The sequence below is a fragment of the Anomalospiza imberbis genome, chromosome 4 (genome assembly GCF_031753505.1).
Source record: "Anomalospiza imberbis isolate Cuckoo-Finch-1a 21T00152 chromosome 4, ASM3175350v1, whole genome shotgun sequence".
NCBI classification, from domain to species: Eukaryota; Metazoa; Chordata; class Aves; order Passeriformes; family Viduidae; genus Anomalospiza; species Anomalospiza imberbis.
Genome location: NC_089684.1, coordinates 47,438,915 through 47,682,726, shown reverse-complemented (window position 1 = coordinate 47,682,726; position 243,812 = coordinate 47,438,915). Strand labels below are relative to the sequence as shown.

Below are 243,812 nucleotides of genomic sequence, written 5' to 3'. Positions count from 1 at the left end.
TGCGTATGCAGGTGTAACACTGGGCCATAAGAATACCAAAGCAGCTACAAGTCCAAAGTGGTGGATAGAAGGTTGTCGGAGTCCAGGACATCCCTCTGGCTGCCCTGGCTGTCTCAAGACCCTGGCAGGGGGCTCGGGGACCTTGGCAAGAAGTCAAAAACACCTTTGGCTTCCATTCTAGCCCATGGGAGAGGCTGCCAGCTCTACATGAGGAATTACAAGCCAAAAGGGTGTGAGTAGTGTAATAGGGGAATTGGCATGGGGTGGAAAAGTAGAATTTTGGGGTTTTTTAGACTGTAATTCAGGGGTACAAGATGGAGGAATCTGGGCGTGTCCTAGCCTTCTTTCCCTTCTCATCCTCCATGTCTTGGTGTGATGGTGACACTTTTCGATTGGTTTAGGATAGGGACACACTGTCCAACATAGATCGTAGGTATTGGTACGGGAACTGTAAACATGATACACGTAGTTTTGAGTATATAATGTGGGAGACACCCAGGACTCGACAGATTCTGCTATGACTTCCATACTAGGCGGACCTCAGCAGGTCAGAGAGAAAAAGTTTTAGATAAGAAAAAATAAACAACCTTGAAAACTCGACTTCACGCATTCCAGACCTCTTCTTCAGCTGCCGGGCTAGGGGAACAAGGACTTTCACCCTGTTGGGGTCATTCCAAGCAGGCAAACCCTGACAGAAGGTCTTTGTGAAAAACCCAAGCTGATTAAGTCAGTCTGCAGCACAAATTCTTCACAGACAGTCATGTGGCCTTGTGGGAATAACGTGGGGCATGGGAGTTTTGGAGAAGAAATACATGGGGAAGAACTGACTTCAGGTTTTGCTGACTGAAAACATTCAAATTCCCCCCATTTTCCTTAGGGTTTGCTGCTGCTAGTAGATTAAGCTTTTAAGAAAATTGATTCAATTTTATTATGGAGAAATTATTCAAATCTGCTGTTTAAACGAGTAGATGAAATTTTAAATTTTAAAAAATTATTTTCAATACTAATTTTCTTTATTCCACTAGAATTTTCTTTGTTAGGTAAGTGGAAACTTACCTACTTTGACTGTACTGTGTTGTGCACTACAAAACAGAGCACCAGGGGGAGTGTCTGCTCCAAACAATTGAAACCCAGAGGCAACAGGAGAAATACGAAGGTGATCCATAGTTGCAATTAAGTCATTTACGAAATAAAGAGAAAGGTAGAGCGTCCCACTCAGTTGAAAGGGATCAAACAAGTAAAAAATGGAAGAGAGCAAAGATGTAACACATGAAGACAGGAACAGATAGAAGAGGATAGAAAACTGCCATCCCATGTGACACTATCCCAGTGAACATTTTCAAAGGAGCTAATTTTTTTCCCAGTCTGAAGAATAAAGAATTTCACTTTTCATTTTTCACATATATGTAGTTTAAAAGTAATATTTTTGATTCAGCCTATTGGCCCATGAGGAGCAAAGTCAGACTGATCAAGGAAACCACCGCTGGGTTATAAATCCATATTCTGGAGCTCATGTTCAACTGCAGTGGAGTAGGGGATATAAAATTGGCCTTTGGCAGTTTAGACTTTGTTTGGAACTGCATTATTTGTATCTGCCATCAAGTCTTAACTTTTAAAAATACCTGGTTTTCATGCTTCTGTACCACAGCAGCAACAACCCACACCACCCCTTGAAGTTAAGCTCTCAAATAACCACAAAATCAGAGAGGGAAACTTGTAGAACAGTAAGTACATAGGCAAGGATTTCAGAGCAGCAAGGAAAGAAGAAATTTTATGAGAAAAAAGTGTAGAGTGAACTTTACGGTTTTTTATCCACGTTGCTGATGACTTGTAGAGGGGTTTATTTGCTTATAAAGATAACCCACAAGCCAAACTACAGTAATGAAACCCATTTTAAGATCAATCCATTTGTTGCCCTTGGTTTTGGAAGAATGTCAATAATTAAAACATTGGGAAATAACTTAATAACCAGAGGAAATAACCCTTATATGTTACTATAATAATATTATAGTAACATACATTTTATCATAACAATATAGTAATAATTATATATTAATATATATAATACATAATTATTGTGATAAATAATGTGTACATAATATAGTAAGATAGTGTTTTACATTGCTCTAAGTATATCCAGCTGGGGAGAACATCCAAGCACCAGTATAAGTGTCCCACAAGGAACTATTAAACAGGTATGTCAATAGAAATAAATAGGTAACTCTGTATTTTACCAACACAAAGCTGACAGTAAAGGCATTTTTAAAATGCAGAGGAAACACTGAGACTGCAGTTGAGATTATGCTGAGCTAAACATGGGTTGCTGTGGAGAAGGGAGGTCCCACTGGCCCCCTAGTCCCTGTTGCCAGCTCTGCTTCCTCTCCCTGACCCTCATGCCTGCACTAGGGTGCCTGGGGCTGCATGATGAAACAGCAACTGATGTAGATGAAAAGTGTAAAGCTGTGGACACAGCTTTACACTTGTCTCTATCGTGTCTCTTTTTTCCAGTAAGAGATGTAACAAGAGGAACTATCTTAAATGTTCTTGAATTCACTTCTCACTGATATTTCAAAATAATCTTGTTGGTTTCTGTAGCAGTTCTGTCCTTCCCCCAGAATGCATTGAAGAACTAGCAATAGCTCTGAGGGACATTCCTGTGGTTCAACACCCCTTAGAGTCACAGTTTATACACTGAAATTTATACTGCCTTTCACAGACAAAAGCAGACTGAAGAGATCATTCAAAAGAGCTCTGCTACACTGTAAGATCTTGAGAGAGGAAGTGCTATTGTTGGAAACACTCCAAGCATACTTGGAAGTAGCAGATGAAAAGATATTGTACCCATTACTTGAAATCAGTTAATATGATAGGTTTGTAAAACATCTCTACTATGTACCTCTCAACACCTGCCTGGCTGAGGTAACAGAAGAGCCAGGAGCTGGTATCACACCCAGTATTCTGCAGGACAGAGGCAGAGGAATAGCTTAGACTAGAAAAGTGACATCCTATGTACTCCAAGGAGCTTGTAGTTGGCTTGATCCATATACCCACTAAAACAACAGCTCAGAAGACAAACTGGAGTCAGTAGCTGGGACTCTGCTCATGAGTACCACTGGTCACCATCTTTTGTAAGCAGCTGGGCACTCACAGACCTACCCTGCCTCTCCTCTCCTGTCCCCAAGGCACACTTCTTTGCATAAGTTTATTTGATTGGAGAGGGAGGAGTTTTCATCTTCCATCCTACAAGAACATTATGAATATTCTCCTAACTCTCCTTTCTACAATTCAGACCCTTTATTTCATATGCCGTGCTTAGGGAACATGCAGAAAGTTCATTTTTATCTTCTCTATTGATACCATCTTATAAGGAAAAATCTATTGTCACCATTTCTATCCTTCGATGTCCCTTTCTTCATTCTTAAAAATTCTAGGTACACATCAGGACTGGGATTTTACTCAGAATGTTCAGGTCTAATGATTGTAATTTCTGGAATTCAAAATGACAACAACAGAAAATTAGTAATCCCTTTTAGGACAGATGTAGAAAAACTAAGCCAAAATATTCCCTTGCTTTTCCAAGCGTAACTGTAAGATTTCAGTATTAATAGTGAATGGTAAGAACGTGTTTGTGCTTTTCAAAAATCTTTGAACATCATAAAACAGAAAAGAAAATGCCCAGTAGGTAGATTATGGTGACTCTTAACCCTAGTAGTAAACAACAATTAGTAGGTGCTGGAATATGCTGCATAGCAAGTTGTACCAACACGTCATAATAGCAGTGGGGAGAAAGTATTCCTAAAATAATAAACACCTGACTACAAACATCTCATCTAAACAAGGACTTAGTGGTCTGTATTTATTATATAACTCTGAGTTGAGAGCTACTATTACAGCTAGTATGGATTTTATTTTTATCACATCATGTTTTGAAATGAAATTAAAACAGCAGTTGGTGAAAGTTACACCGGCAGTACTCTTTTTCTGCTGACAGAGGTTATTTCAATCAAGGGCATATAAAGAGAAGGTCTCTTCCAGGGTAAATAAAGTCAACTTCCTTCCAGGAATTCCTCACAAAGTGGCCTTGTGATTTAGAAGTCTTTCTCAGTCTTGTCAGTCTGTGTCCAGTTTGGCAGCACATTGTATTAGCCAGATTTTTTGACTTTTTGTGGTCTGTAAATAATATGGAGCAGCTTTTCACATCTCTACTTCCTACTGCTCTTGTCTTTTCCATGGGAAATAACAATTTAATTGGCTTCTCCAAAAGATATCAAAACAAATACTATGAAAGTGACAACATCTCTCAAAGCTAACTGACTATTCAAGTATTTATTTGAAAACTAGATTTTTAGAAGCAGTTGTCAGTGTTCTGGACAGCTTCTGCATATTTACCAGCTTCTCAAACTTTGCTAACTCCTGCTGCAGTAGCATGACCACGTGACCCATGACCTTCATGGCTCCTGCAACAAATTGTGCTTTGAATCATATTACTGTAATTCCCCGTTTTTTGTGTGTGTTTTTCGGTTTTGTTTGTTTGTTTGTTTGTTTGTTTTTATCTTGAGAGTGTCTCAAATTAGCAAAGACACAAAAAGAAGAGAGGCACTTTTTTTGCATTGGCAATTTTCTCATGGCTTAGTTGCTGATGAATAAGTCACTGTACCAATCCAAACATCTCAGCTTGCCTATGTGTAATTTCTCTCAGTTAAAAAAAAAAAAAAAAAAAGTTCTAATTTTCCAAAAGACACTACCAGCCATCTGAAAAAGTCTGGAAGCCCTCTAGTGCATGCACAAGTGCAAGAGTTTTGTACATAGGAAAATGCTACGTACAAATAGGCTTTGCTGTTGTAATAATGAATGGTAAAAATTGCTATAGGAATAATGAATAAAATAATGGATCTTATGTGGGTGACAATGGTATTTTAATTACTATTTTGCTCACACTAAGTTTTCAATGGTTGATGTTATTACATCAGGAGAGGTATTTTTAATTTTCAATAAAGTAGCTGACATTTACTATAATTTAGAGCTACTCTGGAGCAAATTCTAGAGAAGAGCTATCTAGAAAATTTGTTTGCATGGTAAAAACATGACCTACTTGTTCTTCCAGGTGATACAATAGAATGTAGTAAGAAATTTTAATTTCACAATTAGGAGAATATTTCTAGAGAAATACTGAGCAACTTAAAACAGAAAATTGACAATTATGTTAATTTTCCTAGTTTTCCTTAAATGATTCTTCTCCTTATATGGGCAAAATAAGGAGAAAGTACAATTTGTTCACTTGAAAATGGACACTTTTTTCCTTATGTTATTTACAATGGAATATATGACAGAGTTCCAGCAAGGAGCAGTTGGTTTAATATTGTCACATAGTGCAGGTTACAAGTAAAACCTAAGCTTTCTTCTAATTTTGAACTTGATCTACACTACCTGTGAAAGTGTAAATCTCTCTTGTCTTTACCATGGGTATGGCTTTTCCTTAATTCATCTTGGATCTGTGATGTACTGGGCTCTCCAAGTGAATCAGAAACACCTATGTGGTAACATTTCCTCCAAGTTAGCTAAAGCTGTACTTGTGCTTTGTCTCAGTCTTGGTCTGTCTTTATTTAGACTTTATCTTGGTTTACACTGGCTCTTGAAGGTGAAATGATCAGATATAATGTCTGCCGGGGCAAAGTTTCACCTTCAAAAATGTTTAACTATACATGAACCATAAAAATTAGATTTTTTTCAGTGTGGTGTCTTGTGGACACTTTTCATCTGATACTAGGTTTGCTAACCTTAAATTAACCATTTTATGAGAAACCAGCCTTGGATTTTCCCTTGTGAAAAATACCTGAAAGAATCCAAATGTCTAAGTGGTATCTTCAGATCTACCTATTGGATTATTTTTCTTTGTTCAAGAAATGGATACAGTAATTGTGGCATAAGTAGTTAAGTTAGAATGTTGACAAAATTTGCTTGGCAGGTTGGAGTCCAGCAGAAATTGTGTTAGAAGAACTGTAGAAAAACTTGAAAAATCTTATAACAGAGACAATAACTTTATACAAGCAAAGAGAGAAAAAAAGCAACAGTTACTAAATATTTTGTTTGATATCACTGACTCGGGTCCTTTTGTTAACTGCTAAAGTGGTTTGAAAAAAAGAAAGTGTAGAATTAAGGTTATTTGTGGACCAGATAAATTCAACAAGTCAACTTGCTTCTATATCCAATGAAAAGGAAAGCACATAAGTACATATCCTAAGTGCATATCAGAAGTGTTTTGACACACAATTAAACTGTAACAGTGTCAATCAGCTAGTGACAAGTTAGATAGATAAAGTGAAGATGAGCCATGGAAAATTGCCTCATCAGAGTAAACAGGAAAAAAAAAGGAATAAAGCAATTTTCCAAGTGCATCAATCTGCCTATGTGTAATTCTACTTAGCTGAAACTACTTTCCAATCATACACACTTTTCCATCAGTCCACAAGAATCAGCATTATATGGTACTCCCTTTTTTCAGGGTTAGTTTTGTGTCTTCTTATTCAATGGGCCTGTGTTAGTTCACAGGAAGTGAATATGGATTGTTAGAAGCTGGAGTCTCCCCATAGATTACCACCTCTGCTTCTCTATTGAATAAAGTAAAAATGTCAGGATAAGACGTAATTTCCTGATGCAGTTAGCTGACAGTGTATCATTTTAAATTATTTTCTGCTTGTCTTGTTAATTCAGAGCCTCTTAAAAGTGGAAGACTTTCAGATTCCTTGTTAAATTCCAGCTGATAATTACTTTTTGTGGAATGGGTAAGATGAAAATCTCTAGAACAAAAGGTGTCATCTTAGTGTCTTTCAGGATGGAAGTTCCTAATACACACAATGACATACCACAGTGAGTGACCATCAGTAAGTCCTATGCCAATAATAATAACTGCTACTGGCTTCTAATAACTGCTCTCCAGAACTGGCATCTAATGCCAGTTTCCCAATTGTTTCCACTGTGCAGTGGCCTAAACTTGGTGGTATAAATCACAAGCAAAGTATGAGGACTACATGAGTAAGTATTAGTCAGTTATTCCCTTAAAACTTGTCTACAGAAGCTATGTCACAGCAATTTATCCAACATTAACCAAGGTCTGAATGGATTGTTAAACTGCATTACACCTTTGGCTGGACACTTTTATTCAAAATTTAGTTAGCCTTTGGTCAGTTTGATATGATTCATTCCTATCTGGTTTACTTTAGCAAAACAAAGGTGGATTGATAAACACCAGGAACGAAAATAATTATTTAATAGAAGCAGTAGTCACTGCTAGTATATGAACAAATGGGTATGAAATTGAGTTTAGAAGCTACAAGATAATTCTTAACTCTCACAGCTACCAAACTCTGGGGCAATTTTTTTAGTAGAGTAATATGAGCAAAATACCTAACTAGTTTTAGAAAAATTCAGTCAGTTTATGAAACAGATTGTATGGCATGCTTGCAATTACAAGGATTTAATGACCCTGAAAATGCCTTTCAGGAAAGTTCCCACAATAATATTTACATCCAACTCTACCTCTTTCAAGATTTCAAAATATGCATAATTTACATAGAATGCATCTTGCACGATAAAATATTGAAACAAATGCTTAAACTTTCAAACTGAGCATGTAGGCTCAGATTCACTAACAAACACTTTCATGTTGTGTTGTTTATTCTCCCTTGTTTCAATTTTTTATTTGTAACCTGAAAGCAGTAATACCTTCTTGTCTCACAGGCAGCGGTGAAGGAAAATTCATGACTATTTATAAAATGCTCACTCCAGTGATAAAAAAAAAATCTTCTCACAAGGAAATCAATAAACCAGTACAGATCGAGACTGAGTATGGTAAATAAAGGCTATGGCCACACACAAACTAGAGCAGATAAACAGCTGCTTGTTCACTGTGTATCTGTCTTCCAAGGGTCCTGCCAGGAAATATATCTGAGGATCTTGTAAGAAATTACCTTAGTGATAAGCACAACAGACTGCTTTAATTTGCACTGGCAGCATTGCTTAGGACTCTAAACACATATTTACCAGCCAATGACCTGGTAAACAATAATTCAATGTAATTTAAATTTCAAAGGATTTTTTGTGAAATCTCTGCTCCATTTAAATTGTCTGAGTTTACTGCAGAGCTAAGGAAGTAAAACATCTGAAATTACTGGGTAATAATCAATTCCCTTTCTGGCTATAAGTTATTATTAATATGCCACCACATCTTTAAATGTATTTGAACTACAGTGGATATCATAATATGTCACTATTTACCTGTAAATACACACTGGATCTCTCAAGTACACCCACTGACCTCATATGAATGCAGTAAGCTGATGTGGGAGCATCCACACTGCAGAAATGATAACCATCTATGTCTACAACACCAAATCCCCACTGGCACTGCTATTTATGAGGATTTGGCACTGGAATCATCACTGGGTGTGATTCTCCTCTAGGGAAGAGATTCTCCCAGAGAAGAATCATACCCAGGTTTTCATATTCCACTAACTTGAGGTGCTCTGGGAAATGTTTGATAGCATGCTATGGCAAATTTCCCTCTTCCTTTCAGGTCTTCATTGGAAGTTGTCAGTCTGCCAACATGTTTAGTTGGCAGTTCACGAGTTCCTCTCTTTCATGTGTCCCAAACAGTGCCTGTAGTCTGAGTTGTTCATGCTTGTACTTGCAGAGTTATTGCAGCCATGAACAGATAGAGAGTTTGAAATACACAAAGAGCTCTGCAACTGGTTTGAAGTCATCAACAGCTCTTGTGTCATTGGACCTAAGTCAGGGAAATTCCTGAAATTTCAGGAAAGTGTGGAGAGGTGCAAGAGCACACATGGTCACTTAGAGGCTTGCACCATGATAATACTTAGTGGATTTAGTTATGAAAAGTATTTACAAAAAGTATTTATGAAAAGATAGGAAAGAATAATCCAAGTTCTTGTCAGAAAGACAGCTACTGAAGAAAAATTTACTTCTAATATCAAAATTATTTTAGTACTTAAAAGCAATACTTACAGGGTATTCACATCTCATCGATGACCAAAGTGTTGAGAAACTTCTAATTTAAAAACATACTTGTCTTCATATCATCACAAAGATAACAGAATAGCCATTATTTTTGTTTTCATTAGCAGTGGTTTCCAGCAGAGAAGGCATTAAGTGGTTTAGGGCACTTAATGGCATTAAGATCAGAGTGGAATTTAATTCACTTAGCTCTTCTGTGTGACTCCAGAGCTGGTCTAAAGCCATTGTTTTAAACTGAATTTTTACAGTTAGTGTGTCGGCACTTACTGTTTACAGGAGCAAAAGGTAGGACTGACAGGTGAAGATCACATTCTTTTGTTAATTGCCACTACCCTGGATGACCTGAATTTCAAAGTTTTCCTTTTTCATGTGGCGGTTCAGGAAACAATATAAAAAACACCTGCAGACCTCTGGGGAAATGAAAGAAGTATATATCTCTGTGGAGGATGTTCAGTGTTATTAGCGCCACACAGAAAAGCTATCAGTAAGATTTCTCAATCAAGCATTATCTCTGGTGACTACGATCTTTGTAGTTACTTTTCTGTAAGATACCAGGGAGAGGACAGTTTAATTACACTTCAGGCATGCTGGATGGTTGCTTTGCATGCTTGGAATCAAGACCATTCATACTACTGGACAATTGTACAGAAGGATAAAAGTGCAAACGTGTATGTAATGGCCAAGTCAGGAGTCAGCAATGCCTCTCACTCACCTGATCAGCCTTACCTCTCCAAACAGCTCACATGCTCTGCTTCAACACATCTAATTAAAGTGCACAGAGTGCTGCACTAAGGCAGCTGTGCTCTTTCTGGCAGCCAGGGTAGCCATTTACAGCTTGGTCAGGTATTTTTGCATGTGCTGATGTAGAGGCCTAATTGAGGCAATTGTTGCTGCACAAAAAAGGCAAACAAAATAATGCCTTTTATAGCTTACAGAATGGACTGTCATGCATGAAAAAAAATGAATGGGAAATGTAAGACTCTGGATATGAATTATTTACAGTTGCAATGGGATAACAGTAGCTGTGGTTGGTGACGTGTGATGTTCTCTTCTTTGTCAAATATCTCTGTCAACTTGAATGTTCCAATAAATCAATGTTAACCGATTAAATTGCTTTAAAGTAACTGAGTTTTGGCAAAGCCTACCATCACCTAATGTCTTGCAGCAGCTTGCTCTGCCCTCCCCAGAGTTGATTCCTCTTTCCTACAGCACCTGAGCCAGCAAAGGTAGTAGATCTTGCAAAGAAATAGAACTCCTCAAAGAAATAGAACTCCACATCTTTTTCTGCCAAGAAGAACCTATGTCATTTCAAGGCAGTAGTTACAGACTTCCTCCATGTAGAATTTTATTCCATCTGACATGCCAATATGTTTTGAAATTTCTATTAGCCACATGGGCACTCCAAAGAACAGACCATCAGCAGCTGTTCACTGAATGTAACCAAAATGCTTTCAGTGTGTGGTCAGGGGTGCAGGACATGCTAGAATGCAAGAAACGGTGGAAAACAATGCCATGCACATAGATGGGGAGGAGAGCACAACCGAGTCCTGCCGCTTACAGAGAGCCCTCCCAGCTCTCTGTAAGGAATTAATTGTTGACACTGGACAAGTACTGGTAACCCCAGTCTATTTCAATAGGGACCAAGAGATCTGCAAATAACATTTCCTGGTGATTTTTTTTCTTCTTTCTTTTTCAGCAGAAGATGATCTTGAATCAGGAATTCTCTCACTTTCATGTAAAAGGCCATGTGATTTCATTTTAAGAGGCAGTCTTCAAGAGTGCCCTGGGAGGCAGTAAGATCAAAAAGGACAATGTGGGACTTCACAAGGGTTATTGATGAAAAAACTCACTGAGTTTCCTGATAGCAGTGATTTGTTTAAGACAATTTGGACAGTTTCTCAATAGCCAAAGGCTTACTTCCTAAAAACCAAGAGGAAGTGTTTGCTAACCTTGATTAGCCCAGTGGCTAGAAAACGTGATGTTTAGACAGGCCAAGCTGCCTTCAGTGTTGTAAATGACTGTAAAAAAGTAAGAACATCAGTTTCCCTTAAGAGCTGTCAAGGGTGTCAGGTTCTGTGACAGTCATACTCCTGCCCCAAACTCCATCTGCCGAGGCCTTAAGGCAAAGAAAAAACAAACCTTTAAACAATAACTAACTAAGCCTCATGGACCCTATGGCAGAGCAAAGCTCCCTTCACACAGAGCCGTGGGGAGGAGCCGCTTTTGGAAGGGTCCCCGGCCGCAGCTCGGGCCAGCGGGTCCCGCCTCAGTCACGCCTCGGGGGAGCAGGATCAGAGCGGGGCAGGGCCGAAGGGAACGGGCGGCCACCGGCCGGGGCGGGCAGGTGAGGGGCGGAGGCGGGCGGGGCCCGGGCTGCACGGGCGGGGCGGGGCGGGGCGGCTGCGCGGCCATTCCCCGGGGATGCGCGCGGCTCCATCGGTAAGTCCGAGCAGTTTCAGGGGGCAGCTCGCCCGTGGGGGTGCGTGCATGGTGGTGCGGGAGGACAGCAGTGCCGGGCTCCGGGGCCGGGACGAGGCGGGGGAAACGCGGAAGCAGCGGCCGCGGGGAAGCTCTCCGCGGGCCGGCGGCTGGCCCGGAGAGCGCTGCCGCCACCGGCACGGCCCCCGCGAAACTCGGCCGTGGCTGGAGCGTCGTGGGCGGTGGAAAAGGACGATTGTGGGTTTATGTGTTTAAATATCCCCTGGGCCACGACCGACCTCCTCCCCCCACCCCCGCCACTGTATGTTCATCTCCTCGGCTTTGACCCCAGAAACAAAAGTCTTTGTTTTAATAGTTCACGGTGGTAACTGGGGTGTCAGCTTTTTACTGCTTCACAGATTCATGACAAGGAAGTAGACTTAAGTCCATAGAAATCGCAGGGAAATTCCTGAAACTTCAGGAAAGTACGGAGGGGTGCGGATTGCACGTGTTCACTCACAGGATTGGGTCACAGCAGTAGTTACTGGGCTGAATTATGGAAAGTGTTCACAAAGATGGGAAAGAATTATCCAAGTTCGTATCAGAAAGACAGCTACTGAAGAAAAACGTACTTCTAATATCAAAATTGCTATTATTTTAATACTTACAAAGCAATACTTACAGGGTATTCACATCTCATCAAAGACCAAAGTGTTGAGAAACTTTTAATTTAAAAACATACTTGTCTTCGTATTGTCACCAAAAGTTAACAGAATTGTCATTATTCTTGTTTTCATTAGTGGTGGTTTCCAGCAGAGAGGGCACTAAGTGGTTTACCTGGGATTGGAGTGGAATTGAATTAACTTAGCTCTTCTGAGTGACTCCAGAGCTGGTCTGAAGCCAGTGCTTGAGACTGAATTTTTACAGTTAGCACTTACTGCTTTCAGGAGCAAAAGGTAGGACTGAGGATCATATTCTTTTGTTAATTGCCACTACCCTGGATGATCTGAATGTCAAAGGCAATAACCAGAGCTGATATATGTTTTTAATGAAAACTAGACTGAAACTGGGGCCAAGTGCTTTACATGAGTACTCAAAGATACTCTCTAATCAGACATTCCTGTCCCACCTTGCTTGTGCCAAGGTGAGTACTTTCGCAGCTGCAATGATGGATTGGGAAATCCAGTGATGTTACTGTCTTTGAGTTAGTAAAAGGTCTTGCAGATCAGTGAGAACCCGGTTCAGTAAGTACCAGGCTCATTATGAAGGAGTTCACTAAGCCAGGAGTGGAAGGCAGAAGTGAGAACAATTCTTTTCAGTGTTAACGGTTAACTCAGTTCAGCTGCTCAAAGCAGTGATTCTCAGTGTGTTAGATAGTTTTGGGGTTTCTAGGGTCAGAATTTCAGCATTCTTAACTCCTTGCTTATTTTGTTTTTAGGTTTCTGTATATTTTGGCTTCATTTTTATTAATACAAACTTTAAAGAGACTCATTTGTAGTTGAGCCCTCAGTTGCTGTAGGTTACTTCTTACTTTCAGGTTTGAAATAATATCTCAAGAGTATGTTTTATAGTCTTACAGGAAGTCTCTAGTGGTTAAAGTGGATTCACAGGTTATTCCTGTCAATATATCCCCAAGCAGTAGGCAGGTTTTATTGCTCTGTGGCAAATCTGATTGTCTTCCTGAGGTTGTACAAGAGTTGGTTTTGTCAAAAATTCACTAACCCTGCAGCATTAGACCTGAAAACCTCAATGGATGCCTTGGGAATTTATGGAACTTTTGAGTAGCTGATAATTTAGGTGTCTTAGAAAACCAGAAGAATAGAAAAAATTAGTCAGAAACATAATCTAGGATTTTAGGAACTCAAGTACAGTTTCTTGCCTTAATGGGTTACTTTCAGTATAAATTTCAATGAGTATGCTAGACCTTATCTACACAAAAGAGTTTTGGCCCTTTAAAAACCAGCAATACTGCCAATTTGGATCAATTTCTCTTAAAAGTATTTATGGTAGCATAGGGAGTGTACACAGCTACAAAAATAAAAAAATAAAATCGCATTCTTCTGCATTACATGAACACCAGTATAAATTTTTAACTTGGTCCACACCTTAGTCTAACTGTGAAATTCCTGTGAATTTCACACATAGCAAAGCATCTGTAGTGACTAAATGCTGCTTGACCAAAAGCTAAAGAGTGGCTAAACTGTGTGGAAGGACAGTCATAAAAGAGTTAGGCTTACAGTAAAACTGTAAGGTTTTGGTTTACAATTTTGAGACCAATGTGGCACATGAGAACGGGGCATAAAGCAGAACTTTTCTGAGGGAGAAAAGGATGTAAAATATTTTCACAGATGATCACTCTCCAGCAGTCTTCAGATTTATTTTGGAACTATTTCATCTGAAATTTAAACCTAAAATTTGGTAGTGTATGGTTTGGTTGTGTCTGTAGGTACAAGATCTGATCGGCATCCTAAATAACTTTAACCAAGATGAAGGAGATTTTCTGCTTTTATGCTGCTTAATATTTTTCTGCTCCCACTCTGTAGTATGTTAACCAGTATCATTGCATGGTTTAATATTAAATTATCTTGCACCCATCCTTGTGTCATGGCCTTGGCACTTCTTGGGTTTTAATGCATCCCACTGGTTGTTTTTAATTTGTGAAGAGCTGTTGATGGCTGGTTTAATGTACTCATAACCAAGAAATTTCCTTTCTAAGATCCAAGGCTTTTCAAGGCTTGCAAGGTTTCAGTGTTGCCCATGCTAAATTAGACTTTGTAGGTAGGAGTGCATGGCTAAATAGTGCCACAGCAATTGATTTTTCATACTAACATCTGCCTTCCTCTCTTAATTCAAGAATTCCTACATCTCTTTTATAAATATATCTCAGAATATATGGTTACAAATGACCACATCCTTTTCTCAATTTGAAGTTTTGATTCCTGCAGGTTTTTGGCTGTTTGTCCCATAAATTGACACCAAAAGTCTCTTATCCAGATCTATTTGGCATATTAGAATGTCTCAGATGATTTCCTATTGGCTTGCAAACGTGTGACAAATTTGTGAAATTGCATGTTACAGAGAAAGCAGAAAATCTTAGAAGAAAAAAAGTATTCATTCTTCAGGCCCTGGTTCCCTGAAGCTTCTTCATTTCCTGCTAGCTTCTGAGTTTTAAAAGATGGTTAGGAGGCGTTTTTAATTTAGCCTGTATAGTTCTGTCAGTGTAGTGATGAAAGTGCTAGTGTAGTGTTGTGCACCTGTGCAGTAACACTTGCTAAGAGGTTTAAATGGGACTGTTGTGTGGATTGGGGGTGATCTACTCTTCCCCATTCTGTAGTGTGACTTCCATCTAGGATAGCATTTTTTATATTCCCTGGTCACCCAGAACTTTAGACCTAAAGGGGAGATTTATTGTCTGAGTTGCTTCCCTTTTAGGTGCTGTAGAAATTTTTCAGGTAAGATAATGATTTTTTTAAATTGTATTTCTGTTTGCCAGCAATTGATTTATTACTTCCTACTGGAAGCTAGCCCAGATGAAAGCCTACTGCATACTGCCTGAGAAGCAACAGGATGGAGACACACACCATAAGCATGCACGTGTCAAAGGTCTGGGGAACATTCTTGTGAAATATGTCATTTACCAAGTGTGTTTAACAAAGAATTTTCTGAAAGAAAAATGAGGACTAATTATTTGGAGATCACAGGAAAAGAGAAGGATGTTCTCAGAAAGGAGGAAATGGTTAGGGGAAGCCAGAGTAAATGGTAAGGCACTCCACCTGAGCAAATGACCACAACATAATAGTAATGTGCACTTCCAGAGCAGGATAAACATAGGCTAAATTATCTACACATCTGTTTTGCTGATGATCTTAAGAAATTATCTAGTATGAGAGAGATCAGGGACTGCTATGTGATTTGCCAAAGGCTACCAATAATATAACTGGAACTAAGGAATTTTTAGTGTCAGCTCCATCCTCCACCAGGAAAGCTGGGAGTAAAGGCTTGCATGTAGATATGCAGGTGATGCTTCACAGAATCAGAAGCTGACAGAATTTACAAAAGACAGTGGAAGGGAAGTGATGGGAAAAGAAAACAACTCATAGGCATGAAATACACCTACAAGAGAATGCTTATATGGGGCTTTATGATGCAAGGCCCTTCTTCCAGGGTACAGACCATTTAAAGTGGGGGTTTTCTCAGCATTACCACTAGCAGAGAGTTCTCAAAGCCTATTTTTATTGTGATATAGGATGGAGAGTGTATAGTGTTGATCTGTCTTGTGGTAAAAATGATGTTGTTGTGCCTTGCTTGAACAAAGGTATGACAGCCAGCTATTTCTTCTTAACCATATCTGGTCACTCCAGTTTTTCATATCTCGAAGTGCATTATAAGAGGAAAGAATCAGAGCACATGAAGGGACTGGTATAGAAAAAAAGCAGAAAGAAATCGCATAAATCCAGTGTCATATAATTGCCTTCCACATTTCATCATTATCATTTTGTTAGTAACGGTAAGCTTACTACAAGAACTTCCCTTTTTGAGTGTAAGACATACCTGAATTGCCTCTGTATCAGCTGTTTCCATTTAGCAAGATCAAGAGTGTTTACTTGAACAGTGTATAGTGTGAAAATGAGGACAGACTAGCTTGTGTGAGTCTGTCCTCAAAACTTAGCATGTGATAATTTAGGTTTCCTGTTTTCAAATGCATGAACATTATTCCTGCGGGTTTAAAACATAAGCATATGTTTTAGAAATTAACTTCTAAAAATAGTGCTTCAGAGTAACTCATCTTGTAGATCGTTTGCCAGTGTTTCAAGAAATATCTGCTGTTTTGTATTTCTACTTTAAGTTCACATTAGCTGGGGAACTCAAAACTTGACTATGAAAAATAACATGATAAGAGGGTAAAATAATGTTTTAAGGGAATGAATTTCTCAGAAAAATTGTTTAGAATAGCTTCTATTTGGTATTTGGTGACTTTACCCTCTAAAATGTCTTAACAGAAAGTTGATGAAACTCATTCTGACCACAGAAAATGTGTTCAATACTTTATGAACCAAATTTATTGAGGGAGAAGAATAAAATTACTCATAAGTGTGTTAAGAAATGCAAAAGAGATTTCTGAAGTTTGAAACATCAAAAGTTCTATCTTAAAATGCTGATGCAAATTATTTGAAAAAAAAATTGCAAAATAATAGCTCAGTCAAATCCCAGGTGAGTCAGAGTGTATTATGGCAGAGGATGAGATCCAGATACTTTTTTCCCAGGATGTCTGTTAGTTGTCTGATTCACCTCTCTGATCATAGAATATTATTTGTTATTTCTCATACAATGTTTCCAGTGTGGTGAGTTTGTGTTAGTTATTTCTCACCCTACAAACTTCAGTTTTCTTAGAAGTAGTTACATTAGAATACTGGAGATACTGACAAAAATATGCAGTGCACAGAACTGAATCTGGTGTTTCCTGTTCCTTTTTAAGCTCTGCTTCTCTGAGGAAGGGTGGGGCAGAGGTTTTGGAGCTGTGTCAGGAGTCAGAGAGGATATGTTTGTGGTGAGGGGTGACTGCTCTTCTGCAGCATTGCATATGCAGTTTAAACCATTAGCTCCTCATCCAGTGGTGTGGAATTCCATCTTAACATGCTGTCATGTTAAAATGTCCCGTGCTCTTCCTCCCTGCCTTCCCAACTGCTTTATTTTTTATAAATAGTGGTCGCTGGGTTTCAAATGCTAGAAAAGATAATAGATTATGTAAACCAAAAATATATAGAATTTAGAAGGTTTTGAAATTTGTGAGGTGTATTTTAGATTTATAGATTATTTTGCCTGTATAATTTTTGCTGAATGAACAGGGTCTCCTGTTTAAACTTTTGCATTCCCATTAGCCCTGGGAGATCAAGAAAGAGTTCCTGCCTTCTTAATCAGTATCAGATGTTTGTTTGCCTGGTCTTATGAAAACAAACATGATTTTCACTACAAATGTAACCTGCTCTCAGGTATCTGACTGGTGGCATCTCGTGAAATTTCCTGGCATTTACTTACTTAAGTTTGCTCCTAGGTCATTGTACACTATAACAGTGTGTAGAGGTATGTCACATTATTGGGCAAAAGCATGGTTAATTGACACACCCTGTATGATTCATGCTAAAGATGAAAGCTTGAAGGAGTGATAAATTTACCAGAAGAAATTATGGTAAAACTCTCTCTGGTAATCCAGCATAGTTATAGTTAAAGCAAACATCTGTTTGAAAAGGCCTTCCATTGTACAAAATCATTTTTACAATTCCTGATTTGTCACAGCAGAGACAATTAAGGAGAATTGTTGTTTATTCAAAATGGCCAAGCCTTAAGGATGCCATCCAAAATCCGTAAGTTTGGGGTTTTTTAATCACTGAACTGCCGAAATTTGTGATTGCAGGGGAAAAAAAACCCAACCTACATCTTTTCAGCCAGTCATCTTTTAAAATTCTTTAAATTCCAGTACTTTGTTCTTTAATTCAGTCCTGACTTTTGTAGATGGGGGTGTGTTAATTTGGGGGTTTGGGAGCTCTAGGTGTATTGAAACGTGCATAGTCATGTATGGACTCCACTAGCAGTACATTGTGCAGTCCCTAAACATTTTTGAAGACCTTTCAATCTTTCAGCTTGTTCCCAGGCTCAGTGTAAATTAACTGAAGCATCTTTTTCACTTGTGTACAGATCAGTGTTCATATTATGACTGTATGGTAGCCATACATTTAAAGTGATTCATTGGTGTGAAGTAGCTGCTTCTAAATGTCAGTTCCCATTTCTGGAGAAAGGGCTGACCCTGACTAAAATGGGATAGTAACCTCTATGCAGAGGACAGTCCCTCTGGGAACTGTCTCTTAGGCAGTAGGATTAGAGGAAGCAAGGGTAGAAGATGCCACATTCTGTGAAAATAAGAGGATGCCATGTATTTTAAAAAATCTTCACAACCTCTTCTTTCTTGCTTCTCTAAGAAGTCCCAGACCTAGCTGCATTCCCTTGCAACCTTTGGTAGTCTGGTAATTACTGGGACCACAATGTTTAGTTCTGAGAAAAAAAGGAAAGCCTTTTCCTCAGACTGGTCCCTTAGGATGTCTGGGGGAGCGCTGAAGAAAGGCCGTGGAAGCACAGTAGGGTACTGCCAGGGGATGCTGAGAGGAAATGCTATATAGAGGTTTTGGTGGTTTTTCCTCTCCTTCATGTGCAGGTCATGGTTTCTAAAGAACATGTTTTTCATATACATGGTTACAGTTTTCCGAGACACTATGACAGTCAATAGCTATCCACATCTAATGGGGATAGGACAAAAATGTCCCATCTTAATTTGATGAGATGAAGAGGCCAGATAACCATTAGAGCAAAGTTTTCTAGCTGTGACACAGGCATCCTGGCTTTTTAGGAAGTTTGAAGAATCTCCTTTTTCAGAACGGAATGTATTGATGTGGAGATATGAATAGTACACAATTTTTAGAGGACCTGATGAGGGCATTGTGCTCATGTGTCAAGAATTCTGCAATTGTAATAGAAGAATCAAGGAAGATATGTACAAGAAGATAGTCTGGATAAAATAGTCAAGTTGATAGTTTGAAAAATTACTGCTTAGAGCAACATTTTGGAGGAATCTGAACAGGACAGAGTGGCATTTGTCAGTAGAAGAGAAAGATACCATGTGAACAGAAGCTTGAATTGATTGAAACCGAAGTCAGGATTAGTTTGATAACCACACAGGATAGTCTGTTGTAAAGAGATTTCCTTTAGGAAGATCCAGCAAGTTTTAGAAGCAGCTTTTGTGTGGGAATTTAGAAAGAGGTTTTAGTCAAAAATTTTGCTAGAATCTATGCAGGTAGTAAGATACCAGGTGGAAGGAATGTAACCCAAAGCGAGAAGTACTGATGATTTTGGGCTCATGCAATTTATAGTTTTAAACAAATGTACGATTAACTGTTCTATGGAAGAAGTAATACAAGAAATGTAGCAACCATTAGTTAAAACTTTCAAATTGTAAAAAACTTCATTATAAAAGCCAGCACTTTTGAGCTTCTACTAAAGCAGGGTTTGTGCAAGAGGCCTTTTCTGACTGCATTGGGTGATTTGATAAAGTGAGCAACATGTGTAGCTATAAATGAGTATCACCTTTAGCTATGAGCTTTGGCTCTCTGTAGGAAAACAAATTCCTGGGTAGAATGCTGAAGCTTAGCTAGGTGCATAAAGGAGAAGCATTGGCATGAAATTTATTCATCCTCTGTCAGTTGTTAAAAGTTCTCAAACCTCTTTCTAATTCACTGGAAGAAGTTTGGTTGATGATAGCTACTTAGTGCCTTTCACTGGCAAGTCCTCACTTTTGTGTCTAAGGCTGTATTCAGATGCCTATTACTAAATTGTTGACTTCTGAGTTTAAGGAGGTTTGTTAACCATCAGCATGGATCGCAGTGTCTGAGATGAGGATTCCTTTCAAAATGCTGTTCTCTGCAGAATTAGCAGCTTGTCTCCCTTTCTGCACCATGCTACAGCATGAGAAACTGGTGGGTGGACTGCTATTACAAAAATATTGTGCATTTTAAACAGAGTAATCAAATTATATAATCCTGAAAAGTTTGATGAAATTCAGATAAATTCAGTCTTTGAAGCAGAAGTTCCTGACCTCACATAACCTATTAACAGTCTGGGTTGGGTTCATTATAAAAATTACTTTTTTCCCTAGGCTTATTCAAAACTGTTGCTGTGACTTTTTGTTGAAAGCCTTTACAGAATTGTTGTGTAACTTGCTGTATTTTCAAACATTTCTAGAGAAATGACACTGCTTGGACTATAAAGTGTTTCAGGTGCAATGGCAGATCCCATCCGCTGGGCCCGATACCGCTGGCAGCAACTGATACCAACAGAGGGCAGAGAATGCAGCAGCAACAATTCAAGTAGCAAGTGCTATCAATCATCAAAAACTACTGGCAAACATAGGATAGTAATACCCTGTTTGGGACATTTTAAAGAAGAGTATGAAAAAGTATCAAAACTGTACATGAACAACAAAATACAGACTACTAGGTATACTTTATTGACTTTTTTACCACGGAATTTATTTGAACAATTTCATAGGTAAGGAACTCCTTTTTGATTGTGGTAATTTTTCTGAAGCTGAATCCTTCTATTTAAATATTTGTGTGTGTTACTATATATATGGCCAAAGTTTCTTGAGCATCATAATTGTTGACCTAATCCATTTCTCCTTAGCTTATGTACTTTCTGCTTATTCTGTTCTTTGGACTATTGAACTATTTATTCATTGCTCTTGGAGCACTGCCACACACCAATCGACAGTGGGATTTTCAGCTTATTTCCTGCAAATGTCTTTTTCCCCTTCCCTCATGTCTTTCTGTCTTGCCAATTCTTTCCATCTTCCTTCTGCTCGGAGAACTGCTGATCTGTCAAGCTGCACAGGAGGTTACAGGATGGCTTCATTTTTAAAACATGTAATCTTCCCTAAGAGATGATAAAATTAGGTTTAAAGACCTGGAAATTTGAGAGTGCAAAATTCACCAGTGCTTCACTGTGGAAAACATGTGCCTGGAGGACAGTTTTGAAAATACAGGAGATTTCTTGGTTTCTGCATTGCCTGATCATGTGTGTTAAGCAACTGTGTTGCTAAGTAATCTATTGACTGGAGAGTGAAAACAGAGTTCTGTATAGTTATTCCTTAAATAGCATGTGAAGAAAAGATAAATCATTGATAACTTAAATGTCTGTATGGCATGGAGTGAGGAAATAAGGATCACTGCCTGCTAGCACAGTTAAATTCTGTGTTTTCTCTTTGTTTCAGAGTTGCCAATTTATATTTCCTATTTCTGGTTGTCCTAAATTGGGTTCCTCTGGTTGAAGCTTTCCAAAAAGAAATTACAATGCTACCTCTGATAGGGGTTCTGACAATTATTGCAGTGAAAGATGGTCTAGAAGATTACTCAAGGTACAAAATGGATAAACAGATAAACAACTTAGTAACCAAGGTATATAGCAGGTAAGAGATAAGAGTGTTAGTGGTTTATTCTTGTTATTATGACCATCATATGAAAGAAAGAGTTGATGATAACTTTTGCTTACCTTCTGGATACTTATAGAAGCATAAAATGATGTAATTTGGAAAAGGTCTCTGAAAGTGATTTAGTCTTAACCCCCTGTTCAAATCAGGGCTATTTAGATCTGTTCACTCAGACTAATTGTGACTCGATCACCAGTTTTGTTAAATGGTTATCATATTAGTGTAAAATCTGCAAAAAATTTTTTTGCTTTGAGGCAAATGAGTTCATGAATGTGTTTGTATAGTATTAACCAAGGTACTTTGACTAGTTAAGCATTGCTGTACATAACATTTGTTTTGGAAGGTGTATTTTTAATTCTTCTAAAATGTCTTCATGGAAATTGAATGGCTGCTAGTTTATCACTCATTAATGGCATCATGTTGCACTCATAGTGCAATATCATTTCCCCAAAGAGAACAAGATAGTTTTCTGTGTGAGTGCATCACACAGTTCAGTGTGAGTGGTACCATCTATATTCCACCGTGCAGGACTGCAGTGTTACACACTGTGGGTGCAAGTCAGGCAGGGTGTCAGCTAGTGGTGAGTCTGCTAGGCAGTTATTATCATGGATGATAAAAAGACAGGAATGCATCATATTCTAAATTAACCATCAAACTTCTCTAACTATGTATCAGTGCTGCCCACATAATTATTTTTCTTTTATACCTGTCATAAAAGGATATTCCAAGATGTAAAATACAAAGATAAAGGAAGCATAGTGAATGTTTTTTTCTTTCTTGCATGCTCTGTTTCCATGTGGGAAAATGAGTATTTTGGAATATATCACTTTTGATGTGTGGTAGAAGCCATCACAAATAGCACCTGTAAGTTTTTCTCAGTTTCAGCTTATGCATTTGTAAAAAATCACTGTTCTTTTATGTATTCCAGGAAAGAGAAGAAATACATAGATGAGTGCTGGAAAAATGTCAATGTTGGGGACTTCGTCCGGCTTTCACGTAATGAAATCATTCCTGCTGACATTGTGCTGTTATATTCTAGTGACCCAGATGGGATCTGTTACATTGAAACTGCAGGCCTTGATGGAGAAACCAATCTAAAGCAGAGACAGGTGGTGAGAGGATATTCCGAGCAGGTGAAAATTGTGCTTTTCTAGTGGTATAAGAAAGTTGACATCACAGGTGGTCAACTAAAAAAACCCAAACAACTCAGCCCTCTAGATTGCCTAATTCATGGTAGCTGAGTAATCCCCATCTGAAAAATCACGGTACTAGGTAACACAGTTCTTATTTGTTGCTTGAGTGGTTTTGGAACAAATCCTTGTATGTTCACATAGCTCAGAGAAAGACAGATCTATTTCAAGTGATGAAAACCAGCAAAATTAACAATTCAGGTAAACCTCAAGTAGTTACTTACGGTGCATAACCTGTCATGGGTGAGAAATTGGAGTTTTTTAGAAGGCATTTCTATGCTACATAAAGACCTCGAGAGCAGAGCAGATACTATGTTTTTCACCCTTTCTTCACATTGCAAACGCTTTGTTACTCCCATATAATATTTTAATATTATGCCTAACAGCCAGAATGCTGGAGGCTGGCACAAAAAAGGCAATATTAAAAGATTAAAGAATCCTGACGTTTCTGTAATCTTCAGTTCTGCTGCTGAAACACCATGCTTAAAACAACAGCAGGGAGTTTCAGTGTTGTCCATAAAAACAGACTGTTTAGTCATCTGGAGATAAAATTCCCTGAATTGCCTCTGAATTTATAGCAGTGGTGAGGAAGTGAGGAGAAGTTGTCTCTAAGTGCCATTACTTAGTGGGTGTGGTAACGCCAAAGGCGTGATGTGCTATCCATGAACAAGGCTGTTTCTTATCCCCTAGTAGTCACATGCTTAGTTTTATTTTTACTTCTGTTTTTATTTTTATTTTTTGATTTAATCTTGAAACAGCGAGACAGGAAGGACTGTTTGATCCTTTTTTATATGCATATCATTACACAAAGCAAAATTCCAATGGTTCTTCAGGCTTACAGCATACTGAGGTGGTCCAATTCTCATACCAGCTCCTGCTACCATGGTCTGATTTGAGTTCCACTCAAGAAAGAGACTGATTTCTTTATTTTCTGAAAAATTTATCAACATTCTAGGAAGAGTCATACTGTCCAAAAAAAGTGTCAATTCCTTCACCATTCAAGACTGTTCATTTTTGTCACCAAATAAGAAAAAAAAAATTATAGTTATTGTAGAATCTTCTTGTCAGGATTGATTGGTTTCTGAGTGTACAGCCATGGTCTGTTTCACAGACCTCGAGTGCACTTCCAACTGAGCTCCAGCCTGGGAATTTGTCCTTATAAACTCAGGCTGAGTAAAACTGGCAGTGCCGTGTAAGGGGTTGACTGCCTGACCTCTCCCACTTTTTAACCTCAAAAGAAAAGGAATAAACAACACCAAATTAAAGAACATAGGAAGACAAGAACTACATAGTCTTAATCTATTTCCAAGGTTGTTTAGTCCTGCTCCTTTGTGACTGAGCAAGTAGAAATATAATGAAAAAGTTTATCAATAGGGCACCTGTTCATGTGCATGGGATTTCTTTAAGAGAATGCAAGGCAAAATGAAAGCAAGAGGCAGGAGCTGAAACTCTCATAGTGATTTTTGTGTTATTTTTTCAATGCTTAAATGACAACAGGAAAGAAATGGGGAAGGTAACTTGAGGCTTCTTAAATAGCAGTGGGTAATGAGACATAGAACACTGTCTCCAACCATCTTGGCATTCAAAGAGAAATACACAAAACAGAAGAGGACCAACTTCCTGAGGATGATGAGCTATTTTGTGAACAAACTCTGCTGCTTTCAATACACGAATGTTGCTTCCTGTGAGGAAGGGTTTAATCTCCTTTTCCGTCTACCCCTCCTGTGGTTAGCTGAACCATGCACAGGTTCATGGGGGTCGAGAAGCTAATATGCCATTAGCACTAAAACACTGTGAACAGTGAATATTTCCTATTAGATTATAAGAGATAGCAAAGAACTGCACCAGTTGGTTCCCTCTCAGCCTGCACGGTCAGTGACTGAATCCAGGCCTGGCTGCAGCATCCTCAAACCTAGTGGAAAGTGCTGTTCTTTTCTTCTGGGAAGCCTCAGTCAAGCTGATCAAAGGCATTCCTAGCTCTCCCTTTCCACCTTAGCCATACACCCACTCTATTCCCATGCTATATTATCAAATGGTGTATGTGTCAGGAACACAGCACAGCCAAAGCAAGCGGGCTTGGCCCTGGGAATCTGCATCTCCCCATTTTTGCTTTGCCAAAATTACAGCTATAATGAAAAAATATAGAAAATAAACTTATAGTCCAGGAAGATTTGAGTGTCCATATCAAGACACCTGCTTTTGGACATAGTTTTTGTAACTTCTGTTTTACGCTAGCAGAATGTAGATAGCTGTGTCCACTATAGATTACACCCAGAATTTTTGTACTTGCTCTTTCAAGGTATATTACAAGAAGCTCCACCAGTAATAGATATTTTGATATTTCCAGACAGTAGAAGAAAATAATTGACTGCTTTGGCTATTTCACTTTGAGAGTAGCTCTTATTTGGTAATCAGTGTACAGTGCAAAATCCTTGCAATGCATCAGTTGAGTATTCTGTCTATAACATCTTACAGAAATATTGTACCTCCAATGTAAATCAACATGAGAAGGGTCACTTAACAGGTCTTTCACAGTTAACTAAATTTGCAAAGATACTGAATGTATCTGTGTGTTAAAGGCTGTGTTCATATTGACTTCAAGTTAATACAGTGCAATAAATCAATACAGCAAAACATAACAAAAAAAGTATTTTAATCAAGCTAACAAAGTACTTAAACAATATGATGTCTTCTGAGTTTCAAATTCTACTTACAGGATTGTGTTTTAAGCTCACAGTTGCTGTTCTGCCAGTGTGAAGTCATCCAGCTGATGGGGAGTACAGCCTTCTCAGAGACTTAATAATGTAATTACGTCTTTATGTGTAAAGACATAATTATGTCAAAGATCTATTCAGTATCACCTCTGAATTACAGAATTATGCTTGGGAGTCTGAAATCTTAAATTAGTCATTGGGTTTTTTTTAAAGAGTAGGACAAATGACTTTCCAAAGAGTTAGTGGCAGGTACTCAGCTTGGAAATGTCTCAGTTATACCAGAGGCAAGCCTGTGTTATACTAGAGACTAGAAGCATATGCCATTAAATAAAATTACATCGCAATAGCAGGTAATTCCAAAGATGAGGCCTTTTGGCTTTTCTCTTACTTCTTGTCATGTTTCATTCTTATTAATACAGGAGATTTGTTTCAATTGACTTTTCACTGAAGAGCTCACCTGCTTTTTGTTTGCTATATGTAGTTCTGGTCTCACCTGCTTTTTGTTTGCTATATGTAGTTCTGGTCTTTGATAACAGCCCTAGCTCTTTCTTTGGTACTTGTAAGTATCAAACATCATTGCAAAGTTCTACCTGCTTGCTTTGTGTTAGCATGGAAGTCGTCCTGGTCATGGTATTGGGAAAAAAAATTCTGTTTGCAAGAAATTCTGCTTGCAGAGAAGACAGTGTCTCTTCTTTTTGTTTTTTCATTATCATATAATGAAAAAAATCTATGGGAAATCTCTGCCGTTCAGATGTTCTTACTGCTTTTGTATTTTTTTTCTTCCTCCTCATCCTTCTACCCTTTTTTTTCCTTTCCCATGTTCTCAAAATATCAGCAATTGAAGTGATACTTGAGAGTCTAATATTTAGTAGGAAGTCCTATGGCGTGTAAATCTGATTTATACTGAGTAGGAGACCATCAACACCACCAGCAACCTACAGTTTAGAGGCTAAATGGTTAGATGTTAGTATCTGAACCTCTAAATTTACAATGTTTTTAAGTTCTTTCACACTTTGTCTGAGTTCTCTGGGTTTTTTTTTTCCCTTCCCATGGCTTTAGGTCTCTGAAATTGATCCAGAAGAATTTTCCAGTAGAATTGAGTGTGAAAGTCCTAACAATGACCTCAGTTGTTTCCGAGGCTTTGTGTGAGTAGGTGGCTCTTGGTGTCTCTTTAAACTATTGTCATTTGCTTTGGCATTTTTACTAATTTTAGGAGATTTTGTAATGTTTGCTTTAAGAAATAATGGTATGGATAGGGGTCAGTTTGCACCACTGCGCTTCTGAGTGTAGGGCAACAGACAGAACTCCAGAAGGGTTTTCTGAGCAGCAGATGGGGCACTGATGCTTTTTATTTTGTGTTAAATATTTTCAACATCTTAGTTCAGGCTGTTTTGCAAACTTCATACTTGAAATAGCTGTTTTAAATCTCTTCTTCATAACATATTCTATGTTCTATTCTATATTCTATATTCTATTCTATATTCTATATTCTATTCTATTCTATTTGGTCTGGACCACTGCCTGATTGCAAGCTGCATTGCTTAGAACTGGAAATCAGAAGGACTGGCTTCCTTTCATACTCTGATTTGTTTTGTGTAACCTTGTCAGTTGATCAAACTCCATTTGACCAGTGTGCCTCTCTCTGTCTTTTCTTTGGGCTGGGTTTATGTTATGGGTTTTCTTTGTGGTTAGGGTTGGAAGGGACCTTAAGGGACTAGATGATCATGTCTTTCTTTTTCCCTTTGCACACTGACACATTAGATATTTGAGATTAAAAATAAATACATATAAATCTTAGTCTCTGAGAAAGCACCTTGACAAAGAGTGGGCCTAGCTGCACTGGAAGTATACCACAGGAGTGACGGTGCTCACAGTATATTTACGATGAGATTTTATATTCTTTTCAAATATTTTCTGATGCTGATAATCCGAATAGGATAGGGTTTCAGATTTCCAGTATTTGTCTTGGATCTCTTTTCAGTAGTGTTGCCTACTTGTCATATGCCAGATGACAAATGCCTGGCTTATAAATGTAAAAAAAAATTGTAATGGAGTGCCCATGTGCTCGGATTTTCAAGGGTGATCTGCTTTCATGTTACTCCATTAATTTGAAAAGTCCGATCAGACATGTCAGGATGGCAGTCAGTGACTTGCAACTTCTTTGGGAAATCTGTTCCTAATGTTTTTGCAAAGCCTGTTTGGTAATTGCCGGATTCCTACAGCTGACTTGAGGTGGTTTTTTTTTTGCAGTGAACATTCAAACATGGATCGAGTGGGTCTCAGCAAGGAAAACTTACTGCTCCGAGGATGCACAGTAAGAAACACAGAAGCCGTGGTAGGCATAGTGGTATATGCAGGTTAGTGAACTGCCCTGGCTTTCACAGACTGCCTTGCAAACAAGATAGTTGTATGCCCTAAGAAACAGTATTGTACAAAGGGGAACTGGGAGAGTAAAAGCTTGAATCCAGCAGAAGGCAGCCTTAGCTAGAAATTTTAAGAGTGCCTATCTGGGTTCAGTTTGTTTTTATTTTCACGGTAAAAACTGATACCCCTGATTATTCCTGGAAGGGCAGATCTGTTGTGTATGAACAGGTCCTCGTCCTCAACTTGTTAATTGCAATGGTAAACAGAGATTTTGAAATGGACATGGAAATGCATGACATGCTTAGGACTTTTTTCTTAACCAAAACTGAAGCTAGTGCTGTTCTTCTAGTTCTGCTCTACAATTTGTAGAAAGGACAGAAGTTTTTACACTAATCGATATGATGTATACAGCCAGATAGTTGTAACACAGGTGTAGGATTTTGTAGAAAATAGTAGAAATACTATGGAAGAATGATGTTGTTTCTATAGGAAAGAATATTAGTGACAGTTAATGTAAGCTAATAAAAGTTAATGTATACATGATAGATTTTGATTTAACTTGTTCAGTTTTCTTTAGGACAAAATTCATGTATTGTAGGAGAATATAATTTGCTCATATTTATAATGGCTGTTCAAATACTAGTTAATAGAAATATTCTGTTTCCCAAAGCCTTCAAATATAAAGCACTTGCAGTTGTGATACCTGTTCTTAGAGAATTTCAACCTTCTTTTTGGTTGCAGGTCACGAAACCAAAGCTATGCTGAATAACAGCGGCCCTCATTACAAGCGCAGTAAATTGGAAAGAAAAGTGAACACTGATATTCTTTGGTGTGTTCTGCTCCTATTTTTGATGTGTTTAACTGGTGCAATAGGTAAGTGAGAATCGCTCAGATTCCTGCTATTTTCCTCTCTCAGCCTACAATGGTTAGTGTTTTATTTTGGGGCTGATTGATTTTGTCAGTCTTGATCCGTATGTGATTTCCTGAAAGTTGGGAGTTCTTTGAGGTTTAAGTTCATGTTGTCATGTTTGATCTGGAGTGTGGCTAAAAAGTGTGTTCCTGATGTGAGTTTTTGGGTCTGGAGCCTGTTTCTCCATTCGATTTATCTTCTTTCTTACTAACTGTTCTTCAAAACTCTTACTTTCCCTTAGGATTTTTCAGGTAACATGAGATGCATGTACACAGACCTAGTGTGACTAAAGTTGTACTGATTTGATATTTTAGGGATTTATTAAATTATTAGCTTGACTAAATCTAAACAGACTAACTTTTCTGACAGATCATAAAGGTGTTTAAAATATATTAAAAATATGTTTAATAAAACTTCTTCAGATTACACTTAAAAATGACGACATGATGATGTGTTCACTAGTAGACTAAAACCTGGACAAGCAAGGATAACAAAATTAATTGCTAAAGGGTTTTTTTGGAGGGGAAAAAACTGTTTGTGAAGTGTAGTTAATAATTCTTTATTTCTGAGATATGCTGTATAGATGCTGTTGACAGAAGGCATGCAAGGTATTTCTTCATGTATGTGTTAATACCTGGGACTCGTGTTGGGAAAAAGCCCAAGATATAAAATTGTATTTTAAAAGCTTAGAAAGAGCTGCAGAGTATAAGAGCTAACACAATAACCCTGAGCTGTGATACACTTTACATAAAACTGCTTGACTTTATCTTGTTCTTGTTTTCAAGGTCATGGAATTTGGTTAAGTAGGTATTCGGAAATACCTTTTTTTAACATCCCCGGGCCAGATGGGAAATCAAGTCCTCCAACATTAGCAGGCTTCTATATGTTCTGGACAATGATAATTTTATTACAGGTAACTGGTCTGCTTTGGACATGGTCATATTCTGATCTCATTTGTACCCTTGAAGTAGCTCTTCAGTAGAGCTTCTTCATGTTTGTAACTGGCCAAAGACTTTGGTTTTATTTAATCCCTATTTTTTATTTCGGTAGGTCTTGATCCCTGTTTCTCTCTATGTTTCAATTGAAATTGTCAAATTGGGACAAATTTATTTAATACAGAATGACATTGATTTTTACCATGAGAAAACAGACTCAACTATTCAGTGTCGGGCACTAAATATTGCTGAAGACCTTGGCCAGATTCAGTATATTTTCTCTGACAAGACTGGAACCCTCACTGAAAATAAGATGGTTTTTCGGAGATGCAGCATTGCAGGATGGGAGTATTGCCATGAGGAAAATGGTAAGACACTAAACCTTTGTTCACCTGGATCATTTTTCCAACATATTTGATACCATGAACTAAATATTCTTTACTCGTTACAGAAGAAGTCATGCCTACTTGGTTTAGTTTCTCACCGTGGAATATTCAGAACCCATAACACTGGAAGATTGCCCATCTACTCTTTCCTCTTTTTTTTTTTCCTTTAGCTAGAGTGCCAATTCTTACCTAGCATTTTAAGGTTTAAACATTCTTTTGACTGTCCTAGCAGTGTACCACCTTTATGTAGTATATGTTGAGTTAACACTTTGACATATTTCTGCTCTTGAGGATATAGTAACCCAAATCAAATACATGCTTAATAGTATTATTACATTATTTAACAGTAATTTTAAGGTACAAGTCAATCAGATGTGTGTCTATGTGTGTGTTAATGCTGCAAAGGTAAGTACCTTCATTGAAAATGACTGTTGTATTCTTACTTAGATCTTACACAGCTGCTTATTATTAGCCAAAAAGTCAAGAAGCAGTGTTAATGAGTAGTTGCTGTCTTACTGCCTAAAAGTGTAGGATCTTTCAATATGTATTTCAGGGGAGCCAACTTGAAGTCTTCTGGGAGCTGGGAGAAGATACAGCTCCAGACATAAGAGAAAATTGGGCAGAGTGACATGAATGATTTAATTAGCCATTCTATTAATTATATAAAACCACAAAGTATTTATTAGTTACTGTGTGTATGTACTAGTGTCTGCAGACATTTGCTCTTTTGCTAGTGAACAATGCAAATATTCCATATGAGATCAAGGGTTAGGTGCTGATGATGAGTGGACATGTGAGGCACAGCTGTGTAGTAAACCCTTTTTGTGGTTTTGATGGGATTGCTGCTAGATGCAACTGCTCACAACTACAAGCGAAAGGCACACTCTGCTGGCCATAGCAATGTATCAGTTCAGCCCTTCTTTTGTTGTGTCACAGGACCAGATTTTACAGACAAATTTTACAGCAATTTCTGCACATATTTTTTTGGAATTGTTATGATGAGGGTTTCCACATGCTTCTTTGGCTTTACATAATTGTACTGGGAAGGATGACAACAGCAAAGTGAGAAAAAATGTTTGATGAATTAACAACTTAAATAAAACGCACATATTTTCAGAGCATTTCCTAAATCAAGGAAAACTTTCAGAAAAGAAACCAAAGAGTGGTGTGAGTGATGCAGCTGTGGCTGATTCGGGTCTTAGTGTGCCAGGGAAAGTATGCCTCCACATGCTTCTGCTAGTAGTTCATATACAGTTATCTTCCAAAATTATTAGTGTGTTGATTATGTGCATAATTGCTTCCTCCTGTGCCCTGTCTTTCCCTGGAGAGTAAACATGCATTTCTTCCTAACAAATTAGAAATTATATGAGCCCTGAAAATCAGTTTGAAAAACACTGGAGGTCCTGTTTTTTAGCCCTGGTTTATATTTGTTTAGATGCATAGAGCTGCTGTTTGCAAGGCTCTTACTACATATAGTGAGAGTTGCAGTACAACACAGTACAGTCTTTTGCGTAGAAGCTGCTTCATCTGAACATATATTTCTGTGTTTATATCTGCATTTCCGAGGGTAAAGGGATGCCTGTGATTTGTATATTCCTCCAAAGAGATGCCCCCGGTGATGTTCTGTCTAAAGTGAGGTGTGCTTCTTTGACCATGGCAGTAAAGCAGTGTAGTGTTGTAAGAGATGCCACATGTTACTTCAGACAGAGCATGCAGCTTCTCCACAGCCTGGAAGCAGAGCAGAATTGGCATGTGTTGTCCAAGTCTGCCTCTACAAACACATATTAAGTCATTGCTGCTGCTTTCCAGTGAAAGGTATCAGTACCTCCTGTGGGATTTTGTATTTGGTAGTTGTGGAGAGCCACAGTCTGTTATGTTCCCACTTACCTGTTTTTTAAAAGAGCTATGTTACTAATTTCATGTTGATACCAGGAAGATGGCCTGCCAAGGTGTAAGCTCTGGTCTCTCTGTTTCCTTAGACTCATCAGAATAGCAGGATGGGTGACAGGATTCTCTCATTTGTGTTGCTGAAAGAGAACACAGTAGAAAATACAAGACTCACAAATGACATAATAAACCTATTTCCTTCTCATTTAGAGCAACAGACCTGGGGACTGGTCTGTGGATAGGTTTTCTGTTTGCATGAAACAGAACGATACCCCACTTTTCACTTCTTTCCTGTGCAGTTGGTGCTACCTGAAATAAAGAAATAGGGAATTAGTGGTGTTGCTGGACATGTCTGCAATGTATGCTGAAGTTGGTTTTTTGCTAGTGTGCCATTGCTTGTATTCAGACTTCAATGAAATAAATAGGCAACACACAGCTCTCAGAACAGTTTTTTCCATGCTGTCTGTGGATTTTAGGCACTGAAGTGCTGGTGTATGCTCATGGAATGCTGTTTTCACAGTGAGAGGTAAAACTTGAGATCTGAGTAGTGTTCATAGTTCCGGTGCTTTCCAGAGATTTCAACTTCTGGCATGTGGTCAAACACTCTCAGAACTCCAGTGCAAATACTTGAATGTGTTCTTAATCAAGCACATGATAGCATAGGAGTGTTTCCATTTGCTACAGAGGTTCTTTACACCATTGATTTGTGGAGAGGAACAGAACAGCATTTACATCTCTGGCACAAAGGTGTTACACATGTCCAGACAAAGTTTGATTATTGAAACTTGCTTTTCAATTAAAAATTCTGAAAATGTGTGTCTTTTTGTGAGATGTCCCATAGACAGAGTTTCAATGAGTTCCTGCTAACAGCTGTATTTATGAAAGCCCTGACATACAATCCTCATCCATCATAACAATGCCTAGAAAACTCAGCAGAAGTCTGGTCCCGTTTTCTGGCCTAAAGCAGAATTGTTGCTATTATTCTTTGAGATTCTTTGTTTTATTTCTTCTGAACCTCCACTAAAGTCCTATTCACTGCTTTCTCAGGCATTCCATTCTAATATGTCCCCTCGTCTCTGGCAAGGTTTTGTTGATACCTAGCCTGAGTCCATTTTGCCACAATACAGAGTCATTGTGTCTTCTGATAGCCACAGTGTTCACAGAAAACAGGCTGTCTCCTATCTCTGTGCAATTTCCCTTCACTTGAACATGCATTTGACTCCCATCAGTGTGCCCTTCTGGAGGTTGTGTAACTCCAGTTTAGTTTACTGTTTCTATGTGACTCGTGTTATGCAGAACTCTGGTCATTCTTGTTCCCTCTTCTGGATTCAATCCAGTAGAATGCTGGTCAAACAGGAAGATAGCGTGGTGGCTTGTTACAGGTTTAATTTTTCATAAATGGTGGATTATTCTTAACTATATAACTAATTCCTTACTTCAGGCGGTATTTTGGACATGTTTCTTTTTGCTCATGGAACAATAATTTTGTTTCCGTTTCTTTAGCAAAGAGGTTGGAATCTTACCAAGAGGTGGATTCAGAGGATGAGGATTCAGCTGATTTTCAGTGTGGGTCTTCAACCCCTACTTCAGAATGTCAGAGGAACAACTGCAGAGCTGCGTGTGAACCTTTGAACAGAAAGTCTGTGACCCACTTGTCTGGTAGTTACTCTGCATTCAAAAGGCAAGATGAAGCAGGTGCTATTTCCAACTCAGGACACATGGCTTTCAGCAGTCCCATTGTAAGTAGAAGCTGTTGGGTTTGATGCTAAATTTCTGAATTAACTCATGAGGGTATCTCTTTTTACTCCTATTTTAACAGAGTGGATGTCATTTGAGAAATCCTTTCTCTCTTCCACCAAAATCAGAGGTCTCATGATGGCTTGATTGCATATTATTTACAACTGACATATCAGACACATGTTGGTTCATGAAGGTGTATACTTTGACTCTTGCTGCTCTGTATCCATGATCGCTTCAAGTGAAATTACCAATTTAATAACAGTTTTTACTTTTATTTTAAGAGGTTTCTAGCATTTCCTCTTGTTTCTAATAGGAAATACCTGTATGATCAATACTTATTTGAGGTTATGTGAGGAAAAAACTGTGTTTCTGTACCTGAAGGTGTCTAAATACCATTAATCATGCTTAATCTCTGTTGAAGTGTCTAAGGCTATGAACGAAGCCTTTACTGTTTACCTCTTTGGGCAGGAAGTTTGCCATTTTCAATGGCCTAGCACAAGGCAGGAAAGATGCCAGTGTTCCTCTGTTTCCTGGTATTACAACTCAGCACAGGAGGGAAGTTGTAGGAGCTTCTACATTTCAATCATCTGTAACTGATTTAACCTTCAGAGACTAAGTTTATAACCTGATGGAAGCTTTTGTTCATTTCATAATAGGAAACAGATGTTGTACCAGACACACAGCTGCTGGAGAAGTTCAGTCAAATTTCCTTTCATTCCTATCAGCAATCAGAAGAAGCTAGCAGCAAGTTATCTTTGGAGACAATGTATATCACGGACTTCTTTCTTGCTCTGGCAATCTGTAATACTGTTGTAGTCTCAGGTCCCAATCAGACACGTCAGAAGGTAAGAAGGCCTTGCTTTTGGTTATTTGGCCATATTTGCAAGTAGCTGATCTCCTTTTGGTTCAATTACAAAAAGAAAAATACAATTAACTGACATTTTTAAAATTATCCTTTTCACCTCTGCATTTTTGTCCTATTAGGAAGAAGGGAATTACTCTAAAACCATGGAGTGTAATGAGCTAATAAATAAAATAGTACTGATAAACTGACTTCAGTCTTTTTGTTTCTGTGACCATTTGTAACTTTTACAAGAAAAATTTGGAGATTAAATTGCAGTTGTAATTTTTTCCATATTCTTATTATGGGTTCTTTTAGATATGGGTATAACTTCTTGTAATAATACATTAACACTCAGGTTACCTTCACAAATAGGTTATTGTTGGCTGAAAAATATGAATAATCGCTGAAGATTCACAGAATATTGAAACTGAGAATGTTCTTACCTGTTCCTGACTATTAAAATAGACATCCAGCAGAAGTATGGAAAATGAAATTTTATATCTATATTAGTCAGAAGAAAAATTGCTTTGCAGTATGGCATAAAGTTGTCTCACCATGAATTAACAGTGCATTTGCTAGTCTGCCCTGGTTTAGTAGTTTGGAGTGACCACTTGTTTTCAATGCACACAACCTAACTTTTTTTTTAAATAGTATTTTTTTTTCCCAAATCTTTTGGGTTTTTTCAGTATGAGATTTTCATAATTCCATTTTTTGCCAGTTTTGACTGTGTTGCAGGTTAATTCCCAAGTTCAGCTTTGATTTCTTTCCCTCATTACCTGGTGATTTACATTCATTGACTTTATTTTTGAAAAAAAAAATTAGTGACATGTGCAGAACTAAATTTTGGTGTCCATCTAGGTAGTAAACCTACAGCCACAGCTGGAGACATTCACAAAACATATCTGTGGGGTATGAAGTACCTCCTATGTATAAATAAGCCTGGTGTTTTTCCAAGCATTCCCAGAAGGTGTGTAGTAGGCAGCCTAAAGATCCGTGTGTGGATGAGGCAGATGAGTTCATTGTCAATAGTTACCTATTCCTTAAATGGCATGGAGAATAATATACCGGTGAGAATCTTGGTTTTTTGAGAGTAATATGTCTGAATAGCTTGCTAGCAGGATAGATCTCCAGGTCACTAATAAGTAGATTGGGAGGAGCAATGTGGAAGGAGGTTTCTGATCAGGGAATAACAGGAAAGAACTCAAGGCAATGGGAAATTTCAACGTTGTCATAGGAAGAGGCAATGAAAGGAAACATAGTCTCTGTTTCCATGATTTTGAACGGAGACACATTACAACTTGCTGGAACTGTGGAGGACTGAGCCACAGGTTTGTCCCTGCCTTTTGCTTTTCTGTGGCAAAAGAGAGCATGCTTCCTGGTAACTCATTCTTATGTCCTCACCAGCAGTGAGAAAGGAATGTCAGCCTTGTATGTCTTATTTTTGTAAACTGTTACCTCACTAGCTGTTCTGAGTAACAGAAAGACAGTTATTTTGTAACACTGATCACAGGGGAACTGTCTTTTAATTTAAAACATTAAAAACTGTTGATAAGGTACTGTATGTTTAGCAGTTCTTGTAGCTAGTTAGTGTGAAGGGGTTGGTTTATTCTTCACAAGTATTTTGCTAATTTAGAACAAGGATTAAAGTGTTTAGTTCAATTTGCCACAACTTCAAAAATTTACAATGTCATACTTTGTTCATTACTGAAAGTTCTGAAAAGTAAGTATTGCATGGAGTCATGAATTAAACTTGAAGGACTTACACAGCTTATAGAGGCTGTTTAAGGTACTTATATGGTTTCATGTTTACTTCAGCTGGCCATCTTTAATACAAGCAGTCAAACCCATGGTAAACTTTAAAATACTACTTTCATTATGAAACATTCCTACTTTGTAAGGTGTCCTTCCTTAATATAATAAAATAAGAAGAATTTAGCATAAATACTTTCTCTAACTGTTCTGTTTCAGATGAGACTCTCTTCGCTGAGTAGAATGCCTATTAAATCACTTGAGGAAATCAGGCAAATGTTCCAGAGATTTTCAGTCTGGAGACTAAGTTCTTCCTCACTTCCAGGTGTAAAGGAGTCATCATCTGAAAGCCCCAATAGTTTTGTGAGAAAACTGTCTATTTTTAGAATGAAACTGGCTTCACCTACTTTGGATGGAGCTGCTCAAAGGATTTCTGAACCTCACAATACTGACAGCCCAGAAAATTCTCAAGTGCCTGGAGAACTACATCTAGTGAATGTAGCTGCTGGTGGTGAACCCAACCATGCTGTGTCATCTATCGAATTATCTCCCATACCAAAACTAAGTTATGAAGCTGAGAGTCCAGACGAAGCTGCCTTGGTTCATGCTGCTAGGGCTTATAAATGTGTTTTACAGTCTCGGACTCCAGATCAAGTAACTGTGGACTTTGCAGGTCTGGGGTCTTTAACATTTCAGCTTTTGCATATCCTGCCTTTTGATTCACTGAGGAAAAGGATGTCAGTGGTCGTTCGGCATCCAGTCTCCAACAAAGTGGTGGTGTACACAAAAGGCGCAGACTCGGTCATGATGGATTTGTTGAGAACTGCATCTGAAGGTACCTATAGAACTTGTAGTTCTTTGCTTGCCGTTATCATTCTTTAATGATAAGTTTCAACATTTTGCTACTTCAAGAATGTATTTAGACCTTCAAAATTTTCTGCTAAATTTAGCCTAAACATTTATGTTTAATTTGCTTTCTCTTCTTTTTGTGTGATAGCACATACTCGTAATTCTGAAATCGAAAAGAAGATTAAAGAGAAAACTCAGCTGCATTTGAATGATTATGCCAGAAGAGGACTGCGCACTCTTTGTATTGCTAAGAAGGTATTTATTTTAATATATATTTTGAAGAATGTTTGCAGTCTGTGACCAGCCTCAGTGGCATCACCAACAGAGCAAACATTACGTCTTCTAAACAGATTCTTCTATTGTCACATTTTTTTATCCTGTTGTTCTTTTAGGAGGAATTTGTAAGAAAACCCAGATCAATTCCTGACATCTGTTAGACTGCCATTGTTGTCAGTTTAGGATGCCAAGCATCATAACATCCTAATTTTAAAATAGGGATTGTCAAATAGCCATATGTTTTTTAGGAGTGATAAGCAGGTCTCCTTGTATGAATCTTACCCTGGGTAGAATTCAAGACACAAAAAAGAGATTAAGTTACACTTGTTTTATTGGGTTTCACAAACAGTTTGCAATGTTACAAGCTGTGGATGCACAACTGAAGTGATGTTTTGAGATTCCGTTTTCAATTCAAAGCTGCTTGGAAGTAAAATTCCATAGCGATTGAAACGGGCGAGAAGCCTTTTGACAAAGCTTTATGCAAGTGAAAGCACAGGCTGTGTAGCGGCTGTGCAGTGGGTCTGCGGCAGTGTCAGCGCTGCAGATGAGCAGCAGTAGGGACAGTGCACTGTGCCCATTGCCCTGCCTGCCTTCCATCTAAATGGAAATCTGTCAGGCAGCCCCAAGAACCTGTGGGGTGCCAATGAGTAGCCTGGCAAAGTAATCTAACACTCTGAACATTTTACTAAATCCATGGACATCCTGGAGCATGTAAGCAATGCACTGCCTGGGGCTGCACTTGTAGGTTGGAGATGTGGACAGCAGAAGTAACCATGAGAACACTTTTGATGCACTGTTGAAAACCCAGTATAGATACATGCCTATGTTTTCCCTCCCTGTGTAGGTGATGAGTGATGCAGAATATGCAGAGTGGTTAAATCATCGTTTTTTAGCAGAAACCAGCATTGACAATAGGGAGGACCTGCTGCTTGAATCTGCCATGAGGCTTGAGACTAATCTAACTTTGCTTGGTAGGTAGAAAATACTGTAACTCCCAGGTAAATGCCTATGATGTTCATAATTGGAATTTGCTTGCAGAAAGCTTTGCTTTGCTTACAATCTGTGTAACACAGAGCTTTCTACAGACTTAGAATTTATCGTTACTCCTGAATTTTCATAAATCTCAGTGATAAGTTTGTACTAGTTGTAAAGCACACTGAAGACAGATGGTGTTCTCCTGTTGTTTGTAAAAATCTACTGTTGTGGGTTTTTTTATGTTTCTTTTATTGTTAATATTGTGTATTTTTCTATCTTCACTAGAGTTTTTAAATGTAATTATAACAAACACATGAAATGATAGTAACAAGTCACAGGCCTGCCTGTGCAAATACTCAGAGATACCCCATTTCTGGGCATATTTTCTATCAGTGTTGCATTCGTGGCACAGCAGGTGTACTTGTGCTGTGTTCTTCTGTAATAACATGGAGAGAGGAAGTCAGGCATGCTTCTGCCAGAACCTTTCATTTGAAGGTCATTCAGCTGTGCAGAAATGAAACAAAAATGTTTGCTGTAGGTGTGAAAGGTAAACTGCAGGCAGTCTGGGATAATCATTTTAGAGAACTGCCCAGCAAATAACATTTGGAAAACAAAATGCAAAGATCTGACTATGGTGGTAAAGGTAGCTCATGCTAGAAGCTGAAGAGAGACAGATCCTGTTGTTTAAAGGGTGCTCCTTCTCTCATTTTGTGTCATTTGTTAGTGTAAATGCCATAAATCTTGATAATAAAGGAATTCTGGGATCACTGGCTTCATTTTCTGGAGAGAAGCCAGAGAAGGGCTGCAAACTGATTCTTTTTTAAGGGTATACAGGTACCCTTGGCCACTAAAGCCAACAGAGAGAAGCCAAGCTGCTTTGGAGACCTGCTGTCTTGCAGGTTCGTATCTCTGGTGTGACACTAAGCAATATGGGTTGGCCCTAACATTAAATGGAAGTGAAAATAAGGAGGTTAAACAACTTCATACTGCCAAGGTGCTTTCTTTCAGGAAATTACAAGCACATCATGGTAGCATGTCTGTTGTGGGATGTGGGTACAGAGAGAAAACCAGCTCGTCCTGTTACTCTTGAAGCATTTTGGTTTTGGAAATACAGCAGCACTAATATTTCTGCTTGTCTAAATGAAGGTGCCACTGGCATTGAAGATCGCCTGCAGGAGGGTGTTCCAGACACAATACAGGCTTTACGGAAAGCTGGAATAAAAATATGGATGTTGACAGGTGACAAGAGAGAGACAGCTGTCAACATTGCCTATGCTTGTAAACTGCTGGAACCAGAGGACAGAATCTTCACTCTTAAATCACAGAGTAGGGTGAGTAGAAAAGTAGATTTTCTTCTCTGCTGAAAAATTCAATAAGATTAGTCCATGGGACAATACAGAAAAGCAAATGTTGTTTGCTTGGGAAATCAAAGAACATTTGCTTTTCTGTATTTTCTTCCTTGTGGGTAAAATATGAAATCCTTTCTATGTATGTAACATCTGTTTCTTTATATACAGTCCCTACATTATGATTAATTATTTTAATTGAATAAACTTCTTCATTTCTCTCTGTGGTAAGCTAAGGAGTTGACATGGCCTCAGGTTTAGAGGATTGTTCTAAGACCTTTAATTTTCCTTTTTTTCTTTGCTTATATATGTCTTAAGAAATACAATTTGTATATGCCATAAAAGAATTAACTGTGGGGAAAATAAAGTGAAAAAATAAAGGTTTTTTAGTCCAATTGTATTTGAGAAAAGCTTGGAGTTTGATTTGTGCCAACATTTTCCTTTTACTCTGCTGGGAAATAAGTGTCTATCTTGACAGTGAGAACTAAGCCTCTTTTGAAGAAGTGCTCTTCCTCCCTCTAACTAGGCTTAGAAATAAAAAACAGGATTTGATTCTTTTGCATTTCAAAGTAAAATGATAAGAAGATTTAAGAAGATGTATTTTCTTCTATGTTGCATGTGCTTTACATATATTGATACCACAAACATTTTGAGCTTCTTATATTGATTCTGATAAGATAAAACATTCCACAAGTCCAGTTCTTCAGTTATTCATGGCAGCTCACCTGTAATGCGATATGAAGTGCACTTTTGGCTCTGCATGCCAGACAAAAGAAACACAGAGAGCAAAAGTTGTATCAAAGCTGTATTTATATTACAGAATCATTAAGGGTTGCTTTTCCTGCTAGACTGTAAAGGTTTTCTGGCTTGCATAGGTTTTTTCTCTTCTCTTAATACAATACACAAGAAAATTTGCTAAAGCAAAGTTTATCATAGACACTTGCATTAACAACAGTCTGCATCCTTTGTGATTTTAAAGGGGTATTCAGCCTCATGTCTGAGCCTTTCAAGATGAATACTATACAAGGACAGCATTTGATGTTTTCCCCATATATATTTTATGAATTGAAAAGGGAGGCAGAGTACAAACAATATTTCATAAGATGCCTTTCTCTTGTCTTTTATTAGGATGCCTGTGCTTTGGCAATGAGCAAAATTTTAGAAGACATCCAGAATAATACTTCTGTCAAAAAAAAACACAGTGACAAACTTGGAAATGTCTCTGCAAGTCCCTCCACCCAAGCTAAAGGGTTCAATTCCGGCCTGGTTATTGATGGAAGGACTTTAGAACATGTCCTTCACGACAGCCTACAGAATATTTTCTTGGAACTCACAGAAAAATGTCGGGCTGTAGTCTGTTGCCAAGCCACACCACTGCAGAAGAGTGTCCTAGTCAAACTGGTGCGAAGTAAGCTAAAGGCAATGACATTAGCTGTAGGTGAGTCTTGTGGTTATCCTCCTTTCTCTGAAAAGAAGTAAAAGCCAGTTTCTTCTCTCATATATTTTGCTAATGTCTGTCACAAATATTATTTTATGAGCAAGATAATCCTTTGAATTGTAGCTGTCTCTGACATGAGATGATGTTTGTCTTCTGAAGTAGCAAATTTAGTCCATAAACTTATGTCAGTATAAAGCAGTAAGAACAGCATCAGTCATACCATTCTTATGTAACATACAAAGCAGCAAGTAAGAGCTTTTTTCTTTCTATCATAACCCCCCAAAATTCGGAGGCAGAGGGGAGATGACTGGCTGTGATTTAAAGCACCTATATTTTGTGCAGCATGCCAGCTAAATTCTGACAAAAGGAACATCTATTATCTATTTGGAGAACATAGCTCAGTTCAGGCAGGTGTTCCACTTACTAATCCTGTTTTCCTTAGTGTTTTTCAGTGTTGGCCATAAAAATGTATTTCTCTGAACTCTCTAGTGTTTGATATTTGTCTTTTCCTGACACCTCCATAGCAATGTCATAGCCAGCAAAGCTAGTTTTGATTTTTCTTCTTTTCTCTGTAGGTGATGGTGCCAATGATGTCAGTATGATCCAGGTGGCTGACACTGGTGTGGGAATATCTGGCCAGGAAGGCATGCAGGTAGTGTATCCAAAGACACCTGTAAATGATTTGCAACTGATTTAAATCAGTTCAGAGTGTACTCTGGAGACCCAATAGCACCATAGTCTGTTCCCTTACATGGGCAAGACTTTGCAGCCTGAGCTTCACACCCAGGCTTCAGCATTCCACCAGGAGCAATCAGAAGCTGAATGCTGCAGGTCAAGCTGCAAACAACAGTTTGCTGCCTGTCAGTGAGCTCCATATTACTCATATCATGCAGGGAAATAAGCAGCCTAAGTGTCAGTGTCAGTGATTTCTGTGCAGTGATTTATTGTGTGGTAATAATGATGACAGCCATATTCCTGTCTGTGCTGTGTTGGACTGAGCTCTGTGTGTTAGTTGTAAAGTCTTGTATGGAAGGGGATATGTGAGGGAGGATAACCTGGCAAGCACTATGTATACAAATCATAAATAAGAACTTCCAGTAGTGGGTAAGTTGCTTGGTTGGCAGTATCTGAAGCTTATTTTTAACAGTTTGGTTAAAGCATATCCTTTTCTTCGTGTGTGTTGCAGGCTGTGATGGCCAGTGACTTTGCAATCTCTCAATTTAGACACCTCAGGAAGCTGCTGCTTGTCCACGGTCACTGGTGTTACACTAGACTTACCAACATGGTGCTTTACTTCTTCTACAAGAATGTGGTATGTAGCTGTCCTATTCTAGGAGAATCACAGTTTACGTATTTTTGAGCACTGAAAGGTTTAGTGAGGCTTTATTTTCTTTTTTCTCTTCCTATTGTGAATGGTTTCCAAAAGCATGTGTCAAACAATTCAGTTTCCTATTTGCCTGCAGAGGCCAGAGGCTCTTATTATTCCTTGGACTGAATTTCCCACTCAAAGCTATTGTTTGATTTCATTAAACGGTGGGTGAGGGGCACTACTAATATGGTGGCAGCACGACTGTTTCAGCAAGTCACATCTGATTTTGAAATGTTTCCACAGATTACTTTAACCAGACCTAAGGCCTACCAGTTTTTCTCTTGTTTTTAAAGCATTTGTCAGTGGCTAAAATTTCATCATGTTGTCTTTGTCTTTTCAGACCTATGTGAATCTCCTGTTTTGGTACCAGTTTTTCTGCGGGTTTTCAGGCACATCAATGACTGACTATTGGATCTTGATTCTTTTCAATCTCCTTTTTACATCAGTGCCACCCATCATTTATGGTGTCTTGGACAAAGATGTATCTGCAGAGATACTCATGGAACTGCCACAACTTTACAAAATGAACCAGAAATCTGTGGTAGGTTGCAGAGTGCTTGGTCTGAAGCAAATTGAAATGGTCAGCATTTGAGCCATTTCTGTCTTTCTTTTATGTTTCATCTCAGACAAACATTGTTTTAAATTACTTTCTCTGTTAGGAAGCATCTAGGCCTGTGCAATATGTGCACAAATAAAAACCTGTTTTTCAAAAGATATTTTAGGCTCTTTTCAGTAATAGACCCAATCTTCTCAGACATTTGGATGATAAAAGAAATTAAAGACTTCAGGTAAAGCAATGTACTAGACAAATATTGTTACCAGCATGTTTATTTCATTCATTGTGTCAGCTGTCAACATGCTTCCTCAAACTGGGATTTGTTTGAGCAAGATAAGGGCACTCTATATACTGACAAAGAACCAGATATAACTGACTCTATAACTGACAAAGAACCAGAGCAAATTCACTTCAAATAATCCTTAAAGAACTTCTGTCAGTCAGGGTACTTTTCACCTTACAGGTATGTTCTGAAATTTGCCTTCCCACCTGAAAATACTATACATCATACCTGGTCTATCAGTAACTTCTGTCCAAACATTTAGCACAGACAACCAAAGGGAGTGGGGGAGTAGGTTCTAAATCAAAATTATATAACTCAGTGGGGTTTTTCCTGGTTTTTTCTTTCCTTAGCATGAATTCTAGCATAATTTTAAATGTATGGTTCTAAAAATTTAATAATTGAAATAATATCTTTATTATCACAATTGAAGGCAGTGACGTACTTAGCCTGAGACAAAATAGGTACTAATAGTCCAGAGAGAGGAAACATTGACTACATGAGTCACCTAAAACTCAGTATTTTCATTATGATCAGATCCTACAATATCATTAGAAGGCATTTCTTTACCAAGAGGATGGTAATACATTGGAGCAGACTCTTAAAGATGTGGTCAATGCCCCAAGTCTTTCAGTGTTAAGGAGGCATTTGCACAATGCCCTTAATACCATGCTTGAACTTTTGGTCAGCCCTGAAGTGGTCAGATAATCCCTTCCAACTATTTTTTTTTTCTGTTCTATTCTACTCTATTCTAACAAATACTACTAAAAAAAAAGAGCTACAATGTGTTGTGTACTAGTGTTGTCTCATTTATTATAACCTGGCAGAAGTTTAGGTCCAGTCTAGAGGGAAAGAAGGTTATACAGTGAATGGACAAATTGTTGTGCTTGTTTGTGGACTTTTTATATACGCTTAAATATTTTATATACGCTTAAATATACTTTTTATATACGCTTAAATATTCTTTTTATATACGCTTAAATATTTTATGTTGCTTGGTTTGCACTATTTTTGAAAAACAAAGTATTCTTTTGGTACTAATCCAAACCTGCGTAGTTTAGCTTGAGCAGTTCTGTGCTTTGTCAAAGAAGTTTGATTAAGTAAATGTTGCAAGGCCTCATTATTTGTTTTGATCTTCAGGATATATACAATACAGTGATCTGAGCTGAGATGAAGGTTTTGAAGCAACATAATCAGAATTACTGCATTATATATTTTCTTCTTTCCCTTTTTATTCTGTTATCTTCTGTGATTTTTTCCATCTTTTGTCCATCCCATAATTCCTTGCTCTGTGGTTGGAGTTACTATAATTTCCTTTCTTGCATGGAAGCACATGGAAATAATTACTTGGACTTAGATACAGTATAGAAAAAAGATAAATGCTTTAAAAGATGCAATATCACAATATTGCACCATGACATCATGAGTGTACAGCTTTGTATAAACCATAAAAAATAATGGAACAGTAAATGGGATTCATCTTCAGTAGTTTAAAGCACTTTCCTGAAAGGCAAATAAATTTCCCACATCACCTGCAGACAGCGGTTCAGTTCTTAAAAGGGCTGAATGGCTCTTTGGAAAAACCCATCTCTCCACTAATCATAGAGGACATCCTGGATGACTGGACTTCTCACCTATGTGTCTCACTTCAGTGCCTGAAGGAATGGGACACAGCTGAGCCAGAGCATAGGCAACTATGGTTTCCCTGGTGGTTGATCTGTCATAGCAGTCTGCTGCTGCTGAGGGAGGAAGTCTTATTCCCTTCTCCCTTTTTTTCTTCCTGTTCCCTCTTCATCCATATAGTTAAACTGTTTTCCTAGTGCCAGCTCAGTTTTCCCATCAGGTTCTCCCAGGAGTTGATTTAACTCACTTAAAGAGCAATGTGTTATTCCAGCAGAAAAGTGAGTTGATTTCTCCCATCTGATGAGCTAAATTAGCTCACGGAGGAGTCCCATACGCACAGAGGAGTCAAACAGCACACATAACAAAAAGGGATGGAGATAGAAGAAGGCGGGACTTGGTATTCAGTAAGCTGCAGGGTACTTCCCTGTCTATCGGCACCCTCTCCTCCTTAGGACTCGGCTGAAGCTCTGCTACATCTGTCCTGATAGGAACAGCTGCAAGATTAGAGTTCCCAGAGCTGGCTGCTGATTTAAATACTAACAGTTAGCTATATGTGTGGAGGGAGATCTTGAGATCTTTGTTCTAATAACTGTAACAGAAAAGATGCCTATTTCACTTGGAAACTAACTAGAATTACTTCTGCAGATAATCTTTCCCCAAATCCAAATTAATGCTGGTTAAGGAGGCAGCAATTTGTTACAATGCCATTATGTTTTTCTCTTACAGGCTTACTTGCCTTCAGCTTTCTGGATAACCTTGATGGATGCTTTTTACCAAAGCCTCGTTTGCTTTTTTGTGCCTTACTTTGTAAGTGCTGGCTATAAAATATATTTATGCATTTTGACTTACTTAAAACCTAAGTAAATTAGAGAATAGAATGAAGTATTTGATTTTTACTTCTTTGTATATGAATGTATACTAAGATTATCATTGGAACAGAACTGAACTCTGTGTGTGCAAATATGTATGGTATTGAAATTATTCATGCCACTTCATGTTAGGACTATGCATAAAGAATATTTGATGCTGACCACTGTGTTCCTTTACAGACTTACTGTGGCTCAGACATAGATATTTTTTCTTTTGGAAACCCCATAAACACAGCAGCACTCTTCATAATGCTGTTTCACCTTCTCATTGAGTGCAAGTCTGTGGTGAGTATTTTGTTTCCCAAAGGGTATATTCCTTACAGAGTATGTGCATACAGCTTTCAGTAAAATTAAAGGGAAGAAAGGTCTTCAAATACAAAACAGAATAAGTATAAAAGGGTCAAATAAATATTGTATTTATTTTATCAGGTGAGTTCTCCTAATGCATCTGTTATTGGAACCAATAGAAATACAACTAAAATTAACACAACTTGGCCTCAGAATTATTTTTAAATAGTAAAATTATCCTACTGCCTTTTAAGGTAGGGTGGTTTGGGGGATGTTGGTTCAGTTTTGCAAATGGTAAAAATCCACCAGTGATCTGCTGAAACTTCCTTAGTTTGCAAAGTTTGCATCTCAAAGACAACAGTGTAAATTGCTGATTTTGAATGCTTGGAATTGATGATCTTCTCTGTGACCAGGATAAACAGTACAGAGGTCTATTTTGATGCCAGAACTGGAAAACCAATGTGCTAAGAAACATTATTTCAGTTTTCAAGTCTGCACAAGCTAAAGCATCTGCCTTAGCTTGGATATATTTAGAGCCCTTGCAAGGGTAATACTTGGAGTTTTGGCTTAAAGAAAATATAATAATGGGTATAGTAGAAGGACATTTATTAATGGGTTTTGCTTTTTCTTTGTCTTTTTAGAAGATTTTTAGGATTGTTTTATAATGGATGAAATTTCAAGTTGTGATTCAGTTTTTTCACTGTTCTTTTGGGAGTATGACAGCCATAATTAAAATGTTTTTACTGAGAACATACATATAGCATGAGTGTATTCACACTCTCAACTAGAGAACCTTACTTAAATGTGTTTTATTTGGCATTTTTAATGTTGGCAAGCTGTCAGACCAGTAACAATGTTGTTTTTTTAGTAGCTGTTATAGCTATTTAGCTATTCTGTAAAATTACATTATAGAAAGGTAACCAGTGTCTCAAGTAAGATATATAAAGGTGGTGTCATGTGAAGATCTCATCTTCATTTTCTTGAGAAAGCTTTCTGTGCTGCCAGTGGATAAGGTGGTAATCTGAGGCAAATGTCTTTCACAAAAGAATAAAAAGCTATGAATTTATGACAATTTAAAAAAATTAAATGTCTGGAACACCTGTATACTGTAGAAAGAAGGCTCCATTCTTTCTGGACTGTTTTGTATGAAATTAGGAATATTATCTGAACAGATGTATCCTCTGTTACATTCAACAGCTGCCCTTGGAGGAAAAGCGTGCACGATCATGCAAATACAGATGTAACAGTCTTTCTGTTTTACAGCTTAAATCTTACTTCTTTCCTTTTCTGAATTGCAGACGTGGATACATACAGTAGTTATAGTTGGCAGCATCCTGTTTTACTTTGTGTTCACTCTGGCTATTGGAGCAACCTGCAAAACCCACAACCCACGATCAGATTTTTACTGGATCATGGAAAAGCACATGACAGACCCAGTATTTTACTTAGTTTGCCTCCTGACTACTTGCATTGCTCTGCTGCCCAGGTGAGTTTCTGTTTTATAATTGTAGATCCCTGCTGTTACCAAAATTAGTTTTCTGTGAGTCTGTGATGTTATGAAACTCTGGCTAGAGGTCTTTCCTCCCTAGTATCCCCTAATAAAAATGAAAATTTCATGACTCTATTTGACCAAGCTATGTGAGGACAACTCTTTAGTGCCATTTAGTTCTCCAGGTAAATTTCAGCAATAAAAATCTTCTTTTTTGACTTATATAATATTAAATATTATCTTTGGTGGGCAAAGAAACAGTAATTTTTGTATCACAGAGTTCATAATTTATATACAAATCAGTTAAAGTAGTGATCAAAGTTGGACATGTACTATATATAGACAAAGAAATACAGTGCTTAGTCTGTGTTAGTTTGTGAAATGATTTTCTGTTTGAAATTTATGTCATGAATATGTACAAGAGTATTTAGAGTGAAGAATGCATGTCCAGGCTTCTTTGTGGGGTGGAAACATACTGACTAGATTCACAAGGGGTCAGGATAATTTTTTGTCTTACTGAAGTTCAAGTTTAATAATTCATTCACCCTGGAAGGGCCGTAATATTGGGTGGAGGTGGAAGACTGTAACGTGCTGAGCAGGGAGACACCTGAGTGAGCCAACAAAGCAAAACAAACCATGTGAAAACCAGTGGAAGAGACTTCATCAAACCTTCTGTTTAGCTTTCTTTAGTAGCCACAGCTATCTTCATTTCACTGCCTGAGTGTGAACTCAAGTCTGTAGCCTACTAGTGAAGTGCCTCCAGTGCTAATTACTCATTATTCTGTGTTGTCTCTTTCTTTCCCTCTTACATAATTTCAGAAAGAATGAGACTTGAAATTGAATTGCACAGACAGATACTGAGAAGAGTTGAGGAGAAGTGCTGTTGCCTGCTCACCTGATGTCATTTAATATCATTAGACACAATCTGAGCACACTTTCTGGATCAAGTGCTGTAGTACAGCATAAGTTATCAGTCCTGCCAGCAGGAAAAGCTGGCAAAACCATGCCTGTAGATGCCTGCAATGGCCACTAAGTCTTAAGTCCAGTTTGAACGTGTCTGATCTGTGTCTTAAGCATGTCATCAAGACTTTTACTGCACTCACTGGGGATTATGACTGATTTGATCTGACCTGACTGATGGCTTTGGTTCACACTTCAGCAGAATGACAAACCATGAGGTGCAAGAAACACATGGCTTTCTGTCCCAGCTCTCAGCTTGGTTCAGGTGGTGACAACAGAGCCTTTTCTTTCACACACAGTAAATCTCCCCTACGTGACAAATTAATAGATAAAGACTGTTCTGGGACCTTTTGGTAGGTCTGTAGAGAGCCAAGGTAGGATAAAGGTTTCAGCTTGGTGGCTACTTCCAATGTATGGCTTTTGAATTTTGAAGACAACAGTGGTTTTCATGGTGAATTAAAGGCAAACTCTTAGAAATTCCTTAAGTCATAAGTACGCTCCCTGTGTCAATACCTCAAAAGACTTATAGCTGTTGTGGCTAATTTCAGCTTTTCTACTGCAGTTATTTGAAGCAGAAGTACCTGTTATGGGACTACTGCTGTCACATGTATGTTTTTTTTCCATGTTTATTTCTGATATGATCCTTTGTATGGTGCTGAAAAACCCCCACTCAGGGGCATTGTGAAGCCAGGGGCTCCTCTGCAGCTTCTAGTGTAAGGGAATGAGATTGGGGCTTTCATTGGAGGTTTAAAGGAGAAGTTCTTTTATGGAGGGACAGATGTTGGATGCCCTGTTGCCTGAAAATTCACTGCAAAAATCTGTGATTAAATCCATCCTAAGTTGGCAGTTAGGTCAGTTCTAATATCACAGAATTACAGAATGGCCTGGGTTGGAAGAGACCTTAAAGATCATCTAGTTCTAGTCCAAGAACTAGGCTTCATGGTTATTTGAATGGTGCTTAGTTTCCTTTAGTCACTGGAAACAGTTTTGGGCTTTCTTTTAAACAGCTTATTTGTAACTGTGTTTATTTTTGTAGATATTTGATAAGAGTTCTCCAAGGAACATTGTTTCCATCTCCGGTGTTGAGAGCCAAGTGCCTTGTCAGACTGTCCCCCGAGGAGCAGAGGAAAGAAATTAAGAGATGGAAAGATGAGTGTAATGTGAATTATAGGGTGGAGCTCCAAGCTACTTCTGCGCCTTCCAGCTCAGCTGCAGGTGCTTTATCAGAGGAAGAAAGCACTGACAGTATTTTGCCAGCATCTAAAACACCTTTTCAGACCTGTTCAAGAGATGGGTTATTAAAGAACACCTCCTTCTTACCAGACATTCAGGATGAGTCTGGGAGTACAAGTGGCTTCAACTCTGAAAAGACTGAATTTACCAAAGGAAACTAATACATTTACATTTGGTGGCAATAGATCATGTGCTGAAGTCTCTGTGTGTGCCTCTGAAAAGGGCAGCAGTGCTGTATCTCTAGCACATAGAGCAATTTTGAGTTCTAATTTGTGTGAAGAAGATGCTTTATTGTATTTTACAAAGTTGGAATACTAGCTGGTTAAATGCAGGAATAGTAACTGCTGATTTATGCCAAGCTGTGGTTGTGTTTTCTGCAGCCAAGGTAGATGGCTGAACAAACAGCTTTTCCTTAAAAGCTTGTTTATAAGACTTTCCCATAATTTATTAGGATGTTCAAGGTCTAAATGTCTGGATTATTTTTTATATTTCTTCATACAGGAGACTTTGCATACTGCTTATTTCTTGTATGCAACATTGCGTAACACCTCGTGGTGTTATGAACAGGACATTGCATGAATGTGGATTTGCAGAATCCAGTTCAGGTAAGTTCAGCCTGCTCCCTTACACTGCTGCCCTAGAATCCTGGTATGCCTTGGGATTCACCACTTGCTGAAGTATGAAGCAAGCAACAGGGCTGGGGTGTGGTGTTACTGGTTGACTTGTTTCAAGACTTTATTACATGTAGTAGTGTGTGTAAACAGTAATTTATGTAACTACTGTGGTCCAGTTTGTTCACCAGGTTATTGCATGGGCCATCTCACTGATGGACAAACACCATTTTAACCATAAGAGAGAAGCCCAAAGGAGACACATATAACATTTCTCCCTCACCTTCCTCTTCACATAAAGAGCAAATCCTTAGTGCAGCCTTTTCTTTTCCATGACAGTTCATCCTCCTGCTGTATCACTCCATTTTGACTCCATATGCCATTTCATGCTATCTGCAACCTAAAGGACTTCTTTCCCACCTCACCCAATTCAGATGTTGGCTGGCTGTCTTTTCTCTAAACTACCTCATGCCTGTACTGCAAAATTGTCTGCCAGCAGCAGTGAGGAGCTCCAGTCTGTCTTCAGGCCTTCCCTTACAAATAGCAGCTTCTAGCTGATAACATTACTCTCAGGTGTTTTTACATTCCTCCAGGCTTTTATAATAATCAGTTTAAGTGTCTCTAAAGGCTGCTCAAAAGAAGGCATCTTGCATTGCATGTCTCACATTTGAGTGCTGTTGCTTATCTGTCTCCAAGATAGATGAGTCCTGCCCTCTGCCAGTTTCCCACTGCTCACACACTGCACAAAAAGTGGCTGAGGTGCATGTGGCAACTTCTAGATGCCAGACTCTCTAAAATATTGCCTCTTTTTTACTTCCCTTCCCAAAAAGTTACATGGACAATTTAGAGAGGAACTTAGGAAATCTGTTTGCATTCACTAGCATCTGTTGAAATAAACAGTTTCCTCAAACTGTAGCTGTTAATGAATTATTAGTGCTGAGCCCATTTTGTGGTTCTGTTACTTTGTAAAAGTTTCTGCTTTCAAATTGCCAAGATTTGTGTGTTTATTTTTAGGCGCCATGTTTTGGGCAAGGGCTCTGCTTTCCAATTGAACCATAAGCTTTCCACATCAGTGATCAACATTACATATTCCACATCTTTTAAGATCTCTGAAAGAATTTAAACAAACGCTGTGAGGTCTGGACAGCTGCTGCTATACAGGGCAGATATTGAGGGCATGCTGAGTTCATTCAAATGCCAGTCACCACATGTTACCAAATGTTTAAAACAGCTCTGTGTTCAAAAGGTAGAGTGTAATTAGGACTGACTCTCTCCCTAATTTAAGTGAGGAGAAAAAGAGAAAATACACTCTTTATTTAGCCTGTAGAAGAAAAGTAGTGGAAGGAGAAAGTGATGACATCCATTTCTGATTTTTTTTTTTTTTTTTTTTTTTTTAGTTTGGTTCAACATATGACAAAATGTTTTCTTAAGTTCTAACATAAAGTTACTGAAGACCTTTGAAGTAATGGCAGATACTCAAATTCCAAGAGATCAAGGTGGTTGAGTTACTTTTTCAGATGTTTATCTGTAACATCCTTCTTGCTGTGGGGGGGCACCTTGCCATGAGTGTACTCCAGGTTTCCCAAGTGAAACATCTCAGCTTTCTTGACAAGAAATAGGAGCTGCAAGGTTGCAGAACAGTCAGCAGGTTGTGCAGGGAAACAAGCTGGTACTGGGGCAGAATCATACAGGAAGAGAGTTACTGGGATGAAGTGAAATCATCTACTCTGCTCCACAGCCCCAAGGCAGGCTCAGCTCCACCCTTGACTTTCCTGGCAGATGTTACCCCGCTGTAAAAAGCTCCAGAGAAACAGGCAGTGCTTTCCTCCCCTCAAAATCAAATATTGTTTTTGTTTTAATTATCTGACCTGAATGTTTCTTCTGCACTTTAAATCCACAGCCTCTCTGCACTTGTGGCCACTCCTCCACAGAGAGGAGATTGGTCCATGTTTTACAAGTCTCTAACTCGATTACTGAGGTATGTTGAACTTTTATGGGGGAGCTCCAGCACTTCCAGTGACTTGAGGGAGTGCAGGCCTCAGCTCTGTCCCCCCTTTCTCTGTGAAAAAGAATTTGGGGACAACACCAGCCTGTGACCTGCCCTCTTGTTGCCTCTTCTGCAGAAGCAGAGCCTACCAGCAGATTTGACAGGTAGATGATCATTTAGTGTCAGGAATTTGCATTTTTTTCATACAAAAGCTGTAAGTATTCAGAGTAAGATCTTCCAAAACCTTCTCACTAAGCCATGGCATCAAAATAACTACATGAAGAAACATGAGTGGCAGCAGCTCCATGATGCCTCTGGGACATTTAAATTGCTATTATGTGACTCTTTACAAGCCCCATTACTCACATCTTGGTACAGTGAGGCTTTCAGGACACTGTTCCTCTCTGCTGAGATTGTAAGTGCTTTTGTACCACTTGAAGTAGCGAAAAATAACGTGTGTGTATTGCCTATTGGTACTCCATATTGCTTAAAACTGTCCTCTACAGTCTGTTTTATTAGAGAATTTCAGCAAGAAGTCTAGGTCATAATCTAAATGATCTGTTGGGTAAAACTTGTTTTGGGGGTTAGGTTTTTTTTTTTTTGGTGATTGTTAGTTTTTTTGGTACGGTGGTTTTGAAGTTGGGTTTGTTGTTTTGGTGTTTTTTGTGGTGGACAAACAGCAGAAATACCTGAGGGCATTTGCTGTGATTACTTACTGTCTTTTACTGAAGGAGAGATGAGGGTAGTGAGTCTTTAATAAAAGCTTAAAAATATTAATTGGCCATAACTAAAATACTGCCAAATGGAGGGTGGAAGCACATTGTGCTCCCTGTGCTTCTCAACAGTTCAATGTTCCCTTTATTATTTTTTTTTAGCACTGAAAATGTTACAACCACCTGCTTGCTTCGACACTCCTGCGCTTAGGCACAGCATGATCTGACTTTTCCATTTTGAAAATAAGCTTTTTGAGAGCATCTCACAGGTGCCTTCCACATGTCATGAAAGGAAACACAGCATTTACACTAATTTTAAAATAAATCGAAACAACTGCCTTCAACTGCCCCAAACTTTGCAGCTACATCTAGAACAGCCTTAACTCTGATTTTGATGTGAAGTATTTGATTTACAGACGAAAGTACATTTTAAATTTTTTTCTTTCACAGCTCTTGGCCAAGGCTAATGGGCAACTTCCCAATGTGACTGTCTTAACAACGTTCCCATAGTTGAGTTTCAGTGCGAGTTTTGCATTATTTGTTCCTGTTTTATTCTGGTTAAATTACTCTTGCCCTCATGGTCCTGGCTTCCTTATTGCAGTGGAAACATAAATTTTAACTGTTTTAAGATTCTGTCGGATTATTTTGATTTCAGCATGTGTACATGTTGAAATTCTGTGTACAACTTATAAGAGACTTTTCATTTAAAACTAACTGCATTCCAGAGCAAAATTACAGAACAAAATGTGTTCAGATTGCAGATTTGATTGCAGCTTGAGTTTTTCAGATTTCTAAGTTCAGAGTAGTTATTGGCAGCAGTATTCATAGTAATATTCTGTACTGTAAGCATACACACAGAAAAAACTAAAAGTTGTACAGTGGTAGTAGTGCCAGAATCTCCACAAGTATTGCAGTATTAACAGGGCTGCTAAAAAAAGCCAGCTAAGGATTCAGAAATGCCTTTTGAAGGCTATTTTTAGGCATTATTGCTAAAGTTACAACTTGTTACCTCCATATTATTGTTTAGTCTCTCTAAAGATTAAAACACATTTTCAACATAAGTTATTTGTAAAATGTTTGTAAATTTTTATTAGTACAACTAGAAAGAAACACGTTGGCTTGACTGAGTGGCATTGCTTCCATTTGGAGATAGAGCTGTGCTAGAAGCAAAACAAATATCACCTTACAATGAGGTACACACCTGTGAGACAAAATGCATAATTGTGATCATAGCCATTGTGTCAGCACACAGGAAAAGGCTTGATACAGTAGAAGGAGGAGCATGTTAGCCTATTTCATGTGCACACATAAAAAACCCAGTATAAAAATACATCTATAAAATTACAAATTTCTTTTTTACATGGAATGTTGTGTGAGACAGAGTCGTGGGAAAGGATAAGACCCAAGTGCTCCCTCCTAAAGCCATCTGGGATGGGGTTCAGCCTGGAATTTCTTCAGACTGATTCCATAGAGGACGGGGCTGGACCTTAAGCAGGACTCCCCCTCATTTCCTGGGAGGGACTGCTTGGAAACTAGTGGTAGGCCAAATCCAGGTAATTAAAGTGTGTAGTTACATGTTATCATTTGGTAATGCTGATATCTACTGAATGATTTTCTGTATTCTGGCGCTTTACAAAATTCAAAGCTGCTAACCGCTGACCATATCCGGTGGAGAGAAGCCAGGCTGGGTTGCTTATTCTGCAGCAGCACCTCTTTGGAAAACACACCTGGCCATAACCTGTCTTACACCAGCTAGCTGGCTCTAACAACCACTGGGTCACCTTCTCAGGGAACTCTTGAACCACCTCCAGGACTCAGAGCTTTTCTGCCCTACAGCCACAGAGATCCCAGCCCCAAAGGAAAGCTGAAGTGAGGACTGAGAACTCCAGCCTCCATATCCTTGAGGCAAGGACATCAATAAACTGCTTCAGCTGTAATCTACTTGCACTAGATAAACATGGTCACAGCTGCTTTCTCTCACTTACAGCTGGGGCAAGAAGAGTATTTAAGTCTTCTATCCTTAAGATACTAAAAGTAAAAAAAGCCCAACAATCAAACCTAGCAAAGCCTTGAAGAGTTTTCTTTCTGAGCATGAAACAGGGATTCAATAATCACTTAAACAGTTTCAGAATCCATAACATAAATATTGAGTATTTATTAATATTCATGTCTACAGTGCAGTCTAGTGTGACTAATATTCTAATGTTAGCAATGTTTAAGGAGAAGATACGATAAGAGATAAACCTTCATGAAAGTAATAGATCTTTCTAAGTGTAATAGTAAAAGTGGAGATGAGTTGCAACATTATTCATAGTACCTGAAATGTCCATGTGTTAGGTCTTTTTATGCATGTTTCCACATGCAGCAGTCATGCTATTGACAAGGCCCTGTCATGCTGTCATGGGGCCATGCCAGAGGTAGCAGAGAGGATTATTATGTGCCTTAGGCTGGATTCACAAGGGACTAGGCACAGCACTGAAAACACAAACTTTAAATGCATTGTTCCCCAGAGGAATTTGTCCTGTAATCCTCAGATTCCTGACTTGTCCTATTCTGGCCTCCTAAAAGCTGATAGCTGTGTAGAACATCACCTACAGCAGTTGATAGGACACAGTTTCTCTCTAGCACCATAAAAAGGTGCCAAGCTCCATCATTATCTTTTCCATCCAGATGCTCTTGGAGTTAAGGCTTAGTGTCTTACTACTGTACAGAGCACTCCACATCTGGCTGCAAAGCACTTGAGCTGGGCTCCTCAAGCCTTTGCTGGTAAAACTGTTGTACTTTGCTTCTGGTATTTCTAATACTCATTTAAAAGAAGCTGGAATCCCAAGCCTTCTATCACTCATTTTTATTTCTGCTTTTTTCTTTTTCCCAAATTTTTTATCTTGCTAATCAAAATTAAACTTTATATGCAAGGTACAAGAAGAGACCTATAAAAATTAACCAGTTCCCCAGTATTTGGAATGGTGCCCACCCTGCATCTTTTGCATTTTAAATTTGCATTTTTCATTTCTCACAAGATGCCCAAAGTAGCTGACTCTAGGACAGGAAATCATTGCAGTGTTATTGCCAACCCTCTTACATTTTTAGGGGGCTGGAGATGGTCAGTGCATGCTTTGTATGCTGAACACATTATACAAGGTGGGGAGGAAAGCCAGTGGGGCACAGGTTTGATAAATGCACTGATCGGTGTAGTGCTGCTGAGACATGGGTGTTTCCTGGACACATTAGGACATTGGAAGCTTCAGAAGATTAGGTGCTAGAGGCTGTCCAAAGAGTCTGAACAATAAAGTTTCGTCTCCAGTGCCTCCACTGGTAGTTATGGGTCTGTTGGCCTACTGGTTTCTCCATCACCCCAGAGACATGTCCAATCTGGTTCTGGGAACAGGAGCTGTAGAATCAGGACAGTACAGGGTTATGCCCATGCAAATTAACCACCCTGAGGGACAAAATGCACTAACTCAGGCACGTCAGGAGCATATGGCTACACCCCTTTGGAGACCTGCACGTGTGCTTTGATGTGTCCTGTGCCACATGGACGTACAAACCCACCAATCTCTTCCACGCCCTCTAGCATGTCATATGGCCCTGTCAAGAGTTGTCCTTGTGAATATATGTCCTGCAGTGCCATAAGAATGCACAAAGTTCCTTCCTCATCACAAAAAGTGAGTGAAAATGCATGTGCTACTAATTGAATAGTATTAAAATAGGTTATTTTAAGAAGTTTTTCTAGTCTGTGCTACTGCTTAGTTTTAATAGCTAAAAGGCAGAAAGTGATTGATTCTTTTCTTTTAAGCTTTGTGCAGTGTTTAGAATAGCACCACAACACAGTTAAAAGAAAAGTCAAAAGTATTATTAATTCTACCACAAAGTATATTCATGAGCAGAGGATTTACCGGTAACACACACCGCATATTCCACAGCTCCACAACAAGAGTAGACAGAGCTTGAAACTCCTTTCCACAGAGTTTCTGCACTGCAAAACCTTCAGTGTTGAAGTTCTTTTGTCTGTCAGCACAATTCTTACCATCTGGAGTTAGTTTAGCAGAAAGGTGTGGATGTATATTTGTCTTTCAATCCACTCAATAAAATGTGACACGTTACTGTAAACTCCAGGTCCCAAAACCTTGGAAAAGCAGACAGAACCCCAAGATGTTAAACCAAACAAAGTCCAGCGCCCAGCAGTATGCTCGCACACAAGTGGTCCTCCACTGTCACCCTGCAACAGGAAAGTTAAAAACAGTCTATTACACAAGTGGCCAACACTCATCATTACAACTGTATCACATTTCCTACAGCCATTTGCCTTTAGTAAATAACTCAGCTGTAAAAACCTGCTGCTCTGCTGAACTGTGTAGCCACACACAGCATTACCAGTATTTATTACCCATAACATTTGTACAAAAAATAACCTGCAAAAGGCTCTTACAAATGAAAAAATTAACTAATACAGATAAACCCTAGAGTCTTCAAGCAGCATTTCACTATGAAGATAAGCTGTTTACACCAATATTAAAAATAATAGTAATAATAAAAGTTGGGTTAAAGTACAAAAATAGACAGCTGTCATTCCTAGAATAGATAAAGTGTGCTACACCTAATTAACATCACAGTATTTTGATTTCTAAAAGAAATTTTGTTTCTGGAAACTTTCTGTTTCTCCATACAGAGAAGCCTACCATGCAAGAGTCCACAGTGCCAGATTCGTAGCCTGCACACAGCATCCTGCTGGTGATGATTTTCATGTCAAAATATGACTGGCATTGTTCTAAGGAAATTATGCGAACCTCTCCTTCTTGAAGCTTGAAAGGCACTGAAAAACAGAATTAGGTGTTTACTATACACAAATTCACAAATACTTACCTATTACCTCTCCATGAGGTACGACAAACATTTCCATTGGGATACATTATAAATATTGCTCTCTATGTATGTATTAAATGTAAGGAGCACTATGTGTTGCATTCTGGAGAAGGACTAAGCACAGGGGGACTGGTGTGGCATTTGCTGTTTATTGATTTATTAGCACCTTGACTTGCTGCAGTTTGTGACTTTTAAGATGGGAGCAGTGGTGACTTGGAAATAGTAATGTGAGAGAGGTAGACAACAGGTTTGATTTACTGTTCCAGGGCAGGACTTCCCTGTTTCTTGGTGTCTGTCATGGTAAAATTTGGTAATAATCACAGCCATTTTGGTTATGTTTGGGTAAATCTGACTTAGAGAATGTACCAGGAAATCAGAATTTGAACCTAATGAAATTATTGTAATATTTTCAAGGGAAAATAGAAGACTTCTTCCTAGTCCAAGCAACTGAATGAGCTCAAATTCTAATCAAAGTTGTTCAACCTAGGGTATGCAGTACTAAATGCTATGTAGCCACAGTGGGTTTTGATGCTTCCTAGCATAAAACCTTTAAAATCAACTCTGACCACGTTAGAGAACAAAAAAAAAACCATTTACCAGTCTGCAAAAACATTCTGTTGGAGTTTTTTTCCTGGCATCATTTAGAGATACTTTAGATGGGTAGAGATGCTAGTAAACAGCTTACCATTCATATATCCAATTTAACTTTTACCACATCTAAACCGGCCACTACAACTGAAGTTCCAATGAAGCAATACGGAAAGGAAGATTTCTTCACCCACTGTATGGAAAAGCCATCCCTAGTAATTATTATAATAATAGCAAAGGATGAAATACAATGGCTAGTGCACCAGAAGTGGTGGGGCCAGGCTAATTTGCATACTATTCATGAAGAATAATTTTGCCTGAACAAAGATTTATGTAACACAACAGTTCTTGTCAAGGACTGTGGGAGCCCCAAAACAAGAAAACACACTAACGTTCTGATCAGAGATACAAAAACAACATTTGTGATTGTGGAATAAATTGTCTCACAAGTGTGAAATGATTCGTGACCCAGTTCCTCCAGCCTGTCTGCCAGTGCTCCCAGTGCCTCCAGCTTTCTCTGAGCTAAGTATGTTTCCCCCACACTGATGAGGTGGTACCTTTGCAATACCATTCTGAATGCAACCTAGATAGGTAAAATCATAACTAATGTGGGGGACTTTCTTGATAGAAGTTTCCAGATCCTCAATATTTTAAAAATCAAGTCAGTATCTAAGTAAGAATTAAGGAGCATAAACCGAGGCTGCTGCTTGAAAAAGCTAGGCTATAGTCACAGCTTGATCCCTTCAAGAGTAGTTACACTTCCCTAGTATTTACTAAGCTCCAGTAATAGTATAAATGGATAAATGTTTGTAACAGTATTACTTATTTGATTAACTCAGTAGAAGCTTCACATGTTTTTCAAAAGTCACAGAAATACTCTTACTTTACAGAAGTCACAGAAATACTCTTAATCTTACTTTTGTTGCCCATGTGTCCCCAGCCTGTGATGTAGCAGTAGGTGTCTGGCTGAACCAATTGGCTCTTGCTGGGCAAGCAGACAGGTCTTACATAGCTTGTCTCGTTGATGTCCTCATCTAGTTCCACAATGCTGATATCATAGTCTACAACTGCTCTGTTGTAGCGTGGATGGAGGATGATGGTCCTCACTAGTCGGGTCTGCATGAAACTTGATGGATGATCAAGATTGCTAATCCCAAACACTACTTTCCAGACAGCTGCATTTTCTCTCCTTTGTAGAAAAAAAAAAAAAAAAAAGAAAAAAAAAAGGTGATATTTCAGTCAAGGTCTTTCCTTTAAGCTAAAATACACAAAATATTTTTTCTCCCTTTATGCACACTGCACTTTGCAAAGCATACAAATACTACAAGAAGAAAGCAGATATTTATGCATTATTCCTTACAGCAAAGATCTGAGCAACAGAAGTCAATGCTTTCCATTTCCCTCCTCCCTGTAATCAAACACAATAAAGCTCACTCCATCAGAAGATATGTATTAGTTGCTGTATTAAAGCCTGTCAAAGTCATCCCTTGGATCCTTCCCAGCATTAGCTGCTCACATGCTCAGTGGTGGGCACATACAAATTTTGCTAGGGTGAGAGTATTGTTCAGCAGTCTGCTGTTGACAGCAGTTAAGTCTCGCTGAAAACCCTAAGGAGTCTCACATAAGCAATTTTATTGTGTAAATTAAATATTTTATGATAGCCATGGGAAAAATCCCTTTTTTATTCAGCATTCAGTCAGTGCCAAGTATACTTTCTATGTCTAAGATCAAAGGTTACTTTGACTCTTAAATTTTTTTGAGACTCTTGGTAAACATAAAAGGCCACAAAGCAATGATACGTATGGTACGGAAGGAACACTGAACTATTGTGTGTTGAGACACATCAGAAAAGCCTAGGTTTTATGAAAGGTTTCGAGGCTGTAATCTCTCAGTCCTAACGGGTCACGGGATTAGCTGCAGGTTCTTTGTGGTTTCTAATTAATCTCTGACGCTAAAAGCTCTCTAAAAAGTCATGATTTTTCACAACTGCTGAAAGACAACTCCATGTAACTAAGCACTTTTGATAGGACTGAAGCTTATTCAAAGCAGTGTTAAGTAAGAGCATGCAAAATTTCAGGTTTTTCATAGTGCTCAGCAGGATTTTAATTCCCGTAAAGAGATTCAGTTGCTAAATCAAGACTATGTTTATTTTAAGATAAATTCTTAAATGGATGAAAATTCTGGCTTTTCAGACTGTAACGATCATTTTAGCATCATGATCAATTCGTGAGCTGCTCCATAAAGTTACAGAAATGAAGTGCTGAGATTATTTATATACTATTGTGTTTATGACCATTGTAAAATAGCATTGCCTAGAGAAATAAGCAGTCAGCCAGAATGCATTGTCCTACACATTAAAAAAATCTTTAAATGTTTTGGATGCTTTAATGTAATGCATTTCAAAATGATCTTGACAAAACTCTGGGGACTATAAGAAAACTCACAAATAACAATGTTAATGCAGCTCTTTCTATTTTTGCCCTCTACAAGTATTCATGGCTATTTGTATTGTTTTTATGTGGTCCTTATGTTTTGTATTCCAAACTTCACATGAGTTTTACAAAATGGAGAATTTTGTATAAAGGACCAGAGCACTTTAAAATCTCTTTATATTGTTGTCTTATCTGATTGGTTTGGGAAATTTTAAAAATAATTTATGTTAAAAAATGTGAATTGTGACATCAAGAATGGTCCAGCTGATGTATATTGAGCTTACAAAAAAGTTCTTACAAATGAAGAATTTCAGTATTTCAGGCTTCTGGGTATGTCCCCCCAATCTATTCAGAAAGGCAGAAGAGAAATAAGTTCATATCACTTCTCAATCAATTATTAGACCAGAATATCTTAGTACTTTAAGGTCTTTAGAATATAAATGTGAAAGAAACTTTTTAGCAAGTTATACTCTTAACTCACAGGGATATTATGCAGCTCTACATGAGGAGTAAATGAACAGGTCCAAAATGTAGTGGGGCACTTTTTCTGCATTTGACAAAACTGGGAGAATTTTTATTTTATGATGTGACAGCTGAGAGGAATTTTATCCAGGAAATTTTACAGCAGTCAAGTATTGCTGAAGAATCAACCTCTGTCCCACCCTTTATTTTAGATCACTGGAAAGTGTTCTTCCAAAGCATAGGAAATATTCCAGCAGTATATTTAAAAATAGATGGAGAAGAGAAATTCCTTCTGGATCCAAAATCTGATAAAATACTCTTGTTTGTATTATACAGCTTTAGCAAACTGTTAATTTAGAAGGACAAGCACCAAAGAACTCAGTTTTTCAGAAATAAAAAGACAAAATGTAAACTTTTAATGAAAAAGGAAATGACTATGTGATATAAAGAAGTGTAAGTTCAAGAGAGTCTTGCTTAACATAGAATTTCTGCCGGCTTAAACACAAAGAAAGTGTTTAGTGCTGTTGTCAATCATTTCCAGTGAGTAAGCACCAGTTTAAAGCACAATTAAGTAACCATATGCCAGAGAAATACTTGTAACTACAGCAGAAAACACTTGTTTAAATTTTCTTTAGAAATCCAATTAAAAAACCTTCATACAAGACAAAAAAACAGGTAGTAAAGCTCCCTCTGAAATCTGTGGTTCATTAAAAAGAAATACTGGTTAGCACCAAAAAGCTGGCAATCATCAGAACAATTGCTAAGACATGTAAACATCCTCTGCACTCCAGATTGTCCCTCCACCATGGCCTCTGATACCAGCAGGCACTTAGTTGTTAATACTGACTTGTTAACGACTGCAAACTTAATAAAAGAGTGGACTGTATGAAAAGAAAAGGCAGTGACTTCAATATGTCATTTGCACTGTGAGTCACAGTCTATTGAGTTGTTCTTTTTACCAGTGGCCACAGCATTTTTTCAGAGTTTTTTCTATGCTGGTACAGAGTATGATTTTTAAACCCATGGCAGTTGTATGACAGCTAAAGAATTAGTGCTTTGGTCTTTTTCCTTTTCCTGTTTCCTGCTGAAAGTCAGAGCAACTTCATTTAGCTTTCATCAGCAGAGATGCCAGCAATGAATAATAAAACAGATGAAAACCTACGCTAATGCTGGATTGTACCTTTTTACCTTCTTTTTTAGTCCCCTAAAACCAGGTCTCTGTGACTGGCCGTTCTGCAAAGGTCTTCACCTATGCCCCGTGTGTTTGGTAGAGGGAGAAGGATTTGGTAACTCACACGTGCAATATACAAGCAGTAAAATAAATGTCTGAGCGCTCTCACCCTTCGAAGCAGTGTGCTACTGTCAGGACCCATCTCCTTGCAATGAGAACGCAGCCGCAGATGTGCCCGCTGGGCTCGCTCTGCAGGGAGCACTGCCAGGGCCAGCGGCCCGGCCGGCTGGTCCTGCCGCCCAGGATCCTCTTGCTCATGCGGGCGGCGGGACGGCGGCCGCAGTCTGGAGGAACAGCAGCGCGTTAGTCGGCACCGCACTGCAGGACAGCTGGGCACAGAGCGGCGTCACACTCGTGAGATCACCCATTTACTGCACTGTTCAGCGTAACCACCGACCAGGGCAAATCATCAAGCCAAAGTGTTTGGTACACAGCAGTGTCAAACACTGAGCCACTTTCTGCATCCCTTTGTACCAAAGGATTTGCTCTCCGGTTATTAATTTCACCTGGATTAGCCTGAAATATTAACCAAGACAAGTTTGGAATCTTGACTTCCTTTTGCTCAGGGAGTTTCCTGATTTTTTTTTCCTTCTAGCTAGCAACATGTTATGCCTACTTCATATTATCCAGAAAAATTGCTTCTGGAAAATCTGCTCAGCTAGTAACAAAGATTTTCTTAAGTCAGGTGTGCGGTTAATGTCATGCTGTTTACTCAGCTACACAGCAGAAAACTCACTTTGCCTGCAGAAATTACTAAGGGAGAATATTTAAAGATCTGAAGACATTCTAGTACTTTGTCCATTACACTTTACAAACCACTACCACTAGAAATTACACCAGATTACCACCTGCCAGTTACTATGCTAAAATAATCCTTCAATTTTGTTTCACTTTCTTTTCTGGATTTGAAAGATGCCAGGCTTGTTATTTATTCTGTTTATACTCAGTCTAATTTAGAGAACAAAAGAACACCACCAGTTTCTGCAAGTAAGCATGCCAAGGGAGGATATGCTGCCATTGCATGTATCTGGGAATTTAGTGCTGAAGAAATAAACTGGAGCAATGGTTATTTGTACCTTATAATTCTTACTGTGTTCATTTAACTTCATAGAGTAAGCAAGATATGTCAGAACAAAATACCTTCAACAAGCTTTTTGGAAGCTCCTTTGAGATTTTGCCTTTCTCTGACAAGTAGCAAATGTTTTGATTAGTTTCCCAAATTTAGCTCCTGTCTTGTTATTCCTTTTCCCTGACTAAAGCTACTTCATAGTTCAAGTGTTCTTCAGCAAAGCTTTTCTTGTCTGTAGAACATGCTTTCATCAGAGATGAAGAATTTCTGCATTTTCAAACCACTTAAAATTGCACAACCTGCTGTACCAACAGACTTGGTCCATAGCTTTCTACTTCAGGTTCTTCTGTCCTCTTGAACTTAAAAGATCACAGCTTTAGCTCCCAGGCAGAGAGTCTGCTAACCACCCTGCTGGTTAAGGATATTTTCAGCAGGAAGTTTTATCCAATTACTTTTTGAAACATAACTGCTGACAGAATTCTTTTTGTGGTATCAGGAATGAGCTACCTTAACACACAGCATCCTAGTCAAAATATAAGAAAAGCTGATGAAACTGAGTAAACTAGTGAAAAATAAACCCAGTGCAAAATTAGATGTTGCAGAGGTCTAGTAGAAATTTCAGAATTAATCCACACTAAACATCTGCATTTTTTAAAGTGATTTAACACATTTTGAAAAATGTGTATTTTATAAGCACTTCTTTCTTACCTTCTTTAGAGCAAAAGAGAGCCACTTTGCTTCTGCTTTGACACGTCTGTCTAAATATTGAAACAAAACATGGAGGAAATCTCATTAATTGATTCATTTTGGTAATCTGAAAATCAGCACAGGCATTGTATTCATTGCTGTAATCCAGCTGTTAAAAATTCCCTCAAACTGTAAAAAACACTCAAGGAGCTTTTTATGCCAGATCATCCATGGCTTCCAGCATCTGCCTGAAGATAATTCAAAATATTAGTTCAGGTTTACAATACATTTAATGAGCAGGTGTCATATATTTTGCAGACTACTTTGCTCCTTGGGCGTGGATCCATCTCGGAGGTCAGCTGGGATGCACAGTCTGTCAAGTTCTTATTTACAGCACCTGAAAGCACAGATTGCCAATCTCCTCTTCCTTACACTCAAAGGACAGGATTTTCTTTGACATGCCTTTGCTAACAGATAATCTTTCGTGCCCTAAGAGTTTGGCTATTTTAAAAGAATCCAGGAAGTCTGCATAAGTAGGTATTAGAACAACAAAAACATTGTACTTTCTGTTGAAAATCTTCAGATAAGAGAGGGAAGAATTGATTTTTTTTGTCAAGGGAGGAGAAATCACAATTGAATCAGCAAGCACTGTTGCAAACTATCTGATTGCCTTTTTATTTCCCCAGGTTTTTCATTCCTACTGTGTACATGCTTCTCTGAGGCAGGTGCAGAGCTGAATACACAGGTCATTTCTTTGCCAGGTAATTCTGTGCAGACTTTAATCCCAGCAGGTTGGTAGTATCTTTAAAATTGCAACCACCTAAAAAGAGGTTGCATTTCATGTTAAATCATAGATACTAATGTGGGCAAAACAACAGTGTCAACCAGCCCACCAGATTACCTTGAATCTAGAATTTAACCAAACCTTTGTCCCTTACATTGCATATACCTCATTCATACACTGTAAAAATCAGTCTATTTCTCTTCCTGAAAACTCAGTCCACAAAATTATTTTTCTAGATATAGTAGAGATAGACAATCAATTTCAGGAAATTAAATTTTGTGCACAATTTTGACAGGTTAAAAAAATACACAGACTATAACTGAGACCAGCTATGCTCCTGTTTTACATTTGTTTCTTTGACTTACCATACAGCCAGCTCTAAAAAGAAAATGTTTTAAGCTTTTATGTGTGTACTGCCTGTGCTGTTCCCTCCTATCAAAACTTTATGATTTAGTGGTGCATTTGTTAGTTCTTGGCCAAGTTTCTATTAGTTCAGAAGCTTGGCAACTCCTTTAAACATACAATCGACTCCACAGCACAAACGTTTTACATGCTGCAGCTGACCCAGATGAATACACCCAGACTGCAGGGCTCAGGAGCACTTCCCAGTCATCTGGACCAGATGCCTGATACAGCCAAAACAAAAACAGCCTCACCCTTCATGCCCCCTTCCTCCTCAGCTTCTCACTCTTTGTTATCCATTTTTTTTTAATTCAGGGGGACTGGAAGATCTGTTTTCTACATTTATCTTTCATTTATGCTATAGATTTAACAATAATCCTCATTACTGATATTTGCCCTCCTTTAACCTGCACTTCGGGCAAAACTAAATCTTTTGAGACCAGAATTTGTAACTCAGAGGCTCCAGATCCATTACTTCATACGTTTCCTAGCAGACCTCTTTCAAAACTGTCAAAAAGTACCTTGAAATTTCTGCTTTGCACTTTAGTGACTAAACAGAATATGACTGTGGATCTGCCTTTGCATCTGGTCACAACCCAAGGTGTATATTACTCTGGAGAAAAGCATTTAGATACTGTTAGGCTAGAGGAAAAAGACAGTGAGAAAGGAAAATCAAAGAGTTAAAAAGACAACTTTCAATTATTGTTCTGTAATGGCCCTTCTAGATGAAAAACTGTAACTTAAAGGAATGGGAAAAATACTAATGTAAAACAAAAACGGTACAAAAATGAGATGTAAGAAAGTAAAATTAGGTCCTTGCAGGCACACTCTTTTTAGTATTCTGCCACTAGGGAAAACTTTAAATATAGAAAATAATAGAGCCAAGCAAAAGAAAGAGATTTCTTCCTCAGATTTTTGTCTTCACACATATTCTATCTCTGCAGTTACCCAAGACAATCTTTTCTTGTGAAACACAAGGATTTTCTGTGGAAGAAGGATGTTCTGAAAGCTCCTGGGCATTTCAAAGAGAATAGGGAAACCATGAATCTGCTTTTTGAAGAATGAAGTTGCCAATGGGGATTAGATGGCTCTCCAAGTTTTGCCCTGGATTTCTAGTTCACTGGCTCTTCAAAGTCACACTTTGAATGTCTCAACCATGAGATCCTGGCTTCTCATTAATAATTATATGTTTAGTTGGGTTAATTAAAAGGAATATAGCATCCTCTGAAGCAAGAGCTAAGGAAACCTACTGTAAGTGGATATAGCTTCTACTGAAGGAGCTGTGGTTGCTCCAAATGAATGAATCCAGACTACATGGGCTGCAGAGGATGGTAAGATATTGCTGCAGATTTTGCTCTATAGTACTTGCTGGACTTTCTAGCTCAGCAGAGATTTAACAAAGCTGTTTGGTCCAGGTGCTTCAAGGGCATCACCTCTGTATCACTCAAATGCTCTTATTCTACCAGAACGGACCCCTGAGGATTCACAAAATGGTCTCAAAAGAGACTACAGTGGTTGCAGACACTAAAATAATTGTAGACTGTATCTTAACAACTTACATGAGTATGTGCTGGGATTTATACACAGATACCATGGAAAAGAAGAGCTTACCAGAGAGTTTGTCATCCTGCATTGATAAGTGACCACCCACAGCAGTGAAATAGGTCTTTTTTAACCTGTTACTTACCCATTCACTAGAAGTGCATGTAAAGTGGAAGCATTTTTATTCTTCCAACCCGGGTGCAGATTCAGCCATTTCTGGTCCTGCATTTGCTCACTCTCTATTACAACTTCTGTTTTGGATGGTCCTCTGAAACAAATAAAAGACATTGATAGAACTTCTGTGTTACAGTTATGATGATGAAGAGGCCCTAACATACCTGTTTACTTTAAAGATACATGTCTGAGTGATAAGGCAAAGCCACGAGTGCCAGATACACAGGAGAATGAAATCACCCTGAGAAGCCACGCCAGCCAACACATGACTGTCACATTGTATTTCCCAACAAGAAGAACTGGAATCAGGAACAGCAAGAACCTTCTGGTGGCATTTACTGTAATGCACACATTGATATTGTTTCAATAGTTTCTTGGCCTCCCAAAATGAAAACAAAGAAAAAAAATCAGATCTTCATATGTAAAAGAGGTAACAGAAAAAATATTTTCTTATATTCCTGTCATTGGAAATCCATTAAGATTTAACAGTAAAGAGCAGTCTAGGCCTTGTTAATAAAACCTGAGAGTATCTCTAAGTCCAGACTGCCTGCTTTGCAAAGCAGAACAAATCACTGGTGACGATGTCAAACCTGTTGTTCCGCAGCAATCTAACAAGTATGTGAGGGTTAGAACCAAGAGATATTTTCATATATATCCACTTCCTCAGTCTAGTTATTGCCTGATAGACTCAAGAAATTGTTATTTTATTATACCTTGGCTGCCAAATGGAAAAAAAATACAGCATTTCTAAATTATTTTACTTGTCATGATGCTTTCCAGCACAGAACCATTCATGATTAGCCATCGATCCCTGTCAATGACAAGGACTTTGAAGCAGTGCTCTCCCAAACACTGGTCAAAGGCCAAATTCTACATCCTAATTCATGGAAAAGAGAATGAGAGAATTTCAGAAAAACTGTGATGTGTCCTTAAATTGGCCTCCGAACCCAATCTCTCATGATAGCACCTGGTACTGCCAGCCAGGATATTAGTTTGTCTTTAATCCAATTCTCAATACTGATTATATTTCTTTTTTTAAAAAATCTTTACAAAACACCAACATTCTTTACCCACTTGATTGCCTAAACTAGCAGAGATCAAAGAATTCTGTTTTATGGTAAAGTTGTCAGTGTAACCATATGGAAATATTTTCAACACAGCTGGCAGAATAAACCAAACTTTGAGGTCACAGTCCTGGACCCTGCCTGTTACATGACTTATTCTTCAGAACCTTCTCTGGGCATATTAAGCAAATATCATTCCATGATCTACTAACCAGAATGTGCAGGCGTATGTTTGCTGCAAAAAGAGTTTTCTTTCTCAGTGCCTGCTTTTAGAATTCACATAAAGATCTCCTCTCTTCCATACTTCCCACCCTTTTTCCTGCCAAACATATGCAAACCTTTTTCTTATGATGACACTCTGCCTTATGATCTCTGAACAATGATGTTCTCCATTTCATAATTATGTACAGTGGTATTTTATGAACTTGTAAACAGTGTCTGATCTATAAAATATATAATTCAAAAATGTGCAAAAAGGTGTGAATATCATGCCATTTGATGAATTCAAATCTCTATTATACCAAATACCAGATTGTTCTGATGAAACCTGCAGTTCTGAATTACAGATAACAGTGATGCTACAATCAGAATTAAGGAGACATGTGCTTCTAAATCAAGGTAACAACCTACAAAACACTTATACCTGCATGAAATTTTATAATTATTTTACTTAGCAAAAGTAAAATAGATCATACCTATACCGTTTTTCTTTGGTGGTCACAGTTTGATATAAAACACTTAAAACCAGGATACCTTAATTTTTATCTTTAGAATGGCTTATATAAATATTTATGTTTCCCCCTTGATGCTGATTATAAAATGTTTTCTTTTAGATAGGCAAGGGCTGCCACTTGTCTCCTTTCATCTACTTAATGAGAAATAGCCAGAAGGAAGGGGAACAAAGAGCCTCATTTCTAGATGAAGAAAGCTGGAGACAATGCTTAGCATTTGTGTAGAGACCAAAGCATTCTCAGAATTGCTAGAGAATGAGAGAACACAAGCTAAAAATCTTAGGAGTAAAGATTCAGGCTGGTGAGAGTTTCTATGTGTGAGACTTTCAGAGGGGCTGCTGAGCCAGGAGCACATATTACACCAGGGACTGTAAATCACTCAGAGAAAAGGAGGGAGGTGGAGCAATGGGTACCCATTTTAGCCAGCCCCATGCTGTGCTCCAGAATCACAGCAGCTGGCAGATTCTACTTGGTCCCTCTTGGAGCTGTAGCACACATTTTCTTCTGAGTTTCTAAGACAACAAGGTTATATTGCTAATTACTTCTAGACATCAAGCTACATCTTCAAGTTCAAATACAGCTCTCCTGCCAGTTTTTTAGTTTAGTGGCCTGTTGAAGTTGCAGTATCTTTCAAGATTTCAGGCCAAGCAAATAAAAGACATTTTTTATTAAATGCTTTCAGGTCTTTCACTTCTCTGTAGTTTTCCGTTTTCCCCTTTGGCCTGAATATACCATAACTGCTTTGCTCAGAAACTTGGTGTGGATTTTAAATTACTGCTTTTAATTATTACCTTTATTGGCAAAAAACAAAGTTGAAACAGTATTTGTTGACTGAAACCATACATACTGGAAGACAGTGTGCAGTTTTGAGGTACATCGGTTTAAGATGATATTTAGAAACTGGAAAGGATCACACAAATGGGTTTCAAAATTTAAGGAGTGGTTGAGGGTACTGAACTTGCTTATTCTTATGAAGAGGAAGCTAAGGAGCAATTTAACAGCAACCTGCAACTACTTGAAGAGGAGTTAAAACATGACTGAAACAAATTTTTCTCAATAGTGCTGCGTGGTAAAACATGGGGAAATAGCCTAGACCTACAGCTTTGGAAACTCACAGCACACGAAAAGGAAATACTTTTTCATAAGGAAGGTGAAGCAGCCCTGGAATAGAGAGCCCTATCCATCAAAGTTTTCAAGACTTGCCTACAACAGAGCAGTGGTTGAACCGATCCCATTTGGGAATAGGTCTGCTTCAAGTGGGAGAAGGACCAGATGTTCTCCAGATGCCTGTTACAGTGAGGATTTTATGAGGATTTTATGATTCTTTTGCACAGCACACACACACTGTAGTGACCAGAGCCTACGATGAAGAGCTGAATCTTAAAGAAGGCCAACAGTTACTAGACCAGACTTTTCACACACCAGAGCATATTTTAACATTACAGAACAGTCACTAAATCACAGAATCACAGAAATAATTAGGTTGGAAAGAGCTCTGAGATCATCAAGTCCAACCAATATCTATATGTAAGTATCTGAAATATCTACATTGCTTCAGAAAGTTTATTAATGCTATCTGCAAACTTAAGACATTCATACCATGGTAACTGTAATTCACACATTTGGAGTGATGATTTTTTGACCAGATCCCTTACCAAACTCATAAAATAAATTATAAATCCTACCTGCTCCACAGGACCTCATAGTGCTATCTGGATGAAATTATTTGCATACTCAAGTATTATTTTAAAACCCACATGGTTCTGAAAGTCTGAACAGACCATAAAATTTTAATTTTCTTATGTGTCTAATATCTGCAGTAATCTTTATAAAGAGCTGCACTAGTTGTTCTGAGCTCAAACTGCTCAAACATAACACTCAGTGAATGATTTTTTGGGTTCGTGTAGCCTCAGCCTATGGGCTTCTCCAAGACTCTGTAAAGTTCCATATTAAAGTAAGTTTGCAATGGAGGCATGTAAAAATAAAACAGCAATGTTTTATGACTTTTCTCTCCTCTACATTTGAGGTGATAGAAATACCAAGTTTAGTGGTATAAGACAAGTGTGACTTTCACACAGATTTTCATTAGGTCTTCTGCACTGCTTTCAAGAATGAAATGGGATTTGGACCTATGAAAAAATTCTTCTGCAGGACTTTCTTTCACTAAAATATTAAATATCAGAAATTCAGCCAAAAGAAATCTTATGAGGCCATCTGATCCATTCCCTTAATTCAAAATAAGATCAACCATATCTAAATTCTCTCTGGCAGATTTTTGTGCCCCCTGTTTGTACATAAATTTAATGAGGAAGAATCCTCGGCATTTCCAGTCAATATATACAAGCAATTTTTTAATAATGTTTATTCTTCATTTTCCTACTTCTCATTTAAGTTCATTACCCTTTTTTCCATCGGAAATGGAGAGCAGTTCATTCCTAACCTTGTACATATTTGAAGACTCCTATAAGTCCTTCCCCCGACTGACCAAGCAGAGTTTCCAACCTTTCTCCACAGACCATGCTTTCTAGGTCTCTGGTCATTTCTCTTGACCAATTCTCATTTAGTCCAAATCTAACACAAACTGAATACCACGAAGTGATTACACTTAAACATTCTTGTTTAATTCGGGCCATTTCGCTAGCCTGTCAAAAGATTTTTGAATTCTAATCCTGTCCTCCAAAATGCTTTCAGATCCTCCCAGCTTGATGCTGAATGAAAAAATTATCAGGCCTGCTCTCCACTCTATCATCTGAATGACTCACAACACCACTGTAACCTCCCAGACACACTGGTATGCGTCTAGCCCCCCACCAACACATCTTTATGGTCTGACAATGAATCATCAACATTCCCATTTCATCTCTGTTCATAGCTCCTTCCTTATTTCAAAAGTCACTTCACATTGTGTGAAAGTTGAAAGTATATTACATGTGCAGGTTTTTCCCCATCCACAGTGTGTCTGGTATTTCAAGGAATAAATGAAGGGACTCTGACATGATTTGTTCCTGATAAATACATTCTGTCTGTCATTAAGACCCTATACTGCTGGAATTTGTTGGAAATTCAAGCTAGGAATGTGGTTTGTAAATCTTTGTATCTCATTCTTTTATCATTTTAATGAAAGATGACATACCAGTTTCCTCCAGTCTCTACAACTTCTCAAACCTATGGCTACCACTACTGTCAGCCATGATGGAGACTCACCAGAGCCATACATATTACATGCTCTTAGATGATTTCAACAAAACTAGCTACTTTGAAATGCAGTGTATTACCCATTAATTTCTTAGTCTAACACTTCTTCTTAAGTCTTTGCTATCTTAGTAATGTAATATGATTTCCTAAGGTTTCTTTGTGGTTTTGTTTTGGGGTTTTTCTTGCTTTGCCTTTTTTTCTTCCCTGTATAATATTCCTGGCTTTTCACATTTCCCAGGACACTTTTGGTTCTACACCAGTTCTTGTAGGTTTGATCTACATGCTCACTCTCTCTAGAATTCTACTTTCCGTTTCAGGTCATCCTACAGCTTGTACCTTGGCCAAGTTAGTCTTGCTTCTTCACAGAAAGATGTCTGCTAGATCTAATGACCATCACAGGGCACATAAAATTCTAACATATCTAATTCCTTTAATCTAAAAGTTTCTTTTAATCTAAGTCAATTAAAAATATTTAATAACCTATAAAATAAGTTACTTATGAGGCAAAACATTTTGCAGTAGCACTTATATAACTCAAGTAGGAATTTCTAACTTAAATTTTACTATTTTTTCAATTTCAACTTAAAAATCAGATTATTCCTTTAATAAATTTAATTTCAAGCTAGCAATTCTCTTATGTGGGTTTAAGAGAGGAATTTTTAGAATTAAGAGAGAAAAAGAGAACCCAGTATGTGTTCTACATTTTAAATGTGCTCTCAGTGGAGAAAAATAATGTTTCATTAGTTAAGGTGTACAATGGAAATATTTAATAAAAAATTTTCAGAGCATTCTAGTCTGCTACCTGCTGATTACTGTGCACAACAAAGTTTACAGTGAATAAGAAGCATTATGACTTGCATACTAAATTATAACAAAAAACAAAGAAAAACTAGAAGGCAGGGACTAATTTTAGGTTATGAAGATCATCACTCTGTAACACATTTGGGATACTTCTGTACAGCAGTATTTTCAATACCTTATTCTCCCTATTTCATTTGGAAAAACTCATTCAAATGCATTCAATTGCAAGTTTAGAATAAAGTATAATCCATAAACTGGATTACTTCTTGCTTCCAAGTAACAGTGACACGTCAGTTTAGTTTCTATAATTCCATTCTTGCAGGCCTCATGTGACAGCAGGTTTGAGAAAGGAAGCCTTGAGTTAGGCCAGAAGGCAATGGATGACACACATATGGTCACTAATTTAAAGCAAATTAGGCCTATTTCAGAGCTGGAACAGCATCTGTTTCCTGTCTGTATGTATTGGTTAAAATGTTTCTTGGTCTTGAGTAGAATTCTCTAAAGCCACAGCTGTGACATACCATATGGACTAAAAGATCAAAACCTTGATTTTAACAGTATTGAAGTCAGAGATATCTGAAATTTTAAAGTGAAAACATATTGAAATAAAGTAAATAGAAATTAGAAGTATTCACTGCATTGATTGAAAGAATAAGCACGTATGATTAAATTATTCTTTAAATTTTTTGGTAGAAAGTTGATAATCACTGTGATATTTTTAGGTTTCAAAATCCCTCAGTCCTATCTACTAGCTGATAAACTAGTCAAACCTACGAAGAACGAGTGAACTCATAATTATACTGAAAAAAAATTACTCGCTTGCTTTATCTCTGCATGCTGGTTTTGGCTGGGATAGAGTTAATTTTCTGCACAGCTAGTATGGGGTTGTGTTTCAGATTTGTGCTGAAAACAGTGTTGATAACAGAGGGCTGATTTTGCTCTTGCTGAGCAGGGTTTACCCAGAGTGGAAGCCTTTTCTGCTTCTCACCCCACTCAAAGCAGCGATGAGGCTGGGGGTGCAGAAGGACTCAGGAGGAGTCAGCCAGGACAGCTGACCCCACCTCTCCAAAGGGATATTCCACATCCCACAGCTTCATGTTCAGTATGCAGAGTGGGAGGAAGGAGAAGGAAGGGGCAGATGTCTGAAGTGATGGCATTTGTCTTCCCAAGTCATCAGCACAGGTGAAGGACCCCGTTTTCCTGGAGATGGCCTAACAGCTGCCTGCCCATGGAAAGTGGTGAATTAATTCCTTGTTTGGCTGTGCTTGTGTGCATGGCTTTTGCTTTAGCTATTAAACTCTTTTTATCTCAACCCATGAGCCTTCTTTCTTCTACTCTTCTGGATTGTCTTCCCCCTCCCACGAGGAGGAGTGAGCAAGCGGCTGTGCAGGGCTGAGCAGCTGGCTGGCATTAAATCACAGCACTCTCTTCTCTGAATCTGTGAATTATAGGTTTCATAAAGTATAATTTTGTAGCTAAACTTAAAAAAAGACCAGTTGGGAGCATCTGACATTAAAGCTTCAAATACAATCTAGATTTTCTTAGCTGGAAGTATTAATTCAACCTCAAATTAAATCCTTCAACCTCAAACTAAAGTCCTTCATTTAAAGACAATTAGCTTTTCATTTTAAAAATAAGAAGCATGTATTTAAGAGAAAAATGTTGATTTGAAACAAAATTTTAGTTCTTTAATTTCAAAAATTTGAAACAAATAACTTGGTTTTCAACCTTTTTTCCCCCTGTAAAGAAAGTATTCACTGAATTTGAACAAAATTCACTTGTTTCTTTGATCAACATCATCCTTTACAGAATTACTATTCACTACTAAACCTTCCCATAGTGTAATTTATTCTTGTTTTTTCAGGACATGTAACGTATTTATTCTTTTATTACCTATTTCTTCTTCTCTCATCTCTAACAGAACTTGAGAGCCGTATTCTCACAGGCATATTTAAATTTTTCCGTTTACTTTTTGTATCTAAAGCTAACGCTGGCATCATTTCATCAGCTAAGGTTACCTTTGAAAGGAAACCTGTGTGTTTAATGATACAGGGTTTACATGCAGAGGAGATCTTTCATTAGGATCCGTGGTAGGAGTTGCAGAGAAGGTGTGGAGGTCAAATAAGACTTTACTGAATTATACAGCAGAAAGAGCAAAACTGAAGGAAGACCTATTTGCCTGAAAGCTTGGCTGATAAAAGATGCTGTGTTTCTTGCAGTCCTTGCCCCTCTCAAAGTCTTTAGTCACCTCATTAAATGATAAAATAGGTTGCTCAGAGTCCCATCCAACATGACCTTGAATATTTCCAGGAATGGGGTGTCTACCATTTCTCTGGGTAACCTGTTCCAGTGTTTCACCATCCTCATTGTAAAATATTTACTCCTTATGTCTAGTCTAAATCTACAATATTTTAGTTCCAATATATAAGTAAAAAAAAAAAAAAAAACAAACCCAAAACACTTCAACTTGCAGATTTCAGAATAAATTTTCAATGCAGAGAGATTTAACATCTGTTTAGTGTAAAATGGAGTAAATTTGAATCTGGAAGCCCCTGGATAAAAAAAAGAAAGAAAAAAGAGGGCAGTAGGTTTATAATGTACAAATTACTGCATAAAATAGTTTGGAAAAAGATTTGTGATCAATCATTACAATAAGAACATTTCCTTGTTTGGTAGGATTCATGTCTCTTTCTTTTAGTCAATCACAGAATGGTTGGGCTTGGAAGGGACCTCTGCAGGTTAAGTATGGCCACCTATGGCCAATTATCCAAAAGCACATTCAGACAGCTCCAATGCTGTTTGAGACAATAAAATTATTTATAAGAATAATAATTTTATTTTTAAAAAATCCCATCACAGAACAACAGCAGTGCAACAACAGACCTGTCTGTCCCTTTCATAAATACACGCACAGCAGATGCTACAGCAGAGGAAAGAAGGAAAAGGAGTTACTGGTTTCAGTAGACCACCACTGACACAGCCTCCAAGAAAAGGAGCAGCAGGCACAGGAAGAGACAACAGTAGATTTTTAAAAACAAGTAACTTGGTAGACAGCTGCAATTTTACACTGATACTAGACCAGAACAAGCAGGTGAAGTAAAATTCCCCTGTACTCTGCTGAGTACAAATGCTTGAAGTTTATTGTATTTGCTATAACATCCTAGTGCAGCTAAGAAAGATAAATTATTCCACTATATTTTCACAGAATGACAGATCAACTCCACTACTGCCTTTATCAAATTCCACAGCTGAGCAGACCATGCTTTTATGATCGCCATTTCATCAACAAAAATGTGGACTTGCAAGCATATGAAAGTGAATCTTCAACTGAACATCATGACAAAAAACATTCTTCCAACATTCTTCCAACGTTCTGAACTTACACAGTACACCCATCCTCAGCAGCATAGCCTCTAGCACACACCAGGACAGATGTGTTGATGTTCTGTTCTCTACCTGTGTAAACACAAAAACTAATTGCCAGAGACTGCATTTAAATTCACTGTAATGAAATCTGGGACTTAGTCAGAAGTCTCTGAATAAACTTATATGTTCTGACATAAAGAGTCAGAGTAGGTGGCTTAATAGTTCCATCTGCTTGTAAAGTGTGAAACCTAGGACTTGAGCATTCCCATTAAACTCTTAGCATTACAAACAAACAAATTTAACATCTTTTGTACTAGAGAAAAACATAAGAACTGCTAAGAATACATGTTGAATAACTTGAGCACCAGCCACCATTAGTCCAAAGCCTTTCAGTCAATGCTTGGAACTTGTGGCTTTATGTGATGTTACATCATGCATCAATCACACAACACACTCCATGAGTTGTGCTATGAAAAACTGGAAAACCACATTGTCTGTAGAATTATAATTGGCAAACAGCCAGTAAAATTGCCTGCATTTTGTGAAATGGGCAGAATAGAATTAAATTTTCATGTTGCTGCAGACTCAAGGTTCATACATTCCAAACAGACGGACTCGGTTCTGTAAAATGTGTTAGCACTATTTATTAAATTAACCTAAGTTTAACCACTATAATTTCATTATCTCCATTTGTTTTTTTCTGATTAATTTAGCCTAAAGTATTAAAATATGTTATTTTTAAATAACTAAAATATCCAAAGCTGTTAGAAAGACTTTGTCTTTATATTTTAAACATTACCACATTATATAGTAATTGGGAGTTTTTATTTAGCAAAGCACCAGACAGTTATGAAAAACAGTTTGCAGAGCTTTACAGAAAATAAAATTTCCAAATGCTACCATTCATTGTAATTCCTGGTCTAAGGCATTAGTAAGTCTTCAATTTGGTATTTCACATGCATTATTTTTCTCTAAGAGTAAAGAGAGCTACTAAAACAAAACCAAGTGTTGCTGTAAGTAATTAATAAATTATTAATTATTAAAGAAATCTGCATGGCCACAAAACTGGGTGGTTCTGCAGTGTGCTCTAATGTGGACAGAATTTGTATGTTCACAGCTTTAATTTTCTGAAGGAGTAAAATAAAGTTGTTCCCATTGGGAATACTTGCAGAAAAGCACTGCGTAAAACATTTCATATTTATTTAATATGTTTTTAAAAGTAAAAAGGAGAAGTTTTATCATTATTTGAGTTCTGTGCAATATACAGTCTAATTTACCTGCACCCTCAATGGTGAGTAGGAAGAGCTTGTTAAAAACACCAAAGTTATCAACCCCACATTCAGCCATTCTTGTTATAAGTCAATTAAATAATGTGTACAGGACATAAATGCCAAGAGATGAAGCTCATGGCTTCAGATCAGATTACACAGTAGCATGAAACTCCAATTATAAAGTCTTCCATTTCACCATATAGAAAACATTAGCCTCTGTGACATTTTCACTGAATCCCTATGCAATGTTAATGAAATAATTAAATAGCTGTATTACTCCTATGACTCCTTTTGGAAATCAGTTCTGGTAACACATTATAATCTTTGTTTTTCTTATGGCTTTTCAATGCTAATTTACTGTATTTTTGGCAGTGCCACTCCACAAAAACTTGAAGAATACCTAAGAAAATCAGGCTAGGTGACTGACAAAACGGGGCATTAAGAAAGAAAAGGCAAACACTAGTCTGGTTTTCTGAAGTAGAAGTACTGCAAGAAAGAATCAGATATTAGTAATACTGTAGTTGTAGACTTCAGATTTGAATTTCCCACTGGCCTTGACAAAATTGCCTGTCCGTCTTAAAAAGATCTTGTAGGAAAATTGACTTCTAGAATAGAAGTCACCCTGTTAGAAAATGGGAGTTGTGAGATTTAAGAATCATTTTTGTCTCTCATGCTTCTTAAAAGTGTAGGATTGATAACACCTGTTAGCAAGCATTGGTGAAGAAGCAAGAAGGTGTAAGTTTCTACCTATGCTGATTTCAGCCTAGGCACACCTCTGAAAAAAGGAGGGAATCAGAGGTGCTGTGATAGTTTAATACATTTTCATTTTCCCAGCAGCAAGCATCATGGGAAAGAGAAGCAAATTTTATGTTAGAACCAATGGCAAGGTGAACATGAATCAGCAGTGCCCTGGCAGCCAGGAGGGACAACCCTGTCCTGGGAGGTGTCAGGCACAGCATCCCCAGCCAGGCAAGGGAGGGGATTGTCCTGCTCTGCTCTGCACTGGGGCGGCCTCACCTTGAATACTGTGGGTAGCTTTGGGTGCCACAATGTGAGACATTAAACTGTTAGAGAGCATCCAAAAGGTGTCCATAAGGATGGTGAAGGGACTGGAAGGGAAGCTGTATGAAGAGTGTCTGAGGTCACTTGGTCACCTCAGGAAGGTAAGCAGAGGGGCAGACACTGAACTCTTCAATCTTGTGACCAGTGACAGGACTCAAGGGAATGGTATGAAACATCAGGGGAAGTTTAGGTTACGTAACAGGGAAAGGTTTTTCACTCAGAGATGGCTGGGCACTGGAACAGGCTCCTCAGGGAAGTGGTCACAGCATCAAGGCTGTCTGACTTCAAGAAGCATTTGCACAACACTGTCAGGCACAGAGTGTGATTGTTGGGGTGTCCTATGCAGGGCCAGGAGTTGGACTCAATGACACTGATGGGTCCCTTCCAACTCAGTATTTTCTATGATTCTATAAAGCTTTATTAGGATGCTATATAAAGCTAAAGCATAAAGATAATGCAAATATTATTTAGCTACACTAGCCGAGATAGAGGCGTATAAAATTGTTATGTGTTAGAATGGCAGGCAGTCCAGTTACATCAATTCAGGGCATCTGTTAGAATGGATGCCAAGTATCCCTGCACTGTAAACAGAGTATGTTAAGTGCAGGCTCCCTAACCCAGGGTCTTTATCCTCCTGTGTACTTTGAGAAAGGTACAAAGAATGTCACTTTGCATAGTGGAGAAAAGCAAACAGAACAGACACCTCTTAATTCAGTTTGGGGATCAGACACTGGCAAAAGATAGCCTTATAAACCATCAGATTTGCCTCTTCCTAGTAAGAGACAGATGTGAACATCAGAGCAGCTGAACTTGTTTTTTATCCAACAGTTATATTTTGCATCAATAATTCCACAATTTAGTGTGCATGCAATAAGACACTTAGAGGCTATTTTTTTTTCCGAGTTCCACACAGTAAACAATGTGTTGTCCAGAGATGCCTGAGTTAAATACATCCACTTGTCTAACTTAGAGTATTTATTGCAAAAAAGCAAATAAACAAAGATGGTTTTTCCTGTATTTCCTAAGTCTGCTTTAATTCTTTAGGAAGAAACAGAGTATTACATTGCCAAACAATTCTGAGCCTCAGCAATAACTGTAAGTTCAAGTACTGAGACTTGGCAAAACAACATTCTCTTTTCAAAACACTCTTAATAACCATCGTGTAACATTTATAAAGTGGTGAAAGTGCCTAGATTTTAGTGAAATTCTGTTCCTGCCATAGTTCACAAAATTTGGTTACCTCTCTTCTCTATGAACCATTTCCCCACTAGGTCTAACATTGCAGTGATCAATGATAGTTCACATCTAACTCCAGCACTCCAGTTGTCCTAAGAAATTCATCAAAGCTACAAACTACTGACCTTACCCTAAACCCATCTGATTGCAGGCCAGTTGGCTTAAGTTTTCTTGCCACTCATCAGCACAAACATGGTTATCAGCAGCTGACCTGTGAACGGTCAGGAGCATCAAGGAATTCGTGTTTTTAGACAGTGTAACTGGAAAGAAAAAAGGAAGAAAACTTCAGTATTATTTCAAATAGCTTTACAGATCGAAAACTGAAAACATACAACTACATTCAAGATTCTTCCAAGTTGATGGCACCTTTCCTAGCTTTACTTGCTGAATAGCTATGCAATTTAAAACCAAGGCAAGTGTGGTTATCAGAACCTTGCTAAGAGTGAACAGCATGACACACTGAACAGCAAAAGCATGGAGAGGGTAAGAATAAACCCAAATACTTCTAATTCACCAGCACAGATTCACATGGGTTGCTGATAGCCTTAATTTTTATGGCCTTAATCTAGTTAGATAATCTAGATAGAAAGACCATCATCATTTATTCTCTCTTAATCTCTATGTAAAAATTCAGAAACTGCTTTTATCACATGCAAAAAAGATTCTCAAAAGGTCCTTCTAAATCTCAGCATTTTCTCCATCTCTCCTCTATACACAATACTTTCCAGATTAACCACATCATCTACACATTTTCTTGCTGTATCGCTTTTCTTACATCTTTGCCCTGTGAGACTTCACACTGAACTTTTACATTCTCTTTTGCCCCCTTCCTCACATGCTTTCCCAACCTCACCCCAGTCTTCTCTTTGCTTATAGAGGGAGCACCTCTCCACCACTGTATACTGAATTAAATCACCAGGGATTACTACCATCACCCAAACACCACTTTGAGGCACCACACAGCAGAAACTTACCACAGTCCCATTCATCTGAGCTGTCACTACAGTCTGCCTGCCCATCACACCAGAGTTCACGGGGCACACACTCATGGTTGGCACATTCAAGTTCACTCGTGTCACAAAATGCTGCAAAGACAAAAAGATGCTTCCTCCTGAGAAAGATGTGATCAAAGTGAAATTCACATTGAGATGAAAAATTGAGGAGGGTGAAGGTAGATACAGATCAGATTTATGGAAAAAGTAAGCTAGACACATTTGCAACAGAATTCAGTACGGATACCACTGATGCAGAAGGTAGTTGCTGCCATGCAGTGACAGAGGGTATTGAAATTCAGAGGGAAGGAAGAGTGTCTAAAAATGCAAGATCTGGGATTACTTAGTATCATTTGGGATCTTGTTATATGAAACCTGTCTAAGCCCCTCAGAAGCTATGAGAGAAAATACTGTTCTGTGCTTTTTAGCTGACTGATTCAAATTTGTTTAGTTCTTCATGGTTTTTAAAAAAATATTTTACCACAATGAATATCTATTTCCTCTCAGCCACAGCAATTATATATTAATTTTGAATTCACCTTTGCTTTTGAAAATTATGTATTTATTTTTATCACCACTTTAGAGGTAGAGAACTGCTGTACTGATAGACATGTTCCAGTTCACAGCTGGTATCCTTACATTTGGATTTCCAGAGTCTGTTCAGTATGGGAACCACAAGAGCTTCCATTTGCAAATGGATTTTAGTTTTCCCCCAGCAACCTCCCTTCCAAAAGCCAGATGTGTAGAAATACAGTACCTTCCTCACTAACACACTTCTTCTATAATCCCCATCATCAGGGAATTCTGAGACCTGGGGGAGGGCAGAGAGGGAGAGAATGCATGGAAAGGAGCTGCATTCAGTTGTGCCCTTGTCTGGCTGATGCACAGCATTTATAGTGCCATACAATCCAAGCATTTATTTGCAGCACTAGTACAAAAAGTGCACTCCACAGGGAAAACCATACAGATAAAGCAGGCAGTGCTGCACACCCCTGATCTTTCTGGCTCTAGAATAAAGCATGCAAAACCAGAAAAAGCACGCAACTCCACCTTCCAGAGAGAGCATAATTCAAAAACTGGAAGCCCTCAGCTGGGAAAACTTTGCAGCCATTTTAGAATATTCAAGCCCCAAATCAAAAGCAGAGAGGAAATATACTCTGGTAATTATAAACTAGCTTAACCTTAGTCCTTCGATAAGATCCTAATGTGTGATCATGAGTAAATCACTTTAATACCACCTTCACTCTTTAGATTACAGCACAGAGCTTGGAAGTTAAGTGGTATCATCTTTACAATGAAAAGCAGATTAAGAAATGTTTTGTGAGCTTCAGCTTCGCAAAAAGAAACAAAGTTTGATCTAGTGATACATGCAGGCTGCTGTTCATTTTGGCAAACACATTCATAGGCTTCACTTAGCACATAAAATGCTCCTACCATCAGAACTCCAGAGACTCAGGAGTGACTTCTTTTAAATCACAAAATTATATCCAAACATCCCAGCAAAAATTACAAAATACCAGGTTTACTCAGAGAATGAAAAATTTCAGTTTTCAACCAATTTTACCAACCAATGATCCCTTCTTTCTTGTGCAAACTTTCTCCCAGCGTGTCTTTTCTACTTCCTTGTCTTGGGAGCATGCCCACACCGTCAGGTTTTCTCAAGAGAAGAGAATTCAGAGTACCACTAATATGTTAATGAAAGTGGAGCTAACATCTCAGGGCACTCACTCCCAGCTTAGTAAGCAGGGTGGGAGCCTGCAAAGCAGCTGCTGTGTACAGATGTTCCACCACTTCCCATCCCATTCTCAGATGGAAACAGAACTGAGGGCAGCCCCCACAGGGGAGCAGGGGGCCTGCTGCTCACTGCCAGCACTTTGAACAGACTTGCACTGTGCACACGGACAGCATGCCCATGCCACCAGTGCACCCTCATAAGTTCTCTGTCTTCACTGTTATCACAGTTTGGATTGCAGAAGAAATCTGTGGAGCCAAGTAGGGAGACAGAATCTAAGAAATATCAATCAGGAAAGAAACTAAACAAAGAGGAGAGACATAAGACATTTACCAAAACACAGGTAAGTAAAAATCAAGGAAAAAATGAGCAGTGAGCAGCTATGAGCTATGCGTGTATGAAATGAAGTCGAGGAAACTTGGGAAAAGTCAAAAATCTACAAGGAATGAAAGTGCAAAGGCACAAGAACAAGGAGTGAGAAAGAGAAATGAATAAAAAAGAAAAAGAGGATAAGAGTGACAAAACAGACAGCAAGGATCCAAGGATGTGAACAACAAAGGACACAAGACGAGGAAAGAGAGAAATTGGTGGCATAGACAAACTGGAAAGGGAACTGAGGGAATGACTGAGTCTTTCTGCCTATAGAGAGCATAAAGCATTTTTACTTTAATTTATTTTGCCCCCCAACATCCCAAAAATGCAATCAGCCTTTTAAGAGAGTAACAAACTGCGTGAGTCCTTACAGCAATTCCTTTCATCCATCATGTCAGGGCAGTCTGGGAAACCATCACAGATCATAGTGTGTTTGATGCACAGCTTCTTCAAAGGACACTCCCAAAGACCCCTTTCTCTGCAACCTGGAGGCAGAGAAACACAGTTCTGAAATACTTGCATGCAACATTGAATCAACTATTTTCTTCCTTAAAAGTCCTGAAACACTCAAAATATTTTCACTTGCAATATAAATTTTAGAAGGTACCAAGAATAGTTACTAATGAAGAAATGGAAATAAGATTAGCACAGTGCACACTTAATAAATGGATCTAAATATTATAACACTTCATAATACTTCAGTGCTTTTGAAATAAAAATTGTATTATGGGTATATATTATACATATCTATAATGGTTTAGACAGTAGCTCAATACCCACACACCACTATTCTTGAAATACATTTACTAGTAATATAAGAACTTTTCTAATCCTGAAATCTGTAGAAATTCCTCAGTCTTTCAAAAGCAAATCCTATAGAAGCATGGCATCTCCATGAAACAATGTAGAAATACATACTTTTTTCCCTGGCAGTGATGATCTAGAATCTAACACAGAATCACAGTGAAAAGCAGAAAGAGAAGTAATACAAAACCATATAAAAGTGCTTTGACAGAAATATTTCTGTTGGTCAGCTAGAGGACATTAAGAATAGCCCAAGCTACATTTTAGAAAATAGTTTTCTCTTGTTTTATTCCACTTTTTATTTCCATCAACTGATAAAGTATTTTATTGTGATACCAGTTTAAATACTTTGACATACTAATGTCCTGCATGTCTGACACTCTGGTTTTATAGGAAGCCATAACAATGACATGTTGTCCTGACTAAGCCAGATAATTTGATTGCCTTGTTCGGCCTTTTCTGTAGATGATACTTTTCATTTTAATCTAAGGGTAAATTCAGTTGATAGCTCTGATGTTCATACATGCAAATAGTTCAAGTATAAATTTTATAACACTATTTAAAACAGCACCTCTCTTTGTCTGGACCTGGAACTGTGAAAGCATATCAGCAGTAAGCTAATAAGCAAATACACTGTCTACAAGAAGTTCTAATTCAGAAGTACATGTTTCACAAATATGAACCAGAGAATCCCTACTGGATTACTGGAAAAATCTATTCAGGTTTACCTGTACTTGGATGTGTGGGGTGCTTGATTTTGTTTAGATTTGAAAAAAAACCATCTAAATAAATGTTAAAGCACAGAGAAATAAATAGCCTTAACCTTTGAAACAAATTCCTCACGATCACATAACTTTCTTGGGTATCACCACTTTCCAGGTCTCCTTCTTTACAATATTTGCGATAACTATTAATGAAAAGTTAATTGAAACAAAAAAAAAATTTCCTACTCTTATACAGAACAAGGAATGCCATGTTAGGATCTTGATATGAACATGAATTTAAAAAAGCTTAAAACCCCCATAATTCACGAACCGAGCAATTTTTAGCAGTGTTTACAATTCATTAAATACATGTTTCCTTTTCTCTTCATCACACATTAGAGTGTTACACTGTGAAGTGTACCAGGACTCTCCAAAACTAATCACACAGACAAATCCAGAGACAATTTCCTCTGAAAAATTCACTAGTTACTGAATTCAGTGTTCATGTACACTGTTTTGTTGGTAGAGATCATCTACCATTTGGAGTATTTGTATTTCATCTCTAATTATTTTTGTGACATGCATTTTTAATTCAATGAAAGGGAAGTGAAAACAGAGCTAGGAAAACTTGTCTATATGTACATTACCCCCATCTCAAAAATCCATTTTGACAAGAGATATGGTTTCATATATGATCTTACCTTCATTCCTCTTCATAACATGAAGTTACCAATTGTTATCCATATATATATATTTCCCACACAATTACCATTAAATCATTAATGTCAAGACCACCACATTTTTCTCTCACCTAAAATACTACAGGTGAAAACTCAGATTGCAGAAAATAGTGAAAGGCAGTATTGGCTATGAATGTTATGTCCTCAATTTCTTTAGTAGGTGTAGGACCTTCTTCTGCTCCCTGCCAGAGGCATTGTTCAGCAGCCAGCAATTTAATGCATTCAATTACAACCAACTATATTTAATGCCACAAACTCTCGTGACATCTTTCATAATAATATTTTTTTAAAGTACCTTCCCTGCACTTTACTGCACTCAGAAGTCTCACTTCCAGTAATTTCAGTCAAATTTTCTCTCCAAATCCCAGCATAGATGGCACTAAAGTCTCAGGATTTCATTGCAATTGCACAGCTGAGATGTCCTCTCACAACACCCATGTGAAAGTATGGCAGGGATTGCTGACAGAAGGAGACAATGGGTGCTGAATACAGCTCTACTCTGCATGGGCAGAGTATACCTCAGTCCCTTTGCATGCTTCTAACTTACATTTTTTGGCCAGAGTAGTCTAAGCATAAGAAAGCTGTAGCTAGTCTTTTTCAGTGTATTTTTAATGTTAGAAAACCATTTTAAAAGGACAAAGCTAATAAAATTTGAGCTATCCATTTACACATGGAAAGATCATCAAGTTTTGATTTTGTCCTGCACACATGGAATATGAATAAGTCAGAGACAGTTCCTCCTAGAGCTCTACAAGGACTTTTAGTTCTTTAGTAACAGTATTAGCCCTGGTCAATGTAATGTCACCCTGACGGCAGTAATTTCCTAGCTGATACAGTCTTCCATATTTATAGAAGCTGATAAGAATTCTGCTGATTGCTTGTGACATTCTGTCTAGACTTTAGAGAGAGATCCACTCGAGAAATGAATGTTACATATTAGAACAATATTTCATATGTTAATGTCTAGGAGAATAAAATTATCCTAAAAGACACGTTAACAATTCGTTTTCTAAGGAGTTCAAAATTGGTGGCAACAAAAAATATTTGGCAGAGAGGGCAATTAAGACAATTGATTCAAAGTAAAGAGATGTCAAATTCTGAAAGAATCACCGTGATCATCAGTTCTGACTTTCCTTTATAACCCAAACAAGAGAATGACCTAATATTGAATCATATTTCAGAGAGCATATCCCTTTTTTTTTCCCTTTCTTTTTTACAGGGGTGGGGGGAGGGAAAGAAATAAAGAAAGAAGAGAGTACAAGAATGATCTGGAAACTCCCAGAGACTGAGAATACATCACACACTGTGGGTAAATAAACCCTTGGCTATTCCAAACATTAAAACAATCTGCTTTTTAAAAAGAAGCATTTTATAGGGCTGCCAAGGTTGAACTTGAGCCTAGCTTTAGCTTTCTGATGTTGGATTTTATTTTACTGTCTCTGAGTAAATTCTCTTAGTGCCATAGTTTTGTTGTTCACATAAACTCTGCTTCCCTCTTAACCCATTCTCAGTTAAAAATACACAGGTTGTGCACCTTAACCCTACTCTATTGGAATGTTTTCCAATCCTTTGCTCATAAGCATACCTCTTCTCTAAATCCTTAGTGATGTATGATTATTCTCTTTGCCCCTAGGGATGCCAGGCCTGCATGCAGACTTCCCTGAAGGCTTCAGCTTAGTCAATTAATAAATATTTAGAACTCCTTTTTCCTTCTGAAACTGTCCTGCCAGCATGTACAAGGATACTTATTGACCAAGAGATTTCTTCATTATTTCAGGCTCAATACATGCCCTGAAGTTAAAAATCAAAAGCATCTATACTAAAAGTAAACTCAGAAACATATTGGAGAATACATTTTAAGGGATTATGCTTGTACTTGTAACTTGAGGTTGACCAATCTGAAAACACATGCAGAATCCACTTCAGCAACACAATATATAATGATACCTTTTGAGTATACATCCTAACAAGAACATTATCATGTATAAATTTAAAACAACATTTACAGATTCAAGATTTAATCTGACAGGGAGTTATACTTTAGCTCAGTAAAGCCTTCAGCAATATGAAAAGAACTAACTGCAGAAATTTTTTAGTTTGATTCTTTAATGAATACTCAAGCATCCCAGAGCATGGTTATCAGAATCTAAACGACCAGTTATCACAAATTGTATTAATGTTGATTAAGAAGGATTATTGCTGTAGTATTTTTACTGATACTGTCTTTAAAAAAAAAACGCCAATACTTTCAAACATACAAAAAAAGAGGGTTCTCCTTCTCCGAACTCTCATGCTACAATTCAAATTACTGAATGAAAGATGAGGCTCCTTTTCCAATGCTGCAGCTGCCCTCCATTCCAACTTATTGAATTTATTTACCACAGCTGTCCTCGTCACTGTCATCTTCACAGTCAGCTTGACCATCGCACCTCCGGGATGCCAGGACGCACCTCCCAGAACGGCACTTGAAGTGACTGGGTGAGCATTCTGTCAGGGACAACCAACAGGGACAAACAGGACTCCATAAGATAAAAGCTTAATCATGACATGGACACTGATTTGTCAGCCAGGCTGTTTCCGAAGGGTAAATAACACAGACAGAAGGCTTGTGAGACAGGAGCTGTGCGTCAGGCGAGACTTCATAATTGCACCAGGAACATGGTGCAGCAACATTTTCCAGAGCTCTCTCTTCCATGCTGCCCTGTGTCAAATGTCACTGCTTTGCCAAATCACTGGCATGCAATGTTTAGACCGTGAGAATGAATTTCCTAGCTACTCTTCTCACCATTGTGGTGGTGTATTAGGCATTGAAATAAGTAGAAGAAAACCCCAGGACAAAAAGAGATTGACAATTATGTGTCTATTTCAACTAATGGAACCAGGTATAACTTTCCACTTATTAACCCTTTCACTGCTTCTGCCTCATCTCACAGTACCATTCTGGGACAAAGGAGTGGAACAGAGTTTGCTGATTTTTAAAAAACTCTTTCACTGATGCTAGCAATTCCCTGGAGCAAGAAATCCAGCAAAGAATTCTGCCAAGAGACTGGCATGGCTGAGTAGGGGAACTCAGTTTGGAATAATTTCCACTGTTTAAATATTATAATTTAAAGGGGAGGTATGAAAAAAACAAAGACCAGTGTCTTTGGGAACCCATTTAATTCTTTTATTTGCTGTAATATGTGCAGGAGGTACCTTCTACATCTTCATCTGGTGTTAGACAGGTTTGGTTGTCTGAGTTCTCATCTGGAAACTGAGTGCAGTCTGTATCTTCTGGCCACTGCAGACCTACAATCCCAAGCACAGCCTCACAGCGTTCCTTAGACTGCACACATAATGTCCTGAGGAGACAAAGCAGAATTGCACAAATAACTGAATGAATGGCTTAGAAATTCACAGACATTAGAAGTTAATAATCCTAGCAAAAGTTAAACATGAAGATAAAAAAAAAAAAATCAGTTAAACAGATGTTTTAATATGAAAGAAATACATATACCAAAGAATGCTATGGTTGAAACATTATTTTAAGTTACTGTTATGCAGTTATGTTATAAATAGGTTAAAAATAACCAAATATAACTGCTCACAAACATGCTCTCCTCTGTAATAGAGGGCAGAGAACAATTTTTAAGAAGCACTAACTGCTCTCCTTCAGGGAAAAACAAACCAAACACATTTTGTACAAGTGAAATGCCATCTCTTCTGATTATGCTACCTCAGAAACCATGTGGTTTCACAAGGACAAAATATTTAAGCCTACAAACAAAAGAGTGAAGAACTCCCCAGGGAGTTCAATAAAATCACAATTTTAGGAAAAGCGAAGCTCAGACCAGCCCAGTCTTGAGGCTGTTGTCAGTTACAGCAACAGGATACCTTCTACATCTCCATCTGGTGTTAGACAAATTTGGCTGGTCAAATCAGGAAAAGGCATGAATAAAGTCCTTCTGCAGCATTTTTTTTAAACCATATAAAAGATGGGACTCACTGCAAAATTTGTTTGATCCACTGAGATTGAAAAATCATGCATGGCATGTCTCAAAATAATCACTGTCACATGCTTCAAAATTACAAAGATAAAAAGGCATAATAGAAAAATCCCCTAATGTTTGAAACATTTAGCCACTACTTTTTTCTGGGATGCTAGTAGGTTGAAAAATATTCAACCAAAGGATTCTACTTTTTTTTTTGTTTGTTTTTCAATTTCTTTCATGTCACCTTAATTTGTCTTTATGTATTTTGATTATTTATAAATCTTTCTTCTAGAGACAGTCCTTCCATGGAAGGCATTTTATTCCATTCATTTTCCTTTGACCTTTTAACGAATTGAACTTTTTTATTTTCTTGTAATTAGCTCTGGAAAATGCTGTGACCAAAACCAACAAAAGAAATCCATATAGGATTAATTATTTTATGCTATTTTGGGAAAATAACACACTATTAATCCACCCAAATTTAATTTTGTCTTGAGGAATTAGATGAAGAGTCAGTTTTTTCCCCACAGCAAACAATTCACCACTGAGTTCAGTAACCAGGCAGAATGCATTGATGTCAGTCAACTGTGCTACAGACGCTCTCTTTCCTTTTACATCCTCCTCAATAACAAAAAGGTTGACAGACACCACTTTATAACCTCAGATTTCTGAATGCCAGGATTTTTATTTTCCAATGACAAAAAACAAAACTTGCAACAAAAATATGACAATATAGCAGAGACATCTAAGCCACTCCTGTCCTGTGCTCTCTGCACACTCAGATCTTTGGTCAAAGCTGACATTTTCCAAGGTATTAGAAGATATTTAGCTGTCTGTCTGTGGTGAAAGAATTAGAATCTGTTTAAACTTCAAAGTAGGCGTGGACTAATATTATCAGCACTTTATCAGAGATGAAGAATTATGTTCAGAAATTGAAAACACACTTAATACATCACTGAGCATTATAAATAACAGTAGGTTCAGTTCCTTCCAAAAAATCTCTTACCTGTGTTCTTTACTCTGAATAAAACTTTATGAAGACTGTTACAGTTAAACAAAGCATGACAGCCAAACTAACATAAAGACAACAAAAAGCCTTGCAAAGCAGGGACAGCTGTTTCTACAGTGGGAATAGAATTAAAATAATTCAGTTATACACCTGGAATGAGATAACAGATCCATGTGCCTGTATTAAAAAATCTAATGCATCTCTGCTAAGTTTTTATAATAGATCCAGAATTATAACATTAACATGAAATTCATGGTTGGAAAGTACACTTTGACTTAAAAAATGTAACACTGTAAAACTGCATTAGCTGAGCTCAGTTTCATATTTACAGGAAAAGACGGGTAAAACAATACATATGTCCTGTTTAGCTCAACTAATCACTGATACATTTGAACAAGAGGTCAAATATTTTGACAGTCAGCAACAGATTCTCAAAGTATAATTTCTGTACTGACAATGTAACATTTTCTCTTCTCAGAGCTTCAAATTGTAAAGCAGATTTACATTTATATTGAAATATCAAATTTATTTAATTTTTATTGGTATAAGCTTATTTTTGTTTTCATTTCTAAAAAATTTTTAGGTTTTTACATTATATAGTTACCTGAAATTCTCCCTAAAATGTTATTGTTAAGCAGATACTACAGATCTAGTGGGACCTCCAAAGGTGCCCCTTCCTGATAAAAACACTGTATCTGTGACCTAACATAAGAGTGAAAGCTAAAAACTATCGTAAAAGTGGAGCTTTGAATCCTATGATTGAAAGTTCTATGTCACATATTCAATTTGGTCCAAATTTGTTGTTACCCAGTTTTGAGCAGGAAGTTGGACCTGATGACTTCCAGAGGTTCCTATCAAATGAAATTGTTCTGTGCTTTCTGTAAGTTCCCTTTCATCTGTTTAATACTTTAAATTGGAAGACTATTCAACTGTATCATAACACTTCCTAGAATCTGTTAGCTGAAAGAGTCTATAACTTAACCTATGTCCCTCTACATCAGAATAAGTTAATCCCATTTTTATTTATTATACCGCTTTCTTTAAAAAAAACCAAACCTTGATTTTCAAACTAGCAAGCCTGACACAGAGCTTACACAAACCTCTCTGTAACTCTGAAGCTATCCTCTATGCAATATTTTCTTTCCCAATTAGGTTCCTATGTGAGAATTTAACAGTATATTCATAAACTTCCTTGTGGTTCACTCTTACCTTGCACTAAGAAGCACATCACCAGATAAAGAAATGTTATCTATTTGTCAACAGTATCACATGATTAGAAATTTTAGGATGTGTACTGCAATTTTTCATGCACTTTTCTTTCAAACACAAGGTGTTAACTGATCAATATTGTTAAGGTAGACCCAATAAAATAGGCAGAAATACAGAATAAGAGGGCTCTAGCAGCCAGTAGGTCAAAGGGTTGGCCTGTTGGTCAAGTTTATTAGATCTCCTAACCTGCAACAGCTGCTGCTAAGAAAGCCACGAGACATACAGAACACAGTCTCTTTGGAACAAATACAGGCATAACCTTAAAAAGCACAGTGATGTTACTCAGTGTGGCTGGTGGAATAGTTACTCTGACAAGCAGAAAACCTAAGTTAGCCTGGCATTCAGGATGATGCGGCACTCCTAATTTAGAAAAGTAAACATTCGTTAAAATCTCAGGTTTTGTTGAGCATTTGGATAGGGCTTTGCATCAAGTAGTGTACTAATGCAAGGAGATATTACAAAATGCTAATGTTCCAAACTAAATGAGTTGATGCCATGTTTAAACACCCTTTATAGTGGCACAATTCTAATCAAACACACAGAAATGGAAACTACTTCATACAAAGCTCACAGCACCCTTCTTGTCACCTTGCTCAACAGTGGAGTGAGCAGGTTCACAGTGCCCTGGGTGAAAAACTGAAGGGTCCTGGCAAACAGGGCTACATCTGGCTGCTGACTGGGCACCTGTGCTGCTCCTCTGGATTCAATTGCAGGGCCTCTCCTGTTCAGTACATTTATCAAGGGTCTGGATGCAGCAGTTTAGTGCATCATTAGCAAGTTTGCTGATTATACAAATCCAGGAGATGGTGTTGACTCTCAAGGGAAGAGAGGCCTTTGCACTGGGCAATCATCAAGGACATGAAATTTATCAAAAACAAATGCCTGATCCTGCACCTAAGATAGAGTAGCACCAGGCACAAACTGGAGAGCAACCCTCCAAAGAGGGACCTGGGCATGCTGGTCAGCAGTAGCCTTTCCCTATGGAATTCCAAAGCAAATTTTTTGGCATTTTCAATGAAAGCATAAAATTGGGAAAAACTACTATAACAGACAGTCAAGAATTAAAAGAAATATGGTTTAGTAGAGTACCTGCAAGGTGGGATCCGCTGATTTGTATGGGGGTCACATTTTGGTACTAAGATTGTACAGGCAAAAAACATCAGGTACTTGTAGCAGTTGGTCTGAACCAAAGCTGGGAAAAGGGAAGACTCCCAGCTGATAGAGGCTTCCTTCTGTGTCCTGTGGCCCAGGTAGTTTGGGTAATAAGTATAGTTGTAAGGCAAGTTCATGCAAAGCTCCAGAGTAATTGGTTCACACTGACCTTTCACAGAGAGAAAACAAACAGAACCACAAGTGGTGTGAGATTAAATTAAATACAGATAAAAGAATTCCATACTTATTTTAAAAATTTATCAGTTAGGGGATATCCTCTCAGGCTTGAGAAACTACAAGGCCCAGAGCTAGAGATCCCTTATAAGCCTATTCATACCAGTAAAGGTGGATTTGAATTCTGCCAACCTCATAACCCATTAAGATACTTTTATTTCCTTATTAATATTCATTAACTTTCTGAGCAACACCTTAACTTTAAGGTGATACAATAAACTATCCTTAAAACAGTACAGTGTGTACTGTACAGCAACACAGTTTCCACTGGTGTACCTACTATGTTAGCATGACACACCTCACACTGACAGGGCAATTGCCAAAATTAGGAAGACAGAGACCATTGGATACTTTGGATTAGAAAGGATCTCAGGAGGTCTCTACTCCAATGCCCTGATCAAAGCAGGTCAGCTCTAAGGTCTGATCAGCTTTCTCAAGGCTTTAGACAGTCAGGTTGTAAAAATATCAGGTGACAGAGACAGCACAATTCCTCTGTATAGAAAACAGAAGCCAGGATTTGCTTTTTGTTTTTTTTCCTTGTTTACCAAGATCTGAAGGAGGGGACAATTAGAGTATGTATTGCACAAGCACTGAGCAAGACAGACTACGTGCTAATAATTTAATTTGGGTAAGACATTAATAACAAATGAGAATGATAAGCAAAGACAAAACTGATGCAACAGCTACGAGTCCATATGATTATATCTATTATAGCTACATTAAAAAAATCTTCCAACTTTTGGAAGTTTATCACAAGAAATTTTGAACTAGCCAAGTATTTTGGATTTTTAAGAATTGTATAGCTTTTGTATTTCTTCTCACACTAGTTTTCAGAAATATTTTTCAATTTTCAACCATAACAGAAAACTACAGATAGATCTTCAATTCAGACTGAAATTCAACTTTTATTTAGCAATGAGATGATCGTGAAATTATTTAAACTTATTTACTCTGGATATATTGAGAAAGTTTTCCACAAAAAAGTATACCTTTCAAAAGTAAAAAAATTGCATATATTTGCCTATTCTGGGAGCAATTATATGTTAATATTATTAGTATTCTGTTTATCAGTTGCTAGCATCAGTTGCTAGCACAGTGTGACAACTGTGTCATCCCACAGCTGTATCTTTGAGAGAAGTTGGAAGAAGATCCAACAGTCAATTATTCAGCTAATCAGCAGAACTGGGCACTCTTTCTTGGTCTGGCATTTGGTATTATAACTCTTTTCACTATTTACTCCTAATCTGATGATTACAAAGCTTATTTTACGTATAGCTTTTCCTCACTGCTAAATCCTGGCGTACTACCAATACTGAACTGTTTCTGTTGTCTCAAACCACTTAGTCACATCTTCGGGATGTACGAGGTTCAATGACTTTAACAATTCTCATCACATTACTGCCATTTCCCTTCCTTCATGATGAACCATCCCTTGTCCTTCAACACTTTTCCCTGAGATGCCCAGATCCGTTTGGGCTCATCTTTTGATTTTGGCCAGTAAACATCTTTCTTTGATGTGTACAGAATTTTACACATTCACCAATATTTCAGGATGACCACAAAAGTACGTGCAATATTCTAAGTGTTTGTATAACATAACATTATTCAAGATTAAAGGGTTGAAATGCACATATACCATTCTCTTTTATTATGTCTTGTATTTATAAGGGTTTAAGTGAATTCTGGAAAAAAAATCTAGTCTACTGAAATGCTGCTGGAGGACAGCTCTTTACATGTTTTCAATAAGATTATAATTTTCACACTGTTTAGAAAGCTTCCATTACATTACATGCAAAAGTGTCACGGTAGGTTTGAAAATAGTAATGTTGACTCACACACACAATTCCTGACAATCCAGAGAGTAATAAACACAACATATGGTCCAGGGGAACATCTGACTCATTTTAAGTAACTCAAATGTTAGTCTTTCCTTCTGAGTCTGTCCTACAGCTTAAGAGGTCCTTCTACTCCCTTATCTATAATACATGTGAGTACAACCTAATGAGCAGGGAACAAGGAATAAAATTAATTGCATCTTTCATCCTGAATTAAAAGAAGAAAGAAACCAAAACAAACAAAATAAAAGTAAAAAAATAAACAACCCACAAAAAAAAAAAAAAATAACCCCACCAAAACAAACCAAAAAGACCCAACAAAACCAAACTGCAAACCAAGACATTACCACATAGACTATGTCTGGATTTAAGATCTTCCCGTGTTTACTATTAACTTGCTCTATCCATTGGAGTCTCTATAACCACTCTGGGCAATCTGTGTCCAGTCACACTTGCAGTAAAAAAAGTGCTTATTGTCAGAGCTTCATTATGCTCCTGTGCTTCATTTTTAGCCAATTGCCTCTGATCCTGTCACTGAGCCCTGACTTCTTTATTCCCTCCCTTCAGATATCCATTCTGTTATCCCAAATATATTGTAAATACATTATAATGCCAGCCTAAACTGATCTGATATTATCACATTTAGAAGACATACATCATATTTAATAATGGGAAATGTGGCCTACGCTTTGGAATTTTTCAACCAGACAGCAATCTGGGCCAAGAACTACTGCTTTGTCAAAACTGAAATTTTTCCTGAGAATTCTCATGTCTCACCAAAGACTAAATAACTCAGGTCAAAATAAGAAGAACGAAAATAATATGAAAAAAAGACAATAGTACTTCCAGGTGTTATGCAAGAAAAATCTCTCCCAAACTGTCTTGCTGCTCCATTGTGTATAAACAATTAAATATTCACTGGACTAGAAAAGGACAAAGTGAGATGATCCACAAGACTAGCTCAGACTATGTGTTACTCCTACTAAGAACTACAGAATGTCGCCCATAATATGTTGAGAAAACAACTTCACTAAAAAGCTCTCGGGTTTCTCATAATATGGCATAGGAACATTGCTTTACAATTCAAATATTACATGTCAAAAATCATAGAATCATAGAGTGGTTTGGGTTGGAAGGAGCCTTAAAGATCATCTTTAATGGGAGAGCCTATTGGTCTTAGCAGTTAATGGGAAGGTGTAAATCAGATGGAATCAGACCCTTTGAAGCACGCAGGGATAGGATGAGAGGCAAAAGACATTAAAGAATTCCAATTATTTATATGGAAAATAGGTTTTTAGAATGGAAGTGCTCTAACAGTGAAACAGATCTCTCAGAAAGATTATGGAATCTCTGCCTTTAACGATAGAGCTGCTCAGATGCACAAGATCATGGGCAACATAATTTAATTGGCACTGATTTGATCAGGAGTTTGGGCTTGTTACCAAAGTTGTTACCTAGCTTCCTTCTAATGCTAAACATTGTACATAAGATTATTCCTTTATAAAAATGTAGGTAAAGCACTGCTAGAAGCACATGTAAAACATTTATGCTTTATGAAGTGTATTATAGCTTTACTTTAGCAGCATCTAAAGGCCCCAGCATGAGTGGTGTCTGTCTCAAACACTTGAAGGTAATAGTCACAACTCTAGAGAGAATATGGAGTTTGGACTAGCTGACCTTCCCATGTACATTCTACTCTAACTGGAATGACATAATCCACACAAGCTACCATATAATATCAAAGCGTGCCTTGCAGAGAAAACTGCAGCACAAAGCAATTACACATGAATTGTGTAAAAATAATCTGTAAGTGAAGCCAAGTGTGTCCATCCGTCAAGGTGACCTGAATTGATGTGACTGTATTAACACAACACTAAGTTTTAATTAATTTTGAGTAATTTTTCATACAGTTCTGCCCCACTTTCAAAACACAGACCTATTTCTATTGATTACCTGTTCACATTGCACAATTGAGGAAAGCAGCTATTCAGAAGCAAGTGCACAATTAGTACAGGAACCTTGCATGGAGTGGTATAGTGCAGCACACAAGTATGAGGGGACACAGAGCTGAAGACCCTGATCCTCTACTGTTTGTATTGGTCAAAAGTATAATTAGTTTTTACAGCTGGAATACCAAAATCATTCCTTCATAAAGGTCTAGAAGTTCTCCAGACTACTAAATACAGTAATGTGGGGTTCTTTATATTTTGGAAATAAATCAGTATCTTCTGCTTTACACTTACACTGTGCTGTTTACTTTACATAGACACTGAATTAAATTAATTAAATGCTAAGAGAAAGTGGAACGGTAAACATCCATGCAGAAAATATAAACATTCACAGAAGAGAACATGAAAATACCTCAATGTCAAATGTTATTAATCAAGAGCTTTGATGACACATTTCCTTCAACATTGGCCTGTTCAAAACTTAATCATTAAACATGGACAATAGCTAGAAAATTAAAGTATTACTTACTGTGTTCTACCCTGCATCCTCAGTATAAACTAGAATACCCTAAAAGAGTAACACTATGAAGCACATGACCTACTTACTGCAGTTTGCCTGGCTGTTTCTTATCTCACAGGGAGAAGCTCCACAGGGATCAGGGCAGGAAGAGCACCTCTGGTCTCCCTCCTGACAGAGGGTTTGATCTGAGGGAAGTAGAAATGTACTTTTCAAATTATTTACCAGACTAATAAAAATAACTGGAGCATAATGAGGAAGCACAGTGTTTACATAAAAATTAAGTATTTCCTTTACATATTTCAGTAAGTACTCAAAAGCATTTCAAGTGCAATAAGGAAGAAAAGTGTGCAACATTCTTCAGTTCTCACTTTTCTTATCCCTCTGTTCAATAAAAATAATTATATCCCAGTTTTTGAATGAGAGGCACGGATCTCTGAAAGACATTTACTATGCAGAATATGAAAAGTCATGCAAATCACATTTCAAAAAGAACAACAGGTCCTAGCTGAAGGAGAACACTGTCTGGGAATTATTCTTCAATGCCATTCAGTTGATCTGCTTCTCATTTTATGATTGTTTTGGTTGACAATAAAAGACATACCGAAGAAAGGTCAGAGATAAAGACTAATTGTCCTCCTTTGACTGGTTCAAAAACAAACAACAGAAAGAAATCAAAAAATGCTATGGTCCTAGTGATGGACTTCAGAATAAATAAAACCAGCACATCATCAAAAGTTTCTGAACTACTTGGGTAGTTACTTTATCTGACAAATCTCTGGATTTCTCTCTTTCATAGTTGTGATAGCTCCTTTCCAAACCAATAAATTCTCTCTTACATGTGCAAAATGAGTAATTTAGTTTGCTGTTCTGTAAGGAGAGACTAAATAGATGGTGTTTATCATCCTACCCTGTTTAAAATAGCTTATTGTCCTGATTGCTTAGTGTTTGTATTGCACTACTGCCCATGAACATCAGTCATTCATCCCTCCACTGGACATACAGAAGGTGCTGAAGAAAGATCTACTTTCAATAATCTTGACAACAATATTGTCTAAAGGAACTGATGCTATAGTCATAACTATCATAATTATGTGGATTTACTTCCATTCATACATGTTATATATTGAAGCAACAGAGGTAACTTCTTTGCTATAGCAACTGACAATCTTATTTTACAGCTGCATCTGATTGCAAAATGGAACTTGAAAAGCAGGAAAAGCCTTTTGACTTCTAAAGCTACCCCAAATATTTACATTAATATTAGTTTTAAAGTTTGCTCCAACTCCTTCCCTGTGCTACAAGGAAGATTCTTCTGATCCTAGGACAAATAATGCTGAATTTCTACAAACACACTGTACCCTGTCTGTCGAAGAGATCACAGAAACAGTCGTGAGTACATCTATATTAGATTCCTATTGTCACAAAATGAATGAGAGCAGTACTCATAGACAGATACCACACCTTAAATTTCCTTAAGGCTTTCAGTGAAGGAAACCACTTTTCTCATCCAGGTGGAGATGAAGCAACAGTCAACTGTAATATCTGAATGTATATACTTGTACTAGGACACAAGATCCCTGTATCCTTTTATAGGCAAGGGGAAGTCACTACAGCCTGACCTCAAATTTCTATGCTGATTTCTCATATTTACTGTGTTTGTAACAAAACCAGGACTCCATTAACCCTGACTCCACTGACTCTAACAGACGTATTCAATTTGTAAAATTTTATTTGTAGAGCAGAAAAGTCTTTGTGGTAAGTGAATGTCCCACTACATTTTTTTGCAATTCCTGGAAACAATAAAATATATAAGAAATACAATAGTAAGTTACAAACAACAACTCTGACTTGTTTTCACATGGACTTTGCAAGGAACTAAAGATGAATAAAATCTAAATTCTGCCAACATATTCCCATGCATGGATGGATGGGATATGGTTGCCTTAAGAAAGAATTTGCTCTATGCAATACTGCAAAATACTGGCTAGAATTTTTGCACATTGAAGACTTAATAATAAAAACTAGGAAAATGTTTGTATTTAAAAGCTCTGCAGTTTAAAGCCAAGCAGAAAGATCTTCTATCATGTAGTGAGATCACTGAATACATAATTCTCACCCCATACTACTGCTTGACTATTTTAACCTATACCTATTCATCATACCAAAAAAAAAAAAAAAAAAGATTTTTAACCATTGCTTCAACATCAAAAGGGAAAAAAGAGGCAGTGAAAACAAAATACATCACTGATTTCTAGCCCACATCATGTAAGACAAATGGAGGATATAAGAATTCTTAGGGTAAGACTGAGACTGGATATCAAGAAAGAAGAATAAAAGGTGAACATTTTGTGAAAGTGTACAGCCAGAACTGAGGAGAAAAACTTGCTTCTGGGTTTTAAGATTGCCACAGTCAGAACTAGAAGATATTTCATGCAAGACCTCTTTAAAATGTCAACATTAAAAGAGAAGAAAAATAATGATAATTTCTGTGTTTCAGCCTCTCAGGTATTTTTTTGAATGAAAGTATTTAAATTGGAGTAGGAAGATCCCAAAAACTTTCTATGAAAAGAAGGGACTGAGTAACATGCTTATGAAAGGATTTCTTTTAGACTGGTTTCCTAAAGACACAAGACTTATATAATCACACTGCTTATCTATTTATGATAACAAGTCTTTTCTACTCTAATAACTATTAAAAAGCCTGTCCTATTACCACTACATTTGCCAACACTAACTTTCTGCATAGGGTTAACTATTTTAATTTCTTTAAAATAAGATTCATTTTAAAAAGACACTAATAATTCTTGCATTGAAGAAAGGCTGCAATCTGAACCTATACCTTACCAGGAATAAGAGAATTACATGTGAAAAATACCTTCAGATTTTGAAATCATCATAACATTAACAACATTGCTTTCTGAGTGTCTTTGGAAAGCCATGTTCTGGGGGTCAAGATATTGCTCGGTTTCCTCTTCTCTCATTGAGTCCATAATAAGACAGTTATCAAGTAGCTGTGAAAACTTATGTTCTCATATATTTTCCCTTAGTCACACTAAATCATTAGTTTACTTATGAAAACATTCTTTCTCTGATTTCCAAGTTCTGATAAAAAAAAAAGATTTTAATGAGAAAATTCCTCCTCAAATGACACCAATTCATCTAATTGTAGATTCTCATTACTCCAAACAATGTATTTCAAGTAAAAGCTGATTACATCAGATAACTAAATACTGGGCCAAATATCACCCCCACTTCTTCATCTTTTTTAATAATTTTAAGTACTACAAGAAGTCTGCTTACAAATGCCTGTGTGAAAGCACACACCAACCAGCCTTAGCAAGTGTTATTTGAAAGGTAAAGAAAATTATTTGTCAGCTTTAGCTAAAGGCACTGTGGAACATAGCAGTCAATGGTAGGTTTAGTAAGAAGAGTAAAATGAGGCATATCCTTACTTTCATTGCAGTTTTCTTCATCACTTCCATCTTTACAATCATTATCTCCATCACACTGGAATGCACTAGGAATGCACTGCCCATTTCTGCACTCCACCAGACCCTGACTGTGACATGCTAGAGAGAAAAAAAAATATTTAAAAGACAATATTCTGATCAATGAGGTCAGTGAAGGTCTGCATTATATTTGAACATCACACTGAAGTTATTTTGAGAGGAGCTGATAGCACTGCTTAGCACTGGAGATCAGGAGGCACTTCTCATTATGTGTCAGCTAATTTTTCAATAGCTACAGCTGTGCTGATCTTTACCTACAGAGACTGAAACTATAACTGTCACGTATTAGCAACAACCTGAGATGAAGTCTTAACTTCCCCAAGGAAAAAAAATGCAAATAATTTTTACTCATATAGTCATAATATTACAATTAACAAAAAGCTAATTCTGTAATTAACAAGAAGCTCAAACACAAAGCAATACCTTACTTCTCAACAAAGGCAACAAATATTTAATTTGCTACTGCTGCTGACTACTGAAAATGGACATTTGTCAAGTGTGAACTTCTGAAATAAAATAAATTTATAGTTTTGACTTTCAAGTGAGTACACTAGTTATCTTTTTTTTCTAGTTTTCAAAGAAAGAAAATATAATTTAGAGATTAAAGGAACTTACAGCAATTGATCTCATCTGATTTGTCTATACAGTCATGGTCACCATCACATACCCAATCAGCTGTTATACATCTCCCCTCTCCACATTGGTGATGTGTCACTGGATTACAATCTACATAAAATGCAAATTTGAAGAAAAAAAAGGATGCTAAGTTACCATTTGTATATTTTATATTACTGATCAATTGTTATAGGCTTATTAGGTAATCTTATTAATGAGGCATTTTGCATTAATAAATTATATTAAGAATTTTTTCTATCTGCAGACTTTTTTGCAGATGGTAATTACATATATTGTTAGTTGTATTGCCTGTATAGTGATGCACTCATTCCTTCTCCCAGGTGCACAGCTGTGACTATTTGTAAATAAACAAGTTTCTAAGATTAGTTAAGCCCATTAGAAGATCTGGCTTACCATCTCAGGGAATGCTTTTCAGTTAACCAACACTTTCAGTAACCATCTGAGAAAATAATTTCCTTAATTTATCTTTTTACTAAGATATTTTAAAAAATGTTTCTCAACTTCAGAAACTATATTTTTTGCATGTACTTGGAATTTTCCGTAAGAATTATCTACAAAGAAATTATTCCAATCATCATCTTACTCTTTCTATGTGAATGCACAAAGAAGAGCATTCTGTTGAGCACACTGACTTTACATCAAAATAAATAGAGAGATTAGACACAGTCCAGTCCTCCAAATCTGCCATGAAAACCAATTATAGCATGTACAGAAACTCAGATTTTAAAAATTGTATAGAAAAAAACCTATGTCAAGGTAGGAAAAATAGGCGACAGATCAACAATTAGAAAAACTTAATCTTTAAACTAATATTATTTATGAAAAAGAACCCACTAAATAACCAAAACTGACAAGAAAACATTGAAAAGTCTTAGAGTGTGCTTAATTTGAAGAAATAAAAAAAAATCTCAGAAAAAAAAGTGCTTTGATTTTCAGTTTTTACATTCTTTGTGTTCTTCCTTAGAAAAATAAAAGGAAAAAAGGGAGAAATAGTATTTTAACTGTTAAAAATTATCTTTGAAAACTTCATTGTTCTCAGATGTAGTAACAGGACCAAAAGTTAGTAAAAATAAGGCTTTCTAAGTTTCCCAATATTTACATGTTAAGACTATTCTTTTTTAATGGCAAAACTTCATTGTTTCTCCCATGGAAGTTAAGTATAGGTAGATGCATACAGTAGGTAGGTAACTGTCATGAGAACATGCAAAGTTGATTGACAAGAGAATTTGAAAGAAATAGAATTTGATAATCAAAACATTTGACCTCACTATCAATCTTATGTAAAAACAGCTCAGCTATAAAACAGTTGGCACCACCAGTGCCCTCATACAGTTTGCTTTATTCTCAGTTAAATCCAGTCAAGCTAGCAAAGATGCATCTTTTGATATTAGTTTAAAGCAAATTGAAAATAGCAGTATTTCTTATAAAATGTATAATTTCTTATAAATCCAAACCCTTCAAGATTTGGATTGACCCAGAACTCTCCTTTAAACCTTTTAGAATTGCATATAGACTCTGAGAGCTCTTTTCATTGTGTTCAAATACAGTAAGAGCAGGGTATATTACTCTTTCAGTAGTTTAAGGAAAATGTTTACTGGCTTAGGCAGTCCTGATATCTTAAAGACTTTAGAAAAGCACAAAACTTTCATTTACCACAATTTTGTTCATCACTAAGGTCTCCACAGTCATCATATCCATCACAAACAAAGGTATAATTGAGGCATTTTCCCGTGTCACAACGAAATACATCATCACTGCAATCTACAAAACAAAGCATGTAAAATGTTAGAGTTGCATTGGAACATTCATATCAAGTATGAACCCTGGAATGTACTGATTACACAAGATTAGCTAAAGATACCTTACAGCTCTGAATTAATACTGGTGTGTACCAGTTTATGAGAAACTAATCTGGAAGAATATGAAAAATCAAACCCCATTTTTAGAAATTTTTACTCCCTCCCTACCAGGTGTTTTTTTGATCAATACCATAAGGAAAGAGTGCTCTGGTTGCACATAGGGACCTAATGTCTAATTAATTTATACACATAAAGCTCTCAACAAATGTTGTATGGTTCACCATTGCAAATTACTAGGAAAATCCTGAGTACCTGATGTGGCTATTAAGTGGAGATGAAGATTCTAACAGAAAAATGAAGATCCCTAGACCCTGCTTTTGAGCCTGCCTTTGGTCTTACAATGTTTTCAAATGAGCTTTATGCTTAACACAGTTTGGAGTTCAGATTTGGTCTGGTACCTTCTCATCAAGGAATTCTTACTGTCAGCCCTAAGTTTAACTTTTTTTCATTGGACTGGATGCATCAGTAAAGCCTGCCAGATATTCTCAGAGAATAAAAATAATACTTGAATAATATCACGTTCAATAAAACCACAGAATCTTTGTTGTAGTTAGGTGAGTTGAAGACAAATTATGGTTTGTGGTATCTGGTCCCATCAGTAATAACTTTTGATTTCAAGCACACAGCTAGGAAGTGGGTAACTCAGTTTCATTGCCGCCTTCTAGACTTTTCTTTGACCGCTAGCTTTGCAGGGAGAATGCTGAGATATAGAATAACTGGGTAGGCAATACTGCCTTCCTGTTGGAGCTATGCCACTGGAACCAAGGAAGTCCTTTGTGCCCATTCTTAGTGGCATATGTGGGCATTTTAAATGAGTTATTCCCTGGAAAACAGAGAGAGAGAGCTCAAAAAGCAGGGACTGGAACAGAAGTGCCTCCTGTCTTCTGAGATGATCAACCACAACAGAATCATGCTACAACTTCCCTCTCTACTCTTGGCATGTGATTCCAGTGTTCATGATTGCACAGTGGCTCCCCTTTGAAAGCAGGGTGTCCTTCTAAGGATATTACACACTGAAAGGTGCAGAACTCTTCCAGAAGGTGCCGTGGGGTTTCTACCCCTTCAGACCAATGTCAACCAAGTGTTTCACTTCCTAGGTGAAAAAAACTCTGAAACTTGAACATGAGTCATTTCCTCTCCTTCCCCCACAGAAGTATGACTGCTTTCTTCAAGTTTCATATTATCTTAGAAAGTCCAAACAGAATTTATAGCATAATAAGAAGGAAATGCTTCAGGATATGAAGTAAAATAATATGGCTGAGCCATGAGCTACATACTCAATAATTAATTCAGCTTCAAAAAGAACCATTATTCATAAAACAGGGAATACCACACCAAATGAAAATAAATTTAAGTTCTTGCTTCCTGTAAGCAGACCAACACCCAGCTGAGAGTAAATGCTAAACATCACTTGTTTTGAATATGCAACAGCATGAAGTACTCTGGCAACGTTTAATCTTATTGATCAGTTTGTAACTCTGACAGTTTCTATGCTTCTTCCATTGCTTCTCCTGCAAATGAAACAAAACTGCCTTTTTCTATGTTATTTTTTCTGGATAAATTTACTGTTAAATTTCCATTCATACCCCCATTCTTGTTTCCATCTATACTTCTGAAGCTGCTGCAGTGTCCTTTAGGGTAGACAACTCACAGGCCCACACAGACAGGGTAAACAAAAAGAACACAAACTTCCTTACAAGGAAATAAGATTCACTTGATGAAAATTTAGCATCTTTAATATACATTTTCTTCAAGATATTGACAATAATGTATTGTAAAAGTAGTTGGTTACTCTGTTAAGTAAGATGGGCACTTGGCAGCTGCCACTTGTAGAAGGCTCAACTTTAAAAGGCTCAATTCTGTAAGTGACGGCGATATCCCTATTTTCACAAAATTAAATACAAATTCCTATTCTCCACTAAACACAAATGAAGTCTGGCAAATCTTTTGCATTCAACAATTTGGCTCTGAGTAAGCTCAGTTGGTTAAAGCATGGTGCTAATAAAGCCAAGGTAGCAGGTTTGATCCCTGTACGATCCAGATCCAGAAGGACCTGCTGCACACTGGTCTGGGCAAACCCCCACAAAATCCTACTGTCTAAATTGGAGAGAGATGGATTTCATGGGTGGACTGTTTGGTGGACAGGGAATTGGTTGGACGATCACGTCCCAGGGGTCAACAGATCAGAATCCCAAAGGACATCAGTGACCAGTGGTGTCCCTCAGGGCTCTGTACTGGGACCAGTGTTATTTAATGTCTTCATTAATAACATAGATGAAGGGATCAAGCACAGCCTCAGCAAAGCTGCAGATGAGATGGGGAGATGGTGTGGATATCAAGCTCAGTGGTGTGGTTGAGACACCTGAAGGATAGGATGTCATACAGAGGGAGCTCAACAAGTGGGCACATGGGACTCTTGTGGTCTAACAAGATCAAGTACAAGGTTCTGCACCTGGGTCAGGGAAAACCCTGGTATCAACACAGGCTGGGGGATGAATGGATGGAAAGCAGCCCTGCCAAAAAAACTTGGGGGAACTGGTAGATGAACAGCTGCACGTGAATCAGCAATGTGCACTTGCAGCCCAGAAAGCCAATTTTATCCTGGGTTGAATTAGAAGCAGCATAGCCAGAAGGTTGAGGAAGGTGATTCTGTCCCTCTGCTCTGCTCTTATGAAAGCCCACCTGGAGTTCTGCATCCAGCTCTAGGTCCCAAAGCACAGGAAAGACATGGACCTGTTGGAAGAGGTTCAGATGAGGCTACAAAAATGACCATAGGGATGGAGCAGCTCTCCTTTGAAGAAAGGCTCAGAGAGTTTGGGTTGCTTCTCCTGGAGAAAGAGTAGCCTTTCTCCACTTTAGAGAAGCTTATAAGAAAGATGGGGACAGACTTTTAGCTGGGCCTGTTGTTATAGGATGAGGAGTAATAGTTTTAGAAGAGGGTATTTTTAGACATAAAGAGTAAAAGTTTTACAGTGAGGATGGTGAAACACTGGAAATGGTAGACACCCCATTCCTGGAAATATTCAAGGTCAGGTTGGATAGGACTCTGAGCAACTTATTCTATCATTTAATGAGGTGACTTAAGACTTTGAGGGGGGCAAGGACTGCAAGAAACACAGCATCTTTTATCAGCCAAGCTTTCAGGCAAATAGGTCTTCCTTCAGTTTTGCTCTTTCTGCTATACAATTCAGTAAAGTCTTATTTGACCTCCACACCTTCTCTGCAACTCCTACCACGGATCCTAATGAAAGATGTCCTCTGCATATAAGCCTTGTATTATTAAACAGACAAGGTGTCCTTTCAAAGGTAACCTTAGCTCATGAAATTTATGCTTGTTTTTTCAAGACATATAATGTATTTATTCTTTTACTACTATTTTCTTCTTTTCTAATTTCTTATTTTTTATTTCTAATAGAACTTGAGAGCCATAGTCTCAATAGGCATGTTTAAATTTTTGAGCTTACTTTAAATCTAAAGCTAACAGGAAAAAATGGAAAATAAAAACATCCAACATTTTTACATAACAGACATTATCTCAACCTCCATGAAATTAATTGTAGGCTATTAAAGGAAAAGCAAGCTCTAGCCTTATTCATATTGAGACCAGGAGGAAATTGCTGTCCTCGTTTATTCCTTGGAGTATCCCAGATAAAATCTAACAACAACTTCCTTAAAAGCAGCTTTGTGAGTCTTGGAATGCCCAAGCTCTTAAATCACTAAAAACTAATCTTTTGAGTTGAGTCTAAACTGCACAGTCTGACATTCAAAGTCTGAATGAGAAATCCTGTTTTGTGGCATCATGTCCTGCTATAGTCCCTATTTAGTCATTTTTCCAAATCTTCCTCGGTTCTTTTTCTTGCCTTCTCATTGTTTTCTTACGGTACATTTCCTCCACTTTTCTAAAGGTTTTTGTAGTCCAAGGTGTTTTGTTAACACAGAAAAACACATAAGAACTTATTTAAAGACATGTACTACCACAGACAAATAAATAAAACATTAGCAATCCCATATGTACATTCTACTGCAGCACATACTGGGATTAATTTAAATAAATCACATCTAGGGTTGAGACCAACAAAACTTTCTAAACAGATGGTCTTGCATCTAGTCTAAAATCAATGCCAAGGACCAGGATAAAGCTACAACTAACAGTATTCAGGTGATAATCAAATGTGCTCCTTTCTGATGCACACTATTGATCCATTAAAAAAAAACAAAACAAAACAAAAAAACCAAATACTACTTATTTCCAAATAGCTCCTTGCAGAGTAACTGCCTCAAGGCATAAAATTTGATCAAAAGCACATGCTGTGGCCTGAGTGAGCAAAGCTAAACACAATCCACAACAACTGACAGAGTCCAAATGTCAATATATGCAAACACTATGCAAATCTCTTGTTCTGTGCCAATAGCCTGCTTCAGCTTCCAGAATGGTTTCAGTACTTCAGCAGAACACTGTAAGGTTTAAGAAACTTACTACAATGGACCTCATCACTCCAATCGTCACAGTCATTGTAGCCATTACACTGCAGTTTCCTTGGGATGCAAATCCCACTGGCACACAAGAAACTCTCCTCTCCTCCACACAGTGCTGTAAGAGAGCAGAAAAGACAGAACATGGAGAAAAATCATTAGCATCAACACTACAAAGTTAATGATACTAGAGTCTTACAAATGTTAAACTGATATTCAGTATTTCCCACACGGATTGAAATATATTTCCAATTTGGAAAACATTAGGATAGCCCTCAGAGAAACATCACTGAATGCAAGAAGGTCAAGAGGAAACCTAAAAGAGAAAAAAAAATCTCAGTTTTTGAGATAGAACAAAGCCATTTAAAACTTCTATCAGTGAATGACCCATTTAAAAAGACTTCAACAGGCAGTCATGAAAGGACTCTTACACCTGTTAAATCTGCCCTTGGGAAGAAGAAAGGAGCCTTATGTGCTCATGTGGAATATGCCTACAAAAATATAATAATTCCTGCTTAAGACTGGCTTTACTGAACATCCCTTTGGTATTCCTCACAGTTTGCCAAACCAATAGGTATATAGTGGATGCTGTGAGGTACCACTTAGCACTGGGCATGCTTTTTCAGTACTTTTCAAAATTGACAAATAGCTCCAGCTTGCACTGGCTGCACATTCAACTATTTATCTAGATTTTTAACTTTATTTGTGGTCCTAGAGTAGCAGTCTTTTCTATCACACTATGGCAATGTCTGTACACACAAACACACACACTCTCAGCACCCTCATTATTAGTTTTAAATTTTGTCAGCAGATTATTTTTTTTTAACATACTTACATTCTTTTCTAAGCCTCACTATTATTTCATTATCCCCAAGAAACAGGGCAAACTTAGATTAGTTAACTGAAACACACACTCCTTATGGAAAATTTGTTTGTAATAAAAACTTTGGAATAGTTTCAAAATCTTTTCTATGACATTTCCAGGTATACTGTCCACTTGGACAGCAAATAATTTTCATTTTGCAATATAAACATAATTTTCTAGTTGTGCAATGAGAACATGGTTATTGCAGTGAAAGCTGCTTATGCAATGTATTTTAAAGGAGGCAAACTCCTAACTCTAACTTTACTGAACGGTGTCCAAAATACTCATTAGGTGCCCTAATTCTAATTTAAACCAAACTGATTTGTGCCATTTAATATTTGTGACTCTTCATCAGCGACACAGTAGTGCAAAACCACCAGCATCATCCTTTTGCACACCCTTATGATGTGTTCCTCAGTAGGCTCCTCACACTGTGCGGCTGGACGCAATTCCTAACCTCTAACTGAAGTTACAGCCTCACCTGTATTCCACCAGTTTTGGAAGGGTATTATGAACTGCAAAATAGAATAGCCTTAAGACAAACATAAGGCTAGATAACACTCACAATCTCATTTTATAGCGTGAAAAATGAAGCTATGAGATATTAAAGTGAAATTTGTAAGGACTAATGGATAATAACATCTAAGACACAAATATCAGCATGTGATTTTTTTTTGGAGGGTAAAGACTGATGTCATTTTACATGTTCGAAGGGTAGCTCTTGGTGCCTTTACTTGTAGCTGCAAATGCCTCAGTTGCAAATAAACTCCAGCTATACAAATGAAGAGCCCAGTTAGCTGGAAGTGTTCAAAGAACAGTACAGAAAATTTTTATTCGAGTGCCTTGCTCAGCACAGTCATGGCAACAGTGACAGGGCAAGAATCTCATTTCACATGATAATGTCACACTTTATCATGAGGCAATTTTTTTATTTCTCCAGTTCCCTGTCCTATACACTGCACTTCCTGGTTTCTGCAGTCACTAAGCTCTACAGGGACCCCTAGAAACGACTGACTTCTTTGGCATGGAAGTACTAGTACCCTGGACACCAGAGTTTATCCCACAGATTATACGTCAGGTAAAAATACAGTATGATAGCGTAATCAAAATTTTGTAATTCATCATACAAAAAAGGCTCTTAGAGGTTGGAAAGGCAACTTTAACTGATGGGTAATTTTACATTTTTATAATTTGGCTTTTACACAGTTTCCTTCATGTTTAAAAAGGAAAAGAGCATAAATAAATAAAAAGGAACTACCTTGATTTGCTTTGATGGAGGTCTCCATCAGTACAAATCTTCACTGGTACTAAGACAGCAAGAGTAATGGACTCCTATCTTTTGTATGAACATGCCAATTTGGCCTGGGACAATGAAAGTTAACAGCAGGAATATCTGATAACTTTTCTTACAGATCGGAAGAGAAAAGGTTCCGGGGTCCCATATTAATTTCTGGGCTACGAAGAGAAGTGCGTTGAAGCACTTATAAGTCATCCTGACTCTGCCTCCTTAATACATCTCTGTCTTGTTCTGCTCCTATCCCAAACCACTTCTCCATTTCTGCACACCTGAAGTGAGCATATTCCTGTTTAACTTGTATGTTATACAAAAAACAAGAGGAAGAGTGAAATTAGTTTATCTCAGTTTTAGCTTCCAGCTGCAATCAGAAGGAATCTTTAGAAATTTTAATCTCACCTCTTGCAGTTTTCTAATAGGTAGTGACTGGCTATGTTTGGTCCAGTTAGTGCAGTGTTCAGGGCAAGGAGAGTACAGACACTGTGGACAGTACCTCCAATGATTGGAATTTCTGCTCTCTATCAAGCTCGTGCAAGAAGTTTTCAGTAGGCTGACCATTCCATCATACCTCCAAGGATCAGATTTTATTGGAAATTATAAAAGCCTTATCTAATGCTGTAAAACAAACACTTTTGTTGAATGTTAAATTTTGGTATTTGATCTGGAACCTAGTGGATTTAGGTATGCAACCATTTATAAGACTTTACTGAACACAGGCTACACACTCACAAACCCTGCGACTGTTCAAAACAAAGCAGCGACAGCAGAAGAAATAATGCCTGAAATAGATGTCTGAAATAGGAAAAATACAGACCATTCCACACAAAATTATTACAAATGGCAAAGACCCATGTAACAAAGGGACACATTAATAGAACAAAAAGCTATGGCAGGTCACAAATTACATTAAAATCCTTGAATCTCAAACAGATGGAAAATGCAGGAGTATTTAGAAAAGTACTGTCATATAATCTTGGCCTGTTCTCCTTTTCTGGGCATTTGATTTTGTCAGCTTTTGGAGTCAGAAGTATAAAACAGGTGAACTTTTTCTCTTACCCAATATAGTCATAATAGCACAATGGAACACAGAGGAACCCTTGTATTCTCTCACTTTCAGATTTTCATCACCTGCTCCCTATACCATGTATGTACCCTGCAGAATAGTGTATGCATCTTGTTGCTGTCAATTCTAGAAAGTTTTGATACTATGACCACTATCATGGAATTAGAAAAGCTGCCAATTCCTTACCCCCAGGTAATTGTTCATTTCTCTATTTCATTAGGACGCAAAATCCTGTGGGATAAAAAAGACAAAAGACCTTTTTCTTTCACTCAAGTGATGTGGCCTAAAAAGGCCACACAAGAAGCTATAAGCTAGAAAAGAAAAAGGCAAAAAACAGGAACATGGGCAGAATAGGGAATAAAAACCAGAGAACACAACAAAATATAATGCAGGATGAACAGAATTTAAGAGTGATTTTGTAGGGGAAATAGTTTAATCAACCGTGCGTGTTTCTTCACATGAAACACCACAACATTTTGTTTTCCTCAAAAAATTATTCCATAACTGCTGTTTTTGCAGCTATTCAGCATCAATGTTACACAAATCATCTCTCTCTCCTTTTCACTACATTAAGTAAATGCAAGGGCACAAAGAAAGATAGTATCTTCCTGATTTTTAAAGCTTTTTCTCAGAAAAATTATCTACTGGATGTATATAATTATATTGCCTATAGAAAAATAAATACCTGTTTCAATCAAGTATTCAAATTCTCTACTCAAAGTTATTCCTCAAAGACAATTCTCTTAATTAAGACCAGTTTGAATGAAGTTAGGGGTGACCTAATTGCAGCCTTCCAATCAATACCTGCATGGAGCCTACAAGAAAGATGGAGAGGAATTTTTACAAGAACATGGGGACACGTTTTTACAAGAACAAGGGGAATGGCTTCAAACTGAAAGAGAGTAGATTTAGATTAGATATTAGGAACAAAATCTTTACTGGGAGGGTGGTAAGGTACTAGAACAGGTTGCCCAGAGAAGCTGTGAATGCCTCATCCCTGGAAGTGTTCAAGGCCAGGTTGGATGGGGCTCTGAGCATCCTGATCTAGTGGAAGGTGTGCCTTACTAATGGCAGAGGGGTTGGAACAAGATGATTATTTTTAAGGTCCCTTCCAACCCAAAATCTCATGACAATGAAGTGCAGTTCAGGCCACTTGGGCACCACTTCTTTAACAGAAACAGACATTCATTCATAACGTCTCTTTAGCAAAAATACAAGTGAACAATGTCTCATAACTCTATACTATAATTTACATCGTTTTGTTGTGTAAACAGTAGAAGCATCATATTGACTGCTGCTTTCAAAAGCATTTTACAATTCAAATTAACAGAAAAATAACTTTAGGGTTCTTTTGAGAGCTCCAAGATTAACATGGTTTATCTTAGATTATCGTGTTGCTTTACTTCTCATTCTCACTTCTCTACTGGATTTTCTTCTGATATGGGTTTAACAGCAACAGTTAACAGTTATGTTGGCCGGTCAAAGCTAATAACCTAACATTATAAACACTGTCAGTTGAGAGAGAGAGAAAAGCAGAGCTGAAAATTTTCTGTGAGGAGGGATATTAATAACAGCCCTCAGGAAGGTTTCTGTGATTTCTTCCCCCCAGAATGCATTATTGGTTACATGTGGACTGAATGATAATTTGTCCTGCTCACTCCCTTACATGATCATTTCTCATTAGACCTGTGAAACCAGTTCAACCATCTATCTTAAATATTAAAACATAACCTCTTACAACTATTATTAAGGTAGCTGATTTTCTCATTAGACAATTCACTCATTCACTCTCATCACTCATTCTCAGTGACAAGTATTGACTTGTCACTTGTGTAAACAGATATCAATCTGAAGGACATCAGCCTTCAGACCTGCATCTTTTTGTCAGTGACTCAGAGAATGACTGAATGACTCAGTCATTTTACATTCAGATATTGTTACTATAATGGCGTGGCTTGGATTTTCCAGTACAATCAGTACATCTGTGTTCACATCAGGGATGCATTTCATAATAGATTTCCCACAGTGGTATTGTACACTCAATTTTCAATGCTTGTGGAGCTAACTTTTAGACAAAGAGATAAATATTAGCTATGGCACACAAACCAGTATGTATCCTCAAGACAATCCCTATTCCAGGCAATACACATTTTTTAGGAAAACTGTTAACTGTTCCCAGGATAAATGCTCTGGATTCTAACTATAACATGACTCAAGCATATTTTCTCCAACAGGGCTTGGAGCTATGACATTCAAGGATTTTTTGGAGGAGTGATAATCTTCAATTCAGAAAATGTGGAGGATATGGAGTTTTTAGCCACAATCAGACAAAAATAAACAAGAGATATCAAGAGAAAGTTTTCTTTGGGATTGGGTGACTGGGTGACACTGTACAAGAATCTGTGAAACAAGGTACAGTAATCAGACCTTAATTTTGATAAACACAGGATATAACTAAAGATGCAAAAGAGAATTACATCACACAAAACAAATTATATGCAAGGCATATGTGGGCAGGGAAGGAGTCACTATATGTAATCTGGAGGCAGCAAAATCCAAAAGAAACCACAGAGTTGAGAAATAAAGAGTCATAAGCCAAGGACATGCTCTTGAAATTTCCAGGAACTGAATCCTGAGAACAGTGTGAAAAGCAGTTTTTGCTGAGCACTAGATGAAAAGGGATTAGAGCAGAGAATCAGCCTCAGCTGTTTGACTTTACTGTGGTCAGAGAAGTAAATTCTCTCAAATATACAAACTGCAGAAATAAATATTCAAGAACAGTACAGTTTATTTCTGTAGGAGTAGCAGCATAGTGAACCCAAACTCTTACCTTTTTTCAGTCACAGATTAGAACCATTCTTTTAAATAAAAAAAGTCAAAATACTCTCTTTAATCATAGAATCACAGAATGGTAGAAGGGCTTGGGTTGGAAGGGACCTTAAAAATCATCTTGTTCCAACCCCTCTGCCATTAGTAAGGCACACCTTCCACTAGATCAGGTTGCTCAGAGCTCCATCCTATCTGGCCCTGAACACTTCCAGGGATGAGGCATCCACAACTACTCTGGGCAACCTGTTCTAGTGCCTCACCACCTTCCCAGTAAAGATTTTTGTTCCTAATATCTAATCTAAATCTACTCTCTTTCAGTTTGAAGCCATTCCCCTTTGTCCTGTCACTACATGGTTTTGTAAATAGTCTGTCTCCATCTTTCTTGTAGGCTCCATGAAGGTCCTGGAAGACAATTCAATTATAGTCTCTCATTCTACATAAAAAAACCATTAATATCCAAGCATCATACACAATAAAAAATTTAATTTAAAAAAACCCTTTTGTTTTATACAACAGGATGTCAGAACTGACAATAAGTAGAACAATAAGGGTCTCCACAGTCTGTCAGGTAGGAGCAGCAAATCTCACAACTGGCTCTACGTTTCTTCCCCTGGTGAGTTTCCACTGTGTACTTACCTGCAATTTCTGCAGTTCACTACCAGATGAATACCAACCCTGCCATACAGATTATGGAATAATCATTATTCTTAAAAGCTCCTTCTCTAGCAATACTAAATATATTATTTTAGCCACAGGCTATTCTGAAACTTGAAAGTTTCGTAAGTGACAAAATCTCTTCTGGCTTAATCCAAGTTCAGTTACCTAGATTTGGTGGGGCTTTTGAACACTGACCAGCTGTAACAAACAATGGTTACAGACACCCTGTAAGATAAAAGGACACTTTTAGTCCCATTTTACATAGGGAATTTGAGGCACGGAAAAAAAGAAAAGCATTTAATAATTACTTGCTTACTATTCTAATTTGGAGAGATCCATTAGAGCTAATTTTTTCAGCATACATATCATATATCTTTTTATCACACAGTTAAGGCAGCAGCTTTCACTAGAACAACTCGCACAAAATACCACAGGACTCCATAATAAAAACTTGTGGACAGTGTTCAATTTAACTGGCAGTCATTCAGCTTTAACAAGACACAATTCTTTGGATCTTTCCCTACCTCAGCCAGTACAAAAGTTCCCATTGATGAAGGCAGGTATAGACTCCTTTACTTCATGACTCTTCAAAAATATGCCTTTAGAGCTGGAGAGAACCCAACTGGTAAAAGACTTGGTCTAATAATTTTAGGCTATATCATTATGTATACTCAGGAACTGCAAGGAGGGAGCCCAGGATATATAATCTATTGAATTGTATTATTAACTAACATTCAAAGAAACAATGTATAACCTCCCTCATCTTTTAAGGTAGTTTTAAAGAATAAATTCCCAGGGGTTTTTAATTAAAAGATTGAAAACCAGTTTTCATCATACCATTTCTTCTTGTTTATTGTCACACAGAAGTCACTATGAAAGTTAGAACCCACAGATGGACTGTACAAGCCTCAGTCTCTTCATGTCACAGAATGCCTATCAACAGCAGAGTCTCAGATGCCAGCAAGGGAACTCCAGCAATGGGGTCAGTGAGAAAAAAAGTCAGGCTTACTGCTCTCAGGTGTGATCTCACCTCTAGATTTGGATCTAGAGAACACAGCAGCACCTCTGAGGAGATGGAAATGCCTTGTTTTTAGAGACTGGCTGGAAAGCTGCCCAGTGGAAAATGACCAGGGAATGCTGGTTGACAGCCGGCTGAACATGAGCCAGCTGTGCCCAGGTGGCCAAGAAGGCCAATGGCACCCTGGCCTGTGTCAGCAATAGTGCTGCCAGCAGGACCAGGGCAGTGATTGTCGCCTGCTGTACTTGACACTGGTGATGCCACAGCAGGAATCCTGCATCTAGTTTGGACCCCCCAGTACAAGAAAGACATTGAGGAGCTGGAGCATGTCTAGAGAAAGGCACAGAGCTGGGTAAGGGTCTGCAGAGCACAAGCCTTATGAGAAGTGGTGAAGGATCTGGGGTTATTTAGCTTGGGGAAAAAAAATGCTCAGGGAAGACCTGATCACTCCCTACAACTGCCAAAAAGGAGGTTGTATAAAGATGGCAGTGAGTGTCTTCCCCCAAGTAACAAGCAATATGACAGGGGGAAAAAGCCTCAAGGAGAACCAGGACAGGTTTAGGTTGGATATTAGGAAAAATTTCTTCATGGGAAAGCTGATCAGTCATTGGAAGAGGCTTCCCAGGTAAGTGTTGTAGACATCATCCCTGAAGGTATCTAAAAGATGTATAGACATGACACTCAGGGACATGGTTTAGTGGTGGATTTGGCAGTGCTGAGTTAACAACTGGACTGCATGACCTTCAATATCTTTTTTGAGATAAAAAATGATTCTATGACTTTAAGTGTGGGCATATAAAGACCATGCTTTTTGAGAAGCTTACCTCTTGATAAGCTTTGGGCTCACTTTTACAGCAAGGAAAAAGGAGATACACTTGAAATTTGGCCCATGTATCGGGTTTCTACTCCAAATAACAAACCTGTATTTATTCGAGCTAGCAAACAAAAAGTCAACAGGTCATATTAATTTCTTCCAACCTTCTTTCCTTGAAACAGCTCAGAATTTTTGATATAAAATAAAAAGTTCTTACATCAACACCAGTCTGAAAAAAATCAGCCTAAACAATTAATCCACTGCAAACTATAATCAACTGACAACCAGACTTTATTACAGTAGTAAGATGGAACATAGAACAAGAAATAATACTTTCACCCCAGAGCTTTTCCTACACAGGAAGAAAATAAATTATTAAATGAAAACTCATAAACACAGTGTAACAGTTAAGAGTGGAAACATACACTGCTTTCCTTTTTCTTGGTGTGGTGAGAAGCATACCCTTGTAGTGGTGTCATTCTCAGTTTTGTTCTGGAATTGAGAGCACTTCAAGAAGTCTGGCCAAGAAGCATTCACCATACCCAGGACTGGTTCACAGCCTTCTTTTGCTGCCTCACAAAATGTCCTGCAGGGCAAGAGGCCTCGACTAAAGAAAAGAGACAGAGAGCAAAATTTAAAATTATTAATACTTTAGTAGGTTGTGAAAACCTTTTAGAAAGAGCAAAAAGTAATAATAAGTGCTTTTGACAAATTTTGCGCTCTACACCCATACCCTTACAGTGACTAAATTTTCAACCCAGCTTTCTTGCAGTTTATGTCTACTGCAGAACCTCTCAGGCTTTAGCAAATGAAATTTTGCTTTATTCATAACCACTCAAAATGCCACAGAACGATCTTTTTCCTGGTACAGTACAGATATCTTTTTCTTTACGTCTGACTCTCAGTTGTACCTGCCCATCTCAAAACCATGGCTAGAACTCCATATTCAGTCACAAGTGGCCTGAACTGAATAAGTCTACAGTACCCAAAAATGTACCAACTTAGTGTTTCATTTTACAGTAACAGAGAATAACACCATAATTTTAGCAACTGTGTGACATGGCAGCAACCACAAGAAAGGAATAAAAATGTTGCCAGACCTGCCTCACTACAATGTTAACAAAGAGATTTATGTAAAGCAAAATATTCACTTGCATAAGTATTTTGAAGTCAGTATGGCTGCCTTTCTCTGTCTAGTATCTAAAAAGACAAGTGTGTGTGCTGCCACTGTTGTTACTAAGTTCATTACATACTCTGGTTGGAACCACTTTCTAAAAAAAGGTCTTTTTAAAGATACATTCTCCAGGTAATGCTAAGGACTTTTAAACAACGCATTTCACATGCTGCAGTATTGAACTTATCTCAGAAACAAGTCAAAGAATTTATCTCTAGAATTGTCTCTTGCAGCTTCCTGGATGGCAGATTATTGTTGCCTGTAAAGAAGCATATATATTCAAAAACAGCCCTTTTTACCATCAGATTTTTTTATTGTGATCTGTTGAAAGATACAAAATTTTTGCACCAAAGATCACCTATATGGCTGTGTACAAAATCAAGAATGGTTTCATCTAATAACAGAAGAGTTACCACTTCTTAGTTCTGCACATTGTACTGGTAAACTAAGTTGCTCTGACTTGCAAAAGCTCTTCATATAAAGGTGTTCTGAAACACTCTTGTTTTTTACAGAACCTATTCGATATGGAGAGAAAGAAAGGGCACAAGAGCTCTTGAGCAGCCATTACTGCCTCCTGTCTGGAGCCTGAGAAACTCAAAAACCCTTTAAATAAAAGGGATTTGACAGGGCAAGTCACTGTCTCCAGACCTTTTTAAGTTTTTCCTTCTTAGCTAATAACACTTTTGGTTTGACAGAGGCTCCCTAATACAGAAAAATGCCACAAGAAATGCTGCTATTTACTACAGAAGGCACTTGAGTTTCAAAATATCTGTAAGAAATAAGATGTCACAAAGCTAAAATGGAGTATTGATTTGACCTGTTGTTGAGTGATAACCCTGTATTTTTTTCAACCTGATATGCTTAATTTCACTTTCTGTTCATTTTTTACAAAACCACAAAATATGCTAGAAAAACTGTATTACAGTGAAAAGTATTGCAAGCAGTGTCTCTACCTCATTTACTGGTGCAATGGAGCATACCTGATGATCACAAGTAGTAATCTGAAGACAGTACATTCTGCTAAGTTTATTCTTTGTTCTTAAAAAAAGTGTTAGTAGGGACATTACTTGAATTTAACAGGCCTCTGAGAGAGATCTACTTGAGTTTATTACAGTTAACCATCTGTACACATGATTTCTATTAATGGGAATGCTGTTTGAAAAAAATCCCAAACAAATAAACAAACAAAACAAAAAGAGTTCTTGAGAATTCTCAGAGGAAGTTTCATACAACTCTGGAGTATTTAATATGATCTCTGTTTTTCCTGACTCACACCTAAATCATTAACTTTTAAAGCACCACAACACAGCTATAGCCTGACATTTAGCAACCAGGCAATAGTAGTATGTATATGTCAATATCTTAAAATGTAACTATAGCAAACTTCCACCTATATGGTTCCTTGTTTCCAAAGGTCTTTCAACATACTGAACATTCATTTTAATCAATTTTTAAAAAAATAATATTAGAAAGTTATATTAAAATATAACTATGCAGAGTTATACTTACAGATAATTGTTAAAAAGCTTCCAAAAATGTCAGGAGTAATTTTTTTTCAGAAGATCTATCTGCACATTGAATTCTTTACATCTGTATGAGGAAAAACCCACAAATACAAAAAGTTCATCTCATTTATTTATATGGTATTGGATTTGCATGGCAAGGTTTTTGTAGTGGGAGGGATACAGGGGTGACTCCTGTGAGAAGCTGCCAGAAGCTTCTCCTGTGTCTGGCAGAGACAACTCCAGTCAGATGCAGGACAGACCCACCACTGGCCAAGGCTGAGCCCATCAGTGATGGCTGCTGTACCTCTGCAATATTCAAGGAGGCAGGGAAAAGATCAGTGCAAAGGAAACTGCAGCCAGGAGAAAGGACTGAGAATATGGGAGAGAAGCACCTCTGTAGATACCAAGGTCAGGGAAGCAGGAGGGGCTGGAGGTGCAGCCCCTGGAGGACCCCACTCTGGAATAAGTGGATGCTCAAAGGAGCCTGGTACCAGCCTGTGCTCAAAGGAGTGCCAGTGATAATGTGTGATGAAATGACCGCAGCCCACACTTGCCATCCCCCTGCACCGCTGAGGGGACAGGAGATAGAGGATTCATGACCAAAGTTAAACACAGGAAGAAGAGAGGGGTGTGAGGAAGATGTTTTAAGATTTGGGGTCTCTTTTCTCATTGACCTGCTCTGATTTGATTGGCAGTGAATTAAATTACTTTCCCCATGTTGAGTCTGTTTGCCTATGACAGTAGCTGGTGAGTGAGCTCTCCCTGTCTGTATCTTGATCCATGAGACTTGTTCTACTTTCTCTCCCCGGTCCAGCTGAAGAGGGGAGTAACAGAGCAGCTTTGGAGAGCACCTGCTGACCAGCCAGGGTCGACCTACCACAGATATGCACAGAACAGTAATAACTTGGAAATTACCTGTCCTCTAAAAGACAACTACGTAGTGATCTAATAACCAAGCAGAACTTGTAGTCTCTAGAGAAGCTCTGACAAATCAGAAAACATCCAGCAAATACTGCAGTTTGGGCCCAGTTTCAATGTTGAGTCATGTGTGCTCCATAAATTAAATATTTCTGGATAATGATCAAGTTTAGTATGGACTTATTGCTTAATTTGCTGGAGGATGAAAATATTATTAATAGTCTTTATCTTGATTAGTCTTATTTACAGCTACTCAGAGACCAATCATTTTAAAAATTAATTGGCAGGTCTATGGCAATCTTACCATAATTGATTCGGCACCAGTGGCAGGCACAGAAGCAGGTTGTAACATATTAGCATGTGATTCTGCTCTTCAGGATATTAATAGAAAAGCTCCTGAAATTGGAGTTTGATGAAAGAAAGAAAATATGACCTATTTTTATCTCTGTGGTTGGTTTCCCCAGACTCAAAACCCACACTTCAGTAAATGCAGCTGCAAAGAAATACCAACATTAAAAAATGTAGGGAACAAAAAAAAAAATAGAAATCTTCTTTATCATTTATTAAAAAGCATATTAAAGGTAGAGAGAATATATTAGGGCTATAAATTTGCATAAGGCATCTTTGAAGAAGCTATCAGAAGTTTTGTACTAAATACTCATTGAAGCACATATATTCAATACAGTATATACTCTGTTAAGTGATTTGAAGTTTCCTAAGAGGTTAAACACTGCCTGAAAGCACAAGATCTGACTTCCTTGTCATGATGATCACCTAGTGTTCACTTACATGGGCACTCAGATTGCCTGATTATAATCCTACAGGGACCTGCTCCCTAGAACTCAGAGATATTTTACATTTTTAGACAAATTTTTTTCAGAATTGACTCCTTCTCTTCTTTGCGATCACATTACCATGCACAGGGGTCCTCAGTAGACTGTTTCCTAAGTGGTTGTTTTGAGTACTAGAAGTTATCAAAGAAATAATACTCCAAGAAGCAGTAAGGAGAGGGAAGATCTTCATGGTGACTGTTTTCCTCTTGCTGCACTATTTACCATATTTTCTAAGGTTAGCTCAAGATTCAAGATAGCTAAAGGTCTGACTCCCCACCTCAGCAGACACTGAGGGCATGTCTTTTCTCGAAGCAGCAGCACTGTATGCAGCTTGGTTTCCAAATGCCTGGATCTGGTTCTATGCTACTTTCAGTTTTGCTGCTTGTAAGAGCTGTTTTTAGGCTGTAAATAAGAGGTCAAATAACTCATTCAACTGAAGAGTAATGTGACCAAAAAAAAGTACCTTTTTCTCATCTGGCAATTGATTGGGTCCTCCAAAAGGAATACAGGCAAAGAAGGAATAAGATGTCACAAGAGGGAGAAGTAGAAATTGCTAGAGCTGACAAAAACATTAAATTAAATTAAATTAAATTAACAATTAACCATCCTGCAGAAGCTCTCCATGCAACCTGGTAAATACAGTAATATATCTAGTGTTCATTATTATCTGTGGTATTTCTTTGTGTCTTCACAATAGTATCTCCACTGGTAAAAGTACTGCTATAGACATGCCCTGTTGAGAAATTAATTATTGCAGTTTTACAGGTTAAAACAATAGAGGGTAAATTATTTCCAAAAGGCTTACAACCAAGTTGTTATGCTAGAGCTGAAAATGCAGCATGAAGATCACTCTGAGAAACACAACTGTTGGCTGCATTGCTAAAGGTCACATCTGTGGTTCAACAGACAACCTGACTGCAGGCAGACTGAAGAACATTTTCAGCTACTGCTGGTTCTCATTACTGCTCTTTCCGCCGCTTCATCCTTTCAGTTGTTTCAGGATAACTTTTTCTGTGGCCACACAAAAAGCTGTATTCAGGTACTGAGACAAGTTAAAAACAACTGCAGGATATTTTTCTGTATCGTTCATACACAGGCACACATGCTAAGAATGGTGATCGATCTCAGGCCTGAGGCAAAATAAATGAACTGGTAATACAATTGTGAGAGATTGCTGGGGCAGGGAGGATGAGTACAAGGACAAACTGAAACATCATGAAATTATGGGAAGAAGAAAACCGAGGTTATTCTTTATTTCTACCGCCCTGAAATCAAACAAGTTGAAGTGATTAGCTCACACACCAGCCTTTGTGTGTTCTAATTGTCTTTAATACTTTTCATGACATTCTAACAATAAGGACTTTCAGAGAATATAAATGGCAGAAGTTTCTACAGCAGAGCAAACACACACACCCAGGATTACAGTTTGTTAGAGTGACCATTCTTGTGAAATCTTTCTCAGTACCCTCTCACAGTATTCCAGTACGGAGAGCAGCACAGTCACTGACAGAGTTTTATGAAACAAACTCATAAACCTCTCAAAACCTTACTTCTTGATTGATGAATTTTTAAACAAATTGGCTGCTAATGTTTCACAAAATCAAGAAAATTATGTATTTTAATCTTTTCTTTGGTCTTCATCTGTAAGTTGCAAGTTCATTTGAGAGTTTTAATTGCTATTTTGTCTCTAGATAGGGGTTTAAATCTGAAATTTGCTTCTTTACATAACAAAATCTGAAAAGAAAGCAAGATTATTTTAGATTTTTGTAGTTATTTCACTTGACAAAATTGAAAACTGAAAGATGGTACCTCAATTCCATGTAATACTTTGTAACACTCAAAGCAAAGTACTACCTCCCACCTAGTTTTTAGCTTAAATGCATGTAGTGTTTTCTCAGAAAAGGTTCCTGTGTGTAAGTACAAAGATGCAAAACTACCTGTAAAAGTATGGGACCCACAGTCTGAGAAATATGGAACATCTTAAAGGAGAAAAAAGGTCTCAGAGGTGAACTTGGTAAAAGGCATAGCAGCTCAGTTTCCCCGGGGTGGGAGCCTGAATAGCAGTTGCAGCTCTTTAGACCAGATTAAGGCCTTGTATTAACTGGCTGAACTGCAGGTAAGTGTCCACTCACCTGCCCTACAGGGACTCAGCATAAGGATTTACAGATAGTGCAGAAGGCCAGCTCTAACTCATACTCCCATGAATACCCTGTTTGCTGTCATGAAGCTCGGCAACTACCAATGAGCCACAAGAGTGCCCTTTCAAGAGACTGAAAAAAGCCTGGGTTATACAATGAGAATGAAAAAGATGGAGATACTTAATGGATTGCCTGCAGCATGGAAGAACAATCTGTTTAAAGGCTATGAGAACAGAAAAGTGGCAAAAACAAATTTGATGAAAAAGCTGGACTAGAATCCCTTCTGTGGGTCCACAGAGATTTCTTTCACTAAGAATGACAGTTCAAATTAACTACTCCTTAATAGTTGCCTTATGGCAACAGGAAAGAGACAGCTAGAGAATTATATTTGCAAAAGTCTTAGAACACATCTGCTATCCAAGAGTGCCATACTTAAAAAAGAGCTCACATAGAACTCTGAAAGCTGTTCAGACAGGGGGGAAATATAAATTCCCGATTCCAGTGAAAGTGGAACTGGGAAGAAATCTAAATATACCATTAGATTAAAAAGACTCTTCTTATCCATCCAAAAATGAGTAAAGGAAGCAGCAGCTGCTGTTGAATTTTACATCTTCTAGATCAACTTCTGTTATTTAACATCTCTTTCAGGCTTAGAAATGCTCTTCAGACAATGTGGCCAAACTGTGTTGATATCCTTAAGGATGGACACATACAGTGTCTACAAGGCAAGTTAGAATTTTGAGTCAGTATAATAATTTACTTTGTAGACAAAACTCAGATAAACTATTTTGACCAAAATAAGGAGTCACATCTGAGTCAGCAGTGTGCTGTGGCAGCCAGGAGAGACAACCCTGTCCTGAGGTGCATCAGGCACAGCATCACCAGCTGGGCAAGGGAGGGGATTGTTCTGCTCTGCTTTGCATGGGAACAACCTCACCTCAAGTGCTGGGGGCAGTTTTGGGTGCCACAATGTAAGACAGATATAGTCTTTATGCTCCTTAATAAAGAACATAAAGAGTATCCAAAGGAGGGCAATAAAGGTGATGAAGGGTCTAGAGGGGAATCCATAAGAGACTGAGGACACTTGGTCTGTTCAGCATGGAGACAAGGAGACTGAGAGGAGGAGTCCTCATTGCAGTCTGCAACTTCCTCATGAGGGGAAGTGCAAGGGCAGACATTGATCTCTTCAAGTTTGTGACCAGTGAAAGGACTCAAGGAAACAGCATGAAGCTGAGTCAGGGGAGGTTTAGGTTGGATATCAATAAAAGGTTCTTGCCCCAGAGGGTGTTTGGGCTGGAATAGGGTCCTCGTGGAAGTGGTCACAGGACCAGCCTGACAGAGTTCAAGAAGCACTTGGACAATTCTCTCAGGCACATGGTGTGACCCTTGGAGATGGCCCTGTGCAGGGCCGGGAGCTGGACTTTGATGATCCCTGTGGGCACCTTCCAACCCAGGATGTTGTTTGAGTCTGTGAATCAGCAAGAAACAAATTCATAAATCCCCTCTGACTCCTCTGTCACTTTCCATGACAGTAGAATACATCACAAGTTGAGCTTATAATACCGTAACAATCAGAAACTCCTCAAGTACACACTGTAGAGCAGAAGCATAAATATTGCAATGTAGCATTGAAAAGAAAAAAATCTATCAAAATTTTTCAGTGTGTTTTGTACAATGACCATAATCAGTTGGGACAATCTGTCCTGACTAAAGAAATCAGCCCTTCCAGATTTTTCTTACTGATCCCATCACTTGAATCAAAGACAACAGTGAAAATGGGAGAGAGGCACTAAATTAATCCATTAGAGCTTTAGTTCAGCCATTAATCAGTTTAAATAAATATTATTAAGAATATTGCTACAACTACGAGCTATTTTTACAATCTTGTACTATCTGCCAAAATGACTTCTCAATTAAGTCAAATTTCTGAAAATCCTTGCCCAGTATTTATTATGCAGATTATGAACACACTGTTTATTTAGTTTACTCTATAGAAATTTCTTTTATAAAATAAAACAAATACCTGAAAATCCAGGTTGCAAGATCTTTTGATTTTAGCAAACAAAATTCACACATAGGAAAGAGAAGCTGGCACAGTGAAACAGAAGTCCTCTGAATCACACACTAGCATTTCAATCACAACATTGCTATAGAAATTCTGGACTAACTGTAAGTAAATCATATACTGCACAGCTGCTCTAAGTGTTTGTATCTTCAGGATAATAAATACACCCAAACCAATATTGTACCTAAAGAACATTTCCACAGATGACTGTGAGAGTTACCCTTAATTTCATGCAGTTTTCCAGAACTCATGTTTCCCTGTGCACTTCAGAGCATTGCCAAAAGGAAGACCTCAAGAATCAACCAAAGTTAAAACCTTCTGAGCTGCACCTTATCAGGAATCCTGATGAATCAGACATACTTCTCACTCACTGACATTCAAGGATCTTCTCTGCCAAATAGAAAATCATTGTAAGCCATTATCATGCTACTTCAACTTCACATTAAAATTATTTCACAAACAAATCTGGCAGAAGCAGATGTCATCAATTTAAAGCAGCTGTCCTGCCCACCATCAGCCTGCTCCAAAACCTCTCTCCACCTCTCTTCCCTACTTTTTTGTGCCAGCATAGCACTTCATCCTGTTACACAATGGATAACATCAGTCACTCCTAATTAAATTCAGATCAGTTTCCAAATCCAATCTGTCATGGAGCTGAAAAAATACTCTTGACAGGACATGGAAAAGACATGGGTGAGATGGGAAATAACAAGCATGAAATAGGGCAATAGTTATTCTTTCAGCACCACTACCATTATATATAGCACGATCTATTGTGAAACAGTAGTCTGGATGGAACATGTTCTCCAGAAGGGTTGTGAAACCTTCATCCTTAGAGATCCTCAAAATCCAATTGAGAGTGGCCCTGAGGAGTTTCATTCATCTTTAATGCTCATCCTGATATGAGCCAGAAGAGTTCCAGAAGTTTCTCTCCTCCCTACCTGCGTAACCTTGTGATTCACGTTTGACTACCATGCTCAGCCTGAGCCTGGTGCTTACCACTGGGGTCTCCAATAGGGCAACAATAACTTCTGACAGAGGAGACAGACTTGTGAGAGGTTAAATACGTCTCACTAACTGAATCCTCAATATGTTTTGAGTGCAGATGGTTTACAAGCTATCTTTTAATAAGATGGGCACTAAAAGAATTTAAACATGAACGGAAAATCACAGGAATTCTGCAAAAATTCTCTAACCATGCTTCAATCTGAAATCATTTTGTTTACTAATTGCTGCACAAGAGGGTGTACTCATATCTAGTAGAAGAGTTCTATCTACCAAACTAAGATAAAATGTTACCTCGTCTGTATGTTTCTGGTAGTGAGCCCAGATACAGCAGTCAAATAGGAAATGATCAGTGTTAATATTCCCAAAATGTTTATGAAAATGCAATGTTTTACCAAATGTTCCTACCCTACAACTATTGCAATTTATTAAATTAAATAAATTTTATTCTGTGAAAAAGCATATTTTCCTAAATTAGCAAACAAACATTAACAAAAAGGCATGCTAATTTTAAGAATAGTTGTAAAAAATTATTTCAGCTACATAAATGATCAGTATTTATTTATAAGGAGTAAAATGTTACATAATATATAATATAAGATATTGTATGTGCAGAAGAATGAGTTATGATCTCTAGTTAACATACCAACTTAGGAAACCATAAACCACAGCTTGTAACAGATAATACACAAAGAAAATCATTACAACAACAAGGCTGAAAGCAATCAATCAATAACCTATTCATTAATAAAACAGCTGGCCCTCATGGTTTTCCTTTCTGCCTCCCTCCCTTGACTTCTCTGCACAGCATTGTGACATATAGTTTCTAGCAGACACTTCCATGCTCAGATTGTTCTCAGAAATGTTTCTCTATCTGATAACCTTTTAATTCTGGTGCATCCATAACTCCCCCCATCACACACTTTGAAATTAGATCAGTGGGGAGGGTGAAACAGTGCATCAAGTTTTGATGCTGCCTATTATGGCAAATGCTGAATTCACATGCATCAGACCACACACAGTTCTGGCCAATGCAGGATGCCATTGCTTATATTTCTATATTGCTTTTCTAACCTTCTATTTTTAAAATTAATTTCTTAGTTAATCCCCCCTTTCTTTACGTTGACTTATTGACAAATTATACATACCAGTAATTCTAAACAGTTTGTGGGCAGGGAAGGGACAGATATCTGAATGTGGAAAACACATTCTTTCCAGCACCCTATCTCTCTGTCCTTTTCCCTTTATTTTGTCCCTGGCTTGTCCTTCCCAACGCTGAGTCAACACAGAGTTAACTTCAGGCCCTGTACCTAGATCCAATACCCCCCCTAGCTATTGGGACCCTTTAGGTCCACCCACTGCAGCCGAGCCATGACAGTTACAGAGATGCTTTTAGAGACTCCAGGATTTTTCAGATGTGTAAGATAGAAATTGGTGATTAAGTTCCATAGGCATATCCACAGGTACATAAACTTTATAAACAGAAGTTCCCCTAAGGTAAGGACATTTTTTCTTCTAATTCCCTTTTCTCCCTCTTCTAACAGCCATGAGGAATGTCGCTACTGGACATGAAATGGGTACACAGAAGCGTGGTAAGTTCAAAAGAGTAAAAGAATAAGTTTTATTCAAACATCTGGTATTTATAGCATTTCAAAGGTGACCATGGATTGTAGGATGGAATTACCACCTCTCCAACCACACTGGTCTAAAGATCAATCAATCATTTCTCTCTACCTACAGAGAAACATGTAAACTATTCTATTTATACATGAAATTGTGTGGGAACTCTGACTCTCAAATATGTAAACATTATCAGAAGGCTAAAGAAGCTTTATGAGAACTTTAAAACTTTCAAAAGAACTATAAAAGAAAACTTAACACTTTTAAAAATCAGGGCAACAGAGGAAGAACTTAATACTTATTAGAGCTACTTCCCAAATAAATTTAAAGTTTCAATGTCAAATACTTGAGCACTTTTGGTGATTACAGGGTGCTTTTTCATAAGCAACCCATTTTTTCCTTCTGTTTTTTGCCCAGGGCATTATTTAGGCATTCAAAAAAAAAAAGTGCTTTTTTTCTTCTTTCCCCCTCAAAAACTATACATATCTTGAGAAACGGTTCTCTAAGGTATGTTTTTCAACTTTAAATATTGGCATTTTGGCCCATGCCACTTCATTACCAATGTTCTCCCTAGCATTCCTTGTGAAAGCAAACTTTGTATTTGTCACCTTCATACTATCTCAGCTTGGGAGAAAGTAGTAGTGGCTCCTAAGGTGATGAATATGACACCTTGACTTCATGGTGTGAATTCTGATGGACAGTGCAAACCATAATCTTCTCATCAGCACATTGTTTTATCCTGTATGAACAACACTTAGACAAGATTATTAATATAACTCATAAACTATGAAATTATTTATCAACACTACAAGCTGCACTGAAAAGAAAGGTGTATCTCTAGAAATGCTACTTTTGGACTGCTGTTTCTTCAAGTTCCTTCATTTATGTCTTGGCAAGATGGTCCACTCCAATACTTCAGAGAAATGTGAGCGTTCCCTTCTTTGAAATCAGATATAAACCAGCTGTTTGTTAACTAAAGATCTCACTCATGTCTCATGAAGAACATGTTATAGGACAGCAGAAATAAAATTTTGTTTTTTGAAAAACTATCTTTCCTCAGAGTAGGAATTGGGGCTTGAGGATTTATTTTCTTGTTGATCCTTTTCCTGTGCAAGTATTTTATCACTTTCTGAATCTGCATATTGTAGATTTTCTTTGATCTGTGTATCTATTTATTACCTATTAATTTTTTCATTTCAAGTCACCCTGATTTCCTTACATTTAGAAATTCATGTCTGTTCAGTACAATTACTGAAACATGTTTTCAATCAGGACTTTGCAATATGACATCTGTTATTGCACATAAACACTTTCAAAAGTACACAGGAACTATCTAGTGCTATTTTAGAGATACATTAAACAGACAGTTTTGCTAGTTTGAAGCCCTACCCAATGCATTACACCTCTCAACCATTTCACTTTCTTGTTGCTGTAAATTAGTTCTACTTCACCTTGAATTAGTGTGCTATCAATTTGATGGTAGACTGGAGCTGACATTGAGTACTTACATTGCAGAGGAAAGCCTTACAAAATGTTTCTCACAAAATGCTGACTATCTGCCATTAGCAACTCTATCCTCAACAGTTTGCTTATCAAAAAATTACACCATAAAATCATTATTATAACTAGTGGTTAAATTACATCTATTGGAAGGTTATTAACTGGTAGAAAGGACAAAATTAATGAAAAAATTATTCATTTGTTTTGCTGTTCTGGGCTTTTTCAAATAACACAGTCTCTGGGTATTCCTCAGTTTTTCTGCTAAACAGTAACACATATCAATTCCCTTAGGAGGATGCTTTAAATTAACAATAACAAGGCACTAAAGCAAGAGAACACTATTTATGTGGGCAAGAATTTGCAACATTGTCACACTCTCTAATTTTTGTGTTCCTTTTTGACAGGATTTGACTATACATGTTTTTCATAACTGGACCTCCAAGGTTGTGCTGTTCAAGTCACAACTGCACTGAAATGGACCGTACCCAGATTTAAAAACTGAAGACTAGAATGTGACTTGGTTATCTCCAAAGACAGATTTTACAACAGTGTGGGTTTTTGTCACACAATCAGTCTGCTGGATTCTGAAGGACTGTAAGTCAAGTCATAGCAACATTTAAAACAAAAGACGTGTGATTTCAAACATTCTATGTATAAATCACTTCACCCACTGAACATCACCTCTGCTTTATTTTGAATTGAAGATTCTAAACTCTTGTATCTCCTTGGCAAACAACTACTGCCAGAACTACATCTGGAATAGCCTTTGTGAGTCATGTTAAATTCCTTAGGCTAAAGAGGCACCATCAAAAAGGAGTGTATTAAGAGGATAAAGCAACTCCCACAGGATGTGAAAGACAGGACTGCAAACCCAGCAAACAACTGGTAGCCACTTATAAGTGGCTTCTGAAAGAAGCCTCCACTCCATGTGCCTGGGTCATGGCAAGAACTACACCGGATGGAGTCATGAGAAGAACATGAAGAGACAACACTGTGGTAGGAGAAGATTGTACCACTTTATTCTTTGGAGACCTGGTAAGTGATTGTCACCAGTGGAGTAGCTTAATGTTTGAAAGTAAATACCACTAATTTCAATGAAAGCATCTCTGATAGGTTTATGAGAGAGGATTCTAAATGTCCTTCCAGGAGGGTTTCTCAATACCTTGTCTTCAAAAATTACTCTGAAGCTAACTTCCTAAATATGTAAAATTTGAACATTTCTTAAAACTGTAGAATGCCAAAGTTCCCAGTGCACTCCACACAGGTGCACTATAAGAACAGCATAAAAGCTGAGTCACAGACTACCTACAGGATTGTTCATTCAGAGGTCCTAGCAGCTGCTATTTTGTCTCAGCATATCTACCTGCTTTTGTTGCCAAAATCAAGTGGATTAAAACAAAATTGAAGCCTGCCAGTGGAGGATTGCCTATACAAACTCATACTTATCCATACATCATTCATACACAATTAAACCCATTAGGGACTTTGTGTAATAGATATTGACTCAAATGTATGCTGATAGCTTCCTGTTCAAAGCCTTAAAACAGAAATTCTCATTAGCTGTGTAAACAAGATCCATGTGATCAGTCAGCTTTTTCTCCTGAACACTTCAGAAGCCTCAGTTAACTCTAAAATGTAGGTTTTTAATACCATCTTACTATTTTAATAAGTTTAGTTGTTATAACTGTGATAAAATAAAATTAATTTCACTGTCAGCAGAAGAAACAAAGAACATGGATAAGTTTCAAGTGAAGTTCACAAAAACAGGAAAAAGGAAATAACCACATCACTGGTCTCATTCATGGATTATACTAAACATGATGGACAGATATCTATTACTCTATAAAGATTGATTATTTTTCATTTTCTAACAGGACATGAATGAAATTGTTTTGAATGTTGACAGCTTTTAATAAAAGACACTACACATATTTCTGGATTTGTTTTTTGGACCTAATATTTCATCCTATTTTAGGCTTCACAGTAAAAATCATACTATTTGGTTTTTCCTTTTTATACATTACAGAACAAAAAATTAAGACTATCAACCAGAAAAAAACCACAGAATCGAATTTGCCACTATGAGTCCTATCAGCATCTCTTCAAAGAGCATTTGACTGCACACAAACTATTCACAGTTTCTTAGAACCTATTTAGTATTAACCTAATTTTCATTAGTTTATTTCTCCCATTCCAACCACGTTGACCTATTCTGACCTCTTTGGCTTTCTACAAGTCTTTACCTGGCCAATGCTCTGTGTAGCATAGATATTACAGCACAGTGTTACATATAGACATCTACATGAGAAACTCCTTTCTAGGAAAGAGTTAAAAAATCAAAGAAAGTCTTTTCCCTTCATTGTCTTGTTTTGACCTTTAGAATTAATCTGAGGGAGGAAAAAAAAAAGGTTGAATTACGGCAGAGAGTTTTGCCATACATTCAGTATGCATTAGATCACAGGTAAAGTGAATGAACAAGTGAAATTAATTTTCAGACTTTAATCAAGATGAAAAATAATGTTGTGCCTAAAGACACAGGCTATAAGTCTTACAGAGTAGTCCTCTGCTCTACCACAAATTTCTTGCTCAGTTTTGGCTTCCCCAGCCATTAACATGCCATCATTACTTTCTTTTCCTATCCTTCACTTGTTTTCTTCATGTGGGCTATAAACTTTGGAGGCAGGAGGCTGCCCCTCACTGCATGTTTGTACAGCATCCAGCATAAAAACCCATGATCTCAAATAGACTCTTTGAGCCCTATCTAAAGACAAGCCACTTCACAACTCTGTTTTCAAAGATATCTGACATGAAAAAAGCATAGTGAGTAAAATTGTACAGAAATGCAAGGTGCATTGGAATTTTAGCCTAGGAGCATATTACACTTTCTAATTTGCATTGTCCTAATACTATTTTTCTAGCCTAAATTAAGTTTGATTTCCAAAGATAGGAAACTCTGAGGATCTCTCAATGGAAGGCATTTCCTCAACTTTACAATATATTTCTACAAAGAGGGTTAATGTAAGTACTCAAGCTATTATTTTTGTTTTAAAGGCAGCATGATAGCATAGGGGTATGAGAATCATAAGGTTCACATTTATTCCCAGCATAAAAAGACAAATAAGCCATGTACATGGGCCTTCAGGATCTTATATAGCCTGCCTATCTGTCCAAGTCTTTTGATTAAATTTGATTTTTTCATAGAGTCCAAGAAACATTAGAAAGCATCAATGAGTCTGTTTGCATTACGCAGTAATAGGCTGACCCACTATGAATTTCTCTAATGATTTAGAATCTTTAAATTTTACATTAATTTTGGCTTTATTTTTTCCTTTTGAGATGTGAAAACATTGCAGATTAACTTTTTTGTCATCTTGAATTGTGGAATCCAATGCATGTGAGTTGCTATAAATAAACATCCACTGTGTTGCAGTAACTGACCTTTGGCCTGCTCTTAGTATCCTTCAGTGCTGAGGGAGAATTTACTAGATTAAATCATTAATCATAACCAATAGCTCTGAGGACAGATCTCTCTTACAAAAAAGTACCAGTGTTGCATATGGTGTACAGAGGATACAGACTGCTACTGCCCAAAAGGACAAAGTTACTGCTGGGAATGGTTTAGAAGTCATTAGCTCAGCACATCTAGTTTAAGGTGTTCTTCCACCACTGGTTTTACTTTTCACGTTTTCTTAGCAGTGCTGATGGACTGTGGTAGGACAGGGTTTTTTAAGGCTGATTTTTAAATAATATTGGAAAGATCTCATCCATCCACTCAAGAAGAAGGAAGTTGCATAACACCTTTACGTAAGCAGTCCCTTACTACAAAAATTATCGGTAAGCATGCAAAAAAGCCTTACTGCACTTCACATTTCCATTTTCCATTTTCACACAGGTTTTAGTTGTACTTTTAAGCTTTTTCTGTGCTGTGAAGTAGTATATAGATACTGTTATGTGCTTGCTTAAAAGAGCAGGGCTAGCTGATTTTATATCCAGTTGCTGAAATCAAATATAGCTTTTAAAATTACTATATTTTTACTATCACACATGGTTTCACTGCAGTAAGATAAAGAAGAACATTTCTGAAGAGCAACAGTATTGTGGTAGTATTCAGAACTCCCTGTACCTAACTACACAAACAAAGTTTCTGCCTAGAAACTTAATCTCCTTCAAGTGTCAATGAAAACCATGTCTATAAATAAATGAAAAATAAATGGGAAACAGACATAAGTTTAAATATCAGAGAAAAGCTATGTAATGACAGCTCACTGGAAGCCAAAGATTAGTGCTTGTAACTTTCCCTCTTGTTCCTTCTTGTAAAGCATTGTCAAAATCATTGCTCCATGGCTGCAAGCTGCCAACAGACTCTCAACAATACCTAAGAATAGACATCTAGGCATCACAGGAGTTTCATCTCTTCCACACTGTGTAAACAACATTTGTCACATTAAGCTTTACATACATTAGGGACAATTGCTTCGCAAAACAAAGAGAGAACAACAAATGAAAAGTGATGATCAAATATAGAACCACTGACGTTAGAATGAACCAGCTGTAACTGAGGGGAGGAAATAATGACGATGGCAGTAACAGCTGCTCACAAGATGAGTGGATGTTTTGTCACACTGTATATTCTAGACAACCACAGCCCCCCCACAAAAGCACTACAGCATATGGAAATACCTGCATTCATTACCACCAGAGGCTTTCCACAGTGACTCTTCTACTTCAGTATCTTTCTGCTAACCAGATTCCCTTATTCAAGAGACCTAACACGGGCTTGTCGCTTTCATTTTTGGCATCAGCACTCAGCATGTACAAAGTGACTTCCCCCTACTACATTATATATGCTTTTCTCTAGATCTCACTGACAGGAGTTATGGGGGAAAAGCAGGGAAGAGGCTGGGTGGAGAAGGGAAGGGAAGGTGTTAATAACTATTTTTTGCAGATGTGATGCTCCTTAAAATAAATTATTCTTGGCTGTGAAATATGTGTGTTTGCCTGCAATAACTGGATGCTACAAAAAGGACAGTAATCACAAAAATCACTTAGTCACCTACAGAAAAAAAAAAACAGGTATTCTTGTTTAAAGGAGAAACCGAAAGTTAAATTAGACAACTGAGGTTTAGCAAACTAAACTTAACTAACCAGGACACTGTCAATCCACTCTTACTGTTCTTCCCATGGTTGCCACTCTGACTGCAGTCACTGCATTTTCAGTGACATCCATGGAGATATGATTACTCAAACTGAAGTCAGATTCTAACATAATCTTACATAATTTGCAGTCTCAGATTGGACCTTCTTCCCCATCACTCTGCAGGGGCAACAATATTTTCCACAAAAAACAAAATTTAAATACAAATAGAGGAACCACTGTGAGCTCCAAGACATAAAACAGGACATCAAAATCCAGTGGCAGCTTTGACATTGTTAATTTATGGGAGAAGGTTGCTGCTATGGAAAGTGGGAGAAACAAAAAGAGAACGGAGGGGAAGAGGGAAGGGGGAAGGGGGAAGGGGGAAGAGGAAAGGCGGAAAAGGGAAAGGGAAAAAGGGAAAGGAAAAGGAAAACCCCTGACTCTTGAATCTCAAAGTATTTTGGTTGTCACTGAAAACCAGAGCAAAAATATGTCGTCAGGAAAGAAATGGAAAAGAAACATACAAAATTTATCCTTCCACCATTTTACACACTTGATTGTTTTAAGAGCTTTGCACTTTTGATACACACAACTCACTCTCAACAGGGTTGTGAAAATCAAATTCCAAAGAAGGCAGAATATGTGAAGCAACAGAGAAATGGCCTGTTCTGTCATTGAACATTTAAATGCATCAATGTATTACCTAAACCCACTTTTTTTATTTTGTTCAATAATTTTTATAGAAAACAGGGAGTGTAAGTCTGTTTGTTATCAGATTCATTAAATAGGACAATTGTAATACTGAACTGGAGCTATAACTAACAATGCACTCAATTAAACAGGGTTAATTTAAAATAGCTTTTGGTAGGCTAACAAAGATATGTACACTTTGCATTTGTTTTAAACCACTCAGCCAGTCTAAAGATCAGTCTCATTCCACTGTTACCTGTGCTGCCTTCCCTCACCACTAATCCTATCTGTGTAATCATCTGTACACCTTATTCTGGGTTAATTTTCTGTCACGTTAGTGAGCTTAATTAGACAGTCCAGGAATCATTGTGATGCATGGAAAGTGGCAGGCATATATTGCCTGGAGTGAGACTGTATCTTTCATTGGCAACTGAATTTTTGACCAGTTCTCATAGAACTTCTTTCATAAGTATTCTATTCCTTCTAAACTGCACATCTTTCAACTTCCTGATCTTGTAATGTTGTTTGAAACACTTATTCAATTGTCGTATTATCTTCCACTAAATTTCACAGTGGAGGAACTGGAAATAAAAAAATGAAAACAAGGAGAAAGAAATCTATCATCTCTCTTTCCCCCTCCAAAACATCAAAGATTGTGCATATACATATTAAAAAAAATATTCATTTTCTCCTTTTTGTGTCATGTTGCCATTTTAGCTCTGCTAAACTCATTGATCCTATTTCAAATCAAACTCAATTTAAAAGTGCATGTACATTATACTAAAATTATGTAAATGCAGAAAAAATATATGCTCCTTAAATTTCCAGAATAGTTTGTGACCCTGAACATATTCTGCTAATTAAATACACACAATTATATTTAAAATATTAACTTTGCTGAAGGAAATGACTGAACAAATTTGAAGTTTAACAAATGGCCACCCCAATCTATGACAATACTATACATACCCAAGGCATTACTGCTATTACAAAACATTCCATTTTGGCATAGCCAGATTGGAGAAATTAGGCAGAACAACTCTGGACAGACTTCTTTAAGAAAATAAGCCTGACTGGCCCAGTATCAAAGTTTTAGTTTATACAGTGGCAACAATTTTCTAAGAGGAGCTCTGTTCCAGTTGTCTTATCATGGCAGAAATGTTGTCAATAGCTTTGACAGACAGGAATTTTGCAATGAGGTCACAGGCTTAGTTTGGATCTTCCCTTGTCTGATTAGACAGAGAGTATTTTACCACAATTGCCTCTAGTCAGTGATGGATTTTCATTCCCAAATACCTGTCATCACCGTCACTGATGCATTCGGGAAGAGCGAGACTACAGCCAAACAGCATGATGTGTTGATAGCAGTTGAGACGATTGAGGTAACTGAAGAACTTCAGGAACTTTTCCATTTCAATATTTTTGACAATGGAAAGAGCTGAAGTTACAGTGGTGTAGTTATATGGCAGCATTTGGCACTGGCTGTGGGTGATATTTCTGCAGGCACCTGTGAAATTAAAACAGTATATTCAGAACAATAGTGTGACCACTGAATAGCATGTACTGAACTGAATAGTCAGTATATATAATATGTAAAGAATTCTTGTATCTCACAGGTAAGATTACATTCTATAATGCTATCATAATACTGTCAAAAAATAAGAAAAAAATTAAACCAGAGAAGCTTAGCTCAGAAAATCAAATAAGCTTTTAGCTATTTTCACAATACTCTGACTTTGTACAAAACTGGAAAAGAAATAAAACAAAACCGATTTCTTTCTGACACAGCCTGTATACAATAAAATTCAATGGAAGCTGAGAACAGAAGTCACACAGAAAAGAGTGGATTCTGAAGCTGCTCTGGCTTTAGTGTTCCCGTAAAGTTTCTCTTTTCCCTACCACTCTACTTTCACAAGTGGAAATTTCATTAAGTGAAATTTTATTAAAATTATTCATGAGATCATCATGTATCTCCTGAGGCACAACTGCAAGATAGTCCCTGCCATGGCATGTGGCAAGAAGCACTGACATTTTTGGATGAGATCATGTACATGGACCACTTTAGACATTTTAAAATTTACACAGTCCTGACAGAGAAAGGTACAGTTCCTTGGGTTTTGCTTCCTCTTACAAAATTTAGTGTAAACTTGCCTGTTTTTCTCAGCTTTCTCAGAACCAGGTGCAGCTGGCAATGGGGGTTCACAGGCCCTGTGAGTTTTTAGAGGGGTTGAGAGTTTCAGACTGGAGGAAATAGTACAAATGATACAGAAATGTTGATCAGGTTTGAAAAAAATTGAAGTCTAGATTTTTTAAAGCTATTCCCTTCCACAGCTTAATTTTGCTTTTTTTTTTTTTTTTAATACTTTTTCTGCTTTCCTTTCGTATTTCCCCTTCAAGACTCCTAAAAATCCCCAACCAATTCTCTGTGAGGAGAGGCCAGAGCTGCCCCATGGCAGACACGGACGGCTGCAGCGGGCGCCCAGCAGGCGACCTCTGGGCACAGCTGAGCCCTCAGCCCTGAGGGCAGCACCGCTGGGAGAGCCAAATTCTGCACGTGGGACTGAGTGAGGAAAACAGAAGTGTGAGAAAGAATCCTGTAACACGGAGGTGAGGGAGGAAGGGGGAAAGGCGCTTCAGGCACCACAGCAGAAATTTCCTCTGCAGCCCATGGAAGGGAGCTGGGATGGAGCAGTTCTCCAGAGCAGGTGGCCGTGTCCTGAAGGAACTGCAGCCTCTGAACGACCAGTGCTGAAAAAGGCTCATCCTGAGGAACTGCAACCCTTCCAGAGGGCCCACACAGGATCTGCTCTGGAAGGACTGCAGACCATGCAGAGATCCAGCACTGAAGCAGGGAAACATGTGAAGAGGAAGAAGCAGCAGAGTGGAACTCTCATGGACTGATCACAACCCCATTCCTCACCCTCCTCTGCCACTCACAGCGGGGAGGAGGTAAAGGACCTGGAAATGAAGGAGTGCAGCTGAGCCTGTGAAAGAAGGGCAGGATGAGGGAAAGTGTTTTAGTTCTTGTATTTTTTTCTCACTCTCCAGTTCTGATTTTAATTGGCAATCTTTCAATTAATTTTTCCTGGATCTGTTTTGCACTTGATAGCAATTGGTAAGTGATCTCTCTGCCTTTCACTCAACCTCAACAAGATGAAGATATTTTTCATCTTGTTTCCTGCCTCCCACTGTCCTGTGGAGGGGATGGCGTGAGAGAGAAACTAAGTGGATATCTGGCAGCCCATAAAGAGAAATCCACCATAGTCTAATAAAAAATGTCCTTTCTTTCCAAATTCAAGTAGCATGAACATATAATTGAGAACACTTTTTGAGACACAATTGAGAACTGAAACAATTCTACAAAGTTAGTTTCAACTCATGCATTGCTGTACTGTCTCTTTAAATACTTAGCTGGCCTAGATCCCACTTTGCCATGTCAGATTTGGATATTTTTATGTGCTTCTCACTGCATGGAGGTAGCCATAGCAGGGAAGATAAACTCCATGCCAACCAAGCATAACTTAAATAGAGACCTTGAGCTCAAGAGTCATGTGGAAAAAATTTAGTGATGTGGGGAAAAGGAAGCCTGAGAGAAGGGGAAATTATAGGTCACCTTTCTGTATGGAAGGCTAGACAGAAGCAAGGAAAAGACAGGGACACATCAAAGATGTAGTAATAGATTTAGATCATTTGGATAATTCACACTACAGTATAAAGTTCCCATGAGTCTCGGTGTCAGGCTATATTGACTATATAAGAGTGTAAATCAGAGGAAAACTTTATATGGACAGAAAACCAAAATTAAGCCGTGGAAGGAAATAGCTTTAAAAAAATCTAGGCTTCAATTTTTTTCAAACCTGATCAACATCTCTGTATCATTTGTACTATTTCCTCCAGTCTAGAACTCTCAATCCCTCTAAAAAGCATTCTGTTGGTTAATCTGCAGCTATTGGTGTCAAGACATATTTTCACTCACAGTTAAATGTCAATAAAGGAACATCACAGAGAGTCTGGCCATACTACTCAAAATATACCAGTCAATATACGTCACTATTTTCTTCATACTTTCAGTTTGGATCCAGTTCACTTGGCTTTGTTTTTAAATCAGACGGTTAAAGATCTTTTTTTTTTAAATACTTTTTCTGCTTTCCTTTAGTATTTCCCCTTCAAGACTCCTTATCTTTTAGACATCTGTCTAAATAGTGAGACAATGAAAGCATTGCATTTCTTTGACAATTTCAACTCTTCAGTGCCTGAATGACTCCTCCCATCTATTGGAGACCCCTGCTGTCTCCTCCCCAGAGTCTCTCTTATTCTGGACACAGTGGAAATTACTGTTTATATGACATAACCTCCCGTGTCATTAGATTTCCTTTTGTATTCTACCTTTAACTTCTTTTCACTTTCTGTATTGCAATATCAGCTTCATCCTGTAATTTCTACAACCTTGTATTGTTAATGCAGCTCTTATTTTCAGATAGACCTTTTACATCCCTATTTTGTATACTTTCTCCTCTACCCAAGATCTCAAACATGATCTAACAATTATGACATATAATGAGTGGGTATTGCCTTTCAACCATGAGCGCAATTTACTCTTCCACACATCCCACCTTGCTTGCAATTCTTCATTATTTTCTGCTACTTGGATTTCATCCAACTTTTCTGCACCTAATGGCTTATGGTTTAGGTAAGATTTTTCAAAATTATTTACATAAGAATTTTAAAAATACCTACAAGGGTGTAAGCTATTCAGATACATATAATTTCAGCCTATTTTAAAATCTATAGTGACTGGGGTGCTTTTTTTAGACTAATAGCTTAGTTCTAAAGAATCATTACACTTTTACATCACTTCAGTTCCATTTTTTTCCCTCGTGGAATGCTGAAACACTTAGAACACAAATACTGCAAATGCATCTTTATCTAAGTAACAAATAAAACACTTGTTTTAATCAGATTACCTTGTCATCCCACCAAAATTCAGCCTATCTAAATGAATCACATGTGTTTTACACGCAGTTAAAATTACAGATGCTAATGAAAGCATTACAAATACAAAGACTGTTCTTAACTTTATTTTCCTACATATTTTGGATCACTAACTGAATATTGATTTAACATCTTTCCTTGTATATCCAAAATGAGCCATCCAGTTCTAAAAGGCATCTATCTCATTAGAAGTGCACTATTTTAGTAAGCATTACTTGGATGCCTCGAATCAGAGGCAAGAAGTTTGTGAAAAGTTGCAGAACCTCTTCATCAAACCATGGGTAATTAAGGGAATTCTTAAGTTTAGCATTGTTCTCAAGATCCTGATAGAAGAAACTACTTAAAAATTTTTATATCCTTGCATGTAGGGATAAAATACCCTTGCATGTAGGGATATGTAGTTAGCCATAGACTACATGGACATTTTTTTTTTATAATTTTGGAGCACCAGCAAACCCTATTCAAATCAAGAGGGGAGGTACATGACAAATTACTTTTTCAAAGCTATAACTTCAGCTTCATTTGAATTTCAGTCTTGAAGCTAGACAACCTCTCTATTGAGAGTATCTTTTAAGCATGTGCTGAAGTGCTGTCTGAATAGGAATAAAGTTAGCATATGTTCAAGTGTTGTTCTAAATAGTTGCCTTCTATTTTTAAAGATGTCACTCTCTTGACATCTGTAGCTCCTTAAGATTTAATGTGAACCAAGACATATTGTCACTGTAACACTGGAAAAATAAAAAAAATTTGCTAAAGAGACATCTGTAAATGAAGAAGGTTCCAAATTCTTCATGACAAGGAAAGTGGAGTGAAAGAAATTTAAGTAACACAATGAATGAAGAGCTGAATGTCTACTCATCTGTGGTTCCTGCTAGGATTCTCTTCAATTGCACATATTCCTTCTGTATTTATTCAGGTACATTTGCCCAAAATCAAAAGAGTATTTTAAACTTCCACTCAAACTGATTCTTAAAAAGGAACTTCATGTACAAAATACAAGTCAACTGCCTTTGATTAGCTCAAAACTTCTTCTAGAATAAGAGATACAATTCATTTCTGCAACTCTATTAAATAAGTACTGAATGATAACTGCATAGGAGTAATTTTAATAATGATAACATGAATAAAAAAAGAAGTTTTAGCCATTAAGAAGATTATAAAATACAAAACACATGGTTCAAAAGCATTTATTTCTTAAGGTTTCTTTACTGATGTACATCAGGCAACATGCTTCACTGTCTTACAACTAAAGCACAGGTCCTCTTGCAGAACTAAATAATTCCTTTATTATATATTCATCTTCTAAAAATGGCATAAAAAGCTGTAGTTTCAAGATTAAAATTAATCTCTAATTTTTAGAGATGGAGACTTACTGAAAAGTAAATTATTCTACAGCTATCTTTCTCTAAACTGATGCCAACTACTGACACACAGTTATTTGCCAGAAGAGATCAAGAGACCAGTGTTTGCTTTTTTGCTGTCTTCCATGTATATCTGCTGTTAAAAAAAATCCACTAAAACAGTAAGGGGATGCTTTATCACTATCAAAATTTGAAACATCCACATAGAATAACAAACCCACTGGTGACAGAATCACCACTTCCATGACACTTCTCGTTTCCTTTGCAACTGACAAACTACTTAGTTGTACCATGGAAATAGAAAGCTCACACCTAAAAGCACCCATTAAGCACTGACAAAGTGAAGGGAAAGACAAATTAATTCCATACTCTGGTGTAAAAGCACAATATTACAAACAACTGTCAACAGCAAGGTCCCCATTTCTAATAGCCTCTCCTGACAAGAATAAAATATCGCTGCGGGGTTGACCAGTATTTCTCATTCAAGAGGGCTACCACAGCCAATAAACCTTTGGTAAATACTGTGTCTGTAGATAATACAAAAGCAGAGGTGTGTCCAAACAGCAATACCACCATTACCAAAATGTAAACATTATGAAGGGATGGAAAACAATGTGAAAAGAAAACCCTATTCTAGCTGTGAAAAATAAGCATTTCTCATTTGCTAGAACAGAGATACTCTACCGTATACTGCAAAATGGAAAAATGGATTAAGAAGGACCTATGTAAAAGCACTAATAGCTTTTATTTTAGGTGCTAGCAGGCATAAGTGATCCTGTTGACTTCGGGAAATTATCAGAAGCATTGTGTGTGTATGTCTTCATTACACATGAAATCTGTAATGTCTTGATCCCTAAAGAAAAGCTTAAGAGGAGTGCATTTACACAGCTTTATTACAGCACAAAGATATAATCTGAATACAAGAAGTAGTAAATTTGTTACATTTACATGTGGGTAGACATTTGACAAACTGGTGTCTCCTGAGGGCTCAGTAACAGTGATGGTAGCCTAAAGATAAAAGGTATTTCCCAAGTAAGTCTCCAACAGAAGGTCATGACTTTTCTTAAGTCAAATGACACAACCAGAAAAACATTTCAGAAGACAATTGAATGCAATGGTGATGCAATGGTGCCATACTGCTTCGTTTCAACCATGTGTGCTTGTCATTTCATTTGAAACAACTTTTGTGCCAAACCACCCAAGAACTAACTTAGCCTGTGTTAGGGCTGAGTCAGCTCAATGAGCAAACAAATGCCATAAAAAGCACACAGCACTGTATGGTTCAGAGCAAAGGGAATGGGGACACTTTGTCAGTATCACCAACCATTAAATGAAGCCCATCTGACTCATCATAGTTTATGTCGGGAAGAGGAAAACAAACTTTAGAATAGCAAATCCCATCCATGGATCTGAAACACAAGACAGACACCAGGACTAGCTGAGAAAAACTGCTCTGCATTTAATTTCATTCAGCTAATGAATCAGACAATTTGAAAGGAATGAGTGATTGTCAACTCCCTCTTGTGCTTCACAGGTACCTAAGGGAGACATGGTAAGGCTACTGACCACCTGCAGTAGAGAGAAAAACAATTCACTACCTCCCAGGTGACAGAGAGGGGATTAGCCATGAGGGAAATACAACTCATATTTTAGATCAGAGGTGAAATGTTATCATTATTATTTTTTTAAGGCAATCTGTACCAGCTGCTTTAGAGTGTTAACACCACATCCAGTCTGCCCCAGACACTTATTGCTCAGAGCAAGTCTTAAATTCTAACTCAGCTATTCTCTTGACCAAAGAATATTGCAAAAGGCTGGGCACTTCATCAAGTCACTTCATTTTTTGGAGCCCCACTTCTCTCAGCAAGTGGCTTCCAGATGCTGCTCTTCTTGGCTGAAGCACATACTTTTTTTAATCCCTTGAGTAGGTACAGCTGAGCACAGGTAAACTCAAGAGCCAAAGCTGAGGCTGAATATTTACCCCCCTGCAAGCAGGCCTGTGTTCCAGATCTGGTATTTTGATTAGTCATTTCCTAATTACAGAATTCTTTAGTGAAATTGGAGACATATTTGTAAGAGCCTACCATTAAACAAAAGGCACATACTGAAATTAATTTTACAATTAGATCTATCATTAGAGGCTACTTTCCATGGTACATTAAGTTGGACAGGATTTTGCTATTCTTCTGAAACATGTGCATGATTTTACCCCTCTTGATAGGCCTTTCTTAAAAAAAGGGGGATAAAAAATGGCAGCCTCCACTGGAACCAGGCAGGCATCCAGATGTTTTTTGTTGGGGTTTTTTGTGGGTTTTTCTAACAGACATGTTTTCAATAAGTGAAAACTAATGCTAGCTTGATTAACAACATTTAGTTATGAACCAATACTGTTATGTTCAAAACAAAACAAGGAAAAACCACAGTGCTTTGTAAAAGACTTAAAATAGTTTTGGTTATGAATAGGTCATCGTAGAAATAGGCTGTGCCTGAGCTGTCCAGTTCTCTCTGGTTAATTACCTTTCTAGGATAGCCACTCTTCTGTTCTATTTAGTAAGAAATTAGGCACCTTTTTTCCAAGTACGTCTCACAGTGATAACTATACCCACCTCAGTTTCAGATAAAACTAACAGCAAACCCCTCCCTGCAAAATCTGTCTAGAATCTAAGAGTGCAATACAGCACCTCACTTGAAAAGCAAAATACTGCAAGTACACACAAAATATACTTTGCAACCTGCAGTTTCCCATGTGGCAATTCACAGGGGAAGTTTTAGATCTGGATGCTGATCTCCAAAGCCTCAGTTAACTAAGGCTGATCAGTCTGATTAATTGTTTTCCCTACGGGAAATTCCCACAACTCTATTTTTCAGAGGTATGCTTACCAAATGTATGTGCTTATTTTGTTATAGCATAGCTATTGTCTCTAAAAGATTATTTGTGTTAGCCAGAAACACTGCAGCCTAGATCTTCCGAATTTGATAGCCCATTTAGCAAAATATGTGTTGCAGGACATGAGATACAACTTCCTTGGCCATTTCTTTATCTGACTGCTACTGACTCTCCTGTTTATAGCACTGGAAGTTTCTTTTAAGCATTGCATTTTTAAAACATTCGGTGAAGACCTAATTATTTTTCTACCACTAGAGTCTGAATGCTTCTGTTCACAGTCAAGCCTAGCTGGCTACATTAATACAATTATTCTTTAATGTTCCAGTTACACTATGTTTTTGTTGTGTGAACAAAAAGAATTCTGACAAACTTTCTCAACCAGAGCAATTAGAGGTCAAAAACAACCCTTTTTTTCAGTGGGTAAAAGGAAAATGTTTAAAAGCTTAACATGATTAAGTTTCTTACAGCTGTATGTCAGTTCAAGTTGTATTTACATCTCAGTAACATGATGCCTGCAAGTTGCTTGTGCAAATAGAGATTTTAAAATCCTTGTACTTCAACTGCTTTTCAGAGAATGGAAAGTCCATTTAGTTCTTTCAAATAAATCTACTAATATCAATAGCTTCCTTCAATGGTCTCTCTTATAGCTCATTGTTTAATTGTTTATGTCAGTTGGAGAGAAATGACATTTCCCCATGAAAATTAGGATTATCTTAAATACCATTAAATAAGCTGTAATGTTAAACTTTTTTCAACCATGCAAAATGTTCATGTTCTACTTCCAATTTTTTATACCCTAGAATCACAGAACTATTGGTAGAAAGAGTCCTTTGGAGGTCTCTACCTAACTTGCTGCTCCAAGTGAGATTGCTGCCAGCATGCTGTCATCCATGACTTTGAGGCTTGGAAATACCCAAGGAAAAGGGTCCCACAGCCATTGCAGACAATGGGTTCTGCACTACCCATCCAGTGAAAAAGATTTTCCTAATTTCTGCTACGAAGTTCTGCTATTTTATTTCACTGGAGAGTACAATTTTTTTAATTAGCAGTCATAATAAAGGTGAGAAATACATATTTTCTGTATGGATTAACACCTAAATTAATCTTTAGCTGTATTTGGCTGTTTGTCACTTTCTCAAATTCCCATCCCTATAAGGATTCCAAACCATGGTACTCATTATGTTGTTCTTGAATTTCACATCATTGTGAAAGATGACAGTGACTGTAAATCGCTTAGTTGCATCAATGCTCTGACCTTCCAGTATTTCAACAAGGGTTTAGAATTACCATTTTATATTAATGACATCTCTGTACCCAGACCTGGCTGCACTCTATGTGTTATAATCCATAACAGACCATGCAGAAGCACAAAACATAAACTTTAATCATAAAATCAAATACTGCTACCAGAAGTAAGGTGTAGCTTTGGAAACAAAGTTATCAGTCACAATACAGAACAGAAAAAGATATATTAACATCATCTTTTTGTTGAAATAGCCACACAAATACTTTTTAAATAGTTTCAGGCAACCTGATGGGTCTGAAGCAAAAGCCAGTGCCTGCAGCTCTCAAACAATTATCTTCAGATATGCCTTGCTTCATTGTTACTATCCTTGAAAGTTTCACAAAGCACTTGATGTCTTGCTTAGCCTCTTGATCAATTCATAATTCAATTTCACAACAAACATCTATTTAAAACACAAGCAACAAAGTATAAAAAACTCATGATAAATGTAAAACAGGTGTAAAGCTGAAAGTCTTCCATTTCAGGTTTTAAAGGAACACACATCCACAACTCCAGAAGCACATGTCATTTAAACTAGAACAAAGCTGATTTTCTTTCCAAAGTTGAGTAGAAGTGGGAATCTCTCACTCTAAAGGAAACCACACCACTGAAAGGCCAAAGAGTAAAGATACATGGAACTTCAAGGAGGGTCTGTTAGTTATTCACAGTACTTATTGCAAAATTAATCCTAACAAATACCTGTGGTCTATTAGATAGATAACATTGTTTCATCAGACTGAATTTGAAGAGATTAACTACAAACAGAAGAACTGCAATAATGAGCCATAAATTTATTAAAGATAATTGAAATCACACGCTTAGCTAGAGGCAAATGTATGAAAATGTTAACAATATCATTACAATTTTCATACAAGTATCTGAAGTTTTTGGCAAACTTGTAGTTACCTGACAGCAGTAACACACCAGGTGATAAAAGCTAGCAAGCTTTTTTGCCCCTTATAAACATAAATAGTAATGAAAAATTGCGCTATATAGTGAATAATGGTTTTTAAGAATCTTTTGGATTTCAGCTAATACATCTTACATGTCAGAAACTGCATGGTTTCCTTTCCAAGCTATGCCCATGTAGTCATAAGAAACAACACTGGTAAAACTGATGAAAACCAGGTTCTTGATAACGATTTTTGTGAAAATCCACGTGTTTCTCTTAGCTTACTAATTTTGCTCTGTGAAATGCAAATTCAATTTTATATTTTTTTTTTTAGGGAAGAAAAGCAGAATGGCTCCAGTGATTATTCTGACTAGTGAAAAAAATGCAATCTTAAATGAGAACTGTATTGCCAAAATTTTAAGGCAGCTTTTTTTCACTGCCTTTAATTTTGACAGAAAACTTAGGTATAAGTGAGGTAATGAAACAGACTGTACTGCTGGAAAACACTCTCAAACATGGACTCAAGCATCAACAAAATTAATTTTTACCATATTAGTATATTCATGCTTGCATTTGCATGACAAAGATATATTTGAATGGCTAAATTCCTGGCCTGATATTTAGGACACTACTTATGTTCTTCTGTGCCAATGTGAAAAACCAAAACTATTTTCCGTTCAAGAGAAAATGATGTTTTAACAACATCTTGAATTTTTTATTTTTGAGGACAAGAATACCCTAAAAATCTACCATGGGTCCAGTGCTGCTATTACTCCTTACACAGCTGAGTCTACTCCAACTTGTATGAGTAATTAAACACAAATTCAGCTAAAAAACAAAATTATTTATTAGGTTGCTGCTGGAAATGCTGGGTATTAGGGAGACTCAAGCTTATAAACTGACTTGGGATGCAGTTACCGGATACCTTAGCTGCAGCAGGAAAAAATGTCTTTAATATGAGCAGCACGAGGCTGAGATAGAGAGACATGGAATTTCTTGTTTCTGCACCACTTGTGACATGTTGTGTCAGCTATCCCCACAATAGTTTTCAAATTTCTCTTTCCTACCAAACAGAAAGGTGAGCTGGACCCTCTCTGTAGTAGTAGTGGCAGAACACAAAATCCCATGCAGTAGAATTCTAGCAGCAGCAGAACCCCAAATACCTAATAAGAAATGCTAGGCAGTGACAAAGAGATTTATTTCATGTATAAATTCAACATGGTTAAGTGATAAAAGACTTAGGGTAACATCAAGGCTGAGTGGAGGACTGCAAAGAAACTAAACCGTTCAGTTTCAAAGATGCACAAGAAAAGTGAAAAGACCCAAGGTTCCCGGGATGCAAGCAAGCAAACATAAAACCTGTGCTTTTTGAAACTCTGAGACAGTGACTTGCTTTTACGAGAACACTTTTCCACTTCATTCTTTAAAGCAATCGGGGCTTTTAAAGGGCTCGGGGGTGCTCACCCTCCTCCACACGCACTCAAGTGACCGTGCTTCGCTCTCAGGGAGCGCCCGCCCTGCCCCTCCCCGGCTCCGCTTCTGCCCCGCTCCCGCCCCTCTCCTGCCCACTTCCAGGCCCCACCTCTGCCCCTCTCCTGCCCACTTCCAGGCCCCACTTCTGCCTCTCTCCTGCCCACTTCCAGGCCCCGCTTCTGCCCCTCTCCTGCCCACTTCCAGGCCCCGCTTCTGCTCCTCTCCTGCCCACTTCCAGGCCCCGCTCCTGTCCCTCTCCGGCCGCGGCTTGGGGCGGAGCGGGACTCGCGTTCGCGGCGCCCTCTGGCGGCGGCTTGGGGCGGGAGCGCGGCCGGGCCCGCTGCGGCTGCCGGGCCGCGCTGAGGGGACGCGTGCGGCCTCACCGCCCCTCACAGCCCGCGGGGACGCCCCGCACGGGCGGGCATGGCTGAAGATCAAGCTTAGCCGTGTTACTTTTCACGTTAGGATCTGGCCACCAGCATAGTTCTCTGCTGAAACTGCTTTTGCGAAATGGCAGAGGCGCTACTGGACTGCTAGGGGAGATCTATGGGAGACTTGGCACAAAAAAAAAAAGGGGATATTAAATATACATATGCAAATACACCAGCGAGTGGAAGAAACAAAATCAGATATTAATACTTCCTGTCCCAGAGTATATTTCATTCATCTACAGCATGTTTTTCTAGGAAGAACGTCGACCTTCACTCTCTCTACCTGCCTCCCCAAATGATCAGCATTACAAAACAGGGAGTCTGCTTCATTTGAATCAAGTCTCTCACTTTACTGCCTCAGTGCAGTCTGCTTTTATTTCAAAGAGAAAAAAGTAGCAATAAATTGTATTAATATTTCCTTAGGAAACCATGCTTTATTCTTTACAATAGTTACTATTTAAAATGTGGTCTTTTTTCTGTTAAACATTGATTGACAGATGGGCAGAACATTACTGTGTATACTTCAAATTCCATGAATAAACACTACTGAACCTATTGATTCACCTAGGACTCCCATCCTGATGGTTTTGCTATCAGAAAACTCTCCACTTCAAATTCCATGAATAAACACTACTGAACCTATTGATTCACCTAGGACTCCCATCCTGATGGTTTTGCTATCAGAAAACTCTCCAGTGAGCCCTCCTTGTGACTTAGGACCATGGTCCATGCCTCTAGAAAACATTTAGATACAAAGTCACACAAACTCAAATCTCTCAACAGGAAAAACTTATTCCTTCACTTGCTTCCCAACTGAGAGGTAACACAGGATACTTTTAACTCAGAAGCTGACCTTTGGTAGGGGCCACCATTATATATTCAAGAAAAGTTATAGTAATATTGGGCAAATATAAGAAACAACCACCTAGAACTGTAACAACAACTTTTCTGGCAACATAAAATCTTGAACCTTCACAAGTCAGAAGCTGCCAGTGGATTATTGTTTACGAGCCCCAACAGACCAACTCCTCACAGAGTTCTCCAAGCATTTCCATACTTTCTGGTTTTCCCATCATCCTGTGGCAGTAAGGTCCAGGAGGTCTCCTTTTTTTTTTTTTTTTAGCTTACTGCCTGATAGGCAAAAACAAAAGGCAACTCCTCATATAATGAAAAACACTGAGTAACTGTTCTATTTCACCTAGACACTCAAAATGGTCTGACTGTCCACCACAACAACTTACTCATAAGCCAGCTGTTTTCCAGTAAGAAAACAGTGTCTTCCTTCTATTTAGTGCCTCCCCACACCTAAGTCTTTTCATGTCTCTACTGGTCTGGTTGCCTGCTATTTGCCTTTTCCAATTCCACTGTTAATCTTTCTGAAGTTACACACTGATGTAGCAGTATTTTCCATTTTGTTCTTTGTAGACTTCATGATGAGGGTTCTCATGGAGAAAGAATGCTGACTGCAGCAAACCATCAGGTCCTTATTTTGGTGGCAACCCTAGCTGAAAGTCCGGCATTGTATTTGATAGAGTTCTCATTGTTTCCCACTCTCCAACATTCTTTCACATCTACTGGCACAGTCATTTAAACATTTTATCAGTCACTGTCTCCACTATGAAACCTTTATGTGAGTCCCAGCTATTCATTTTAGGAAGCTAAATCTGTATTAGCAGAAATGTTATTACTTGACTATTTTCTGTTTGCCCTGATCCGAAAACACTGTTGGTTTGTAAGATTCCACCAGCATCCTTCTTCACGCTGGAGCCTAGCCATTCATTCTGATTTTTCCTTCTGTCTTTTAACAAACGCATAGTCTGTGAGAAGAGGTCTGTAAGACTTCTTGGTGAAAACTCTTGTTACCAGCATTTTGAAAAGCCAAGTATGTTGTATTAACCAGCATTTTCACTGTCTCCTTCAAAGAACTTTCTAATAGATTTGTGATGCATTGCTTCCCCTTGTAAAATGGAAATAAACTACTTCATCTCTTCTTTATTGTATCATCCATTCCTGTTTACCCACTAATCTATTCTTTGCTAGAATTTCTGCCAAAGAACTTCCTCCTTCTTCAAGGGCTTCTTAAATAATTGATGTCATATGTGCCAAATTTCATTCCCCTCCAGTTAGTAACTCAACAACGTCTTACTTTTGTTAGTTTAAAGTCTTAACTGAATACCATATGGTCACAATATTTATAAATTCTCTTATTAATGTCTTTTACTGAAGCTGTGGTCCACCAGTAAAGCAAATCCAGCACTAGGGATTCCAGCATCAGACCAAAAACTTAACAGCCACATGAATGCCAGTCCAAATGTGTTCACAGAATTTTGGTTGGCTTTGAACTGGCAGTCTCTATGTCATATGATGTATCATTTATCTTTTATTGTACTGCATAAAATCAGCATAAAGTGCAAGTTACACATGCTTACTAAATGAACAGAAACAGATTCACCTCCCCACATTTGAACCAGATGAAACTTGTACTCATGGATGATCTGCTAGTGTGCATTGATGATGATAGAACATCAGCCTGACACTTCATTTAGAGGTTAATTTCCTTACAAAATATGCTTAAAAAATTCAAACCTTCATTTTACATGGGTTCAAAAGTGATTACATCAGTTCATGGGAGGACAAAGGAGCGCTCATCAGGACTCACTGCAGATCACTGGAATCTGCTACCACATAGCGTTCAAGTGCCTCAGCAGGCCAGCCCTAGTTTATTCTTCTTCAGGCATGTGCTAATGTTCACAGCTGGATTCAGACACTAAGCAAGAGAGAAATAATTTGATCTACTGCCACCAATCTGATGTGGTCTTTAAGTTTTACTTGTCCCAAAAAAATAATTTTTACTCCAAAAGAATATTCCAGTCTCACTGCTCCAAAACTCATTTATATCTCATCTCCTAGTTATATCTCATTGTCCTCTACATCAGAATACATAAGAACTTCCTGTGAACATCAGATCATGTTCTGTGTTACCTTAGGATCTCTCCATGAACAAGCTTAGTGGAAAAAAAGAGATCAAAGAGACTAAAGACGAGTATAAAGAGTTAATATGCAAAGGCCAGGAGAAGAAAGGAAGTGAGTAGAAGAGTGCTAGAAAGCCTCTGCTTTTGAGTCCTCCATGCCTTGGAGAGCCATGGGATCATACAGTTATTATGAGATCAAATTCTTCTGGATACTATTTCATTTTGTTTTTGTTTTTTTTTTTTTTTAATCTACACACAGAATTAAGACAATGTCCCCATGGATACAGCTAACCAAAACACTTGAAAGTGGAATCAAAGACTGTGAGGTTATTGACGAGTAACATTCTGTCTCTGGGTTTTGTTTTTGGGGCAAAGTATCTCAGTTTGGGATGGGATTTTTTTGTTGTTGTTGTGGGTTCTTTTAAGAAATCTGTGGTATTTCAAATTCATCTTTGAAAACCTTTTGTCCTTTTCTCTTTACACAGAAAATACTACGCCACAATAGAATTCCAAGTCGTCACGCCTACCAAATATACACGCAGTCATACTGCTGTTGGAATGAGCTGCACTTACCAGAATAGAAAACATACTTGGAAAGTACTTAAAGTGCCTCTCTGTATAATACCAAAAAGATCAGAAATGCAGACCTAAGGCTGTCCTGAGTCACTGTAGCGCTGTCCCTGTATTAACACTGTAGTAGGGAAAAATATCATGTGCCATACACACACACATGTGCATATTACATATGCATGTTATATGCATCTCAAAAGAGTTCCTTTCAGCAAGATAAGAAAAGGCAAAAGGGCTTTACACTGTTTCATCTGTATTTCCTGGAATTTCAGTATCTCAAATATGATTATGACAATATTTGTAGTGTAGCACATTATGCTTTCTTGCTGTTCCTTGACACAGTGATAATTTGCTAAGTTGCAAAAAGAAGTAAATAAATGAACCACTAATAGGATTCAAGTGTCCATTTATATACATTTATTCTGAGTTTGGGGTGCAGGGAGACAGAAAGAGGGAAATCTACATAAAAAACATCATTTAGCAAATAGAACCTGCAAAAAGCCTGCACCATTCAAATCACTTATGAAGTCACTACAGTCTAAGGGAGAGAAGCAAATACCGATAAATCAGTGATCTACATTACATTTTCTCTATGACCTTATGAATAAGTTTTGCTCTGTGCTCTGGTGGGATTAAGAAAAAATGAATGATAAGCAGCTCTAGAGAAACGGATTCATTTCAATATGGTACGCTTGTGTTTCAGCAATTAGCAAAGCAGTATCAGGGAATCCTTCATTACCACTAACATGATGAATCAATAATTTACTACGGCATTAATAAAATGCACCTACCTTCATAGTAAAAAAAAAAAAAAAAAAAAGTCGTGCTCCCAGTTAATTGTCATTACTCCTCTCAAAAACGCCAACTGAACTTCATTGCTACACAGAAAAACTGTATCAAATTAGAGAATTTATCCTTTAAGACAAAAAAAGTTCTAACTGCAATTACATGCCAAGATCAGAAATGGACTTGCCACTTACATAGTTTTAAAGAAACACAGAATATACAATCTACAGAATTAGTAAGTCCAGTAACTCATTTCTAGCCTTGGCAGGCCTGATTATCACCAACTGAAGAATGTATTTTAAGTTTTCATACTGAGAGAATTTACTGCATCTTCCTTAAGAGGCTGAACAAATATTCTGATAAGAACCCAGCTGATTGCAACATGGAATGTACACAACAAAATAAATTATCTAAAGGGACACAAATTCCTTAGACCTCACAGAAACACATAGTGGAGCATGTCAATAGTATGCTCTATAGTTTTTGGTCAGAACTATGGAGCCAAATAAAATATAAACTTACTATTTTTCTGATCCATTTTTTGTGACACAGATGGACGGGTAGGACTTAATATTGGCAGAGTGGTCATCCTCTCTGTGTTGTTAAAAGAAGCATCTGTAGACCACAACATCATCTGCTCTGTAGTGGCAAACAGCCGTGTGTTGTCTTCAGAGCCCTCTGCCAAAGCAGCTTCAGAGGCAGGCTGATGACTGAGCACTGTGGCTTGAGTTGGGGGACCAAAGGAATTTTCCTGGAAAGGCTCTCTAAATATATTTGAGTTCTTGTTCATTTGGTCAATATGGGATAAAGGCGTGGTGGTCCAAGAAGAGGGCTGTGTGCTGAGATCGACTGTGGGATCAGTCTCAGAACTATTTTCAACCACATCTGGCAAAAGATCAGGAGATGTTTCAAAGTCACCATTAACTGTGAGGCCCTCACTTCCATTTGAATAAAAGCATGTTTTTTCTAAAACTCCTGCAATAAAGGAAAAAAACATAAAAATTACCATCACCTGGAAGAGTGTTACCAATTTGTTTTGGAAAGTTAATACTAAATAAAATTATATAAATAAAATACTTTAATATAAAATTAAAATTAAAGACAAATTTAAGAATTCTGTCTAGCGACAAAGTAACAGGAGCACATAAAACATGGTTGTTGTAGGATAATAGAGAAACAAATGCTTCCATGAGCTTAAAATATTTTAATCATATTTATAGTAAGTCACCGAATACTTACATGTTTAAAACTACAGAATGCAATTTCAAGGAGCTTCAACATGCATTCATTCTATCATTACGTTAGTAAGACAGACAATGCTATTTTTTTATCCTTTTAAATTGCATCATCTCTTGTTTTCATAGTACCACCATCTTCAGAAATCCAATTCTGAAGCTTTAAGGCAATCAATACATTTTTAACATATTCCATATTCACTAATTTGTAAAATAGAAAGAGGTACTATTTTCTCTATATAAGATTATGTCATTTAACTACCACTGCTAAATATGGGCCCCTGAGTTGTCATTCTTCTCTGATACTGAATTTTAAATATACAATCATTGTCTAAAATTTTAGTCACTTGCTGGCTTATTTTTTGATCATTTATTATATTATAGACAAAAACAGACTTTTCTTAGTTGTATGTATTCAATAGTTGCAAATAATTATAATTCACAAATCAAAACAGTAAGTAGATGTATACCACAAGCATCAGGAATTTAAACTACATAGTAAGATAACTGATCTTTAACCTAATAATCCAAATAATAAAGAAGACATCTTAAACATGTGTAGAACATATAACTTATTTATCTACAATAGAAATGACAAATATTATCTCAAATTCTTTAACCAAATGCATTAGAGTCATATTTAATGCTAGAAGAGATGTACCACTCTGTATTACAATATAAGAAAGTTTTGGTAAATAGCAAAAGTCATTTGTGCCACTGGCGGGTAAAAGAGCTTAACAATCATAATAGACACAGTTCATCTAGACTTGATTATTAAAAAAATTAAAAGGAATCATCAAAACATAAAGTCTCCCAAACGTACCAAGTACCTTGGCAACAATTTATAATTTTAGTAACTTTTCTTAGTATTCATTTGACCCTTCATTACCTGTTTGGTACAGATGAACCCCAAATGGCAGGGGGGTTGGAATCAGATGATCTTTCTATGATTCTATGACTCCAAAATCCACAAAACACTCACCACCATCTCTCCCAGACTTAATTTTCATTTTGGTTATTGCATTTACCAAAATGGCTGGTTGCACCATCACCTCTCAGTTAGGCATTGCTCATCCCCCACTACCCCAGGCTCTGTCCCTAGACAAACCAACCCCTCTGCCAGCTCCAGGCACCACACAGAGCCCAAGAGGGTATCCTGAGCCCATTCCCATTATTGAATTCCTCTTCTCACTTCTCTGTGCACTCTGCTGCTAAAAAAAATCAGTTAACTGGTCTGAAATTCAAGGACTGGGCAGGCAGAAATGTTAATTAATCACAGCTACAAGTAACCAAAAATGCCAGAAGAATCTAACTGAAGTGACTTTGGGTTGGAAAGCTTTATAGTTAAGGGAGAAAAGAGAATTGGAATAGGGGCAATATCAGCATTTTCTTTTTTAATGAGTGACCTTTAACTATTGCAAATGCAAACAGCAAGAAAAACTGGTGTAATTTCTGAAATATAGTGAATTTCAATTAAACAGTTACCATTTGAGATTTACCATATCCTCATTTATCCAGGCTGGATTGTTTTGGCTCCAGTGTCACTAACTGTGAGTAAATCTTTGTCTAACTTCTACTAGACAAACCCAGGGGAACTTATATATATCTATATATATATAAATATATAAATAAATGTTAGGGTTTCTGGTTTTCCACCAGCAGATGTTCATGTAGCATTGAGGTTTGGAGGAATGTACTGTGTGTATTTTACAGAAGCAACCAAAAATCTCCCACCTGCAAATGATTTAAGCAGCATTTTTTTTTGTTTGAGTCCTCTGGTCAAACCAAACGGTAAGTGCATTTTCACAAAAAGGGACTAGTATTAATATGATTTGCTAACATCTAAGGAAGAGTGAGTGGTTGTGCTCAGAAACTGTGCTCACTAAAATGTATCTTTATTTGGATGCCAGATATTTGTGTTCAAACAAAGCACAGAATCTCTAGAATTCAGAAGCTTACTTTGTTTCAAGTTTCAAACTTTACTAGGCTTTTTTTTCAGTTTTCAGAAAGTTAAAATAAGCTTTTTAAACTCCTCTGGGAAAGTGCAGAGTATTTTTTCATAATTCAAGAACAGTTTAAGGTTTTTTTTCACATTCTCTCTCCTCCTCCCTAGACTCATCTCTTCTCTTCCATTCAGCATAAAAATAGAAAAAGGCTGTAAAATGTTGGTCCCAAAGAGCTATTAATACTAACTTAAAATTAAAGTTAAAATTATTAGCTATTTATATATCACTCAGCAGAATACGAGGCAATACATAACAAGACAGGTAAGCTCTTGAAAAATGTTTGAAAACCCCCCTTATTGGTTTAATACAGTGGTCAAATAAATACTGTGAAAACAAAATATTGAGGCTACCCACTGGATTCTATCCTCTTCTCACTCAGACTTATTTCATTCTTTTTCTGGAACAACAAATAATAATAACTATGTCTATCACTGCCATGAGGTCATTTACTTCTTTGACTGATATCCCCAAATGCTTGTTTGCTTCTTCAACCCATCTTTCCAACAACAGCATTTTTTATTCTATTTTTACAGTTTCCTAGTGATAATAACTCCTCTTAACAGGGGGACCACACAACAAACCTCTTTGACGCAAAAGGACTTCCTAATTATATCAACTCCACTGACAATGAGCAGTATTAAAATTCTTTTTAACATTTTTTCCCTCCAAAATAACATCAGCCTAGCTCAGGTACATACGCCCTCGAGGGAGGCAGGCATAGGCCTCTGGCATTCCCCACTTGCTAGCTCTGGATGACAGCTCTGTTTCTACTCAGTTTGTAAAGAGTTTTAGGGCACCTTCCTGAGTCACCTCTTTCTTCTCCTACATTCTCCTCCTATCCTTTCCTATTACCAATGCACCATAGAGAATTTAGGCACTTTATTCTAGGCTGCAGAATTCTCTCTTTGTGCTGGGCTCCCACTTGCTTTAATTTTTATCCTTGCCCCCACTCTTCCTCTAAAAACACTATTGCGTATCTTAAATCTTAAATTAAGCTTACTGGATATGTTTTTATGGCATCTATATTTAAATTTCAAAATACCTAAGAAAACAGAGTGATGCTTTAAACCAATCAGTTCTTAATCTCTTCAGTGAAATTAATTAGTCTCTATCAATGTTTGCAAACAGACATGCAGCACATACAGAACATGCATTTTATTCATGTATACAGGCACACTATATCCAACTATTCTTCAGACTTGAGTTCATACAGAGCTGTAGATGGTAAATCATAAGCCAAATAGTTAATTAGTTGACAAACAGATGTAACCATTTTCGATTTGTGTCTCCAGCCACAGCTGGGCACGTCCAGTTGACAGACACATACAGTATGCTGGCCTTCATTGTGCTCGGTACAAAATAGACCTACTGGGACCAGACACATTCATTTCAAAGCAACACTTTCTAGCAGTTTTAATTATCATTTCCAGTTGCTGTTCACTCTGGGGAATTAATGTTTTGTTTAAATATGGACAAGTCTTAAAAAAAATGAGAGTCTACTTAAAAATGGACAGTTAAGAGCTTAAAGAAATAGTCACACTGTTCAAGCTATTAAAATGAGATTCTGGCAGTGTAAACTGTGGAAAATTTCTAGCTCTTCAGAGCAGGAAAGCTCAAAGAGACCAAGTCTGTTTAAAACCTAACGAAACAGAGCAAGGCAGCCTAACAAAGTATGGGTAATGGATGAGGCAGTTGCAAAAGGAAATAAAGCACTGGTTCACTAGTGCAGCTGGCCAGCACATATGAACTGAGATTTCTCCTGCACGATCTGTACCCATGACTCTGCACTCTGGAGAAATGGGCACATTACTGATACTATGAAGGTCTCACAGAACACCAAACTATTGCATGTCAGTTAAGCTGCAGCAATTCTTTCTTTCTTTTTCGTTCTCTCTTTCTTTCTCCCTTTCCTTTCCTTTCCTCCACCCTCCCTCCTATCAAATAATTTCTATTAGCCCCTCAATATGACCAACTTATTTCTTACATGGTAAGACCTCATACCAATACCAGAGTTCAGTTATTATTGACCTGACATGAACATGAAGTACTATTTTCAATATAGTGTATCGTTAGTTAGTATAACTAACTATACAATAGACTATATTCTATTACACACACTTTAAATGTCCACAGCATTAGTTCATCTAATTCTGGCCATCAAATATATTTGCTTCTAGGCTATCAATGCATAGAAAATGAAAGCTGCTGAGAAGAATAGTAAATTATAAAATGTTAATTCAAAAGCTGCGTCTGAAGGGACCTTTGCCAGTTTTAGACTTGGGTTATAACACCGAGCCTTATTCCTTACCCTACAGTAATGACGATGACTTAAGAAGAGATAGTCACGATTTTTGCTACGTAAGTAGGATCAGAAAAGGCCGCATCTCCCAGAGGATTTCATACATTTTAATCACAAGTCAATATATGCCTGAGGAAGAGACTGAGTAGAGCTGATGTAAATACACCTGCCTTTTTATCTGCTTTCTCACCAAAGAATGAAAATCAAGGGCACAGGATATGAAAGATACAAATGGAATGTTAAACATAAGGAAAGCAAATTTAATGGCTTCACATTTCCTAATTGCAAGACTTACTTGCTCTTAATCCATTTCAGACTGTTCTTAGTTCAAAGATATAACCCAAGACTTACCTGTCAATCATAACATTCACTAGCTTTGGGGGTTTTCTTACTTCCTTAACTTAAACTAAATGAAAAGAACAGGCCTACAACGTCGTGTTGCATATCCTTTACAGACTGAATTGAGAAAACAGATTTAAATTGTCCTGATTTTGACAGTGCTTTTGAGACATCATCTTTAGTTTCTTCCTAGGCTTTGTTTGACTGTTTGATGGGTATTGAAATTGGAGTGTTTAAAACAGGAAAATGGATTTATATCTATATATCTGGATACTGGATACATTACCCCACTTATTTCAGATGTGCTTCTGAAGTACCTAAGGAAGCTCAATTAGAATATGCTCTCACTAACAAAAAGAAAAATGAAAAAACCCCAAAACCACTTACGACTGAAAGCAAATTTTTTTAACTTTTTTTCCCGGAAAAACCAATGCTTTAACCTAGTTTTATTGTCCTTTTCATTTTGTACTTGAAGCAATACAATGGTATGTCAGCTTTTCTAAACGTGACAAAGGGAAGACTTTTTAAAAAATTTATGCTAATAAATTAGCAGTTTTTAATTATGAAAAACATACACACAAAATTACCAAACAGACTAAGCCATTATAAATCTATGAATACCTTGAACCAGTTTCCACAAAACATATTTGGAGTTCTGCGTTGATACGTATCTTGTATGTAAAAGAATTAACATAATTTTCCTTAGTTAAATAGTTAATATTTTGTACACTATTCAGAAAAATGTGGGGCTATTTATAAATTAAATTTCACCTGAAAATAAGAATCGGGTTTGCATATGAATGTGTGACATAAACAGATATATATTCCATTCCACTGATAGTGACCTAAAATTATAACAAATGTATCTTTTGTACTTGTAAAATGGCTGCTGAAAACTATCTACATGTTCAAGATAATGTGTTCCTTAAAAATCTACCTTGAGAAAAGCAGAAAAGGTTTCCTCACCGATACTTTAAATACGTTTTAAGGATACAAATCTAAATAGCAGATTTACTTCTCTGCAACAAACAATCACGAGGTAGATTCGTTTTTTTAGGCAGGTGTGCTAAGATGTATGTCTAATGTCTACAGTTATATCAGCACTTGAGAATGTGGTCTCAGTTTTAGTCTCTTTAATTTAAAAAGTGTCTCCTTAATTAAAGAAGCACTCACCTACAAAGGTAAGCAGGATCACCAGCAAAAGGATAAGGGCACAGATGCATGGAATCAGTATCAGGAGCAAGAGTCGAAGGAACTTGGCAGAAGCCAGTTTCTGAGAGCAACCATCCCCCATGTCATCCTCATCTGTTCCTAAGACCTGAAAAACAAAAATGCAGTTTTATCATGCTGGGGACCATCAGTAATTCCTGTGTTTTCAATAGCAGTCCTCCTTCCCTATTACATAGATATATGATTTAAATATATGCTGTATATGGCTAATAGATTCTTAAAGACAAGTTGTATGTAAATTTTTCTTTCTGGTTGACAGTCTAGCGCAATCCATATCCTTTATTAAACTCTACTCAATATCCACAGACTTATAGCTTCATTGAAATTTCTAAACATTTCTGGTTAACTGGATGCTGGATAGGCATTTGAAAAAAAATGTAAAATATATAATAAATTTAAGGAATAAGACTAAATGCAGATTATTTTATAATTAAAATTAATCCATTACTAATTATTCAAGAGCTCCATGTTCTTGTTTCTTTTATTAAAGAATCAACATACTATTATAACCTTTAAGTGACAATAGAAGACTTATTATGCACAGTAATCATGTCTGATTTTTTTAAGTACTTTATATAATTACAACTTAACACAGTATTCCCTAGAGTTTGCAAATCACATTTTCTGTTCTATGAGTGGAATCCAAAAGAATAGAGAAAAAACAATTTTCTGAATTCAACTGAGCTGCACAAAGAACAAAAATTCAAACCCCTGCAAATTAATACTATGATCACATATACTGGAGAAATATCATTGTTTTTAAACAGAAACAAAAACAAAATTCCAAATTAATATTTAATAGCAAGATTGAAACTGTTACAAAGTCAAAGCACCTTTATTTGAAATTGACCAAAAAGTAAAATCTTCCCTGTGATAATGTGCAACTGGATGATAGGTTTATTCATTCCAGACAGTGTCTTCCCAAAGGATGACTAATAGTTTATCCTCTTTGTCAGGAAGATCAATCACACCAAAGTTGGTTGTGTCAGGACACAAGAGTAAAGGCATCCATTACCCTGACGGCCTCTCCCCAAAGAACCTCAAGAGACTGAAGTCTACAACATAAATAATATTAGTCTCGCAAATGCCAGTCTCTGTGGGTTATCCTTTTGGCTGGCTCTGCTGAACGTGCCTTTCTGTAAAGAGCAGGTCATTAGACTGACTGGCACAAGTCACAGTTGAACTATTTCTTAAGAAATTGCTGCAAAGAGACTGGATTGGTACCACCCCACAACCTCACTCCCATTTACTGCCTTGAATGAGAAGACTTTAGGCATAAGTAGGATTTGCAGAATCATTTTCCATCATTCTAAAATGTCTCTTGTTCCAGCATGGCACAATGACTGTTTGAAAGGAAATTTTCCTTGCTGATAATAGAATTATCAACTATTCCTGAAACCCCTGGTTACTAGACACTGCAGACCCTCGACAGATAGCAGAAGCCAAGAAAACAGCATTTGTGAAGTTATATGTGTCTTTTCTGACACTGCTAAGCATTGCGTCATCTGACCACTTCGAGACTCATCCAGGGCAGTGTCTGTCCCATTTGACTTCTTTTCCTACTTCCACTGTTCAAAGTAAAGACATTAACACTAAAATTGCATATGGTACTGGTATGGTGTGAGCTGCTAGTAATATCTCACTTGATAGTCTTCCTCCTATTCCAGTGATTCAGTCTCAACACAGTCCTACTACTAGACTTATCTAGCAAGCAGGATGGTAAACTTAAAGATGTTGGATTTATCTGAAAATCTGAAACAGCCAGCTCAGGATGAGAATAAAGAGTGTCTGTTGAAACAATCTCAGTGAGATGACAAGGTCTGTAATCTGATCCTCATTTCCCACAACAAAAGAAATATAAATAATATTGCAGAGAGTTAATTGGTTGTCAGAGTTGTTTTTTCTTAATCAGCAGCTTATTCAGAAGTAGTAAATGTTTCAAACCAAGACTTCAGGATATCTCAGCTTAATTACTGCCCTTGTCCACGAGTGATATCTAAAACATTCAGTCACAGATAAAATTAAGGATTTAAGTGAATATTAGGAACTTCAATCCATGTGATATTCAGACAACACCTGCTTGACTTCCTGCAGTCCACACTTATGTACCTTGTCATTTTAAAGTCTTCAGTGTCTGCCTGACGTTTTGCTTCTGGTAATGCTGGAATCCAGCAGCTTTAGCTGCTGTACTCAAAGCAGGCTTCCCTGAATTCCACAACCTGGGTTTGCACTGCCTGCATTAGGCTCCCTTGTGAGTTCTGAACACAGATAACAGAGGGATAACACAACTCTGCTATAAAGACAGATCTCCCAAAACACTGCCATATTTAGTTCTGAAAGCACAGACAACAATGCAGTAGATGCAGTGTTCCCCCAGGAAATGAGGCAATTGAGTTGAGTACCCTCTTTTGCCTGAAGCAGGTAAAAAATCAAATCTACAACTGAGCAGACTATCACAACCACATGAACACAGACACCTCTTGAATCAGAGCATGCCATGCCTTGAAATAATGATATTCTGTAAAAAAGAACCTGTTTCTTCTGGGCCAGACAACAAGTAGCAGGACCATCACTACACAGCCCAGTGATCAAGGAACTCAGGACCTGATTCTTAGTTTCTTCAAGACAAACAAATTTTAGATCCAGCTCATTTTTCTGAAGAAATCACTCCCAACCAAGATCCACTTCTTACCAAGTCCCAAGCAGAAATGTCCAACTCTACCCAGTATAATACAAAGTGAATTCTGACCTGTGACTCCACAAAGAGTTTGTCTTAGGAGTAAAAACTTAGCGAGAAAGAACAAAATTTTTGTTCTCAAATATTTGAAAAAACATTCAGAAATAGTATCCATCATCACTTTTTGACTCTTTTTGTGAGGAGGGGATGACATTGATTATTCTGGAGGTACATGAGATCTCAATAATCTCAAGCACAAGTGCTTAACTGACAGCAATTATCACCACTTCATATATATATATCTAAGAGTTAACCTAGCAGAAACATTAAATGTGTGCCAATTAAAACAGTGAGCTTCTGGTGATGCTCTGTTTCTGTGAGAAATGTTTTCTAAAGTCTACTAGCATTGTAAATACTACTTACTTTACATAAATGTTCAATACTAAATGAGAACATCCAACATTTTTTTTCTTGTCTACTCCTGAAAACAATAAATCTCAGTCTTTGTACTGACAACTCACTGCCACAGATTTTAAAATGGGCTGTTGTATCCAAACTCACTGGCACAGATTTTAAAATGGGCTGTTGTATCCAAATTTACTCTCAGTGACTGCTCAAGAAAAGAATGCTGTATTGTTAAAGACATGCTTCTCTAAGCACCATGAATTGCTTGTTCTGTAGAACAGCAAAGTAAATATTTATAGGCAAGTAAACAGTATGTTGTATTTTTCCCTTCTACAGGAAAAACAAATACACCTGTTAAAATCATCATTAGTGACTATGCAAGCATAAACTTCATTTTTCCAATTTTACCATTTTCCATCACTTTAACATCTATATTAGTTTTTTTCTGTCAATTATGAATATGAACTACAAGTAGAGGTAGTGTTGCTGGTGCCTATATCAACAATGAGAATTTAATAAAGCATCCTATAGATAAACATGAGTGCATTACACCTACTGTTTGTAAATTCCCTGACAGTATTTCTTTTTCTCTTACCACCAAATACTGCAATATACAAAGAATACATGCACCAGCTTGAAGTGCTCTATTATGACAATGGTATCTGCATAAACTGCAAGCGTGCTCTGTTCCCTCAGTTCTAATAAATAACGGAATAGAGGAACAAATAATAGACTAAAGACATAAATAATGGAATCATCAGATAAAAATGGGCCTGTGGGAGGAAACGGGTGCTAAATGCTTATTCCTTGGCTCACTTCAAGCTTCTAGGTTAGTGGCTGAGAGAAGAAACCAGTCTCCCTCAACTCTCTGTGTAGTTAAGACTTTCTCTGACTCATTCTCTAAGTCTCCAAGACTGAGTTACCTGGTAGATACATATTTATCTCCCTTTCCAAAGGAAGGACAAGACGACTTAATCCTTGAGGGGCAGATTTAGTCAAAAATCTATAGCACTGGACTAAAACATATTCTCAGTACTTGAAGAAGACTGGTGCAAGTTCTCTTCCAACCACTGTTGTTAGAAAACTCAATCTAAGAAATATTTTTTCTGAATTAAATACTATGTGCACTACAGTTAGAAAATACTGGTATTTGTTTTTTAAGGCAACAAGTCATTTGCTTTAACACAAACAGGTTTTGTATTTAACAAGAATATAGTCAGAAGAGAGGATGTCTAAAAACATGAGATAATTTCTTCTGACAGCTAAGAAGTTTTGTCCCTAATGAAACTACATTAACCGCTGCTTACCTGAGTGGCATTCTTTTGGTAATGACTGTAATAAAGGAAATAGACTAAAAATAAATTCTGAGCTAATTTCATTGCGTATTTTAAAAAAAATCTAGGTTTATCTAGAACTGCTGGATCAGACTGCTCAGTTTATTTTGTGGAACCACACATGGAAGAAAAAAGTACGATGGAAAAGAGTGTGTAGTCCCATCTGACTACAAAAAGACTAAAAATTCATTGGACCAAAATTCACAGCTTACTTTCTGCAAGACGTGGAAAGAATCTGATCTCATGGCTGTCATTTCAGTAACATGCCTGTCATATTAAAGCAGAGAAATGACAGATTACATTAAGATTTATGTGCGAAAAGCATGCAATTTTCCTTTTAGATACTAAAAGTATCTAAGTTACTAGTCTATAAAACAGCCTGAATCATGGTAAAAGCACTCGACAAAAATATCTCCTGCTGTTGTTACCACAGAACTAAGAGATGTTCTCCCAATAAAGAAGTATCATTAGGGCTAATTGCCTACTGTCAGTATCTTCTGTGCATGACAGGTCTCTACACAGAAATGTAGAAGACACCTCTTAGATTAGAAACATTAATGTATCTTCAGCAAGCCATACACCAAAGCATTATTTAGTGTTTGTAATGGAAAGAATGGAAGGAAGTACTACCATGAAATGCAGAAATAATGTCAGGGGGCAGTAAACATAATGCCCCTGTCCTCAGAAGTCCTCATAATGCCATTGAGGAATCTATTATCCAGCAAAGCAATAATTATGTAAGATTACAAAAACTATCTGTAGCTCTTTCCGTATCCTTGATACTGTTCCTCTTCTAATGCTGAAGCCCTGCTCAGTTGTCAGCTCTTCTTATTTCATCTGCTTTTATGATGCTGATCTTAAATCTCTAGATACTGGACTGACACGACTATACCAGCCACTACAGCTTTCCCTTTGCCATTAGAGGAAGATGGTTCCCACCTGTTATGGCTACAGAGCAAAAACTGAACACGTGAAGTGTCAATGTTTAAGCACAGAACACCACATATTTTATATATATATATATATATATATATATATATATATATATATATATATATATATATATTTAACCATACTCATTCTTACAGTCTTTTCTGATCAACTCATAATATTCAAAGGCCTGGTAGTGAGTAACAGAAGCTGGAAATGTCCTATATTTTTTATTAGTTCTGTCCTGTTTACATGAATCCTAGGAGTCAGCAATGCACCTCCATTCAACTACTTTATTGTGAAAAAAATATAACACCATACTTCAATAGTCATTGTAACAAGTAGAAAGTGTAAGATAAATCCTCCAAAGGTACAAAGTCACATGCTAAAAACACATACAGGCAAAAACTTGCAAAATATTTAATTTTCAGTGTTAGAGGAATTAGAGAGCCAAACTGAAATTGACCCTGACAAATAAATGTTAAGGTAGCATTAGAAACTGGATACTAAGAGCTTTTGTCTGCAAATACAGGCAGTACCCAAATTCTAGTATACGCAAATTGAAGAACGGTAGCGTCACAGTTATTCTAAAAGGAAATAGTGCCATTTAGGGCTAATAGTGCCAAAAACTGCAAAGCAGTTTTTTTGCTTTTGCAAAGCAGCAAAAAAACCCCAAACCCAAACACCTTTTCATACAGAAGGCAAGAAAAAACCCAAACAACCCTTTTTATACAGCAAGTCAGCAAATATGAAAAGCATGTTATTACCACAAGTTGTTATTTGCGAATAAAATGCACTATTTTCCTGATAGTTCAAGTTCACTGTAATCATGTAACTTCTCCCAGGGAACTCCATATCCTCAGACAAAATACAAATTGCTGACATAATTAATTAGTAGTTCATTTTGACGATCAGACCTCCTTTCTCTTCCATTAAATTAATAAATCCAAAATATACAGTATCCTACTAAGGGAGATGTTCTATAAAGCTGGACATATCTTTCCAAAAGAAGTATTTGGTTGGTGCTGGACGCCAGATTATTTTGCTTGAAGCATAAACCTGAAACACATTTAATCTTCCTGATGCACATTTTCACTTAAAATAAGTGTAACTGTGTCAGTGATGATTCATTTGTGTTGAAGAAGATGCAAGGTGTAAAATAATGTGATGTTTTGCCTTTCACACTACCATATAGACCCACTGACCGCTTCTGTTCAATAGACTTTTCAAGCTGTTTTTAATCCAGGTTGAGAAACAGTGCTGCAAAAATCAAATTGGGCATCACCAGAAGTCAGTCACCAATTCAGATTTACAATTTACAGATTTATGTGGTATTCTTTCCTTCATTTCTGTTGCACAAATTTGGAGTTCTTGACTCCCGACAATTTCAGCAGTTTTGTGAGCCATTGAAACAATTTTGAAGCTGAGTAACTGAGGAGGTATGCAGGAGAAGCTCAGAAGGGACAAGGTGACAAGCAGGTGTATCTCTCCACATTCAGTGACAACACTGTTCTTATGCTGCTCCAGCTTCAGTTAGAGCGAGCCAGCAGAAAGTTTGCTGAGACCAAATCCAAAGGCACACCTGTGGTGCTCCACTCACCTGTGTGTGGGAAACCCTTCACTGCTGCTACCAAGCGAGACCTCCTTTGGTGTGTGCCCGCTGTGCTGTCCAGTGTGACTGCAGACACCTCCTGCATAATCCGCCCTCACTCTGCATTTCTGCCTGAGGAAGAACCAGCTATCAGAGCCACCAATATGCACTTCCAAATCTGCTTTCATCTGCAATAACAAACAAATGCTGTGCTGCCGGTGGCGTTGCCAGCACCCAAGTTATGATCTTCACAGTGTATGCTCAATTAAGAGAGCCTGTCTCTGGTGCAACTTCTCTTTCATAACACATTCTTCCATTTCTGAAGGCTTTGAGGGAGATGGAAGTAAGTGTGCCACCCAGACACAGGCACTGCGGCCAAGCAATTTGGAGTTCTGAATTTATTCTCATTTCATCTAGTTCTTCAGGGAAAGAATACACTGTTCTATCCTGGCAATATAATGGACTATAAAGGCACTTTATTTTGATTTGATATCAAAATAAATATAAATAATTTAATAATTGGTCTCCCTAAAAATATTTTATTTAGACATGAGAAAGCTATTGAGAAGCAAACTATTGACCTTGATGCTCCATTTCAGGTAATCTATGCTTAACATGTCATGCAAAAGATGGAAGTGAAAAAGAAAGTATTTTCTTGGATCCCAATCTTCATCTCATTATAAATAAGAATTAGACACACTATTAGCCAACATACACAGTCTGTACAAATCAGTCTTCAAAATTTGAATTAGAAAACAGGGGAAAAAGGATATTTATCAATACTAGAGAAAAGCAGTATCACTCTTAAATACCAATATGTTGTAATCCCTTCATTTTTAAAAAGTGCTGCTGAATAATGATTCTGTTTTGGCATAAATGTTAATTGTTTACATATTTACTCATATATTGTACATATTCACAATTATTTATATTTTCACTGATGTAAACTTAAAACTACTGTGGGGATACTTCCCACATTTACAATGGAACTTTGGTGAATTCTCGAGAATGTTCAGATTAGGAAATAGTACAGCTGATGGCAAACTTAATACAATTCTAAGTTCTCTCTTCTTTATTATTCACAGCTGGTGGTAAAGATGTGTGATGTTGCCATTCCTCATAAAATGAGCAAGGTTCGGTAAACATATGGACGATAGCAAAGATTTTTTTAAAAACTGAAATGTGTATGAAAGGCATTAATTTTAAGGATTAGACTATGGTTATCATTATCTGGTATTTCTCAGTGCCAGAACACGAACATCCATTCAGCCCACTTCCACAAGCAGTGGGAAGTTGTTCTGGGGAAAGTACTCTAACTAATGCAGAATTCATGCTCTAGGGGTTATTAGTTTTCTTTAAGTTGCTACGGCTTGCAAAAATTACTCATGGAAGTTTCCACAGTGCCGTGCTGTTTTTCTGAACACACAGAGAGACTATTCTAACGCTTTCCTGACTACCCAGATGTTCATTGCATTGAGCTAAGCACGCTGAACAGCGATGGCAAGCCTCTGGCTACACACTGCTGAGAACCACAACCCAGCAAGCAGGGAGTAAGTAACACAGTACCCTCTTCAGGTTCCTGCCTTGCTGGGAATTCAATGAGCAGATGTCTGCAGAAGAGCCATTAGCATAAGAAAGGCAAATTTGAAAACCATAAAAAAAAACCCACAAAAAAAATCTTAGTGGCCTCCTTTCTGACAATAAAAAAAAATTGGAAAAAAAACCAAAAACATTTTGAGGGGGTGGAGGGATATTGTTAGAGGAAAACCGCCTCTTTAAAGAATCTTGCAAACCTGGAAAACTAGAAAGGGCAAAAAGAAATCCTGCCTGTCCTGTGGCTCACATTCAGTGTATCAGTCACCCACTGCCTGATCCCATCAGAAGCCACATCCCACACAAGGTAGTTAAAGCTCATAATTGGATATACCTTTTTTTCCTGTTAATGCCTCATCAGTAGGTTTAACCCTCTGTGCAATGCCTACTGCTGATAATGCAATTGCTAACCCATTTAAAATCGGAAGTTTCAATTACATTAACTGGATGGTAAACTAGAATGCAAGCTAAAAAACTGCAGGAGTCTTTTTAAAAGCATTTGTCTCTTTATCTTTCATGCATTTTTTATTAAATTTTCATTTAAAAATGCATAATTATTCTTCAGCTATAAACATCTGCCTAGAAGAAATGAAAATTCAGGATTTGAATGTATATTGTTAACTTTACTGATTTTTTTTCTGAATTGTGATTAAAAAAGATACTAACCCTTGGACCAAGGATAAGGCCAACAGCAATATTAATCAAAGGAAAGCATGTGATTTAGTGTCAAAGCAAAGCCTCATCTGTTCAGCATAGCTGGATTTTTATTTGACCTCCTCCCAAAGATGAAAACGGATTTACACAATGTCACAAAGGTTGATAACCTACTACCTAAAAAATTTAGAGGTGACTCATTCATTTTTCAGTAGGATACCACTTTGTTCAGAAATGTGTCATCTTTGAACATTTTGCTTCAGCAAAAGAAAATAAAGAAAAATAAGAATATTTTTTGAAACTACCAGGACATTGATACAGAAATAACTGGAGAGGTGACTAAAGATGAAAAACCTATTCAATATTGCTGACCTTACCAAAAAAAAAGAGCCAATACAGAAAACTCAAGATTAAGTGGGTTAACAAGGCACTTACACTGGTGAATGTATTTGACTATGACTTTGACATAATAATGAAGTTTTATGGATCACATAAAGATTTATGGGATAAAAACATCCATCTAAGTCACTGAAACAATAACAATCTGATTATTTCATCAAATAGTAAAAATTCAATTGTATTTATGGCTAGGAATATTCAATTTGTCATCCCTAGAACAGATGCCAGATTTCCTTCCATTCACATTTTCTTTGGAAAACTCCAAGAGTCATTGAATAATCCTATCTATGATAAGGAAAAAGCAAATGGAAACCATCTGGATTCTCAAACCATCCAGACTACCATCAACACTATTCCATATCTCTCACTTTATAGGGAAAAGGATTTGTTAACAACTTTTAAACACATTCAATCATCATTTCAGACTTCCTTTCCAGGCTTGTCTACATGCACTCCAAATTATTTAAGCTAACACCCTTAAAATGGCTGAGCAGTGACAAAATGAAGCTTAAGAAAAGCTTAAGAAAAGACATTTACTACTTAATTCTTCTGTTGCTGTATATCAAAAGGCAATGTGAGGAAAAAGAGAAGAAGAAAGATAGCGACTTACTCTACAGTTCCTAATATTCTTTCAGACCTATTATCCATTTAGGCAATATTTGCAGATGCACAGAACTAGCTTTTTCAAACAATAAAGTATCTCTCAGCAACATCTGTCACTCAATACTGTGTCATGGCAAAAAAAGGAAAGGCTGTGAAGGCAAGGAGGGCTCAGCTGTCTATTTCTTCCTGGAGACGTGAAAATGCATGAGGCTGGGAAAAGCCTGAGAAATGTAGCCTGTGCTGCTTCTATAATCTCTAGCTGCCACTGGTTTCAGGACAACTTTAACACAGGCAAAATAATCCACCCAGCAAAAAATTTGACAGCAAAAGCAGCAGCAATAGAAGACATGTCCACGTTGCTCCACGGTCCCACAGAAGTCAAAAGAAAACAGGATTGTGTATTACAGCTATCTGCTGTACTATTACATGAATACAGACCTGCAGGACCCAGAGATGCGGGATGGAAAACTCCTCAATGCTACCTACCAGAGGTTTTATTTCCAAGAGAAAAGATTTGTCTGCTTTCTGAAATCACTAGTGAGATGACAAACCCAAGGAACACATAAGCAATTTCTCACTGTTTCACTCAGAGGCAGAAAAGGAGGAAAAAAATAAGAGACTCTTTCCTTAGAAAATACTTCCTGAATCTTTGATGTTATCAAGAAGTTTTCAATAATTTTAGCGTGACAGTATAGGCTACTTTGAAACTAGGAGTTCTTTTGAGGTGATGAACAGTAACAGGAATTGCTCTGGGCGGTTACTACTACTGCTAAATCACTGTCAAGTGAAATCTCTCTCTGGCATCAAACAAATAATTTCTGAAAGATTCTAGCATATTAGTTTTTAAAACACCAGGTTCTGTATATGGCAAAACTGAGTGTTACAGGTTTTAGGAAGAGAAGAAGGGAAAAACAGACTTTGACAATCACCAACCAGTCCCAAAGCAAAAGCACCATACACTGAATATTGCAATCTCCCTGAACTACAACACATGAATTGGAGTAGAAGACATCTGATGCAGTCCTAAAAAAAAGGAAACTCTACCTTCACTTCCTTTCCCTTAAAGGACTAGGTGAAGATCAATTAAATGTTCAATATACAAAATACTTCTTTTGCAAGAAAAAGTTGGCCTTGGAATTCTGGAAGAGCAATAGCTTACAGGAACACCAGCAATGATGCAACCTGACAGCCTTTTTTCCCCACAGACTTACAGGAGCTGTCCCCCAGGGGCAGCACTTGAACCATCACAGCACAAACTTCACCATTCAAAAGCAGCTCTGCCAGTATCTAATTTTCAGCCTCTATTCACTTTCTAGAGGTGAATGTGCTAAAAAGCTACCTTACGCTGGAAACAACTAAAAAAAAAAAAAAAAAAAAACAGAGAACTGTAAACTGTGTGGCACCCAAACAAGCAGATGATGCAAAGGCTCTACTCTAGTGACAGAAATTATGAAAAGGAACAAAAGGATGGCTGGATTATTTCCATCCCTTCATGATTCAGGAATAGAGGAAGAGGGACAGGGAAGCAGACAACCACAGAGGCAACACTGCTACTCTGGTCAGTACCCTGGCCACCACTTCTGTCCCAATTACATGGACATCCATGTAGGTGGCAAGCTGCTGGCAGTGAGGGGACTGCAAGTTTGGCCTTCTAGAAAAGAGAGCAGAAGCTGCTGTGTGCCAGATATGTCCAGTTCCACCTGGATCCACACCAGAGGACAGAGAGCCCATCAACCAAGTTGGTGGTGCCTCTGTGAAAAAATATTTAAGAAGGGGCACACACACCACACAGGCAGAGAAGCAGGAAAAGACTGAGAAACAGCAGTGTCAACACCAAGGTCAGAGAAGTATGTGCTCCATGGTAGAGCAAATACTCCCAAAAGGACTGCAGCCTACAGAGGATCCACACGGAGCAGAGGATGAGTAAGAACTAAGAAGCAGAAGAGAACCACAGTCCTTCCCTGCGCTGTTCATTGCCTCACTAAAGGGACTGAGTGCCACCTGTGGTGATAACAAAGGGGAAGGAGAGGAGCCTGGAGTGAAGCTGAATCTGGGAAGTGAGAGGTATTTTCCTGAAGTGTTTTAATTGTTTCATTTTTTCTTTTTGTTTCACAATATCTGAGACAGTCAATGTGTATTAATCAGTAATAAACTAATTTACTCCACTTGAGTCTGTTTCATCCATGATGGTAATCACAAAGGGATCTCCCAGCCTTTATCTTGACCCATGAGCTTTCTCATTCTTTCTATTTTCTCCCCCATCCCACGGGATGGGGTAGGGAGAGAGCAAGCGGCCGTGTGGCGCTTGGCTGGAGGCTGAGGCCACGCCACCACAGCTCCTAAAGTCGGCTGTGCTCCAGGCACTGAGGGCCAACAACTGTGACATGGATGAACCAGCAGCATCAGACAGCATTTCCTGGTGTCTGTTGCTGGCTTTAACCTCCAGATATTCAAGTTTCACCGGTAAAACAACCAGAAATAATATATGCACAATTTAGTTACACGCACTGCTTTAAATTATAATGGCTTGAAACCACAGCCAAGGAGCATCTATCCCTTCGGGGAGCAGCTGTCTGCACAAGGTAGGCACAGGATGGAATCTAATTCAGACTTCAGAGGTAGCAACATTCTCACCTCTTTTTGAAATAAGAATCTCTTGCTTGACAGTCATCTCATTATTATTTTTGCACTTAGGAAATTAACCATTTTTCGTATTTCTTTCCTCTTTGCTGGTTAGAAACGCAAGCCGAAATTAAAAACGCTACTCGGAACTATGTATTCCACAGCAGAAATGAATTATGCTTCCATCTGACAGTGAGAAAAGCATTCACCACTGGGGCATTAAAGCGTACACAGATTTAGGAGCAGGGGGGAGCGCTCAGTGCTGACGGGAGCGTCCAGGGGACAGCGGGAGCCGGGCCCGGTGCGGCACCGAGAGCCGCCGGGACCGGCCGGCGGGGCTCCCCGGCCACTCTATTTTTACTACGGTATGTTTTGCATTCAGACTTTCCACTGCAGGCGGCCCGGGTCAGGGGATCCGCTCTGCCGGGGGAATCTGACAGGTCAGCTCAGCCAGAGTTATTTATAGAGGGCGGGGGACTGAGGGAAAGGATGCGATCGGCATCGTGTTCGTCTGCCGCGGGGCTGAGGACTGGGAGAGGCACCCAGGAGCAGCTCCCCCTTCGCCCCTCAGCACAGCCGGGCAAGGCGGCCGCGGCCGGGAGAGGGGACAGCCCGCTGGACACGGGCTGCTGCCGCGAGAGCCGAAGGGACAAGGCCCAGGCGCTCTTCCTTCCCTCTTTGCCCCCACTTTAACTCATACCGCCTCTCGGGGAGTGAGGGCCACCCCACTCCCCGCAGCCTCAGCAAGTGGAGGGGGGCTCTCACGCCCTGGCACCCCGAGTGAGGCTCGGGACAGTTGTAGGGGAAACTGCACACGCTCACAAGGCAACAACTGACTGCAGAGAGCCAAGAGAATTAAAAATTCAGAGGCAATGAGAATAGTCAGGCTGGAGCTATCTGGATATTGTCTTCAGTCACTGCTCGGAGCGTGAAGACTTTTGCAAGGAGGATTTAAGCTTTCTTTCTCCTACTATGACAATCCATCGCTTCACAGCCGGTTATCAACTACCCTTCTCTCCCGGCACTGAGAACTGTATGTACCCAGCCTGCCACTTATGAGGTCCATTTCTTTTCAGTAGGGAAAGAAACTGGGACAGATAACAAGCATCAGTATTTCAAACTGTAATCAGACTGCCCCCATCAAGCCCTGCTGCTTACTTAGCTGCTTCTTACTGAAGGCATTTAAATATCAGGAGGTGTCTGGCAGCCATATTTGAAAGGACCTAAGCTGCAAGTACAAGTCTAAAACTGCCCTGCTGCAAGTGGCCTGACATCTACCCCTGCCAAACCCTGGCTGGCATTCAGAAACAAGACATTCATCTGGCCTTGTATGCACTTGCTAAGGATACCTGACATGCTGACAGGACTCTTCCCACACAATGTAGCTATAACCACCATCTTTAAAAACCTGACCACACTAGGAGATAGTGCCATTATATGTAACTGCCTGAACAGCATGATCTGTTCGGCCTGAAAGCAGATGACCTGGCAGCCAGGGCCTCCCAGTCCGGGTCGGGTCAAAGCTGTAACTCCCACATCTTAAGGAAGTGCCAGTAGTGCTTATATTGTGTCTCCTGGATTGGGATGACCTGAATCTGCTGGGCCTCAGCATGGCAAAGATTCACAGAGCTCAAACATCCACTTAGCCACACTGCAGTGCTGTCTTCCTGCCTGTCAACAAAGGGTTTGTTTACAGTTCACCATTTGTTGCTTACAGCAGTTGAGCAGGAGTTGCTGGATTTCTTTGCCAAATGTAACAATCCCAAAATTCCCTTGCCTGTTTCACCTTCACGTGAGAGGACCATTCTCCTTCTGACAAATGAGATTTCTGTCTAGGTGCTTATCCACCTCAGCCTCTGCACACATTCCTTGTCTGGCTATTTGAGTAATGACAAGAAATTATGTGTCTGGCAATACATGGACTTAATACAATGCCAGGACAGTAATGTTCCTCAAGGGAGCTGAGTGCTAAGACCTAAACATGTATATCAGCTTAGCAGGAAAAGAAAAATTTAAAAAAGGGCAACTCCTACATTCAAGTAAACCCACATTTCACATTTTAAAATAATTACTGGCACTGTTAACAGTCCTGGCTTTGACTTGTATCTGTAGACATCATCTAATACACAATTAACAGCCAAACAATAACAGAGATATATAATATTGCCCTGTGCACATTTTATAGAACACCTCCAATCATGACACATTTCCAACCATATACATACAATACTTTTAATTCACTGGACACTCAAGTTATCTGGATACAGTCGAGTGCCAGCTAAGACTTGTGGAAAGGAAGTGAATGTTTTCTTCAGTATTTTATAGTTCCAGCTCCAAAAGACTCAGGAAAAACAGTATTTTGTCCCGATGGCCTCATGAGATACTAAGAGCACAAGCAAACTCCTCTAACATAGGAAAGCGTGCTGTACTACCTGGCTCACCACCACGAGAGCCTTCTCAGGAAAATGAGTGCTGGTGGCTTCCTTAAAAATTGCATTCTGAGTGAGGATTATATGTGGGGTTGGAGAGCCAGGCTTCTCCGCAGGCAGAAAGACCTGTCTGCCTGTTGGGGTACTTCATAAATGGCCTTTGGAGGAGGGGGAAAAAAGTCATGAGCATTTAATTGCTAAAAGAGGTTTAAACACTCTTTAGGATTCCCTTGTTCAGCTGGAAGAGTCTTCATCTTTCTACAGAACCTGGATATCCAAGGTCCTCTGGGGATGCCACCAGCTTTTATAGGACACAGGCAGAGCAGTTCTCTAATTTCTTGTATTACAACTTTTTAGCTGTTTGGACTATCTCAGTGATACATTCATTCATCCATGTGCCACAGCACCCAAGAAGCTTATAACAGAGATCTCCAACTAGAACATCCATTACAAAAACAAACAAAAGAATTTCGTCCTGCTGACTGATCCATCTTTTAGGAACACAGGAAAGGTGTACATAGCCATATGGAAAAATCCACTACCATACTCTTACTGCTGAAAGCCAAAACTTCCCAAGAGATCCCGTGAATGCATTAAAAGCTCTAGATATTTGATTTCACTTCAGAGTTTCATAATCTCAACGAGACTGCTAGTAAATTAAGTTAATTAATTAATCGCCTGCCATGAAATGCATCCAAGGATTCTGCATTTTAAATCGAGCGGAGCAATGATACTACTGAAGTATACTGCCGTGTTTATAAACTTGTGAAACCCCCTGCTGTGCCATTTCGGTCGCGTACGATCGGCGTGACAGCGCGAGAAGCTCCGTCGCCTTCTCCACAAGTGCCACGCCTCAGGCTCAGCACTCCGGCACGGCCCCCGCCGGTCCCCCCCGGCGGGAGAGAGGGCGAGAGCAGCCGGTCCCTCCCTGCGGACGCTCCCGCTCGCTCGCCGCGGGCTCCGCACCGGCCTCGCTGCACAGCTGCGGCCCCCGCCGCGCCTGCCCCTCTGACAGCGCACCCGCGCCGGGCACACTGGGGAGACACCTGAGCCCCGGCTAGCGGAGGGAAGGGCAGGCTTAGGGGACCCACCCTGCAAGCTCGCACCAGCGCAGCAGCCACCTTCTGCAAGTTCCCTCTCGCCTCCTCTTATGCAGCCTCTCCCATAAGAGCGGCAGACCCCCTCATCCCTCCCCACAGGTGTGTGCTGCGAGACTGCCCACACCACACCTGCGCTATCCCCTCCGGACACTTGCAACCACACAGGCTGGCTCTCCCTGGAAGGATTAAGTGCCCGCCCTGTGACCCTGTACAGGATAACCTCCTGGCGGCTAGCGGTACCATCCCGCCGGACAGCCGTGAGAGGAAGGTGGGGGTCCCTCCACCCGACCCCAGAGTGCACCGACGCACGGAAAAGCCAGCTCCCGCTGATGCCGGGGGGCGACTACCGCGCCTGGGTCACGGTGCATCGGCTCCCCGGGAGCCCAGCCGCCGATGGAGCTGCCATGACAGCCCTGATAGAGGTTAAGCCTAAACTTTGCTCCTGCAAATCCTGGCCGGACCTGTTGTTGTCGGATTCGGCCAACTCCTTCCCGCTCCTTCCAGAGGCAGAGCATTTACCGGGCACAGAAGCCCCGCTGATCTTCCGCGCTTGGCGAGAAAAGCGGGGCGAGGGCGCCGCTCGGCTCTCCCTGCGACGCCGACAACGAGCGCCTGCTGGCTGCGGCTCACCTGCAGCCCGCGCCTCTGAACGCACAGAGGAGCGCTCCGGGACGGCCCCACCGCGGCAGGTCACTTGTGCCCGGCCGTCCTCCAGGTCGCGCCTCCGGGGGACACGGCCCCGTCCCTGCCTGCGAGCCACGGGTCCGCTCTCGTTACAACAGCTCGGCGGGCTGGGAGAGGGGCTTACCCCTTCTCCGCTTGCCCGAGCACCCTACCGCTCAGCCCCGCGGCGGCAGCACACGCTGTGCGCCGCGCACGGGAACTGCCCCTGGGCCGGCGGCGGCCGGGGGTGTCCCCTGAGCGTGCTGCCTTCCGCCCGTAACCCGGGGGTCGCCGAGCGGCGGAGCCAGCCGCCCTCCCAGGCCCCCAGCCCGCGGTCCCCAGGCGGCCCCCCGCGAGGAGGGAGCGCCCTGAGGTTCGCCTTACCCGGCTGGCGGAGAGGACCTGCCGGTAGCGCTCCTCCTCCGCAGGCAGGGCAGGAAACTGTTGCGTGGAGAGCATGCTCTGGCTGCTGCTGACCCCTCTCCACTTTGGCCGCCCCCTCACCGTTCTCTACCTCGGTCTCTAACAAAACGCGCTCACCCTCGTCCTGCACAGACACACTTGCGGGGAGGGCTTCGCATTTTGTCTGCTCTGCAGACTCCCCCTCCCCGCTCCTCCACCCAATAATAATAAACCTCCGCGAGAAAGAGCCACATCCCCACCCCTTTCGCACACAAGGCTCTACCCCCTGGGGACAAGCTGAGAGACAGCCCACTTGCTAATTTCGCCCTAAAGCCGTCCCTCAGGGAGGGCGGATGGAGTGGGCACAGGCTTTGCGCCCCCACCATGCCCCCATCCGGTTAAGAGACGCGTCGTCACGCCGCGAAGGGCTTCAGGTGGCAAGACAAGCCTGAGCCAGAGATGATGTAAGGGGCAAGAACCCGCGGAGTACGCCCCTCGCACCCCTTACCTTGACTCGCCGGGGCTCCGCCGCGCCCTGCCCCCCGGGCCGCCCGGACGAGCACTTGCGGCTGAAGCGATCGGAAGCCAGCCCAGCGCATGGACCTGCAGGCGCTCTCAGCCCACCGATTCGAGGCGCAGAGTTCGGCAAGCGTGGGCCAGAGTCCCGTGTCCCTTCATTCATCCGCAGTTCCCGGGTGGAATTCCCTGCGCTTTATTTTACGTTACGGTCTGGCAAAGGCTCTCCTTTCAGACCAGGGACGGAGAGTTTCGCGCCTGCGGGGACTGCAACGCTTCCCCCTAGCACAGCGGCTGGCCTGTCGCAGCCCAGGCTCTAAGGCTCCAAAGAGAGCTGAAAGAGGTGCTGGCACCGCATAAGCGGACGGGAAAGAGCTCCGGCAGGAGGAACCTCCTGGAGCCAACGACAGGTTCCTCCAGCTCCTTCCCCGCAGGAAGGCTCCGGTCCCAGCCCCCCGGCGACTAGCCTGCCGTGCCCCGTCCCTCCCGTGCCGGTCCTGGTCCTGACCGGCCCCAACAACCCGGAGCTGGAGGGATGTGCTGGTTGTTGCATATCTGTTGAAGCAAAATTTTCCGGCCAAGAAACAAGTGCTGCCTGAAGCTGCAAATGACAGAGCAAATGCCCTACCCCCATGAGATACCAGCTTTTAAGACCTGCATTTGATCTATTTGTCCCCTTGCCCTGTATTTGCATTCAAAGATGTCAAGTCTGACTGAAGTCCTGGTCTGTACATACAACGGAGCTCACCAATACTATACAAGAATGATAATGTCAACAGGACAAAAGGCAAAACAATGATTACAAAATGGGCAGAAGTGTGTGCTACCAGAATAGAAACAGTTCAGGACCCTTCCAGGAGTCCCAAAAAGATGTCACTGGGGCTGCAGCGGAGTTCTGAGATGACATCTGTAAACCAGAAGGGCTTCCAGTTTTTACTGTGCATGACTTAGTGCTTCTGAAATGCTGTAATTCAAAATGTTCATCAGAAAACACACAAGAAAATGTGAACCACCACCTTTCTATGAATATAGCTTCCAGTCCTGTCACCACTCTTGACAATCAATGAGGGTGATACCCCTCATAACAGTGTTTATATTTGTAAATATAAACACATGGTGTTATATGTTTATATATAAATAATAAATAAGATGAACACTTCTTAGCTTTTTTTCCCATAGCTTCAGATTTAGGTCCTATTACTTTGTGTGCAAACATTACGGTGCAGACAGTGCCAATGTACTTAGAGGCTTCTGCTCATGGTAATTCATTGCTGCACTTTTTACCCAACCAACCAAACATCTCTCCAAACCAAACTCCAGCATCTGGAGGAAAACAGTGGTGATTTTCAAACAACTGCACCAAAAATAGGAAAAGCACAGAAAGAGAGAGAAGCAAGACCATTTATGCAAAATCATCATATTGCTTAATGTAAAACAACATATATTTTGTGCTGTAATGCAGGAATCAAACCATAATTTGTGATTCATTACAGAGATTAGGTAGCCCTGTCAAAAATTCTAATAACAGTAAATGAAAACTTGTATCTGAGAGGTGCAGTACATGACTCAGACTGCAAAGCCAGTTTGGCCTTGGCTGAGGATGACTTAACTGGAGAACTGTGAATTCCAAACCCCAAGTCAGTCTTGATTGATAATCTCAAAATAATTTCCTCCATTAGGAGAGCCACTGAAACTAGAGTCTTACAAGATTCAGCAGCACACAAAGAAAACCTGAGTTCTGGTTTTGTTGATGATTTTATGGAAATCACTGCATGAGCAACAATTATTTAGAGTAAATAATGCCTGGTTGAATCAAGCCACAGTTCCCTCAGAGTATGACTTAGTTCTACACAGCTGCTGTTTAGCCTACCTTACAGCTGAGTTTGATGTATCACAGTTCATACTCATACACTATCCATACCACAGAACTGTTTTCTGGTACCATGGCATATAGACATGTTAATGTAGTATTCAAATAATTCATTAACATCTAACCATCTTTCCATCTTTGTGGAAAGAAGCATATCTCATTATCTTATAATTAACTTAATTTGATTTTTTTCCCTTAATTTTTACCTTGCATTTCTTTTCCTAGGAAATACAAAACACTACAGGTTCTCAATTTTATAATTCTCTAGAGCAACTGACTAATTTACTTGAATAAGAGCAGACAGGAATACAAATATATTCATGAAGCAAGGAAAGGGAGCAATTGAAATGCTCCTAGATAACACCTGCTAACAGGATGCACCCCAAGCAGAAGAGGGATATCCAAACTAAATGAAAATGAGAACAAGGTCACACATTAACTGTCCAAACAAGAACGCTCCAACCTAAAGCACACATATCAAGCTTCCACTGCCTGGCACTGGAACACACTTCAGACCAAGCATCTCTGTGCTCTAACCTCACAACACACAAGCTCATCACTCAGAGAAAGCTGGCACAGAGCAGATATGTTTTGGAGCCTGATCTACTGCTGAGATGACAAACTCAGAGTTCACTGCTTTAAAGCCACAATCAAACACAGATGCTTTTATGAACAAATTTTGGTGCTATCTGCTTAGTAACATTTCCTTCTGTAGTAGTTAAGGTCAGCACAAATGTCTAATAAATCAGCTATATTTCTCCCTGCGAGGCCAAAAAAAAAAAATCTACTAAGTCCAGTCCCATTTGTTTCACCTTAACCGACTTCCCCAACCCATTCTCACAATTCTGTCAGAGCAGTAACATGAAGGAACACAATTACATAATTCCAGAATTCATCTGAGAAGTAAGAACTATCACTGCTAGAAAAGGAGGCAAAAAGCATACCTAAAACTTGGGCTACAGTGTGTCAGTCATCATTATCTGGGAAGTTTGCTGCTTCACTACACCAGTCCTTGGGAATAAACAATTTTTCAAGTTGTTTTTGATACATTTATTGTCTGACTTGGTTTTTACATTAAATTAACACACACAATGATTTGATATTGTCAAAGGGAAAAAAACTTGCCCTAGGAGTTTCCAATCCCAAACATACTGACCAGTTGTAAGAACCTTGGCTCAGTGGAAGGATAAATTTTTACCACAATGCATCCAGAATCAGGAAATGCCCCAAGTTTTTTTCATTTTACACATAGCTAAATATTATTTATGTTAAGTCATCATCAGGCTTCTATCGCTGTAATTTCCCTTCAACAGCAGGTCAGATTATATAATTTGTTTTAATGTATACTGATCAAAATGCATTTTTTTGTAAGATGTTCACATTCAAAATATTTGCTCATTACATTATGTAACAGTACATTACATATAAATTGCTCCCAAACCCTACCTTCAGTTCAAAATTTCTTTTTTAAAATTACCATCTTTCATTAATATTGATTAAAAGGCGATTTTATCTGTAGCTTTTATTTCAAAGGTTGTTGACAACATGCAGCTCCAACCAAAGAAAGGCAAAATATTAACTGTAAAAATATTTTAAGAAACAAACAAAAACCTAGTGATTTATTAAACTGCAGATTGCTTGAACCCCCACACTTTTTTTTTATGCCAAGAAATAAATATCTGGTTCAGCAGGCAAACCAACAGAGTGCAAATGACTCAGATGGTTGGATAAGATATACAGAACTATTTTGAATAAAATTTCAAAAATAGGTATGCCTTGCATATGCAAGGTTCAGAAGAGATACAAATCCTTTAAGAAAGGGAATATGCCCACTCACACATATCCTTGTATGAACAGAATGAATCTGTATAGTAAGAAAGCATGGCAATCTTTAATTAAGATGGTCAGTGAGAAGCCTTTTCCTCTCTAGTATTTCCCACAAATATGCAGAAAAGAATACTAAGAACTTCTTCAAACATATAACAAGTGCAGTTAATTAGTATAACCCGCTAGATAGAGGTTTATTCTCTTTGCTGTAGAAGCAAGGATAAACTTTCCATTGTACTTATTTTAAAGGTAGCAGTAAATAGAAAAATTAGTGATAGTCATGCAAGATAAAAGCTGTTTCCACAACATTCTCATTCATGTTGATTTCCTTATTTCTGGCAGAAAGGTATCTTTTTGTACTTTTGGATAACTCATCACATTTTACTTAATCTGAACAAAAATATCTCTCCTTTTTCCTTAGTGACAGAAGAGTTACTGACATATGCAGTTGCACAATAGCATCACCTCACTCTTGTTAAAGAAAACATATTTATATCTGAAATTATCTTCCAGGCATTAATATGATAGAAATAAAGTTAAAGCAACAATATGAAACAATGTTTACCTTTTATACTAGAAAATAAGAAATTCAATGGAGATGCAACTTTGCACACTGTAATTTCAATTAATTCTACAACTTTAAATACTAATAGTCTGACACATAAGTAATAGGCATCTCTAAAGTTTCATTTAAAAACAAAGTACTATGGAATAGCATCAATCCATGCTAAATATTGCCAAGTTTTCCCCACCTTTCTCCTCATTCACCAAACTTCTGTGAAAAATTGAAAAGAAACTAATTTTCTCCCTGTTTTCTTAATCTATGTAATCAAAAGCTTCTGCCTTTTTGCAGCTTTTCTATTTTATTTTCTTGCTGCTGAATCAGAATTACAATTGGATAATTACAATTGTTCAAATTAATACTGGGTCCCTTCACAGGTAAGTCAAAATCAACCAGAAGAGCTTTCAAGCAAACTGCAATGTTTTCTGCTAACTCATACAAATGGTCCCACTGCTTTTGCAGGATTTGTGATGAAATTATATGCCTGAATTACAAGGACATAATACTAATACCTGCTGGCCATGCACCCCATTTTCTGCAGGAGCTTGTAATCACTTTGCAGTAACCTGCAATGCTCAAATATCAGCAAAAAGTTTCTAGCAGAGGTTTAAAAATTCAGTTTTCTGATTTCCCCGTTCCTGAATTTAACTTGCAGTCTCTCAACTGCATAGCTTCTCTGATAATCCTGAAGCCAGATGAAAATCTTCCAGTTCTACCAACCAATACTGATAACCTAAAGCAAGGCATTCAGAAGTGTCAGTAAGAAAATACTTAAACATTTGGAAGTTTAGCTAGATGGCTTAAATGTGACTACCAAGCACCATCCAGATGGCTTCAGAACATCATATAACTGTATTGTTACACTGTCCAATTACATTTTTGCACACTTGTGCAAATATCCAACTCTGACCTTTATCCATACAAATAGTCAACTGATACTCTTAAGTTTAATTTCAAATTGTTTTTCTGCTGCTGGCAGTTGGGGCAACAGTGAGAATGCAGCTCTGTACCCTGAAACTTCTTCACGTCCATGTTCAGCATATGTATCTGTCCATTAAAAGAACTTTTCAGTTAGTTCAATTTTGAGGAAATAAGGGTGGGAAGGGGCAGGGTGAAACAACAAAAAAGCAAACCCCATAGTTTGTAAGGGGGGAGGGCACTGTTTTGTTTGTGATACAGCTGAATTGAAAGACTGTTCACATTTCCTTTATCTGAACAAAGCTCTGAACAAGGCCCCAGAACATTCAAGCCTAAGTGACCCAAGGTTCCCTGTTGGTTGTCATAATTGGCGTGAAGCATAGAAATTATTGTGTGATACAACAAAGATTAGCATAAGAACACTAATCCTCAATAAACAACTAAGCTGATTTTACAGGAAACATATTCAATAAAGCATTTTATACTAAGCTATTCTTAATATTATGAAATGGAGACAAGGAAAAATAACAGAATAATAGAAGAGATGTTAACAAATCTCAGTCAAACTATCAGCACTTCAGTGTAGACTAGAAGCTACTATTACTTTCAGTGTCTGACTTCAGTTTTGTGCTGTGAATGCAATAACACAAAAGGTGACATTTCTTCCCTCCTCTGCATTTTTCTTAGCAAATAGTATACATACATAATCTATGCTTATTAAATTGTTACACACAGACTAACATTCTAGGAATAACAGCTACCTAAAGTCCAACTGAGGTATATTAAATATTGAGTTGTTTTCAGTCATTGTAGACCATGAGCCATGCCACCATCACAACAGCAACTCCAAACACTGGTAGCATAATGAGGTTCTTGTACTTTTGCCATGATGATTGTTCAACTTCTACCTCATCCTTTCTTCTCTTATTCTTTCTTCGCCCTTTTAATCTGTTTTCAAAAGCTTCCAGTTCAGCCTAAATAAAAAGAAATACAAGTAGTTGACACTTGTATCAGAATTAAAAAAAAAAAAACCCAAGGAAACGTGAGGGTTTTAAGTAACATTACCAAGTAACAATTAATAGAAGCAACTGTCAGCCAATGGAAGTTACACATCTCAGAGATGATATGGTAGCACCACATCCCACAGATACAAAGCACATTGCTTTCAAGAAATAAATCATTGTTTAGTTTCCTATAAAAATATTGCCAAAAATGCAGCCAACTGAAGTTTCTGCATGCTTAGTTTTTTAACTTAGGCTGAAAATATTATACTAAAAATAAGACTGTTATTTATATACGTTAAAAATACATTTTTTCCTATTAAAAAATGCACTTGCATTTAAGGTATTTTACCAACTTCTATAAGGGCTGAAATCTTCAAAAACATTCCCTTATAATAAAGATGCACTCTACCAAAATAAATTAATAAAAACATATGTAACTAAAACTCTATGCTATTTCCCTCAATTCTTTGTATTTGCATGGTCACTACATTTTAGATTAATTGCTATAATCTTAAGATACACACAAAAATATTCCATTTGTTAAGTGTTATAATTTGAAGATTTAATCACTCATACAACTGTAAGAGTACATAATATCCTCCAGTAGGAAGCACATGCCTATAGGCCCAAAAATGGAGCAAAACAATTGCAAAAGTAAGAATGCCAGGCTTCCAACAAAGAATGGTAGTTTCAGGGTCCTGTCTGGAATAAACAATAGGATCTCTGATCCTTGTTCCTCATCCCCCTCCACATTTATTTAGAAGAGCATCCTGAGAATACAGAAAAAAACTCATTTGAGTGTACAAAGCTGAAATAAAACTGAACTAGGCAGCCTAGACTAAAGTGAAGACTAGGATGAGGCTCCAATGAGAAGGCATCTAACTGCTAGGAAGACCCGAGACAGACTAAAATCAGAAAAAGTCTGATGATTACCTGGATTTTTGGTCAAGTTGTTAGCTACTAGAGAAAACCTGGGGCAAGAAACCAGATGGAGTGAAAGGGAAAAGAGATGGGAGAAGCAGAGCACAGCAAGGCAGGACTGGCTGGGCAAAAGTCACAAGACTGAGCTGAAGCAGAGGAATCATGGACAGTGAACAGGGACAAAGCCTGGCCATGAGAGGAAATAAATCTATGTGACTACGACTGCAGTGCTGCCAGGAAGAGGGACTAGGACAATACAGTAGGTGCATTATAAAAACAAGAAAAAAACTGTTTTGGGAAATGGATAGAGTAGTAGTTCAGTAAATAAAGTCTTCATTCAGAACTCAAGGTTGCCTGATGTCTGGTCTTCCTCCACTGACAGCAAATATTTGTCAGAGTTTCACAAAGCGGCTCTTCCCTTCTCCTGTTAGCAGGAGAAAGAGACCTATTTTGATGTCTATTCCATTGTACCTAATAAAGACAAAAATTGTTGGCACTTCTCTGATGATATGGGAGAAGGGTTCAGACAAAGTCACAGTCTATTTGAAACAAGATTACTCTCAACTAGCTAATCCTCCCTTAGGAAAGCAAACTATTTTAATGAAACAGTTTTTCAAAATCCAAAATCTGGAGGAAAGGGCAGAGTTTTTATGGTTTTATAGACAACATGGCAGTATTTCATTTTAGACAGACACTCAAGTAAAATTTGGGGCTTCTAAAGTTACTATACACTCGTGATCAGTACATTTTAAAAGCAGAAAGCTCTATGAATTACAATAGTTAAAATATAGCACTCAAACAAAATTATGTAATAGCTATTGAATTGCTTTCCTAGTGAACTCTACAAAAATCTGCCTAAAATAAATATATAATTAAAAAACCAAAAAACACAGAATGAAGAAAGATTTGTAGGCACAGAATATGAGAGAGAAGCCATCACTACCCTTGAAAAGTTACCTACAGATTTTGTGTAACTGGCACATTCCTGAAGTGTCACCTTAATGACCTCTGAAGTAATAGTTGTGCCCAGTCTTCAAAAAAGTTTAATTTTTCAAGCTAAACAAGCCTAGCGTTTTTATTTAGATAAGAACCTAACTTCTTTGTATATAAACATAATAAAAGTAAAATGACATGTATTTATTTGAACTGTATACTCAAAACATCTAGTTTAGTGTTGCTCAGGCACTGGATTTTGTTTTTTCATGTGTTGCTCACTATATTCTTTCTGCACTGAAAGGAGTAGCATTCCCATGGGAAAATGTAGCTAAATGAATGCAAGTAACAGTAACAAAGTGTATTTACTGAAAGTGAGGATATATTTTTATTAATAGGGATGGACTTTTTAATTTCTAAGATCTGTTAAAATTTTTCTTTGTACACAAAAAAAGAGAAAATAAATCTTTCCTACAACTCAGTAAATTACACTTCAGGTTCAAGACCCTAACTTCCAGTACTGAAACTCTAAACAATTAGCTTGAAAATTAACCAAATCTTTTTACAGTGGAGAGGGACAGAAAGAGCTTGGTCTGAATTGTTAAATAATCAAAGCACTGATCTTTTTTCCACCTCTAGAAATTGTGAAAACCCTAGCCTCACAGGGTGCCTCTGAATTAGAAGCAGAGGGAAAGTTTGGCTGCTAGGGCCATGACAAGAAGCCTGGCCAAGCCATCTCTTCCACTAAGAAACAAGTCATTCCATCTGTAAATGGTATTAGCAAAAGTTGCTACCAAATATAGCAAATAGTAAAATATGAAAGCACAGACTTACTAGAGCACTAACTAATTTGTATATAAAACATTTAATGAAGTATTAATCAAAATAAGTTTAATAAACTGTCACTAATAGATGAACAGTCTCTACAAAAATGTGCTAATGACATTGAGGAAGATGGTACAAGATGCAAACTTTTTTCAGAAGGGATTACACTCAAAAATACACTCTTAATGTGACCCAACACCCTACGATACTGATGTCCTCTAATTCCCATCAACAGATGGCAGATTATGAGTTCTAACTGGATGGGAACCAATGTTACATAAAAAGGCTGCAGTAGTTGAGGTTAGTACTTGTATGCAGTTCCAGAGTCTGTTTATTAGTTACAGTTGTCTCTTTTATACAATTTGTTTTGTCCTTTTTTTTTTTACAGTTTTTGTCCAACTATTTCCTAATGCACTAAATAACTGACAACTCTTAATTAACCTTTGAATAGGGTTCATTATATATAGGTGAAATTTTCTATCCCTGAAGTTGCATCCATCACAAAACACATATGCAGGAGCAGTTGCCATATATTGCATAAAGTTACTACTGTTGGGCTGGAACTGTGAGACTTCAGAGAATGTACACATAGAAAGCAATGGCGGTGTGACTGCAGAGGGAAGCAATCACTGCTGAAGAACCCAGCCAAAATCCAGCACACTGTGTTAGTAGAGTGAATCTGCTACTGTTTCAGAGGAGCCTCCTTACTGAGACTTTACTAGAGGGACTATAAGTTAAGTGATTTTGAGCAGAAATCATTAGTATTTGGGTGGGATGCCTTCCGGAATGCATGCAAACACTCAGTGCAAGACAAACATCAGCAAATTTGGCTTTCTAGCTCTAGGACTGTAAATGTGTTCTTTACATATTTAAATGCCCATTAGAACACTTCAGTACTTAGCTTGCAGAACCAACACCTACAGATTGCCCAATTTGTTTCAGACATCTGTATGCAAGTTACACTTCCTGACCTATATGCCAGAAGTAACATTTCCAGGGTCAGCTTAAAGAACAAGAAGAATTAGAAGAACTGTCAAGGAGTTATATGAGGGAATATGTGCTCAATATTGTAGACAGCTGAGATACGAATGTTGCAATAAACACTGGAGAATGATCACAAAACATTTGTGCCTGGTGCTCTGGACAATAGATAACCATACTTTTCTTGTAGGATGAACAGACAAGGTTCCCCTCTGACAAACAAAAAGATGCCTTGCCAGAGCATTTAAGATGTAACATTTTCCGTAATTGCTTAGAGAACTTAAAAAGTGTGTATAACAGAAGTTGCAACCCACAGAGAAACTGTCTATCCTAATGAGACTGAGGAGATGGCATAAGTGGATCAGCTCTGTAAGCCTCCCTTGCCCCCTTCCAAGAAGGGGAAGCAAGCCACTGATCCCCCATAAAACAGACTGTGACATGCAGGCGAAAACACAGGTGTAAACTAAATACATAGGTGTTGTGATAATTGAGTAAAAGGAGTCAGAAAGCACATACCAGACATGGAACATGATTTGGTATCAAATGCTCACTCAGGCACAGGCACACATGCATGAACTGGCTGGAAGGCATGCAGACTCCAGATGACAAACCTGTCCTAGCCATCACCAACTGAGCTTAGCGTGTTTGCCCGAATATGAGTAGTATCAGCACCTCCAGGCAGCTGGCACAGCAGCTTTGTAGATTACAATGCCAACCACATATCCTCACCACCAACAGCAATTACACTAAATGTTTCTCCCCACCCCAGACACCTCGAAGGACAAAGATTCACCTTGCTCTTTCATGATAGGAGGGAGAAGGGGAGCTTCACCCAATATTTAAATCTTGCAGAGGCTATTCAGTATTCTATACTGTTTATGCTGTATAAAGTGTTTGACTAAAATAAAGCATACCTACTAGTTTAAAAATAAATTACATTATACAAAGCTATAGTAATACAAAGTTATAATTTTGCACAAAATTATGAAAATTGTTTTTGAAAATGTGGCCTCAGCCATGGTAAATAATTTACTGCAAACAGAGTATGGTAACAGCTGACAGTAACGGGAATGACTGTGAATATCACATTAAAAACTATAAATCTTTAATAGCATGTAAATTACATTATTTACTAACAAGAACAAGGTGCGGATGATGTGGATGAGGAAGAAGAAAGGCTAATACCTGTTGTCTTCGCTTCTCCTCTTCAAGAGCAGCTTTGGCTTCTGCTTCTTTAATCTGTCCAGACACACAAAGTTATAATAAACCGTTGTAAACAGCGGCTAAACCTATTTTCTTAAGGAGTCATAGTCACTCCTATAGCATGGTTCTCAGCAAAGTCTGCAAACTTTCCATCATGTGAGTTCCACCATCCCAAAGTCGTATGAAAAGTAGTCATGCGAGTTACGATTGATAACTCTATAGAAATATTTTGCCGTGTTCAAGAAAGCAAATAAAATGCTAGACAGTATTAAGAAAAAAAATGGTGCAGAAAAAATTGTCAATATGTAAAGATGCTGCATACTTGAATCTTAGCACCTGCATTCCATTTTGGTCCTACATTAATAAATAAATGTGAAACCTGAACATATACAAAAGGCAACAGGATGGAGTGGCTCCCATCTGAAGAGATGCATAACTAGGATTCATCAGGTAATAGGGCACCAAATCCTGGAGAGTATGCAGATGCTAAACAGAGATAAAACATCAGCAGTTATTTTTCATAATGCAAAGGCATAAAATGAGTTTACCAGGAGGTTGGCTCACAATAGAGGAAAGTATTCTACTCCCACAGAGTATTTGGCTAAATCTAGAATTTCAGTGCTACAGAACACTTGCAGATGCCAAAAGTTTATGTCAACTGAAAAACAACCGGGCATGCTCATAGGAGATAAATCCAACAAAGGCCATAAGAAAGACACCATCTCACCCTCTTAAGTTCCCACAGGAAGAGTATATGGGAAAACTTTATATAACTCCCTTTTTTTGTACCTTTTTTAGGCTTTTAGCATTGCAGTCACCGAATCACTCCCTTAGAAAAGTTAGATGTAAAAATCTATTCATATCTTGAAATGAAAACAACCTTGATCCTAGTAGCTGCATGATTTGCATATTACCAATGAAAATAGTTTACTGAATACTGTTTGCATAGGTAGAATTGATTACAAATAATTTCCAATTCCAGAGCTTTTGATGACTAAGGAGAAAGCACACTAGCTCATGCTTTAGCACACTGTAGCTCAAACAGCAGACACTGGGGGCAGGGCCAAAATCACAGTCCTATTTGCAGGTTTTCAGACTAATTTTTAAATTACTAAACCTTGTATCAATTAAAAGAACTATTGAGAATTTCATTAATCTAGATACAATGGCAGAGTTTCTTTAGAAATGTGTGTAAAGGACCTTTTCAGTCATGCACATCTGAAATCTGAAAATCTGGTGTGCAAAGAGCTACACAATGAGCCCCCTCATTTTTCACTGCCATCTAATGGCAATTTAATCAGCTACAAAAGAAAAAGTTACCTTCAAATGTGGAAAAGAGCAACAGAAAAGCTTCTTTTTACACTGGTGTGGTCATATTTGTATCACGTATAAGGTATAATGTGCATAGATAAAGGGAACCTTTACTATTATAATCATAGCATGGAAAAACATTTCTAGGACTATTTCTTAAATAAAATGTACAGTAAAAAACACATTCAATTCCTAGATATCTAGTGAGTAAGAAATGCTTACTCAATAGGTACCAGACATGAAAAGTTTCATTAAGAATTAATGCACTTTGGTTTTAGAAATTAATGGGTATTTTGCAAATGTGCAAACTAATTTATCTTTGTAAATGTCTGCAGTTTTCAACAAGTTTCTTTCAAATCTGGACACATTAAACAGTAAAAGACATAAATAAACCACTTTCATCAAGTGCCTATATTAGTAGACTATTCTAGTATGTCATTTGCATAGTAAGTCAACACAGGCTACAAAAAGGTGCCTAGAACAAATTTAAATAAAACTTTATCACTTTATATAAAAACCCCAAAACAAATAAATACCCATTCTTCTGAGAAGAAGGTACACATAGCTAGGTTGTGCCATCCAGTATGTCTGTGGCATTGCTTACAGCAGAAACTTGTAGCCGTTTGCTCACTGCATTAGACCATTTCTCCCTGTGGATTACAACACTGGGGCAAGAAACTGGTAGTAGTATTTGCTCCAGTCAAACAGCACTGACACTGCACTACACTGAGACATGCTGCTGGGTCTCAGCTCATGCAGTCTTACTGTGAGTTCACCTTGCTTTAGGGAGGGACTCCATAAATTATGAACTTATCTTCACATTCTTACTGGAACTGTTTTTTATGGCTGGGATTCCCTAAAGGCATATCCAAAGAGTTTTAGCATTCAACCTGCTTGCAATGTTGGAGGATTAGGTCAGTGTGGTACTTGCTAGAACTTGTCAACCAATCCTGAAAATCTGAACAGAAGCTGACTTGTCAGTTTTACCCACTGAGTTCTTGGGTTGTACATTTATCACATCTAATACTTACCTAATAAAACCCAAGCAATTTATGCATCAATTATTTTTGAGTATGTTTTTATTAAAGGCTTGTAACAGCAAGGATCATATCCTGTCTCTCTGTGTGACAGCATGCAGCAAACTCTTTACTTCATAAAACAGCTGAGCTAGGGAGAAGTCACATTACTAGCAGACTAAGTAGTATTCTGCAGTTACTGGAAAGTCTCAGTTCTTCCAGTATAGGATAACTAATACCATGTAGCAGATTATACTCCATGCTGGACAAGCTGAGCAACTGATAGCTGCAAAACCTTCACTGGAAAGTCAAATCTTACAATGTCATGTGAAGCAGCCTGACTCTAGTCTTACAGCACTAATGACTTTTATCATCACTGATCATCACTTGTTCTCAGTGAAAGAGGAAATAATCAGTTCTAATCAATTCAAAGAAAAAAAAAGGAAAATAACATAATGCTGTTTAAAAATAGTATTTGAGTCAATTAATGCCATTCATAAATTCAAGACTGAAAAAATAGCTACTATTCAACAGCACATCCACTTACATTGCATTTCTGCAGGTACTGTCTTGAAAAATAATGTGTTCTTTTTTCTACTTTTCTTGAAGCTCTGAGAAGAAATTATAGCTGCAATGGATACATTACCTCATATGCCTTCCGCTTCATTTCCTTGCATAATGCATCACATTCCAGTGAAGCTTGGCCTTCTTGTATCTTGCTGCACTGTACTTCCTGTTAAGTAAAATTTGTCTTTTATAATCATTTTCCTATATAAGATTTTAGTTGTCAGATTCTTTATGAAAATAATAAAACTTCCTTATTTAGTAAAACATTGGTTTTACATATAAAGCTAATGACTGAATGTTATTTAAACCTGTAATTATGTAATTGTCATTTTTTCTTCTTTCTAATAAGCTAAGCTGAAAGGAAGAATAAATCTACAGTCCAGTTTAATTTTTCTCCTCTTTACTCATTTGTTTGCCTTAGACAAGTAAGATAACCTTCTGAACCTTTGCATTTAGAGTCTCAGTAATTTCATATATATTATCTTAACTGACTTAGATTACAGGACATAGTCTGGTCATAGCGGGGGAAATTAAGTAATTCTCAATCATACTTTCTCCCCTTTTTCTAGCATGAAGAATTTTTTTAAAAAACAACAAAGTGGTTATCTGTAAGCAGAGGCAGATCAGTTTTAAGCACTTATTCTATATATGTCATCTTTTCTCTTGCTGAGCATCCCACCTGCAAGACCTCTTGGATGCACAAGACATATTTTGGATTAGCTGAGGACTCTGGGGAAGTGCTGGAAGGTTCAGAAGTTAACTAGGTCCAGAAAGGTAATTTAAGCATTTTTTAATTAAGACAGATCATGGGGTTTTTTTTCATTAAGACATTGTCATTTGTCAAAACTTCCTATAAATTTCTGGTTTTTCCCTCATAATAGTGTATAGCTACAGTAAAATTGTTATATTACCTCATCCTTACCTGTTCTTATCTTCTGTTAGAAGCTAAGGATGCTGATGCCCATTCTTGCTTTTAGGTTTGCAAGGAACCTTAATTAATTACATTAGTTCAGGTTTCACAACATCTATGCTAATTCCAGCTTCTGTAAATTTTCCCAGTATCGTCATAAAAATGTAATTTTTATTCTCAAATCACTCCAGGTCATCTGAGTATTTTTCTCATAAAACTACAAAAATTTAAGTGTGAATGAAGATAAAGCTATTTATTATAAGTCAGGCAGCTAACATATTTTAGAATTAACAAGATTTTACATTCTCCAGTGAATCTATAGTAGCCCAGATCTTCAGCTGATGTGAATTGTTACAGCTCTACTACAGTAACAGGCCTTATTCCAATCTGCAGCATCCACATCATCCATCCATACAAGCTCAGGAACATGTAAAGAATATACATCCTTCAAAAATTGCAACTTGTAAATTTACCTTTTTCAGTCTCTTACAGAGACAGCGGAGTTTAACCTTCTGGCTGCAGTTAAGAGGACAGCTACCTGAATGGCAAATCTCTTTACACCGGTGACCACAGGGCAACTGTAAGGAACAAAACACAAATTAAACTCCCACATCAATAAAGCACTGTAAAACTACCTAGAACCTATGGAATTGGTTTTATTTCACACACAGAATTTTAACAGAAACTCATTCAGGTAATCAGTCTTTTAACTTGTGAAATAACTGATATTTTTTTTTCTTTTGTAGGGGGGAAATGTTTGCTTCTAATTTACTGGTTTTCAGTTCCTGTAGGATGACTTCTCTTTTATTGACACAGCTTGATTAGAAGATAATTTCTCCTTTCATCTATTTCAAGAACAGTCACTTCCACAGTAATGTATACAGCAATCACCCTAGCTATCTCTGTGCTGGGGGAATACAAACGGATAAGGTAAAAAAACCCTGAAAACTGAAATTATGTGTACTGTAGCTATTTGTAGATCAGACAGAGTAATAAAGGAAGAGGAAAGAATCAGAATCAAAAATACTGCAGAAGAAATCTTGTATTCAAGCATTATCTGAACTATGCAAAAGTCAAATAAAGGTCATCAAAATTCTTATAATATCAAAAATAATTTCACAAAATCCTCAATTTCTGCATTTGGCAGATTATCCTATTTCTGCCATCTGAAAGATAAAGCCTTTTTTGCTGCTGGTGCAATTTTTAACTTACAAAGAAAATATTATCATTCATTTACCGTGTAAGAATTCAGTTACTAGTTGAAGTATGCTGATTGATAAGAATGTAGCAGTGCTCCCAGCATTGCATTAGATAAAATATGTCAGGAAAGTATGCGGATTTTTTCATTGTTAAGAACTTGACTAAAAATATCCCTTGCTCATAAGAAGTCCTCACAGTAACAATTTTTCATTTTCAATTACATAACCCAATACTGTTAATAGCCAAAGACAGAATCTCACAGAAGACATCTAAGCAATTTACTTATAGAGAGCTTTAAAGCCCCCAACTACTTAAAAGAGCATTAGACAGTGCTCTTTATCAAAAGTGAAATTTCACCTCTGCACTGTCATCAAGGAATTAACACAAATTTGAAAATGCTCTAAGACATACAATTTTAAGACACCTTTATTAAAAATTCAAAATGTATACATACTACATCACTTCATCCACCATGAGCTAGTATCATGAAACACATACCTAAACAGAACATGAATCTTTCAGACTAAAATTATGGAACACATATACATGTCTTTATGTCCATAACAGTCACAAGCTGTTAGAGATACTTCATGCTTTCAGCTCAGTTTCTTAGTTACTGTTTCAGCACATTTCATACAGGATTAGAAAGAACCTTTAAGTCACCATGTTCTGTCCTGAAATCCAGTCCCCCTACAGGCAAGTACCTCATATATCCTTCCAGGACTGGATGAAAGCTTACCATGGAAACAGTCCCCTATTCTGAGCCTATTCTACTGTTTCACTAAGGACAGTGCTCCATGAGGTCACTTCAAGATGCAAGAGCTTTTTTTTTTGAGTTTCCTAGGTTTGTTCTAGATAGTCTAAGCTGTAGTTTTTATCCTCATATTGAAGTATGTCTTTTCTTAAAAGGCTCTTTATTATCATAGTATTCCCTTAACTGAATTTCAACTATGTTCAATCAATGTTTCTTGAATACACAGCCAGAACTGCATGTAATATTTCAAGTGACATCTCAGCAAGAAGGACTTTGTACAATGCCTTAATTGCACCCCATTCTGAGTAGAGTACGTTCCCCAAAACATCTTCAGCTCTCACTGCATTTCTCTCCAGCTAATTATGCTGTGAAAATAAGAATATCTGCTATTTCCTGGGAGCTTATTATAGCTTCACACGTATTGTTTTGGGTTTTTTTTTCTTTTTTTATTCTGTATCACAATACATGTATTCTACATATGCACTTCCTCAATTCTCATACACTGACAACACCCCACAACTTTTCATCAGAAAATTACTATTTTTTTACTGCCAAGGTCATTACTGAAAACAATGCAAAGTGTCAGTTCAGTCCTTGGGAAATCTTCCTTATTGTTAATATCTCTTGCTCCATCTTTTTCTTTAGTTTTGATGTTGCTTTGGTGGAGGCAGTTGGGTGGTTTTTTCAAGACATAATCAAATACAGTTGTTTCCTTTAGCCACCTTCATGCTGGTATTAACCCTCTCCTGTATCTGAATTAGATAGTCACTAAGTAGCATTGATTCACTCACTCTGTTGAATCTATATGCAGCAGATCTCATCTATTCATTTTATCTGGAGGGAAAAATATATAAATGTATCACCTTATCAAAGAAGGAATCTAGTTTTTTTCAGGCACAGCTGATCATCAGCAAATATTTTTCCCTGGAATCAAACAATTATTTTGCCTCATTGCGGATGCCAGCCTGGTCAGGGAGAGAGAAACGGCAATCGTTTCTCAAAGTGGCTTGTGAGAATTTTTAGGGAGTTGTCGGAATGCGATAACTTGTTAGTATAAACAATCTGCAGGTGGTGTTTTTCCACTTTGTTTTTCTGTTCCTCTCAAGAACAGTGTGTGAGAAAGATGTTTTTATTAACTAGCCAATCAAGTAGAATGTACTGTATCGGTCTATATAAGCTGGAGAATCCTTTGTATTAAAGCTTCTTTTTCTCCTCTTGCAATTCAGTCTCTCGTCTGTTCTTGTGTCATTCTTGGCACAAGGGTGACACCTCATTTTGAAAATATGAGGGGAGAAGCTTGTCCAAACCTTGTATGCTACCAAGGCGAGACTACCACCGAGAACATGGAGACTAATGGCTTAGTCACCTCACAAATGACCACAGTCTCTGTAAAACCAATTTGCTACTGCATGAACACTGTCTCCTGGCTCCCTACACAAGAGCATCAGACACAATAACTCCATCTAGCCTCACCTGCAAGTCACCTCATGCTGGCTAGAACAAGCCATGGTTAGAAGTATTACTTCCAGCTTACACTTCCTTAGTAATTAGGCACAGTTTCATTAGTAGCGTCAAAGCCCAAACAGTCATGTCCTGACTGACATGTCAGAGCTACAAATTCAAGACAGTAACCCTCACCTCGACCTCTAAGTGCTACTGCAATAAAATTCTTAGACACCATTAGACCAAAATATTTATAGCACAGGAGTATGTTTAATCCAACAAGGAAAAGCAAATGTACACACTTCAGTTTCCCTGCCAGCTTTTTTCTTGTGCTATATCTCTGTGCGGGGAACTTTTTTCTTACTCCCTCCACTGTAAAACCAACACTAAAAAAAGTATCAAGAGAAGCTGTGAAATGAATGACAAAACAACATTTCCCCATGTTCACAGAAAACAAAAGCAATCATTCTGCTGCTTCTGCTGGATAAAAAATGTAATGGGAAGGGATTTTTTTTTTTGCTTGTTTTTAAGTGTCAGTGCTGAAGTACTTGGTGCTGAAACAGAAAGTGTGTGCCCCCTTTAGATCCTTTTAGACTGTACAAAATCTCTTGTCAATAGCTTCTGGACTGAAGTCCAAATTGGACAGGCTTTATGTTTGATATGACAAGGCCATTAAAAGAAGGGATATAATCCACAGCTCTGAAAAAAAACCCCAACCAAAAAATGTCCTACAAATATTTTTTCCATAGGCAGTGCACAAGAGCTAAGTACAAAAGAGAATGTCACCACTTCTAAAGACAAAACTATATTTTTACAATCCACATACATTTGCAGTGTGTGTTTGCAGAATAAAATTTTATTTCCAGAATGCTTAATTAATTCAATGCATTAAAAACCCATAAAGATTTAGCATAATGGAGTCATGTATTTCCCATCAAGACAAAAGCAGAGTGCACAGTAAAACTAAAAAGTATAGCTATTTTGTCAAAAAATACTAGCTACATGGAATAAAGTATTAAATACAGATGCACAAATACTGACAGGAAAACATAAACAATGAAAATTGACAGACTTAAAATTTCTATGTAAGAATTGCCTCAAAACATCTGCAAGCATGATCATAAGAATTTAATCATCTTGATTAAAAGAAAAATGAAGTTAAATTTCCTTTAACAGGATATCTTGTTATTACTACCAAACAAAAGAATTAACTTTTAATTTAAATATCTCCTATATAACAGCTGTTGCTGCATTAAAGACACTGTTTCTCCCTAAAGAAGAAAGGAAATGTCAGCTGTACTATGCAATGCTGGAAGTTACTTTTTTAGATTTATGTTGCCATAGCCAAAAGAAATGAATGAAAATTCTCAAGTTTTTCAAGATTCTGTAGCATTTTTTTCAAAGGACCAGACAATATAATTGGTTTTCTTTATCCCCAAATATACCACGGCAACTGTAAAACAAATGTGGTAGCTGTCCTACCACTGACTACTAATACTGTCTACTGCAATTTCCATTAACCAAAAATATCTCAAAATGACAACTGCAGCACAATACTGCATTCTATTGAACCTAAGTTGCACTATGGTAAGCTAGGAGTGATAGTGCACACTGATTTATAGCAAACATCAACTTCACTCACTGAGCTCTGCAAATGACTCAATATCAGCTTCTGACACGGAATAACAAAATTCTCAAGAAACACTAATTTGACATTTAGATGAGGCTTCCAGAACTACACACTAAAACACTTCCAAATTTGTTTTGGGCAGACATTTTAGATCTGCAATCTGTAAATGCTCTAAATTCAGTAGTCCTATCCACCTTATCTCTGGCCAAGTTGTTTGTAAGTTCTTGTCTCACAAGACAAAAATTTTAAAACAACAAAATGAGCTTGGTCTGTATTTGCTGGGGAGAGGTGGTGGTGGGAGTGGCAGGGTGGTGTCTGTTAAGGCTGCCCCTTCAAATTGTGTTTATTGATGATTCCTTTAGAAGAGAACTATCAGTATAATTTGTATTATAATACAGGTATCTAATGTTCTTAAAGCTGCAGAGATATATTTTGTTTATGAAACAGAAACAGACAAAACATCCCTAGAACTGTTCAGTATTCAGAGAGATGGAACAGATTTTTTAGACAAAAAAATGGTAAAAACCCCATACAGTACCCATGTTGTTACCAAAGTAGGATCTGAAGAAAGGATGAACTGTAACACAAAGATATGAACTACCTGAAGCAAGAAGCTACTAATAGCTAGTACCTTCTATATTTCATGAAAGACTGTAAGAGCTAGAGCTAGCATCACAGGAAAGGAAGAACATGCATTTTTCCATCATCTATTAAAGTAAATCAATGCTCTGGATAGCAGAATCTAGAAAAAAAAAACTTATTTTCCAAAGCATTTATAGGACTTAGAATTTTAGAATTGCTTTATAAAACTAACATTAATTCCGTGGCTGTACTCCTTATTTCACATACCACCAAACTAAGTAAAAAAGACATAATCTGTGTAACAGGGCAATTCTGAACTGCAAGCTAAAGTTTGGGACTACTGCTAGGTAGATTTTAAATCCCAGACTAAGTCTGGGGAACATGTTCAGAAAAATCACAATAGTTACATAATCAAAGATGAGCTACGGGAAACAAAAAATTCTTTGAAGAGAGGATGAAGTACAGAACATATAGCTCATGATAAGAGATTGAAAGCACTCTTGAAAATACAGAGAAGGAATTTGTGGAGCAAATAAAACCAAAGTAACAGAGAAGGACATGAAAGGACAAAATTAAGAGGTAAATGGACAATTAAATAATATCCCAAAGTGTTCCCCCACCAGGAAAAGGGCTTTCAGACCTCCAGATGAGAAAATGGTGACAGGAACATTCATTTACAGAAAAAAAAAAAAATCCATCAGATAGGCATCTACAAGGGCAAAAAGCAGAAGACAGAAGTATGTACAGAGCACAACCTTCCCGTTGGGGTTAACACAATCTTGTCTGAAAAGTACAGGATCAGACACTGTTGGGAAAGCAGGAGAAATCTTGTAAATTTTTTTATTTAATCATAATAATTTAAAAAAAAAAGTTTTCTAATAAAGACAAGCACTCAAATTTGAAGTTTCTGACACTGGATGATAATGAAATTCCTGCTTTTCCACTTTACACATTTTCTAACCCTTTAGTGGGAAATGGAGTAAAGAAAGAGCTGTCATTCTCAGTACAATTAATGACAACTAAGGAAAAAGCATAAAATAGTAAGTAATGCAAGGACTTCTGAAAGCACACAAGCAGCACACAACTGCAGTATTGGGAGGGACAAGGATGAAGTCCTTTGGCCCATCCCTCACATCCAATTGTGGGTAGCAGTGCTGCAAGAGAAATCCTGAAGTATTTCTAAGCTGCTTCTGATGAAAACTTGGTAACTTCTCCAACCAGCTCCTGCCCTGTTCCACAAAGTTTATTACTTAAACATAGCATTGAACAGGAATCTTCTTTATTGATGCTACTGGTTCATAGTCTAAGTATCATGTAGTAAGGATATTATTCATTTCTTCACAGCAAACCTTTAGATGTACCCAGATAGAGCAGAAAGACTAACTGGCTTGTCTTCCATTTTACACTGCTTAACATATATTTCACTAACATACTACGGTATTATTATCTCATCTCAATTATTAAGTATAAAATCCCTTAGCCTCCAAATTGCACAGATAGAGATTTTAAACCTGCACTTAGATGAGAAAAGCAAGCACAATTCTTACCATTTTTCCTAATCAGACAGCATCCTATCATTTTTGAGATATAAACTGATGACCAGCTTTTAACCATGTTAGAGGACATACGCTTTCACATTCAACTTCATCTGCACGTTTAAACATTCGAGGCATTAGTGCCTTGGAGACAAACCTCTGTTCCTTTAATATAACCCTCCTAGTTGACAACAATATATTAATAAATGTCCTTCAAGTTCAGTTCACTAACCACCTTCACATCTATAATTTAACATATTCACTTAGACTAAACTTCTCTAGTTTGCTTGGCCTATATTCACAAAATTCAACATACCCATCAACTCAAGTATTTCTTTGTTAATAAGGCTTACCTCTTTTGGACACTGATTTCTGCAGGAAATAAGAAGCTCCTTTTCTTTTAAATCAGCACATGTTAGTTTTCTGTAAAAGGAAAGATGTATTTGTGTTAAAAAGCCCCAAACTATTTAAAAACAGAATAAGTCAATGCAATTAGGATTGTATTTTCTATGTAAGCGGACTCATTTGTCCACATTGTGTGACTAATATAAACTGCCCTGGTTTACAGACAAACCCACACAAATTTAGAGGACTTGAGGTACTTCAAATAAAACGAACAAAGAAAAATATATTTGCATATGATGAATATTTTCAGAACAATCCCCAAGTTCCAACTTATATTTCGTGAAGTCCAGCTTAACGTCTATCCACACATACAAATGATTAAAAAGGTGTACAAATTGAAAAACTAAGTAGTTTTTCAATTAAAACAGCTAGAAACTGAAAGACATTAACTGCAAAGACAAAGACCTTTTAGACTAACTACATTCATTATAATACTTGTATAAAATTCTTCTTTACATACTCTAAAAGAAGCACATATAGAACAAATTTTATGTAGATTACTTTACATTTGTATAATTCAAAGGATTATTTGTATTATAAAAACAATTTATGTTCATAAGACTCCATGCCTTTACAGCAATTTTAGCAGTAATACCAAATAAAATACTTGCAAAATTTAAATAGAAAAAACATTATTTTAGAAATTATAATCAAGAGAAATTTTATAAATTGCCAGAAGAGTAGCTCCCATCCGCAGACATTTCAAATTCTTTACAGTTAATAGCATTCAAATGAAAAGCTGGGTTGTGTTCTGACACTTACAAGCATTCAATATACAGGACTGATAGTTTGCAGTGACACTTTATTTTAAGCATCTGGAGACATGATGGGCAATCCCCAGGATGACAGGGCAAAACACATCGGTGAGGACAGCCAGCTGGTCGGGGCTTGGTGCACTCTTCTTCACACTGCGAACATTCTGGACCCGCCTAACAAAATTAAAACAAAGTACTAAAGAAAATGCCAAGTATTTGTTTTGTGAGGCGTCATTAACGATCTGTTACACAGAAGAAAGAGCTGCGGTGTTTTTGCTATGAGAATCAAGCTGTTCAGTAAGATATTTCACAAGCAAGAGTAATTATTAAAATATGTTTTTTAAGAGAAAACCATGAATGCCAGTGTTTGTCAGTCAAAGAGAATTCTATTTTCCCTCCTGGGCATAAAAGAACCTCCTTAATATTAGTGCTTTGGAATGTGACCATAACCCCTTTTAATTCTCTAAGGAAAATTGTTAGAAAAATAAGTCATTACATATTCAAAACCAACTTATCCCACTCACCATGTTCTTGTAATGCTTGAGTCATTACATACCACCCTCTAATACAGGGGTGGAGGGATTGGTTTGCTTGATTTTAAGAAGCAAACTTTAAGTCATTTCTACACACACATGATATTCTGTATAATCTTCCAAAAAATATTATTAACTTGGGAATATCCGAGGAGCTGCCTAAGGTCTTGCTTCTACTTCACAGACTACACAAGTCTACAAGAGCTGCGATGTCACTCTCATTCCGGGTGATGCAACCACCGGCACAAGGTGATGAACAGCACAGCACAGTAAATAAAGCTTCATTTCTACTCACATTCCTAACAACACTTCCAGAACCCCAGTCTGCAATCAAATACACCCAGACAGATTGACATGATTTATCAACTAAACCTACACAGCACAGTATTTAAGGCTCACTATCACATTCAATGTTTAGTATCCAAGAAGTCAGACAAAGTAAAGCAAATTTATCCAGGAATGAAGCTACACAAAGCTTCCCCAAAAGGACTATTCCAACACCAATGTTCAACTTTATGCTGTTCAAAATAACAGCATAAGAATTTTAAGGTTTTAATAGTTTTTTCCCAGAGTCCTTTCCTTCTCCTTCTACAGCTGAACAACTTTTGCTGAAATTTAAAAAGAAACCCTTGCACAATGATTGTTTACAAATCTTAACTCACAAAAATTAAAATCTAAGAAAAACAACAGCAACTAAAACCATTTAGAAAACTGTCATATAATATTTAACAGTAGGTAAAAGCAAACAGCTGGCCTTTTTGCAACATTTTTCTAACACAACATGCAGAACAAACCGAAATTCCAGACAGAAAAATCACTACTCAGACATATAAGCCAGAAATTTAATCAGCCCTGACTACATTTAGTCTACCAAAACAAGAGAACAAAAGCTCTAAAGGTCAACACCAACTTGAGATCATAAGAATTGAAGAAAATTGAGAAATGAGATTTACCCATGTTTTGCAGGTACATAGACTCCCATTCTTCTGAGAATGTAATGTCTCATTCAAAATGGAGCTAGGAAGAGTCCTGACTCATTCACGTTTTAATTGGTTTCACTGAAGCAGCAGGAAGGCAGCCTCTTATAGTCAGAACTGGGGATGCTTAGCTGTCACTCTCACTATTTACTGATGTCCCTCTGTTGCTGCAAGTTACTGTTCCATCAGTTGCACTAACAGCCCATACTCAGACAAAATTTCCACAATCACAGACTAATGTGTTAGCTACGATATACAGTTATTAAATGATAACACCACCACTTCCAAGACATGAATCCACAGAGACATTATGCTATTTAAGTTAAATGTAAGCTAGTTAAAATATATCATTCCTGCTTTATACCCAACCAAATGCTTCTATGTTTTCTAAATGCCCAGATTGCCCACATAGCAACTTCTTCTGAAGTAATGCTTAAAAAAAACTTGAGAAGCTGTTTTGAAGCTGTTTTCCTCCAAATAATTTCTCTCCCAAACCACAAAATGTATACATGCAGCTCTGACTGCTCATAACTTGAACAACTTCAAGTTTTATACTTTTGTTTCATGTTATCTTCAGCAGTTAACACCTGCAACTTCTTAACTGCATAAATGACAGTTGTTAGTAGACACTGATAAACATGAATATATCATCCCAGTACTTTGAAAAGTCTTCAGCAATTCTGCAACATTTCCAGTGCTCTCCTAAAGGTCTCCCAGCCTCCTCAACCTATTTAAGCTCTCCTCAGTAAATAGTTTCCCCAGTAGATTACAAGTGCATTTGTATACAGGGAGCTTTATCAGTAACTCCCTTGAGCTTGACAGTTACAAAAAGTAACTTTAGAGGAGACTTCTCAAGGGTGTTAAGTAAGGTTGTGATGAAATCAAAGTAATGCTATCACACAACAAAAAAGTTATAGAAATTGCAAAAAGTGTAATATTGTCTCAGATTTATAGTCTGAGGAAATATAGATTAGCTAACTGTCACAGCATCAATGGGAACAGCACACATGCAAGTCTCCCAGCGGGATCTGGAATAGATCTGTATCTTCCAGCTGCAAATTTCTTATTTTCCAAGTAAAATTGAAGACAACACATATCCATACAAAATATGCAAAAACAAAAGCAAAAAGGAAATTAACCTACCTTCTTTCCATCTGCACTACTGTTTGATTTAGTAACATAATGACATTCTTTCATACAGGTATGATTCTGACAATCAAGAAGTCGTCCACAAAATCTCTTACATGAGTAGGGATTTGCAGAGTGACATGGTAACGGACTAACCTAAAAGTTAAAAATAAATAAATAAATATAGATATGCAGGTGGGATATATATACAAACATTGCACATATGTAGCATGTGAGATATATATATTTACACACAGAGACACTGAATTATTACAGAGATGTTTTGGCTCTCCTTTGAAAAAGAAAAAAAACACCAGAGAAATTCTATTAGATTTTTTAAGTATCATTTGGGTTCCTGTACACATAACAATGTATTCATACAAATTTGTTTTACACTAATTGTAATAGGAAAACAAGCACACTTCACTAAACAAGCTAACTTTTGCAGCAGTTTCCCTTTCTTTTTAAAAGACTATTATACACTCAAATCTTTTAGCGTCATTTGCTCCATCTTTTTGAATTACACTCATGTCTTCCATTAGTGGTTCCTAAGGTGGTTTACTATTATTGCAAAAGACAGTAACAGTTTGCTTGCACAGGGCTAATTGTGTTATGGTCACCATAAATCAAAAATATTTTACAGTCTAAAAACAGAAAACAACCTGCAAGCCAGAAATTCTAAAAAGCAAATACTGACTACATCAAATATAACTCCTAGGAGAGGTAAGGAGAAGCAGAAATAGCTCCATAACAGGACTAAGATTTTAATATCTTAAGTCACATTTGTACTTTACAATTTGAGATCAACACTCTTCTTAACAGAACTCTGCAGAAACCTTCAGAGCATCTTCTTAGAAGCCATTACTCTTCATTGGTACTGAAACCAGTGTAAACTCCTAACTAGGTTACTTGCCTAAAGTTGAACAGTACAAGTCCCTCCATACAAAAGGATTAGAGGAAACTTACTGTTAGCATTTTCCAAGCATTATATAACACCCATACCAAAAAAAAATTAGTTTGCTGTGATGCTGTCAAAAAAAAAGATTTTTTTCTTAATTTTATGTCATTTCGCAGAGAAAAACAAACTATTCATGATGTTATTACACAAGAGGCTGATGTGACAGTCTAGTCAAAGTGAGTTAAGGGTGTGATTTTATGTTGCAACTGCAGTTGACTGAACAGCTTTGCAGGGTACCCACTCCTTTTCTCTCTTTGAACTCTACAGCCCTCACAGCCATCTCCTACCACTTTGAACAAGTCCTACCACACATCTCTCTTTACAGAAAGATGATTCAAATAATCAAAATGGAAGAAAAGGAATCAATAGAAAAACGCTTCTTGTCTTTTGCCAGTGGCCTAGCCAGACAAACAGATGAACACAGGAACTGAAAATAAAGAAGAGAGATGGCCCCACAGGGAAGAATGAGGGACAGCCTCCCTTCAGCACTGTCCATGTTATCTCCTTCAATCACACAAAGTACAATTTAAATCCACTTGCCTATATAATTTTTTCTGGACTTCACACAAAAAATACTATTCCACATCACTTCTAAATCCAGTTCATTCACAAGACTTCTGAACTCCCCTAATCATCCTGACTCACTAAAAATGAAGTCTGCATGGCAGGCTGAACATCAAGCATGGCATACACAGCAGAAAACGCTGAGGCCATCACATCCAACCACTTTCACACCCCTGCGTCAGAGCTGAAGCTAATGCTGGCTAAAGCACTAATACAACAACCACACCAAGTAGTCTGAACACCTGGCTCCTACTGCCCCTTGCAAACATCCTACTCTGTCTCTGATGGATGTTTCTGGTGACCAAAGGAGGAAAAGCCAGCAAGCAGCAGGCCTAATAAAAACAGGGTCTTTAGCATAGAACAATACCATACCCAGAATGCACACAACAATGACCAAAGCTTTTAATGTTCCTAATATCCCACCCCTTCACATCCTACTCCATCTCCCTCAGAGCGCAACATCCTTTCAGTAGCAATGTAAGTAGTCAAAGGATGTTAAAGATAAAAGCATGAAAGAAAATATGGATCAAACATTACAATCCACCCACTTCTCTACCTTTCCTTGCTCACCCATTGCCACTCAGTTTTTTATGATTATGCTTCTGCTGTGGAGCTCAAGACAGTGACAGCAGATCGTGGCAACAATAAAAATTAGCTCTAGGGCTGCACTGTTCCAAAGTGCTGGTGAGACTGTTTTTACCAGAAGTTAGTCTTCCACCAGATAAGGACACAACCACTAGCTCCAGTTACAGCCAAGCACTTAGGTAGAATTGGAGCATCCCTCCCAGTAGCATTGCTCAAGCACACAGATGAGAGGCACTGTTAAGCAAAGGCAGGAGTGGTGAAGCACACAAGTCAGCCAGCTTTCAGAGGGATGACTACAGGGAACATTCCAGCCCTCTGGCTGCATCCAGCAGAGCTTCAGCTTGAGCTCAGTGAGATTCAACAATCTCCTGGAATCAACTGACACTGTAGCCAAAAAGTGAAAATTTTCAATTAATTTAAACCTACATTATTTTTTTTCTCCATTTCTCTGCTGGGGATCTAATTAATAAATCCAGCTGTGAAAGTAAAGTTTTATGTCCTACAGTTGGAATGAGTTTCTGAAATGGTTAAATGAGGGCTAGAACTCTTGCTACAGAGACAAACATCAAAGTAGCCACAAACTCCAGGAGGCTGATGAGCCGAAGAATGAAGAAGGCAGATGAGAACCATAAGTATTTTATGAGAGCTGAATGGGAAAGAAAAAAAAGAAGGCAAAATTTTCAGACTCCAGGTCTTCCACAGGATAAGGAAAGGAGAGAAAGGTAAAAAAGACATCACAACTTTCAAAAGATTTCCAGGGAATCTCCCAAATGCATAAAATTGATTAAGAGATAAATCAATCAGATTATGAAAACAAAAATCAACAGGACAAGAAAATTCTGGAAACCTTTATAAGGTGTTTAGCCATAAAGATGAATCTCATCAAGTTTCACATTGAATTTTACCTAGAGGCAGAGTAATGGTCTTCCTCCTATGAGCAAACCAGATCTAAAACCCACTCAGAATATTAAAACATACAATCAAATTCCTACCAAAAGAAAAGAACACCCAAGAAGAAAGAGAGTTCAATGATACGCCCAGTCCAATACAGCATATTTACAAGGAAGCAAAACCAGAGCATTTTCCTTCCTCTGGAACATTTAATGAAATGAAGCAACTAGAAGAAAATTACAAACAGCAGATAAATTGGTATCACAGTCAGTAAAGATCTCCTTCTTTGTCTTCATTTACCTTGTATCAGCTTAAATGTATGTTTCCCATAAAAAGAGATTTAGAATAACTTGATTTTAAAAGATTTTAAAACAGCATACGTGTACTACTGCAATGAAATTCCAATGTATATAACAGTTAAAAAAAGTTAGAACATCAAGATTTCTTTTTTGGGATGGCACCAACTGTTTATAGGTGATTTTTCTGACATACAACCTGAAACAAAATTGAGAGCTACTTTTAAGAACCTACAAGTGGAAGAATGATGAGTTATTTATTTTTCTAAACATATGTAAAATTATTTTAAAGAAGGCTGTAGACTTCAGCTAAACAAAATGTTCTTTTAGCTTAAACATCATGTAGACTCATACTTCCACTAAGTACAGATTTTATATAATTACATCATCTAAAAAGTAATTTTAAGTCTGTTCTTAAGTGATAAATTGCTTGTTCTAAATGTCAGAACACGTAAGAGCTCAAATTCAATCACTCCCTTAAAAATACTTCCTAAATTAAATACCAAAGAGAAACAAAAAAAAGAAAAAACAACCCCATACACAACCTTCCCAATGAACAACCAACTCCAATATCTACACAAATTTAAATTACTGCCCAACTATTAAAAATTAGACAGTAGATTTGCTTGTTATACAAGTCCTAAGGTGTTTGCTTTTATTCTCTATTCTACACATCGTCAGGAGGCATCCAGATAAAACACAAGAAGACTTTACAGCTTGCTTCATTCCTAGTTTCTTTCTTTTTTAGATCTCTTCCATTATAGAAGGCATAACAATAGTCCAACACAAGTAGTAGCATAGTACAGCAATAAGCACCTACTCACAGCAAAAGTTCGCTTAAGAAATTTGCTACTACTTTTGTCACTTCTGAACAGTCCCCATTTCCCAGTGAAAATCCCCTCAGGACCCTTCTACTGGAGAGAAGCATTCCTAAATACATATGTTTTCTCTTATTAACAAAAGTAAATGAATTTGAGCTGAGATTATTTGTTAGGAACTAACGAGGCTGTAAAACAGTGAACAGACATTACATGGTTTTTTTTTTTCTTTCCAGATATCTCAGAACAACACAAAAAAGTAGAATAAGCACAAAATCCACTGCAAATAAAATACACTTCCTATACACATTAATGAATCATTCTTTTCCATAACATCCACCAAAATCTCAAATAGGAGACAATTTCACTCGAGGAACTGCTGCACTTCAGTAGGAAGGCAGCACCGCCCTCTGCGGGCCGACAGAAGTAACAGTTCATCTAGAGTACCACGTAGCATCAAAAAATGCAAATAATTAAAGTCAGCTGTAGACTCACAGGGATTTGTCCTTAGTTTCCATGCAAATCCATATATAAAACATGACCAAAAGCCACTGAATGATTTTGCCAAGACTTGTATGCAACATAAAATGAATTTGTTTTTTTTAATTTTTCTGAAACAAGTAGTAATAAATATGTAGTAATTGTTACTATTTTCTCTAGTAAGTGTACTGATACTGTCCTTCTGCTATGAGGAAGGACAAACTTCAGAGTCATGTACATCTGAACAGGACCAAATCCTTTTACATTGTCACTTTATAGACTGGGTCTACTGACCACAGCTTGCATTTTATTTATATATAAATTCATGGAAGTTTGGGTGAGATTCGGTACGTCCTATCAAAAACCATGTCACTGACTCAATAAAAAACTGGCAAATACACATGTAAGTTTTACTGTGGAAAAACAAAGCAAAGCCCATCTGTTTCAGCAACAAACAGACAAGCACTGTTGTTCTTTTCATCCACTTTCTGGACACGCTTTTTTTCAGCAACCATCAAGCTGCAAAACAGCTCTATGGAAAAGCTGTATTCACAGCCTGGATGGGTTAGGGAACGTGCTGCTCCAGCAGACTGCAGCTACACAGACACTGGTAACAAAATTTAAAGATGTCACTAAAAAATAATCAAGGCACCATTACAACATACATCAAGAGATTATTAATAAAGGTCAAAGAAAAAAAAAGCTATCTTCATTATTTTTGTATTTTACTGTTTTCTACAATTTTTTACTTGCTTAAAATGATCTTAGTTTTTTTTATAATATTGTTAGTCAGGCTTTGACAGTGAATTTATACCAGACACACCAGTAGACAAAGCCTTAACAGCAAAACATTTTTTTAAATTAGTTTAGCAATCATCTGAAATCAAGAAAAAATACTTGACCTTACATTTCGTAACTTTTAGAAATGATTGTGAATAATGATGACAGCTACTAAGCATCAATTAGATTTTCTTCTCATCTAAGCCAAAACACACAGCAACTTCATCTAAAACTAGAAAAGGCTACACAACAGAAAGATAAGTTAGTAACTAACACTAAAGAAGTTTCCACTATACTATCTGATTTCATCCATATGTGTGCTTAGATCCAAGTCACATGAGAATTTTCCTGTATGACACTATAGTCTTTATCCTTTTAAAATATACACAGCAGTTCATAGAACTCAAGAGTGTGTGACAGAGAGAGAATACTAACTATAGAATGAGGGAGGGAAAAAGCATAAATAATTAAATAGAAGGCCACCAAAAAACATTTAAACACCTGCAAGAAAACACAAAGAGCTACAAAAATCATGAATTTAAATTTCTGTCCATGAATTCTACAAAATCAAATAGTTATACATTTGAAAGGAACTAAAATACCTTCTGATATGTAAGCGTTTGTGTTAAGGTACTTCATCAATTTAAAAATATGTATTTAAAATCTCCTATTTCTTTTTAATGCCTTTTGTTTTGCAGACTTACAAAGTAAGGTAACTGCCATTATTTCACTTCACAGGGCAGTTTCCATGACTCACCTCATGCTGTCCAAGACACTCCCTGTTAAAAAATAAAAAAAAATCAGAGATTTAGAAAATGCATACTTGTTTAGGGGACTTAAAACAGTGACAGTGCTTTCACACAAAAATTAGTGCTATCTATTTTTTAAAAGTGCAAACTAAGAAAATCATCCATCTATGCAGCTCAATGCCTCCTCCTTTTCGACAGTTGTTTGAATTGCTGTGTTTTATAATGAAAATCTCAAAATTTGTTTTATGTGCAAATTAATTGCAGTTGTATATGAAATCAGTTACTTTTTAGAAAGTAATCTGCTTTTGTTCCAAATAGCATCTTCTTTTTCTCTACTAATACATCATATTTTTCAGTTATTTCAGAGATCTAGTCTGAAGAACAGTTTGGTTTTTTTTTTAAATATCCTTGATAACTTCTCGGACACAAAATAATTATCTTTCCATATAAAATCTCTTTTTTTAATTTGCCTTTTTTTTTATTTTAATACTTACACTGGTATAGGAACCTCACAGGGAGGACACGGTAGTGCAGTCTGAATGAAGGCCGGCTCAGATGGCTGTTCCCAAGGCCCTGCAGACTGATGCTGAGAGCAAAAAACACCACTTGAATACAAAACATAAATGGAACTATCTGCTTGAACACAAATAAATGTACAATCTAAAGCATTTCTAATCCTAAGAAATTAACTTTCTCGTAACTAGCTTTTTACTAATGGAAATCGCCACACCCATATAGACAATTATTAAATTAAAAATTCCAGTTTTATCCTTACCCTGGTTAGGGATAGGAAAATTAAGTCCTATGGCTCCTAGTGCTAAAAATTAAGCACCAAACCAAATGAAAAAGACCAGTAAAACAATTCTAACCAGTTAATAAAGGTAAAAATATTTCAATTAGTAAGCTACTTCAATTACCATCATGCAGTGCATAACACGTGTTATGTTAAAAACTGCCAATTTCTGATTTCTAACTTGTGCAAAATGTGATGGCTTTGTAAATACCAGACTTAATTTTTTTTTGTTCTTATGTTAAAAGCAATTGCTTAAAGCTGAAATTAAATGTTTTTAATACAACTCCAACAAGAATCTTATAAATTTTTGAGCAATTCAATTATGTATTACAAAATTACTTAGATTGCAACAAAGGAGCTAGAACCACTTAGCATCATGCTGAGCAGAATGCCTACCTCTGTGCTTGATTATGTGCTTACTCTGAACTCCAAAAGCCTCAAAACAGAAGATTGAGGTCAAACTGATGCTCACTGTTCCAAACACAAATAATGCACCATTTTTCACTGTTTACTTACTACGCCAGTTTGTTTCACAAGTGCTTCGTCATGGCAGGAAACAGGGCACAAATGACCACATGTTAAGGTTTTCTGGCAGGGCTGGCGACAAGGAGGGCACCGCCCAAAGTGACAATAGTGTTTCTCCTGGGTAGAATGGTGACAGGTAGGTGGCCGACTGAAGTAAAATCCAAGAATGAATCAATATGACAGCAAGAAATACAAAGCTAGAGTCACTGGGCAAGTATGTTCAACATACAAAGAACTGAAATGAACAAGTTGTTGGTGTTTTTTTTAAATTAGTTTACTTCTCACCTTCAGCAGGTGGTTAACATCACAATAAAATTACAGAGGCATTCTAAATAAAATTAAAAATCACAGTTGGGTTTACATATTCAAACAGCTGTTTCAATCCTAATTCTACTCTGCACTACATAATCTTGCTACACTCCAGCAGGAAATATTCTTCTTTTGCTAGTTTTCTAGATAAACTGCCTCACTGAGGTACTTCAAAACATACCAGAGATGACTTGAAGAAATGAGCTGGACTACAGAGTTGGAAGAGCTTGGTGAGAAAGAACCTCCCCCATGAAGCAGGCAAGCTGCTCATGAAACCTCGGTGTCAGAGAGGTATCTGATAGGAGGGATTATTGCTAATCTCCATCTGCATAGTCAAGGATACAGAAGACTGAGAAGTAATAACTGTAATCAGATAATGAACAATTTTTGCCTTTCAAGGTATATTTTACCACTTTCTATAAGAACACTTTAAACTCCACTTAAGAACAGGAAACAGACACACTTTCTATACTGACCTGCACAGCTGCTTGCATTTCGGAGGTTTGATGGTACGCTCTCTGCCACAGGGCACTTTAATGACAGTTTTTCCACAACTGCATTTCACATCTACAGTCTCTGGACACGGATTACAACTACCTAAAAATAAACACATTAACAGTATGACAAGCAAGTCAGAAATAACCGCTCTCCCACATTTAAAAAAGAATCCCAATTATTTGGATCACACAACACTTAGATGTTTTCAATTCATATTTTAGTCTTACATACCTATGAAGAAATGTCATCTTTCATCTAAATTCAAAAAGGAATACTGAAAACTGGTACAATAAAGTTTTGCAGATTTAGTATGATATTAATATTCAGCCTATGCATAATGAATGTTTCCTTGAAAACATCCTCCATCTCTATAAAGTTACTAATCTGATGCATTTTGAAAACTGTATCTGTAAAAGATCTATGTTTTAATTCATAACCCTCCCACATCATTTCTTCACCAAGTGCCAACTGCTAAGTTTTATTATTGAATAAATTAACAGCAAGAATATGAATCTTCTAAAAAAAGCAAAGACATGGGATTTTAGCTCACTAATGATGTTGCAGTCTGAAGCTTTAAAGAAAACAACTGAAGATATTTACAGCAAAAATTTTTAAGCAATTCTGACTTGTTAGCAGGATCTGAAAAGCAGCATTTCAAGAAGTGTATGTCTCACTGGCAAAAGGCTGCTGAAAGGAAAAGGATGGAAGCACTACAGTCTTCATTATTGCAAAGTAAACTAAATAACAGTATAGTGTTCAGCATGCACAGAAACATAGAATCATTTGGGTTGGAAGAGCTCTTAAAGATGATCTAGATCCAACCCCTCTGCCACGGGCAGGGACACATTTCACTAGACCATACTGCGCAAAGCCCCACCCAATCTAGCCTCGAAACACTGCCAAGGATGGAGCATCCAAAAATCCTCTGGGCAATCTGTTCCAATGCCTCACCACCCTCACAGTAAAAAATCTCTTCCTAATATCTAATCTAAACATATTTTCTTTTCATTCCCCCTTGTCCTGCCACTGCCTGCCCTTGTAAAAAGTCCCTCTCCATCTTTCTTGTAGGCTGCTTTAGGGACTGGAAGGCTGCCAGTCTTCTCCAGGTTAAACAAGCCCAATTCTCTCACTCTTTCCTCACAGGAAAGTGCTCCATACCTCTCATCATCTTAGTGGCCCTTCTCTGGACTCTCTCCAACAGGTCCATGTCCTTCCTGTGCTGGGACCCCAGAGTTGGATGCAGTGCTCCAGGTGGGGTCTCACTAGAGCAGAGCAAAAGGGCAGAATCCCCTGCTTCCCCTGCTGCCCACACTGCTTTGGATGCAGCCCAGGACACATTTGGCTTTCTGGGCTGTGAGTGCACATGGCTGGGTCATGTCCAGCCTCTCACAGCAACCCCAAGACCCTGTCAGCAGGGCTGCTCTGGATCTGCTCATCCCTCAGCCTGTGTTGATACCAGGGATTGCCCCAACCCCGGGGTGCAGCACCTTGCACCTGGTTGTTAAACCTTATGAGAATCCCAAGGGCCCACTTCTCAAGCTTGTCCAGCTACTTTTGCAAAATAAACTGAAGGTCTAAAGCTATACTGCCCAGAGTGGCTAATATGTCTACAGTTCACTTAAATATCCTAATAAGGAAGACAACTGCCTACATTCTGAAAAATACAGAAAGGCAAAGATCAGAGATTCAGAGAGCCTGAAGGTAAGGTGAGAGTATACTGTTCTTAAATCAAGCATTATAATGTACTACAGTAGGAAGCAAAAACATTTCTATTCCCTGGCAACACACTGTACACATTTCAGCAAACACAATAAATATTTAAGAAAAAAAATAAGGAAAAAACTCCAAACCACAAACAGAATAGATTAAGCTATCTGTTTTCAGGGACTCCTGCTAAAGGCCAAGTGTTCATTATCATCAACCTCTAAAAATTCTGAGATTTGGACCCCATCTGGGAAGTTATTTTCTAGGAGGCATCTATTTCATTTAATAACAGTGGTCACTGCGATCTGACAGCTCATAGGAAAATTACCCTGACTTGGTATTACATACTAAAGATAAAAGAATTAAACATAACTTTCAGTAGCTATTAAAATATTGGTATATAGGGAGAAACAAATGAATATAAATATTTTTACATTAAAATAATTGTCTTTATTAGTAATCCTTTCAAACATTTATGAAGATATTACAAACTGTACTAAACTATTTTGCTAAAACACAATTTAGGAAAGAAAATAAATCGATCATCTGGTATCATTAGTCATTACCTTCATTATATGCAACTTTAGTTAGTAAATAAACAATTATGCTCTTTTGATAAGTTACTCTTCAAAGTGTATATATTTGATATTTACATTCTCAGTGATCACTTTTGCTTTCTTACAGGCATTGCTTTATTGTTTTCATGTTAATTACTAGAAATCTTTGTCACTTTTAGCCAGGTTGTAAAAAGCAAGCAGCATCAAATATAAACAATCATTCAACATAAAAGCTTATTCTACAATACAGCATAAGCTCTTTAGTTTTCCAATCAGAATTTTATTCTAGAATTTAGTTATCAACCAAATTAATGTGGAAAAGCAATTGTTACCAGTTTTGTTCCAACAGTACACAAAAAATTACATATTTCCAAGATTTTAGAGAGCTACAGGGGATGGACAAGAAAGGAAAGGGAAAGAGAAAAGAGTCACAGTATATAGAGAAAAACCAAATTGCTAGTTTGTGGTGACAGATTTAATAGCAAGTTAACAGATACAACTACCACATTTACCCGTCCTCTCCTCCTAACAGTCACTGCCTCAGAAGGAAGACTGGCTGAACAAGTTGTGATTTATTTCCTGAGTCATTGCAATTTATACTTCAGAATACTAAGGAAAATTACAGAGGCTACTCAGCTGCTGTTTCAGCATGGCAGCAGCTTCTATGGGGAAAATTGCTCAGAGAGCAGACAATTTTTCAGCCATTCCAATTTAACCCCCTACCAAGCAAATGTCAAAGCAATCTGCCAGGTAATTTTGCCTGTTTCTAACCAAGGTCACTGGATTCAGAAGCAAACTTTTTTGTTATCCTTCTTATAGTCAGTAACAAGTTCTTATTTTCTTTTACCAGTAGGATACCAATATACATTCATATTCCACCATATTTTTTTTCACTTTAAGCTCATTTGTACCACATGTTGCATTTAGAATTTTTTAAACCATTCAGACTCAATCAGCAGCAGTCATTTCTATATGCATTTGGACTTTGTTATGCATTTTCAGTGAACAGAATTATTGGGAAAAGGAAGTCAAGCCATGGATTTTGTATTACACAATTGGAAAGGAGACAAGAGCATTTTCAGAGGAAAAGTATTAAGCAAAATCACCAAGTAAAAACTCAGGTTGCCACTATGTAAGTCCTTATATTCTAACCAGCACTTTCAAACACACTGCTCCCACAAAAAGTCCACATATTCATTAGCACGACACACAGTCATGCAAGCATGAAACTTGGCAAAAATAAACAATATTCCATCACCACAGGGATTCTTCACCTGTTCTTACCTCTGTGGCAGCCTGAAGGACATTTATGATTTCTGCAGCCGAGAGTCCGCCCACAGACTTGATCACAAGGTGGACAGTTTCCAGAACAGCACTATTAAAAAAGACCCATGAAGTCTAATAACTGGAGACAGAAGTTTCTGGTGTACACTTTCCCTCTTCTACTATCATTTTTTAATACTTATTTTTTAAAAAGTCAGTGCAATTTAGACAAATTTCCTCAAACTCATTCCAGAAAAAAGACTACCCATAAAGTAGTTCTTAAAAAAAATCTTATTACAAAACAACAAGGAAACACACATTTGAATGCATCATTTCAACACATTAAAAAGGCAAAGGGCTTCAAATAAGCATAAAGTTCAATATATTATAATATTTTAATCTCAAATAATTGTGGAAGATAGGATACCTAACAGTTCACATCATTATTCTGCAAATTCTTCCAATTTTATGGTACACTGTCACCAGCATAAAAATGTTGCTAACCATTTTTTATATACCTTGTACCTCTGTAATAAAGGCAGATAACTTCAAGACCAGTTATAAGAATCAGAACATTTCACAAAACCATCGTATCAGTGGATGCCGTATCAGGAGAGAACATCATCTTTTCTATTAACTTGAAAAGTACCCTCCCTTCTGACAAGAAACCTGGATTTTCCACCATGGAGGCATCAACATTGCATTTACTTGTTTTGTAATCTTTTCACATAAAATAAATTCACTACAACAATAATATTCAAAACCACTTAAGAGTAAAACTGTATTTTTTTCATGCCTATTTGTGGTAAGTAGTCCAACTTTCACAAAGTATTAATTTACAAATAGGAGGCAACTTTCAGGCTGTCTTGAACAAATAAACTGAAAAGATACTTCTGATACTTTTGATTTCAAATAAGAATTGAAACAAAGCTCCGATTCCCAACTGTCAGACCACTGCTGATTGCACTGCTGTGTATGTGGGATGGAATGCTGGGCTGTCAAAAATAAAGAGTGTGTCCCTGACAAAGTTGTAAGTGATTCCCAGATCTTCTTACAAATTAGGGAAATAAATTGACTTAACTACTGCAGAATGCATAAAGCATCAGTGACTACTCAAGAATCTGAAAGCAAAACTGCCTTCAGGAACTGTGGAGTTGTCAAAATCCCTTCCCTGTTTATAAGGCAAGTGAGTGTTACTCGATGTCATGCTTTTCAGAGAATTCTGGTATACAGAAAACTAGTTTCAGTGACATGGAATAAAACTCCTCTTTCTACACAACAACATGAGGTGGAACAACAAGCTGATGTGATTTTATCTAGATTTTTTTTTTTACAAGTCAGCTAAACAATGCATTTGAGAAAGATTATCTCTGGCACCTACCTTCCTCCGGCACTGGTGCTTCTGACAGTCACGGATTTTAGTGCACTTTGTTTCACACAGATATGGCTTATGGCACGGCATGCGCTTGGTGTGCTTCCCACAGCGACATTGCTTTTCAACCTCCTGGGCAGCAAGAGAGGGAAAAAAGGCAGGGTGTTTTTAATACAAGAGTAAAAAAAAAAAAAAGGAAAATTAAATGTTCTACTACTATCTGTAAAGGAAAGTTCACGGAAAATTAACATTACACTGCATACACAATGCAAGTGTGTCATGATGTGCAATGATGATGAATGTAACTGCAAAACAAATTCATACAAAAATTACCTCTCCTGCACATTAAAGTAGATTCACCCCTAGTGTATACAGACAATTTAAGAAGTAGATGAGCAGATTTATCTGACCTTTATCATGACTGTCATTGATGATTACTATCACCTAGACTTTCTAGCCAAAGCTGGTTCAGGAAGAGACAGCTGAGACCTGACAGAGCAATGGCTTTGTAGGGCAGACCACAGAAGCTCCAGAGGTATCTAGAGCACAGTAAAACTTAATTTTCTTAAAAAGAAGAAAATAATGTTATGTTATACCACCTTCCATCTCACTAATGAAAGAATATAATAGAAAGAGAAAGCTAGAAGGAAGCTAGAGAAGATGGGGGGAAAATTAAGTGTATTTTAGGGCATAATAATTTTAAAAAACAAAACAAAATAAAACCAAGTCAAAAATACACTCATGCACAGGTACAGCCTCAACTCAACACAATGCTCAACTACATATTTAGAGTTGTGTTGGGGTGGGAGGGGAATAATGAAAGAACATGCTGCTTTTAATAAACAAAGTCAGAGATTTTGTGATGGATATGATTTCATTTTCCTTAGGTGACCTGCACTGCTCCAGGCACATAGTTTAAAAGCCCAAATAAAATGTGAACCTGATAAAGTAAGACTAACCTGTCTGCATATTTCACAGGGACCCCGATGACAGCGCTGTGAACATTTATGGATGCCACATTCCAGAACTTTGTCACAACTATCACCACAAGTGGGCACATCTTCTGTACAAGGCAATGTAAACTCTAGATGAGGAGAGAAAAGTACAAGTAAACATTCAGGGGGGGAAAAAGTCAAAATATTTAGGAAAAAAAATGCAATGTATAGTAAGTTCAAATGGCAGTTGTCTTTTGTTTTTTTAAAAGCTTCCTTAGAATTACTTAGTTATTCATATCAAAAATTAAACCTCTGGTGCTAAATAAAGCCTTGAAAGCTATGCAAAAAAAGTTAATATGCTGTCATGGCTGACAATAAGAACTTTTCAAGGACCCTGCTCTGCAGAATTAGCCTCTGAAAGGCTGGAGGACTTTTTATTCAATTTATCCTTAAAAAAAAAGAGTAGCTTACTTGTTTTTCCACATGGACAGGACCTTTTCCCAGAACGAGGACAGTCTCCACAGGGACCAGCATGACAAACTTGTTCACACGTGTGATTGCCACATGGCAAACATTTCCCACACACCTGAGAAATTCAGAGAAACCAAGTGAATGCAATGTAATAGAACTACATACCAAGCCAAAGCAAGCCAAGGGTAAAAAGCAGGAGTGAGATGCTTCTGGATGCACTTTCACTTTTCCTGTATTTTGTTAATAAATGTTGTATTTGCTGAGCTCACTAAATAAAACTGATCATCCCTGCAGTGATCCTTCCTGGAAGACCACAGTACAGTGAGGAGTTAGTGATTCAGAAAACCTGAGTAGTCGCAGGTCAGTGCTGGGCTGCACATACAGCTCAGCCTTCAGGCCTGCATTGTGCTGCACATACACTTTGGCCACAGCATAAACTTACTGTAGCAGAAGAGATTGGAGGCAGCTCCCACTTGGTACCAGTGATTATGCTGTCTGCATGTCCTTGCCTTAATCTAAAAGTGCAGCAAGAAGTTCTCATCTGAATATTCTTTCTGTTTGATTGCAGAAATTATGATCAAGGATGCTTTCTTCTTGTAAGAAGATCCTACAATAACCTTCAACAACCAAAGTAGGGTCTGCACTGCATGCTGCACATCTATGATGGCCTATTCAATGCTGTACAACTTGGGGTTCCAGAGATCTAAAGGGACATACTAGTCTTTAGATTATACTCCTTTTCTCTGTGGTATTAGCTGAAATAAACTGCATTATTACTGATACTTCACAGAGGCCAAGTACCTTCCTTACTGGGATCAGAATGGCCAAGTACCTCCTGGTACAGCCTCCCAACCACCACTTAATTTTTTGAATTATTTTTATTTTTTCCAGTCTGTCAATGCATAGCCTTGCTCTTAAGCACAGGCTGCAAATATACTTCAAAGAATTAATCACAAAGCTTTCATTCTACTATAGTCCTAAAAATAAGCATGAAATTCTTGTCTACTAAGCTGTAGTTTTATTCTTATTTTGAAGGCAACAGCTGAACTTTCAACCTCAAGTACAAGAAAAAGAGTATACAAAGTTAAATTCACTGCTAGAGTAACCCTAGAACAATTCCAGAACAGTAACATTTTAACTACTATAAAAAATTAATGGAGTCACCAATTAAATCTCTTCCCAAACCATGCTGTTTATATTTTTGATTACACTTTCCAAAGTTAATTTTTTTCTCACTGAATACGTTTCTCCAAGCTTTAATACACCAAGTAATCAAATTTTATAAAGGTGAGAAATCCATTTAAAGGCATAGCTTCAGCATACCTGATCACACTGCCACTGAGGGCTTGCACAAAGTCTCTCTGCTGTCTGTCTCCCACAGATACACCGTTGTTTACTGACACGTGGACAAGGCTGACAATCTCCTGTATGCAGTTGCAAAGTGACATTGAGAGTAGGAATTGCAAATGAATGATGTATCTTAACAACAGAAACAACTACTGCTCTGAAATTTAAAAAGGTTGGGCTACCTGCATGACAGGGATTCTCACAAGTATGCTGTCCACATAGCAATGTTCGTCCACATGGCAGGCGGCAAGACCACTCCTTGGCACTGCACCTTCGGGGCACTGCTTTGGCTTTCTTACAGTGACAGGTTGTTGTGACCATCTTTGGGCAAGGTGGACACGGTCCTAATTACAGGAAAAAGAGTATCTTGCCAGTGACCATTCAGCAAATGCAGCCTTGACTACATCTATTCTGAGAATTTTAAATAAACTTAACAGATGTTAAGCTGAACTGCGTAACAGGTACCTAAACACAGGTCACACAATCAAGAAACACAAGGGATTTACCTGGATGACAAAGCAGCAAACATTTATGACCACAGGAAGGTTTGAATTCCCTCTCACATATTTGACCACAGGAGTGAGGTACTAGCCATGGGTCCACCGTTGGATTCTCCACTTTTCCACAGTAACAGTAATACCTACTGGGAGTCTCAGAGCGTTTGTATTCAAACCTACATTTTGGACTAAAACAAGGGAAAAAAATGAGTGAAAATAAAAGCAATTCCTTAAAACAATGAAAAAACAACAAAAAAAGCAGTTTTTATCATTTTGGCTTCCCAAGACTATTTCAATGCTACCAATGAACATTTTTACAACTACTATAATGAATAACAAAAATATACAGTAACACAGAATAAAGGTCTTTCTACACATCAGATTTTACAATACATTAATTAGAATGTCTAAAGAATTGTCTTGTTAATGCAATTTCTTTCCTCTAAGAATATATATAGACAAAAATCAGCACAGCAAAAATCAGAGCAGTTTTTATGTCAAGCAATATCAAAAGAATCTATGCAACAGTTAACCTACTTAAATAGAACCAATTTTTTAAAAAAGGATTAAAAACCAGGGGTTTACTAGTAGCAGTCTTAGTCACATAAAACAAAGTTTAGCAAAGCTATTAAAACCATGCTTAATAATTAGAATTTTATCTGAAAAATTTTAGATTCAAGATGTACACCTTCAGTTTTCACCCCTGATGCTGATAGAAATTAAAAAAAAAAACATTACTGCTAAAGGTAGATAGACACTAGAGGCCAGGAATTTATAAAGTGCCACAGGCCCAACAGGCCCCACAGAAGCCATGAACAAAGGAGGAAACACAAGGAAGGAGAAACAAAGCAATTCACATTGCTGGCTACACTGAAAAGACAACAGACAAGAAGGTCCCCCTCTGAGAACAACAGAAAGACTTTGAAAGACCTATGAACTCATTTTTATCAAAAAAAACATCAATTTGCCCTGCTATAATACATTACAGACCGTAAACCATTTCTCAATAGTGGTAGCACAGTTTTAGCAGGTCCTTAAATGTAAAATAAAATAGCATTTGCCTGAAGAGGCATTATCAACTTGAGATGCTGCCAGCCAACAACTGATACTTTATTTCCTAAATAAACCTGCTTAGGAAATTTCATTCATGCAGCTACATTATTACCTTCTTCTTTATACCATCTCAAGAAAAACTGCAAGATCTAATTTAATGTTTGGATTATAATGAGACCAAAAAAAAAAAAAAATCCCTACATCTTGCTATTTGACAAAATTTTTTAAACTTATTTCATGGTGCCAACTTTAAAAGCGAAAAATACGTAAAGCCATTCCGAAATAAATGTCAGAAGCTGAGACACATGACAGATAAGTTACCTTCTCAGAGATTGAAACAAATTTGATGCAACAAGATTTTAACATTACTGTGAAATTTTTCTGAATCATGTTAACAAAAACTTAAAATAATTTTAAAAAGCAATAGAAAAGTCAGTCTTCTAAACTTTTTTTTTGTTCTGTACATGATGTACAAAGACCACTCCTTCTAAACACCAGTTTGCATGGTCTTCCCAACAGAAATAACTTTGTAAATGTACCATGATGACCTCACCATGGCCAGGGATAATCTTTCTTCCCAAAATCATCATCTGTCAAAGGAGAAGATACAAGGAAGAGGCTGTCCTTGGCCCACTTTTGGATACACACCAGATGAAATATACAAAAGCATCCACAACAGCTCCAGACCTAAAGAGCAGACATCAAATGTCAATTGCTTTAAATGAGGTTTCCACTGATGAACATCCATAATACCTAAAGAAATATTTCCCTTTAAAAACTGCTTTTCAAAGATAGATTATACCCACTGTTAGTTTTTCTGTTATAGATTCATACCTACAATCTTTTTTCCAACTCCCATTGGGGGTTTTTTCCAAAGCTGACAGAGCCCAAAATACTCAGATAACCAGAGAAATGTTGATTTAAACACACTGTTGGAGGTCACGTAGCACAAATTGATGCCCAAAGAAGGACTATTGCCAGCTTAGCTCTCTTCAGACACAGGTTTGCCAAGCAAAGCTGGAAAGTCCTGAGGGATGGGGACTCCACAACCATTCTGGGCAAGCTACTCCAACTCTCGTATTACCTTCCTATGTCCAACCTGCACCTCCCAAGGCCCAGTTTGTGCCCCTCTCCTTTATTAAACCACCTGGCCCCATAAAGATGACTTTGGCTTTACCAAAAACTATAACAATTTGGTAAGAAAAGTGCAGAAGAAAATTTTAACTATTTTTTTTTAATAATTTGACAATGTTATGAAATGATAGTATGAAAATGCAGAGATTTTCCTCATTTGCTTACAGAGGACAGTGCCAATGACTAAGTTTCTATAACTATGGTAACTAACTTCCCAAAACTAAAGCTGAGCAGGAGACATTATGGAAACAAACAGACGTAGCTGATACAGAACAAGATATTTAGCAAACCACTGAGTTATAAAAGAAGGCTTTCAAGTTACCAGATCATCTCACTTCTGCTGAGATAAGATTAACTCTATCAAGAGCCACAGAACTCCAAATATGAAGCTAAACATACTTATTAAGGTCTGAAAGAATATGGATTAAATATTTTAAGAATTCATACAAAATATATTGCATTTCTTTTTAGAAAGAAGTTACTGAGTACTTTGAAATACTCAGTAATTTCAAAGAAGCTATTGAGTACTTGTAGTCTGTGTATATCTATCATAAGAAATTAAAATATTTTCTGCACTTCTTTTCTTTTTAATGTTAAACGTACAGTTGATGTCTCAGGTTTCGGCTTTTATATTTTTCAGATTCTGTACTGCTTTAGTGTGGAGCTCTGAGCTTCATATTACAGGATAATAAGCTCTCTTCACAGAGTAGGTAGACAAAACAATTCCTTCTCTAGGGGACCCAAGGACAACCGATCCAAATCTCAGGCACAAGAGCATAAACAACAGTGGAATGAAGAGAAAAAAATAAGGCTGGGAGTTCATAATCTAAAGCTATAATTGGATAATTAACTCCAATATGCTAATGGACTAAAATATATAGAAGTAAGAGACCTTGTAACCAGTCATCCCATTTTGGGTTCATCTTGGGTGTAGCCCTGGCTGGGGTCTTGTACTGCCCTAGGTGTGTCCATTGAGGCCTTTTAGGAAATACCTACTTTATTCTTTAACTCTGTCTAGCCTCTGTTCTAGGTCAGCCCTCACAATGCATCACAGTTATACATGTTTTCATTCAAGTACCTCTAACAGAAAGAGAAAAAAATATTTGTCCTGAAATCTTTCCCATATAAAATGTACCTATATGAAAAAGGACAAACTTCTCTGACACACACACTTCTTTTTCACCTGATCAGAACTGAGGGCAGCAAAGTTTATCTTAGTTTCCCTGCTGTAAATCTAACAATAGTATATCCTAATGTTCTAGTATTTCAGGTCTTGCCTTGCTAGTCCATAGCTTACTGAATACATAAATGCAAGCACTGGCATCCAAGCATTTATCTTTGTCACCTGCTACTACCTAAAACTTAAAAATAGCTATTTTACACAATGATAACAAACATATGACAAAAAAAAAAAAAAAGCCATATTCTCATTACAAGCTACACATATAACCACTTATGTCTTCCAGTGTTTCAAAATCCAAAGATGCCAAATTTGTATTTAGTAATTTTACCATTTTAAAGCTATCAGTCCCAAGAATAACCTCAATAATATAAAACAAGTTACTCAGTAACATTTGTTTTGCTCTAAAAGATTACTGTAATGTACTTACAGCTTGGTTCCTTTTAACTGAAGCAATGCAGATGAGACATGTCATGGCCCCTGACTGAAAAGCCTCATTCATGTACTGTCTTGTACGTTCCAGTTCACTTGCATCTCCATCTTTAATGGATAAAGATTTTTAAAGCAATTAGTAGTGTTTGATCTGTTATTTTTTACCTGTTGAAACTGCTGCAAAAGTATTTTTTTCTCTGAATGAAGCCAGCCATGCATTATTTAAAAAGCCACTCTTAAGACATTTAAAAGCTATACCATTGCTTCTGTACGAAAAGACAAGAAGCCCAGCCAGCAGGCACTGCTGGGAAAAAATATTTTCAATGTAAGACATCATGAGAGAGTGCCTTCCTTCTAACCACAGTAAAATTCTAATACACAATGATACTGCATTGCTTATGCTTTCAGACTAAAATAAAAGTCAATAAATGAAAAAAATAGTACCAGTTTGACTGGTGTAAATGGTAAATGTTTTGTCCAAAATCTTCCCTTGTTTTACTTCAGCATCTTCATCATCATCTTCAGATGAGGAGCTTAATTGGTCTTCAACTAGCTTTTTTGCTGCAGCCTGATTAGCCTTCTTAATTTCATCAAATTTCTTCAGTGAAGATAATTCTATTAAGAGAAAATACTAATTATTAATACCATGATAGCTAATTGCAAACATTGTTAAAAATAGGTTAGAAACTATTGTAAAATAGTTGATAGTTGTTAAGCATGTACTGTTAGTTTGGTTATGGTAAAAGGAGTTTAAAGGGGTAGTTGTCAGAAATACGGTACTCAAGGTAACATAATACACCTAAGTAAAGTGCACCACCCCCAAGCGAAACGAGCCAGCCTGGACAGAACTGTAATGGGCCAACCAAGCACCTTAAACCTTCAACACCACATTCAGTTCTACATACTTTCAATTGTCCTTTTTTTTAAAGAGTTTGCCGATTTTATTTTTTAAGAGTATTACATCACTACATTTTCAATACCTTACAAGAACAGCTAAATTGTATTTACTTCTTTACAGTGTATTATCATAAAATTCACAGCAGGAATTATTATCTGTCATTTACTGCTGACAAATCAAACCTAACTTACCAGAATACAAGCAACTATAATGTTGCTTTATTAAAAGGATACTTTAAAAAACCCCAGACATCCCACACAAACACAACTGTCACAGCATGAGGAAAACAAAACACGACATGCAGTTTTGTTTATAACAAATTTACAGTTGTTATAACTTGCAGATACCATACAAGTATTTCTCCAGCATCTGGTATTTCTTAAATTATTACTTTCTCCCTCAAATTCAACAAATCATTACTGCAATAGTGTGTTCATGCTATTTCACAGGAGACCTTTCTACTAGACCCATTATATTTATCGGGTTTTCATCAAGTTTAGTTTTAAGGCTTTTCTTAAGAAACGATGGTGCCACTAAAAAGAGCTCTGCCTTTGGCACTGCTCTGGTGCATTTCCCGAGGACGAACTTGCACTCAACAGCTGCCGCGCTCACCGAAAGCCCGCACGTTTCCCAGAGGGAGCGAAGTGCTTCCATGACCAGTGCACCTAACGCGGTCTCTACCGAGCAACTCCCCTGGCTGTTTCCACCCAGAAAGAAACCTTTCATCCATTACTTCACACTTTACTCTTCTGCTCCGAGAAGGCGGTGCACCCTGTGCACCCTGGCGGGGCTTAGCCCCTCGCTCCTCGCCACTGCCCGAGGCCTCCGCGTCTCTCCCCGGCAGGAAACTGCAGGCAGGACACGGCACACGGCGAACACCGGCTCGACACCGCCGAGCGGCAAGGGAGCGGGGCTGGGGCCCGCCAGGCTCCCTTCCCCGCGACGCCGGGGACAGCCCCGACCTCGCATCTGCAGGGGATCCGGGCCGCTGGCGGCTCCCCAGCCCGGGGCCCGGCGGCGCGGGCAGGGGGCAGAACGCGACACTCACCGCTGGCCCCCTCGCCGATAGCCCCCGCTGCCGCAGCGCGGGCACCGCCACGGCCCCTCGCGGCCGGGGGCCGGGCGGCCGCCCCAGAGCGAGCGACGAGCTCGTCCCCGGGCCTGGCGCGGCCGCGGCCACGGCCGCCCTGACGCCACTGAGCCTCCATTTGTCCCTCGCCAGAGAGCGAAGGACGGCGGTGGGACCAGACCCTCCGCCTCCCCCCCGCCGGCACAGCCGCCCGGGGAGCACTCCGCCCGGCCCGGCCCAGCCCGGCCCGGCCGCTCCGCCCGGCAGTGGAGGCGGCGGCGCCGCCGGTGCTCCGCGGCAGCGCGACTACAGCTCCCGGCACTCCCCGCGCGGCGGGCGGGCCCGCGCCGGGCACCGCCTCAGCCGGCCGGGCTCGGAGCTGGGCTGCGGCTCTGCCCCTGGGTCACAGGGTGTCCCACCTTGGAAAGGGAGTGGAGTCGCCGTCATTAACCCAGCGCTGCCACGTCCACCATTGAACCATGTCCCCAGGTGCCACATCTATACGACTTTTAAATACCTCAAGGGATGGTCACCACCACTCCCCTGGGCAGCCTGTTCCAGTGCTTGACAACCGTTTCGGGTGAAATTTTTCCTAGTTACTAATCCAAACTAGTCGAACCTCTCCTGGCGCAACTTGGGACCATTTCCTCTCGTCCTGTCTCTTGTAACTTAAGGAGAAGACACCGCCCCCCCTTCGCTGCCGCCTCCCTTCAGGTACTCGTATCGAGCGATACGATCCCCCCTGAGCCCCCTTTTCTCCTGAGAAAATTTCTGGCAGCTGCTCCTGCGGCATGCGGCTCTTGCAGACATTTTCTTCACAGCTCCTGTAACTCCTGTAAGCTCCTGGAGTATGAGAGTTAAAAACCGACCACAAAGCCTGTTTAGAAACTTCACTGAAGCACTTCCAGAGAGTTTAGTGAGTGCACAGAAACATATATTGAGGAAGCTGCGTGCTCCCAAGTTCTGACAAATAAAGGCATGTTGGAATAATTTTAGTACTACTGACATTTCTTTGCAGCACTTACATTATGTTGTGTGCCAGGAGGAAACTTTGCATTTAGCCCTTTTTCAGCAAATGCCTTCTCATAAAAGTTGTTACAGAAGATTTCCAACCATAAGTAGGCTGAAAATCATAAGCAAACCGCTGGAGATAAAGTCTGGTTTTCCGTTTTATTTTGAAGTGGTTTAAATCAATGAGTTTTTATTCTCAAGAAAGAGGCAGCTAGTGAATACAATTCATGTCTTTGACTGAACGTTCAATACCAAAAAAAACCAAATGTTAACAGTAGATATCTGTCCTTTTTTAAATTAAAGCTTCATATCAAACATGTATCCAATAAAAAGTCTTAAGCACTTCAACAAAGGAGAGAAGTGCTTTCTAAGTGCCTAGTAGCCATATAGGATAGGTTGCTGCTGGCATACAGATTGCAAATTATATTCAAGACCTGAGCTGGAAGAATGCTGATTGCAAAGTCTGACTCTCACAATATAGCTAAATACCAGAATAATCCTTGTTCCTGTGTACAGGGATAGAATATTTACTGACAGGATGGCATGTCCTTTCCCCTTATCAGCTAATGAAGCCATTTATCATTCAGAACACAGGATCAACAGGGCATGAACAGCCATTTTGTATTTATACTTACCCTTGTTGTTCCATATATATCCTATGCATTCATTACTTCATAAAATTTCATCCTTGCAGTAAATCAGGAGTAATTTCTAGATCTCTGGCATCCTGGAAAGCATCAACATTATAAAAAACAAAACAGCCAGAAAGGAATGCATTTTATAAAATACCCAATTTATATTATCTCCATCTCATTCAGCAGAGAAAGCAAGTGTAGAGATATTATTGACAGTAACATGTACATATGTATTTTTAAGAGTGCAGTCCAGTTGCTCAGGATAATCAAATTTCCCTAAATAATTATCCATTCTCTCATTAAAATCCCTTTCTTCACTCCTTTTCATCAAACTTATCCAATGTTACATGCCTATGATCTTATTCTACTGAAAATACCCAGCTGCAAATACTCAGCTGAGACCATAACTAAGCAAACCATTTTTTTTGCCAGTGGAAAAAGACATAAATTAGGGGAAAATCCAAGGAGATAACACATCTTAAATCAGTTGAAAAATGGATCTAACATACAAATCTATAGACTTTACTATCTCAAAAGTAGTTATGAAAAAAGAAATCCTCTATCAGTGGGAAAAAACAGCCTCTTTAGTCATATTCTTCCCCCAACAGCATCTACAGAAGATTCTGTAGGAAGAATTTGGTCTGTTGCTGTCATGTCTTCCCCTTGCACTCTGCCATCTTAAACAAGTGTTACATTAGGGACATAGACATTTTTAATTAAAAATCTTCAAAACTTAATAGTCCATGTTCTGCAGCCACATGATTACATGGAACAGAACAATCTTTAATGTATATTTTTATTTGTATATTATCTGTATATTTGTATATTATTTTTTAATATTGTGAAAAGAACACTAGATAATGAGTCATCCATATCTTTCATATTGATGTTTGCATAAAGTTGCATTCTTCTCTCTGTATTCCATCCTTTGCATGTACTATCCTGAAAAAAGGTATATTTCAAACTTCCCACTTATATTTCAAGAAATCAGCCAAGGTGGACCCAGTGAAGTAATAGTATTTTCCAAATCTTACAGCCTTCAGTACAATGCAGATGAGAGTAGATAGTATTAGTAGATATAACTAATTCTTTTTATAATATTACATACATAATTCATTTCATGTTAATCAATAGATATTAAAATGTGCTCATTTATACACAAATTTAATATAAAGGTTAATGACTTCAAATAATATCATTTTAACCAAACCTTTAATTCTTTCCATAAGCAGACACAAAGAAATTATTTTAAAACAACCAGCAAAACTTCCAGTATTTGCCAGTATATGACAGTGCATGTGCATCTGCCATAGAGCAGCATTACAGAGAGCACAAAACTCATTAGCAGATAGCAACACCTGTTTGTGCAAGAGCAAAGTGTTATCTTCCATTATCATTCTTGATTCTTCTTTTTCTGCCCCAAAACTGCCAGATGTGTGCTGCTTGTAGGAGAGTAGTGACATTGCCTCAACAAATAATTTTTTGTAGTTAATAGTCAGCTACTACAAAGATTAGAAATTAATGTGTTCAGCCCCAGTCAGGATTTGACCCTCAGTCTTATTGGCAACTTCCATTGTTTTTATTCTGCTTTTGACAATCCAGGTTTATCTGTGGATGGATCTGCTTCTTTTAAGTCCGCAAACTCTTCCTCTATAACTGGCTTCAATATTTTTTCTATTTGCGTAAGTCTTTTTTTCACTTTCTGTTGTGCACCTTCATACTCAGCCAACAACCTGGCAAACTTTGTTTGTAACCTGTCCATAGCACGTTCCATGTAGGCGACCTTCTCTTCCAGATCTTTAGGATCACTTCCTAAATTTGCAATTTCAATGTCCAGCAACCCATCTTTCATTAGGATTTGCTTGCCTTTTTCTTCCAGCATAGCCTTTGCATCTGGATACTCTGTTAAAGCCTCCATGAGATCATCTTTAGACAGACAAAACAAGTCAGAGTATCCAATACTTTTAATATTGGCTGTTCTTCGATTGCCAGCTTTGCTGCCCTTGATATTAAGAATGCTGATTTCTCCGAAGTAGCTGCCATCACTTAGGACCACAAATTGGGTAATTCCATCATCAGCAACTACTGCCAGCTTGCCTTCTTTGATAATGTACATTTCTCGTCCAATATCTCCTTTTCTGCAAATATAATCTCCAGGACTGTATACTTGGGGCTGGAGTTTCAAAACCAGTTCAACCAGCAAACCCGCTTCACAGTCCGCAAAAATCCGAACTTTTTTTAGCGTTTCCAGGTGAACGTTGATTGCAATCTCTGCTCTTAGTTTATCTGGCAGATACTTCAAGACTTCTCTTTCATCCACAGCCTTTTTGTTTGTCCACAGGTAGTCAAACCACTTTATAACTCTTTTTTCCATGTCCTTACTCACATTCCGAAAGTGCATATACTGCTTGATAGCATCAATCCTTGCTTGAAACTCCGCCCTGGCAGCATTCATGTTGGAGATCATTGAGCCCACATTACCAACAATGGTAGCAAAGATCAGTACTCCAACCAAGAAGTCAACGACCACGAAGAAATACTCAGAATCTCTTACAGGAGGGGGGGTTTCACCAATAGTAGTCAGAGTCAGTGTTGACCAGTAGAGACTGTAGACATATTTTCTAGTCAGGCGGGCAAATTCAGGATCTGAGGTGTTGGGGTAGACCCATGTGTCAGCCCCAAATCCAATGGCTTTTGAGATGGAGTAGTACACACAGGCATTCCAGTGAATAATAATCACAATGTACATTACAAGGTTAGAGATCCTGAAGATGTTTGGGTAGTTTGTTCTTGTTTCTGTTCTCTGGAAGAATTCAAACATCCGCGCTACTCTGAGTAGTCTGTTTATTCTTAATTCTGGGTAATTCAATCCTAACTTAAAGTATAAGAGATCAGTTGGTATGATTGACAGAAAATCTAGTTTGAATTGAAAAGATTTCTTGTATTTCTCTCGTAGCTTATGTTCTTCTTTCACCAGAAGACCTTGCTCCAGGTAACCTAAAATAAAATTGTAAATAATAAAAAATGCTACAGGTTCAAATGTATTGTGTTTAAGGTCAGTCCAAATCTACTTTGAAAAATATTTTGGGTGCAAATTCCATATGGAACATAACTTCTTTTGCTTTTTAATATTTAATTTCTTATTTCCAAATAGTCAGCTTAATGCTATATGGTTCAGCTTGAGCTATGAAAGATAAAAAATTCTAGATCTGAATATTTTCCTTCACTTTTCCACTATGGTGGACATCTGAAAAAAAAATCCCATCTTCTTCTCCAAAGAAAACTCCACAACCTATAGGAAGGATGATTAATGAGGAAAAGAATTTGAACACAAGAATTGCAGTTCCGTATTGAGTGTATCTACTTAATAGCTCCATAGGTTAATACTTTAAGATAAATAGTTGCAGCTGAAGTTAATGGGATGTCTTGCTTGCTCAATGGTCTTGAAAATCAAGGAAATACTTGAATCTCCCATTAATACAAAAACCAGATTTAGGTGCTGGTTTTTCAAAACTCCCGATCCTCTCTTGGCTGCACCACATGTTTCTTTTTTCTTGGTGAGTCAGCTGCAGCCAGAACAGCTTGTACCTGTGTATCCCAAACTTTAGGTGTCCTTTGAGTAATATATAAAATTTCATCAGAATTTCTCCTACTTTTACAGTAAGGCTGCAGTCTTTCAGAAATCTCAGTGTCTTTTTTTCACTCTTGCACCTCATCAAGGCTACTCGGATAAGAGAAGTAGTAGGGTTTTGATTTAAAAAAAAAAACTGGCATAAATATGTAAAAAGGAATAATTAATCCTTGAGTATATTTACCTGTCCTTGTCCGTACAAACATATCAGCAACATAAATGGCATCAGAAACATAATCAATAATAAACCATGCCACTAAGTAATCGTGCTGAAGCTCATCAAAACAGGCTCTGAATATGAAAAAACAGAAGTAAATTACCATAAAACAGAAATTAAATACTTGCATGAATCAATGATGAATATTTTTTTATCTAGTAAGGGATATTATGATTTTCCAGAAGTTCTATGTAGTCATTAAAGGAGTACATCACCTAGCAATAATCATGGTCCAGTTGTACATGACAGGCATTGTGATGCAAAACAACCAGTTGTAATATATATTTCCTGCTGGATCAATGGTGAAAATATCTTTCCTCTTCCTAAGTGGTAAGCAGGGGAAAAAAAAGAGATTTAATGAGAGACTTGAAATACACATCTCATTTTTGAGCAATTAAGCATTCCAGAAATTATTATTGTGAAATAAATGGTCTTTATCAAAGTTAAACTTCCTTACTCAAATGCATGGAAGATATGAAGCTGGTACGACTGGATGTGACACAAACTTTAAAATCTAAATTTTGCTGAGCAAAGTCAGCTTGGCAGTCTCACTTCACTTTATAGTGGCATATGTGAGTTTTAAATTTTCTTTCCTACCCAAATAACTCTTGTCTGATAATTTATTTTATCATGTAAAAAAAAAAAATTATGTGACCAGTAATTTTTACATAAATATAAATTATGAGATAAATCATGCCTTTCTCACAGGGAGAAGTCTAGCCCTGAGGAAGATAAAATATTGGCATAGTTTACATAAAGAAAGCAAAGAATAGGAAATCATACAACACAGGTTTCTATTGCACTGTTTTAAGTTTCTCTTCCTTAGCCAGAGAATCATGAATTTACCAAGCAGACTATAAAGCAACAACTTTTAGAGCATAGAAGAGTTTAGTGGCTGGTAGGTGCCTTTGTGTGTGGAAGAGATTGCTTTATACTGGCACATTGTTTGCTGCAGTGTGTTATACAAGAACTATTAGATAGTCAGAATCCAAAGGCAATATATATTGATTAATGTTTCAGATCACCTACAGGCATGCGTATTTCTGTTGTCCACATATGAAGGTAAGTCAAAACGACTTCACTCTAGGGAGAACAACAGAAGTCTTTATATTCATTCACTAAGGTATAAATATCTTTACAGGACATCTGTGAAAGAAGTTGTTCTTACATCAAAAGCAATTTTATTACACAGCATAATTGGACCTAAATGAAAAATACTTACTCTTCTATATTTTCTTTCTTCTTCAACTTATCTTTATTTTTCTCCTTTTTTCCTCTGTTCTTTTGTGTTTCTCCATCCTTTTTTTTTTCTGGCTTGCTAAGAAATAGATTAACATTTTCCATTGTTAAGGACCAAGTAAAACATATGTAGAAAAAACCTAAATCTCTTAGAAATAGTAATATTATTGCTCTTCATCTTACCTCTTCTTTTCTTTTTTCCTTTTCTTCTCCTCTCTAAGAAAAAAAATATGATAGGCTTATGGGATGCACGTCCTGTTTCTTCAACATCTATTTATTGTTCAACATCTATTATTTCTTCAACCTCTATTGCTGTATGATTTCTGAATTCAGTAAGGATAGCATTGTACTTGGGTGTTTAGCCTTCAAAAAAAGTGTTTTTCTTATTGCTTGTTGTATTCACCTAGAACTACTTTTGTTTTAAATTAATTTATACAGTATCAGTAACTTTGGTAATAAGGATGATCATCATCATAACTGATGTGCATGAAGTTGAAATGTACGTGCAGTCTCTTTTGGGCTTACCTGAATGATATAGCTGTTTCTAATGAAACAATTAGATATTTATTATAATTATTTATTTCTGCTTTTATAATCAAAATTGCAGTACTCTCATTTTATCAAATGGCAAAGATACTTACTCATCTTTATTACTATTATTGTTAATATTGTAGCATGCAAATACTCCAGGTAGATATTGCTGCCTGGAAAACAACAAAACAACACAGTTATATGATATCTGCTGATTTTTTTTTTTTAAATCTCCTAAATATTTACAATAAGCAATATACTGTAATCTTAAAAACTTCATTTATTTGAGTGAAGAAAATTATATGATAGCAAGTATATGTGCTTAGATAATACTATGTAAATCATCAAACTAAAAAAAAACAAAAACAAACTGACACAAAATATATTTGACATACCTGTTTTCCCCTTTGTGCATCAGTTCAGGGTCCTTACTGGTGTCATGCACTACCACACTGGGAACAACTGTATGGGAGTGATGGGTCTCAATCACTCCTACCTTCATGGTTAGGTTTGTTTTAACTTGGCTAATTGAAGAAGACTAAATAAAAAAAAATAATCAAGTCATTTCACCACTAGAATAAGTAGCTTTTTTTTTTTTTCCCTAAAAATGAATCCTTTACATTGGCGCTTTCCTGAAGACCAACAAGAATATTTGCAATTTCCTGTCTCCCATGACATTCCCACCAGACAAGAAAATGACCTGGCATCTGCTGTTAGGGGAACATTGTACACATCTTTAGGGAAACATTAATTTAGGTCTTTTCTCCTGAGTTTGGACACATACTTGGAAAATATTTAAACAATTGTGTTTGAAACATCTACTGCTGTTTCTCTGTGTTTTTAACCAAAGGCTTGAAACACTGTATCAAGATGGAGAAACATTCATGCACACATGACATCCTGAAAACTAGACAAAAAAGTATCCCCTGGTTGTAGGTCCAAAGAAAGCTCAGTATATCTGGTAACTGAGACTTACACTGTTGAGATCAAAGAATGGCTTCTGTAAGTAAGAGGGTAAGATTAATGTAGTGGTTTCCTTATTCATAAAGCAGGTAGCATATAAACACCTAAATAGAAGTGTTAGTGGCTCTTTATGTCTGGTCTGTTTATCTCAAGGGAAAAAAAAAAAACTGAAAATGTTTTTTAGTATAAACTATAACTATAGTTATAGTTAGCTATACTAAACTATAGCTATAGTTTTATGCATTCTACTGCATAATTTTGTAGCACTGGTGTAATTAACTTCTGCTCTCCTTTTTCACCACTTATTCCTACAGCAGTGCAGTCAGTTACATCTTAGCATCAGTGAGACTGCCAGCTCTTTAGGAATGAATTCTACCAGTATGACTTGCTCTTGCCGGGGCCATTTAGAGAGGGTTATAAAACAGATATTGATACTGCTATCCACTGCAATAACAATATCCCTGCATATGTGAAATCAGAGTATAGAGATCTCTGTAGGCCACAAACTGAGAAACGAGTGTCTATACCACTGATAAGTGAAGTCAAATGCCATAGGGATCAGTCTTATGGCAGTGTATTCTGGCACACCACGAAGGAGGAGCAAAATGATACAGCTGACATTGCTGCCAGATTTACTTGATTTCCCTTATTTGTCAATGAAACTAAAAATGCACCTATACAGGAAATATGAGGGGAAAATCCATGTTTCCAGCACTCATCAGACATGAATGACACATGGTACAAAAAATAATACATCAATATCACAGAGTAACAGAATATTCTGGTTTGGAAGGGACCCACAAGGACCACTGAGCCCAGCCCTTAAGTGAATGGCCCATACAGGGATCAAACCCACAACCTTGGTGTTATTAACACCATGCTCTGACCAACTGAGATCTAACATTCTACACAATAGAAAGATAAAGATTGAAGATTAAGATGTGTTATTCCATGAATAGTCCTAAATATAGTCCAATATTACTAGTCAGTCTTTCAATGCTTACAAGCATGGATCAGGTCTAAGATAAATAGACATAAAATATTCTAAATATCTAAAACATGATAAACTTCAGGTTAGATTCACCAGGAGACTGAAAGCTGTACATGGGTTTCCTGTGACTTACTGCTTGAAATAGAGGGGATTGAAATTACACCAGGTTCAATTAAGTAGCTTTATATCTGCTTGCATGTGCTCTGAAAGCTCTATTAATTCTGGCACACACAGTTCCATCCTGATTAAACCTATATCCTCCACAGGGCCACACAAATAATGGTGCAAAATAAAGTTGTGTCCAACTCAGCACCAGACAAATGCAAATGCATTAATCTCAAGGGAAATAATTTTTCCAACAGAGTGGGCTCTAAGCCAGCCAGTTCATGTTAGTACTCACAGTACCAGCATTTCTACATAGGCATATATTTTTCATGTTTACTTTTGCTCTCTGAATCTTCTTTAGTTTTAAGAAAAAAAAAAAAAAAAGTTTTACTTTGTGCTCTCCAGACATACTGATTTGCACTTTTTCTAGAGTTTAAAGATGATTATAAGTATGATAAAATAGAACATGTCCAAAATCACACCAATCCAGAGTATGTAGCCTGAAGGCTGGGGAAAAAAAATCTGTGTCTTCTACATTCCCATCTTCTTCAGGTTAATAGAATTTTCTGTGCATTTTTTCAAATAAACAAATTCCTCTGGCTCTGTTGGTGTCTATTGTAAGCAGATATACTGTGGGATACTGCCTGTTCTGGGGAAGCAGCCATGGCAGCCATGCATAGGATTTGCTGGGAAAGAGGAGCTACCATCTGAGGCAGGACTGGACATTTCATATTACTGAGGCACCGAAAACATTAAGTGGCATAGAAATGGAAGTATAAACTACCCCATAATCTCAAAATACCAAGTTTGAATGTCAAGCTTAGGTAAGTGCTGCACCAGGTTATTTTCCTTGTCAATCAGTCAGGATGTGTAGCACAAGATTATCTTCAAACTCCACTAATCTGAAAGCAAATTGTGGGGAGTTTAAGTTCCCAAGTCTAAGACACAGAAGTGCTAATGCAGCATGTGCCCAGTGCAAGTTGGACAGACACAGAAATTCAATTTAGTTTGGGGATTGTTGTTACCTTGTTACAGCAATTGCCTATACTGGGCACAGTAGAAAATATCACATTAAACTCACTGGGTCTGAATTAATCTTCATCCATTTTCAAGCATTTCAAAGTTTTTACCAAATTCTGTCACTATCATGTTTCCTATTCAGTAGTCACACATATTTTTTCTTAAACTGATACATTGTCACAACTTATTACAGTGCTTTTTAATATTGGAATGGACATTTTCACATTATCATAATTATTGAGCAAATTCAAAAGGTAATTAGATGCTTTCTTTAGACATATTTTAGATTTCTACCATATGGGTTTTTTACTGTATCATCCCAAATAGGTTCCTTTTACTACTTTGGATTTTTTTAAATGTAACTACTATGATAAACAACTGAGTTTTCAAGCATTATGACCTGAAAATTTATTATATTAATTGCTATACATCAAAATCTTTAGGGCTGCAAGAAAATGAAGGCAGTGATGAGTAGAAGACCAGCTTCTGACTCTTCTGCTCTTTTATTTTACATATTTCTCTCTTTCTTACTGGCCCACCACATTCACATCTGTAATCATTATTTTCATAGAGAAAATGCTTTAAATAAGGATACCCTGAAACAGATTTGGGCATCATATAAAGATCTAAATTTTTTCTTTACAAAAAGCAGCAAAAAATCTTCATTAACATTGAAATCTGCAGCATGCAGGTCTGTCTTTTCTAACATGCTAAGAGTCCTTAGCAGTTCTGCAATAAGCAGTTTCAACAAGCAGTGTTCATGCTTACCTTGGGAATGTAATCTGCTGCTTCTACTAGAGATTTCAGTCCTTTAAATCAGCCACATTTCCTTACTACCGAAGCAGAATCCCCATGAAAAGCTAAATATAATCAACAATTCATAAATAAATCTCTTTTTGATTGATTTCACAAAGAGCCAGCCCCTGTGCAGTTCTCTGAAGTATTCCGAAGGAAGGACATGGTTATTAGGGGAGGATTTCCTTGACCAAGTGATGGATTTTGAGATTTAGAGGGAGATGAAAGTGACAGTGGCAGTCAGTATTATCCTTCACCTGAGCAGAAGCTTACTAGCCCTATCTACAAGTACAAGAAGTGACAAATACTGGAGTATGCTCTGTTTTGAGACTGGAAAAAAATACTGGAAATAACTATATATTCAGTATTGTCTGCTCACTTGTTCTTTTAATATTGCAGATGCTTTTTAACTGTAGTAACAGTTTTTTTTTTACTGTAATAGATAAAATACCATGAATGGAAATTTCCTGTGTATTTAAATGTATATTCAATATGGCTGAAAAAAAGGAAATAACATTTTAAATTACTTAAATATCTGAAATAATATAACATAACATATTTTGATGCTTAAAAATCCAGTGAATTGTGGATGCATTTCTAGTGGAAAATGCCTTGATTATGAAGTTTTAAGTCACTGAACTGATCTTCAACTTCAGTATGATTATAACTTTGCAAAATGGTTTAAGTAGCTGCATTCCTTCTCCATTAGAAATGTGCAAGAGTGCATCTGTAGTGGCCAGAGAGTCAAGAAAGGCCCCATGAGGATCTGAGCATATACTTCAAAAGAGAAGATGGTAATTGTGTACCTCACCTTTCATGTTTCACTGCTTGATACCGTAAGAATGAGGAAAATAATGTTCTCTGAAATTTGAGTGATTAATTTTTCAATCTGGAATCTTGTACCTGGCCCATTTTTGTAAAAGAAAAAAAAAGGTTCTAAAGTAGCAAAAAGAGGTAAATGTTGAAATTTGAATTTATATCTTTGTTACAACTGAAACATAGCTAAAGTTACTGAACTACTTTCTAACTTTGCTTCACAAAAAAGCAGAATCCAGGAAAGCGGTCCAGCCCCTGGGACTCCAGGATTTTGATACATTTGTTTCTATTACCAAGGGGAGCAGGAAAAAACGTTATTAGCAATCGTAGGAACCAACTTAAATCTTGCAGCCCAGGTGACTAAGTTTATGGATTTAATCATAAAACAAAAGCTCAGCACAGGTCAGCCTCCTGATGATAGAAGCAAATTAAGCACTTCTGCTGCTAGGACTTTCCAACCCTGAAGATAGTAATTCCATTTTCCAGAAAAGAGAACATGCATAGAAATTTAAACAATAAAAATCATTTAAAATAAGATAGTAATGGGCAACAAGGAAACGTATAATCTTATGCACAATGGAAGCCACCTACACCAGTTTTGAGTAAGATATGCAACATAACAAATAGATAAATTTAATAATCTTCTAAATTCTGGCTTATGCTTTACTGTTATCTTTGAAGATCTGAAATGTATCTCTCATCCTAAGATCATGGCTATGAAAAGAAACTCAGAAGGTTACTGCATCCAGCTAGTATTGAATCTTGATCAGATTTACCTCTGTCATTCTCCAGGGTTTTTCCCTGTCTTGCTGTCTGAAAGATGTCAATGTTCAACGCTGAGCAATGATTCTGTGAATATGTGGTGACACTAAATGTTTGGGGCATATGCCTTGTTATGTGTCACAAAAGAGTTGATACACCTTTTTAATTTGGTATAGAACTGCCAGTTTTCTTGTAAAATAATAAGTCCTGCAAAGCAAAACTAACTTTTTTCTTTATTGGTTTACCCTGGAATTTTTCAAAGCTCTCAAACAGAGGAAGATGAGTCCTACTAGGCCTGGCCACTTCCTTGTCTGACAGTGGTCAGGACCTCACTAAGCTGTGAAGAAGTTTGCAGGACATATTCTGGATAAGCTCAATACAGTGTGTCAATTCTGCCCTCCTTTAAAAGCCAGTTACATAGCTGTCATTGACTTCACTGACAATTATATTAGTTTAATGTCAATATTTTTTCATGGATATTTTTCCTGTCATTCTGTATTCCAGTGAAGTAACCTTGACTGATGGGAGAATGACTGCACTAATGGATTATTGTTTTAGTAGGCCAACTATAATCTCTTTTTGTATCTTGCGTTGTCATCATCTGTAATTCTTCTCAATCCTATTAAGGCTACATGTAATTTCAGATACCCATAGCCAAAACACTAGATACATTACACATATGTATGACTTATAAATAAACAGGTTTTAATAGCATGACATTGCCTTTCAGTTTACTATGCTGAAGCTCTGTAAACAGATGAGTGTTTGGATTGGGGTCACAGTTTTGGCAGGCTTATTTTCTGCAAATATTGTTCTGTTTTTTCTAGTGCTGATGTGATTTCTGCAATTAATGTCATGTTGGAAGTGCTGTAATTGAGAAGACTCCAGGGCTTGTGGTTTATTTATGCTCTTGTGTAGAATTCAGTGTCCTGAAGCTCAGTTGGCCCCAATGAGGCTTGATGACTAGAAAACCATCAGTGCCAACAGTGTCTCCACCAGTAGGTGGTACTGTATTTTTACTTAAGGGTGATGGAGAGTGAAATAGAAGCAATTTAAGATGTGTGTTGGTGTGTTGTATTCTAATGTGCAGATGAGGCTGAAATCACAAAGCATTGCAGGTGCTCTCAGGCACAGAGCACAGCACCGCACAGTGTGTTCAAACATTGTGTCAAAGCCTCTCACCATCATCCTCCAGGTCCAGACCCTAGTTTCTGCATGACTACTCTGCACAGAGACTAGCACTTCTGAAATGTCCACACTGGACATTTCAGTGTCCAGTGTCTGGCCATGACTGACAGTTTTTTCTGTGCCCTGAGATGAACCTGCAGTAAGACTATCCATGTGTCTTCCACATTTGGTGGGTGTCTCTCCCCTGAGATGTCTCCTCAACTCCCAGCCTGAAACCTGCAAAGAACAGTGAGACTGGCTTATCAGAAAACTCTCTGGAAAATACTAGATCTTTATTCAATGGTATAATTAGGATAAAGAATAATTATAGTGACCTACAGGAGCTCCAGAAGTTCTGTACAGTCAGTACTTGTGTTTAGCAGAATTTTATTTCAAGTTAAAATAACACGGGAAATCTTGGTTGGTTGTGCAGAATAATGATGCTGAAACATTTACACATAAAAAAGTGATTCAACTGATATTAATTCTGCTTAAACAAAATTTATCAATATATGACCTTGCAACCAATAAGAGAGGTAGAAAGTGCACTGTAGATAAAAAAAGGTTTAATAAATCCAGCCTTGCATGTTACTCACTCTTTGTAGTATAGAAGGAGTTAAGGTGGCACTATCTGGGCATTTATAAGGGAACATATATACAATTAATCTCTACACAGCAAGTACAGCAATCTAATAATTTTTAACTTTAGTCTAGAGACCTTTTTTTTTTCTCAGTTGAACCTAATTTCTTCAGTATTGCTTCTGCAGGTCTGCACTAAATCACCATGTAGTGGGGAAGATAGAGTTCCCATGGTCAGAGCTTCATTCACAAATCTACTTCAGTAATTTTTGTGTGGCTGCATGCCAGGAAAGGTAATGAATCTGTCTGTAGCTTCTGTATTGAACAGAACTCATTTTTGGATATTGTTGTGTAGCAACGACTGCTGGCAGAGTAATGCAGAACAGGGAAGCTGAGCAATGATAATAGAATTTAAAAATGCCACAGGCAATTTTCCTAAATAATAACAAAAGAGATAGATCTTGCTTCATGATTGTACCTGAACCAGTTGCACAGTGAACAGGTTTTCTAATTGTGGTGAAACATGTTGTCATCATCTTCAGTATTTATGATAATATAATTCAATACTGCATAAAGAACTCAATGTAAATGCACATAAGAAAAAAAAATCCTCAACAAGATTAGAGAATTGATAAAAAAGCCAAAGAGACACACATATGGTAATTAAATCATTCATGGCTAACACAGAGGTAAAGATGGGATTTACTAAGGCACAAAAATGAGGTTTACAATGACTGTTTTAGTTATAAATGTAAAAGATTAAAATTGGCTAGATAGCCAATGCTTCTATTTTTATTGAAGATCAACAATTGAAGTCAGTGCTTGCTGGCTTTAAGGAAAGTTTCATGAAACCTTTCATATATTACATAGTTAATGAAGTTATGTAACCACATAAGTAGCAGAACTTTAACATAAATTTTCTCTTGTATTTTCCAAACATTTAATGGTGGGGGGGGGGGGGGGGAAATAGTGCAATAACATAGAAGGGCATAGCCGGGTTTCATAAGACACTTATTCCTCTTTGGGAGAAATGGAAACTGCCACAAAATTGCTTTGACTGTTAGTACATGCATATTTTTACCCCATACACAAAAGATTGATCTGTGCTTAGCTGTATCTGGCACAGCTCCAGGGAATTAAATGGGTCTGTGCTGATTTGCATAAGCTCATGATCCAGGCATTGGTCTAAATCAGTCATAAGTGTCATTTTGAATGGTAAACTGGCATCTTTTTCCTTATTATGTCAGTCGATAAGCTTGTATATCAATACTTTATTTTCTTTCCCATTTGACCTTTACATGTTATCCAAAACAAAGAAAATTATATCAATATTGATAAATTACTTTTATGTAGTTTGTTTCTTCCTGACGTTGTCTCAAAGTTCTTCAAAACAAGTTGAGTATGAAAATGGCTAATCATCAGTGAAGTATTTACACATGAAGTATGCCTACTCTCTTCTTTAATAATATTTTAGATTACAAGATTTTTTCATCTGTCCATTGACTTGGATTGTTAGTCACAAGTTTTTTGTAACTTCATATTTTTTTCTCAGAAGAAAAAGGGTCTCATAGTGGTTTTTGCAGTTTATTACAATATAAAAATATGAAGCATTTAAAGATTTTCAGCCAAGGAATAATATGTATCATGTAATTTCCATCATTTAAATTGGAAAATACTCTCAAGATCATTAAGTACAAGTTAACCCAACACTATTACATTCACCATTAAACTATACCCATCACTACCACATCTATAAATCTTTTGAATATCTACCATTTCTTTAGGTGGCCTGTTCTAATGCTTGACAACCCTTTGTGTGAAGAAAAATTTCCCATGGCACAACTTGAAGCTGTCTCTCCTTGTCCAGTTGCTTTTGACTTGGGGGAAGAGACCAACCCTCTTCTAACTACAACCTCCTTTCAGGCAGTTGTAGAGACGTGTAAGGTTTATCCTGAGCCTCCTTTTCTCCAGGCTAGACACCCCCAGCTCCCTCAGCCATTCCTCATAGGACTTGTGCTCCAGACCCTTCACCAGCCCACTGCCCTTCTCTGGACTTGCTCCAGCACCTCAATATCCTTCTTGTAGTGATGGGCCCAGAACTGAACACAGGATTCACAGTGTGGCCTCATCAGTGCCAACTTCAGAGGGACAAAATGTTGCTGGCCCCAGTATTTCTGGGCCAGGGCAGGATACCATTGGTTTTCCCAGCCACCTGGGCACACTGCTGGGTCATGTTCAACCAGCTGTCAACAAATGTGTAAATCAAAGTAAATATTTTATTCATTAATTAAATAGACTTTGATGCCCATGGCCTGCTAAAGGACTTGGCTGGTACAGAGGCCCATCTACAGAAGTGTTAGCTGTGTTGTTTCTCAGTATTCTTGCTCTGGATACTGCACCACAGTAGAACCGTGAGCAGCAGGTCAGCAAGAGCTGTGCCAGAGGAAGAGGTGGTCTTTGGCAGCTCACCCTCTCCCACCGTCTCTGCTGCTTCAGCAGGACTTTGTGGATATTCCACTTCTGAGCAGATCTGCCAACAGAGTCACTTGCAGAATTGCAGCAAGCTCAAAAAATTTACACATTTTTGCAGAAACAGGGATATAAACACACAGAGTTGACAGATCTGAGAGGACCAAGAACAAAAATAGGAATTTGAAGCAGACTGCAGACATGCATCTGTCCATATATGTGGTTTTATCCTATGGGCATGCTTATGTTGTACAAGAAGAACACAGTTTTCTCCCAGACTTTCAGATCATGCTTCAAATTTTTGATTTAACTCTTTCAAAAACCATTTAAAATTATTGCTCTGTTTTTGGGTTTTTTTGTTTTTTTGTTTTTTTTTTTTTTTTTTTTTTTTTTTTTTTAGCAGTAACCTGCTTTAGAAATGTTAAAGCAGAGAAGTCAAACTATTTATCATGCAGCCTGCACTGGATCCAGGTCACCTTCCCTAGAAGTTGTTATAGTGTAGACATAGTAAAGATAAAGTGGAATGGTAATTCAAATCACAAAAAGCAAATGCAATTGTTCCTTTTCTCCTAACATACAGAGTGCTGGTTATGCTAAAAAATAAATACAGAAATAAAAAATTAGACTAAGACATTGAAACTGATCTCTTGGTTTAACCACAGGACTGCAAAGTCAACGATACCTAAGCCAAGGAAAACCAAGTTATTTTGCTGATGTCAATGTATTTCAGCAGTATGCCCCAATGGTACAACTTTTCAAAGTCAATTATGATTAGTTTTGGTACTGTGCTGCAAAGCCTGGTTACAGCTCTAATCTCAATCCTGCGTGTCCCTGAGGTGCTCAGTGGAGGTGTGTTAAATTCGCAATTTTGCCTCCAGTTAGAGAAATCCTTATGTATGCTAAAGGTCTGCAGTGTCCCAGGAAGTTTGCTGGGCAACATGTTTTATTAAGCCTTACATTTTGTAAATGTATTTCACTTAATCATATCAGAACCAAGACCTTAGTTGAAACTATTCATTGGGTAATAAAGATAATTATTTCTTGTAACAACCTGGAGCTGTTAAGCCACAGGGAGTCATCTCAGGGTATGCATCACCGGGCACTGCCCTTGTTCTAGGACGCTGCCATAGTTTGGCTGGGGGATCTCTCTGCTTGCCCACAGATCCACTGGCCAAAGCAAGCGCAGGCAGCTTGCCACAGACATAAGTGGTTGCACATCAAGACCGCTCATCTCTTCTCCCAGCTGCGAAGTGGAAGAAAATTTAATCTGTAGAAACTCCCAGGAGAGGCAAATGCTGCCAAAGTACTTCAGGAGAGCGTGCTCTTCTTTAGATTTAGTGTTCAGGTGGAGCC

The 243,812-nt window shown here is 37.8% G+C and overlaps 4 protein-coding genes and 1 long non-coding RNA gene across 11 annotated transcripts; 2 read left to right on the top strand and 3 right to left on the bottom strand.

Annotated features, from left to right (window-relative positions):
- Positions 1 to 19,928: 19,928 nt before the first annotated feature.
- Positions 19,929 to 50,098, top strand: ATP10D (ATPase phospholipid transporting 10D (putative)). The gene is made up of 22 exons (XM_068188403.1): positions 19,929 to 20,541; positions 21,263 to 21,457; positions 22,407 to 22,611; positions 26,442 to 26,527; positions 27,633 to 27,739; positions 28,488 to 28,619; positions 29,442 to 29,569; positions 29,707 to 29,959; positions 33,368 to 33,603; positions 34,261 to 34,449; positions 36,417 to 37,032; positions 37,195 to 37,301; positions 38,167 to 38,293; positions 39,444 to 39,628; positions 40,772 to 41,081; positions 41,657 to 41,733; positions 42,268 to 42,393; positions 42,791 to 42,991; positions 45,636 to 45,716; positions 45,959 to 46,063; positions 47,365 to 47,552; positions 49,552 to 50,098. The coding sequence occupies exons 1-22, from the start codon at positions 20,276 to 20,278 to the stop codon at positions 49,907 to 49,909; spliced, it is 4,278 nt and encodes a 1,425-aa protein (XP_068044504.1). The 5' UTR covers positions 19,929 to 20,275; the 3' UTR covers positions 49,910 to 50,098.
- A 63-nt stretch (positions 50,099 to 50,161) lies between these two features.
- Positions 50,162 to 51,286, top strand: LOC137472898 (uncharacterized). Its single transcript, XR_010998472.1, has 2 exons — positions 50,162 to 50,353; positions 50,699 to 51,286. It is a non-coding gene; the product is annotated as an uncharacterized lncRNA (long non-coding RNA).
- A 5,772-nt stretch (positions 51,287 to 57,058) lies between these two features.
- On the bottom strand, positions 57,059 to 177,761 carry CORIN (corin, serine peptidase). Of its 5 annotated transcripts, none has more exons than XM_068188404.1 (22): positions 177,573 to 177,761; positions 159,606 to 159,750; positions 153,076 to 153,528; positions 136,201 to 136,411; positions 116,745 to 116,926; positions 107,784 to 107,897; positions 103,101 to 103,208; positions 101,427 to 101,537; positions 100,755 to 100,871; positions 97,389 to 97,487; positions 92,702 to 92,933; positions 88,559 to 88,704; positions 87,743 to 87,850; positions 83,487 to 83,600; positions 80,994 to 81,104; positions 80,150 to 80,279; positions 67,265 to 67,387; positions 64,413 to 64,462; positions 62,745 to 62,919; positions 59,428 to 59,699; positions 57,739 to 57,872; positions 57,059 to 57,278 (listed from the first exon to the last, which is right to left on the bottom strand). In XM_068188404.1, the coding sequence occupies exons 1-22, from the start codon at positions 177,744 to 177,746 to the stop codon at positions 57,096 to 57,098; spliced, it is 3,492 nt and encodes a 1,163-aa protein (XP_068044505.1). In that variant the 5' UTR covers positions 177,747 to 177,761; the 3' UTR covers positions 57,059 to 57,095. The 5 variants fall into 5 exon arrangements, with proteins under 5 accessions (XP_068044505.1, XP_068044506.1, XP_068044507.1 ...); XM_068188405.1 differs by lacking the exon at positions 177,573 to 177,761 and adding an exon at positions 177,047 to 177,289; XM_068188406.1 differs by lacking the exon at positions 177,573 to 177,761 and adding an exon at positions 173,629 to 173,762.
- A 2,728-nt stretch (positions 177,762 to 180,489) lies between these two features.
- Positions 180,490 to 226,194, bottom strand: NFXL1 (nuclear transcription factor, X-box binding like 1). 3 transcript variants are annotated; one of them, XM_068188411.1, is made up of 22 exons: positions 226,148 to 226,194; positions 224,006 to 224,176; positions 223,560 to 223,669; positions 221,369 to 221,502; positions 219,772 to 219,950; positions 219,448 to 219,609; positions 219,242 to 219,342; positions 217,919 to 218,033; positions 217,472 to 217,596; positions 216,522 to 216,644; positions 215,162 to 215,252; positions 211,595 to 211,715; positions 210,801 to 210,957; positions 209,986 to 210,077; positions 209,500 to 209,521; positions 203,386 to 203,526; positions 200,740 to 200,906; positions 199,926 to 199,995; positions 192,902 to 193,006; positions 191,598 to 191,684; positions 188,607 to 188,660; positions 180,490 to 183,731 (listed from the first exon to the last, which is right to left on the bottom strand). In XM_068188411.1, exons 1-22 carry the CDS (start codon positions 226,170 to 226,172, stop codon positions 183,558 to 183,560), a joined length of 2,526 nt encoding a protein of 841 aa, XP_068044512.1. In that variant the 5' UTR covers positions 226,173 to 226,194; the 3' UTR covers positions 180,490 to 183,557. The 3 variants fall into 3 exon arrangements, with proteins under 3 accessions (XP_068044512.1, XP_068044510.1, XP_068044511.1); XM_068188409.1 differs by lacking the exon at positions 226,148 to 226,194 and adding an exon at positions 225,508 to 225,806; XM_068188410.1 differs by lacking the exon at positions 226,148 to 226,194 and adding an exon at positions 225,125 to 225,237.
- Positions 226,195 to 228,712: 2,518 nt separating this feature from the next.
- On the bottom strand, positions 228,713 to 233,324 carry CNGA1 (cyclic nucleotide gated channel subunit alpha 1). The gene is given in 7 exon segments (XM_068189235.1): positions 228,713 to 230,171; positions 230,990 to 231,096; positions 231,238 to 231,345; positions 232,245 to 232,340; positions 232,445 to 232,470; positions 232,899 to 232,974; positions 233,188 to 233,324. Coding segments are annotated over 7 exon segments (1,938 nt in total). The 5' UTR covers positions 233,295 to 233,324; the 3' UTR covers positions 228,713 to 228,753.
- Positions 233,325 to 243,812: the final 10,488 nt, after the last annotated feature.

Bases quoted from the DNA above. Each gene is read 5' to 3' on its own strand.
- ATP10D (XM_068188403.1), top strand. From the start codon at position 20,276: ATGGCAGATCCCATCCGCTGGGCCCGATACCGCTGGCAGCAACTGATA. The intron at 26,528-27,632 runs GTGAGTAGGTGG...TTTTTTTTGCAG, and splicing joins AGTTGTTTCCGAGGCTTTGT to TGAACATTCAAACATGGATC. The intron at 29,960-33,367 runs GTAAGACACTAA...CCGTTTCTTTAG, and splicing joins GTATTGCCATGAGGAAAATG to CAAAGAGGTTGGAATCTTAC.
- CORIN (XM_068188404.1), bottom strand. From the start codon at position 177,746: ATGAATGAAGGGACACGGGACTCTGGCCCACGCTTGCCGAACTCTGCG. The intron at 64,463-67,264 runs GTAAGTAACAGG...TTCAATATTTAG, and splicing joins CATGCACTTCTAGTGAATGG to ACAGACGTGTCAAAGCAGAA. The intron at 59,700-62,744 runs GTGAGAGCGCTC...TTTTCTACAAAG, and splicing joins GTAGCACACTGCTTCGAAGG to GAGAGAAAATGCAGCTGTCT.
- NFXL1 (XM_068188409.1), bottom strand. From the start codon at position 225,667: ATGGAGGCTCAGTGGCGTCAGGGCGGCCGTGGCCGCGGCCGCGCCAGG. The intron at 219,343-219,447 runs GTAGCCCAACCT...AACTGCATACAG, and splicing joins TGAGAATCCCTGTCATGCAG to GAGATTGTCAGCCTTGTCCA. The intron at 216,645-217,471 runs GTTAGTCTTACT...CTTGCTGCCCAG, and splicing joins CCTGTGAAATATGCAGACAG to GAGGTTGAAAAGCAATGTCG.